A 270,972-nucleotide genomic window follows, 5' to 3' on the forward strand; every position below is an offset into this window, starting at 1 on the left:
AGCTGACTCTGACTAAGGCTGGGTTCACACTTGAGCGTTTTACAGCGCGTTCAAACGCGCTGTAAAACGCTCAACACATGAAAACCAATGCTTCCCTATGGCCCTGGTTCTCACTTGAGCGTTTTACAGCGCGTTTGAACGCGCTGAAAAACGCCCTACGCTCAAACAAGTTCTTGAGCTTCTTTGGGGCGTTTTGACGCGCGTTTGTGGCCATAGGACACTGCCTTTAAATCACACAAACGCGCGTCAAACCCCCAGTGAGCCGCAGTCGGGTACAGGGAGATGAGCGCTTCCATTGCGCTCATCTCCACAGTAATCTGCCTGTGCTGCGGCGGTGCAGGGGAGGGAGAGGCGTGTCCCTTCCCCTTCCTCTGATAGGCTGCAGGCACTAGGCCGGCAGCCTATCAGAGGCCGGCGCGGGACACAGGCCGGAAGAAGCCTGCATCGCATCGCTGACATGGAGGTAAGTATAAGTGTTTTTTTTTTTACAATATTTTTACAGGCACAATAAGGGGGGCTCTTGTTACTGGCACATTGGGGGGCTTATTACTGGCACATTGGGGGGGCTTATTACTGGCACATTGGGGGGGCTTATTACTGGCACATTGGGGGGGCTTATTACTGGCACATTGGGGGGGCTTATTACTGGCACATTGGGGGGGGCTTATTACTGGCACATTGGGGGGCTTATTACTGGCACATTGGGGGGGGGCTTATTACTGGCACATTGGGGGGGCTTATTACTGGCACATTGGGGGGGCTTATTACTGGCACATTGGGGGGGCTTATTACTGGCACATTGGGGGGCTTATTACTGGCACATTGGGGGGGCTTATTACTGGCACATTGGGGGGGCTTATTACTGGCACATTGGGGGGGCTTATTACTGGCACATGATGGGGGGCTTATTACAATACTGGCACATGATGGGGGGCTCTTATTACTGGCACGTGATGGGGGCACTTATTACTGGCACGTTATTGTTTGTTTTAAAATTATTTTTATTGTTTTTACAACAATTAAAGTGTACATTCTTTGTAAGCCCTGCAAGGGCATCAATAAAAGAATATTTCTGATACAGTACAATCAAAAGAGAGCAAAGAATTCACAGAATAACAAACAAATTTTTGTTACGCAAAAATAATGCAATAATGCATTAATGCAATAATACTTTTTGATATTTACTAGTCGTATTGTTATGTAATCAGTTTGAGAAACCTCTAAAATTTTTCCAAGGCATCCAAATTGACTCAAATCTATGAGGTGTTCGGGCATCCCAGTGAGCTATCTGTTCAAGGCGGTACAATTGATCGCATCTACTAATCCACTGTTTTATTGGGGGTATTTCAGTCTTTTTCCAGTAAACTGCTATGAGTATTCTGGCAGCTGCCAGTAGAATCTGAATCAGCCTTATCGAGTCTCTAGGGCACCTGAGACTCCCGAACACCCCAAAGAGACACATTTTCGGAGAGGCTGGAAACGGTATCTTACAGATCTCAGACAAGATCCTACATATCACACGCCATTACTGGCACGTTATTGAGGGCACTTATTACTGGCACGTTATTGGTGGGCACTATAGGGGCATCTACTGAGGCCACAAAGAAGGGGTATTTTATATGGGGGGCTCTGTACAGTAGCATTTTATACTGGGACACATGGTGGGTACTATGGGGAAGGGGGAGAGGAGTACTATGGAGTCATCTACGGGGGGCACTAAGAAGGGGTATTTTATACTTGCAAATTATGGGGGACACTGAGGGCATCTACTGGGGCACGATATATGGGGCATTTTATACTGGTACATTATGGGGGGCACTAGGAGGAAGGGGGGAGAGGAGCACTAAGGGGGCATTTAATGGGGGCACTATATAGGGGTATTTTATACTGGCACATTATGGGGGCACTATGGGGACATTAGCTCAACTGGGGGCATTACAAGGGGGCATTTTTTGCATTGTCACATTATAAGGAGAATTATTTCTACTGGGGGGGGCATTATGTGGGCTTTATTACTCCCCATGGTATGACCCCCTAGTAGCAGCACCAGCCTCTCCCTGCTCTGCTATCCCTCTGCCCCTTCTCCAAATCCTTATTATGAAATATTTCTCATTAGGATAAAGCACAACATCAGCTCCGCAGAGCCCCCGGCCAAAGTGTTAAAGTGGTGTCCGAGATCCCCAAGGGCCAAGCCAAGTAATTGTAAGTTTTTATGTGAAATATGTTTGTTATACACATATAGCATACTACACTGTGCTCCACAATATACAGTATACCGCTACACTGTGCCACACAATATACAGTATACCTCTACACTGTGCTCCACAATATACAGTATACCGCTACACTGTGCCTCACAATATACAGTATACCACTACACTGTGCTCCACAATATACAGTATACCTCTACACTGTGCCACACAATGTACAGTATACCTCTACACTGTGCCGCACAATGTACAGTATACCTCTACACTGTGCCACACAATGTACAGTATACCGCTACACTGTGCCACACAATGTACAGTATACCACTACACTGTGCCACACAATGTACAGTATACCTCTACACTGTGCCACACAATGTACAGTATACCACTACACTGTGCCACACAATGTACAGTATACCTCTACACTGTGCCACACAATGTACAGTATACCTCTACACTGTGCCACACAATGTACAGTATACCTCTACACTGTGCCACACAATGTACAGTATACCACTACACTGTGCCACACAATGTACAGTATACCTCTACACTGTGCCACACAATGTACAGTATACCACTACACTGTGCCACACAATGTACAGTATACCTCTACACTGTGTAGTCTGTTCTATAAGCACCCTTGTTCTGTGGCGGCGGACAGAAAATAATCTGGAAGTGCCCCTCCCGAGACCAGGCTCTGGATCCGCCACAGTTTAGAAATGTCAAATGTACACACCTGTGAGAGGCGGGGAGGGAGATCTGTGGATGACACTGTTATGGAGGGGGAAATGGGGATGACACTGTCATGGGGTGGATCTGTGGATGACACAAATAGCATAAGATAATATATACGGTATGTGGCATCCACAGATCCCCTCAATAGCAGTGTCATCCACAGATCCCCCTCCTTATAAAAGTGTCATCCACAGGCAGCTAGGACATGTTGAAATCTGAGTGATTTTTTATTTATTTTTAAACCACAGACAGCAGGACTTTTCTTCCCTGTTGCGGTTTTAGGTATTGGGTAAAGTATCGCAGCATTTCTAAGCATACTTGTGTAAATGTATCGTTGTTATAGCTGCCCCCCCCCTACTTTTGTCCTGGCCCCCAGTGTGCTCCCCCAAAATTTGAAAGCTAGAGACGCCACTGCTAACGATCATTGGGCAATCCATTTCTTTCAGCATGCTAAAAGATCAGGATTTGCCGGTGGCTGATCGTGGTGTCTAATTACGATCTGCGGCCGACAAACCACTATACAGCATGGGGATGAGCGATGACATAACGATCGCTTCTCTCCATGCTGCAGAGGAGACGTCTGCATGTAATAGCAGTGGTCTCCTCAGCACGGTCTCATCTGTATGTCCATCCCGCAAATTATAGGATGTGGGGCAGCCGCAGCGGATCGCGGACCCATTCACTTTAATGGGTCCACGATCCGGCCGTTCCACAAAAAGATACATGTTCTATCTTTTTGCGGAACAGAAGTACGGGACAAAACCCCACGGAAGTACTCCGTAGTGCTCCCGTAGGGTTCCGTTCTTCCGTCCCGCTTCTCCGGACTTTTGGACCCATTCAAGTGAATGGGTCCGCATCCGTGATTCGGAATGCCCACGGAACGGCACCCGTGTATTGCGGATCTGCAAATGCGGTCCGCAATACGGCAACGGGAAGCACACGTTCGTGTGCAGGGGGCCTAAAGCCTCATGCAGACGTCAGTGTTTCACTGACGTGTGCTGTACGTGTTCTCCACGGACAGCACACGTCCCTATTCATTTTAATGTGTGTATTCAGACATGAGTGTTTTAGCACGGTCCGTGGGTCCGTTTTTTTACCAGGGATGCATGCTCTATTTTGTCCATTTTCACGGATCCATCACGCCCATTATAGTCTATGGGTACGTAAAAACCACGGATGCCATCCGTGTTTCACGGATCATTAACAAGAGATTCTTTGAAAACTATTTTTCAGCTGTTGAGTGTAAGGCCTCATGCACACGACCGTTGTTGTGTTCCGTTCCGCAAAATGGGGTTCCGTTATTCCGTGATCCGTTTTTGTTTCCGTGTGTCTTCCTTTATTTTTAGAGGATCACCAGACATGAAGGAAAGTAAAAAAAAGTCTAAGTCAAGTTTGCCATGCAAATGATAGGAAAAAAAACGGACGCGGACGCGCGGATGACAATCTTGTGTGCCTCCGCATTTTTTCACGGTCCCATTGACTTGAATGGGTCCGCGAACCGTTTTCCGTGAAAAAAATAGGACAGGTTATATTTTTTTGACGGACTGGAACCAAGGATCACGGACGCGGATGACAAACGGTGCATTAGCCGAGTTTTCAACGGACCCATTGAAAGTTAATGGGTCCGCAGAAAATCACGAAAAACGGAACAACGGACATGGAACACAACAACGGTCGTGTGAATGAGGCCTTAGTGAAACACGGATGCAACACGGACAGCAAAAAACTGACCCACGGACCCAACACGGATCTGTCACGGGAGAAAACACGGATTGAACACGGTCCGTGTTACCACTGATCCAAAACTGACACGGACGTCTGCATGAGGCGTAATGCGGAGTGCACACGGAAGGCGTCCTAACAGGGGATGTCTTCATGGACAGTGGACACCTAGCGGGTTCCCTGCTGACAACTACTGATCATGGGACTCCAGCAGTGGAAAATTCTGGATGATAAAGTCAAGAAGACAATTAGTGACAACCCCTCATGACCTAGTGCCTGGTGTCATGTAGGGGCCCGTCCGGGACTTGGGTCACGTGACACAGCATGCCTATGGTTTCCTGAGCACACAGCCATAGCTGCACATATTCAGTATCTGGGTATACATGGCATGAGCTGCCCGTGCCCAGCCCTGTGCCCTCACACGGACTGACTACAGCCTGCCCCCGGGCTGCTCTGCTCTCAGGTACGGGCGGCGCGGTGCACGCTGGGATCGCTTCTCCAGCCAATATGGCGTCTCCGTGACAGCTGTGCTGCCGCTGCTGCTGCGCTGCCGGTGTGTGGAGTATGGGGGCATAACCCGGGCACTGTCCTCACAGGCGCCCGCTGGAGGTCTCTATTTAACCCTTGCCTAGTACGGGTGGGCCGGGAAGCGGTGGCTGCCCCACCCTGTGCTGTGTGTGATGCTGCGGGTCACCGGGTGTCAGTGACAAACGGGGAATGAGGGAGCGGCCCGCAGGCTGACGACCAGAAGACATGGGCTCGGCGGCGGCCGGGGACTCGGCTCAGTGGCTCTCCGTGAAGGAGGAGACCATCTTTTTACATGACGGGCTCATTCGGGTCACTGATTTGGCCGAACTCCCCAGCGAGATTGGGGTGACGGAGGCCGGGGACACTGACCTGGAGGTAAGTCACCCGCTCTGTGAGCTCCATAGGCTTCAATAGGCCATGTGTATTATGTCATACGTCATGTATAGGTTTGTATTTATCACAATAGACGTGGCTATAGATAAGATCGTTTTATAGATGCACAGAGCAGGCTGCCCAAGTGTCTGGAGCCTGGCCCTATGGGGCCCATGAGATCCATCACTGATCTGTACCTCATTTCCAGTCCATCCTCCTGATGGAGGCCACTCAAGTCATGGGCACAGAGGTGACGCAGGGCCTGTCATGGGGGTGACGCAGGGCCTGTCATGGGGGTGACGCAGGGCCTGTCATGGGGGCGACGCAGGGCCTGTCATGGGCACAGAGGTGACGCAGGGCCTGTCATGGGGGCGACGCAGGGCCTGTCATGGGGGTGACGCAGGGCCTGTCATGGGGGCGACGCAGGGCCTGTCATGGGCACAGAGGTGACGCAGGGCCTGTCATGGGGGCGACGCAGGGCCTGTCATGGGCACAGAGGTGACGCAGGGCCTGTCATGGGGGTGACGCAGGGCCTGTCATGGGGGTGACGCAGGGCCTGTCATGGGGGTGACGCAGGGCCTGTCATGGGGGTGACGCAGGGCCTGTCATGGGGGTGACGCAGGGCCTGTCATGGGGGTGACGCAGGGCCTGTCATGGGGGTGACGCAGGGCCAGTCATGGGCACAGAGGTGACGCAGGGCCTGTCATGGGCACAGAGGTGACGCAGGGCCTGTCATGGGGGCGACGCAGGGCCTGTCATGGGGGCGACGCAGGGCCAGTCACGGGGGGTTTGGCGTTCTATGGTTCATTGTATGCCGATAGCTGACTAGCTTCCCTAAGGTGATGCTGTGTGGTACTGATGTGATCACCCGCATATTGGCTTCCACGCCCTGCCCCAGTTCACACTGAGCTGTAGGTCAGAGATGCTTCCCGAGGAGCCTTTGTCCGTGGATGGCTGCACATGGATTTTCCCAGCGGTCGGGCCCTTTGTACTTGCGCTCTCTGGGAGAGCAGGTGCTGTTCTCTTTCTGCTTCCTAATGATGAGGCATCTGTTCTGGTTGTCAGGCTGTGTCTCCCTGTCAGGATGAGCTCATTTGGATTTCAGCTCTAGGATATAACGCTTCTGCCTGGGGGGGAAGAAATGACACCCGTGACATCCCAGAGCGTTGGGAAATCCACGCGTCACAGATTAGGCGCTGGTGCCCATGTGCGTATGAGAACAGCTTTAAAAGGACCACCGTTAGTTGGTAAAAAGGCGCCTAGAGGCGTCATTATAGCCGCACAAAAGGAAGATTGGCACGCAGATTTTTCTAAATTTGGCGCAGAGGGCTGTGGAAGTTTACACGGATGAATATCATCATCTGTATTGATTTACCCAAAGTGATATCTAGTCGAGAACAAATCCGCTGTCGGCTCCATCTTCTGCAGGTTCATTGTTTGTAAAAGGATTGGAAGAGAATGGGTAATGTTCCAAAATGTCTCAGCACGGGGAGGTTTTTAGACAGCGACGTAAAACTAATGGGGTGAATTCACACCCAGCAGATCCATACACGTCAGCGGGGCGGTCTCAACCGCACTCGGTGGATTTCTACAAGCTCTGTTCATAGGAACTGGACAGTAGCAGAAATCTGCCATGTGTCAATTCACCCTTGGGCCTCATGCACACGACCGTATGTATTTTGCAGTCCGCAAAAAATACGGATGACGTCAGTGTGCATTCCGTGTTTTGTGGAACGGAACAGCCGGCCCCTAATAGAACAGTCCTATCCATGTCCGTAATGCGGACATGTTCTATTTTTTTGCGGCACAGAAATACGGAAACGGAATGCACACAGACCTTCTGTTTATTTTGAGGACCCTTTGAAATGACTGGTTCCACATACGGTCCTCAAAAAAATGGAACGGACACAGAAAGAAAATACGTTCGTGTGCATGAGCACCCGCTGCAGTGAAACTACAATTCCGCGGAGGGTCAGCCTCGGAGATCCACTGTGGATCCTGTACTGAATACATGGCAGTTTTTCCCAATTTGTATTTATACTGAATTGCATGTCGCGGTCGCGGCAAACGTGTGAATCATCTGCAGCAGTCCTGCGACACTTCCACACTTTGGTGAGAGTCACGTCCAAAAATCACCGGGTACTATCTATCTATCTATCTATCACCACTGCTACACACACAAATTTGGAATGGTGTCTTTTTTTTTTTTTCTTCCTATATCTTTAACATTATTTATTTTTCAGGCATTTTTTGCCTGTACAGGAGAGTATAGAAAAACAACGGGAAAAAATGCTATTGCTACAAAATGCTGCACTAAAAAACAAAAACAAAAAAAAAAACGCCACGGACATAAGAAATGCAGAAAAATATGGCACTATAAAAGAGAACATGACTAATGCGTTTCAGAATTCCCTTCGACTTTCAGATAACAAAAACACCATAAGGCGACTTTCACACTGGCGTTTTGGCTCAGTTTGTGAGAGCCCTGACCGGATCACAGGGTCAGTTTTGCCCTAATGCATTCTGAATAGAAAAGGATCCTCTCAGAATGTATCAGTTTGCCTCCGATCAGTCTCCATTCCGCTTTGGAGGCTGCTTGCAGCATTTTGGTGTCCGTCTGATGAAACTGAGCCAATCGGATCCGTCCTGACACACAATGTAAGTCAATGGGGACGGATCAGTTTTCACTGACACAATCTGGCACAGTAGAAAACGGATCCGTCCTCCATTGACTTTCAATGGTGTTGTTTAAGACGGATCCGTCTTGGCTATGTTACAGATAATACAAACAGATCCCTTCTGAACGGATGCATGCGGTTGTATTATCTGAACGGATCCGCCTGTGCAGATCCATGACGGATCCGAACCAAATGCGAGTGTGAAAGTAGTGTAAACTGTGTGTGAACCCAGCCTTAAAGGCAGGGATGGCCAACCTGAGGCTCTCCAGATGTTGCAAAACTACAACTCCCAGTATTCCCAGACCGCCTACAGCTATCAGCCTACAGCAGGGCATGATGGGAATTGTAGTTTTACAACAGCTGGAGAGCCACAGGTTGGCCAGCCCTGCTTAAAGGGGTTGTAAAAAGCCGAGCTGGGAATAACCACAGTAAGTGCTGGCCGGGGAGGCGGAGTTACGGAGGAAGGCCAAGCGGTCTGCACGCTGCTTGTTCCGTAACTTCTATCGTAGTGAATGTGAGTTCCGGAAACGTTTTGTATTACTGAAGCGCTCTATCCATACCATAGGGAATACGTGCTCAATCTAAACTGAATATTGTAACATAAAGTAGTCTAAACTCTTCACAGAAGTGTATTCACTACCATTTGTCCTAACGTAAGGCCTCATGTACACGACCGTACGGCTTTTGTGGTCTGCTGAACTTGGATACTGCCAGTGTGCAGATTTTCCCTTCAATAGAAAGTCTTTTCCACAAGACGGACAAGATTCGGACAAGATTAGGACACGTTCTATCTTTTTTTTTTTTTTTTTTTTTTTTTTTTTTTCGGGACTACGGCACAGACATACGGAATCAGACAGCAAACCACTTGCTGTCCGCATTTTTATGGCCCTATTGAAATAAATGGGTCTGCATCCGATCCACAGAAAATGCAGATCTGATGCAGACCAGAAATCCGGTCTTGTACATGAGGCCTTACCGTAAACAGGGTTTGAATAGTTAAATCCGGAGGGATGGTCTCCTGGAGTTGTACAATGAGAGTGCGTCCTTACACCACGTCCCGTTCATTGTTACTGCGCGGTCAGATTGCAGTTTATTGCTGTGGTTATCACAATTTCTCAGAAAAAAAAGTAGCATTTTGTGATTTCCTGGTAAACAGCAATTTAACCCCTCTGTGCGATTAAAGGGGTTATTCAGGATAGGTCATCATCATTATCACATCAGCGGGGGTCCAATGTTTCAGCCCTTTCCCGCCGATCAGGGAGCTACCGCACTCGCCTGGGTTCTGGTGAGTGCAGCTTTCCAAGGACAGCGCCGTACATTGTGTAGTGGCAGAACTTGGTACTGCAGCTCAGCTCCATTGACTTGAATGGGGCTGAGCTGTAACTAGACCACGTGCCCGATGTCCGTTATGTCACTGGCCTAGGAAAAGGCCTCTTCTAACAGCCAGGACCCCTGCCGATCTGATATTGACCTATCCAGTGAATAGGTTGTCATTATAAATTCCTGGATGACCCCTTTAGGCCTTACACACACACACACACACACACACACACAGCCGCTCCCCTGCATTGGCGGCTGTGCCACTGCTGTAGCGGGTAGAGACAACCTAGTGTGTTTGTGTAAACAATGAAGGTGACATGGCACTTATCGGAACGCCACAGCCTCTAAGTCCTCGTTCACCTTCCCATTTTTCATTGACATGTGCTGTCCACATTTTCTGCGGACAGCACACGTACCCATTGACTTTAATGTGGTTTGTTCACACCTCAGAATTTTTTTTACTGGCTGTGAAAAAATCTGAGACTTGCAGTAGCTGGTCCGTGACGCAGACCAAACATGCCCGTTGAAATCTATGGGTCCGTGAAAATCATGGATGGCATCTGTGTTGGGTCCGTTTTTCACTGACCACTGATGGGAGATTCTTTGGAAATTACCTTTCAGCTGAGCAGTATCCGTGGAATATGGATGACACACGGAGGGAAAAAAACGGACACCCAGACCAAACCTGGATCCTTCCCAGACATCTACATGGACAGATTTTTTTTAAACTGATGTCTAATGGACACGGAAATGGGAATGAGGCCTTATGCTAATAAGTTAATAAGTATTTATTGCACACTCCTCAATCGCTGGTGGGTCACCTCTGCGACCGAGGATTGGCATGATGGACGCCATGTCGGGATCTATACTGGTTTATGAAAAGAAGATTGATAAGCAGGCACACTCTGATTTGGGTCAAATTATAAATTTATTTGTATATATGGTAAATGTGGAGTGTATAATATATTTAAAATAATGTTACAATAAAATGTAAATTGTATTCTGCTAAATGTCCTTTTAATAGATAATGGTAATAAAATGTAAGTTGGTGAATGGTTACCAGCTGGTAGTTGAAAAGATTGTAATTAAAAATAAAAATAGATACAATATAGATGATGCGCTAATAAAAAAGTAAAAAATGATGCGCTAGTAAAAATGAAGAAAGTGAAAAATAGAGGATAATTGTCCTTATTTATATAGTTTTATATATAGAGCAGTCTTTTCATAAAATGGTAGCCTCAAGTGGAGGCTAAATGGAGGATAAAATAGTGCGTCTTTCTCCTTATCTCCCCATATATAGGATAGTCTTTTTTTTTATATATAAAGGGGTAATATCCTCTAGATAGGAGATAAATAGGTAAAGAATGCGCCTTATGACTCCTTTTATATATTCACCGCTATGGAATGGAAGATAGATGATGCGCCGTGTTGCTATATATAAATGTCAGTTAGTTTTCAAAAAGCCGCAAGCAGGTACATTTGTGGTTTATATGTAGCAATATATTGTTGTTGTACTTTTTATGCTGGGCTGTGGGAAGAAGGGATGCTCTGTGCCCGCACTGTCTCTGTCACTTACCCTTCACCCGGCGCTGCTGTCTTCGGTCCTCTGGCGGTGATCAGCTGGGCGGCTATCTTGAATCCAGTTCAGGAGTCAGCGGCGTGTCTCGTGTTGGCAAGGACGCCGGGGGGCATGGTTCGCGCATCTGGATGGTGACGTAAGCTGTCACGGGATCGCGATTTTCTCCCGGCTTGTTCTAAATTGTCCCGGCCTATTCTGAGTGATCCTCTTGCTCTGTTTCGAATAATGGGTATTCTGACAATCCTCTGCTCCTTAAACGCGTTTCGGGAGTCTCTCCCTTCATCAGTAAGTCACTTACTGATGAAGGGAGAGACTCCCGAAACGCGTTTAAGGAGCAGAGGATTGTCAGAATACCCAATACTCCACTTGAGGCTACCATTTTATGAAAAGACTGCTCTATAGATAAAACTATATAAATAAGGACAATTATCCTCTATTTTTCACTTTCTTCATTTTTACTAGCGCATCATTTTTTACTTTTTTTATTAGCGCATCATCTATATTGTATCTATTTTTAATTACAATCTTTTCAACTACCAGCTGGTAACCATTCACCAACTTACATTTTATTACCATTATCTATTAAAAGGACATTTAGCAGAATACAATTCTTAATTTTATTGTAACATTATTTTAAATATATTATACACTCCACATTTACCATATATACAAATAAATTAATAGTTTGACCCAAATCAGAGTGTGCCTGCTTATCAATCTTCTTTTCATTATTCCACTCCTGACTGGGTGAGTCGGTTCTAGCAGCTCCGCACCTCGATCATCTGCTTGAGTGGTAGAGCCGTCTATTCCATTTGTTTCTTCCTATACTGGTTTATGCAGCCTTTTTAATGATTTTTCAATTAAGGATTCATAACTTATCAAATAGTTTTGCCATATCTAATCCGTCTTTGCCTTTAGACTGTTTCTTTTTTTTATCTTTGTCTTCACCCATCTCCAACCCCGCAGCGTTTGTAGGGCGCAGACAGGGATCGGTTTCAGTTCTGTGCTGGTTTCCCCTCGCTGGGTGCCTCACATAGATTGGGTTCTATCCTACCTGTACACCTACGTTTGATTGACTTACCCCATGTGTCATGGTGGTTGACATTTTGCAGTACTGCCTTTTTTTCGGACAAATTGGAGAACCATAATGAATGATAAATAATCCATGTCTATAACTCAATGTCCTGATCAGAACTCATCACCAGGATTTACTGTGAGCTGTTAAATGATGATAATTACCGCCACAATAATCTAGTCAAGTACCACCGGCTTAAAAAAATAAATAAAAATCACGGATATATATATAAAAAAAAAAAAAAAAAAAAGTTGCCTATTCATACGAACTGTCCAGAAATGTCTGGACGTTTACCCTGGTGGCAGTGGTTGACCGCATCACACTGTGCAGCCGCTGATGAGAACATGGCAAGCGCCTTTCTGTGCACACATCATGTTTTCTGATAGGAACTGATACTAAGCTGCGCTACTTGGTACTGAAAAATGGGTAATGCTGGTATGGAACTGAACGGGTATCAAACTATCAAGACTTCCATACCCAGTGCAACCCTACATCTGTGATGCTGTGGGTTCAGGTCAGATGAGCTGCGGTTGGTCTGGGACCGCATTTCATGGACCGCACATGAAGCGGCCTAAGGCCTCATGTACACGACCGTTGTTCGGGTCCGCATCCGAGCCGCAGTTATTGTGGCTCGGATGCGGACCCATTCACTTCAATGGGGCCGCAAAAGATGCGGACAGCACTCCGTGTGCTGTCCGTTTTGCGGACAAGAATAGACATTCCCACAATGGGCCGCCCGTTCCGTTCCGCAAATTGCGGAAGGCACACGGGCAGCTTCCGTTTTTTGCGGATCCGCAGTTTGCGGACTGCAAAAAATGGAACGGTCGTGTGCATGAGGCCTAATGCTGCCATTTCATTGCAGTCACCCAGCATCTGTTACCTCTGAAAATGCTGAGCGGAATAGAGGACAGCAATGCTTTTTCTGTTTTCCCATGAATAGCAACAATTATTTTTTGTATTTGATTTTGATGCCGTTTGTGCACGGAGAAACAATCCGCTTCTTACCTGCATTGTTGTCTCCCATAGTTTCGAGGTGCTAATTGCTTGCTTTTTAATTCTGACTCCCACTGTCTGTTTTTCTGAGCAAATGACACGAGCTAGGAGCAGCTCCTGAACACATCAGGAACAATGACTATTATATATTTTTTTTAAGTAATAAAGGTTTTACAGAACTACCGCAATTTCTATACACAGTTGGGTGGGTGGTTTTGTGTGTGTTTAACAATCCAAGTACAAAATGCTTGTTTAGGCACATTCACCGCTCCTCTAAAGGTAATCCAGTAGTCCCGCAGGGGGCACCAGTGGATCCCCACTGACTATATTGGGATCCGGCTTAAGGCCGGACAAATAACACTGCTGCAGCGGTATTTATCCAGCCAAAAGCTGCTGGATCCATTTATAGAACCAATTTTTGCCCCAACTGCATAAATCTATGTTCATTAACTAGTTACTATCATAGGTAGGACTACACACATAAGCCTATGGTATAACTAATAAATAAATACCTATAAATTACTACCAGGCCACTTATAAATCAATATCAATTTATTGCATGATTGCAAAAACATACATAATTAAAAAGGGGTATGAGTGCAGGGAACAGGCGACATCATCTGGAGGAAGGACACAGCGGATAGAGATCATATTTATGTCCATATACACAAATACATAAATTCACAAAAAGTGCAATTATATCACATAACAATCAAATGGACAAAGAACAATTACCCATGCTGTGCTCCTTCCAGGATGGCGCCAGCACCGATGCATGGGTAATTGTTCTCTGTCCATTTGATTGTTATGTGATATAATTGCACTTTTTGTGAATTTATGTATTTGTGTATATGGACATGTACAAACCACTTGAAAAATGGCAAAAAAATCATATTTTACATTGTTGGATCTTAACAAGGTTCCAAGTAGAGCTTCAACATGCAACAAGAAGAAATGAGAGTGAGACAAAACATTTTTTGAGCATTCAATTAATTGAAAACAACGAATAAACTGAAACAGGCTGTTTTTCAGCTGATCCAAAGTTTAGGACCACATGCCTTTAAAAGGCCAAATCTGTGCAAAGATGTGGATTCATTGTCATTTTCTGTCAGGTAGTCACATGTTGTGATGGCAAAGGCAAAAAACCCCTCCCTTTTTGAACGTGGTCGGGTTGTTGAACTGCATAAGCAGGGTCTCTCACAGCGCGCCATCGCTGCTGAGGTGGGACGCAGTAAGACAGTCATTTGGAATTTCTTAAATGATCCTGAGGGTTATGGAACAAAAAAGTCAAGTGGAAGACCCAAAAAAATTTCATCAGCACTGAGCCGGAGGATCCAATTGGCTGTCTCCGTCAAGACACTGGACGATCCTGGACCCAAATTAGGGCCCTAAGGCTCCATTCACACGTCCGTGGTGTGTTGCGGACCCGCAAATTGCAGATCCGTAACACACCCGCCCAGCACCCCTATAGAAATGCCTATTCTTGTCCGCAAGCTGCGGACAAGAATAGGACATGTTCTATCTTTTGCGGAGCTGCGGACCTGAAGATCGGGGCCGCGCTCCGCAAACGCGGATGCTGACAGGCAGCACACTGTGTGCTGTCCGCATCTATTCCATCCCCATAGAAAATGAATGGGTCCGCACCCGTTCCGCAAAATTGCAGAACGGATGCGGTCCCATTTGCGGACGTGTGAATGGAGCCTTACTGGTGCTGACTGCAGCCCCATAACCATCAGACGGCATCTGAGACTGAATGGCTTCAAAAACAAAAAACGTCTTCAAAAACCTCGTCTCCTTGAACGCAACAGAACTGCTCGTTTGGACTTTGAAAGAGAGCACCAAACATGGGACATTCAAAGGTGGAAGAAAGTTTTATTCTCTGATGAGAAAAAATGTAACCTTGATGGTTTCCAACGTTACTGGCATGACAAGCAGATCCCACCTGAGATGTTTTCTACGTGCCACAGTGGAGGGGGCGCCATAATGGTCTGGGGTGCTTTTTCCTTCAGTGGAACAATGGAGCTTCAGGAAGTGCAGGGGCGTCAAACGGCCGCTGGCTATGTCCAGATGTAGCAGAGAGCATTCCTCATGACTGAGGGCCCTCGTCTGTGTGGTAACGACTGGGTTTTTCAACAGGACAACGCTACAGTACACAATGCCCGCAGGACAAGGGACTTCTTCCAGGAGAATAACATCACTCTTTTGGCCCATCCTGCGTGTTCCCCTGATCTAAATCCAATTGAGAACCTATCGCATACATTAGTCCCGGGTACCTGCTGTTTAAAACAGCAGGTACCTCCACTCATGAGCGGGCGCCATTTTAAAATGCTAGACCGCCAATGTAAATTTATGTTGGGCGGTCAGGAAAGGGTTGACCAGTGGGTCAAAGCTGAGTTTTCAGCTTGAGGTTTTTGTAGCAGATCTGTGCCAAAAAACGCACTGAAAATGCTTGGACTTAGTACATGGAGCTGTTTTTTTCTGCTTCAGTGGGAAATTCAGCGCTGATTCTGCCTCAAGATAGGACATGCTGCTTCTTTAGTAAGTGCTTCTTCCCATTGAAATGAATGGGAGGCTGTTTTGAGGCAGAAACACTCCAAAATCAGGGCCAAAAACTCTGCGTAAACTGGCCCTAAGGCTATTTGTTCATGGTTGCGGGTTTACAAACAGGATCTCCCCACGGATTTTCACGTGAACTTGTCTGCGATTTTCGCACCAACTCTGCATGTGTTACTCGCAGCTTTTTATTCAGGTTTTGCTCTGATCTCACACTTAGGATTGCAAAGGATGAAATCTGCACAAAAAACCCACAAAAACAATTGAAACGCTGCATATTTCAAAATCCACATGGCAGGTCAGTTTTGGCACAAAAATTCCACACGGAAAAAAAAACTCAATGGGGGGAATTTATCATTAGGAGAATATTTGAAGTCCTTTTCGCTTCAGTCTGTGTTGGAGCACTTTGTGCCACATGTTGTTTGATACATTTGGCTTGTCCTTAAACCTAACACTTCTGTCTAGAGAAGCTGCTCCAGTTTTCCTACTCCACCCTGCTCCTGGAGTGAGACCGCGACTTTAAAATCAGCAGGGTGGAGTAGGGAAACTGGAGCAGCTTTTCCAGACAGAAGTGTTAGGTTTAAGGACAAGCCAAATTTATCAAACAACATGTGGCACAAAGTGCTCCAAAACAGACTGAAGCGAAAAGGACTTCAGTACTACCCTCATGATAAATTCCCCCCAATGTGTGCATTTATCCTAGAAGTAGATACACAAGACAGGGTACTTCATGTGGATTTTCACGCTGGTCTCGCCCGATTTGCACACCAAAATCTGCTGATTTTGATGCGGATTTGCCCCAAATCTTTGCATTGTAAAGGGTGAAACCTGCACTGAAGATCCACACAAGCATTTGACCTGCTGTGGATTTCAAAATCTGCATCACAGGTCAATTTCCGCAGTGAAAATTTGGGCATTGTGTACCTGAAATCTGAAAAATCTCAACTGCTGTATAACGCTGCAGATTTTCCATACAGGAATCCAAGTGCACCATGTGCATGCTGTCTGACGTAGGAACAGCGAGCGTGCTGTGCCCTTTTCCATATCTCACAAGTTATGAAACCAGAGAAGTTTGCTGTGCTGCGCCATTTCCATATCTCCTATTCACTTATATAGGAGCTACGGAAACGGGCCTAACAGCCATTTAACTGTTTCTGCAAACCGGCCATCTCTCTCAACCTGGATGCAGCATCCAACGCTGTGAGTTTGGGGACCCACATTCTAGATATGGGTGCAGGTTTCAGAGGTGGCACCCACGTCTGTCAGACATTCTGCCTCTTCTCGGGGTGGGTACCTTTCTTCAGAATGGTAGTACAGACAAGTGGTGATTTGAAGACATCATTGCACCGCTTGCTTGCGCTGTAAGTGTTTTGTGGTCTGCAAATCGCGGAACCTCAAAACACAGATCCCGGCTGTGAGCATGCTCTTCCCCTCAACCCCACGTGTAGAGAAAAGTACAAAATGGACAATGAATAGGAAGTGTTTTTTTTTTTTTTTTTTTTTTGCGGGCCATGGAATGGACTTAGGATAGGGCTACATGACGACATGTGTCGTGTTACTTCTTGTCACAGAAAAGTTTGTGCAACATTTCTTAGAATGATAATCAATGGTGTCGCACCGCAACTGTGACCCTACAGTCACAAAAAAATCTATCTAAGTGTCCATTCAGACGTACGTAGTTCACGGTCCGCGATTTTGCGGGAAGGGTGTGGACCAGTTCAATTCAATGGGGCTGCAAAAGATGAGGACAGCACACCGTGTGCTGTCCGCATCTGTAGTTCCGTTCCGTGCCCCTGCAAAAAAGATACAGCATGTCCTATTCTGAGACCTCTATCACAAGGCCGAACATGTGCGGTACGCAAAATGCGAAACGCACACGGCCGGTATCCGTGTTTTGCGGATCTGCAATTCGCGGACCGAAAAACACTTTCGGACGTCTGAATGGTCGTGTAACACATGTCGCAGTGTAGTTGTTCCCTTTTTTGTCACGCAACTCTTTGTCATGCGCCGTGTAGCTCTCGCCTTGCAGATGCGGACAGCATCTGATCCGCAAATCTGAGGCGGACCGAAACGACGGCCGTGTGCAATGAGGCCTTGTGAAATATTTTCATTAGCGGCATTGGCGCTAGCTCAGCTGAACAGCTCCAGTGTTGCTGGGCATGCCCTGGTGGTGTACTACTGAAACGCTGGAGTGAGGCAGGCGGGATGGGGGAAGGGTTAGCGGCGCTGCGAGATGCGGTCACTGCTGCTAGATTGCGTCGGTGGGTGTATTCCCTGACAATGAGCACTGCATAGGGAGGCACAGAGGAGCCACAAAATGAATGTATTTGGTAAGTGCCTTCAGTTGCATTGGACTACAGTATGGGACCACATAAGTGAGGTGAAAATACCCCTTTAAGGGCTCCTGCACACAAATGTATTTTCTTTCCGTGTCCGCTCGGACCGTATGCGGAGCCATTCATTTCAAAGGGTACACAAAAAAAAAAAGGAAGTACTCTGTGTGCATTCTGTTTCCGTATGTCCGTTGAGCAAAAAAAAGAACATGTCCTATTATTGTCCACATTACGAACAAGGATAGGACTGTTCTATTAGGGGCCAGCTGTTCCGTTCCGCAAAATGCACACGACCGTATGTATGAGCCCTAATGCTAAAACTAGAGAACCCCCAAGTTAGATAAGACTGCAGAGCCCCATCCATAACCGTACATGAATGTTTCATCCCTTACTGAAGTCAACATTTTTGTCTTCCCCGTAAAGCACAAGGTAAGCGGAAGCGACATTTTACAGCTGTTTTTCCTCCTATGTATCTGGAGCCAGATCAATGAATATTGATGAAACGGATGGTCTGCTGTGCAGTTCGATGCTTCCCTACATTCCCGCTCATAAACATGTTTACTTTGCAGGTAGTGCGCCATGGAAGATCTGGTTATTGGCTTTTTTTGCCTTTTGTGGGGAGGTGGCGTTTTTCTTTCAGAATAACACATCAGCAGTAGTGTGCACAGGCTAGATAGCAGCGTGCACGCCTCTCCTTCTGGGCGCACAACCCACCCACCAGCTAAGGCGAGTCTTCTTCCAGTAATGGGTGCTAGCTTGTTTGTAGAGACTAAACTTTTTATTGTGGAATGCCATCGCTCCATGAAATTAGAACGATGATCGTACTACTGTGATCACATTAGATTGCGGCACAATATTACGTGCAGTGGGTTTTTATGTGATAATGGAAAAAGGCAGGTGTACACCCCATGGGATACTACTGAAATATCACCCTTATATAAAGATAGCACAAACAGTTTTTTTTTTTTTTTGGTGTTTATAACTATATATAGTTTTCACCCCCTAATCCTCATAGAATTTTATCAGAATTAGGCCTCATTGCACACGACTGTTGTTTTGATCCGCATCCGAGCCGCAGCTTGGATGCGGACCCATTCACATCAATAGGGCCGCAAAAGATGCGGACAGCCCTCTGTGTGCTGGTTACGAATAGTCTGGCGGCACTGCGTGTAGGTATGGGTGCGCGGTTAGCGGACGTCACTCCGGATGCTTAAATGAAGGAAGAGACCAACACTCCTTGGTACTGCAATTATATCGGGTTTATTCGCCACTCATAGAAGAGGTGACGCGCGTTTCGACACATGCAAGTGCCTTTATCAAAGCAATGTGAGCAGCACATCAATGGAACTGATTTTCAGTCACAGAAATTTCTGCGATAAGTCTCCTGTGTGTCATCCACCCCAGATGCATTCAGTTTGTGTGAGACTCTGCACACATTAAAGGCGTTGTCTGGGTTCAGAGCTGACCCCGGACATACCCCCATTTTCACCCAGGCAGCCCCCCTGACTTAAGCATTGGAGCAGTTCATGCTCCGATGCTCTCCATTGCCCTGCTCAAAATCGTGCAGGGCAAAGGCATTTTCCCGAGTTCTGGTGACGTATCAGGGTCTCCATGGGGCTGCCAGGAAGCCCGGTGACATCACCGGCACTGATGGGCGTGCTTTAGCGCTGCCCTAGCCTGTAAAACGGCTAGGGCAGCGCTAAAGTCCGCCCATCAGAGGCGCTGACATCACCAAACACACACTGCCGGGCGGTAGCCTCTGCTTGGCAGTGTGTTGTTGTAAATAAAAGAACCCGTGCCCATGTCAAGAACTTCTGCATGCTTTGTTTTTTTTGGGGGGGGGGTGGGAGAAATGCCAGAGACAAAAAGCCCCACCAATTAGAAAAAATGGCAGTAGTTTGCTTTTCATATTTCCCATAATCTTTCAGCTAAAATCTGCAACGTTTGTACATAAAGACCTGCACCAAAAACGTAAAATGACATTAAAACAGCAGAACTGCAGAAAAACACCACCGAATACTTCGGTATGTTTTCAGCTGTAAATCTCATGGATGAGGTGAAGCGACTGAACTAGTGGCGATAAAACACTTATTGATCATGTGAATAAGGTTTCACGCACACGACTGGTCTTTGGGTCCAAATGCGGCTCGGATGCGGACTCATTCACTTGAATGGGGCCGCAAAACATCCGTTGCTCCGGTCCGTGGCCCCGCAATGAAAATTGATCATGTCCTATTTTTGTCCATTTTGTAGACAAGAATATGCATTTCTATTATGGGCCGCCTGTTCCGTTCTGCAAATGAATTTATATATTTACGGTATATATCTTTGAAACATCTCTTTGTTCATTTAACTTGTATGTTATATCCCTTGTTTATAGGGTTTTTAACAGGGATGCTCTAGGATTAGGCACGGGGACAGGGAACCTCCACCATCAGGGGGTGACCCTGGGCTGAGGACAGACTAGGGTATTACAGGGATAGCATCCCCTGATCATCCTCCTTTTCCTTCTTTCTTTGATTATTTCCTTTTTTCCCCCGCTGCTTTATCATATATCTTAGGGGATTACGTCACGTATCGTTAATTGATAGGTACTGTTTGTACTAATACCCATTATTTTGATATTAAAGGTATATTTTAAGTCACGTTCTTTTCTTGTGCTAAACCTTTCCCCAGACACAGCAGCACATTCACCTCAGCGCTGTATCTGGGCGCTCAGCTTTATTCTCTTAATTTACATTAGGAAAGCGCTTTAAATCCTCTTCGCTGCTGGAGATAACCCCAAAACCTCATTTTGAGTAGCCATTATTATTTCCTGTAAATGTGTGCGCTTCTCCTGCAGTTGGGTTACTGATAAGGAGACTGGACATTGCTGAAGAATGCCTTTGTGAATAAGGTGTATTGTATCATGTAATATACAGCTTAGGGATGATTTTCTCTTTGAGATTTTTTTTGGAAAGGGTTTTTTTTTTTTTTTTTTTTTTTTAACTTTACCATATTGTATATCAATGCCCAATAATATACTTCCATTAACACTGAATTACAAGTTTTCAGCAGATAATCCTGCGGAGCAATACTGCTGCTGATTGCCTGATGAACAAGCAAACGCTTCATTATTGGGCAGTCCAAATCTTTTCACTTGTTAATAAATTATCGTTTTTCAGGCGGCAGATCGTGGTGTCTAATAACCAGTATACAGCATGGGGACGAGCAATGGAATAGCGATCGCTCCTCCTCATGCTGCGGAGGAGATCTCTGCATGTAATAGCAGCGGTCTCCTCTGCTAGTGAGCAGGCGATTGCTGGGAGGAAATGCTTCCCTTCTGTCATCTGCCACATCAGGCTGTATAATACTGCCTTTAAAGGGATTCTGTCGCCTCTTTTTACCCTATAGAGATGCGGACATGCACGGCTAGATCGCCGCTAGCATGTCCGCAATATACCTGTCCCATATCTCTGAGTGGTTTTATTGAGTGTAAAAAAATGATTTTATATAAATGTAAATCAGCCTGGTAAGGAGCCCAAGGGGCTGTACTAACCGTTCTGGAGCCCAGCCACGCCCCCTGTGAAGGAGCCCAGGAGGTGGTTCTTACTAACCCTTTAACACCACTTGCCTGTGAGGAACGTAAGTAACAGGCTCACAAGCTGAGCACGATCCATGCCACTACCGTAATACAGCTGACACTCAGCCTCAATGACTGTGGATGGAGAAATCTGATCCTTGTCATTTACACTTTCAGATGACGCAGTCAGTAATGACTGCAGCATGTGAGAGGTTAGACAGAAGGAGGGGGCGCCTCTGTCCTTTGATCATACCCCCAGTGGTGAAATCACACACTTTACGATCACTTGCTGTAACCTCCTGGGGCCTTAGGCTCCCAGGCTTGCCATAGCAAACTGCCTGCAAAAGGGCTACATCAGTAGTATACCATGGTATAAGAGATCAAAGATTTGCACCTTCAGGTCTCCTAAGAGGACTAAAAATGAAAGTGTAAAACATTTTTTTTAAATAAAAAAAATATAAAAATTTTTAATCACCCCCTTTCCCAATTGTACATATAAAAATTAGTAAACAATAAACAAGATCTACATTATTTGTATTGTTAAGTCCAAAAAAGAAGTGATCAAAAAGTCTTGGGTACCCCATATTGGTATCAATAAAAACTACAGCTAGCCCCACAAAAAAAAAAAGAAACGCGCTCTCACACAGCTCTGTAGGAAACATTAAAAAAAAGTATGAATTTCAGAATATGGCAATGAAAGAAAAACATTTTAAATGGTTTGCCTGCGTAAATAGTGACCTCTTAACGTCGCCCATGTATTATTCATCTGAATTACTGTAAGGGGCGTACTTCTGTACTGTAACCTTTTGAGGAGCTCCCATTGTGTCAAGTGGCAGCACGGACACGTAAAACCCAGGCCACTCCCAACCCCCAATCTCGGTGGGATTCCTGCAGGATTGATTTTCCCAACATAAGTTCATGACTGCTCTGCTACCACCACAAGATGTTATTCAACTTGATTGTGCCCAGCCATTGTGCATATTTAAAAGTTCTCCAAAAATGTGGCCGGCCCCCATCTTATCAGCTTCTATGAATGGGTGCTAAGCTTTTTTAATGCCATTTCTAATGCCTATAAGATGCCAACCACTACATTGGTATTTATCTATAGGTGCATTGAGTCCTGTCATTACCAGCTTCTTCATGTCCCTTTCAGAGCTTGGTCTGGTGACCACCATGAAGTTGCTCAGTTTTTTTTTTTTTTTTTGCTGGTGGAAGTATCCTTGTCTGAGTCTCTGGTGGTTGGGCTTCTGCTTTTACGGGTCACTATGGGAGCTTGACCAGATGCAGAAGACTCCATGATGGTTCTCCTTTTTTGTCTTCAGGTGGTGAATTCTGGGCATTAAAGGTGTTGTCTGGCCTGACGTCATCCGATACGGTCGTGTGAATGCTGTCACACTGTCTTCTTTTCAGATGGATTATCTGGAGGGCAGTACAATCGGAGATATCGTCTCTGCTCAGAAGGTCAAAGACTGAGCCTGATTTCTAATTGATTTACAAAGCCTCACATAACAGTTTCACTTCAGTTGATTATACTACATTTATGAAAACCATAGACTACCTCCGTTTTTTACTTTATTTCACCTGGGTTTTGGTACTCCAGTTATAAGGTAGAAAATAGACCTTCAAATGAATTTTGTTTTCTTGCTTGTACTACAACCCCTATGTACAAGGCATGACTCTTTCAGGGTTGAAGCATGTTCTACACTGGGATGTCTCCTTGACGGCCTCTGACTGACTACTTATCATCCATATCCAAATTTCATTCCATGGCAAGTGGCTAAAAACAAAAACTGCCCATAGCCTGCACAGGAGGGTACTCTTAGGGTCCCAGCTCTGAGAGCCCCCTAATCTCTATAACAAGGAGTCTGAAGCGCTCAGCCAAGTGCTACTTCTCCTCCCTGGTGAGCGCAGTACTGAAGACGGATAGAAAGTGTATGGGACCGTCTTCAGTACCGTGCTCTGCAGTCAGGGAAAGCAGCTGAGGCTTCAGACTCCTTGTTATAGAGTTCAGCAGGGGAGTGGTTACTTTGTAATGTTAGACAGGGGGGCCTGCCTGTAGTTTCTCAGCCCCTGTGTGGTTGTGGGGGGGTGCATGCTGTGTTTTTTTTTTTTTTTCTGTCTAAGGCCTCATGCACAGGGCTGTATACAGGATTCTGTGGGATTTCTAGTTGAATGAGTCTGAATCCGTCTGCGGAATACGCACGAAAGTTGCCCATGCTTTAGGGACCCCAAATTGGCACACAATGTACGGAACGGCCGTGTGCACGAGGCCTAAATCGTACAGAATCCAAAAGAAGAAATCCCTGCACATATGCAGACAGCAGAGCACCAAAAAAATTTATATATATATATATATATATTATATTATATTATATTATATTATATTATATTATATTATTACCTCTCCATGCAACCGCTGGGTTGTACAGAGTGGAATTAGGGCACCTACAGACTTCTAATAAGGCCTGCCTGCAGTAAATGCACAGCAGGTTATTATAGCGAAGTGATAAAGTCCAGTCCAATACAGTGGATCTTCCCTGTACTTTATCACTTGGATATGATAACCTGCTGTGCATTCACTCCAGATCCCCCAGGGGCTTTATTAACCCTATCCTGGAAGGAGGGGAGCAATGTTATTCACATGGGACCGTATGTTGGAGAAGGTGACTGGAGGACACGTTCACACCGCCGCTATTTATTTTTATTATTCTGCTCTGTTAGATGGACAGAACACCGAAAATAACGGAAGTGCTTGATCGGGCACGTAACTGACAGGAACAGAGCTGACCAGACCCCACTGACTATAATGAAGTCTGTTCAGTTTCTGTTTATCAAAGTCCTACATACGAGTTCCCGAACGGAGCGTCCAACGCAGAACAAGTGTAGGCCTACGTATTTCAATTACTGCAAATTTCGTACTCCTTCGCAGCTCAAAATACCCCTCAAAAATGGTATAGGAGTATTTTTATACTTTCTGGATAAAATGTATTGCGCCCTCTGATCAGGAACCTTGATTTTCCCCACGCAGACAATGTGATTGCACAGCGCTGGGTACCTAAGTCACATGCACTTACAATAACAATGTTCCACCAATTGTATGTGTTAAGCTTTTTGCCTGCGTGCTTTTTCTAGGAGGGTTCTCATTTGTAAATCTCCAGTATTATTATGGCTGACACCAGCTAGAATTCAGAAATCCTTTCTTTTTCCCGTACACAGAATTCACACAATATCCTGCTGCAGTAATTGCGAGCTATGGCAGTGCCTGTTCTGCTCGAGTAACCTGTGTTTTCTAGATTCACCTGTACTTGGTTAAATTTGCTTGTGCTTAGGTTAATATCCAGTAAACTTGACCACTAAACATACATAACTTCGGCAGCTCCACCACCAGGTATCGGGGTTATTAAGACTGAAAGACCGGTCTTAATAAATTACTCCCTAACTCTTCTCTGCATGCAGAGGGATGCTGTGTTAAGGGTACTTTCACACTTGCGGCAGGACGGATCCGACATGCTGTTCACCATGTCGGATCCGTCTTGCGGCTATTTCGCCGTGCCCCCGGGCCGCCGCTCCGTCCCCATTGACTATAATGGAGACGGGGGCGGAGCTCCGGCGCAGCACGGCGGTGCACGGCTTAAGGCCGCCGGACTAAAATTACTGCATGTCAGGTTTTTTAGTCCGGCGGCTTTCTCCGTGCACCGCCGTGCTGTGCCGGAGCTCCGCCCCCATCCCCATTATAGTCAATGGGGACAGAGCGGCGGCCCGGGGCGAAATAGCCGCTGGACGGATCCGACATGGTGAACAGCATGTCGGATCAGTCCTGCCGCAAGTGTGAAACTAGCCTAACTCATGTCATGTTATCCTTTCTTCCTCCAGACAAAATAAATAAATAAAAAAAATTAATAAAATAAATACAAATAACAGAAAAAGAAAAAAATAATACTATATATATATATATATATATATATATATATATATATATATATATATATATATATATATACACACACACACATACAATTGCAAGAAAAAGTATGTGAACCCTTTTGGAATGATATGGATTTCTTCACAACTTGTTCATAAAATGTGATCTGATCTTCATCTAAGTCACAACAATAGACAATCACAGTCTGATTAAACTAATAGCACACAAAGAATTAAATGTTACCATGTTTTTATTGAACACACCATGTAAACATTCACAGTGCAGGTGGAAAAAGTATGTGAACCCCTAGACTAATGACCTCTCCAAGAGCTAATTGGAGTGAGGTGTCAGCCAACTGGAGTCTAATCAATGAGATGAGATTGGAGGTGTTGGGTACAGCTGCTTTGCCCTATAAAAAAAAAAAACACCAGTTCTGGGTTTGCTTTTCACAAGATGCATTGCCTGACGTGAATGATGCCTCAAACAAAAGAGCTCTTAGAAGACCTACGATTTAGAATTATTGACTTGCATAAAGCTGGAAAAGGTTATAAAAGAATCTCCAAAAGCCTTGCTGTTCATCAGTCCACGGTAAGACAAATTGTCTATAAATGGAGAAAGTTCAGCACTGCTGCTACTCTCCCTAGGAGAGGCCGTCCTGTAAAGATGACTGCAAGAGCACAGGACAGACTGCTCAATGAGGTGAAGAAGAATCCTAGAGTGTCAGCTAAAGACTTACAAAAGTCTCTGGCATATGCTAACATCCCTGTTAGCGAATCTACGATACGTAAAACACTAAACAAGAATGGATTTCATGGGATGATACCACAGAGGAAGCCACTGCTGTCCAACAAAAACATTGCTGCACGTTTACAGTTTACACAAGAGCACCTGGATGTTCCACAGCAGTACTGGCAACATATTCTGTGGACAGATGAAACTAAAGTTGAGTTGTTTGGAAGAAACACACAACACTGTGTGGAGAAAAAAAGGCACAGCACACCAACATCAAAACCTCATCCCATTGCCCGAATTATTTGCCATACCAGGACTTAGGAACTGGGAAACTTATGGAGTGACGAGAATTGGCCAATTAATTAAGGACAAGATATGTAAGTCATTTCAAAACCTGCAGCAGGAATTTAATGTTCCAAGGGAGTGGTTCTATAAATATCTTCAAATAAGGCATGCCCTTGAGGTCACACTGCGGAAACGATGTGTGATAGCTCAAATGGAGGTGGTTCATAAGCTTGTTCTCCCGACAGGTGGGGGAAAAAGAGGGTTGATATCACAGGTGTACGCTCTTTTACTGGAAAAATTCTTAGAGGGGTTTCCGCTTTCAAGAATGAAAAAATGGGAGGATGACGTGGGGGATATGTCTAAAGATAAGTGGGAAGATATATTGGAAGGGGTCCCCAAGGTGTCCCTGAGCGAACAGGGCAAATTGTCCCAATTATTTATTATACATAGAGTGTACAAAACACTGGTGTTCCTAAAAAAGATTGGAGTGAGAAGTGATGACAAGTGTCCAAAGTGTATGGAAGATGGTGCGGACTTGTTACATATGCTGTGGTCTTGTCCAGTAGTTGGTAATTATTGGGAGGATGTTAGAAATATGATTAATAGCAAAATGACATTGAAAATTCAAAAAGACCCTAAGGTGTGTATTTTGGGGTATGTGTCTGAGATTGGAGGGACTGAATCGGTCAAGGTAGCTGTGGGGAGGTTGCTGTATGTGGCCAGGAAACTGATTGCTATGAGGTGGATCCAGGGAAGTCCGCCTACACTGAGTGAGTTTGAACGGAAGGTGCATGACATGCTGATACTTGAAAAAGGGGTGTACAGTATGTGAAGAGAGGGTGTCCTCAGAAGTTTGATAAAATGTGGAATGGATGGTTATCTCATACTCATGTGGTTATATAGGCTCGTGATGGTCAAGACCAGTTGTCAGGGAGGGGGGGGGGGGGGGGGGGGGGGGGGGGGGGGGGGGGGGGGGGATGTTGGGGAGGTTAAGATATTGGTAATTCTCTGTCTCAAGTATTTGTTTTAGCATATGTACACGCAATGTATAGATACTTGATAAAACTGTGTGTTGGTACTTCTATGATTACTGTTGTACACTGATTCCACACGGTGGATAAAGCAAAGAAAAAATACAACGTATTGTTTTATGTTATATTCTGTATTTATTGGTTCAATAAAAACGATTTGATTTAAAAAAAAAAAAACCTCATCCCAACTGTAGAGTATGGTGGAGGGGGCATCATGGTTTGGGGCTGCTTTGCTGCGTTAGGGCCTGGACGGATTGCTTTTATCGAAGGAAAAATGAATTCCCAAGTTTATCAAGACATTTTGCAGGAGAACTTAAGGCCATCTGTCCACCAGCTGAAGCTCAACAGAAGATGGGTGTTGCAACAGGACAACGACCCAAAGCATAGAAGTAAATCAACAACAGAATGACTTAAAGAGGACCTTTCATTACAATAAAAAATCTAAACTAAGCATACAGACATGGAGAGCGGCGCCCAGGGATCTCCCTGCACTTATATTATCCCTGGGCGCCGCTCTGGTATCTTCAGACTTTTGGCTCAACTGGGAGGAGCCTGCCGGCGTCTCCATCTCCCAGGCTGGAGTGCTGGCCAATCGCAGCGCTCAGCTCATAGCCTGAGAGAAAAATAAAAACCTCTCAGGCTATGAGCTGAGCGCTGCGATTGGCCAGCACTCCAGCCTGGGAGATGGAGACGCCGGCAGGCTCCTCCCAGTTGAGCTGAAAATCTGAAGATACCGGAGCCTATACCGGGAGAACGGAGTGGCGCCCAGGGATAATAGGAAGTGCAGGGAGATCCCTGGGCGCCGCTCTCCATGTCTGTATGATTAGTTTCGATTTTTTTATTGTAGTGAAAAGTCCTCTTTAAACAGAAGAAAATACGCCTTCTGGAGTGGCCCAGTCAGAGTCCTGACCTCAACCCGATTGAGATGCTGTGGCATGACCTCAAGAAAGCGATTCACACCAGACATCCCAAGAATATTGCTGAACTGAAACAGTTCTGTAAAGAGGAATGGTCAAGAATTACTCCTGACCGTTGTGCACGTCTGATCTGCAACTACAGGAAACGTTTGGTTGAAGTTATTGCTGCCAAAGGAGGTTCAACCAGTTATTAAATCCAAGGGTTCACATACTTTTTCCACCTGCACTGTGAATGTTTACATGGTGTGTTCAATAAAAACATAGTGACATTTAATTCTTTGTGTGCTATTAGTTTAAGCAGACTGTGATTGTCTATTGTTGTGACTTAGATGATCAGATCACAATTTATGACCAATTTGTGCAGAAATCCCTATCATTCCAAAGGGTTCACATATTTTTTATTGCAACTGTGTGTGTATATATAATATATAATATATATATATTCCTGTTAAATAAAATAAATTCTAACTCCCCCTTCCTCAACCACTTGCACCTTTTAGAGACCATTTTCCGTGTCATGGACACACGTGTATATATCCCAGAACATATTTTAAATCCACACAAATGATTCCCTGTTACTGGTTTTCATCTCTCTAGCGTTGCCATTATTAGCTGCTATGCATACAAACATTACAGATCCTTCATCCCACTGAAAGGGATATGCAAATTAATCTGAGATGAGTCCTGTCCCTGAGATGAGTCCTGTAGGTGAGATGAGTCAGGGACAGGACTCATCTCAGGTTAATTTGCAGATGTATCAATTCGTTTTTTTGTACACAATAAAAGCACACAGAGCTATGGGGACTGGGTATTGCGGATGTGCTAGCGGCCATCTAGCAACCCATGTCCTCAGCTCTATACCCAAAATCCAGGTGACAGGTTCGCTTTAAAGGCAGGAAGCACACTAGAAAAAATGGAGACTTTTGTTCTACATTAAAGGGGTTATGTGACAATTTGATATTGATGACCTATCTTCAGGACAGATCATCATAAGTTTGGCGGGAGTCTGACTCCCTAGACCCCCACCAATCAATTATTGGAAGAGGCCTCTGATCTCCGTAAGTGCTTAGGTCTCTTCCTAGGCCAGTGATGTCACCATACATCAGTCACGTGGCCTAGGCTCAGCTGAGTTCCATTCAGGTGAATGGATCTGAGCTGCAGTACCAAGCACGGCCTCTATACAGTGTACGGCGCTGTGCTTTGTAAGCAGCACTGTCAGGAGCTCAGGTGAGCGCACCATTCTCTTCAAATTCCCAGTACCCCTGCCGATATTGATGACCTATCCTAAAGATAGGCAATTGGTATCAGATTCCTGAATAACCCTTTTAATGCTAACATGTAGTTGGGACAACGATCATATATTTGCTATCATTATATCTGGGGATTATTTTGCAATATAGATCTCGCTGGTTAAAATGATTATGTGTTAAATTAATGTCTGAAAAATAAAATTACGGTATGTGCAATTTTTCCCCTGTTAAAAATAGAAACCTAAACCAATTGTATAATAAAGAAAAAGCGTATAAGAAAGAATAAAACCTTCAGGCATTGGAAGCCTTTGTATTGAAAGGGTTAAGCAGCAGTCTAGTGTCATTGTCATCTTATCCACCCCATAGCAGATTTCCCATCTAGTGGAGCGATTGACATAAACCCTCACATCAATCTTCCAGGCATTGATCATTACTGTGCTAGCTTCACGGTCATTCGGTGGAACGATCTCTCATCATTCAGTGCATTTGTACTTCTTGTAAGGTAAAAAGGTTCAATTCTCTTGTTTTGTAGATTTTAACATTTGAGACCAAGAACCCAACTGAACTAGCGGAACGCTTGAGAGCCGTGTGCGGGAACCAGAGCAATGCCTATGCACGATTACTTGAGTATCGCCTAAATGCTTTGCGTGGTTTATGGAACGCACAACGCCAGCTGGCTCTGGAAGAGCAACATGAACGAGACGGCTCCGATGAGGAAACCCTTGCATTGCTCAAGCGGCAAGGCTTGTTACAGCAGCCCGAACAGGCGCCATTCACTTCGCGGATGGGACTCTTGTTGGTTTTTCCTCTTATTCAGTCTCAGAGTAAAACAGACCCCTCTCTTTGTAACATAACCGCTGAGGTGCTATTGAATTGCCTTCGGGACTGTCAGCCATTGAGTTTGACTAAAGAGCCAGCAGACTGCTTGAATGGAATCGAGTCGTTGCTTTGCTCCTGGTTGGAGGACACCTCTGCTTCGGACCAACAAGTCTCTTACAAGCAGAAGGAGAACTCTGCTGCTGCTCTGGTTGCGTTGGCATGTGCTAGGTAAGTGTGCATACCATAGCTGTCATGCTGTATGTATTGTATTGCACGTGTTTGAATTTCTTTCTTTTAAAGGAACGCTAAACATAGTAAATGCAAAAAAAAAAAAAAGAAACTATCCTGTCATCTACTCCGTTCCTTTGGTCCTGTTTTTATCTCAACTGAGAAATACATAAAGAAATCTTCTCTCGGTGTCCCAGGAGCTATTGTTTAAATCACATTTTTATCTTTAACATATTTTTAAAGGGAGTCTGTCACCTAATCTGAGCGTTTTTAGACCGCTCAGATCAGGTTATAGACTGTTTGGCCCCCATTACAATGGTACCTCTCTTGTCTGTGTCCTTCGTCGAGAAAAATACACTTTATAAACTTATGCAAATTAGCTTCCGCAAGTGCCCAGGGACAGCGTTACTGCCGCAAGTGCCCAGGCCCATCGGCAATGTGCCCAGAAAACCACACCTCTTTCAGCCCTCTGGCTTACCCTTCTTTCCTACGATTATCTCCTCCTCTATCTCCCAGATCTCGCGCATGCGCCGCTTCACAGTTGGCCCGCACATGCGCACTGCTCTGCCCATTATGGGCAGATAAACCACTAGTAATATTGTGCATGCCAAGACATGTCATAGTTTTGTTCCAGTGCCTATCTGCATGTTTGCCGTGCTTCCACTGGACCTCCGGCCCTCCCCCATTATAGTGAATGGGGCCGGAGCGGACCTCCGGCGGCACGTGTGCACTAGCGGCAGCACGGATCCGACAGGCTGTTCACCCGCCGGAGAAGGCTGCTGCTAATGTGAAAGTAGCCTTAACCGTACCTGTTCATTATAAATGAGGCTTCCATCAATGAGTAACATACATGTTAGGCACTCCGAAGTGAATAAGAGGTCAAAGTTTTGCAAAAGGAAAAAACAACAGCTGTCAGTTTGTAAAGTGATGGCAGGAGGCATGGAGCAGGCTAGGCAATCCTATCATACCGAAAGCCAGTGGTGCAAAGCTGCTCTACAGAAGGGGCCTCCGGCAACCCGAGTGCATGTTTTCCCAGCTGCATCTCCCATCACTTTTAAACTTACGGTGGGAGGCCACAAGTATAAAAATTATACACGAAAAACAACCAAAGAATGCTTCTCAGCTAAGAATTGTGCGAAGCAAATCCTAAAGCAAGATTCCAAAGACTGTTAGCTGCCTGCAGAGAGAGAGTGTTGGTTCCCAATTATGGCCAATTTTTTTTTAACATGCATGGCCACCTGTTCGTTCTCTGTCTGGATGCAATGGCCAGTGACTACTTCACCAGGCACTTCTGTTCTGGAGATAAACCCATACCTGCCAGATATTTGTGGCATATCCTGTGGATAGGCTATAAGTGTCTATAATGAGAATAACCCTTTAATAAGTGGTGCCTAACTTTAGCATGGGACTCGGGGCAGACATACACAGTCTAGGCACATTTATTATGACCACCAGCTAATATCCAGAGTGACCGCAGTGTACAGAACTGAGGGGCTTGGAGTGACTCAATAAGGTCCTGGTAGGTTGTCTCGGGTATCTGGAGCCACGCTGACTGCAGTGTATCCCACAGCTGCTGGAGGGTGCGTGCGGGAGGATCCATAGAGCGAACACGATGATTGAGCTGGTCCCTCAGATGCTCAATTGGCTTCAAGTCTGGGGAATTAGGGGGCCAGGGTAGTACTTGGAAGTCTCAATCATGCTCTTCCAACCAATGTTGGACATTTCTAGCTGTGTGACACTTCCCATTGCCATGCTGGAAGATCCCTCCGCCTCAGGGGAGACAGTCAGGATGTATGGATGTGTGTGATCTGCAAGGATGGATTCATACTTAAATTGATTGAGAATGTCTTCCACATGGACGAGTGGGTCCAGAGAATGCCACGAAAATGTTCCTCAGACCAGCAGTTCTTCCAGCAATTGTTGCAGGGTGTTTGTTCTCTGATGTTTCTCATCTGATATCCATCCGTTCGATGATGCAGAAAACGTGACTCATCGGAGAAGGCCTCACATTGCCTATCAGTGGAGGTCCCATTCCAATACTGCTGTGAAAATGGAAGCCTTGTCTGCTGATGCTACTTTGTTGGTAGAGGTGTAGTGACCATCTGCTTCAGAGCCCCATAATCGATAGGGTTCGCTGAACTATTGTTTTAGACACATGGTAGCCCCCTGGTTCATTTTGGCTATGAGCTGCTGCACTGTAGCGTGTCGCTTCCCCTTCGGGCACCTTCCTAGCCAACGTTCACCACATCACATCAATGGCACGTGGTGCTCCACAGTTTCCACGTCGCTCATTCGCAGTGGTGCCATTTGTCCACCCACCATACAGCCTAAAGGGACCTAAACCTTTGCTGAAACCGTGAAGGTGCTGCAGCGCTACTCGGAGTTCTCTGCACCTTCAGGTATTATCGGCTCTGCTTGGTTTTTACAGCATGCAGAGTGTGATCCCTAATATACTTTCTGTGGGTCCGTACTCCGCATCCTGGCAAAGCTGTGCAGAGCTGGTGAAATGTGAAGGTGCGGAGAGATCTTAGAAGCACCGTTGGGCTTTCATGGTTTCAGAAAAGGTTTAGCCCTCTTTAAGTAAACCTTTATTTATAAAAAGCGATCAAAATCACCAACTTTAAGGCTCATAAGAATACCCTACAATACAGTTGCAAGAAAAAGTATGTGAACCCTTTGAAATAATATGGATTTCTGCACAAATTGGTCATAAGATCTGATCTTCATCTACGGCCTCATGCACACGACCGTATTTTTTTGCGGTCCGCAAAACGGGGTTCCGTTTTTCCGTGATCCGTGACCGTTTTTTCGTCCGTGGGTCTTCCTTGATTTTTGGAGGATCCACGGACATGAAAAAAAAGTCGTTTTGGTGTCCGCTTGGCCGTGCGGAGCCAAACGGATCCGTCCTGAATTACAATGCAAGTCAATGGGGACGGATCCGTTTGACGTTGACACAATATGGTGCAATTTCAAACGGATCCGTCCCCCATTGACTTTCAATGTAAAGTCAGGAGTTAATATACCATCGGATCGGAGTTTTCTCCAATCCGATGGTATATTTTAACTTGAAGCGTCCCCATCACCATGGGAACGCCTCTATGTTAGAATATACCGTCGGATTTGAGTTACATCGTGAAACTCAAATCCGACAGTATATTCTAACACAGAGGCGTTCCCATGGTGATGGGGACACTTCAGGTTAGAATATACTAAAAGAACTGTGTACATGACTGCCCCCTGCTGCCTGGCAGGTGCTGCCAGGCAGCAGGGGACAGCCCCCCCCCCCCTGTAGTTAACTCATTGGTGGCCAGTGCGGCCGCCCCCCCCCTCCCCTGTAGTTAACTCATTGGTGGCCAGTGGGCCCCCCCCCCCTCCCTCCCCTGTAGTTAACTCGGTGGCCAGTGGGCCCCCCCTCCCTCCCCTGTAGTTAACTCGTTGGTGGCCAGTGGGCCTTCTCCCCTCCCTCCCCCTCCTAATTAAAATCTCCCCCCTATCATTGGTGGCAGCGGAGTGTACCGATCGGAGTCCCAGTTTAATCGCTGGGGCTCCGATCGGTAACCATGGCAACCAGGACGCTACTGCAGTCCCGGTTGCCATGGTTACTTAGCAATTTGTAGAACCATTATACTTACCTGCGAGCTGCGATGTCTGCGTCCGGTCGGGAGCTCCTCCTACTGGTAAGTGACAGGTCCGGCCGGGAGCTCCTCCTACTGGTAAGTGACATGACCTGCTCAGACATCTCCACTGCGCCTGTTCCTCGGAGCACTATGACGTCATCACGCAGGCGCAGTGGAGATGTCTGAGCAGGGAAGCGGTCAGACATTCACTGCGCATGCGCTGAATACAGGCGCTCACAGGGAGGATCGCATTCAGGAGGAGATGGGCGAGCTGGAGGGACGCGCTGGGCGGCGGCAGTTTGTGAAGGTAGACGGAGCCTCTAGGTGCTAATGACGCCCACATAGCACCTAGAGGCTCATTAGCATATTAATAAAAGTTCTTTTTTTAGCAAAACGGCTGCCCCAAAAGCAGTTATATTAGGATGGTTTGGCAGAGCAGACACTAGCGGATCGCTAGTGTCTGACAGCTAAATATGTAAAACGAAGTGATAGAAACCCTTTAATCGTAGGTCTTCTGAGAGCTCTTTTGTGCGAGGCATCATTCACATTTGGCAATGCTTCTTGTGAAAAGCAAACCCAGAACTAGTGTGTGCTTTTTATAGGGCAGGGCAGCTGTAACCAACACCTCCAATCTCCTCTCATTGATTGGACTCCAGTTGGCTGACACCTCACTCCAATTAGCTCTTGGAGATGTCATTAGTCTAGGGGTTCACATACTTTTTCTACCTGCACTGTGCATGTTCACACGGTGTGTCCAATAAAACATGGTAACATTTAATTCTTTGTGTGTTATTAGTTTAAGCAGACTGTGATTGTCTATTGTTGTGACTTAGATGAAGATCAGATCACATTTTATGACCAATTTGTGCAGAAATCCATATCATTCCAAAGGGTTTACATACTTTTTCTTGCAACTGTATGCATGTCACATTTGCCCTGATTTAGTTTGTGTGTCAATCTAAATATAGCATTTGTAATGTTACATGACTTGGGTTTTGTGACTATTTTGCAACAAAAACTCATATCAACCCTTTCTTGCTTATTGCTGTACATGTGCATTAGAAATGGGAAGAAATTCTCTGTTTTTGATGTACATGTACGTTAATGGCGCAGTGGTGAGCCCACGTGGGAGTGATACATGGGGGACATGTCTCCGCTGTGGCCAGTCATTGACCGCAGTGACCACTGTCAAACTGCATGTTGACAGTCTAAAACCGTAGCATGGCAGCGGCGGCTAGGGACCAAAGGGGATTAGGTAAGTAAGCATGTGTGGTATACTTCTGTACTATAACCATGGGAATAAAACATGAGTGTATTGGATTCACCTTAGATGCTCTATGGCTGTTGAAAATGATGCCTGATGGAACATATCTAATAAAAAAGTAAGTGATCTATATACTGTATGTTACCGTGCTATGATTGAGGCTGATCATTCATGGTATTCTGTAGGGGTTTAATCAATGTAAAATGCAATGGCTGCAGTTTTCTTTCTTTAAAGGGGTTGTTAGAAAAACATTGCTGCTTTGTTCTAGAAACAGTGCCACATCTGTCCCCAGGTTGTGTGTGGTATTGCAGCTGAACAGTTCAGTGGAGCTGTGCTTCAATGCCGGACAGCAGCCATGTTTTTCTAATCCTGGACTTCCCTTGAATACATGGTTAATGTGTATTGTATTCTTCACAGTTTTGATTATTTGTGTTGTATTTTAGAGGATCGTTGAAGACCTTCATTCACACTGTACACTTGCTACAGAAGCAGACTGATCTAGGATCCCTGCCAGTGGCAGATGTATTGTATAGGTGAGTACAACCTTTCTATTTTGTTAAAGACTCCATGTCTATAGGATACCAGTTCAGAAAGGTTCGGAAAACAGTGCATCAGTGAAGGCGTATCTGTCATTGACTTGCTTTCTTATGTGCCGTTCTTTAATGGACATATCGGCCATTGTCAGTCTTTCATGATTCTTTTTTAGATTTCTACTTTCCACAGATGTCGGCCTTGTGAACGTTCATATGATCATGTTACCAATCTACCCTGATTTATTTTCTGGTCTCAAGGAATTCTCCTCTCGGGGTACAAGGACCACTAAAATATTCCATAATATTTTATAAATCAGCAGTCAGTATTATTCCGGGTTTTAGATTGTTTAGCTTATTATTATTTTTTACTCAGGATCTCTGATTGCACTAAAAGTGGATTTACACGGCCCAAATATCGGCAACAAGCGTTCCTGCAAACTCTCGTTCCGAGCAGTCTGCCGGTGTACTGCCAATCACCCGATGAGCGAGCGTCCTGTCATGTTTGTCCACTGCTCTATTCACTTCTATGGGACTTATGGACTGCTGTCTACGTCAATCCTATAGTGAATGGAGCACTGGACTGGCATGCACACTGCCGCTCTTTACAGACAGGGGACTCAGAAACCCCTGATCACTGGATCACCCTTGTCGGACATCAATCCAACATTTATAATTATCCTATGGACAGGTGATAAATGCAGTTTGTGAGATGATCCCTTTAGGCCATAGGTAGCATTCAACTAATAACCATCTTCCCCAGCCAACCTCCCCGTAAACATGCACACTCAGCTTGGCCAAGCATGCCTGCATGTTTATTACAATGAAGAGAGGGAAATAAGGGTACTTTCACACTAGCGTTTTTCTTTTCCGTCACTGTGTTCCGTCCGGAAAAGAACTGATCAGTTTTATCCCCATGCATTCTGAATGGAGAGAAATCCGTTCAGGATGCATCAGGATTTCTTCAGTTCAGTCTTTTTGACTTTTCAGGACGGAGATAATACCGCAGCATGCTACAGTTTTATCTCCGGCCAAAAAAACTGAACATTTGCCTGAATGCCAGATCCGGCATTTTTTTTCCATAGGATCCGTCCTTCCTGCGCAGACCTTTTAAAAATGTGTAAAAAATAAATGTCGGATCCGTTTTGCCGGATGACACCGTAAAAACGGATCTGGTATTGCAATGCATTTTTCTATCTGATCAGGCATTTTTCAGACTGATCAGGATCCTGATCAGTCAAACAACGGAATCAAACAACGCAAGTGTGAAAGTACCCTAAGCTGCAGCAGCACACCTCTGGAGGTTGATTTTTCTCTTTGCAGAACAATCAGGACTGGTCCGCATTACCCCCCAACATTTGGAGTCAAGATGCCCCCATACACATTAGCTTCTTGGCGGATAATAATAATCTTTATTTATATAACACCAATATATGAATATTTGACAATGTGCAGGTTCAGAATGATGAGGAATGAAGAACATGTGTAATGTCTATGAGCAGCTCAGAAGTTGTGTGAAAGTAGCACAAGCCTCTAAATGTGAACCAGCCTGTTTAACTCACTGACAGCTAGCAAAGATCTTAAATATAGTGAATAACTAAAAAGCAAAGAATGAAAGAGGTTGTCCAAACCCCACAAAAAATAGTTACTGACACATGACAGTCTGTGTGAAAAAAATAAAAATAAACGTACTCCGAAAAGCAACTTCAGCTCCGAGAATCCCGTGTCACTGGACAAAACGTCACCACTGAGGCCAGTGAATGGCTGCAGTGGTCCATTTCACCAGGAACGACCTAATCACTTCTAGTCTGCCTGGAACCCTGGGCACTGGAAAGGGGCAGCTTTCAGAGGGTACAGGTGTACCCACAGGTAACTCCTTGTAATGCCCATCACTGGGTCTTTGAATCCAGACTTACTATTTGATGCATTTTACACATTGCCCAGTAAAAGTCTTACAACCACGTAGAAGGCCGTCCACAACCAGTCCCCTCCTTACATCTCTGACCTGCTTTCCTGATACATCCTCACACATAATCTCCGATCCTCACAAGACCTCCTCTGTTCTCCTCTCATCTGTTCTTCACACAATCACTACCCCAACACATCAGACTGTCCCCCCAACATCCAAACCGTCAAAAGTAACCTGAAAACCCAGCTCTTCAGGAAAGCCTACCACCTGCAATAAGCATGCCGCCACCACACAACCACATGAGCAGCCTATACCCTCACCTACTGTGTTCTTCCCCCTTCCCTTGTAGATTGTAAGCTCTTGCTGGCAGGGTCCTCTCCCCCTCTGTACCAGTCTGGTAATGGTTTCTTGTTTATTGTATTTTATATTATGTATGTGCACCCCCTCTTGATGTACAGCGCCATGGAATTAATGGCGCTTTCAAATAAAAGTATTGTTTCTTTTAAAGGGGTTGTCAATCTTGCCATCACTAAGATGAGATGTAGTCCCGACTACCACGTGCTGTTTCAGTATCTGCTATTGCAGTGCATAAGAAGGGTAGCACAGTAAGCTATGTTGATTCTCTAACTCGGAAATAACATAGCTTGAGCTACTGAAACTGTGAGCACCAGCGCAGTCCGCTTTTCTCGCCCAGTTTCCTTGGGGGACACAGAAGACCTTGGGTATAGCTCATCTCCCTAGGAGGCGTGACACTAAGTGAAGACTGTTAAGCCCCTCCTCCACAGCTATACCCTCAGCCTGGAGAGAGAGACTGCCAGTTTTTGCTTAGTGTCCAAGGAGGCAAGACACTCCCTGCTCTGCAGGGCTGCTTTCTCCTTGTTTCAATTTTAGTTTTTTACTTTTTTATTTTATTTTTGTTCCAGATCATCAGGGATAACAGAGACGCACTAGACCTCTCTGTTCTCCCGGGGTTGAGCTGCGCCAGTGCCGGTCACCCGCACTGCTGCCTCCCCCACAGAAGGCAAGGTGGATCAGGGCAGCCTCGCTCCCCTACATCCCGCCAGCGCAAGGGTCGCCCGCACGCCAAGTCCCTCTCCCAGCGTCCTGCCACTACAGTGCCAGTAGCTGAAGGGGCGACCCTGCTGGAACGGACCGAGGGTGAAGACGACTATGGTGAGAGAGAGGCTTCTCCAGCCCTACGTCCCCCGTCCCCCCCCGGTCTCCTGCGTGCCTGACCCTATACTGGGCCTATGGACCCTTCTGCCCATGCTAGACCTAGGCTGGCTCCTGGGCTGTCGCAGGGCGACATTCTGCTCCCTCTCTCCTGGCCTCCAGGACATTGGCACCCTTCTCCCTACAAGAAGAATGCCTAGGGAGCTGCGGAGGTCCGCAACTAGCTGCCCCTGATGGAGGGGTTATGCAGGCGTCCACCCTCACAGACCCGGTCTCAGGGTCCCCCTCCCTCTTACCGGCCACTACTTCAGGGCCAGAGGGCCCGCGCCTTGCTGCCACTGACCCTCCCTACTCTCACGGACACCGTTCCAGGGGAAAGGAGGTTGTAGCTGCCGGCCATATGGAGCGCTGTTCTAGGCAGGTGCCCGCTCCAGGGGTGAAATGGCTGCCGGGTGCAGGGTCCTCACTTCCGGACAGCTGGGTGGGCACCGTGGCCTGCAAAATGAGCGCTTCAACAGCCCCGGCCGACCGTCGGAACAAAAATTGTGTTCCACTTCAAGGCCGCGATCCCGCTCTATCCGGGTCCCCGGCTCGCGGGGTGGGCACCCGCGGCCGGTATGTGCCGCTCCGTAGGCCCGGCTGGTACTTTAAGTACTGTGCGGCCCCGGTCATCCGGGCGCCGCTAAAAATTTAGGCCCCGGCTCTTACGGCCCGCGGGGTGGGCACCCGCGGCCGGTATGTGCCGCTCCGTAGGCCGGCCGGTACTTTAAATACTGTGCGGCCCCGGTCAGCCGGGCGCCGCTAAAAATTTAGGCCCCAGCTTCACGCTACTAGGCCGCAAATTCAGGCCTCTGTTGGAGGGGGCTGGAACTTCTCCAGGCGCGAATTCTTCCCGCCTGGAGGTTCCCCCGCCCCCAGAGGATCGCAGTGCCGCCCCCCAGGCCGGATCCCTGTTAACCCTTTGGGTACAGGCCGGCTTCCGATGAGCCTGTATGGGTGGATCTGTGCCCTGTAGGTGGCCCCCCCTTTTATTTTATTTTTTTCTGCCTCAGTGAGGCTGTGTGTTAAAAAAAAAAAAAAAAAAAAAAAAAAAAGAAAGTTTTTATTATATATATGACTTGTGGGCTGCGCAGGACGCTGCAGCCTCATCTCAGAGTGCTGCCTGTATACATGCCCCCCTTCCATAGGCGGCATGGTGTCGCGCTCCCCGGCTGCGGCGCTGCCAGGGTCTTTTTTCCCCTTCTAGGTGGTTTTCTTGCCCTTTCCGCGCTACGGCGCTGGTCAAGTGCATGCCTTTTCTGTAGGCAACATTCGTCACCCTCTCCAGTTATGGTGCCTGCCATGTGCAGGACCCCCCTCCTGGGCGGGATACTGCACTCTCCCTAACTGCGGGTTGGCCTTGTGCATGATCCCCCTTTCATTGGCGGCCTACTGCAGTTTCTCCGGATACAATGCTGGCCATGTGCACGACCCCCTTCCATAGGTGGAACACGGCACTCTCACTGGGTTCGCTGCTGGCCATGTGCGTGCCCCCCTTCCATAGGTGGAACACGGCACTCTCACTGGATTCGCTGCCTGCCATAGGCATGACTCCCTTCTGTGGACGGCATTCGGCACTCTCACTGGATTCACTGTCAGCCATGTGCATGACCACCTTACATAGGCGGTATGATGTACTCTCATTGGATTCACTGCCGGCCTTGGGTATGCCTCCTTCCCGGGTGGCGGCATACATACACTCCCTCGGTCGGTGGTTGTTCTCTCGCCGGTACATTGTTGGCCATGTGCATGACCCCTATACATAGCGGGGTGCTTGCACTCTCTCTGGATCCGCGGCCGGCCATATGCATGACCCCTCTTCTGTGGGCGGTGTACGCACTCTCACTGGATTCGCTGCCGGCCATGGGCATGCCTCCTTCGGTGGCATACACACTTTCTCACCGACTGCTCGCATTCTCCCTGGATGCGATGCTGGACATGTGCATGACCCCCCCCCCCCCTTCCTTTTCTGGGCGGCATACTACACTCTCACCAGATACGTTGCTGGCCTTGAGCATGGCCTCTAACATGGGTGGAACGCTTGCGCTTCCATTGGATACGGTGCTGGCCTTGTGCGTGACCACCCCTCATTCCATGGGTGGAATTTTGCACGCTCACAAGATTCAAGGCTGTCCTTGTATGTGCTGTACTGGACTTGCACATGTTCCCCTTCATTGGCGGAGTAGTTACACTCTCACGAAATTTCGGGTTGGGTGAATTGTTGCACACTCACTTAATGCTAAGATAGCCCTGTGCATGCCCCCCTTTTTCACTAGGTGGACCTCCTGCGTTCCTGCTGGATACTGTGTGGCCATGTGCATGGCGCCTTTCTGGGCGAAGTATGGTATGCCCTACTTCTCTGACGTAGGTACGGCCTTGGGCATCACCCCCTTTTTGGGGCAGGCCTTTGCATTCTTGCCCACTGCAGTTTGCCAGGTACATTTCCCCCCTTTTTCGGGGCGGTCAGTTTGCGTTCCATCGCATACCATACTAGTCTTGTGCATAACTCCTTTCAGTTTGCACTCCCGTAGATACTGTGGCACTCTGTGGCTGGCCCTCTTCGCTGAGTGATATATTTTTGCAGTGAGCGGACGTTCTTGTGCGTTGTTTCCTTCTCGTCCCGTAGGTGGGTTGGCCTTCTCACTGCTTACGGGGCTACTCGTACGTATGCCTCCTTTCCTCCTGCGACATACTTTTTCTCTTGGGATACGATGATTGCCGCAAGCCTTGCACTATTCTCTAAGGAGATCATTCTGTCCATCTGTGTAAGCCTAAGGTGTTGTCCTATAAACAACAAATGAATACCTTATATTTAAGTAGACGGGCTCTACTGTTCGCTACTGCACAGAGCTGGGTGGTACTCATTCATTTCGTTGGCCCATTTGTCCTTCCGCGGCATTGTTTCCCTGTGCTAGTGGTCACATGGTCGAGAGCGCTGTCTGCAGCGCCCTTCGCATTTTATGTTGGCTCTGGCGGGACTACGGTCCCCTCGCCTAATACCATTTCCTCCTCTTCGGGTGCAGTGTGGTATGATTCTTTCCGGATTGGCGCCCTCGGTGCTTCAGTCTGATCTGCTACCAGGTTCGGGCCGCTATTCTTGGGAAGGTCACCCAACTTCTCTTGGGTGCTCGCTTATACAGGTCTGGGGGACCTCCACCTTGGGTTCTTCAGGGTATTCGCCTTCTGCGAGGCGGTGAACCGGGCGTCTCTGTGTAGCGGTGTTCTGCTTTTGAGCTGTCCTATGGCCTCTCTGTTGCCCACTCCCCCTTTCGGTTGGAGGGTGTTATACCGGCCTCTGTCTCGCCTGCCTTTTCTCGCCGGCTCTGTTTGGCTCCCACTCGGTACAGATCATTCCGATGTGGCGTCTGTTCCGGCCACGCTTCAGAGGCTGTTCCTTCACTGCCCTTCCCTCTGGGGAAAGCATGGTTGTTCATGTGGATGGTTCTGGTGTTCCTTTTGAGTCTCCCTTGTCCACACTGGCTGTACTAGCTGTGTGCCTAGTTACCGGGTCTACCGTTTTCTGTCCTCCCGCTGGGTGCAGATTGCGTTTTTTCCATTTTAGGCAATGTTTCTGCTTTGGATTCACCTTCTCGGTAACTTGGGAGGACTACCATTTGGTCAGGATTGTCTTTTAAATCTCCCACACCGGAACTGTAGTCCGTCTTCCTGTGGTGGCTACATTGGCTTCGGCTTTAGCCTGTCTTGTCCTGGCGGTTGCTGGGCGGACCCTTCGGTTCCTGTCCGTTTGTCCTTCTGCTTCCCCACTCTGGGGGGATACGGGACAACCTTGCTCGGGGGCCGACGGGACCAGTTCTACCGACTGTTCTACCCGTGTTACGGGTCTGCGCCTGATCATTGGGTTTTCACCCGCTTGCCCAGGCAACTCTAGTGGGCTCGCTAGTGTTCGCTTCTAGCCGAGTTTTTCGTCCAGGATCTGTGGTAGGACTTAGGGTTTTACCTGGGGTTCTGTGGGAAGCTGGGCGTTCCCCCACTCTGCCTTTCTCCATGGTTCTGTCTTTCTCCAGTCCGGCCTGGACCTGGGGCTGGGACTCTGTTGCTTGAAGTATCAAGTGTCATTCCTGTCCTTCCTCTTTCAGCGTTCCCAGGCCCTCTGGGCCTGTCAGGAACTTCTTCCATGGAGCGGCTCTTGGGTTCCTTTGTACTGTCCTCCGGTACCGTCCTGGGAACTACATACTAGGCTCTTGGCGCTCCAATTTTTCCTTGGAGCCGTTACAGAAGTTCCCTCTACTAACAGTTGGGTTTCTGTAGCCATCGTGTCTCTGATGGGTGCCTGAGTGGCGGCCCTTCTTGTTCCGAGCCTTCTGTCTTCCCCCAGGACAGGGCTGTTCTCCATTCCGTCTCTTCCTTCCTTCTGAAGATGGTGTTTGTCTTTCATTTCATTGAGGCAGTCGTCCTCCCCTTCCCACCCCAGGGAACGTTGGAGATCTCCGACTCTTGTCGACATTCGGTCTCTTGTGTTTCCAGGAGGTCCGTGCAAAGGGTTGACGGCCTCCAGGGTGGCTTTCCTCCGCTTTCTCAGAGTGGCTCTTGTTGTGGTTGCCGCACCAAGGGCAGGGTTCTGCTTTTGGTGTCACCATTCATTTGGCCAGAGTTGTCGGTTTTTTCCTGGGCCGGAGGCATTAGGCTTCGGCCATGCATTTGCAAGGCGGTCACTGGTCTTCCTTGCACACCTTACCGAGTTCTACAGGGTGCATACTCGGGCTTCGGCGTATGCTGTTTCGGGCCGCCTGGTCTGCAGGCGGCGGGTTTTTTGATGCCTTCGGGTGCTTCGCCTTGGTGCTGTGGTCCCTCCCCCTTTGGACTGCTTTTGAACGTCCCAAGGTCTTCTGTGTCCCCCAAGGAAACTGGGCGAGAAAACGAGATTTTTGTATAACTTACCAGTAAAATCTCTTTCTCGCTCTTTCCTTGGGGGACACAGCACCCACCCATTCTTTGTTCTTCTCTGACTGTTTCCGAGTTTGTTTACCCTTTGGGTAGTTGGCTTGTTGGTTCCAATTTTTGGACTTTGCCTTTTCTCACTACTTGGACACGCAACTGGCAGTCTCTCTCTCCAGGCTGAGGGTATAGCTGTGGAGGAGGGGCTTAACAGTCTTCACTTAGTGTCACGCCTCCTAGGGAGATGAGCTATACCCAAGGTCTTCTGTGTCCCCCAAGGAAAGAGCGAGAAAGAGATTTTACTGGTAAGTTATACAAAAATCTCGTTTTTCTTGGTCTCATCTTGCCTTAGTAACTACAAGATAAGAGAACTCCTTTACTGTTGAGGCAGCATCTTAATACACTTGGGCATTAAAATCATTATTATGAAGTACATGCCTAGCCCGGCCATAGCACAGCATGTGTTCTGCTTCTATGAATTATGAATGTGTGTTTATCTCGTACAGCTCACCTTCTCTTTTTAGTGTTTCTCTTTGTGCTTCTTGATTTATTCGTTTTCAACTTCCGCATGTACAGCAGAGGGATAGTCCTAGTAACTTGTTACGCATCTCATTTTCCTTAGGCTGCTGCTTCTGGAAGGAGGACCAGGATCTCCCTCTTGTTTACTGGGAAGCAAGCACATTGTTTCCTGGGGTTTTGAGGATATGCTTCCAGCTCCTGATGGGACCAGTGGCTCCAACAATGAAAACAAAGGTCACTTTATTTCCCACCGTTTTGCTGAGGTTTAGAATAAGATGAATCACTTTGACAGTATTTTTTTTATTACCTGGGAGCTCTGCAGCTGCTATGGTAATGCTCGGTTCACATTGCGGTTTTCCTTTACGGTCAGAAATATCTTGAATTATGCACTGGTGTACTCCTACAGTGGCATTCATTGTCCATAGGCCCCAGGAAATGGTAAGGCCTCATGCACACAACCGTTTTTGTGGTCCGCATCCGAGCCGCATTTTTTGCGGCTCTGGTGCGGACCCATTCACTTCATTGGGGCCGCAAAAGATGCGGACAGCACACGGAGTTGCACGGTTCCGTGGCCCCGCAAAAAAAATATAGCATGTCCTATTCTTGTCCGTTTTGCGGACAAGAATAGGCATTTCTACAATGGGCCTTCCGTTTCCCAAATTGCGCAAGGCACGCGGGTGGCTTCCGTTTTCTGCGGATCCGCGGTTTGCGAACCGCAAAAAACGGCACGGTCGTGTGCATGAGGCCTAAAGGAAAGCACAGTAGACTATGCTTTTGGTCTGCTTTGATGAATTGGGCATATGGTTACTTTTGATGCCGGGAATGAAGAGAAATTCAGTATGAACAGGGCTGAAATCCTTTAACTTCGGCCTCCTGCACGCGACCGTAGGTGTCCCGTTGCTGTATTGCGGACCGCATTTGCGGATCTGCAATACACGGGCACCGTTCCGTGTGCATTCCGCATCACGGATGCGGACCCATTCACTTCACTGATGCGGCAGGGAACGGAACCCTACGGAAGTGCTTCAATGGGCTTTGTCCCATACTTCCCTTACGCAAAAAGATAGAACAAGTCCTATCTTTTTGCGGAACGGCCGGATCGCGGACCCATTAAAGTGAATGGGTCCGCGATCCGCTGCGGCTGCCCCACGGACAGTGTTCGTCCATTGCGGCCCACATTTTGCGGGCTGCAGCACGGCCACAGGGCGCACATGTTCGTGTGCAGGAGGCCTTCACCAGTTATTGTGCTAGCATGCGCTAGTTCTCCTGTCTGTCCCCAATGTATCCTAATGGACGGAACTGATTATATGACCCTCCTTCAACGGCCATTGGAGAGCACAGTACTGCCAAGCGGGGGAGAGGACCGGCTAAAAACCAGAAATTAGGCATCTTAAACCATCTGACATGGGCGACAATGGTGTAATAACGCCTCTCACTAGCTGCATTTATGTGGTGCTCCCAGTACATGTGCAGCTTTTTATATATAGTGGCCAACCCTTTGATTAGAGGTGAGTTGCGTTAGAAGCCATGGGTAGATGTGGCACGGTTTAAGGAAGAAAGCAGCCATGCTTTCTTTTCCTAATATCCCTCTGCTACATAGCCTTTCATTTCCTAGCGATACTTAAAATTACCGTAATTGCTTATGTGCTAATGCACGGCAAAAACATTTGGCTGGGCGGCAGCTGAAACCTGATTTGCTGTTTGTTAATGGCCGCACAGTTTTACCATTTACACTGCTGTTTACCTCCACACGATTTGCAGTAACACCACGGGTCAGTACAGTTTCAGCCACAGCATGGCTGCACCCTATGGACCTGGCTGATCTGCTAGGACTGCTGTAGACTTTGATGAATAGGCAAACTGGTATAAACGGTTAGGAAATGCATCTGATCAGTTCCTGTGTATCTCCATCCCTCTTGTCTCTCTGGGGTCTCTTCCCTTTTTTTATTTAAAAGTACAAAGTTGAAACTCGTTGCACAACCCCTCTTTCCTTCTAACTCCTTCTTGTCTTACAGATGCAGACTTGGGTCGCTGCCTGGCATCTGATGGACTATACCTATATACAACTAACTCAGTGGGGAGAGGCTTGAGTAAACTTGGCTCTGGACTTCATGGCACTTTACGGTAAGTGCATTTACAGTGTTTAATTCTAAGCAGACCGTACATTAAATTCAAACAATGACACCAATTTCTGGCTTGATCGGTGGCCTGGTCTGGTGATGGGAAGCAAAGTGGTCATTCAGAATGAACAAATGTTCAGCAGATCAGTTTTTTGACAGAGATCTGCCATCATCTGCCACAAAAAGGTAGCATTTGTCAGCAGAAAATGGCCTTATTAGACTTTTCAGCTGTTCAAAATCTCTAGCATATGGCTAGTGTACCACAGTGTTTTTCACTCTCTGTAAACTTGCGTCTGCGACAATGGAAATCATTCCAGCAGGGTCCGAATTATCACAGTATGTTCACACTGTGCATTTCTGCCATGGATTTCTAGGCGTACATGCCACGGATCCCATTCAGCTTGGCTGATCCGTTTGTTACCACCTGCTGCTGAAAGCGCAGCAAGAATTGACTTCTTTCCACTTTACTAATGGGATTATGAATTACAAACCATTGCCTTAGTTCACTAGTACCTGTGATCTGCAAATGGGAAAGTACAAAGAGCACGTGTTCTCTTCTATGTCCAGTATCGGTAAAAGTAAATGGCTAAAAATTAAAACAAAATAAAAAAAACACTGTAAAAAAGATAAAGTATAAAAAATGTAAGTTCACTGATATTGTAATAAGTGAACCCTTGCTTCCAGTATTTGTCTTGTTTTGCTTGTTCATTGGATGTGTATACTACCACTAGCAAAGTGCTATTAACAAACTAACAATTTTGCTGGAGCTCTATTTGAACTTTAAGAAAAGCACTTAAAGGGAACCTGTCACATTGAACATGGTGTCTGAGCTTTTGTGGGAAAAGATTCAGTAAAACTTGTAATTTACACTTTTAAATTCCTGCTCGTTCTGGCCTTTGAAGTCAAGGAGGCTATCTGTGTAAGCAGAGTAAAAAAGGGCAGGTTGTCAATCACTGATAGGACCGCCTACTTGACTTCAAGCCCAGAATGTGCAGAAATTTAAATGAATGAAATACAGGTTTACTGAATCTTTTCCAAAAGCTATATATCAATCTGCTCAGCTCCTCCTGCTCTATAACAAGCTGCCTGCAGATTACACTGCATTTTCATGGAGACAGGTTCCCTTTACCCTTTCAGCCCCAGCAGATGAGAGGGGGAGGGCAGCTTTAGTTGCTCAAGTCTCTGGATTGGTAGCAGCTAGAAATATGGGTATGGGATATGGACATTCTAAGCATTCAGACAATACCACTAATCCAATAATAACAGCATTATCTCTGCAATATCAGGATATATAGCTGTTAGAAATAAACTCGGGAACAAAAGAGGTGAAACCTGCTTTTATTTTCACTTTCAGCTACATTCACTGCCATCCCAATTTCTAACAGCGATATCTTCTAATGTATAAAATGCTGTGATTCTGGTACTCTTCGAAAGCTTGGAATGCCAGCTTACAAACAAGACCAGGCCCATATCTCTACCTATCCAGAGATATGAGCAGCTAAACAGCCCCCCCTTTCAGTCTGGAGGAGAGGGAGGCAGTTGGGGAGCTGACAGGCTACAGGAGGAATGAAAAAATATATACAAATATGGCATTATTAAGTGTTCTTGCATGGGAAGACCACTTACTGTTATCTCACACACATATATATATATATATATATATATATATATATATATATATATATATATATATTCTTATTATAGCCAAATTTACCACCCTAACTCCTCCCACAGTTTTTACACTACATAGACCAGGCATCCTCAAACTGCAGCCCTCCAGCTGTTGCAAAACTACAACTCCCAGCATGCTCGAAGGCTTACAGGTATCAACCTACAGCAGGGCATTGTGGGAGTTGTAGTTTTACAACAGCTGGAGGGCCGCAGTTTGAGGAAGCCTGACATAGACAGTAATATACCGAAACGTGCGGATTGTTCCTGATTGGTGTGCTATTATTTCGTGGAACATTTTGCCGAATGGTTCACGAAATATCGTGAATTTGTTGCGAAATTGGTCCCATAGGAATGAATGGCGGAATGTTCAAAACTAGAGTGGGAGCTGAAAAATCAGGACATGATTTCTAAACTGCCACCACTCCCTCATTTTCAAGCCCACCTACACAAATCTTATATCAAAACGTTCAGCTATCCCTGCTGCCACTAAAAGCAGGGATAAGCCATAGTCCTTATAGTTTTCACAATATGACCATTTGTTTGCAACTCACACCGCCCATTGACATTCATTGAAACTCCACTCTAGCCACCTCAAATTTTAAGGGCAATTTCTAAACTGCGACTGTGCCTTAATTTTTTATATTTCAGAGACATACTATGTATCAAAATGTAGGTCTGGGTCTTGTGACTCTTCGCTGTAAATTTTTTAAATTTTTAAACTACAACCGTTTGAAGATGGCAACAGCCAGTGAAATGAGCAAGTTGGAGCAGTTTGTTTTTAACCGCTCTTCTCTGCCCTTGCTGTAGAGTGAGTTGCCATAGGAACCCAGGTGTGTGAGCAGCCAGCAGAGTGACAAAAGCTAGAGTGTGAGCTGAAGAATCAGGACATGATTTCTAAACTGCCACCACTCCCTCATTTTTAAGCCCACCTACACAAATCGGCTGCTGATGTTTTTATAAATGTATGTTTTAATGTAACTGTGAAGCACTTTGGGCAACAACATTGCAATTAAATGTGCTATATAAATAAATAAGCTTGCCATGTGCACTTTTTAAATTTGATCAATCAATTGGTTAGTGTAATGTTTACTATCTTTACTTACTCCAAACACTCCATAAAGTTACTCTGCCCAGTCCAACCTTTCCACAGTTACTCCAGCCGCTCCACCCAGTTACTCCGCCAACTCCAGTTGTAGACTACTGGTGGAGGCAAGAACACTTCACACAATTTCCCCAGAAATTTTAGCTTTTCTAGTTCTATTTGCACTGACCCACAGAATAAAGTTACCATGTTATTTATATCACACAGTAACGCAGTAAATAAATTCTACAAAATAATGTTAAAATTGCTGTTTTTTTATATTTCCCCCTATAAATAAAATAATAAGTTATTTAATACAGTATATATACCTCAAAATGGTTCCTAAAAAACCTACAACTAATCCAGCAAAAAAAAAAAAAAAAGTAAAATTTATGACTGCTGGAACACAGCAGGGGAAAATGCTACTGGTTCGTAAGGAGAAAACTAGTTATGGCGCTAAGGGGTTAAAAACACAATAGTGTCCATAAAGTTGTGCACCAACAATATTAATTATTAAGAAATCTGCAATGAAAAATTGACATTTTCAGGAGGTTTTTGAATTTCAATATTGACTGCTAAGAGGTTAAGGTGTCTAGTCTAAGATGGTTTGTGGCCGCTTTTGTGAAGCCCCAGTCACTAATGCTGTTAAATTCATTTTCAGGGGGTTTGTCTACTGTCGAAATGAGGAGCTGGAAGCTGGCTGGGTTGCTTATGGAAGTGGAAAGCTTTTTCATCGCCCAGCATCTTTTGACAACAAGCCTCACTTTATTTTCCAAATAATTGATCAGTACACACTACAGGTAACTGTGACTTGAGGGAATTGTGCTTTCTGGACTTCAGTTTTAAAGGGGTCTTCTGGGATTTTAATACTGATGACCTATTCTTAGAATAGGTTGTCAATATCAGATCGGCAGGGGTCTGACACCCGTCGCTAGGGATCTACCGATATTGATTTTTCAGGCCCGATACCGATAATCTGTGAACTTTCAGGCCGATAGCCGATAATTTATACCGATTATATTATGTCTCATAATATATATTATATATTTATAAAAGGTCTGATCTGAGGTCTGATGGGGGTTAATAAAGTCAATGAGGAGGGGGGGGGGGTGGTGTGGAAATTTTCATTTGGCACTAGTATATTATAAATGTAAATTTTAAATTAATAAAGCCCTTAGTTGGTAGTCAATTTATAATTTACATTTATAATATACTAGTGCCAAATGCCAATTTCCACACCATCCCCCCCTCCTCACTGACTTTATTAACCCCTATCAGACCTCAGATCAGACCTTTTATAAACCCCTATCCGACGTCAGATGAATAAAATAAAAACTCCTCACCTCTCCTGCGCTTCGGCTTCTCTTCATCTCTGGGTCCAGTGTCTCGCTCCCCTGTGTTCTCCGGCCCACGCTGTACTGTCACCTGACAGCGTGCAGCGTCAGGTCATAGTGCGCGCATCCAAGAAGACCAGGGAGGATGAGTATTGGAAGCGCTTGCTGCCCTTCTTCCCCGCTCCTGGCACCCGATGCATACTAGTGCGCGCTTCCATATTGGAAGCGCTCACTAGTATTCGCTTTATACGCATTAACGGTATATCGGCAAGGTTAGATACCGATAATGTACAAAATCCTGAATATCGGCCGATAATATCGATACATCCGATTATCGGTCGATCCCTACCTGTCACCCCCACTCATCAGCTGGTTGAAGAGAAGGCAGTGCTCAATGCGAGCGTAGCCTCCCCTTCATTGTTTACCTGCTCAAGCTTATCGGCGGAGGTGCTGGGTGTCGGACACCCGCCGATCTGATATTGATGTCCTATCCTAAGGATGGGTCATCAATAATAAACTCCAAAAAAAAACCTTATAAGGAAATAAGATATATGTAAAGGTCATTTAGAGATTTAGATTCTTGGAGGCCTATTAGGCCAGAGGGTCCAGTAGTGAAATCCTATAAAGTTTCACTTGTTTAGTCTGGTACAAAGATGGGCCTGGATAAAGTCAGCTCAGCTTCTAGACTGAAAACAGAGTGGTGCCCTTTTGTGGTCATTTGAATTCATTATGGCTGCTCTGCCATCAGATTTTATGACAGTCTATGCCTAAATCCCATTTAGGATGGGTACCCATATAAGTGGCCACGCAATGTAGATTTCATCTGGCATGATACAGAAACAGATACTAGAACACACGTGGTTTTCTGTGCTATGATTTCTGCCATCAGGCTTATCAGTTTTAATGCCGGATAGGAAAATGTAGCACTTGTCGTTTTTCTCTGATGCTTTCAGGCGGTGGATGCCCGCTAGTTGCTGAAGTGCTCAATGAAGGGCTTTCGGAGGAGAGCTAAAGGGGCACAGCGCTTTTTTCAGTTAGGCTGAGTTCACACTTCAGTTATTGGATCAGTTATTTCCATCAGTTATTGTGAACCAAATGCAGGTACAGGTCAAAAACACAGAACAGGAGCAGATCTTTCCATTATACCTGATCTCTGAGTAGGCTTCAGGTTTTGGCTCCCAATATTGGCGAGGTGTCAGCAGAACTGCTGACCTGTCAGTATAACGTTAGGCGTTTTCAGACCGCTCCTCTTTCAGCGGTTTCTGGTTTTGATGACCCTGGTCCCTGGACCTAAATCCACTTACTTCTGTGTTTTTTATATTTGTATTCTGCCCACTAGCAGAAAAAACTCTTTGGGAATTTATACTTATAGGGGGAGTTCATGTGTGGCGAATTCACATATACACACGTCACATTTTTGCCGATCCACCTACATTTTGCAGTGGATTTCTCCCTTTGAATTGCAGACATATTGTCAGATTTGAAAACCCCATTTACATTTGTTACACTGTACTTTGTGGCAAATATTCAGGTCAAAATCTGCAACAAATCCACCATGTCTGAACATGGTCACTCAGTCTACTAGCAGCTCTCGGAGAGGTACACTATGCAAAAAACTATTTTTCCCTCTTCCATACATTAACTCTCTCCTTTCTCAGACATCCTGAGATGTGCTATGATTGCTATTCCGACAGAAGTCCTCTTCTGAGCCCGGTAAAATCTGCATTGCGCTATGCCTTTAAGCCCAAAAGTGCTGAGTCTTGTGTTGGTTCAGCAGTGCAAAATTGAAATAACTTTTTGCTGAACCATGAAGCAATTTGATATGCCAGCTAAAGAGCTACCCGGGTAGTGACATAAGAAAGCACAGTATAATAATAGCCACCCTGACAAAGGCAAGTTACAATGCACTATTGTACGTCTCCGCATACTGTAGTAGACCCTTCTTAAAGGAGAATGCTGACACGGCGCTGCTGTATTGGGGGTTTTACTAGTGTTCAGGGATCTCACAAGCGGTCCAAAACGGATCAGTTTTGCCCTAATGCATTCTGAATGGATAAGGATAAGTTTGCTTCCGTTCCGCCTCCATTCCGCTCTGGAGGCGGACACCAAAACACTGCCTGCAGCGTTTTGGTGTCCGCCTGACGATGCGGAGGCAAACTGTTCTGTCCTGACACACAATGTAAGTCAATAGGGACGGATCCGTTTTCACTGACACAATATGGCACAATAGAAAACTGATCCATCCCCCATTGACTTTCAATGGTGTTCAAGACGGATCCGTTTTGGCTATGTTAAAGATAATACAAACTGATCCGTTCTGAACGGATACATGCAGTTGTATTATCGGTGCAGATCCATTACGGATCCGCACCAAACACTAGTGTGAAAGTAGCCTAATATATTTTCCAGCCGGTATTGACTTACACATTATTGATCGGTGGCCTAGTAACAAATTTCTTCTTCTTCTTCTTTCCTTTAGATCTCTCAGATAATCACAATGCCAGCCAATCATTTTCCTGTTGGGAGTAACATGACGACTGTACACCTATGTTCTGATGGCTCTTACTTTTACTGGATTTGGTCTCCGGCGAGTCTAAACGAAAAGACCCCAAAGGGCCACTCCGTGTTCATGGACATCTTTGAACTAAATGTGAGATGCTTGATGACGTTTAGCACGTTTTGTGTGCTCAGTGTGTGCTAGATATGACCGTGTCACCAGTATGTGTCCTTATTGTCTTGCTGCTGATGAAATGTATATTTGTCCCGCCATTTAATATTAGCATTTTAGCTCTTAAATTTAATATTTTTCTTTTTCCTTTTAAAATCGGTTAAAGGGGTTGTCCCACATAACACATTTATCACCCATCGACAGTATTGCTTGCAGAGGCCTGACGTGGTCCCCACCAATGCCACCCCGCACGATCACTAGTCCCCCATTCTTTTCACTGCACCATTGGGGTGAAGGTTGAGCATGCACCTCGCTGCTTCATTCAGTGTTTGTTGGGCTGGCTTAAACAGGCGCAGGACCCCTTTCTGGTGACTTGGGAAGGGGGGGGGGGTTAATGAATGTTAATTGGGGATAGACCTACAGATGTTGCCAGCGTTGGTCACTTTAGCACAATTTCTTGTATTACTGTAAAGTGCTTTTGTTGCATTAATGGGTTAAGCCAGTCAAAATAACGGTGGCTACATCTGTATTTAAAGAGGGCCTGTCACCTCTCCTGACATGTCTGGTTTAGGAACTACTTCTGTTCCCCATGTAATAACAATTCTGTAACATCTTTTCGTATAACTCCATGTTGTGTCATTCCTCTTTTATTACTACTAGACAATGAATTGCCAGCAGTCTGTAATAAAGGTCCAACTGGATATTACCAGTGGGGTGGTGTCCCTGCACAGTTTTCCCCTGTCCAATCAGTGCAGCCGGTGTCAGGCTACAGGTTGTAACATCCAGTTGGATCTTAATGGCAGACTGCTGGCAATTCATTTGTATACTTCTAACAGGAGTAATAGAGGAATGGCACAGCCTAGAGTCATACAAAAAGATGCTTTCAAATTGTTATTTCATAGGGAATGCAAATAGTTAGTAAAACAGACATGTCAGGAGTGATGACCGCTCCCCTTTAACGCCATTGCTACGCAAGGGTTTTAGAGCTCTGTATCTAATTGAGCTGTAATCATTGTAAGACATATTAAGAAAGTTAATCATCCTAGTATTTTGGACCTATTCAGAAAAAAAGCAAAACTGCTCAGTGGTGAACTGTCACTTGAACAGCTATGGACAGCCCTGCTGTGGTACCCGAATGCTTAAATGGGTTGTCCAAACCATGGTGAAAGGCAGAGATGTTTTTAAAATGACAAGAGATTTTATACTTCAAACCCCTCTACTCCAGCGCTGCCGTTCTGATGTTCGCCACCAATGCAGCTATAATGTCCTCTTCTTGGCTGCAGTGATGATATGCTTGTAAACCATGACCGCTGCAGCCCAACGTTGGCCTCCGTAAAATGCGGCATGAGTCTGCTGATGTTGGTGATTGGCTGCAGTGGCCACATGTCATGAATCTCACCTCTGCAGCCATGTAAACGTGATCCTTCCGGAAAACTGGAGCAGGGATTTGTGCCAGGGAGTATAACCTTCCCTGCCTTTCACCAGTTTTTACTAACCCCTTTAATTCAGGCGCTACATTTCCGTGTATATCATTATTGTCTGATAGATCCGCGACCTCCTCAGCACTTCATAGGATATATTATGCGACTTCTTGCATATCCTTTATTGTAAGGTGATCTAAATGAAATCACTCAAGAAGTGTATAAAGCACAAATGTTATTATGTATAATATAGTTTGGACTATGTTATTTGTCCGTGCTCAAAGCATCTATATTCTCCTTAGGTTGAAAATGGTGTGTACACAGCAAGGCCCCTTCATGAGCGCATCATACTAATGAGAAAAGAGGGGGAGTCTGCAAAAAGTATCAACGAAATGCTGCTCAGTAGATTGTCCAGGTATAGGGCTTCTCCTTCAGCAACCCTGGCTGCCCTTACCGGCTCGACAATCTCAAACACACTAAAAGAGGACCAGACTGGTGAGTCTCTCCTGGATGTCCTGCAGTGGCATGTGAATATAATGTCCGTCTGTTATTGCTTATTTTACCTCCCATTATGTGAACACATACGCTGAACATCGTCGTAGGCCCCCATTCACTTGAAGGGATGGCAAAAGAATGTTCTTTTGGCCTTCTGGGTAATATATAGAACATATTTACACACGCTTTGCTATGCAGAGGCATCCTAGAAATTAAATTATACTGCGCATTTTACTTCACTACATGCACTGGTATTCGTCAAAGTTGTACACTCATTGATCAAAAAAATACCGCTCCAAGAAGGAGCTGTAGGAAGCAAAAGAAACTTTCTATGTGTGAATGTAATGATGATATATGTAAGTGACTACAATATTAGTGCGGGAGGAAACGTTTATTGGGGAATGGAGGCCCTTGTACGATGTTAGGCCTCCTCTAGCCTGGATACAAGATGAGATACAGTTGGCCATGGAGGCATACAGGTTCTTTACAGTATCCTGCTGCACATTTTTCCACAGATGTTACAGCGGACCTGTAGACCCTGCTCACTCGTAGGTTGCCGAAGCTGGCGTCTCTGCTGGTGCCATAAATGCTCGACTGGTGATAAATTTGGTGACCAGCCAGGCCAAGAAATTGTTGTAATCTGACGGAGAAATTCCTGGGAAACCCTTGCTGTGTGTGGCGAGCATTATCCTACTGAAAAATGTCAGTTGGAAACCCTGCCATGAGAGTCAACGCATGTGGCCGTAGGATGTCCTGCACATATCGCAGTGCTGTTAGTGTCCCATACATCACTACTAGGGCTGACCGAGTGTCAAGTGATGGCTCCCCTGATCATCACACCAGTAGTTTGGACAGTGTGTCACTCCAAAGCAAAGGCAGGGTGGAAGTGCTCATCACAAGGCCTCGATAGTTGAACCTGACCTTTGTCATATCCCAACTGAGCCTGGATTCGTCGCTAAATACGGTTCCAGGTGTGTGCGTGCCCTCACTTAGGCTACTTTCACACTTGTGGTAGAGGATTCCAGCAGGCAGTTCCGTCGCCGGAACTGCCTGCCGGATCCGGCAATACGGAGGCAAACGGATGCACTTATGAGACAGATCCGGATGCGGATCCGTCTGACAAATGCATTGCAATTCCGGATCCGTCTTTTCGGTTGTCATCCGGAAAAACGGATCCGGTATTTATTTTTTCAAATTTTTAAAGATCTGCGCATGCGGGCATCGGAAGAAAGGATCCGTCAATGCGGCAATTTTAATGCCGAATCCGGCACTAATACATTTCAATGGAAATTAATGCCGTATCCGGAATCCCGGCAAGTGTTCAGGATTTTTGCCGGAGAAAAAAAAAAAACTGCAGCACGCTGCGGTATTTTCTCCGGCCAAAAAACATAAGAGGGACTGAACTGATGCATCCTGATGGATACTGAACGGATTACTCTCCATTCAGAATGCATTATGATAAAACTGATAGTTTTTTTCCGGTATTGAGCCCCTAGGACGGAACTCAATACCGGAAAATAAAAACGCTAGTGTGAAAGTACCCTTAACTGCTGCTCCCAGCACCTCCTAACAGCTAGGTCAGAACGCCCTAAATGGTGGGAAATTCGTCAAAACAATCATCTTGCTTCCCTCAGTCCAATGATGCGCCCTTTCTCAAAATCTGTCAACTGGGCAGAATGTCTTCAGAGTGTGTCGTAGCGGCATGTCTAGCAGTCAATGATCTCTCATCAATAGGTACACTACCCCAAAGTAGCTTCTGAGAGCCTTTTATATACATCAGCATGGGAAGCAGTTTTACACCCTCTTGTGGTAAGACCCAATGTTTAATCAGACCACTTCTGTAATCATTTACAAATCTGCCTGATACATGTCAAGTTTTGCTGCAATTCAGCATTTCTATCTGGGTGCATTATTATTATTATTTTTTTCATCAATGATTGTGTGTCGGGAAATCCTAATGTATACCTTTGACAGAAGGTTTAATCTTAATCTGAACAGAGCCTTAGTGCAATCAACCATTGTGGGAAACTACTTGTGTTCTTTCCTAGACTGTCATAGTGACGTTTACAGTACTCCTCCCTGATGTCTGAGGAGTGATATGATGGCAATGTACGTGAGACCCTCACAAATGCTTTTTCAGACCATAGTTTAAGAAATTGTTCCAAAGAGATGTATACAAATTTTTACTAACAATTTCCCTGAAAACCAGACGGTAAGGCAGGCCTGAGCCCTTGTCCTTGCATACTGACATGGTGGAGGAGTGGCTGCAGGATTCTCCTCGATCCCTCTTCTTAGGCTACTTTCACACGGTCAGTATTCGGTCAGTATTTTCCATCAGTATTTGTAAGCCAAAACCAGGAGTGCGTCCAAAACGCATTTTTTTCAGTTTCAGTTCAACTTCTGGCTTTGGCTTACAGATACTGCTGAAAACTACTGACCAAATACTGACTGTGTGAAAGTGGCCTTAGGCCTCATGCACACGACTGCGCCATGTTTTGCCGTCCGCAAAACACGGTTGCTGGCCGCATGCATTCCGCAATTTGTAGAATGCAACGGGACGTCCATAATAGAAATGCCTATTCTTGTTCGAAAATAAAGGTAACTCATAATTTCAAGAATTGTTTCACAGATAGATGATCTGAGAAATTATGAGTTGCCTTTAGTTTCACCTTTTCGCTGAGACAATTTGATTTACGTGTGCACTGTATCCATTCAGTACTTAAATAGGGTTGCAGAACCCTTTCTAGTTGCACGGCACTACTTTATGATGCGCTTTTCCAGTACATTTCCATTACTGGTTCAATCATTATCAGACTGAGCTGTGAATATCCAGATTTGACATTATGGAAATATCTACAATTCTCTGAACGGTGATGCTTTGTAGTGAAATAATTGCAGCCACTCATCAAATCCTTGACTTTACAGGTTATGCTCTGTTCACATTTATGTTGATGCTTCCATTGCAAATTCTGTCCGAAATGATGGATATTATGACAGATAATGGGACCCCGGCGGAGTAATTTGGGTCAGTCAGGTTCTGTTGGTATTGGTTGTTTAATGTATTCATCAGAGTGATTTGTGGTATAAACAGAAGCCCTGAGGCAGATGTGACCAAGGCCTTATAGGAAGACATCCCGTTGGTTACTGTTACCCTACTAGTGATAAGCTTCTCCTGTTAATGAAACTGTAAATCTGTCTTGTAGCTGCAAATACGAGTTGTGGCCTTCCTCTGAAAATGCTAAGAAAGACTCCAATGTATACATGTGGAACATACCTGGTACTTATTGTACCACCTCCTGGAGGCTCAGGAAGCTCAGCAACAAGGTCTCTGTTTGGTGGAGCCAGTGGCTTGTCATCCCTAAAAAGTAGGTGATCAGTTTACTCCTGGTTTTCTCCTTGCTGCGCTCCTTCATTTTTCTTTGTATGGTGATACTATGCAATGCTCCATTTTATGTAACTGTGCAGCTATCACAGTTAGATTTGTCATATTGCAAAACATTGGTAATAAGGTTCCACAATCTGCACATGTTACAGATGATGCATCAGTATATGATCAGTAGTACTGATGGGCTGTCTTCTAGGCAGTGAACTGAACTACATGAGACAGTTACTTATGAAAACAGATACAATATAGATGAAATACAGATTAGGCTAGTTTCACACTTGCGGCAGGACGGATCCGACATGCTGTTCACCATGTCGGATCCGTCCTGCGGCTATTTCGCCGTGCCCCCGGGCCGCTGCTCCGTCCCCATTGACTATAATGGGGACGGGGGCGGAGCTCCGGCGCAGCACGGCGGTGCACAGCGAAAGCCGCCGGACTAAAAAACCTGACATGCAGTAATTTTTCTCCGGCGGCCTTTCGCCGAGCTCCACCCCCGTCCCCATTATAGTCAATGGGGACGGAGCGGCGGCACGGCGAAATAGCCGCAGGACGGATCCGACATGGTGAACAGCATGTCGGATCCGTCCTGCCGCAAGTGTGAAAGTACCCTAACACACTGGTGCATCCGTATTCGATTTACTCTCCATAGACTTTAAAGGGAATCTGTCACCAGGAAATTCATTGTTAAACCAGTCTTAATGCTAGGGCCAGCTTAGCTGAATGTAAGGATACTTTTCATTTAACAATTGTTTGCTTCATACTGGGGAAAACACACTTTTAATCCATATGCAAATGAGCAGTGAAATGCGCTGAGGGCGGGTCAAAGTCACGCTGTGCTCCCTCGCTCCTCCTGCCTCCTCTGCCAGTCCCTCCCTCTCCATCTAAGGGCTCTTTCACACTTGCATTGTCCGGATCCGGCGTGTACTCCACTTGCCGGAATTACACTCCGGATCCGGAAAAACGCAAGTGTACTGAAAGCATTTGAAGACGGAACCGTCTTCAAAATGCTTTCAGTGTTACTATGGCAGCCAGGACGCTATTAAAGTCCTGGTTGCCATAGTAGGAGCGGGGGAGCGGTATACTTACAGTCCGTGCGGCTCCCGGGGCGCTCCAGAATGACGTCAGAGCGCCCCATGCGCATGGATGACGTGTCCAATGCGATCACGTGATCCATGCGCTTGGGGCGCCCTGACGTCACTCTGGAGCGCCCCGGGAGCCGCACGGACGGTAAGTATGCTGCTCCCCCGCTCCCCGCTACACTTTACCATGGCTGCCAGGACTTTAGCGTCCCGGCAGCCATGGTAACCATTCAGAAAAAGCTAAATGTCGGCTCCGGCAATGCGCCGAAACGACGTTTAGCTTAAGGCCGGATCCGGATCAATGCCTTTCAATGGGCATTAATTCCGGATCCGGCCTTGCGGCAAGTCTTCAGGATTTTTGGCCGGAGCAAAAAGCGCAGCATGCTGCAGTATTTTCTCCGGCCAAAAAACGTTCCGTTCCGGAACTGAAGACATCCTGATGCATCCTGAACGGATTTCACTCCATTCAGAATGCATGGGGATAATCCTGATCAGGATTCTTTCGGCATAGAGCCCCGACGACGGAACTCTATGCCGGAAGAAAAGAACGCAGGTGTGAAAGAGCCCTTAATTGACCAGACCAGGTTCCTGCATAGTCATCAAACTTGGTCCTGTCTAGTGTTGAGCGAAGCACGCATCGGATCCAAGATCCGAAGTCGCTTAGTTCAAAACGCCACTTGTATGCTGTATGGACTGGTAAGTCAGTACCGAAGCCGACTTCAGATTGGTGTTTTAAAAAGGTTTTAAAGTTGTACAATCGAAGGCCAAAGTCTCGTGGGACGAATTTCACCTCGGCGAAGCCCAGACATTTGAATGCTGTTTGGAGACGGGTCTCCATACAGCATTCAGATAAAGTTTTGAACCAAGTGAATTTGGATCTTGGATCCGAAGCTCACTTCGCTCAACACTAGTCCTGTCAATTAAGAAGTAGTTAAAGGAGCAAGGGTGCACAGAGTACTTTTTCTCCAGAATTAAGCAACAGATCACTAAGTGAAAGGTATCATTACATTCAGCTGAGCTAGCCCTACAAGGCATTGTGTCTGGTTTAATATTGAGTTTCCTGATGACAGATTGTCTTTAGTAGACAGATATAAAAGCAGCCTTAAGTTTGTATTACACCAGGCAATTGTCAGACAGATCATCGCTGACAAGCGTTCGTAGGAATGCTGGTTACCGATGATCTGCCTGTGTAATACTGCTGCCGATTATCAGAACGAGCAAAATCATCACTTGCTGGCAGCAGATTGTGCCGTCTAATCACGATCTGGTGCCGGCAAACAATGTTTCAATATGGGGACAAGCGATGGCATTAGCGATTGCTCCTCCTCATACTGTGGAGGAGATCGCTGCATGTAATAGCAGCAGTCTCCTACACTAACGAGCAGGCGATTGCCGGGAAAGAACACTTCCTTCTTGACAATCACCTGCAAAATCTGCAGGTCTAATACAGCTTTTAGAAGGAGGTCTCATCATATATTCCCCAACAGGGCAGCGCAGATCATTGACAATAAATGACAAAATGAACTGTAAAATGTTTCCTAGCTGACATTATTACTGTATAATATCCTGTCATAAACCTTCTTTACAGCTTTCTGTCCACAAATGGTTTCTTTCTTCAGGGATGAATACCTTGTAAAAATCCAATGAATATTGCAGGGCAGGGTAGAACATTGTTAGCATGATGGCGGTGCTGACAGTGGAGAAATGAAAATTAGTTTTAATAAAATTTCTATTAAAGCATTTACTTTTGTGTATACAGTCTGATTACCGTGGTTATCATGCAGATTCATTAAGACCCTGATTTTTTTATTTCAGTCCTGGCTTCCAGTCTGGTGTTTAACATTTCTGATGGGCAATTCACCAACCGGGCTGATCTCATTGACGCTGCAGGCAGCTCCCTGGGCCGCGGGGCTCTGGTGACCGGACTTGGTAAGAATTAAAACACACACTGTCGTTGTTGGTGATTTCAAGCAAAGCATACTTGGAAATGTGGTGCACATTACAAACAATGAATTACAGCGTAAATGTAGGGCTGGCTTCTGTTTCCTCTCCCTGTCTAGTGGGGGAAATGTAAACTTATGGTCTGCTACTTTTGTGTTTTTGTAGGTGCTTGTTATGATACCATGAATAATATGATCTGGACTTGCTCCAATGATTACTTTGACCAGTGGTGTAATCCAGGAAACCAGGCTTTCCATGTGGTGTGTCAGAGACTTGGAGTTACCCACATCATTGCTGATCCCAAAGGTAAATTAGTATTTTTCTGATGAGGTGTGAAATGTCATAACACACGTGACTAAGTAACATAAATTATCTGTCCAGAATATTTTGTGGTGGGATAATGTACTTATTGTTACAAAGCCTATTTTTCTGAAGCTTTCCCACCAAGCTTTCCTCCACTCCTGCACCAGTGCCACCATGGCGTGTGTTGGTCACTGCATTGCAGCAGCAGTGACGTACAGGACTTGCACGTGACAGATGCAGCCAGTCACTGTCCGCAGTAGTTCTATGCTGTACGTAGACATCACTGTGAACAGAGACCGGCAGGGACCACAGGAGTATCGGTGCAGGACCATGATGTAGCAGTGTAAATACCAGTATTTTTCCTAACATTCGATTCTGGCGCAGTTTGGTGTTCTCTACTTGCTTCCCTGGATGTAAATGATCAGATTTTCCCTGGACAAGCATCATAGCACATCCAAGTGACATTCCCTCTTGGGGGAGGTTTGTGAAAATTCTTTGTTTAAAAGCTGTTTCTTAGCAGACAGTCTAATCTTCCTTTATCATACATGAATGGAGCATTTCCTTGCTCCGATGCTCCCCATTGCCTTGCTCTTCATCGTACAGCACAAGGTCTGTTTGTTGACTGCCAGTGACATACCGGGCTTCACATCACTATGTTAAGCCGGGACTTCCACCTAGCATTGAGCCTGGGGACATGACTGGCACAAACGGGTGGTCTATAGTGCTGCCCTAGGCTGTTTTGGAGGCAGGTACTGCCTCCAAAACGGCCTAGACCACCCGTTTGTGGCGGTGATGTCATCGGGCTTCTACTTAGCATAGTGATGTGAAGCCCGGTACGTCACCAGCAGTCAACAAACAAACCTTGCGATGCAAGGCAAGGCAAGAGGGGGGATCGGAGCAAGGAAATGCTCTGATGCTCCACTCATATATGATAAAGGAATAATGAAGAGCTTATATCCGGGTTCAGCCCTGAACCTGGAGAGCCCGCTTAAGCCATCAGCAATATTACTGTATTTATTGTCCTTTATTTGCATCCACCATTTTAATGCTATATGATATTTTCTGCAGGAGAGGCCGTAACCACAAATGAGGTTATAAACCAATTACTTCATCATGTGGGGGCCATGTGCATTCATCAGCTCAACCTCTTGGCCAACAGCAACAGTTTACCAATCACAACCTTCCTAGGAAAACAGCATCCAATCGAATCACATCATCTGAGCAGTATATGTGATATCATGGAGAAAGCTATGGTTAATGGAGATAAATGTACCATCCGCTGCATCCTTGTGGTCTTTCAGGTACTTTGTTTTTTCTCTTCGTGTTTTAGAATGAAGTTTGCAAATAGAGCCATACTGAAAAATAATAATAACCTAATAAAAGATAATTGGCAATACACATATCGGCATATGTGCAATCTATGTAAATTGGTTTAGAAAGCATCTGTCAGCATGATCAACCCTATTAAACCAGACTCACTGCATGGTAGGGTTTATTATGCTGATTAAAATGATATCTTGTTTATGTCTGTATATTGCTCTGTTTCATTAATTAGCTATTTAGAGCACTGAGGGGCCAGCCAGAGCCCTTTGAGCACTAGTTTGTCATTCCTCTGCAGCCTTCCTCCTTCTCCCTTTCCCTGAGATATCCAGCCCAGCTAAGGCTGCAGGGGTGTTGTGAAACTGGTGCTCAAAGGGCTCTGGCCGGCCCTTCAGTGAACCAACTACCTAATTGGCATGTTAATATAAATGCATTTTTCTCTGGAACACTGCAATATACAGACATAAGCATGATCAACCCTACCATGCGATGTGTCTGTTTTAATAGGGTTGATCATGCTTAAAGACGCTCTTTAATGGGGTTGTCTGAATTATTTTAACGTTTACTCCAATACTCACCTGTTTGTCCCCTGCTGTATTCAGCTCCACAGCTCCAGTCCTCCTCCCGGTATTTGTATACAGTGCTGCAGCAGTGATATAGAGTTATATGGCATGTGACTGCTGAAGCCACTCACAGGCCTCAGCAGTCTAGTGCCAAACAGGACAATTTCAGTAATACAGTAAACACACACAGTGAGAAGAGAGACGTAGCTGCAGCCTATTGACCTCCACCTTTGGGAGAACAGATAGGGTAAATGGTCAGACTACACAGTACATATCCTCATATCCACTCCCAAAAGAGCATGCTCACTTCAAATTGCTGATAACCTGAATACTTACTATGGTGCCTGTGTATTAAAATAGTACAATGTTGTGCTTGCAGGTAGTGTTAAAATTTTTCCTTAACCCTCAAACTGAGAGGAACAGAGATACTATCCGAAGGGCTGGCTTGTTGTTGTGGCAGCTGCTTATGGCACCAAAGGACCAAATCTGCCCTGCAATCCAGAAGGAGGTCTGCCTGGCTATTAGGTAGGTCACCCGGGCTTGATTTACCTGTGCTCCTCTATATACCACCACCTTGTGATTTCCAGTTCTTCTTCCTGGCTACTTCAGTTCAATTCTGTATCCATTTTCCTTGTGTCTCATGTTTTGGCCTTTGCCCCCAAATGACAGTATTTATATAAAATAGAAATGTTATTTGGGGCAAAATGTTCCAGTCATTTGGTTACATTGTACCTAAAACAAAAATATCAAAGTAGCAGACAGTACACATTTCTCCTGTCGTAGGCGCAACCCTACAAACCCTACATGGCCCTTCTTATGAAATCTAAACAAAAAGTCCATCCAGTTTCCAATCTTGCGCCCTAATAGTCTTTTGAAGGTGCAGTCATGTTTTTTTTAATGAAAATTGCAGCTGGAAAAGCAACTAAATGGCAGAAAAAGCTAATGTGACTACACCCTTACAACTCCCATGCAAAGCACTAACTAATAATGAGCCAGAGATGTTCCAAGTTGTTTTTTCATATTTTTTTTTTGGGCATAAAACCACCAGTACATTAAAGGGGAAAACAAAACGGTGACAATCAACGGGATCTGAGCTGTAGTACGACAGCATAGCCACTACACAGTGGATGCAGCCTTCTGCTTCTGGCTCTGTCCACTCTCTTCTTTCCGGCTCAGCCAGCCGAGAACAGCTGATCGATGGGAGTGCCAGATGTCAAACCCCCACCAATCTGATACTGATGTCCCATCTGGAGCCATAAGTCATCAATATTTAATGAGTGGAAAACTCCTTTAACATACTTTGGAGTGATGTACCTTGTCAGATTGTACTTTGGATACGTCTGTAATATAACATACCATAGGCACTCTCCAACATCGTACTCATGTGGAAAGGGTCCCTAGCAGACATACTTCCAGTGGAAGGAGCTCCTGGGTCTACATGACAGGACTGTTTACTGACACATTAGCAGTCAGAGCCCGCTGACGTCCATGGGAGCCTACCAACTCTCCCATGATGGCAGATGCTGGGGGCAAGACCTTTTAAAGTGGGGCTTATTCCCTTCACCCTTTTGGGGACACGTGCTGATAAGCCGTGGTCCGACTGAACAAGCATTCGGCTGACAGCTTTCTAAGGTATATGGCCAGCTTTACTTTTTATTTCCAGTAATGAAGTGGAATTTAGTACTGTATCTGTTCAAATCAGAATCCTCCATGATGTCGTAACACAAATATCATATTGATGCCTGACATGACCGAGAATGGCCACCTTTTGAAGGCTGGTAGTGTTCTCTCCGGACAGCGTTGCCTTATTCCTGGCCAGTTGATAATCCGACCGTTTAGAGGGCAAGGACCCTGCATGTCTGAGCATCAGGAACATTCCTCACCACATAGAGGAGAACATTGTAGGTCTCTGAGCAATGTAAACAGTCCTTTTATTATCTGCTGAGCCTGTTTAACCTTCACAAGCTGCATATTCTTCTACAGCATTAACCATGAATAATGACAGCTTTACTGCTCTCATTTTTGCCTATGCTGTACATGGAGATGTGCAGCATCTGTTGTGGTAAATCTATACGACTGCAGTGTATCTCTCAATTAATGGATGTCCTTTGATGTTATTTCATCTTGACCTTGATAGATATATATATATAATTTTTATTTTTTTATTTTTTTAAAACTGCAGCTTTGGCTTAAACATTTTAAACCCAGGAGAGATGGAAATCAATAACTTACTCAAGCTGATTTTAACAGAAGGTACGAATGCTTTTAAATAGCACAATCAATCTCACGGCATTTATCTAGATTGTAATATTTTAACTGCTTTCTCTTGCCAGACGTGGGATCTTCTGCTATTGCCTGCCTCGTATATACTGTGGCTAAATTGTTGTTGTTTTTTGTTTTATAACTTGATGCTTCTATGTAAGAGATTTTTCACTTCTGAATTTACTAAATCTCTACCACCAGTTTTAGTTTCTGAGACTGAGGACCCATCAATTTAGCAAAATCAAATGGGCCCAGGGTCACTCTATCAAGCTCCCTGCACGAGTTTTCGCAGTATATTAACCACCTCCGGACCGCCTAACGCAGGATCGCGTTCCGGAGGTGGCAGCGCTGCGCACAGTCACGCATATATGCGTCATCTCGCGATGGCCGAGATTTCCTGTGAACGCGCGCACACAGGCGCGCGCGCTCACAGGAACGGAAGGTAAGAGAGTTGATCTCCAGCCTGCCAGCGGCGATCGTTCGCTGGCAGGCTGGAGATGTGTTTTTTTTAACCCCTAACAGGTATATTAGACGCTGTTTTGATAACAGCGTCTAATATACCTGCTACCTGGTCCTCTGGTGGTCCCCTTAGTTTGGATCGACCACCAGAGGACACAGGTAGCTCAGTAAAGTAGCACCAAGCACCACTACACTACACTACACCCCCCCCCCCCCCGTCACTTATTAACCCCTTATTAGCCCCTGATCACCCCATATAGACTCCCTGATCACCCCCCTGTCATTGATTACCCCCCTGTCATTGATCAACCCCCTGTAAAGCTCCATTCAGACGTCCGCATGATTTTTACGGATCCACTGATAGATGGATCGGATCCGCAAAACGCATCCGGACGTCTGAATGAAGCCTTACAGGGGCATGATCAATGACTGTGGTGATCACCCCATATAGACTCCCTGATCACCCCCCTGTCATTGATTACCCCCCTGTAAAGCTCCATTCAGATGTCCGCATGATTTTTACGGATGCACTGATAGATGGATCGGATCCGCAAAACGCATCCGGACTTCTGAATGAAGCCTTACAGGGGCATGATCAATGACTGTGGTGATCACCCCATATAGACTCCCTGATCACCCCCCTTGTAAAGCTCCATTCAGATGTCCGCATGATTTTTACGGATGCACTGATAGATGGATCCGATCCACAAAACGCATCCGGACGTCTGAATGAAGCCTTACAGGGGCATGATCAATGACTGTGGTGATCACCCCCCTGTCATTGATTACCCCCCTGTAAAGCTCCATTCAGATGTCCGCATGATTTTTACGGATGCACTGATAGATGGATCGGATCCGCAAAACGCATCCGGACGTCTGAATGAAGCCTTACAGGGGCATGATCAATGACTGTGGTGATCACCCCATATAGACTCCCTGATCACCCCCCTGTAAAGCTCCATTCAGATGTCCGCATGATTTTTACGGATGCACTGATAGATGGATCCGATCCGCAAAACGCATCCGGACGTCTGAATGAAGCCTTACAGGGGCATGATCAATGACTGTGGTGATCACCCCATATAGACTCCCTGATCACCCCCCTGTAAAGCTCCATTCAGATGTCCGCATGATTTTTACGGATGCACTGATAGATGGATCCGATCCGCAAAACGCATCCGGACGTCTGAATGAAGCCTTACAGGGGCATGATCAATGACTGTGGTGATCACCCCATATAGACTCCCTGATCACCCCCCTGTCATTGATTACACCCCTGTCATTGATCAACCCCCTGTAAAGCTCCATTCAGATGTCCGCATGATTTTTACGGATGCACTGATAGATGGATCCGATCCGCAAAACGCATCCGGACGTCTGAATGAAGCCTTACAGGGGCGTGATCAATGACTGTGGTGATCACCCCATATAGACTCCCTGATCACCCCCCTGTAAAGCTCCATTCAGATGTCCGCATGATTTTTACGGATGCACTGATAGATGGATCCGATCCGCAAAACGCATCCGGACGTCTGAATGAAGCCTTACAGGGGCGTGATCAATGACTGTGGTTATCACCCCATATAGACTCCCTGATCACCCCCCTGTCATTGATCACCCCCCCTGTCATTGATCAACCCCCTGTAAAGCTCCATTCAGATGTCCGCATGATTTTTACGGATGCACTGATAGATGGATCCGATCCGCAAAACGCATCCGGACGTCTGAATGAAGCCTTACAGGGGCATGATCAATGACTGTGGTGATCACCCCATATAGACTCCCTGATCACCACCCCTGTCATTGATCACCACCCCTGTCATTGATCACCACCCCTGTCATTGATCACCCCCCCCTGTCATTGATCACCCCCCTGTCATTGATCACCCCTCTGTAAGGCTCCATTCAGACATTTTTTTGGCCCAAGTTAGCGGAATTTTCATTTTTTTTTCTTACAAAGTCTCATATTCCACTAACTTGTGTCAAAAAATAAAATCTCACATGAACTCACCATACCCCTCACGGAAACCAAATGCGTAAAATTTTTTAGACATTTAGATTCCAGACTTCTTCTCACGCTTTAGGGCCCCTAGAATGCCAGGGCAGTATAAATACCCCACATGTGACCCCATTTCGGAAAGAAGACACCCCCAGGTATTCCGTGAGGGCCATATTGAGTCCATGAAAGATTTAAATTTTTGTCCCAAGTTAGCGGAACGGGAGACTTTGTGAGAAAAAAATTTAAAAATATCAATTTCCGCTAACTTGTGCCAAAAAAAAAAAATTTCTATGAACTCGCCATGCCCCTCATTGAATACCTTGGGGTGTCTTCTTTCCAAAATGGGGTCACATGTGGGGTATTTATACTGCCCTGGCATTCTAGGGGCCCCAAAGCGTGAGAAGAAGTCTGGTATCCAAATGTCTATAAATGCCCTCCTAAAAGGAATTTGGTCACCTTTGCGCATCTAGGCTGCAAAAAAGTGTCACACATCTGGTATCGCCGTACTCAGGAGAAGTTGGGGAATGTGTTTTGGGGTGTCATTTTACATATACCCATGCTGGGTGAGAGAAATATCTTGGTCAAATGCCAACTTTGTATAAAAAAAATGGGAAAAGTTGTCTTTTGCCAAGATATTTCTCTCACCCAGCAAGGGTATATGTAAAATGACACCCCAAAACACATTCCCCAACTTCTCCTGAATACGGCGATACCACATGTGTGACACTTTTTTGCAGCCTAGGTGGGCAAAGGGGCCCATATTCCAAAGAGCACCTTTAGGATTTCACAGGTCATTTACCTACTTACCACACATTAGGGCCCCTGGAAAATGCCAGGGCAGTATAACTACCCCACAAGTGACCCCATTTTGGAAAGAAGACACCCCAAGGTTTTCCGTGAGGGGCATGGCGAGTTCCTAGAATTTTTTACTTTTTGTCACAAGTTAGTGGAAAATGATGATTTTTTTTTTTTTTTCATACAAAGTCTCATATTCCACTAACTTGTGACAAAAAATAAAAACTTCCATGAACTCACTATGCCCATCAGCGAATACCTTGGGGTCTCTTCTTTCCAAAATGGGGTCACTTGTGGGGTAGTTATACTGCCCTGGCATTCTAGGGGCCCAAATGTGTGGTAAGGAGTTTGAAATCAAATTCTGTAAAAAATGACCTGTGAAATCCGAAAGGTGCTCTTTGGAATATGGGCCCCTTTGCCCACCTAGGCTGCAAAAAAGTGTCACACATCTGGTATCTCCGTACTCAGGAGAAGGTGGGGAATGTGTTTTGGGGTGTCATTTTACATATACCCATGCTGGGTGAGAGAAATATCTTGGCAAAAGACAACTTTTCCCATTTTTTTTTATACAAAGTTCGCATTTGACCAAGATATTTATCTCACCCAGCATGGGTATATGTAAAAAGACACCCCAAAACACATTCCCCACCTTCTCCTGAGTACGGAGATACCAGATGTGTGACACTTTTTTGCAGCCTAGGTGGGCAAAGGGGCCCATATTCCAAAGAGCACCTTTCGGATTTCACAGGTCATTTTTTACAGAATTTGATTTCAAACTCCTTACCACACATTTGGGCCCCTAGAATGCCAGGGCAGTATAACTACCCCACAAGTGACCCCATTTTGGAAAGAAGAGACCCCAAGGTATTTCGTGATGGGCATAGTGAGTTCATAGAAGTTTTTATTTTTTGTCACAAGTTAGTGGAATATGAGACTTTGTAAGAAAAAAATAAAAAATCATCATTTTCCGCTAACTTGTGACAAAAAATAAAAAGTTCTATGAACTCACTATGCCCATCAGCGAATACCTTAGGGTGTGTACTTTCCGAAATGGGGTCATTTGTGGGGTGTTTGTACTGTCTGGCCATTGTAGAACCTCAGGAAACATGACAGGTGCTCAGAAAGTCAGAGCTGCTTCAAAAAGCGGAAATTCACATTTTTGTACCATAGTTTGTAAACGCTATAACTTTTACCCAAACCATTTTTTTTTTTACCCAAACATTTTTTTTTTTATCAAAGACATGTAGAACTATAAATTTAGAGCAAAATTTCTATATGGATCTCGTTTTTTTTTGCAAAATTTTACAACTGAAAGTGAAAAATGTCATTTTTTTTGCAAAATAAATCGTTAAATTTCGATTAATAACAAAAAAAGTAAAAATGTCAGCAGCAATGAAATACCACCAAATGAAAGCTCTATTAGTGAGAAGAAAAGGAGGTAAAATTCATTTGGGTGGTAAGTTGCATGACCGAGCAATAAACGGTGAAAGTAGTGTAGGTCAGAAGTGTAAAAAGTGGCCTGGTCTTTCAGGGTGTTTAAGCACTGGGGGCTGAAGTGGTTAAAGGGGTTGTCTCACTTCAGTAATTGGCATTTATCATATAGAGGAAGTTAATACAAGCCACTTACTAATATATTGTGATTGTCCATATTGCTTCCTTTGCTGGCTGGATTCATTTTTCTATCACGTTATAGACCGCTCGTTTCCATGGTTACAGACCACCTTGCAATCCATCAGCGGTGGTCGTGCTTGCAAAATATAGGAAAAAGCACTGGCCTATGTGCGCTCCCATGGTCCCGGCCACCAGAGAGGCTGATGCTTCTTTCTATAGTGTGCAAGTATGACCACCACTGATGGATTGCAGGGTGGTTGTAACCATGGAAACGAGCAGTGTATAATGTAATGGAAAAATGAATCCAGCCAGCAAAGGAAGCAATATGGACAATCACAATATATTAGTAAGTGGCTTGTATTAACTTCCTCTACATGATAAATGCCAATTACTGAAGTGAGACAACCCCTTTCAGTTATAACATGTGACTAGGATGTGCCTTAACTTAATCATTGTTGTGGGCCATAAAGCGGTCCTATGGAGATTTTTTATTTTTTTTCTGGAGACTGTCACTCTTAACTATGTGCACGTACTTCACCTCAGCCACATTAACCTGAATGGGCCTGTTGCTTTTATTTGCACAATATCTGGTTAGGAGAAATAGAGATAAAATGCTGTACTAGTGAACCGTAATGGTCTCAGCTGCCAAACCCCACCACTAAGTAATTTATCCAAAGCATATACCATTAAAGGGAACCTGTTGCCTCAAAAACGCATATCAAACCGCCAGCTATACCTCATAGTAGCCCCCAGTCTGTTAATAATCATATGTTTGATCCGGTAGTCTGATGCTCCATAGATTAAAAAAACTATGTTTTAAGCACTATCAGCGGTATCTTGCCAGTCAGTTTGAAGTCACGGGGGCAGCGGCTTCCTTGCTTCAAGTCAAGGTAAGCATGCCCCCTAACCATCCTCTCTTTTGTTAGATTGACAGCCTGCAGTGCGGCCGGGATCGCATAAGTCTCGCGCATGCGCGGTGCGCTCTTTGGTAAGGCGCGATCCTGTCTCCGGCTGCCGCTGTTAGCCGGGTTTCAGCGGCGTACTGCTCATGCGCAAGACTTAAGCGATCCCGGCCACACTGCAGGCTGTCATCTAACAAAAGAGAGGATGGTTAGGGGGCATGCTTACCTTGACTTGAAGCAAGGAAGCCGCTGCCCCCTTGACTTCAAGCTGACTGGCAAGATAGCGCTGATGGCGCTTAAAACATTGTTTTTTTTTAATCTATGGCGCATCAGACTACCGGATCAAACATATGATTACTAACAGACTGGGGGCTACTATGAGGTATTTCTTGTGGTTTTATATGCGTTTTTGAGGTCACAGGTTCCCTTTAATTTATACACCCTGTAAAGTAAACTGGCACTGGTATTTCAACAACTGTTGCATAAATAAATACTACACGCAAAGATAAGAAACTTTGTAATATATTTTATTAGAGAAAAATGCCTTTTGCTCCACATATGAGCACTTCTTCTACATCGGCTCCTGGAGTAATCATTCTCAGCTCAGTAAGGTATCAGTTTGCAACCTCTGCCCATAGAAGTACTGTAATTGGAGCTGCTTGGGAGAGACAGAGGCACATACACACTCATTCTGACTCTATTATCTTTTCTGTCTCACCCCAGTGCTGGATTCACTGGTATTCTGCTCAGCACTGCAGTATAATGTCTTCCATACTGCTACTTTTAAAGGTGTGTAACAGAGTGGTAGGGGAGAAGGATCTCCTTTTCTCTGTATGATCCCTACAAGGGAGACATTGTAGCAGCTAGTCTCCACCAAATAACTTATAGAAAACTGACAAAATGGAGCCTGCACAGAGGAAAAGAATAAAATTCATATAATGGCCAGATATAGTGTTATTTCTCATATATTCTGAAAAGTCACCTGAAAGGACACTTACACCTTAAGAAAATATCGGTTGTTAACTGTTCCATTTTTATTTTATTTTTTTCCCAGAAAAAGCCCAATAGATCTAAATAGCAAAAATGTGTTAAGTAATAAAAAGTAAATTCCAGACATAAAAAATATTATAATATATGGGAAAATGGCACCACTTAATATCACTTGATTTTTACAGGTGATCGGAATTGTGGGCTTTCCCAACTCCGAGATGTAATTTTGACAAATCTGACTGAACAGCTGCAGAATAACAGGTTTGGGTGTGAAGAAGATGAACATTACAGGTATGTTTTGTAGCTATTACCATTATTCAGTTACATTTCCAATTAAAATGACTAGCGAGATTTCTCCGCACACAATGGAGATTTAAAATGTTATCTCTAAATCAGTTTTTGTTATGAATTAGAAGGGAATTAGAACTTTAGAAGGGCTAAAATGCAAATGTTAAAGGGAGTCTGTCACCTACATAACATGTTTTAAACTGATTATATAGCTCTGTGGGAGGCAGATCCAGAACACTGATGGTACCGGGGTTTAGTTTTTCAGAGCCTCCAAAGTTCCAAAAACAATGTTTTAAAGATATGCAAATTACCTTTCGCAAGTGCCCAGGGCGGAGCGTGTGCTGCTAGTGCCCAGTGCTCCCCGCCTTACTTGCGCCTGACTCCTCCCCTCTGTATCGTCCAGCCAGCCCTCTATCCTTGCGGCGTCATTCTCGTCTCCATTCATAATCCAGTGCCTGTGCGCTTCAACGCCGGGCCCGTTACTTAACCGGCGCATGCACACTGCATATCGGTATGCCTCTGCCCACAGTGGGCAATGTACTGTGCGTGCCCGGACCCAGCGGTGAAGCACACAGGCGCTGGACTATGAATAGAGACGAGAATAACGCCGCAAGGATAAAGGGCTGGCCAGACGATACAGAGGCAAGGAGTCAGGCGCAAGTAAGGCGGGTAGCGCTGGGCACTTGCAGGACACTCTCCGCCCTGGGCACTAGGTAATTTGCATATCTTTAAAAGTGTTTTTGGCACTTTGGAGTCTCTGAAAAACTAAACCCAGGTACCATCAGTGTTATGGATCTGCCTCCCACAGAGCTATATAATCAGTTTAAAACATGTTATGTAGGTGACAGACTCCCTACTAAAGGGGTATTATGGTTGCTTCGAGTTACTGCCTTTCCACAGGTTAGGGGATAACTATTAGATTGGTGGGGTTCCTACCCCTGGGACCCCCACTGATAACTGGAACAGGGGCCCCAAACTCCCCTTGAAATGAACGGAGCAATTGATTGCACATGCGTGCGGCCGCTCTATTAATTCTTATAGGAATTGCGGAGATAGTTGAGTACAGTGCTCCGCTATCTTTGCAATACCTATGGAAATAAATGGAGTGGTCGCATGCATATGCCACTTGCCCCTCCGTTGATTTCAAGGGGGGGTACAGGGTCCATGTTCTCGTGATCAGTGGGACCCCCACTGATCTAACAGGTCCCAACGACAGTCTACTGTTTGGTTTTTGCAGCTGCAGTTTGGGTTTTGCAGACAACAAACAAAGTGTAGGTTGGTCGTTATTCCCCTTCTTTTGTCTAACCTACCATTTGCATGTTAGCACAGAGAAGAGGACAAATGACAGCATAAGGGCTCTTTCACACGAGAGGATGCCGTGCGTGGAATCCGCTGCGTGAAAGAGAGCCAAGCCTGTCCGGAGCGGGGCTTGGCTCTCTTTCACACAGCGGATTCCACGCACTGCTTCCTCTCGTGTGAAAGAGCCCTAAGGCTAGGTCTACACGACGACATTTTGTCGCACCAATGTCGCGTGATAATTTTTATAATGATAGTTTATGGTGTTGCAATGCAACATACTGCGATGCGACAGTTGCAAAAAATCCATTTGAAATATATTTTACTGCGACTGTCGCAGCGCGACTCCATAGACTATCATAAAAATTGTCACGCGACAAATGTTGCAGTGTAGTTGTGCCCATGTGTCACGTGACACATGTCGTCGCGTAGACCTAGCCTAAGACTACAAGACGTTTGCACAGTTGCTTCATTTCTCATTGTAGATTTAAGACCACAAAAAAACTAGATGTAAAGGAGGGCTTTGCCGTTAATAATTTAAAGGCAACCTGTCACCTCAAAATTGCATATAAAACAGCCAGCATTACCTTATAGTAGCCCCCAGTCTGTTATTAGTGATGTGTTTGATCCAGTAATCTGATGCTCCATACATGACAAAAAAGATGTTTTAATCGCCATCAGCGCTATCTCGCCGGTCAGTCTGAAGTCAAGAGGACATCGGCCTCCTTGCTTCAAGTCAAGATATGCACGCCCCCTAACCGTCCCCTCTTCTGTGTGATTGACATCCTGCAGTGCGGCCTGGGATCGCGTTAGTCTCGCGCATGCGCGGTGTGCTGATGAAACCCGGCTAACTGCGGGAGCCTGGATCGCGCAGTAACAAGTAGCGCACTGCGCATGCGTGAGACTAACGCAATCCCAGGCTGCACTGCAGGATGTCTATCACACAGAAGAGGGGATGGTTAGGGGGCGTGCTTATCTTGACTTGCTGCCCCCAGACTGACCGGTGAGATAGCGCTGATGGCGATTAAAACATCATTTTTGTCATGTATGGAGCATCAGATTACCGGATCAAACACATCACTAATAACAGACTGGGGGCTACTATAAGGTAATGCTGGTGGTTTTTTATGCGTTTTTGAGGTGACAGGTTCCCTTTAAGTACTAATATATAGCTGCAACATTGCTGCATAAAGTTCTTCTGGTTTCTTTTAGGCTAAATGATGAACTATTGCACTATATTTTGAAGATTGTTGTCCGTGAATCTTGTGTTCTGATCACCAAGTGCCAAACTGTGTCTAAAGAAGAATTCCAAAGACTCTTATCAACTGTGCCTGTAAGACCAGTGCCCACTACATAACGTCTTCATACTCTTCCTTGTGTTAATTTTTCCTTTTTTTCTCTGCTGCTTCTCATCATCTAGCCCCTTTCTTAGGCTGTCCATACATGCTGAAAACTCCTTCGCCTGACCGCTGTTCCTTCGGTGCTTCCTTTCCCAAAAATACACATTCTTACTCTGCTCAAAAGTGCATTTGTTATCAATAGTGAGAAGGGAGTAGGTTGCTGCCAGACGGCTCTGGCCGTTGCTTATCTCCCACAATAGAATAGGGAATTCGGAAATCCAAAACCCTTCTTGACCCTTCTTTTCACCAACATTAGAGAGTTGGCCATTGCCACAGAAGCCTGTGGATTTTTGCTGGCATTCATCTTATAAATGTGTATGACCACCTTAAAAGGTATATCTGTAAAGAATAAATCAAGGCAACTGGACTTACTGTAGATTTCTTGAAAACATTTCACTCGTTCTTCCAACGAGCTTTCTCAATTCTGAGTGACTGTACAAGAATTCTCTGGGAATAAATATGTAACTGAATCAATATCTGGTAATTATACCCAGCATGGGGTCAGAGGTCATTATACTATAGTATAATTACCAGATGTTGATTCAGTCACATATTTATTCCCAGAGAATTCTTGTACAGTCACTCAGAATTGAGAAAGCTTGTTGGAAGAACGAGTGAAACGTTTTCAAGAAATCTACAGTAAGTCCAGTTGCCTTGATTTATTCTTTACAGATATACCATGACCTGGATAAATGAGAACCTTCACAGACTCCTTAAAAGGGTTAACCAGCCGTTTATTTTTTTTGAAAACCACTGATCATACTTTAGAGTTCACATATTTAAAATGTTTTTGTGTGTTTTAAGGTTGCCTCACCATGTCTGCGCTATCTGATGGCTGTACAAAATCACCTACTTAGTAATACTGTCTTAATCAAACCTGATGAGAGTGATGACAGTGACAGCTCCCTGCAAGGGGAGACATTGAAGGTACAGGTAAACACCATATTTTATTCTAATAATGTTCTTTTTCTGTGTGTCCATGTCCCTTGTAGAACACTCCATTAACACCCACCCAGATGTGCTGTATGCTATCACAATGTGAAGTGGTGCACACTACAGGGTGGAAAGGTTCCACGGTGATATCAGATTTCTTTTGTGTTCATGGTTATGTGCCAGGTCATGCTGGAGCATCCACTGACAACTTCTTAGAATAAGGAACACATAAAGTCATAGGGGGAGATTTATCAAGACCGGCGCAGAAAACTCCGGTCTTGATAAATCTCCTGCCCTGCTAGGTGATGCTACCTCGTCATTAAATTTGCTGCATCTTCCTGCAGTCCGTGCGCCTAAACAGAAATCTGCTACAACTTAGAGATGCCATAGATTCCTCGCTTCATTTACTCCAGAAAACTAGCGTATATGAAGATACATTTGTTGGGGTAGCTGGGCAAGCCCCCATCCCGTCCTTGATATGCCCCCTTTATGGAAAGTGGCAAGGTGGGGGCAAAATGTAGGAGATGCAACAATTTTTTAAAAGTTGCAAACACATAGAATGCAACTTTTTAACACCACTTTTCAGGCGCAAGGGAGATGATAAATCTTTCCTGTAGCGTAGTTCTGTAGACAACTTATTGGAATGTGTATTCATTTAGTGATAGAGATTGCTAAGAAACAACTAGAATCTATAGGGTCCTTTGGGAGATTCTAGAGAATTTTCTTTCAGGACCACCCAAAAGTAGAATATTTCAAGCGGTTCTGAAAGAGCTGCCTACTATAGTTATTTTGTTTTTATTCCTGCGGACAGGCCCCTTCCAGAGACTTGAGGGTTCATTAACACTGAAGATTTCCCTGGGAAATTCCGTTCTTTAGTATTTATGGCATATCTGCAAGTATTCCATAAATTGTTGTCTTTTCACTGACCATAGTCTTGTCTCTGCTGACCACTGTTATCCCCTTGGCGACATCTGTACATATACAGTGGAAGTCAGGGTTTTAAATATGAGAGGGTGGGAGCCATAGCCAGCCGTTGACTGCAATATTACACAGCAGACTCCTGCCCACAGTGTCTGTGATTGGAGTTAACTGTAATCACAGACATTTAACCTCTAAAATGGCGTGGGCACTTGCGACTACAGCATCTCGGTGGTCATTTGCAAGGCCTGGACTGACCAAAAGGGGATGACCAAACATGCCCCGGGGGTTGGGGTGGGGGAGTTGAACATGCCCTTTAATAACAAAGAAATTTTACCATTGCAGTCTTTAACCTAAGCAATCTAATGATTGCATGTTCAGGTCGCCTGGGGGAAATAAAACTATATATAAAAAAAAACCGTAGGGGCTCATTTATGAAACAGATGTACGCCTATATTATGCATATTTGTTGCGCAGATTGCAGCACAATGGTCCTTTGTGCTGCAATCTGCAACTTTTACCTGTAGGGGCGGCTATTCTGTTTGCAGGTAGGGCGGCAGTGATAGGGACATTATTAGGTATACTGCCCCACACCCTATACTAATGCTTTGTCTACACAAAGGTAAAAAGTTCCATAGGCTGCGCTCACCTGATCAGTCTTGCGATAGAAGCACGGACTGTGCTTGGAAAAGGCACCAGTTAGGACTATGTAAAAATAAGACGGGATGTCCAGCTTCCAAAAAAGACGTAGTTCTTTATTACAATATCACACAGAATAAAAAATCCAACACGGCAAGCAAGTGTACATGTTTCGGATGCTCTAATACTGATCCTTATTGCATAATTAGAAGAGCTTTTTTATTTTTTTTATAAGACTTTGGTATAAATAACTTTGGTATTGTCATAATTCTAACATCCCCCAGAAAATTGTTATTTTATTATTTATACCGCAGGATTAGTGCCGTAAAAAAGTGCCAGGATTACTCTGATTTTTCAACTCATTCCCCTCAAAAAATGGTTCTCCAAAAGTGGTGCCATTTAAAACTACAAACCATCCTGCCAAGCCAAGCATTCATATGATTATATTAACAGATAAATAAAACATGGCTTTTGAAATGCAGAGGTGAAAAAAATGAAAAAGGTCGCTATCATTAAGTGCAAACTAGGCTACATACCTAAGGGAATAAAGCTTAGGGCTCATTCACGCGGTCCGTGCGTCAGCCAAATCTCCTCGGCCGACCGCAGCTCCTGTGACCTAAACTGTATCATACCGATTTATGATACAGTTAGTTTGTATGAGATTGCGGGGCTTGCAATCACCAAGAGTAGCACAATGTCACAGTAGTGAGTAGCACAATTTCACACATTGTTTGGTAGCTGAAACAGTTTTTTCCACCCTATTCGTTATAAAGGAAAAAGATTGTTTCTGTTTGCAATAACTCTACCGCATATTTAACCCCTTAAGGACCATCGCTGTACATGTACGGTGCAGATGTCCGTGACTTAAGGACCAGCGCTGTACATGTACGGCGCTGTGATTGGGTGGGTGCAGGAGATGTGCCCGCCGGATGCGCGGCAGGGGTCCGGCAGTCACTGATAACCGGACTCCTGCTGCATGCCCCGGCATCGGTGATGTGCCGCGGTCAGCGCTGACCGCGGCACGTGCGATATGTGGAGGGAGGGAGAGAGCAGCCATCGGGTACCCTCGCTGCTGTGACGGGGACCCGATGGCAGGGAAGGCACCCTGATGCCTTCCTTAGGCATCGTGGCTGCCTTCCATGATAGCCTGTGAGATCCAGCCCCCTGGATCTCACAGGCAGGAAGACTGTAAGTGTATTAGAGTGTGTAATACACTTACAGCCAATGCATCACAATACAGAAGTATTGTGATGCATTGTAAAGGGGATCAGACCCCCAAAAGTTGAAGTCCCAGAGAGGGACAAAAAAGAAAGTGTAAAAAAAATTTGAAAAAAGTTTTACAAAAAAATGAAGATTCAAGTAAAAAAAAGAAAAATGCATCCTTTTCCCAAAATAAAGTAAAACAATTTGTGAAAAATAGACATTAGGTTTCGCCGTGTCCGTATTGACCGGCTCTATAAAAATATCACATGACCTACCCCCTCAAATGAACACCGTCAAAAAAAAAAAAAAAAAGTGCTAAAAAGTAGTTTTTTTTCACCTTACATCACTAAAAATGCAACACCAAGCAATCAAAAGGGCATATGCCCCCCAAAATAGTACCAATCTAGCCGTCACCTCATCCAGCAAAAAATGAGCCCCTAACCTAAGACAGTCGCCTAAAAAATAAATATGGAGACACTAAAACATAATTTTTTTGGGTTTCAAAACTGCTGTTATTGTATAAAACTTAATTAAAAAAAAAAGTATACATAATGGGTATCGCCGCGTCCGTAAGAACCTGCTGTATAAAAATATCACATAACCTAACCCATCAGGTGAACACCGTAAAAATAAAATAGTGTGTCAAAAAAGCCATTTTTTGTCACCTTACATCACAAAAAGTGTAATAGCAAGCGATAAAAAGTCAAATGCACCCCAAAATAGTGCCAATCAAACCGTCATCTCATCCTGCAAAAATGATACCTTACCTAAGACAATCGCCCCAAAAATGACACTAAAATGATTGTTTTTTTTGTTTAAAAAATATCTTTGTGTAAACTTAAATAAATAAAAACAATAGACATATTAGGGATCGCCGCATCCGTAAGAACCTGCTGTATAAAAATATCACATTACCTAACCTCCCAGGTGAACACTGTAAAAAGAAATAAGATAAAAAAATGTGTCAAAAAAGCTATTTTTTGTCACCTTATATCACAAAAAGTGTAATACCAAGCGATCAAAAAGTCATACGCACCCCACAATAGTACCAATCAAACCGTCATCTCATACCGAAAAAAATTAGCCCCTACATAAGACAGTTGCCCAAAAAAAAAAAAAAAAACTACGGCTTTCAGAATGTGGAGACACTAATAAATAATTTTTTTTCAAATTTGGTATTGTCGCGTCCGTAACAACCTGCTCTATAAAAATATCACATGATCTAACCTGTCAGATGAATGTTGTAAATAACAAAAAAAAAAATTGTGCCAACAGCTATTTTTTGTTACCTTGCCTCACAAAAAGTGTAATATAGAGCAACCAAAAATCATATGTACACTAAAATAGTACCACATATGGGGTGTTTCTGAAAACTACAGAATCAGGGCAATAAATATTGAGTTTTGTATGGCTGTTAACCCTTGCTTTGTTACTGGAAAAAATTATTAAAATGGAAAATCTGCCCAAAAAGTGAAATTCAGAAATTTCATCTCCATTTTCCATTAATTCTTGTGGAACACCTAAAGGGTTAACACAGTTTGTAAAATCAGTTTTAAATACCCTGAGGGGTGTAGTTTCTAAAATGTGGTAATTTTTGGGTGGTTTCTATTATGTAAGCCTCACAAAGTGACTTCAGACCTGAATTGGTCCTTTTAAAAAGTAGGTTTTGGAAATTTTCAGAAAAATTTCAAGATTTGCTTCTAAACTTCTAAGCCTTCTAACGTCCCAAAAAAATAAAAATAAAATGGCATTCACAAAATGATCCAAACATGAAGTAGACATATGGGGAATGTAAAGCAATAACTATTTTTGGAGGTATTGCTATCTATTATAAAAGTAGAGAAATTGAAATTTGGAAATTTGCAAACTTTTCATAAATAAAAATTACATTTTTTGACTCAATTTTACCACTGTCATGAAGTTTAATATGTGACGAGAAAACAATCTCAGAATGGCCTGGATAAGTAAAGGCGTTATCACCACATAAAGTGACACGTCAGCTTTGCAAAAAATGGCCTGGTCCTTAAGGTGAAATATGGCAGGGTTCTTAAGGGGTTACAGTAATTGTGCCACTAACAATGGCCCCAAAGGTGTATGAACGGGTTTGTATTCAAGGTCCGTTTTGCCATCCCGTCAATTTCCACTTTTCCATGGACCGACCCTGTTTTCTGGATTTAGGCGGCTTTCACACAGTCAGTGATTTCCATCCATGATTGGAGGCTTCATTTCTGGTTTTGGCTCACAAAGAGATCAGGTATAATGGACAGGTTTGCACATGTTCTGTGTTTTGTACCTGCACGTTGTTTTGGCTCTCAATCACTGATGAAAATCACTGATCAAATACTGACTGTGTGAAAGCAGCTTTAGAGGTACATGTAGGTTTTTATAATCCAAATATGATGGCATGATCATGGCAGTATTCTTCCTTAGAAGCAATGCTTTTAGAGGGAGATGACAGCACACTTCCAGTTTCCCCCATGTACTCAGAATTTCCATGTGGACGAGACCCCCCCCCCCCCCCCCCTTCATATGTATTTCAGATGTATAATAACTAATGTGGGATTTGTTTGGTTTTTGTTTTATTCTCCATCCCCCTCCTTTTTATTTAGGAACTTCAGACTAGCATTTTGGGCTTAGCAACGCAGATATTAACAGGATGTGATGAAGTCCTCGAAATGCTCCAGCGTGTCACAACTGCTCTAATCAACAGTGATATGTCAGACCGGGATGTTAGGTTTGTGAAAATCTTACATTGTTACCAACACGCCCTTTACTGTAAACTTTCATTATTATAAGCTCCAGATTTTATAGATGCTGAATGCTTTCTTTTTAAATTAGTGTGGCTTTCATTTGCTGTCTTATAAAATCTATATCTTTTTGAGTTTTTTTTTTAGTTTGCACAATTCCAGCGTATTCATGAGTTGCCCAGCTGACCAACCCTCCTATTGTTCCCTTTGGCTAGCTTTAGAAAGATGTGAATCGGGAAATCCCGTTCCTCTGCCCATGCATCCAAGAACCAAATGATCCCTTCCTGATAAGCAGTATATATGTTTTGTATATCTATAATTAACATGATCTAACTACATTTTGTTTCAGATTAAAGGGTTTAGAGCAGATTACAAAATCCACCATGCTTGGCCATCTCCTTCCTGTTCTTCTAACATCTCTCATGCACCCGAATCTACAGACTTTAATAATGGCAGATGCTCTAATGCCCCAGCTTGTCCAGCTTGTCCTATATACCAGCCAGGTAAGGAATGGAAGTTTGTCTTATGTCTTTATCGTCTTTATCATGTCATACAGTGGAAATCACGTAGATGGATATTAAAATGATATGTCTCATCATTTGCAAAATAATATTTTAGGGCTAGTTTCACGCTAGTGCTAAATTGTTCTGGCAGGCATTAAAGAGCCATCAAATTTATCAACAAACGTGTGGCATTTGATAAAATCAGGCAAATGACACCAACACAAACAAGAAAAACGAACTTCAGGATTCCCCTTGCGATCAATCTCTCCCTCTGTGTTTTCTTAGTTTTCAATAAATACTTATATTTCTGTTTTTCTTGTTTCCCTGGTGTGTCGTCAGACTGCTTTACTTCTTAAAACCCAGTGCACGGCTCTGGCAGATATTGGGAACTCTCTAAGTGGAATTTCAGAACAGAAGAGCAAATTATTACCAGACAATAGGTAATTTTTATTCTATTGATTATTGACTGCTGATAATTTAGTTTGAAATAATCATTTTCGGATCTCTTTTTTTGAGACACATGTCCCAATTCTAGCCAAAGGTTGGACATACGCAGGTTTTCTGTCATATGAAGTACAGTTTGTAGCACTCCTCCTCATAGATGCTCTGAAGACCTTAAGACCTGTATTACACTGGCTGATATTTCGCCCTATAATCGCTAACGAGGATTCACATGAACACTCATTAGCAATCATCTTGCAGGGTAATACTGCCGCTCGTTCATCGGCCAATTCAGAATTTTAAGCATGCTCAAAAATCAGTGCTTGCTGGCGGCAGGTTGTGCTGTCTAATAGCGATCTGCCACCAGCAAACCACTAGACAGTATGGGGACAAGCGATAGCTCCTCCCCAAGCTGTGGAGAAAATTGCTGCCTGTAATAGCAGCGGTCTCCTCTACTAGCGAGCAGGCGATTGCCGGGAAGGAACACTTCCCTCCCAACAATTAGTTGCTGATCTGTCTGTCTAATACAGGCTTTGGTCTCGCTGACACCATGAGACCTCTGCCTGTTTAGGCTCCAATAAAGGTTCCTTAAAATCTCATCCACATGCATAGATGATCTGACAGATTATCAGGAATGAAGCAGACACTCCCGATATCTGTCAGATCATCAGTGGAGATGAGGGCTGCAGTTCCATGCAGCAATCACCTCCTCTGTACGGAGACAAGAGATTGATATAGCGATCGCTAGTCCCCATAGAAAAAAATTATCCCTACGCATCAGATCGTTGTTTTGACAGAACAATCTGCTGAACAGGAACAATGATTTTCAGTGCCTGGAAAGACACGATCACCGGGTGAACAAGCATTTACCTATTCAACGGATGATTGCCAACACCTTCCGTGATCGGGAACGAGCGTTTATACAATTTGCCTAATAATTGGCCTGTGTAAAAGGAGCTTAAGAATATGTTCACAAGACATCTTTTTTATCTATCTATCTATCTATCTATCTATCTATCTATCTATCTATCTATCTATCATCCATCCATCCATATATACACTGCTCAAAAAAATAAAGGGAACACAAAAATAACACATCCTAGATCTGAATTAATTAAATATTCTTCTGAAATACTTTGTTCTTTACATAGTTGAATGTGCTGACAACAAAATCACACAAAAATTTAAAAATGAAAATCTAATTTTTCAACCCATGGAGGTCTGGAATTGGAGTCACACTCAAAATTAAAGTGGAAAAACACACTACAGGCTGATCCAACTTTGATGTAATGACCTTAAAACAAGTCAAAATGAGGCTCAGTAGTGTGTGTGGCCTCCACGTGCCTGTATAACCTCCCTACAACGCCTGTGCATGCTCCTGATGAGGTGGCGGACAGTCTCCTGAGGGATCGCCTCCCAGACCTGGACTAAAGCATCTGCCAACTCCTGGACAGTCTGTGGTGCAACGTGACGTTGGTGGATAGAGCGAGACATGATGTCCCAGATGTGCTCAATTGGATTCAGTTCTGGGGAACGGGCGGGCCAGTCCATAGCATCACAGCCTTCGTCTTGCAGGAACTGCTGACACACTCCAGCCACATGAGGTCTAGCATTGTCTTTCATTAGGAGGAACCCAGGGCCAACCGCACCAGCATATGGTCTCACAAGTGGTCTGAGGATCTCATCTCGGTACCTAATGGCAGTCAGGCTACCTCTGGCGAGCACATGGAGGGCTGTGCGGCCCTCCAAAGAAATGCCACCCCACACCATTACTGACCCAATGCCAAACCGGTCATGCTGGAGGATGTTGCAGGCAGCAGAACGTTCTCCACGGCGTCTCAAGACTCTGTCACGTCTGTCACATGTGCTCAGTGTGAACCTGCTTTCATCTGTGAAGAGCACAGGGAGCCAGTGGCGAATTTGCCAATCTTGGTGTTTTCTGGCAAATGCCAAACGTCCTGCACGGTGTTGGGCTGTAAGCACAACCCCCACCTGTGGATGTCGGGCCCTCATATCACCCTCATGGAGTCTGTTTCTGACCGTTTGAGCAGACACATGCACATTTGTGGCCTGCTGGAGGTCATTTGGCAGGGCTCTGGCAGTGCTCCTCCTGTTCCTCCTTGCACAAAGGCGGAGGTAGCGGTCCTGCTGCTGGGTTGTTGCCCTCCTACGGCCTCCTCCACGTCTCCTGATGTACTGGCCTGTCTCCTGGTAGCGCCTCCATGCTCTGGACACTACGCTGACAGACACAGCAAACCTTCTTGCCACAGCTCGCATTGATGTGCCATCCTGGATAAGCTGCACTACCTGAGCCACTTGTGTGGGTTGTAGACTCCGTCTCATGCTACCACTAGAGTGAAAGCACCGCCAGCATTCAAAAGTGACCAAAACATCAGCCAGGAAGCATAGGAACTGAGAAGGGATCTGTGGTCACCACCTGCAGAACCACTCCTTTATTGGGGGTGTCTTGCTAATTGCCTATAATTTCCACCTGTTGTCTATCCCATTTGCACAACAGCATGTGAAATTGATTGTCACTCAGTGTTGCTTCCTAAGTGGACAGTTTGATTTCACAGAAGTGTGATTGACTTGGAGTTACATTGTGTTGTTTAAGTGTTCCCTTTATTTTTTTGAGCAGTGTATATATATATATATATATATATATATATATATAGCACAGTATCCATATATATTCCTATATACATCTCTCTTTTTCATCAGAGCCACAAGGTCTTACAATAACTGTCGAGATCCCATAGTTTTCCACTTTACACTGCTGAGTTTTACAGGAAGTTCGGCGGGCATATTGGGAGCAGCTTTAGAGGAGGTTCAGCACTAACTCCTGAAGAGATTTTTTGGGATTTGCATAATGTGTACAGAAGCTGTATAAGGACTTTTTTTTTTTGTATGTAGATTTTTGTATTGTGAAGGCTAACAAAAAAACATTGATACCCCCATGATGTGGCATCTTATCAATTTCTTATCTACCTAACATACCTTTTGGGTTTCTGTAGGATGTTGGAAGAGAAGGAGGAGCCAGGCTTCCTGACGGGACTGAAGATTCCTGCACCGTGGGCTGCTGGAAAGACCGTAGAAACAGCGCACCCTGTTAGAGACAACTACAAGTTTAAGGAGAGTGTTCATATACCAGGTGCTCGATGTCTGTATCTCCGCTTTGACAGCAGATGTTCCTCACAATACGATTATGATAAGGTTAGTGAAAAGTTTTTGCACTGTTGTACACGCCTGTTCAGATGTTTTTTCAGATTTAATGCATCGTATACTAATTTTGTTAGCATTATGGTTCACCCTGTGCCTCTTGGATGCTTAGGAATAAGTAGTGTTTTGTGCAATTTTAATAAATACTGACGAAATGCTCACAGTGTAATTTTTTTATATGGATCAATAAATGTTATATTTTAATCTTTTTTTATTTTTTTTGTTTATCTGGGGCAAGCTTGGTGCCCAGCCCAGGGTGGAATCTTTTGTTTGTGATACTTATGCAATTTTAAATTTTATTTTACTTCTTTATAATTCTGAATAGCTGGTGATCTATGCTGGTCCCAATACTAACAGTCGGAAAGTTGCAGAGTATGGTGGAAATACTCTAGGATATGGAAGTAGAAGTGTCCTGGGAACTGGCTGGCCTAAAGATTTGGTGAAGGTAAGCTTGTAATATCTGTTATTTGTGTTACTAATTATTTCATGCTGCCCTATCCGAGAGAAGGATATGATGGATGGAGAGAAGCAGATCTATGTCATGTATAATACTTCTAGGAGATTATTCTTTTCATCTGCATAATTGATGTTTGTTATGTGTTGTCAGGTAGAGGGCGACACTGTTACCTTCTCTTTTGAGATGAGAAGCGGCCGTGAACACAATACCCCTGATAAAGCAATGTGGGGGTTCTCCTGCACTGTCAGAGCTCAGGTGAGTTTATTAGGATAATGGTAAGATCAGGCGTAAAGAAAATGTACATAAGGCCGAAAAAAGACCTTTGTCCATCCAGTTTGGCCTGTCATCCTGCAAGTTGATCCAGAGGAAGGCAAAAAAAAAAAAACTGAGGTAGAAGCCAATTTTCCCCACTTTAGGGGAATAAAAAATTCCTTCCCGACTCCAATCAGAATAACTCCCTGGATCAACGACCCCTCTCTAGTAGCTATAGCCTGTAATATTATTACGCTACAGAAATTCACCCAGGCCCCTCTTGAATTCCTTTATTGTACTCCCCATCACCACATCCTCAGGCAGAGAGTTCCATAGTCTCACTGCTCTTACCGTAAAGAATCCTCTTCTATGTTTGTGTACAAACCTTCTTTCCTCCAGACGCAGAGGATGTCCCCTCGTCACAGTCACAGTCCTGGGGATAAATAGAGGATGGGAAAGATCTCTGTACTGACCACTGATATATTTATAGATAGTAATTAGATCTCCCCTCAGTCGTCTTTTTTTCTAAAGTGAATAACCCTAATATTGATAATCTTTCAGGGTACTGTAGTTGCCCCATTCCAGTTATTACTTTAGTTGCCCTCCTCTGGACCCTCTCCAGCTCTGCTATGTCTGCCTTGTTCACAGGAGCCCAGAACTGTACACAGTATTCCATGTGTGGTCTGACTAATGATTTGTAAAGTGGTAGGACTATGTTCTCATCACGGGCATCTATGCCCCTTTTGATGCAACCCATTATCTTATTGGCCTTGGCAGCAGCTGCCTGACACTGGTTTTTGCAGCTTAGTTTGCGGTTTATTAAAATTCCTAGATCTTTTTCCATGTCAGTGTTACCGAGTGTTTTACCATTTAGTATGTATGGGTGACTTGCATTATTCCTTCCCATGTGCATAACTTTACATTTGTCAGTGTTAAACCTCATCTGCCGCTTATCTGCCCAAGCCTCCAATCTATCCAGATCCCTCTGTAGTAGTATACTGTCCTCTTCAGTGTTAATTACTTTACACTGTTTAGTGTCATCTGCAAATTTTTTTATTTTACTGTGCAAGCCTTCTACAAGATCATTAATAAATATATTGAAGAGAATAGGGCCCAATACTGACCCCTGAGGTACTCCGCTAGTGACAGTGACCCAATCTGAGTGTGTACCATTAATAACCACCCTCTGTTTTCTATCATTGAGCCAGTTACTTACCCACTTACAGACGTTTTCTCCCAGTCCAAGCATTCTCATTTTATATACTAACCTTTTATATGGTACAGTGTCAAATGCTTTGGAGAAGTCCAGATATACGACATCCATTGATTCGCCGCTGTCAAGTCTAGAATTCAACTTACCTCCTCATAGAAACTGATTAAATTAGTTTAGCATGACCTTTTTTTTTTTTTTTTACTGTGATCTGAAGTAACTTGTGTCACTTACTTATGGTGTATTGCTTGAAGTGTTCAAACAATAAAGGATACCAGTGGGTCTTAAAGGGAATTGTCTAACCAGCAAATAGCATTTATCATGTATACAAAGTTAAAACAAGGCACTTACTAATGTATTGTTATTGTCCATATTGCTTTCCTTGCTCGCTTCATTCATTTTTCCACTGCATTATACACTGGGTGTTTCCACCAACCTGCAGTGGTCCTGCTTGCACATTGTAAGAAAAGTATGAGAAATTCCATTTGCTGAAGTGAGACAACCCTTTTAAACGGAACCTGGCACCAGCGACCTCGCTATCTGTTTGCATGGACACATAGCTGTGGTTTACCTGATAAAAACACAGTTTTTCTTTTGTTGATTTGAGGCTCCTTTCTCGAGTTATAATAATTTTTCTTAATATGTAAATTTGTTCTTTGGTGCAATGAGGGCATCATTATTGCTCCACTCTATTTTGTGACCAGACCCTCACTGGCTGCTTTGATTGATAGGGCCAGGCAGTGGGGCTGACCACAGAAATGATTGGATCTTGGGTGCAAGATCCAATCATTTCTTATTGCACCCTAGATCCAATCATTTCTTGTTGCACCCTAGATCCAATCATTTCTGCGGTCAGCCCCATTGCCTGGCCCTATCAATCAAAGCAGCCAGGGAGGGGCTGGCCACAGAAAAGAGTGGAGCAATGATGACTCCCTCATTACACCAAAGGCCTAATTTGCATATAAAAAAAAAGGATCATAGCTCGGGAATGGAGCCTCAGATCAACAAAAGAATCAGGTGAACCCCAGTTATGTGTCTATGCAAACAGGTGGATGGGCAGGTCACCGGTGACAGATTGGCTTTAACCCCTTAACGCCCAGCGCCGTACATAACTTAACGCCCAAACATGTACGGCACGCTGATCGAGTGGGTGCAGGAGCTGCGCCCGCCCGATCAGCGGCGGGTCCGGCAGTCATTGATAGCCGGACCCCTGCTGTATGGATCGGTGAAAAGACTGATGCCGGCACATTAGCCCTTGATGTGCCGCAGTCAGCGCTGACCACAGCACGTGCGATTTCCTTGCGGGGATCGGAGCAGCCATTGGGTCCCCGCGCTGCTGTGACGGGGATGCGATGGCAGGGAAGGCACCCTTCATTTTTGAAGTGATAAACAATAACGGCGGAGCTACTCATTACTGAGTTCATGTTTGGAAGTTGGATTTCTGTTTGGGGGGGGGGGGGGGGTTTAGTTTTTTTTTTTGGAGGTGTGGTCCTAAACTTTTGATCAGCTGAAAAACAGCCTGTTTCAGTTTATTCGTTTTTTTCATTAAATTGAATGCTCAAAAAATGTTTTGTCTCACTCCCATTTCTTCTTGTTGCATGTTGAAGCTCTATTTGGAACCTTGTTAAGATCCAGCCACGCTAAATATGATTTTTTGCAATTTTCCCAGTGGTCTTAAACTTTTGATCCAGGACTGTATTTCTTTCATAATATAGTATGTATAACTCACCTTCAATTTTAGTGGGAACAGTGTTGTTGGTCTCCCTTTTTTGCTAAGGCATCAAAGTCTGGAATTAGCGTTATTGTTGCAATTCGCAGAATAGATACTGTGCCAGTATATAGGACCCCCATAGTGCCCCCCATAATGTGCCAGTATATAGGGCCCCCATAATGCTTCCCCTCTTTTCCATAGTGCCCCCCATATTGTGCCAGTATATAGGGCCCCCATAGTGCTTCCCCTCTTCTCTATAGTGCCCCCCATATTTTGGCAGTATATATGGCCCCCATAGTGCTTTCCCTCTTCTCCATAGTACCAATCCATATTGTGCCAGTATATAGGGCCCCACCCCTCTTCTTGCCACAGTATACTATGAATAATAAACACATCTACTTACCTTATGCTGCTGCCAGTGATGCGATGCAGGCCTCTTCCGGCCTGTGTCCCACTCTGTACGGCTCAGGCGGCATGGTGACGTCATCACGCCCCCTGCACCGGCCTCTGATAGGCTACAGGCACTAGGCCTGTAGCCTATCAATCAGAGGAGCGGGCAAGGGAGACTCCTCTCCTCTGCACCATTCATCTGTATCGCTGTCCGAGGATGGCGATACAGATGAATATGGAGATGAGCGCTTCCACAATGGAAGTGCCCATGTCCACTTCTGCTGCCTCCAGACAGCTCTGCGGGCCGTATAAAAATATCCTCCGGGCCTTAGTTTGCCCATCACTGATCTATAATAAAAAGTGCCAAAACAGCAATTTTTTGTTACCTTGCCTCACATAAAGTGTAATATAAAGCAACAAAAAATTATATGTACCCTAAAATAGTACCAACAAAACTGCCATCTATCTCGTAGTTTCCAAAATGGGGTCACTTTTTTGGAGTTTCTTCTCTAGGGGTGCATCAGGGGGTCTTCAAATGTGACATGGCAGCTTAAAATTATCCCAGTGAAATCTGCCTTCCAAAAACCATATGGCGTTCCTTTCTTTCTGTGCCCTGCTGCGTGCCCGTACAGCGGTTTACGACCACATATGGGGTGTTTCTGTAAACTACCGAATCAGGGCAATAAATATAGAGTTTTGTTTGGCTGTTAACCCTTGCTTTGTCAGCAGAAAAAAATAGATTAAAATGGAAAATCTGCCAAAAAAAGTGAAATTCGGAAATTTCATCTCCATTTTCCATTAATTCTTGTGGAAAACCTAAAGGGTTAACAAAGTTTGTAAAATCTGTTTTGATTACCTTGAGGGGTGTAGTTTCAAAAATGGGGTCATTTTTGGGTGGTTTCTATTATGTAAGCCTCACAAAGTGACTTCAGACCTGAACTGGTCCTTAAAAAGTGGGTTTTGGAAATTTTATGAAAAATTTCAAGATTTGCTTCTAAACTTCTAAGCCTTCTAACTTTCCCAAAAAATAAAATGTCATTCACAAAATGATCCAAACATGAAGTAGACATATGGGGAATGTAAAGTAATAGCTATTTTTTGTGTTATTACTATTATAAAAGTAGAGAAATTGACATTTGGAAATTTTGCACATTTTTACAAAATTTTGGTAAATTAGGTATTTTTTTTATAAATAAAAAAAATTACATTTTTTGACTCAATTTTACCACTGGCTTCACATAATTAAGAACATTTAAAATCTCATGGGCTTCAGGTGTATGGTAACATTAATTAATCTATATAAAGTGCAAGTGCAAAGATATGTCCATGGGGTAGTATAGACAGTGCATATATATGGTGTTATTACTGACCACAGTATAGAAATATCAGAGTATCAATATTGCTGCTACTAATGTTATGCAACAATTAATCCTACACAGTCAGAACATTATACCATGCTATACCAAAATACCATATAAAGTTAGCATAATGACCCAAATGTAAACCACACCACCGCCAGACCGTACCCCGACGCGCGTTTCGCCAACAGAAATACATTTTAGTCGCCAGTGATGTTTAAACAAGATTTTTGGATATCCTGAAAATGTAATTGGTGTTGCTGAATTGATTAGTTTTGAAGCAGGCAGTGATTTTAGTAAGGAACAAGGAGAGAACTTCTATCAGGATAACAAGATACTGGAGGAAAGGTACGACGGCAGACGACGCCGACACATCATGCCAGACTACTACTTGAGCCTCCAACCTGATTGTCCTGACGTTAGAGGAAATTGTACAAACAGATTTTTTTTCATTAATTGTGATTATCTGAATTGGCTTAATTGGTTACTCTGTTATTGTACTGAATACAATTGGATATTTCATGTGTTCTCTTTTGTATTATGTGAGGCATTTTCCATGTGATTTGTGAGTATGCTACACATGACCAATGCATTTATTTTGCATTTTTTTGTTTTTAATAGGGCTTCCATTATCTTAAAACTTTGAGCTAACTTAGCAATAAAATGCATTATGTGGAATGAGCATGACATGGTTACAATAAAAATTGTATTGATTAGTTCTGTTTTGGGTCTACCGTCTTAGATTTTGGAACCTTTCAATGCACTTTTTCATTTAAAGGCAGTGCTCCTAAGGCTAGCTTCACATGACTTGTGTTCTGTCTGTGTCTGTAATTTTACCAGAAACAAATAGCACAGTATGCTGCCTTTTTCGGTAAAATTTTGACAGAAACTGCAATGAAGGCGCTTAACAGGACCTCCAATGTGAGCCTAGCCTAAGCTGTAAATGGAGTGTCTCTAAACAAATTATTATCTCGTATATTTTCTAAACCAATTCTGTCCTTCCCATTATGTATGTAGCAAGGGAAATCTTCCATGGCGTTAGAATCTAATAATTTGCTTGGAGATCCCATTGAAGTCAGAGAAATGTACTTAAATGGCATTTGTTCATTAACAATCATTACTGATAACTGGCACTGGTAAGAGACTGTGTGTGAAGCCTTATGTCTGTATGAATACATTATAGCTGAGGCCACATGGTCTATTTCAGCATTTTAACAAATTCCTGGGCCGTACTTTTAAAGGGGTTTTTCCATGTCTTCTATATTGATGACCTATCCTCAGGATAGGTCATCAATATCTGATTAGTCAGGGTCTGGCGGCTGGCACCCCCTGCCGATCAGCTGTTTGAAGAGGCCACGGTGCTCCATTGAGCACCATTGGATAGCAGCTGTGAAACGGAAGCTCAGGCCCATTCACTTGAATGGGACTGGACTGCAACCAAGCCATGTGACCAATGAACATGACATCAATTGTCTAGGAAACTGATTAGCTACTTATTCCAGTCCCAGGAAACTTTTGAATATCGAATTGTATAACTTGAGTATCTAAAAGGGATGATCGGATAATTGCTGCAGGGCTTTCAGGCAAGTATATAAAAAGGGCTAAATAGCAGTAAAAACATAATTTATTGAGTGGTATGCAGAATTATAATAAAGAACCTTACCAACTTGTCAGAGAATACAGTAAAAATCCAATGGCAGGTTGTACTGCGCAGTGTGCAGGAGACGTGGAGGAACGCTGCCTGTGCAGTACAATCTCATTGGGGTACGCTGCCTGTGCAGTACAACCTTATTGGGGAACGCTGCCTGTGCAGTGCAACCTTATTGGGGAACGCTGCCTGTGCAGTGCAACCTTATTGGGGAACGCTGCCTGTGCAGTGCAACCTTATTGGGGAACGCTGCCTGTGCAGTACAACCTCATTGGGGAACACTGGCTGTGTGGTACAACCTCATTAGGGAACGCTACCTGTGCGTTACAACCTCATTAGGGAACGCTACCTGTGCGGTACAGCCTCATTAGGGAACGCTACCTGTGCGGTACAACCTCCATTGGGAAACGCTGCCTGTGCGGTACAACCTTATTGGGGAACGCTGGCTGTGCGGTACAACCTCATTGGGGAACGCTGGCTGTGCAGTACAACTTCATTAGGGAACGCTGCCTGTGCGGTACAACCTCATTGGGGAACGCTGCCTGTGCGGTACGACCTCATTGGGAAACGCTGCCTTTGCGGTACAACCTCATTGGGGAATGCTGCCTGTGCGATACAACCTCATTGGGGAACGCTGCCTTTGCGGTAAAACCTCATTGGAGAATGCTGCCTGTGCGGTACAACTTCATTGACGTGGCACTTCAGACAACACGGGAACTATCTACAGGTACAGAATACGAGTTGCCACTCCACTGTACTAACGCAGGCTTTTAAAGTGCGCACACTCTCTTCTCTTGCCAGCTGTGCTCATAGGATGGGACACTGGTGGCAGAGAATTTTCTAATGCGCAGATGCCAAATGTTTGTTGTGGAGTCTGCGCAGTAGAAGACAATACGGGAATGTGCAATACCGCCTGGATGTGGGAGGCAATGCAGCCATGTTCAGTGTTGTCATATATGTAGGGGCACTGTTTATTTGAGCAGCAGCTAGAACCAAAAGAGCAGAAGAAACAGAATATAGATAGAGGTTAATGAGCAAAATAGGAGCGGTGATCATAATATATAGTGAGTAACAAAAACATTGCAGTGGCCATCCCCTTTAATGAAGGGCCACGTCTGACTTCTGGAATTGAGTTCCTCATGATGTCAGAGTTGCTGCCGCCATTTATATAATTTAAATAGTTATTTTTATAACTTTATATAACTACACATCGTACTTCCACACTGTCGCTCATCTTGTCCAGTTACGTGCCTCTGGCCTATCTTTCACCTCCTTGTTCCTACCTCATAGATTGTAAGTTCATGTGAACAGGGCCATCCTCTCGTGCATCTTGTGATCTCAGTGCTTCCAATATACCATCGGTTACACAATCCACCTTCCCTTATTTCATCACCTTCTAATTGCAGGAGTCTTCAGAAGACGTTTCAGGAGGACTACCATTTTTAGTTGACCTTGCGTTAGGATTGTCTGTTCTGGCTTGTTCCATGCTCCGAATATTATACAGTGGCCCAGAGATCACAAAAGAAGAACTGACTTGCCATGATCTATTAAGATCAAAGCTTTTACAGAGGCAAGTATCTTCCCTCCAATGCACTCATTTTATTTTGCTCTTGATACCCAGTTGTTATGCTGACCAAAACTCCCAGCCTACTGCTAAACTTTTGCAAGACTTGAGCCTCATGTATACAACCGTTGTCTCACGTCCAGTCTGCATTTTTTGTGAATGTCACACGGGCTTGTCCATTTCTATGGGTCCTTAAAAAAGATTTTAGACAGCCATGGATGTCATATGTGTACTGTTTGCGTCTGTTCCTTAATTTATGGAACATGTCCTATTCTTATCCGTTTGGTGGATAAGAACAGGCAGTTCTATTAGAAAAATGTGGCATGCGTGCAGCCAATATTTGTGGATACGCGATTTGTGTACCACAAAATACATATGGTTGTGAGCCTCATAAAACAAATTTACATCCGCTGTGTATATTTTACCATAATCTTGTACTCCATGTTATATAGTGTTTGTGGGTATGCTGTTTTCTTTTTTTCCTGTCTGTGGTTTTTTTTCCCGTCTGTGTTTTTTTTTCCCGTCTGTGGTTTTTTTTCCCGTCTGTGGTTTTTTTCCCGTCTGTGGTTTTTTTCCGATCCCTCCTTTTTTTTTTTTGTTTTTTTTTGTTTTTTGGTGGTGTAGAGCCCACTATAATGTATTTTTGAACTAAGAAACCTCAACAACAGTTAACTAGCGTCTTCAAGCATTCTCCTTTCACTTGTCAGGCTGTGATACTATTGCAGGTCATGTCATTGACTGAATTTATCATTAGGGTAATATTTGAAGTTTTTCTTGGCGTACTTGTGCTCCAAATCTATCATGTTGCACATTTAAACCTAAAAATGTGTCTGAAATTAGCATTCCAAATTTTCTAAGCCAGGGGTGCCCAACCTGCAGCTCTCCAGCTGTTGCAAAACTACAACTCCCAGTATGTCTGGACAGCCTACAGCTATTAGGGCATGCTGGAGGTTCTAGTTTTGCAACTGGGGGCCACAGGTTAAGCATCCCTGTTCTAAGCCATCACCTGCTGGATTGAGTTTGTGAAAAACAAAAGTCTTTATGATAAATGTGATGTGAAACAAATTACCATAACTAACCACACCCACTTTTCAAAGAGTGGTTCAAAAATGTGCACATTTTTGTCCAAAAAAGCCCAATATAGGCAGCCCATTGTCAGTGTGCTTTTCGTCAGTTAGTTTTACAGTGTGATATCTACCTACTCTTTGTCTTTGTCTATTATTAAATTAAAACCATGTAAATTCAAATCTGTTATCTACTCATTAGTCGTGACTGTATGATTTTATATGTTGATTATGTCTTATATGGTTTAACATCTGGGCTTCTCTTTTAAGGTGTCAATGGCAAGTGGAAGCAAATGGGGCATTATCCCCGGCACTTACTCCAAGTCCGTCTCCTCTGCCCCTTACCATAGAAGAAGATCGAGAGTTTACTTATCCCTCTGACATTCTGTTGCCACCATCAGGAAATTACTTTGAGCTGCCTAGAATCAGACTTCCTCCTGGAATAATGATCAAATTGCGGGAAATAGCTGGTCGTGCTCGGCCTCAGTTTAGACCAAGTATAAAGTAAGATGTGGGGATTTGACAGCATTTTTTTCACTATTTCTATAGTATGGTTGTGGTAATACAAAGGGTTATATGTATTTTTAGCAATGTTTGAAAGGGTTTCCATGAGACGTTAACATTGTTAGCTCCTCAGGGTAGGCCCACAGAACCCCTTTAGGCTCCTTCACACACAAATTTGCTTTGGCATTTATTATTGCAAAAAACAAACAAAAAAAAAAACTGGATACAGCATGCGTTTTTCTTTTTACTATATTCATTTGGATCAGTTTATTGTTCATTGAGGAGGAGACAGACTTACTGCCAGATCTCACGTTGCAGATTAGGAATGTGTGTCTTCCAGTAGAGTTCTGCAGGGATGGGAGAGCTTAGTATTTTGGCCTGGATCAGGTTAGTATATATGAAAGAAATGAGACCTATAGGACTATTAATGGATAATTAGAGATACACTTCCTAGACTAAAGCAATTCACAGGAGCATGCCTCCGCTGCAAAAAATAAGTCTTGTAGGGTGTTGTAATCCTCTTGTAGTTGGGTAAAGTATTTGAAGGGGGTGTTATCTATAAAAGGTCTCCTTATCGAGTAATACTATGTGCCGAAAGATCCATAAGGGAATGTAGAGAAGTAATCTTTCAAAAGTTGTGATGGATTTAGCGGCCCTCCAAATCTTTAGAGCTTGTTTATGAATAGGCAGGACGTCTGGGGGGCATTCAATTGAGCTTCCAACAAAAACCACGGGGGAGTACTCTTTTAAGGGTGCTTTCACACAGGTAAACTGTATGCAAACGCTTGTCATTCTTTCTGACTGATCAGGCTTTTTTCAGACTTATCAGGATCCTGATCAGTCTGAAAAGTGCCTGATCAGTCAGAAAAATGCATTGCAATACCAGATCCGTATTTCTGGTGTCATCCGGCAAAACGGATCCGGTATTTTTCCCCCCCACATTTTTAAAGGTCTGCGCATGCGCAGACCGGAATACCGGATCCGTCAATGCAGCAATTTGAATGCCGGATCCAGCACTAATACATTCCTATGGGAAAAAAATGACAGATCCGGCATTCAGGCAAGTGTTCAGTTTTTTTAGCCAGAGATAAAACGCAGCATGCTGCGTTATTATCTCTGTCCTGAAAAGTCAAAAAGACTGAACTGAAGACATCCTGATGCATCCTGAACGGATTGCTCTCTATTCAGAATGCATTAGGATAAAACTGATCAGTTCTTTTCCGGCATAGAGCCCTTAGGACGGAACTCAATGCCGGAAAAGAAAACCGCTAGTGTGAAAGTAGCCTAAGGCTACTTTCACACTTGCGGCAGTGTGATCCGGCGGGCAGTTCCGTCGTCGGAACTATCCGCCGCTGACTGAAAGCATTTGTGAGACGGATCCGGGTGCGGATCCGTCTCTCCGCTTGTCATGCGGACCGACGGATCCGTCTTGTACATTTTTTCACATTTTTACCGATCTGCACATGCGCATGCCGGAACGACGGATCCGGCATTCTGGTATTCTGAATGCCAGATCCGGCGCTAATTCATTCCTATGGGAAAAAATGCCGGATCCGGCGTTCAGGCAAGTCTTCAGTTTTTTTTGCCGGAGAGAAAACTGTAGCATGCTGCGGTTTTCTCTTTTGCCTGATCAGTCAAAACGACTGAACTGAAGACATCCTGATGCAAACTGAACGGATTAACTCTCCATTCAGAATGCATGGGGATAAAACTGATAAGTTCTTTTCCGGTATAGAGCCCCTGTGACGGAACTCTATGCCGGAAAAGAAAAATGCAAGTGTGAAAGTAGCCTAAGGGCTCTTTCACACCTGCGTTCTTTTCTTCCGGCATAGAGTTCCGTCGTCGGGGCTCTATGCCGGAAGAATCCTGATCAGTTTTATCCTAATGCATTCTGAATGGAGAGAAATCCGTTCAGGATGTCTTCAGTTCCGGAACGGAACGTTTTTTGGCCGGAGAAAATACTGCAGCATGCTGCGCTTTTTGCTCCGGCCAAAAATCCTGAAGACTTGCCGCAAGGCTGGATCCAGAATTAATGCCCATTGAAAGGCATTGATCCGGATCCGGCCTTAAGCTAAACGTCGTTTCGGCGCATTGCCGGACCCGACATACAGCTTTTTCAGAGTGGTTACCATGGCTGCCGGGGCGCTAAAGTCCTGGCAGCCATGGTAAAGTGTGGCGGGGAGCAGTATACTTACCGTCCGTGCGGCTCCCCGGGCGCTCCAGAGTGACGTCAGGGCGACCCAAGCGCATGGATCACGTGATCACATGGATCACGTCATCCATGCGCATGGGGCGCTCTGACGTCATTCTGGAGCGCCCCGGGAGCCGCACGGACTGTAAGTATACCGCTCCCCCGCTCCCCGCTCCTACTATGGCAACCAGGACTTTAATAGCGTCCTGGGTGCCATAGTAACACTGAAAGCATTTTGAAGACGGCTCCGTCTTCAAATGCTTTCAGTACACTTGCGTTTTTCCGGATCCGGTGGGCACCTCCGGCAACGGAAGTGCACGCCGGATCCCAACAACGCAAGTGTGAAAGAGGCCTTAGGCTGGTTTCACACTTGCGTTGTCCGGATCCGTCGTGTACTCCATTTGCCGGAATTACACGCCGTATCCGGAAAAACGCAAGTGAACTGAAAGCATTTGAAGACGGATCCGTCTTCAAAATGCGTTCAGTGTTACTATGGCACCCAGGACGCTATTAAAGTCCTGGCTGCCATAGTAGTTGTGGGGAGCGGGGGAGCAGTATACTTACAGTCCGTGCGGCTCCCGGGGCGCTCCAGAATGACTTCAGAGCGGCCCATGCGCATGGATGACGTGATCCATGCGACACGTCATCCATGAGCGTGGAGCGCCCTGACGTCACTCTGGAGCGCCCGGGGAGCTGCACGGACGGTAAGTATACTGCTCCCAGCTCCCCACTACACTTTACCATGGCTGCCAGGACTTTAGCGTCTTGGCAGCCATGGTAACCATTCAGAAAATGCTAAACGTCGGATCCGGCAATGCGCCGAAACGACGTTTAGCTTAGGACCGGATCAGGATTAATGCCTTTCAATGGGCATTAATTCCGGATCCGGCCTTGCGGCAAGTGTTCAGGATTTTTGGCCGGAGCAAAAAGCGCAGCATACTGCGTTATTTTCTCCGGCCAAAAAACGTTCCGTTCCGGAACTGAAGACCTCCTGATGCATCCTGAACGGATTACTCTCCATTCAGAATGCATTAGGATAAAACTGATCAGGATTCTTCCGGCATAGAGCCCTGACGACGGAACTCTATGCCGGAAGAAAAGAACGCAAATGTGAAAGAGCCCTAAGTAATAACTTTCTAAAGCTTTTACCTAAAGTCACAAGTTGCCTCTTGGACTGTATGCTAGGCCAAACAGCCAGTTTACAGATCAGCAGGGAAACCGACTGCAATGTTGTGGTTTCACTAGAGCACCTTCACTGGTTTCCCTGCACAGTCACAGCCACCTGGCAGTACAGAAAACTGCACTCGGCCCTTTTACTTTAACGAAGCTATGTGGCAAGTCACCTGCACAACAGGTTATCAGGTGCCATAAAGGGGCCACATCACTGAATCAGTGCTGCCGACCCTTTTTTTCTCAGAATTAGAGGGGTCAGACTTTCTCCAATCAAAAGTGATGGCTTATAACTTTATACAGTAGGAAATACCCCTATAAGACTTTTCTTGTATTCCCCTTTTACTCGCATCTTTTTATTCTAACATTTAATGGATTATAAATTGTTTTCCTCATCTAAACATATAAAGCTATTATACACTTCTTCCCATTCAGGGAGATAATCCAGCCAGATGTAATGGAAGAAATGGTAGTCTCCTGTGTCATTAAGCACTTAAATTTGGTTGATGCCCTTCAATCCTTGATAAACTATCAGTATCGAGAGGAGCACCTCGAGGAGTATGACTTGCTGTGTAAAATAATGGGAGAAACGTTCAAGAAACTGAATGCAATGGAAAGACAATTGCAGGTAACTCCAGTTGTATTGTGAAAGTTAATTTAAGAAAGAACCTATTACAAGTGATTTAGGTGGATAGTAGTACGATTGGCATGTAAAGGTCTGGTTGGATGGTGTACAAAGCATAACGAGAAAAGCCTCGTCAGTGGAGTTGTCAGGCAGCACGTACATCTCAGTTGCCTCATATTAGAGATATACACTGCTCAAAAAAATAAAGGGAACACAAAAATAACACATCCTAGATCTGAATTAATCAAATATTCTTCTGAAATACTTTGTTCTTTACATAGTTGAATGTGCTGACAACAAAATCGCACAAAAATAAAAAAATCGAAATCTAATTTTTCAACCCATGGAGGTCTGGATTTGGAGTCACACTCAAAATTAAAGTGGAAAAACACACTACAGGCTGATCCAACTTTGATGTAATGTCCTTAAAACAAGTCAAAATAAGGCTCAGTAGTGTGTGTGGCCTCCACGTGCTTGTATGACCTCCCTGCAATGCCTGTGCATGCTCCTGATGAGGTGGCGGACGGTCTCCTGAGGGATCTCCTCCCAGACCTGGACTAAAGCATCTGCCAACTCCTGGACAGTCTGTGGTGCAACGTGACGTTGGTGGATAGAGCGAGACATGATGTCCCAGATGTGCTCAATTGGATTCAGGTCTGGGGAACGGGCGGGCCAGTCCATAGCATCAATGCCTTCGTCTTGCAGGAACTGCTGACACACTCCAGCCATATGAGGTCTAGCATTGTCTTTCATTAGGAGGAACCCAGGGCCAACCGCACCAGCATATGGTCTCACAAGGGGTCTGAGGATCTCATCTCGGTACCTAATGGCAGTCAGGCTACCTCTGGCGAGCACATGGAGGGCTGTGCGGCCCTCCAAAGAAATGCCACCCCACACCATTACTGACCCAATGCCAAACCGGTCATGCTGGAGGATGTTGCAGGCAGCAGAACGTTCTCCACGGCGTCTCAAGACTCTGTCACGTCTGTCACATGTGCTCAGTGTGAACCTGCTTTCATCTGTGAAGAGCACAGGGCGCCAGTGGCGAATTTGCCAATCTTGGTGTTCTCTGGCAAATGCCAAACGTCCTGCACGGTGTTGGGCTGTAAGCACAACCCCCACCTGTGGACGTCGGGCCCTCATATCACCCTCATGTAGTCTGTTTCTGACTGTTTGAGCAGACACATGCACATCTGTGGCCTGCTGGAGGTCATTTTGCAGGGCTCTGGCAGTGCTCCTTCTGTTCCTCCTTGCACAAAGGCGGAGGTAGCGGTCCTGCTGCTGGGTTGTTGCCCTCCTACGGCCTCCTCCACGTCTCCTGATGTACTGGCCTGTCTCCTGGTAGCGCCTCCATGCTCTGGACAGTACGCTGACAGACACAGCAAACCTCCTTGCCACAGCTCGCATTGATGTGCCATCCTGGATAAGCTGCACTACCTGAGCCACTTGTGTGGGTTGTAGACTCCGTCTCATGCTACCACTAGAGTGAAAGCACCGCCAGCATTCAAAAGTGACCAAAACATCAGCCAGGAAGCATAGGAACTGAGAAGTGGTCTGTGGTCACCAACTGAAGAACCACTCCTTTATTGGGGGTGTCTTGCGAATTGCCTATAATTTCCACCTGTTGTCTATCCCATTTGCACAACAGCATGTGAAATTGATTGTCACTCAGTGTTGCTTCCTAAGTGGACAGTTTGATTTCACAGAAGTGTGATTGACTTGGAGTTACATTGTGTTGTTTAAGTGTTCCCTTTATTTTTTTGAGCAGTGTATGTATGTATATAGAGAGAGAGAGATTGTCACTGAACTGAAGGCACAGAAGAGGCAAGAATGCTTTGCCTTTTTGTGTCCCTTATGGAATGACTTACGGTACATTTTATAGGTTTCATTGGAGTTCTTTTCTTTTAGCAGCATGGACATGGATTTCTGGACGTTTTCGCACTTTACTATTTTAGTTTTTTCCCATTACACTCTGTTTGCAGTGGGGGCTCTTCAAGTTTATTCTATTTTGACAGATATGTATACTTTATGTACCTAACACCAATTTAACCAAATTCAGTACAAAATAAGATCACTGCAAAGTGAAAATGAGTATTTTGGCATGCACTTGTGAAGCATGCCATAGGTATGTGCAGTGATATACTGTACTACAATACTGTGCAGAAGTTTTAACCGGTGTGGAAAAAATGCTGTAAGAAAGCTTTTAATAGTTTCATAGCAAAATGCAAATTGAATAAACAAAAGAGAAATCTAAATCAAATCAGTATTTGGTGTGGCCAGCCTCTGCCTTCAAAACCGCATCAGTTCTTGGTACGCTTGCACACAGTTTTTGAAGAAACTCGGCAGGGATGTTGTTCCAAACATCTTGAAGAACTATCCACAGATCCGTTGTGGATGTAGGATTGCTCAAATCCTTCTGTCTCTTAATGTAATCCCAGACAGACTTAGTGTTAAAGGAAACCTGTCACCTGGATTTTGGGTAAAGAGCTGAGGACATGGGCTGCTAGATGGCCACTAGCACATCCGCAATATCCAGTCCCCATAGCTCTCTGTGCTTTAATTGTGTCAAAAAAAGATTTTATATGTATGTAAATGAACCTTAGATAAGTCCTGTCTCCATGCTTCAGAGAGACCAGCCATGCCCACTGTGAAGGAGCCCCGCATCCTCCGAATCACCTCCTTGCTCCCCGACGTCACAAAGCTAGAGCGCCGTAATCTCGCGATGCACGAGCTAGCGCATGCGCAGTTTGTACCCTGAGGCTGATGCCAGCACAGGGAAGGAACACTATGCCGACACTGCGCATGCGCTAGCTCGCTCATCGTGAGATTACGGCGCTCTAGCTTTGTGACATCGGGGAGCAAGGAGGAGATTCAGAGGATGCGTGGCTGTGCTGGGCTCCTTCACAGTGGGCGTGGCTGGGCTCCGGAAACATTAGTAACAGCTCCTTGAGCTTCTTACTTGCCTCATATATATATATATATATATATATATATATATATATATATATATATAATGTAGCAAAAGAAGGCAGCACTCCAGTTTGCAGTAAAAAAGTGGACGGTTTATTCACTCATCAGCAACGTTTCAGCTCTCACATTGGAGCCTTTTTCCAGCTGAGTAACATGTGCAAAATTACATACATATATAGTGCAAGTAATTACCAAAATACAAATTAACCCATCATATAATAAAGTGCAAATGCATAAACATAATCATCACATTACAAATATAATCAGTGTATTGTCATAATTTGATATAGCAGCAATACAGACATAACCGTAAGAAAATTCATAATATAGTGGATGTGATATAAAATCACCAAACTGTCATAATGACCAATCAAATGTGAAGGTGAACAGGTGTGTTTAAACATGATATAACAATCAAAAAAGATTAAAAACCTTTGAATGAGTCACTTGCGGCTGACAGGGCATGGTAGGAACTGTTGGCGTCCGGAAAGGAGCATGGCGCATGCGCCGCTCCAACCACTATCGCGAGATTCACTGAGGTAATGTGTGGTAAAACAACCACATCAAAGATGGCCACTTTGGAACAATGTTTAAGGGCGCATGCGCGTACCAATGCTACCGCCCATACGAGTTTGACAGACACAGATACAGTGTCCGAGCGCCGCAGTGTACAGCAGAAACAGCTGATCTATTCATCGGGGGCCGACGGGTCAACGTGGGTCACCAGTGAGATATCTGTACATGTGGGATGATGCGGTTGTCACACCGTTAGCATCCCACTGTCCAGACTGCCAGCATATCCGCTCTATGTCCCTTATAGCCATACAGTAGACGATGTCCACTTGAAATCGGCCTGAAGGACACAGATAGAACTGCATCGGGGCTCATAGTATATATAAATGTATATAGAATAGGTCAACTGTACCCGTCTGTATAGGTGTCACCCCAGTCCCAAAGGGGGCTTGAGTCACACCATGGCACAGACCGGTACTGACCATAAATATTAATAGAACTTATTACAAGATTATGAAAAAAGGGGATCGCCAACATGTTCCTCCAGGCTTCGCCATACGTGAACATTCGAACTTTTATGCTTCAGAATAATTTCCTATAAAAAAAGAAAAAATATTTAATGTATAGCACATGTTGTTTTCCATATGAGTCATCAAATTGGGAGAGAACACACATAAATTCAATGACTAGACAACCCTAAACTCCACATTTAAACCTTGTGGCCTCAAAGTGCCAAGTGTGTAGATCCAATAAAGTTCACGCTTTTTCAATAACTTTATCCGATCCCCACCTCGCCTTGACAGAGATATTTGCTCCAAAATTCTAAACCGTAGGTCATCTTGTGTATGTTTAGCTTCAGTGAAGTGTTTGGACACTGGGAGATCCATTTTTTGTTTTCTAATTGAATACCTGTGTTGGTTGAGACGGGTTTTGACGTCCCAAGTGGTCTCACCAATATAAAGCAGACCACACGGGCACACCAACAAATAGATGACATAAGACGAATCACATGTTAAATATTGTTTGATCTTAACCCTGTGGCCCAGGGTAGGGTGCAAAAAAGAATCCCCTCTCAACATTAGTTTACAATTGATGCAGTTATAACAAGGATAACAGCCTTTGCGTGTGGAGCCAAAGTAGCTCTCACATGTCTCCCTTGTGGATCCAATATCTGACTTCACCAGTTTATCACCTAAATTAGGGCTACGTCGGTATGAGCATAGAGGTGGCGATTTGAACTCCTGTACTTTCTCAAAATTGCTATTGAGAATTCGCCAGTGTTTTTTAATTATGGCAGCAATCTTACCACTATTGGTACTGAATTCTGATACAAAAGGGATTCTTGCCTGTGTGGACCTGTGCTCACCTAAACCTTCTCTGATGGTTTCTCTAGTAAGTGAATTGATTCTATTCAGTTGTTCTCGAATCAATTTTTTGGGATACCCACGTGTTTGAAATTTGGACCCCATTTCTTGTAATCTATTCTCCGCTGTTTCTGGATCTTGAACAATTTTTTTGACCCTGAGAAGCTGACTGAAAGGGAGAGACCTAATCATAGGTTTGGGATGATGGCTCTCATAACGTAACAGGGTGTTTTTATCTGTGGGTTTCACATATATATCCGTCACTAACCTGTCATTTTGTATGCCAACTTGTGTGTCCAAAAATTGCAAAGATGTCTCTGAATGGGTCAATGTAAACTTTACACTGGGATCAATGGTGTTTAAAAAGCCATGGAAAGCGATGAGGTCCTCCGTGGCGCCGACCCAAATCAGGAAAATGTCATCAATGTAACGCCACCACCCCAGCACATGGCTGAAGTGGTGGCTCACATAGACGACAGACTCCTCAAGATGTGACATGTAAAGATTTGCATAGGTCGGCGCCACGTTAGACCCCATCGCGGTCCCCCGTAACTGTAAAAAGAAGTCATCCTGAAACAGGAAATAATTTCTGGTTAGGATGAACCTCAACAAAGTGCTCAAAAATCGTTGACAGTCCTGACTATAGTTTGTTTTCTGTAAAACATGTTCAATAGCTTGTATGCCCAATTCGTGTTCAATCGAAGTATAGAGGCTTACTACATCGAAAGAGGCCACTAGTGCCCCCTTGGGGATGGAGAGACCACCGATCTTGGTCAAGAAGTCACTAGTGTCTCTGATGTATGATCTTGAGGATAGAGCAAACGGACGCAAAATTTTATCAAGAAAAATCGCTGCTTTACAGAACAGTGAGTCCATCCCCGAGACAATAGGACGTCCCGGGGGTGAAGTCAAAGACTTGTGTATCTTAGGCAAAGTGTATAGGATTGGCGTGGCAGGCTTATCACTATATAAAAAAGCAAAGATTTTTTCATCAATTATATCTTTCTCTTTAGCTGCAATTAATATCTCCTTGAGCTCCCTCAATAGCACAAATTTAGGATCATTATAGATTCTTTCATATACATCAGTATCTGCGAGTTGTTGTCTGATTTCGGCTACATAGGATCTGGTGTCCATGACCACAACCCCACCACCTTTGTCAGCAGACTTGATGGTGAGGTTGCGGTCCGAAGCCAGATCACTAAGTGCCTTTATCTCTGTTTTTGTCATATTAGCAAATTTAAGTGATTGTTGAGAGGTTTCTTGTTTGAGACTTTCAATATCGCGTTTGACCGCCAAACCAAAAGCCTCAATAGCAGGATGATCAATGGCTGGAGAAAAATCACTTTTAACATATAAATCCAAACTTTTCAAAGACAGCTCACTAACACTTGTATTTTCAGATGTAGGTCTGTCATGTTGTTCAGCAAACCATACTTTCAGTTTAATGTTACGCAGAAATCTCTGCAGATCAATTTCTAGGTCAAACCATTTGGTTGCATTTACAGGACAATATGACAGACCCTTATTCAGTACAGATAGTTGTGCAGTGCTCAAAGGTGTTGAAGAGATATTTACCACTATATCTTGCGTCTTAAAGTCCTGCCCTGTTGGGGCTGCACATTTTTCCCTTTTCCTTTGTTTGTGTTGTCTCCTACCCCCTCGGCGAGTTCTGCCGTTCCGGGGGTCCCCCCTAAAAAAGGTGTAGATGACGAAGCAGAATTAATGTCCAACTGTGACACTGTAACATTTTCCCGGGTGTTATGTCCCTGCGATTTCCTGGTGGTAGAAGGGGACCTGGATCCAAACTTCTCCCCTGGCATCCTCCGATTCCTCCTTTGATCTCCTTGCCAATTATACACAAAACCCGTGGCATAATCGTCCACGTCACGTGTCCATTTGCGACGTTTTTTGCTCTGTAGTTCTCCCCGAAATTTATCAAGATGTAACACGCTGTTGGACATATACGCATCAAAATCATCTGTGGATAACACAGTTTTCAGTTTGTCTGTCAATTCAGATAATGTCCCTTGTACTATTGCTTTTTCTTTCTGTAGAAATTCTACATTTAGCAGAATAATGTCGAATGCATATTTATTTGAGATTTGAACAAATCTGGCACAAAAATCGGCGTTGTTGATAAAGAGGTCGGGTCTCAAATGAGAGCGCATCCCTCTGGGGATCCTATGTGCAATGTGATATTCACTTAAGGTGACAAGGTGTAGTTCCAGACTAATTAAACGTTTACTTTCATTTTCTAGTTTCCTTTTGATGTCAGTAGCAGAGATTGTGGATAAAAAGGTAACGTCTCTCACCGAATCATGTAATATTCTGTCTTCATCTTCAGGCGTATAGGAAAACACATCCGAGTTTGTACATCCAATAGTATGATCCATGTTGTAGGTGCTTGGCTTCCTAGGGTCCAGATATATAAAAGAAAAAGAAAGAAAGCAGCACACAAAAAATGAACGGGTGCAAAAAAATCCTCCCAGGAGACCTGCGACCAAGATCCCAAATGTAGATAATGTAGCAAAAGAAGGCAGCACTCCAGTTTGCAGTAAAAAAGTGGACGGTTTATTCACTCATCAGCAACGTTTCAGCTCTCACATTGGAGCCTTTTTCCAGCTGAGTAACATGTGCAAAATTACATACATATATAGTGCAAGTAATTACCAAAATACAAATTAACCCATCATATAATAAAGTGCAAATGCATAAACATAATCATCACATTACAAATATAATCAGTGTATTGTCATAATTTGATATAGCAGCAATACAGACATAACCGTAAGAAAATTCATAATATAGTGGATGTGATATAAAATCACCAAACTGTCATAATGACCAATCAAATGTGAAGGTGAACAGGTGTGTTTAAACATGATATAACAATCAAAAAAGATTAAAAACCTTTGAATGAGTCACTTGCGGCTGACAGGGCATGGTAGGAACTGTTCCAAAGTGGCCATCTTTGATGTGGTTGTTTTACCACACATTACCTCAGTGAATCTCGCGATAGTGGTTGGAGCGGCGCATGCGCCATGCTCCTTTCCGGACGCCAACAGTTCCTACCATGCCCTGTCAGCCGCAAGTGACTCATTCAAAGGTTTTTAATCTTTTTTGATTGTTATATCATGTTTAAACACACCTGTTCACCTTCACATTTGATTGGTCATTATGACAGTTTGGTGATTTTATATCACATCCACTATATTATGAATTTTCTTACGGTTATGTCTGTATTGCTGCTATATCAAATTATGACAATACACTGATTATATTTGTAATGTGATGATTATGTTTATGCATTTGCACTTTATTATATGATGGGTTAATTTGTATTTTGGTAATTACTTGCACTATATATGTATGTAATTTTGCACATGTTACTCAGCTGGAAAAAGGCTCCAATGTGAGAGCTGAAACGTTGCTGATGAGTGAATAAACCGTCCACTTTTTTACTGCAAACTGGAGTGCTGCCTTCTTTTGCTACATTATCTACATTTGGGATCTTGGTCGCAGGTCTCCTGGGAGGATTTTTTTGCACCCGTTCATTTTTTGTGTGCTGCTTTCTTTCTTTTTCTTTTATATATCTGGACCCTAGGAAGCCAAGCACCTACAACATGGATCATACTATTGGATGTACAAACTCGGATGTGTTTTCCTATACGCCTGAAGATGAAGACAGAATATTACATGATTCGGTGAGAGACGTTACCTTTTTATCCACAATCTCTGCTACTGACATCAAAAGGAAACTAGAAAATGAAAGTAAACGTTTAATTAGTCTGGAACTACACCTTGTCACCTTAAGTGAATATCACATTGCACATAGGATCCCCAGAGGGATGCGCTCTCATTTGAGACCCGACCTCTTTATCAACAACGCCGATTTTTGTGCCAGATTTGTTCAAATCTCAAATAAATATGCATTCGACATTATTCTGCTAAATGTAGAATTTCTACAGAAAGAAAAAGCAATAGTACAAGGGACATTATCTGAATTGACAGACAAACTGAAAACTGTGTTATCCACAGATGATTTTGATGCGTATATGTCCAACAGCGTGTTACATCTTGATAAATTTCGGGGAGAACTACAGAGCAAAAAACGTCGCAAATGGACACGTGACGTGGACGATTATGCCACGGGTTTTGTGTATAATTGGCAAGGAGATCAAAGGAGGAATCGGAGGATGCCAGGGGAGAAGTTTGGATCCAGGTCCCCTTCTACCACCAGGAAATCGCAGGGACATAACACCCGGGAAAATGTTACAGTGTCACAGTTGGACATTAATTCTGCTTCGTCATCTACACCTTTTTTAGGGGGGACCCCCGGAACGGCAGAACTCGCCGAGGGGGTAGGAGACAACACAAACAAAGGAAAAGGGAAAAATGTGCAGCCCCAACAGGGCAGGACTTTAAGACGCAAGATATAGTGGTAAATATCTCTTCAACACCTTTGAGCACTGCACAACTATCTGTACTGAATAAGGGTCTGTCATATTGTCCTGTAAATGCAACCAAATGGTTTGACCTAGAAATTGATCTGCAGAGATTTCTGCGTAACATTAAACTGAAAGTATGGTTTGCTGAACAACATGACAGACCTACATCTGAAAATACAAGTGTTAGTGAGCTGTCTTTGAAAAGTTTGGATTTATATGTTAAAAGTGATTTTTCTCCAGCCATTGATCATCCTGCTATTGAGGCTTTTGGTTTGGCGGTCAAACGCGATATTGAAAGTCTCAAACAAGAAACCTCTCAACAATCACTTAAATTTGCTAATATGACAAAAACAGAGATAAAGGCACTTAGTGATCTGGCTTCGGACCGCAACCTCACCATCAAGTCTGCTGACAAAGGTGGTGGGGTTGTGGTCATGGACACCAGATCCTATGTAGCCGAAATCAGACAACAACTCGCAGATACTGATGTATATGAAAGAATCTATAATGATCCTAAATTTGTGCTATTGAGGGAGCTCAAGGAGATATTAATTGCAGCTAAAGAGAAAGATATAATTGATGAAAAAATCTTTGCTTTTTTATATAGTGATAAGCCTGCCACGCCAATCCTATACACTTTGCCTAAGATACACAAGTCTTTGACTTCACCCCCGGGACGTCCTATTGTCTCGGGGATGGACTCACTGTTCTGTAAAGCAGCGATTTTTCTTGATAAAATTTTGCGTCCGTTTGCTCTATCCTCAAGATCATACATCAGAGACACTAGTGACTTCTTGACCAAGATCGGTGGTCTCTCCATCCCCAAGGGGGCACTAGTGGCCTCTTTCGATGTAGTAAGCCTCTATACTTCGATTGAACACGAATTGGGCATACAAGCTATTGAACATGTTTTACAGAAAACAAACTATAGTCAGGACTGTCAACGATTTTTGAGCACTTTGTTGAGGTTCATCCTAACCAGAAATTATTTCCTGTTTCAGGATGACTTCTTTTTACAGTTACGGGGGACCGCGATGGGGTCTAACGTGGCGCCGACCTATGCAAATCTTTACATGTCACATCTTGAGGAGTCTGTCGTCTATGTGAGCCACCACTTCAGCCATGTGCTGGGGTGGTGGCGTTACATTGATGACATTTTCCTGATTTGGGTCGGCGCCACGGAGGACCTCATCGCTTTCCATGGCTTTTTAAACACCATTGATCCCAGTGTAAAGTTTACATTGACCCATTCAGAGACATCTTTGCAATTTTTGGACACACAAGTTGGCATACAAAATGACAGGTTAGTGACGGATATATATGTGAAACCCACAGATAAAAACACCCTGTTACGTTATGAGAGCCATCATCCCAAACCTATGATTAGGTCTCTCCCTTTCAGTCAGCTTCTCAGGGTCAAAAAAATTGTTCAAGATCCAGAAACAGCGGAGAATAGATTACAAGAAATGGGGTCCAAATTTCAAACACGTGGGTATCCCAAAAAATTGATTCGAGAACAACTGAATAGAATCAATTCACTTACTAGAGAAACCATCAGAGAAGGTTTAGGTGAGCACAGGTCCACACAGGCAAGAATCCCTTTTGTATCAGAATTCAGTACCAATAGTGGTAAGATTGCTGCCATAATTAAAAAACACTGGCGAATTCTCAATAGCAATTTTGAGAAAGTACAGGAGTTCAAATCGCCACCTCTATGCTCATACCGACGTAGCCCTAATTTAGGTGATAAACTGGTGAAGTCAGATATTGGATCCACAAGGGAGACATGTGAGAGCTACTTTGGCTCCACACGCAAAGGCTGTTATCCTTGTTATAACTGCATCAATTGTAAACTAATGTTGAGAGGGGATTCTTTTTTGCACCCTACCCTGGGCCACAGGGTTAAGATCAAACAATATTTAACATGTGATTCGTCTTATGTCATCTATTTGTTGGTGTGCCCGTGTGGTCTGCTTTATATTGGTGAGACCACTTGGGACGTCAAAACCCGTCTCAACCAACACAGGTATTCAATTAGAAAACAAAAAATGGATCTCCCAGTGTCCAAACACTTCACTGAAGCTAAACATACACAAGATGACCTACGGTTTAGAATTTTGGAGCAAATATCTCTGTCAAGGCGAGGTGGGGATCGGATAAAGTTATTGAAAAAGCGTGAACTTTATTGGATCTACACACTTGGCACTTTGAGGCCACAAGGTTTAAATGTGGAGTTTAGGGTTGTCTAGTCATTGAATTTATGTGTGTTCTCTCCCAATTTGATGACTCATATGGAAAACAACATGTGCTATACATTAAATATTTTTTCTTTTTTTATAGGAAATTATTCTGAAGCATAAAAGTTCGAATGTTCACGTATGGCGAAGCCTGGAGGAACATGTTGGCGATCCCCTTTTTTCATAATCTTGTAATAAGTTCTATTAATATTTATGGTCAGTACCGGTCTGTGCCATGGTGTGACTCAAGCCCCCTTTGGGACTGGGGTGACACCTATACAGACGGGTACAGTTGACCTATTCTATATACATTTATATATACTATGAGCCCCGATGCAGTTCTATCTGTGTCCTTCAGGCCGATTTCAAGTGGACATCGTCTACTGTATGGCTATAAGGGACATAGAGCGGATATGCTGGCAGTCTGGACAGTGGGATGCTAACGGTGTGACAACCGCATCATCCCACATGTACAGATATCTCACTGGTGACCCACGTTGACCCGTCGGCCCCCGATGAATAGATCAGCTGTTTCTGCTGTACACTGCGGCGCTCGGACACTGTATCTGTGTCTGTCAAACTCGTATGGGCGGTAGCATTGGTACGCGCATGCGCCCTTAAACATTGTTCCAAAGTGGCCATCTTTGATGTGGTTGTTTTACCACACATTACCTCAGTGAATCTCGCGATAGTGGTTGGAGCGGCGCATGCGCCATGCTCCTTTCCGGACGCCAACAGTTCCTACCATGCCCTGTCAGCCGCAAGTGACTCATTCAAAGGTTTTTAATTTTTTTTGATTGTTATATCATGTTTAAACACACCTGTTCACCTTCACATTTGATTGGTCATTATGACAGTTTGGTGATTTTATATCACATCCACTATATTATGAATTTTCTTACGGTTATGTCTGTATTGCTGCTATATCAAATTATGACAATACACTGATTATATTTGTAATGTGATGATTATGTTTATGCATTTGCACTTTATTATATGATGGGTTAATTTGTATTTTGGTAATTACTTGCACTATATATGTATGTAATTTTGCACATGTTACTCAGCTGGAAAAAGGCTCCAATGTGAGAGCTGAAACGTTGCTGATGAGTGAATAAACCGTCCACTTTTTTACTGCAAACTGGAGTGCTGCCTTCTTTTGCTACATTATCTACATTTGGGATCTTGGTCGCAGGTCTCCTGGGAGGATTTTTTTGCACCCGTTCATTTTTTGTGTGCTGCTTTCTTTCTTTTTCTTTTATATATATATATATATATATTTATATAATTTTATTTTTTCACACAGAGCTATGGGGAATGTATATTGCGGACGTGCTAGCGGCGATCTAGCAGCCCATGTCCTCAGCTCTATTCCCAAAATCCAGGTGACAGGTTCCCTTTAAGTTCAGGGCTCTGTGGGAACCATATCATCACCTCCCGGACGCCTTGTTCTTCCTTAGGCCTCATGCACACGGCCGTTGTTTGGGTCCGCATCCGAGCCGCCGTTTTGGCGGCTCGTATGCGGACCCATTCACTTCAATGGGGCCGCAAAAGATGCGAACAGCACTCGGTGTGCTGTCCGCATCTGTTGCTCCGTTCCGCAGCCCCGCTAAAAAAATATAACATGTCCTATTCTTGTCCGCGCTTCTGTTTTTTGCGGATCCGTGGTTTGTGGACCGCAAAAAAACGGAACGGTCGTGTGCATGAGGCCTTACACTGAAAATTGTTCTTATTGACATTGGCTCTATGTTTGGGGTTGTTGTCCTGCTGCAGAATACATTTGGAGCTAATCAGACTCCTCTCTGATGGTACTGCATGATGGATAAGTATCTCTCACACCATTAGTCCTGAAACAATGTAATTAAGAACTGTGACTTAGATAAGAATCAGATAGTAGCATAACAGGTATAAGAAGTTGGTCAGTGCTCATTTTGCTTTAATTTTCACAGATCTTTTAGAGGGGGTAGTGAACAGATGATGGTTATTACGATTGTTCATTTTAAACCCCTTCTTTCATGGAGTACATTATTTGTTGGCAGCATATCCCCTGTTAACACTAGGCATGTGCTGCTGACAAACGATTGATTTTATGCACACAGAAACAAGAAGCGAGCATTTGCCCTTTTTGTTAGTTGATTGCTGGGCTTGTCCACACAGGGCAATGATTGGAAACGAACATTTGTGCAAGCGTTTGTTTGCCCAATCAGCCTGTATTAAAGGGCCTTATTAGTATTTGCTTATCATTGCTGTCTTTTTTTTTTTTTAAACATGTTTTATTGTTTTCAATAAAGAAATAGAGTATTACATGCAGAAAAATACATTGTAGGGGTATCTTGCTTTCAAACATTAATGTAACCGCGTGGACCTTGTATTCCCTTAACATAGGGATACAGGGCAACAGAAAATAGTAACATTACAATTTAGTAGTATCAAGGAAAAGAAAGGGGGAATTTTAAATAAAAGAAGATAAAACGGTAAATAAAAGGGGAGAGTGACAAGGATTGGTAAGGTCTTCTTTCCATCATACATTAATTGAGACTCTGTTAAATCGTGAATAAAGCTAGTAATGCCACATAGCTCTAAATTTGGCTAGTTTGTTGGAAATTGAAGCGTTAATCATTTCGTAAAAAGTTATTGTTAACAGCGTTGACTATTTCCATTAATGGGGGAGGGTTTGGGTTTTTCCAGTATTGAGCAATTTTCATTCTGGTTGCTATAATCATATGAATTATAACTGTTCGAAAGGGTATGGGGAAGGAATCTAAATTAATAGAGAATAGACTTTGAGCCATTGACAGTGATGTTGGGGTTTTGCATATCTGTGTTAAGATCATGTTAATTGAGTTCCAGACGGGTCTAATTTCCCTACATTCCCACCATATGTGCTTCATATCAGCTTCTGCCAATGAACATCTCCAGCAGACCTGGGTAGATGAGGGGTACATTTTAGATAATCTATGAGGGGTATAATACCATCTGTAGAGAATTTTCCTGGAATTTTCCAAATGGTTGACACATTTAGAGGATGCACACATGATAGAGAATGCAGATTCCCATTGTTCTAAGGAGATATCCATGTTTAATGCTGATTTCCATTTACTTAGCAATGGGGTTAATGGTGATTCCGATCCCTCCGTCATTAAGTTATAGCTGAGAGATAGGCCTTTGAGATTAGTCAATGGGTTTCGTAACAATCTCGTCAGTTGTGGGGTGCTAGTAGACGTAGGTAAACTTATCCTGGATAAAATATGTCTAATTTGTAAGTATTTAAAGAAATCTCTGTGAGGAACTTTAAATTTCAGGGTTAATTCCGTCAATGAAATTAGGGTATCATTGGTGAAAAGGTCTGCCAATTTTTCAATTCCCAAATCGACCCAATTATGGATATTTAGATCTGAGATGCATTTCCCCATTACCTCCAGAGGGATTTCAGAAGGGGAGATATTTAATTTGGTCGTCAACAGATTCCGGAGTTCAAGTGCGGCTTGTATTGTAGGTGGGGTTTTTGGTATGGGAATATTTTTCTGTAGAGAACTAGAGTAGAAAAGCACCTTAGGGTCCTTTACCTCCATTATATAGTTCTCAATTGCGATCCAATGTTTGTTCGATTGGTTTAACCATAAAAATCTCAGTTGTTCAAAAATGCAAGCCCTATAATATTTAATAACTGATGGACACCCTAACCCCCCTTTTGGAATAGGTAAATAAAGTATATCTGCTTGGACTCTCGGTTTTTTATCCTGCCATATGTATTTAAGTAGTATTCTTTGGATTTCTTTCAAGTGTTTTATGGGTATAGAAATTGGAAGATTACAAAATAAGTAGAGGATTTGTGGAATGATGAACATTTTTATGGCTGATATCCTTCCCATCCATGAAATTTCGTGATTTTTCATTTTGTATATATCAATTTTAATTTTCTCTTTTAGATTTTTTTAGGCTTTACTGGTAGGGGGTCGGTAGATAATGTAGTTAATTTAATTCTTAAGTATGTGATATAATCAGAGTTCCATTTAAAGGGGAAGTTAGCTTTAATTAAATTAAGCTCTGAGTCTTTCAGGCCAAGGTTAAGGACCTGGCATTTGGCTACATTCAAGCTGTAGTAGGAAACGGAGCTAAAATATTTTATTATTTGCATAACAATAGGCAGGGATGTTGTTGGGTTGGTTAAAGCTAAAATAATATCGTCTGTAAATATTGTCCAATTTTGTGGTTTGTTTCTCCTATTTTTATACCTGTAATCTGTGGTTGGGCTCTTATATATTCCGCTAGGGGTTCTATTATCAATGCAAAGATAATGGGTGAAAGGGGGCACCCCTGTCTTGTTCCATTATTAATTTGGAATTGGTTGGATAACATTCCGTTTATAAGGACTTTCGCTGAAGGCTTAGAGTAAAGTGCACCTATAGCCCTAGCGAATTGTCCCTGTATTCCAAATTTAGACACAACTGCCTCCAAGTATCCCCAATGCACTCGATAGAATGCCTTCTCCGCATCCAGAGATAGGAGCAGAGAGGGCATTCGTCTCGTTTCTGCTAGGTAAATAAGGTCGATCACGCGTCTGGTGCCATCTAATGTTTGTCTCGATTTGACAAACCCTACCTGGTCATGGTGAACAAGGTTTGGAATAAAGGGTGATAATCTGTTGGCTACTAATTTAGAGTCAATTTTTTGGTCCGAGTTCAAGAGGGAAATTGGTCGAAAATTTTTGGGATATTCAGAAGATTTACCTGGTTTAGGAAGAGCTACTATAGTGGCCTGCAACATTTCAGGTGGTATGTTTCCTGTGGCCATTATGTGGGGGAATGTAGATGAGAGGTAGGAAGATAAAGTATTTCCAAAGGTTTTATAGTATTCATTGGTTAGTCCATCCGGGCCTGGGGATTTGTTATTTTTTGTTGATTTAATAATGTGCAGTATTTCTGAGGGTTCGATTGGTTTATTAATTTGCATAAGTTGTTCTGGGGACATCTTAGGCATGGCGATATTAGATAGGAATTTGTTAATTAGGTCTGGAGTCGGTTGAGGTACCTGGATGTTGTCTTTGAGATTATATAAGTTGAAGTAATAATTAGCAAATGTATTAGAAATTTCTTGAGGGTTAAATATTTTTTGTTTATGGGCATTATAAATATATGGTAGTTTTTTCTTGTTTTGTGTAGTTTTGATTTTATTGGACAATATCGCACTTGCACTGTTTCCTTGTCAGTAAAATTGGGCTTTTGTTTTCCTCAAATTGTGTTCGAAATTATTTTGATAAAGTTGATATAGTTCATAACGCAGGTCTTTAAGTTGGTCTTTAATGGATTGGGAGGGGTTAATCTTTGGCTTCTAAACATGTAATTGATGTACATAATTTTGTTCTGTACGTATGCGTTTTTGTTTTTTTAGGAAGGATGATATACGGATGAGGTGGCCTCTAATATAAGTTTTGTGTGCACACCAAGTTGTAGTGGGTTGTACATCTGGGGTGCAGTTGTACTTGAAGTATTCCTTAAAGGGAACCTGTCACCAGTTTTATGGTGTCCTAACTAAGGGCAACATAAATAAGTGACTGATTCGCTTAGCAAAATCCTGGGTCACTTTCTTTAATTGACCCAGTCAATCTGCCAACATCTTGTATTGAAAAGCTCCAGCTGATAATGATGAGTCATGAATATTCATGAGCTCCTGACTCTCCCCACCCCCCTGCTGCTGAATGACAGTTTGTTTCCATATGAACCAGCAGCAGGTGGGCAGGGGAGTGGCTATAGCTCTGAATTAAATATACGCTGGACTCAATGACATCACGCTGGACTCAAATCAGCTCATTAGCATGCAGCATGTGGCATCTGTGTGTATATTATGAGGTAACCATCTGTCACACCAGTAAGTGAATACATCTAAGGCACTTTTTAGTAGTTAATGATTGTATATAATTAGTTAGATTATAATCAAATATCCACATGACAGGTTCCCTTTAAGTGTTTCATTGATTTGGGATTGTTTGGAAGGCAACGATAAGTGGGAATTGTTGGTCCTCCAGGGGGTGTTTGAGGGTTGGTTGAATCGCTCTGAGATTTGACATGAAATTGGAGCATGATCACACCATGTAATGGATCCAATGTTGGAGGATGAGATATTTTGTAAGGTCCATTTGTCAACAATTATCAGGTCGATTCTAGAGTACTGTTTGTGGGGGAGTGAATAGAAGTTCTGATGCATGTAATACTCTCCAGGTGTCATACAAATCTTCTGATAATAAATATTGTGCAAAGTGTAGGGAGGGTTGAGACTTCGTATGGTTAGATTTGTCAATAGAAGGCGATGGGGGTAAGTTAAAGTCTCCACATATAACTAAAGAGCCTTGTTTGATGGATTGGGCGATGGATATTACTTCTTTAATGAATGCGAGCTGGTTTGTGTTTGGTGCATACAGAGAGACTAAGGTGAATAGTGTGTTGTTAATGTTACATACCAATATGACATATCTTCCAGCGTCATCAGTCTTGCTTTGAATTAATTGGAAAGACAGGGAATCTTTAACAGCAATAATTACTCCTCTTTTCTTATTCACTGCAGGTGATGCAAACAAATTGGTAAATCTTTTGTTCTTAAGTCTGTGAATGTCGGACTCGTTCAAGTGGGTTTCCTGAACGCAAATCACGTCGCTCTTAAGAAAGTTAACTTCTTTCCAAAGTAGCGATCTTTTAAACGGGCTATTTAGTCCATTTGCATTAATTGAGGAAATTTTTATAACCATCACTGGCAGTGAAAATAGTGCAAATTTGTTATTACAGTGTATATATATACAGTATGTTACAGAGCAAGTGCGGCACCGCCGCTGGAGGTGAAGCAGTCGCTCTGCAACCGTAAATATTAAGTTCACTTGTCACTTAGGAGTTATTGGGTAATATTAAGAGGGAAACAGGGGAAGAAAAAGGTTAAATAGAACAATACAACTTAACCGCCTCACGTCCGCCCATAGGATATAAACGTCCTATGGGTGGACGTCTATTTCTGACAGCACGTTTTAAAACGTCCTGTCAGAAATAGCAGCTGCACGCTAATCGTGCAGCTGCTGATCGGGTTGCCCGCTGTCAGTGACAGCAGGGCAACCCTAAGACAAGGCAGGGACAGTGCCCAGGTGTCCCTGCCTTCACGATCGCTGCAGACACAGCGCTCACCGAGCGCTGTGTCTGCAGAGCAGGAAGCGCTGTGCGCTTCCTGTTCCGGCCCGGCAGTCATGTGACCGCCGTGACCGGAGAGTGCAGGGGCTGTGTGAGGTCTCTCAGAGACCTCGATCAGCCCGGCTGTGAGGCTGTACAGCGCTGGATTGCTGCTGTACAGCCTCTATAGGGGTGCATTTGTCCTGTAACTGGGGCTACTATGTCAGCCCCAGTTACAGGAGAAATCAACTGTGAAAAAAAAAAGAAAAAGTGAAGCAAATGTCCCCCAGAGGTCTTGTATGACCTTATGGGGGACGAAAACTGTAAAAAAAAATAAAGGGTTGAAAAAATAAAATAAAATAAAGTTTCACATGTAAAAAAAAAAAAAGTTCCCAAGTTAGGAATAAAAAAAAAAATTTAAAATAGAAAAAATAAAAGACATATTTAGTATTGCCGTGTCTGTAAAAACCAGCTCTATAAAAATATCACATGACCTAACCCCTCGGATGAACACCGTAAAAAATAAATAAAAAAAACTGTGTCAAAACAAGCAATTTTTGTCACCTTGCATCACAAAAGGTGCAACACCAAGTGATCAAAAACGCGTATGTCCCACAAAATGGTACCAATAAAACCGTCACCTCATCCCGCAAAAAATGAGCCCCTACATAAGAAAATCTCTCAAAAAATAAAAAAACTATAGCTCTTAGAACATGGACACATTAAAACATAATTTTTGGGTTTCAAAAATGCTATTATTGTGTAAAACTTTAATAAATGAGAAAAAGTATACATATTAGGTATCGCCACGTCCGTAACAATCTGCTCTATAAAAATGTCACTTGACTGAACCCCTAAGGTGAACGCTGTAAAAATAAATAAATAGAAACTGTGCTAAAACAACCAATTTTTTGGTCACCTTGCCCCATAAAGTGTTATAATGAATGATCAAAAAATCATATGTACCCAAAAATAGTACTAATAAAACTGGCACCTTATCCCCTAGTTTGCAAAATGGGGTCACTTCTTGGGAGTTTCTACTGTAAGGGTGCATCAGGGGGCTTCAAATGGGACATGGCATCTAAAAACCATGTGGAGTTCCTTTCCTTCTGCGCCCTGCCGTGTGCCCATACAGCAGTTTACGACCACATGTGGGGTGTTTCTGTAAACCGCAGAATCTGGGTAATAAATATTGAGTTTTGTTTGGCTGTTAACCATCGATGTGTTAGAGAAAAAAATTGATTAAAATGGAAAATCTGCCAAAAAAGTGAAATTTAAAAATTTGATCTCCATTTTCCTTTAATTCTTGTGGAACGCCTAAAGGGTTAACAAAGTTTGTAAAATCGGTTTTGAATACCTTGAGGGGTGTAGTTTCTACAATGGGGTCATTTATGGGGGTATCCACTATGTAGGCCCCACAAAGTGACTTCAGACCTGAACTGGTCCTTATAAAGTGGGTTTTGGCAATTTTCTTAAAAATTTGAAGAATTGCTTCTAAACTTCTAAGCCTTCTAACGTCCTAAAAAAATAAAATGACATTTCCAAAATGATGCCAACATAAAGTAGACATATGGGGAATGTTAAATAATAAATATTTTATGAGGTATCACTTTCTGTTTTAAAAGCAGAGAAATTGAAATTTAGAAAATTGCGAATTTTTCAAATTTTTGGGTAAATTTGGGATTTTTTCATAAATAAAGGTGAAATATTTTGACTCAAATTTATGACTATCATGAAGTACAATGTGTCACGAGAAAACAATCTCTGAATGACTTGGATAAATAAAGGCGTTCCAAAGTTATTACCACATAAAGTGAGATGTCAGTTTTGCAAAATTTGGCCTGGTCAGGAAGGGGGCAAAGGGCCCAGATGGGAAGTGGTTAACCTAAACAGGTGTATAACTTAGAGTCCGGTTCTAAGAGAACCACCTGGATACCAAATTTATCCAGATAACAGTGGAGGTGGTATTCAGAAAAACAGGTGCAGTATCTCTAAGGAGACTTGCAGTAAAGAGTGTAGACAAATAATTCAGTCTAGTGACCCTTCTGTAACTTAAAGGATATGTCTTTTAAGGAAGATAGTAGTTTCCTTTTTCATCCGATATGGCTTCAGGTCCACTCTCTAGCCAGGGTAGGAGGCTTTTTCTTCAAGGGTGAGGTCCTGTCTTTATCCACAGTAGCCAGGGACCATTTCTGGAGCAGCTTCATGGTGTCACTTGGAGAAGAGATTGCATGGGTTATTCCATTTTTGAAGATCAGGAGTTTCACCAGATATCCCCATTTATAAGGGATGTTGTGATCCCTGAGGATTTTTGTGGCAACAGAGAATTCTCTGCGTCTGTTCAGCGTAGCTGCAGAGAGGTCGGAGAATATTATTATATTTTTAAATCTTTCGGGTATGTCTTGTGCGGAATTTGCTGCCTTGAGGAGTAATTCTTTGAAGTGGTAAAAGTGCAGCCTGGCAATAACATCTCTGGGAGCGCTTTTGGGTTTAGGAATTCTGTGCGCTCTATCAATTAATAGGTCTCTTTGTTCTGCCTTTGGGACCAGTGCGACAAAATAATCTGTGAGGAAGTCCTTAATAGCGTCAGTTTCGACTGTTTCTGGAATTCCTCTAAATCTTAGGTTGTTGCGCCTAGAGCGATCCTCCAGGTCTGCTAGTCTGAGTTTTAAGGCCGATATTTCGACCTCAGCATCATTATGTGCGTCCACTAACTGGTTGTGGGAGTTGGTGATCTCTTCCATTTTGTCCTCAATATGAGACGTTCTCTCTCTGCAGAGAACGCAGTGGATATATCTTTTTGAATAGAATGCCTCAGGTCATATAACAGGGACCTCAGAGTGTCTTCAGTGACTGGTTCAGATTGACCATTAACAATAGGAGGTGGGGGAGAGTGATTTTCAGGAATGTCTCTCTTGGAGCAAGCTTCCCTCATTACAGGAGACTGCAGCTTCTTGCATCAGATACTTATTGATGGTTAAATCTTGCTGCCTTTTAGAGGGGGAGGGATATGCTGGAGAGGGAGAGGCAGATATGTGCACTGGACTCTTTCCTCCTGCGCTTATGTGCCACGCTGGAGGGATCTCCCCTTCATGCAGTACCTAAGGTGTCGCATGGTGCGGAGAGCGGGCGCCGTCTTGGATTTCTCCAGAGGCTCTGAACGCCGCAATTCTGCTCGGCGGGCCCTCCTTTCTTCTCACGCGGCCCATTCATAGAAACATAGAATGTGTCGGCAGATCAGAACCATTTGGCCCATCTAGTCTTCCCAATACACTGAATACTATGAATAGCCCCTGGCCCTATCTTATATGAAGGATGGCCTTATGCCTATCCCATGCATGCTTAAACTCCTTCACTGTATTTGCAGCTACCACTTCTGCAGGAAGGCTATTCCATGCATCCACTACTCTCTCAGTAAAGTAATACTTCCTGATATTACTTTTAAACCTTTGCCCCTCTAATTTAAAACGATGTCCTCTTGTAGCAGTTTTTCTTCTTTTAAATATTCTCTCCTCTTTTACCTTGTTGATTCCCTTTATATATTTAAAAGTTTCTATCATATCCCCTCTGTCTCGTCTTTCTTCCAAGCTATACATGTTAAGGTCCTTTAATCTTTCCTGGTAAGTTTTATCCTGCAATCCATGTACCAGTTTAGTAGCTCTTCTCTGAACTCTCTCCAAAGTATCAATATCCTTCTGGAGATATGGTCTCCAGTACTGAGCACAATACTCCAAATGAGGTCTCACTCGTGCTCTGTAGAGCGGCATGAGCGCCTCCCTCTTTCTACTGGTAATGCCTCTCCCTATACACCCAAGCATTCTGCTAGCATTTCCTGCTGCTCTATGACATTGTCTGCCTGCCTTTAAGTCTTCTGAAATAATGACCCCTAAATCCCTTTCCTCAGATACTGAGGTTCCTCATTCCTGACAATAGTAGGTGGGTAGGTGGATGCCCGCGCTCTATTTCCTGCTGGATTCGGGTCACTTTACCCTGCTGTGAGCCGCTTACTTTACCGCAAGCTCCGGAGCTAGCACGGCTTGCGACCGCTCAGCTCCACATCCGGCCACGCCCCCTCGCTTATCATTGTTGTCATAGTTATCTTTTGTAATTATTTGATTTATTATCCATGTATTATTGTATTGCTCTTTCATTATATATAACTTTATTACAGCGAGAACAATGCTTCCCTCTACATTGTTGTACTGTTTAAAGAGGACCTGTCACCACAAAATGCAGTGTAACCTGCAGGAGAAGCTAAGCAGGTTGATATATAGGGGCACAGTTATTGAGACCATCTTTTTAGACACTGGCCTTAATAAAGCCCCTGCGCTAGCAGTGGATCCACCGAAGCTATGAAGAGGTGTCGGCCTGTCCATAAATAACTTCGGCACATCCAGCGTCGGTTCTAAATGTAAGACAGCTTCCGAGCTGTCTTGCATGAAGACCATTTTCTATGCCTAAAACAGGAGTAGAAAATTATAAATGAGACGGGCCTGTCAGCCTGCCCACGCCACGCCCACAAGCTTAGACCTGGCGTATTTCAGATTAGTAAATGACCCCCATAGTTTTGTGGGAAAAGATTCAGGAAAACTTGTAATTTATACATTTATGTAGCAATGTGAACAGAAAACAATAAAAATGATGTCTCTTGGAAGGCAGGGAAGGAAAAGTGAAAGAGAAAAACTAAAATTAGGCCGTGTCTCGAAAGGGAAATAAATCTTTGACCATTGGAAATATACATTTTTTGACAGAGTGTTGCCGAACTGGAGCAGAAATGGCACAGTGAAGTGGAGGATGCATCCAAGGGAAAACTAGAGAACAATGCTCCGTTCTTTTATGACTACCATTTTAATGAGGTAAGCAAACCCTTATAACCCCTCCTGTATACTGAGCCTAATTTCATGTGGATTTCTCTGACATCAGAACGATCACTTCTTAATTCCGGTTTTATGCTATGTCCTTAGAGCAAAGTAAAAGAATTAGAGCTGTTGTGTTCGATGAAAGAAATTCTTTTTGATGGAAGTGATCCTGAGAATATGGTTTTATCTCTCAGGTAGGTAGATGAAGCCAGGAACCACAGCGGCAGTTCATCATGTGTTACATTTTTCTTTAAATAATCCCCTTAATGATCCATATTGACTGTTCTCTTACTTATGTATGGGTGATCTACACAGGGGTGTTGTGTGCACATGAGTTGTGTCAGTGTTGTCCCATCCATGTCATGTAAATGACTTAGAGCAGGGGCATACACAGATCTCATAAGGCCCCATAGCAAAACTTTGCATGGCCCCCCGCCCCACCCAGTTTCCTAAGTAGGAATGCGACAATCACTCCCAGGCAATGCAACGCTTCAGGTTCCTGACATATATATGGTTTGTTAAGCAGAGTAAATTTTAATTTAAAGAAAATTGTAGTTAAAAAAATAAATTAAAAATCGATCATCCTCCTCAACTTCTATGTCAGAAAAGGTGGAATAGGAGCTTCCTAAATATGGCACACCTTCTTAACATATTTCTTAATGTATTTACACCAGACAACTGACATAAATACATTGATAAATCTCCTGCTGCCTATCTATTACAAAGCTGTCTGCCTGCAGGCACCACTAGGGGGAGCTCAGTGCATAGAATGTATACAGTTACTATTTACTGGAATGGAAGCGGAAATGATGCCTTTGCATTCAGCTCCCCCTAGCGGTGGCTGCATGAAAATGCAGTGTTTACTTTTGGAAAGAGGAGTTCAGCGCCGACCCCCGTAGCAGGTAGAAAGTACACCACTGACCTAGTAGATCATTACTTGGAGTAATAGGCTGTATCTGCACGGTTCTGGTCTGTTATAAGTATACATTTTGAAAACCATGCAACTTATATATCCAATATAATATTTTTTTTTTCGCCAGAGAGAGATTTTTCCAAGAGGTGAATTCTAGCACTCACAAATCCTCACATGCTATGGCAAAAACTAAAATTTTGGTGAGGAGTTTGATGAATCGAGCAGAGTTACTGCTTCATGTTACCATAGCCGCACAATCTGGCATCACTAGAAGTATATCTGGCACACCTACCGAGCCTCCAGGTATGTAAAAAAAAAAAAAATATATATATATATATATGTGTATGGAATTTGTTGTACCATTTCTTTGTAATTGTATGCTGTTGGCATATTTCAGCCTGCAAATCTGTATCTGAGGCCAAGGCGATAGCCCATGCAATGTGCCAGCCAGTTTTCCTGCGAAGCATGTCTGCACCCTCTGATCTGGAAATGATCGGCAGTAGTGACCTGGAGTTTACTAGATCAAATTCAAGGTAGGCATCATATGGAACATGGGTTTCTCTTTATGATAGCCTAACATCATGGTTTTTACAGCTAGCCACACATAGTGTACTATTTCAGTCAACATATGTTAAAGGGGTTGTGCAGTGGAATCAAACTGATGACCTATCCTCAGGATAGCGGGAGTCCGACTCCCAGCGCCGATCAGCTATTTGAAGGTGTTGTGGCGCTCATGTGAACGTTGGTTTGTCCTAAGTTTACCTGCGTGCAGTCTTTTTTGCAGCGGCAGTGCAGTGTACAGATGCAGCAGAACTAAAAGGAACTCTTAACAAGTTGAGTAAACAATAGCAAAAAAATAATAATAATAAAAAAAAAAAATATATATATATATATATATATATATATATATCTCTCTTCAAGGCTTTCAATGGCTTTTGTCAGGAAATACCATTGTGACATGTGTTATCACTATTCCTTTCAGTTCTTCTACATCCGCTATTACAATTGCTCGTCCCCTTAACTTGAATGAGATATGGCAGTTGTAATTAACCTGCGCCACTGTTACAAAGGAGATGACATGCAGGTAAACTTTGAAGAGGAAGCAGCACGCGCACAAGTGCCACACCCATTCAAACAACTTATAAGTGGGGGTACCAGGAGTCAAACTCCCTCTGATCTCATATGACCTGAGGATAGGTCATCAGTATTACACCACTACACAGCCACTTTAAATATTGGTGACCTATTCTCAGGATAGTCAATCATTATCGGATGGATGGGGATCTGACTTTCCACACCCCTGCCGATCAGCTGTCTGAAGGTTAAAGCGAGCACTGGAACCTCTTCATACTATACCCAGAACATTGTTGTATGTTGTATAGTGACTGTGCTCAATCCAGTTCATTTGAATGGAACGGAACTGCACAAAGGCCATATGACTAATGGATGTGGCTTTACAGACCTAAAAAGCCCCAGTGGTCAGCCAGTCCTGAACCCTCTACAACTGATGAGTAGATTCTTTTGTGACCCCCCCACAGATCAGATATTAAGGACCTATGCTGAAGATTATTTCAACCCTGGAAACCCCGTTTAGAAAAGAATTAAAGTAAAATGAGTGGTTGACGGATAAGGTTTTTTCCTGATTTCTGGTCCTTTAATGAACATTTACAGCTTTCCAATGTGTTGCTGTTTTTCAGGAGAAGGAATGCAGCGAGTCACAGAAGCAGCTCTTTTACACTTCTGCAGTCTCTGGCTATTGAAGATAACAGAGATAAGCCCACCTACAGTGTCTTGTTAGGTCAACTCTTTGCATTTATTGGGACTAATCCCGATCAAGCTGTAAGTCATATTGTAGACCTACTTATATTTTGTAGTGCATGATACGTGATCAATATTGTTTACTTTTTACATTTAGTCTTAGACTACTAATTGCCTCATCTTGACATGTGTTTTTATACTTTTTTGCTAAAACTTAACTTTTATTATCCTTTTGTTTCCTTATTCTTATCTAACCTACTTAATTTAAAACTATCATCAGGTCTTCCCTTAGTGTTATGCTATTTTATTTTCATAGGTCACTATTCTGGTAGCTGCGCGCTCGCTCCAGTTATTATTTAGTATTCTTTTGTGCCTCCTTTTGTTGCACTTATTAAGGTCTCCTGATGCTTAAAATCTTATGCACTGGGGGGCAGTGCATAAGATTTTAAGCATCAGGAGACCTTAAGAAGTGCAACAAAAGGAGGCACAAAAGAATACTAAATAATAACTGGAGCGAGCGCGCAGCTACCAGAATAGTGACCTATGAAAATAAAATAGCATAACACTAAGGGAAGACCTGATGATAGTTTTAAATTAAGTAGGTTAGATAAGAATAAGGAAACAAAAGGATAATAAAAGTTAAGTTTTAGCAAAAAAGTATAAAAACACATGTCAAGATGAGGCAATTAGTAGTCTAAGGCTAAATGTAAAAAGTATGTTTAGCCTCTACATGTGTAGGGTATATATGTAAAGTGAAGCAATATTGTGTTTAGTCGCGTGGAAATTTGAAACCTCTAATGATTGTATGAATTCTTTGCATTCCCACATATTAAGGTATCCAGCAGTAGCTTTTTACTTGCTGCTCAGACAAGATGGCGCCGTGGGAATACACGTAAACAAGCCCTAGTGCACATGAGAGAGTTGCTAACAGCTGCGGTTCGTGTCGGAGGAGTAACGCATCTGGTTGGACCCGTTACAATGGTGTTGCAAGGAGGACCAAGGCAAGACTATTTTTCTGCTTTATTATACTTGAATTATACTTGGTATGGGCAGTTAGTAAATGCATTTCTGCAGTAGTGCAAGATAATGCACCTGGGGCGTAAAAACCCAAGAGCAGAATATAAAATCAGTGATACAGTCCTAACCTCAGTAGAGAAAAGGGATTTAGGGGTCATTATTTCAGAAGACTTAAAGGTAGGCAGACAATGTCATAGAGCAGCAGGAAATGCTAGCAGAATGCTTGGGTGTATAGGGAGAGGCATTACTAGTAGAAAGAGGGATGCGCTCATGCCGCTCTACAGAGCACGAGTGAGACCTCATTTGGAGTATTGTGCGCAGTACTGGAGACCATATCTCCAGAAGGGTATTGATACTTTGGAGAGAGTTCAGAGAAGAGCTACTAAACTGGTACATGGATTGCAGGATAAAACTTACCAGGAAAGATTAAAGGACCTTAACATGTATAGCTTGAAAGAAAGACGAGACAGAGGGGATATGATAGAAACTTTTAAATACATAAAGGGAATCAACAAGGTAAAAGAGGAGAGAATATTTAAAAGAAGAAAAACTGCTACAAGAGGATATAGTTTTAAATTAGAGGGGCAAAGGTTTAAAAGTAATATCAGGAAGTATTACTTTACTGAGAGAGTAGTAGATGCATGGAATAGCCTTCCTGCAGAAGTGGTAGCTGCAAATACAGTGAAGGAGTTTAAGCATGCATGGGATAGGCATAAGGCCATCCTTCATATAAGATAGGGCCAGGGGCTATTCATAGTATTCAGTATATTGGGCAGACTAGATGGGCCAAATGGTTCTTATCTGCCGACACATTCTATGTTTCTATGTTAAGTAGTTGAGTTTCACAATTGTTCAAAGGGGCATTTATGGCATATCTGCAGTAGATGGAGCCCCATTCTGAAAATGTCCTTTGAATATGCCATAAATGTCAGACGAAAATTTCCCTTTAAAATAGACTCTTAAAGGAGTGTCTTCTTTACACAATTTTTCCATATGCTCTAGTGAATATTAAAGGGATATTCCCAAGTGAGACAATGGGGGCATATCGTTAGGATATGCTCCTATTGTCTGATAGGTGCGGGTCCCACTTCAGGGACCTGCACCTACAAGGAACGGATCGGTCAAGGTGGTGGCCGGAGATCCCCGGGTTTCCCCGAGTCCAGCCACAACCAAACACTCTCCCCATAGTTGTGAATGCGAGTGCGCCGCTCTTGCACAGTCACCACTCCCATTCATCTCAATGGGACCGAAGGAAATAGCCGAGCCAGCTCAGCTATTTTTGGCGGCCCCATAGAATTGAATAGAGGGCGGCTGCGCATGCGTAGTGTATCCTTCACAACTTTCGGGGCTCCGTTCTCGGTGTAGGTGCCGGTCCCAGAGAGATATGCCCCCACTGTCTGAGATGGGAAACCCCCTTTAGGCCGAATGCACGCGGCCGAGAGCGGTGCGTGGTATGCCGGGCTGGATTCCTGTTCAGAGCAGGAGCGCACGGTGTCATTGGTTGCTATGACGCCGTGCGCTTCATGCCGCCGCAGCTGTACAGTAATACACTCGTATAGATCATACCAGTGTATTACTGTAGTGCAGCGGCGGCATGAAGCGCACGGCGTCATAGCAACCAATGACACCGTGCGCTCCTGCTCTGAACAGGAATCCAGCCCGGCATACCACGGACCGCTCTCGGCCGCGGAACACGGCCGTGTGCATTTGGCCTTAATGAAATAAGGAACATCTGGGTGGAGAGTAGTTCAGAAGAGCACCTTTTCTTCTGTAGAACTTTTGTTTTTTATTTTTCTTGCTGTAGGGTGGTCCTTGATTCTCTCTAGAAATGGCATTTGAACAGTGAATAAGTGGGATAGTCTAAATAGTGGTTCCAAGAAACAGAGCCACCATGCCCACTATTAATACTTAGTTTTGCTCTCAATATTTGTTAACTTGTAGCTGTTTTGTAATGGTTGTTTTCTTCACAGAATTGAAGAGCTTACATGTGGTGGAATGGTGGAACAAGTTCAAGAAGCCTTTGGGGAGACCATGACTTCAGTGGTTTCACTGTGTGCCCGTTATCCTATTGCCTGTGCAAACAGCATAGGTCTGTTGTGCACCATACCTTACACACGGTAAGCTTGTACACAGACGTGTGCAGAGTAAAAGGTTAAGCAGATAAACCAACTGTGTGAAATAGCCCTTGCTTTTATAAATATCACATATTCTACATTGTACATTTATAGAGGCACATAACAGAGACTGTGCTTGAGGCAGAGAGGGCGGCATAAAAGTTATGAATGATTCCCTTTAAAATTTAAAAATGTTGAATAACTTTATAACTACATTTACTTTATTTTTGTTCTACTAATTCTAAATCAGAGACTATGGGGCACATCTATTAAGACCGGCGTTTTATTAGCCATTGCGCCGCAATCTGCGCCTGAAATATGCCTAATATATACAATTTGAATGCTAAAATCATATAAAAACATTTAACTGTATTTGAGTTAAGGGGTTGTCCTAGCTACAGATATTTTTGACCTATCCACGGGACCGGTGATTAATATCACTTCGGCATGGGTCAGGCTTGCAGCACCCCTGCAGATCGTCTGTTTGGAGGGGCTGTGAAGCCCACAGTGGAGGGTAATTACTGCTCTTCGCTTGAATGTGACTAACAGCTGTAATTACCATGCAACCATGACCTTTTATAAGGAATGATAGAAATGTAGCAAAGCTTGAGTTTGGAAGTTTATCCTGATAATGTACAATCAGTGGTTTTTATATAGACTCAGAGGTATAGCTATGTATAGAAGGTGAAGGGTACCACACATAATTGGGATAAATATACACCCCTTTAAAACTATTGTGTTGTGATGTTTCCACCATGTCCTGATTCATTTTTGGCCTTTTAAGTCCAAATTCTCACAGACACTCTCCACAAGCCTTCCCACGCCACCTCTACAATGTAGACAGTGTACAGGTAAACGCTGAAGACGATCGAGTCCTTGCATAATCACCGCGACCCCTTCACACAACTGCTCATTGGGGATGCAGTGAGCCTGACCCATGCCAGTCTGATATTGATCACCCGTCCTGTGGATAGGTCCTCGAATACCTGTAGCTAGGACAACCCCTTTAAGGGTTTTTATTTGTTAGTCATTTTTTATGTATTTTTAGTAGAATATATATTTTTATTTCCATGTTCTAGTTTACCACCAGTTTAGGAACGAGTTTTGTTTGGATGGATTGATAGCACTTGTATTCAGCGCTAACTAGAAATACTTGCATCTGATAAAAATGACAGCTCTGTGTTCTTAGAAAACTAAATTGTCTTTTGTGGATTCGTCATGAAGGAGTGAAGAAAAGTGCTTGGTACGCAGTGGATTGGTGCAGCTCATGGACAGATTATGCAGTTTAAGCAACCAAACTGAGTCAAGCTCCAGTGAAAAACAGACCAAGAAGCAGAAAGTGGCAACCATGGCATGGGCAGCCTTCCAGGTTCTAGCCAACAGATGTGTAGAGTGGGAGAAGGAAGAAGGTTAGCCCTGTTTTCCCGCTATTACATGTATAGATGTGTGTGTATGTACAGAAGTTGCAGCTGTCCTAGTCCTGTTTGTGTTGTACTATATGCTCTTGCTTGTCTACTGTAGCTTGCTCCTTGGATTTGCTTGTGCTTATTTGATTGAAGATGAAAACACATTAACATCAGGGACGTTTGCATGATGGATTTTACAGTGGAATTTTGGTGCTGACAGAAAAGAGCTGCATGGGAGGCAGAAAGGACACAGTCCTTGGTGGGTTTTCAGTGGGGCCGTGTCCTTTCTGCCTCCCATGCATCTCAAAAGGGGACTGACAATCGCGGAGTGGTGGCTTGTAGTGACATGTCCCTACTCGGTGCAACAGTGTCCTTAAGGGCTCATTCACACCACCGTATGAATGGGTCCGTATTCTGTTCCGCAGTTTTGCGGAACGAGTTCAGACCCATTCATTTTAATGGGGCCGCAAAAGATGCGGACATCACACCGCGTAGAATAGGCATTTCTATAATAGGCTGTCTGTTCTGCAAATTGCGAACGCACACAGGCGTTACAGAATTTGTGGATCTTAAAAAACGTCACGGTCGTCTGAATGAGCCCTAAGCCACAGGAACACGTTCCTCAGCTCTGCCTTCCATTGAAATGAGTGGGAAAGGAGGTAACCACCAGCGCGTTATGGTCGAAATTTTGGCGTGACAAATTCTTCTGTAAAATCTGTGAAAGTGAACTTCCCCCAGTGTGTTCTTGTATATATGTATATAACATACTTGTCTGATTATATATTATTTATATGATTTACATTTCATTCTTAATAACGTGGATGTTATTCACCTTTTTTAATCTTTGTTGCTGGGACCATTTCAAGGAGGATCTACAGAGGCTGTACATTCGGGTTTAGCTCGACAGGTGTCCACTCTCCTCACCAACCATTTGGCACGAGCCACTGAATGCTGTGGTAACCAGGCTGCTGGGAATGATGCACTTCAGGATGTTCTCAGCCTTCTTAATGATCTGTCTAGGTAATCGATAGGAACCTCTAAAGATTGATCTTCATATTGACATTACATTTAAAGCCTCTAAGTGTTGAGGAAGTGTCAGTTTGCCATCAACTCAGCCCTTCCCAAAGTGAGCAAAATTGTGAACCAAGGTAGTAGGCATCATACTGTGGCATGCATATCCATACAGAAAACCAGTGATTGTATACATTCAACTCTGTGTACACAAGGCATCCATGGAATTGCTGAGTGGAAGAGGATTATAGCACGTCTCAATGTTGACGTGACATACAAGTGAAGCATTGAAAGTAAATTGATCTATAGACACACATGATGGTGCTTTTAATTACATACAATAGAAACTGGATTAGTAAATATGAGGACAGAAGACTGCAGTCTTAAAGAGGTTCAGTCCGCACCCTCTGGTTTAGTAAACTATTGTATTCTTCAAAATATAATCACTTTGGATCATCTTTACTTAGAGCTCTGCATTGTGCCGTTCCTCTATTATTCCTTCTAGAAATGTATAAATAAATGGTTAGCTCGGTGTGACCGTGCCCTCTCTGACACTATCCGGTCAGTGCAGACAGTGGCAGAATGTGTAGGGACATGCTCCTTTGCCAAAGGGAATGTTAACGCCCAGTTCTCAGTTTATTTTATACATTTCTAGGAGGATTAAGACATGAGCGGTAACCGGTTCCTAAATTTTTTTACTTATGGGAATTACAATTATTTACTAAAACAGACTTGTCAAGAGATCTGCCGGGTCCTCTTTGAGGTACAGACACTTATGTCAAGTTTATTCTGCTGGTCCCCAAATCACCAGATCAGGACTTGTGAAAATAATATAAACTGTAAGCAGGTTACATACAGGCGACTTGATGTTATGATTGTCGCTTTATCTAGTAATGTTAGATACCATTTGCATACGTGCTCATGCTTCTCTGATTAAAAGCCCATCAAGATGAAGTCCGTTGAATTGAGAGACTAAGTGAAACAGCAGGATGTGTGTTTGCTCCTTTGATTCCATGCACTAATTGTAACTACTTAATTACACAGGAGTCAAATAGGAAAAGCAATATTGAGCCAGCCCGCTTGTGTCTCCAAGCTTCTCTCTCTGCTGCTGGATCAGCGCCCATCTCCAAAACTTGTCCTTATAATACTCCAGCTATGCCGCGCAGCTCTGCCCCTCATGAGCGTGGAAGATTGTGGCAATGTGGAGCTTCCACCGTGGAGCTACTCTGTACCATCTCTTAACAGCGAGCAGGAAGATCCAAGTGACCCAGCTTCAAAGATTGCATCACTGTTATTGGCAAAACTGGCTGATTATGTGGTACCAGGTACATTCCGAACATATGCAGCGAGTGAAGTCCTGGGGATTATGTGTTAAAACAAAGGAGGAGCCCATGATAACCAAATTCACCGACTGTACAAAATGATTGCAGCAGAGATCAGTATAAATGCTTTACTTAAAGGGTTATCCGTTAATTAATATTGATAACGTATCCTCAGGATAGGTCATCAATATCAGATCGACAGGGGTCCGACACCCGGTACCCAAGAGTTCGGCGCTCCGTGAACGCCACAGCCTCTTCCTAGACCATGTGACATCACCGTACATTGGTCACATGGCCTTGCAGCTTCACCCCATTGAAGTGAACTGGGCTGAGCTGCAGTACCAAGGCACAGACGTTGTACTGTGTACAGCCTGCCAAGAGCCATCTGCGCTCCCCAGAGCTATGGGGAGTATGGTGGCTCCTTGAAACAGCCGATCCATTCCTGGATAACCCTTTAATGGTGAGCTGTTATTACTACCACTTCTGACATCCTCCTCTCTTGCAGGTTGTCAGACGGTTCTCTCCCCGACTGCCTCTGAACCAGACAGCAGTCTATCTAAAAGCAGCCCTAAAGGCTCTCAGAAGGGCGATAAAGATACTGGGGAGGAGAGTGAAGCTGTGGACGGCAAACTATCAATTTTTATTCACAAACGAGAAGATCAGTCTTCCCATGAAGTCCTGCAACCTTTGCTAAGGTAATAAGCAGAGTGCAAAGAAGAAAATACTTTTCAGTTATATTTCTTTCCTTCCAGTATAGCTGTGGTGTAAGAGCGGATAATGACTACTTTTGTAATAGCTGAAAGATGCTAGCTTTTTTGCAATGAATTGTGCTCCAGTGTGTTAGGAAAAAGGAGGTGGTGAGGGTAACCAAACATGTACTTCTCTAGAGCATCATGGACGTTCAGAAGCCATATCTTATGCAGTATTCTGGTTCAGTACAGTACACTATTTATTTTCTGTGATGTCTTAAAACTGTTGCCCTGTTTGCTCTCTATTTATCACTTCATACATCTACCCCATTTCTATGATTTGTATCCTAAATATGACCTTAAAGAAGCACTCCCATGAAAAGTTTTATTCTCTGACCTGAAAAGTACCTGATGTAAACTGTAGTGAAGGCGTTATAACCTCCTTTCTGATTTTCAGCTGTGTCCTGTGATCAGCACTGACTTTTTCCAAATAACACAGCATCTTATGTGTGGGTAGGAAGCCAGTTTCTCTGTTTATTCCTAAGGAAGCCTCACCCTAAGTTCACACTTGCGCGTTTTACAGCGCGTTCCTACGCGCTGTAAAACGCTCAACAAGGAGAAACCAATGCTTCCCTATGGGAATGGTTCTCACCTGGGCGTTTTACAGCGCGTACGATCGCGCTGTAAAACGCCCGACGCTCAAAAAAGTTCTTGAGCTTCTTTGGGGCGTTTTGTCGTCCGTTCCCGTACATAGACTTTCGGGAACGCGTGACAATGGGCGTTCGCTTGTCTCTGTATGCGCGATTGTAAACGCCGGTACAAACGCGCATACAGAGCGCTCCATCGCGAACGCTCAGGTCTGAACCCAGGGTCAATGTCATTCTCATAGGAATGAATAGAGAAGTAACTTCCTGTCCAGTGTCAGTTGGAGAATAGTGTTGGTCACATGACACGGCTGAGGATCAGAAGGGAGGTTATAACTCACAAATACAGTCACTGGTAAGAATATTACCTTTACTACAGTTTACATCATGGGTGTCAAACATGCGGGCCGCATGCGGCCCGCAATGAATATCTTTGCGGCCCGGCAGTCTAGTATCTCTGAACATGAGCGCTGCTATCGGCGCGCTCATGTTCTCTCAGCAGCACGGGGAGAAGGAAGCTGTCCTCCCTCCCCCCTGTGCTGCTGCCGCTGCCACCAATGAGAAGAGAGGGGGGGAGGAGGGGCGGGCGCACTGCGCCACCAATGAGGAGAGAGGGGCGGGCGCACTGAGCCACCAATGATAGGACTATTCCCATTTCCCACACAGAGCGGCGCCCAGCGATGTCTCAGCACTCACCATTAGTCCTGGGCGCCGCTCCGTTCGCCCGCAGTGCTCCATTACTGTCTCCTCTCCTGCTCCACATGCTGATTACTATCGGAGGGATGGGGAGGAGACATCAGCTTCACTAGTGGGCGTTCCTTCTTCCTGCGCTGTGATTGGACAGCGCTACAGCCAGGAAGAAGGAACGCCCACTAGTGAAGCTGATGTCTCCTCCCATCGCTCCGATAGTAATCAGCAGCATGTGGAGCAGGAGAGGAGACAGTAATGGAGCACTGCGGGCGAACGGAGCAGCGCCCAGGACTAATGGTGAGTGCTGAGACATCGCTGGGCGCCGCTCTGTGTGGCCTGATAGTAAGAGTCAGTCTTTAACACAATACAGGAGGCGGGTGCCGGCAGCAGAATCGCATTGCCGGCACCCTGCCGCTGACAGAGAGCTGCGATCAGAGGCAGTTAACCCCTTAGGTGCCGCACCTGAGGGGTTAACTGCTGATCTGCCAGTACCAGCCTCCTGTATAAAGGGGAAATTTATCATTGGTGGTGCAGTGTGCCCCCCTCAACCCCCCATCCCATTAAAATCATTAGTGGCACAGTGCGCCAGCCCCTCTCAACCCCCCCAGTATTAAAATCATTGGTGCCAGCTGTGTAAGCCTGGGGCTCCGATCAGTTACCATGGCAGCCAGGACGCTACAGAAGCCCTGGTTGCCATGGTAACATCCCTGATGCTGTGTGCACAAGGCACAGAGCAGCAGGGACAGTGTGAAGTCCTATTCACCCTAATAGAGCTGAATAGGACAAGGGATGAAAGATCCCAGGTTCTCGCCCCTAAGGCTACTTTCACACTTGCGTTCAGAGCGGATCCGTCTGAGACTGATCCGCTCATATAATGCAGACGGTGGATCCGTTCAGAACGGATCCGTCTGCATTATATTGTAAAAAAAATTTTTTTTTTTTGATGCGGCCCACATAAACTTAAATTTTTTTTTTTTTGGCCCATGTTAGCCTTTGAGTTTGACATGCTTGGTTTACATCATGGACCAGAAAATAAATATTTTTGTGGGAGTGCTTCTTTAAAGGCAATCTGTCACCAGTTTGATGCTGCTAACTGCCCCATTGCATGCCAAAAAGTCTTGATATTCATGAGCTCCCACCTCTCCCTGCCCCCCTGCAGCTGATTGACTTTTGACTCAAATCAGCAGCATTTGGGTGGGCATAAATATCCGGACACTTCGGCATGCACTGGACCTGTACAGTAGCAAAACAGCCCGACAATTAAAGAAAGTGACCCATTGTTTTGCTTAGGGTGGTCTGTCACTAGTTTACGCTGCCCTTAGGACACCATAAAACTGACGACCGATTTCCTTTAAGAATACGGCCACATAGGGTGGATTTTCTAAATGGAATTGCAATTTTGCAGCATAATTTTTGCTGAAAGTTTACAATGGATTTCACCCTATGCATCTGCGTTACAGGTAGATTTCCACTGCAACATCATGTGGGTGGGATTAGTTTGAATCTTGCTCCATGTGTGACTGTACTCCATATCCTCCAATTTCTTATTGGCTTTTTGCATAAAACTGTATTCCAATGGCAGCTCAATGGAGGCTTTTACAAAATGCTTCTATGTAGGAAACGGAATACACATTGAAAAAATTAAAATAAACCTACAAAGTACTTGGCCCTATAATGTTCAGATCTAAACTTTTCCTAAGGCTCCATGAACATGCCAACCTTGATGGTTTTTAAGAGGTTGTGTTAATCATTCTTTGAAACCTTCTGTCTTTTTACTAGGCCTCATGCACACGACCGTTGTGTGTTTCTCGCCCATATTCATTGGGGGGGGACAGGAACCGTGGGTATAGCTATGTCCTCTAGGAGGCGTTAACACTAGTAAAAGCTGTTAGCTCCTCCCCCTCCAGCCTGGAGAGAGAGCTTCAGTTTTTTCTAGTGTCAATAGGAGGCAAGACCTCCCTGCTCAGGGAATCTCCTGAAGATTTTTTATTTAATTTTATTTTTTCCTTCTTTTTCAGATGGGACAACAGTGGACGCCTCGCCTCCCTGTTCTCCCTGTGTCGGGTTGCGCCAGTGCCGGTCACCCGCACTGCTGCCTCCCCCACAGAAGACTAGGTGGACCAGGGCTGCCTCGCTCCCCTGCATCCCGCCAGCCAAGGGGTCACCCATCCAAGTCCCCCTTTTCCAGCGTCCTGCCACTACGGTGCCAGTAGCTGAAGGGGTGACCCTGCTGGACCAGAGGAGGGGTGAAGATGGCGGCAAGTCAGAAGATGAGGTGAGTACACGGGACTAGGTAAGTATGTCCATTCTGACATGCGTTAACTCTCCTGGGTCGTCTGGTCTTCTCCCTCCCTCTTAGTGGCAATAGATTCTACAGGCACAGGGTTTTTAGCAAGTCCAGCACCTCACTCCCCCTCTGGTTCTAACCCCTGGCACAGGTGCTCATTGTTGTCCTCCAGGCGGGACAACTGCACATAAGGGGTCAATACGGGCATCGCGATTCGGCTCTCAAAATTGCAGGAACATGCTGAGAAGGGAGCTGAGAAGCCTCCCGATCTCTTCTTGGGGCTGTCATCTTCCGCCATTATGCACCCCTTTCGGAGCGGACGCCGGGCGCACCGCTCTGGAGGGGGTTAACCGCCATGCGATTCGGCCGGCACCGCATCGGTGCCGGCCACGATGTTATTTGCCCGCCCGCGCTGTGTCTGCCTGCCCACGGGATGGAGACGCCGCTTCCACCTCCACAGGAATCTTCCTGAGCGGCACCTAGCACATTGCCACCCCTTTCGGGAGCGGATGCCGGGCGCGCCGCTCCGGAGGGAGTTAACTGCCATGCGTTCGGTGTTCCGGCCACGATGTTGTTTGTGCAGCCCGCACTGGTGTCCGCCCGGCCCGCGGGTGCAGTCCCCGTCAGTTTTTCGTGCTGCTCTGGTCTCTGTGGCCGGCCGATGCAGGGGCTAGCAATGCCCTAATCGGCTGTGCGCAGGGGCTTCCCACCCTGCTCCCCCTCCCCCAGAAGCATGCTGAGCCCGCCCCGGTCCTAAAAATGGCCTTAACCCTTTCATGCACAGCCACCTCTTTAGGCCGGCATATCTGGGGATCCACCCCTGTGCACGCTGGTAATGCAGAGGATTTTAACCCTTTCTTGCCTCTTGTGCATTTGAGGCCGGCATCGTATTTAAAAAATAAATAAATAAATGTGCACCATACGGGTCCCCCTCCTCAGCCCTCACTACCGCGGGACCAACCTGTCTGTGTGGTACCACACTGGGCCATGTCCTATCTCGGATAGGGAGGACCTCACATATTCCCAATCTGCCCTCCAGGGCCGTATGGTTGATAATTCTCCACCTTCGGAAATCCCGTGGAGGACAGTTGAAGTATTCCCAATCCATCCTCCAGGTCGTTTGGTTGATATTTCTCCACCTGCGCAATCCAGTGAAGGACCACTGCAGGATCCCAATTCGTTCTCCGTGGCCGTTTGGTTGATGATTCTCTGCAGGATCCCAATCCGTCCGCCGGGCCGTTTTGGTTAATTATTCTCCACCTGCGCAATCCAGTGAAGGACCACTGCAGGATCCCAATCCGCCCTCCGGGGCCGTTTGGTTGATGATTCTCCACCTGCGCAATCCAGTGACGGACCACTGCAGGATCCCAATCCGTCCTCCGGGGCCGTTTGGTTGATAATTCTCTGCAGGATCTCAATCCGTCCTCCGGGCCGTTTTGGTTGATGATTCTCCACCTGCGCAATCCAGTGACGGACCACTGCAGGATCCTAATCCGTCCTCCGGGCCGTTTTGGTTGATAATTCTCCACCTGCTCAATATAGCGGAGAACCTCTGGAATTCTCCACTTTCGTACATCACGTGGAGGACAGCTGAAGCATTTCAAACCCACCTTCCGGGTCGTTTGGTTGCTAATTCTCCACCTGCGAAATTCAGCGTAGGATCTCTTCAGGATTCCCAATCCACCCTCATCGGTTGTTTGGTTGATGATTCCCCACCTGCGCAATTCCAGTGGGAGGCAACTGGAACTTCCCAATCCACCCTCTGGGGTCGTTTGGTTCATAATTCTCTGCCGGCGCAATTTTATACAGGACCCCTGTTCCCAATCCGCCCTCCCGGGTAGTTTGGTTGATGATTCTCAACCGGCGCAATTTTATACAGGACCTCTGTTCCCATGCCACCCCCTGGGTGGTTTGGTTGCTAAGCCCCCTCCTGCGCAGTCCGCATCTGCCAGGGGCGAGATTCTGAGGGGCAGACCTGCGCGCTAGCGGACCACAGCAGGTCATGTTCTCCTCGAACATCTCCGCGCCCCCTACCTTCCTCCCCGGGTCACGCTCGGGTGCACCCTCTCTCACAGGAGCGGGTCCGTCTGAGGGGGGATGGGGGGGGATGGGGGGGGGGGGGAGTAGAATCACTGAATTAGACCCTGACATGAATCTGAAGCAATCTCCTAAGATTGCGTCTACGGTGGCCAGCAGCACTTGTCGTAGGCATTACCCTCTTCCTTAGGCTTAGTAATTGCACTACTTTGGGATACAGTACTGACCTTATACATTGTCCCCTGTCATAGGTGGACTAAGTACAATAACACTTGTTCGGTGCCGGACGTATACATTCCCCCTTCTGTAGGTGGTGGAATTGCATCTCCACTGGGTTCAGTACCTGCCGTATTCAATAGCTCCTTCCACAGGTGGCAGGATGACATTATCACTGGTTACAAGGTGTGCTGTATGCATTACCCCCTTACTTAGGTGCTAATTGCACTCCCACAGGGTACAGGACATTAACCCTCTTTTATAGGTGGGATATTTTCCCTACCACTGCCTTAAGTACTCCGTACGCATTCCACCTTCCATAGGTAGGGTAATTGCACCACCTTTGGATACGGTCCGACTGTCTTGCTATCCTCCCATAGCTGGAGTATTACACATCACTGTGCTTCCTGCCTGCCTTGCTCCCTTTCGCAAGTGATCCACTAGCGGGGGAATAACTGAATATCTTCAGATACGGCAATTCAACAGTCGGCACTCAGTGGTGCCCGGTACTCTTACTCTAGTGCTATATGAGTGCCGCCAGTGGATACGGTGGCTATGCTCATTGTGTTCTTTTTGGTATTGGTTTTGGCCATGATTATAACTCCTCTGTCTTCTCAGGGGGGTTTACTAGCATCACTTGTGTCCTAGAGACTCCCATCTCCATGGGTCTTCATTGTTCCAGTCGGTCATGATATTGTCCGCATCAGTGGTAGTGCGTACACCATTGCACATATATGGTGAGTACGTTCCAACGAGTCGAGTGCTTCACTGACCGTATTCTCTATCCACCACTCCTCCTTCTCTGGGAAAGTGGTTATGCTAGCGCTCTGGTAGCAGCTACAGCGTGTTTTCCTCCACAGGTGCAGCCTTTCGCTAATGCTTGAGTTCGTGGTTGCTGCAGTGGGACATCCCCTCAGGTAGGGGCCCTACCCTGGCGCCAGCTTGGCAGTTGCTCCCGTTCAACGCCTTTCCAGGTAGAGTTCTTAAGGTTGCTCTACTTAAACTGGGCAGTATGGTACGTGGCTTCTACGGATAGTCTCAGGCCTCCCTCTCAGTTTTTTGCGCTGACGGGGCGAGCACTGGCTATTACTGTGGGAGCGGTATTGCATACCACTGCATACTTGGGGTCTGTTTGTTTAGTTTTTTCATCAGGTCATGGACTCTTCTACAACTGAATTCCTTGGCTACTTCTGTATAGCGCCAGTCTCTACGGGAAATGGGCTTGGACCTAGCCTATTCTTCCCCTGTCCCTTGCCTCCTCTGGATCATGATTCATAGACACCCCGCATGCCTTGGTAGTTCCTATGTTACTACCTTCCCTCATCTGCATCTGCACAGGGTATTCTTTTAGTGGCCTTCCATTCCAGGCACGCTCCGGTCCCAACTGGTGGGCTGTGGCGCCCCCTACACCTCCCTCCTTCTATAGGGACTCCTTCCATTGGTCTGGGTGTGCTAACTGTATACTACACGAAAGCTTCCCACCTTCTCTCCCGAGCAGGAGTTCCGGAAACATACGACATGGATGCCCTGGCATCTCCTTGGCGGGAGTTTCTCCCTCCTTACGTGTTTCTTCTCTCCTACCCAGGGTTCTACGGAGGATCAGATGGAGGGCATTCCGACAAATCCTAGTCGCTCTGGATTGGCCCCGTCGCGCGTGGTACGCCGATCTCGTTCTCCTTCTAGGAGATGTCTCTTGTCACTGCCACTCAGAGACTACCTTCCTTTAGGGTCCGGTCTTACATCGGCATTTTGGGTCTTGGTTGACGGCGTGGCCTCCTCTGGTGCACATGGAAACCTTCTTTCAGGGAGTGGCACATACGGTTCCTCCGTACCGTCCTTTACCGCCTTGGGATCTTAATATAGTTCTCTCAGAGTTCCAGTCTTATCCCTTTGAGCCCTTGGGGAGACATCTCTCTCCAGCTCCTGTCCTAGAAGGTAGTTTTTTTCTTGTGGCTCTCATCCATCAGACGGGTGTTTCGAGTTGGGGGTGCTCCCTTGCAGAGAACCCTTCCTGGGTCTTCACAAGGATAAGGCGGTTCTCTTGGCCATTCCTTTTTTCTCCATAAGGTGGTCTCTGTCTTCCACTTCAATGTAGGAATTGTCCTTCCTTCAGTGTTCCTCTCCTTCACGCCCTAAGGCAGGGAGCTACGTCATTATTGGCAGCCTCCAGTCCCTTCCGGCGTACGGAACTCCCTTTTTTGTCATCCGGAGGTTCTTGCAGGCGGCATTTTCTTAGCTACCAGCAGGGACTCTTGCTTCCATGGGTCTGTGGTTTTTCCCTCCCCGTGGACTGCTCTTGTACGTCCCACGGTTCCTGTGCCCCCCAATGAATATGGGCGAGAAAAGGCGATTTTTGTATAACTTACCAGTAAAATCTCTTTCTCGCTCTTCATTGGGGGACACAGCACCCACCCAGTATTGTTGTTCGTCCACAGTTGTGGCTGTTGCTGGTTAGAACCTAGTTAGGTTCTTGGCATTGATGCTGTTCCACATTTTTTTGTGGGTTTACTTGCTTCTCCTACTGCTTCTCACAAACTGAAGCTCTCTCTCCAGGCTGGAGGGGGTATAGCTGCCAGGGGAGGAGCTAACAGCTTTTACTAGTGTCAACGCCTCCTAGAGGACATGGCTATACCCACGGTTCCTGTGTTCCTCAATGAATATGGGCGAGAAAGAGATTTTACTGGTAAGTTATACAAAAATCTCCTTTTTGCGGTCCACAATACACGGATGGCGTCCGTGTGCATTCGGCAATTTGGGGAACGGCACGAACAGCCTTTAATATAACTGCCTATTGTCCGCAAAGCGCGGACAAGAATAGGACATGTTATATATTTTTTTGCGGACCACGGAATGGAGCAACGGATGCGGACAGCACAAGGAGTGCTGTCCACATCTTTTGCGGCCCTATTGAAGTGAATGGGTCCGCATCTGAGCCGCCAAAACTGCGGCTCGGATGCGGACCAAAACAACGGCCGTGTACATGAGGCCTTACTATTACACAAGTTGTCAGTGTAAACTACCATAAATAGCCCATTAGTTGTATATGGGTGTAGCATCTAGCCGCAATTTATTTGAACTAAATTATTTCAGGTGTTGCACTAGTCTCTGAATCACATTCCACATATGATGGGAGCAGTACCATATGCATATAGGTGGAGCCCCAGATATCAGGGGACCTCTTGCTGGGACAAAACATCCAGTACCCCTAATCATGTGCTGCAGTCAACTGAATAGGCATCTTCAGGGCATCGATACAATTAAATACTGTGGCAGGGTGTAAGATCTGATCATTCTCATAGGCCACTAGGCCTGAAGTCTATGAGCGGACATGTAAATGGTGCAGGTGGCGCAATGACCTCATAGCGTCTATCTGTACTTGAACACAGGCACCTCAGGCTGCAGCTCAGAGGCCCCTAGCACATTGTAGGTGGCAGCATGGAAAGTTCAGGAATTATTATTATTATTTTTTCTCCCTTTGCTGTTTAGGGGGAGCGTACTATAGGGGAGGCCTTATTACTACTGGAGGCACTGTAAGCTGCATTATTATTACTACTGGGCCACTATAGAGGGCCTTATTTCTACTGACAGTATTATAGAGACGTATTACCAACGGGGGCACTATACGGGGGACCTTATTACTACTGGGTGCACTATAGGGTGCCTTATTACTACTGGGCGCACCATAAGGGCATCAATATTATTGTGGGAGATATAGAGGGCTTTATTACTACGGAGGCAATATAGGAGCCATTATTACTACTGGAACAATATAGAGAGGCTATATTATTACTGGGATTATATAGAGAGCCAGTTCGCAGTGTTCGCCAGCGAACACATGCGGGCTGCCATCTTTAGTAAGGTTAGACTCACCCGTCCGGCGATGCACAGGTAAGCCCTTACCTGTGCCTGTGCCACAAGACTGTCTTAAATCAAATGCGGTCACTGGGAGCAGGCAGTTCCGAGAACAGTCGCCGGGGGCCTTTATCGGGCTGTTCTCAGAACTGCCTGCTCCCGGTGACCACATTTGATTTAAGACAGTCTCGTGGCACAGGCACAGGTAAGGGCTTACCTGTGCATCGCTGGACTGGTGAGTCTAACCTTACTAAAGATGGCAGCCCGCATGTGTTCGCTGGCCATCACTGCATATCGCTACTTGGGCATTATAGAGTTAGGGCTTAGCGATGTGACACAAGCCATAGACATAACTTTGGAGCGCAAAAAATACAAATCAACCTCTAAATTGGAGTGTCCAATAATTTTTCGCTTGTAAGCGATATGGTATAGAGAATAATGACTGTTAATCTTTTTCCACATATCCGATGTAGGCAATCCCTTAATCCTTTAGATACTGCAAATATATGCATTCATTCTTGAACAAATGATAAACATATTAGATATATCAATGAAAACAGCAAAACATACCTTATTGAACTGCATAATTCATGAGCCTACACTTATTTATCTCCAGGGATATAGTTTAAAGGGGTTTTCCAAGAGGTAGAAAAATGTAGCCAAAAGCAGGGAATGGGATGAAATAAATGGGGGGAAAAAAAAACTTATACTCACCTCTACAATCCCCTGCTGCTCTGGGGCCACCCCACCGTCAGTCTTGCTTACGGTAATTCCTGCAACATTCACGTCCCTGACATAATTTACTTGACTACGGCAGCTAATCACTGGACTCGGCAGCCATGGGCCATACTTGCCAGTATCACTGGATGCAGCTGTCACGTGAATGATATGTGGCACATGGTTGTAAGCGTTTTGCATCCCTTTCCCTTGCTGCTAAGAGCCCGCCCTCAGCTGTACATACTGTCTGTAGTACGTCCTGCTCTTACATGATAAGGAGGAGTCATTGGACCATAAAGGACCCCTGAACCCAATGCAGTGGCAATCTCCGTTCCTCTGTAGTTATCCTTCTGATTATCACTTTTTCTTCCGTTTTATAGTAGCTCAGAGGGCCGTCCATTTCGACTTGGCACTGGTGCAAACATGGAAAAAGTGGTGAAAATGGATCGTGATATGACAAAGGTTAGTATTTTTTTTATTCAGTTTGTACATTTCAAATTCTTATATTTCTGTTACAAGTACAAGTAAAAAATTCTTTGTTTGGATGGGATGAGTCATGTGTCCAAGTGAATATCATAAGACCTCAAGAATTTATGTATATTTTCTTATTTGCAGTATCTAGGATGGTAATGATAAAGGGGGGCATATGATGAAACACCGGCTAAATGTGTCAGACTTCCAATAATAGGTTTATTACATATATTTAAAATATTTTTGTGCCATATATATTACCATGGATTCTGTTTTGTGATTTCACTCTGCAGAGTGGCTGCTGTGAAGTGATCACTGAAGAATCAGCTGCTGCGCTGCGCAAAGCAACTAAATGGGCCCAGTCTGGTTTAATAGTGAGCATCGGGCCACCAGTGGAAACTGTTAGTCCAGAAACTGCAAGCAGCCTTTCTACTGGAGACAAGAAGAAAACTGCCCAGACATCTGTCTGTAGAGAGAGAAATTCTGATCTTGCCAGGTATATAAACTTCAAATTGATATTGAATGATAGCATGACATCACGATAACTGCCAGTCAGCAGAAAATGGTCTAAATTGGACTTTTCTAACATCAATTATTTCTACTATATTGAGAATTTTAGATACTATCTGTTCCTACCCTACAGCACAACACATTTTTTTTTAGTTTTCTAACTTTATTAATTTGCAATCTTACTGTTACTTTATTTTTGCTCTTAGAACTGATCCTGTGCGCCCTTTCATCAGTGGACATGTAGCCAACAGCATGGCTGCTGAGGTCATTGCCTTACTTCATAGTTTGCTCATGGCCCCAGAGTCTAATGCAGCTCAGATATGGACCACAACAGCAGAAAAGGTGAAGTCTTCTGTATTATGTGTTGTCTTTCTATTATCTCACTGTTGTGTGGGTTTCCAGAGAATTTATGGCATTTTCTTGACTTGTTGACCATTGACAATTTTATATTTTGCAATTACCCATTAAAGGGGATATCCCATTATTAATGTAAAAAAATAAATAAAAAAAATCCAATATCATATAGCACAAACGTACATGTCTACTAACAAACGTAGAACCAGCCCAGTACTTCCCAGGAATCCAGAGATCTCCCAATTCATTGCTGTGCTAGATTTAGTCCAAACTTTCAGCTCAGGGGACATGTCCTTTCTACTGCATCTGGTGGCAGTTGAAGGATGGAACTGAGCATGTGCTTCTGTCTCGGTGAGCAAGACATTAGAAAAAGAGAGAAACAGCAGGTGACGCTACAGATTTCAATGAATAACTCGCAATTTACAAAATTATTCAGACCCAGGTTCTGGTTTGAAAAATGCTGAATATTTTTCATGGGACAACCCCTTTAAGCTTTATGAGTACACTTTGTTTTATTTGAAAACATGGACTGATCTTTTTTTGCCCTTTGTCTTATGTAGGTTTTATCCCGTGCTCTTATGCATATTCCACAGCTGGGAAAATATGCTGAAAGCATATTGGAGAATGGGAGTGGTAGTGGCAGGAAACTGGCCAAACTGCAAAGCATAGCAAGACAAGCTGTTGCTGCACTCTGTGCCCTAGGAGGGTTTAAGGAGACTATTAAAATAGGTTCTGAGGTCCAGGTAATGCGATGTTATACATAATCTATTCAAAAATATATTTCATACATTATAAATGCCATGTACAAAAAGAGGAAATGTATTGATTGGAACAGCTCCTTGTTAAAGGGGTTTTCCGGCTTAGGAGCAGACAACCCCAAAGGTTGTATCCTGTTACTGCTTTAAAAAAAACCTCGCCTGTCTGTGGTCCCACCGTTCTGTACCGCTGCCCAAAGTGGCTTGGTCCCGTGACTTGTGGCCAATTACTAGCTTTAGCGGTCATGTGCTTCTAGGCCATACTGCCCCATATTTTTTAGGCTAAGACAATTTATTTTATTTATTTTTTTATTAAATAATAAATATCAGTGTAAGGGTACTTGCTTCATTCATCCATAGATCCAGCTGGAGCCTAGAAATATTGCAAAGTCTATTTCAGCAGGACAGGCCAACCATCTAGTGTTCATGGGGGCCTTCAGATTCTCCCTTTACAGCAGATTTTTGGGAAAAGAAGTGTCAGACATGTCAGATTTCATCATGCCCGTTTCTTTTAATAGACATAAGTGGCCGCTAGATGTGTCTGGCAGGAACGTATTCCCCTGTCTGTGTTGAGATCACATGCATGCGCAAAAGAAATAGCTGTCGGCTATATCTAATATCTAATGTGTTTGACCACTCTTAGACAACCGTTTGTGGCCAGTGGTGGCAACCAAATTTATCTTTCATCTCTTTAAATACCTGTATAATTTCTCAGGTACTAGGTTCAGAAAATTTTAAATGGGAATTCAACCTCAGGGATGCTCAACCTGCAGCCCTCCAGCGGTTGCAAAACTACAACTCCCAGCATGCCCCACTAGCTGTAGGCTGTCCAAGCATGCTGGGAGTTGTAGTTTTGCAACAGCAGGAGGGCTGCAGGTTGGGCATCCCTGGCTTAGAGAATGTGTTCAAGCAATAGATCATAAAAGGTTAAAAAGAAAAGCCCTTTAAAAGCAACTAGTCATTATCAGGTCCTCAATTAAATTAACTTGAATCTATTTCCTGAATCAATGAATTTGATGCATGACATGTGTGAGATAATATATATATATATATATATAATGTGATATTGCAGCAATACACCTACATTTAGGGTTAATGGTGTGAAGTGATTCAGAGTTTTATCATCTCTTTGCTCCAACAGGTACTTGGTAATGGTATATCTGGGAGTGTTGGAGTGGTTGTATCTATAAATGAACAAGAAGGTATAGCTACTGTGAAATTTCCACCCCTAGACTTTAGAAAATCTTCCAAAGCCTCTGATACCCTGACTATCCCGTTGTTTAGACTCTTTGTCCCGCGCTCAGAGGTAAGAATTTCTGTTAATTGAATGCAGTATAAAGCTAATGTCTACATTTGTAAAAGTCTGTAGTGTATTGTCCACATCTTTACTTTAGCTTCTTGTAGGCTGGGGCTACATGGCGATTCCTGCTGGAGTCTCAGTCACATCAAACTTGAGTGGCTCCATTCATTTCTCTGGATGCACTGCTACACTGTGACACTTGCAAAGATTGCCGTGTTGCCCCAGCCTTTAACTCATATTCAGAAGTCTTTCAGATTGTGTTAACAGCCAGCTCACATGACATGTCTAGGAAGTTATCTGACCCACGTTGCATTTTATAATATTTTTGTGACTGTTATTTTGTATCATGATATATTTATTAATTGTTAGTATAATGTAGTAAATCATAATCTGCATGGATTGGTGTACAACCTCAGTAAACTCTAAAACCCTAACCCTATAACAGTGGCACAAACTGTATTTAAGATCTTGTATCTAACATTATATAGGTTGAGGGAGATGGCCAAGTTAAATAAAAACCCCTCATCAGTGGTAAATGTGATAAAATGACAAAAGAAGTCATGCCTACCCCTCTTTTACCCTGCCGCTTCCAGCATTGTTCTCCAGCATCTGCGGTGCTGATGTCATTTTCCCAGCTGCAGCGGCGATATCTTGTACACACCACATCACAATGCAGCTAATAACTGGCCTCAGTAGTATACTAGTGTGACTGCTGAACCAGTTGATGCGTGGGTCATGGGGTGATTGGCTGCAGGGGTGTGTGACGTCACTGCTGCAGCCAGGAAAACGAGCACTGTCGGAGAGGACTAGAACGCGATGCTGGAAGTGACTCGTCAGTATAACTTACCACGTTTACGGCTGCTGACTGGATTTTTCTTTAGCTCGGACAACCCTTTTAATCACTTTGTCTCTTAGAAGCCACATGCAGCTTTTTGGACACACATTTGTGGCTCCTGTCTCCCCACCCCTCCCCCAAGATAAAAGTTTCCAGGATTCATGTATACACTTCTGAAATGCCACACATCTGCTATGATAGTAGAGGTCAAGTGGACACACATGCTCATTCTTGCTTCTCCCCCTGTTCCTTCTGAAGCTACAATGTCTTCTCTACTTCTTGATGCTGAGCAAATGTAATTACAGTAAATACTGTCTATCTTCTCACTTGCTTAGCATCTCCTCTGGGAAGCACCTGGCTCACATAAGGAATCCCTTACACAGCTGAAGGAACAGATACCTAAGACTGTTCATGTGTGTCCAACCCCGAACATTTAGGGCAACTTCACACGAGCGTATTCAGTCTGTGACAAAAGTATTTCCCGGACTGAACGCTGGTCCTGTGACGCAAACTCACAGCATTATAATTATTTGTGATCCTGACCAACCTCGGCTGTACTGACTTGTACTCACATAGTGCTGTCAGTACAATTCATTACGTCCGAGGTCAAGCAGGAACACACAGCATTATAAATCATTATAATGCTGTGAGTTTGTGTCACGGGACCAGCGTTCAGTCCGGGAAATACTTTTGTCACACGGAGCATATTCCACAGACTGATACGCTCGTGTGGAATTGCCCTTACGGAGGTGGACACAAAAAGGCTATTCAATAGGAACAGTGGGTGGCGCTGTACTAACATTATTCCTGGAATATTTGGGAATATAAGCCTTTTTTTTTTAGAATAATAGGCTGGAATTATTAATAGACAGTTTTCTTTATGGAACAACCCCTTTAGAGCCAAGATGTATTACATACCGTATGTTAAGGCAGTTAGCTGGCCACCGCCAGACCATAGTGTACCGCTATATACTGTAAATGTTCACCTGCTTCTTTACACCTTTCTACAGTAATGTATTTTGTTGTTGTACCAAACAGTTTATAAGTTGAGTGGGTTTCTTAATATTGTAAAGAATCTATGACTTTAGCAAAAATAAGATGTGTCTCAAGTTTGCCTGAATAAACCAAATATATGTAGAGTGTCTGCTTCTCTGTACGGCGGTAAGGGCCACAAGATCCCAGAGTAATCGGAGGATAGGCAGAGCACAGCCACAGTTTATTCAGGCAAGAGCGATACAACTCATTTTTCCATAAAATGGTGATGAACTATCATGTCTGCTTTCTCTGCATGTTCGTGGATGCGTCTTCCAGCCCAGCACATGACAGTCCACCCTTTTATTGATCTCTTCTTGTAAGATTCCTATATTTATAGTGAAGATTAAACAGAAATGAAAACTCCATTTAATGACGTCCCTCATTTCTTAGAAACTAACTGCTTGAATTTAACTTTTTACCGCACCAATATCCACCCCCATCAGGCATTGCCTCTTCATAAACTGTCCATTACTGAGAAGGTAGTGCAGGCAGTCCAGTCCATGTTACTCCCCCAGGAAGGATGCCTGTCTATTCACACCTCACTTCCTGCAACAGGAGATGCCTCAACTCCCGTTATGGCAGTGGTTCGGCTTCTTGCAGAGATTAGGACAAGGTAAGAAGCTGCATTTATGCTAAGCAGTCATACAGTATTAGTATTCTATGTACTGTTTAGCTAAACTGATGTCCTTAACCCCTTCAGGACCCTGCCATTTTTCACCTTATGGACCAGGTCATTTTTTGCAAATCTGACATGTGTTACTTTGTGGTGATAACTTTAAAACGCTTTTACTTATCCAAGCCATTCTGAGATTGTTTTCTCGTCACATATTGTACTACAGTGGTAAATTTCTCTGCTTTTAAAACAAATAGTAATATCTCCAAAAATAGTTGTTACTTTACATTCCCCATATGTCTACTTCATGTTTGGATCATTTTGTAAATGACATTTTCTTCTTTTGGGACGTTAGAAGGCTTAGAAGTTTAGAACCAATTTTTAAGGACCAGTTCAGGTCTGAAGTCACTTTGTGAGGCTTACATAATAGAAACCACCCATAAATGGGCCCCATTTTAGAAACTACACCCCTCAAGGTATTCAAAACTGATTTTACAAACTTTGTTAACCCTTTAGGTGTTCCACAAAAATTAAAGGAAAATGGAGATTACATTTCCGAATTTCACTTTTTTGGCAGATTTTCCATTTTAATCAATTTTTCCAGTAACAAAGCAAGGGTTAACAGCCAAGCAAAACTCAATATTAATTGCCCTGATTCTGTAGTTTACAGAAACACCCCATATGTGGTCGTCAACTGCTGTACGGGCACACGGTAGGGTGCCGAAGGAAAGGAATGCCATATGGTTTTTGGAAGGCAGATTTCACTGGGATAATTTTAAGTTGCCATGTACATTTGAATGTGTTCACCTGAGGGGTTAGATCATGTGATATTTTAATATACCTGGTTGTTACAGACACGGCGATACCTAATATGTCTACTTTTTTCTTTTTTTTCACTTTTTACACAATAAAAGCATTTTTGAAACAAAAAAATCATGTTTTAGTATCTCCATATTTTGAGAGCCATAGTTTTTTTTTTTGCCCGATTGTTTTATGTAGTGGCTCATTTTTTGCGGGATGAGGTGACTGTTCGATTGGTACTATTTTTTTGGGGGGGGGGGGGGGACAGGGGGACAGACATGCACCTTTTTGATCGCTTTGTTAAGGTGACAAAAAATGAATGTTTAAGTACAGTTATTATTTTTTTTTTTTTTAAATCTACGGCGTTCAGGTGAGGGGGTGGATCATGTGATATTTTTTATAGAGCCGGACATTACGGACGCGGCAATATCCAATATGTCTGTTTTTCTTACAAGTTTTATTTTGGGAAATTTTCATATTTTTTTTTTACTTGAAACTTTTTTTTATTTTTTATTATGAAAAACACTTTTTTTTTTACTGTTTTTTTTTCCCCACTCTGGGACTTCAACTTCTGGGGTCTGATCCCCTCTGCAATGCATTACAATACATCTTGTATTGTAATACATTGCATGTCAGCTTGTATGCTGACAGCCTGCCTGTGAGACCCAGCCTAAGGGGCTGGATCTCACAGGCATCCGCAGGAGGCAAGCCCCGATGCCAACGGAAGGCATCGGGCTGCCTTCTCTGCCATCGGGTCCCCGCCACTGCAGCGCGGGGACCCAATGGTGATGCGGGGGGCACGCAAACCCTCTGCATGCCGCAGTCAGCTTTGACCATGGCATACAAGGGGTTAATACGCCAGCATCGATGTTTTCACCGATGTCGGCGTATGCAGCAGGGGCCCGGGTGCACCCGCACGAAGAGCCCGTTGTACATGTACGGCGCTGGTCCTTACGTCACGTCCACCAGTACTGTACATGTACGGCGGAGTTCCTTCGGTTAAAGGGGTTACACCCACTTGGCCAGACCTATAAAGGGAAGCTAACTTACTTGCTTCATGGCATTGGCTTTCTGTTCCTTCTCCCCCCGGCCTGCATGCTCCTCTGCGCTCCCTCTCTGAAAACATCCAGATTGATGTCACCTGCAGCCTATCACTGGCTGCAGCGGTAACCAGCTCCCTTTACATCATGACAAATGGTCACGTGACACAAGGGGATCTGGTCACTACCATAGCCAGTGATTGTCTGCAGGCGATGTCAAATGGATCATCCCCTCCCATTTCTTTAACAACTCCTGTAAGTATGTTTTATTAGATTTTTTTTTTCTTTTCTTGTATTATGTATTGCTCTTTTACTTGATGAAAATTTTTTACACAGTTAGAAGATCTGTCATCTCTCCAGACATATCTGTTTTAGATCATTCTTTATAAGATAACAATTCTGGAGCATCTTGTTTTAGATCTCTGTGTTGTGTGGTTCCTCATTTATTCCTTGTAGAATTATCATGAATATATTGATAACTGGGTGTTACTAGTTGGGGGTCACACCTCTTTGACAAGAGGCATAACAACACCCAGTTATCAGTTAATTCATAAGTATTCAGGAGGAATAGTAGAGGTACAGCACAATACAGAGCTTTAAGGCCTCATGCACACGGCCGTTGTTTTGGTCCGCATCCGAGCTGCAGTTTTGGCGGCTCGGGTGCGGACCCATTCACTTCAATGGGGCTGCAAAAGATGCGGACAGCACTCCGTGTGCTGTCCGCATCCGTTGCTCCGTTCCATGGCCCCGCTAAAAAAAATATAACCTGTCCTATTCTTGTCCGCACTTTGCGGACAAGAATAGGCATTTATATTGAAGGCTGTCCATGCGGAACGCGCACGGACGCTATCCGTGTTTTGCGGATCCGCGGTTTGTGGACTGCAAAACACACCATGGTCGTGTGCATGAGGCCCACGACCGAGGCTGCAGAATTGTTCTTTCATACAGGTATACAAGTGTTTACTAAGACAGACATGTCAGGAGAGGTAAGTTCTAATTGTGATGTGCGGTGTGGTGGTGTCATTCTGTTATATTTTTAGTAGTGTTGCAGCTTTTATGTGATCATTGTTTCTTCTGTTCCCTTAGAGCTTGTCTGGTCATGGCTCAGCTGTTAGAGGACAGTTCATTTTGTGAAGAGTTCATACAGCAGTGCCCTGCCGCTGTGGAAGTACTTAATTTAGTAGCCCAGGAATGTAGTCCCAGTAAGTTTGCAGCCTTGAGTAAGCTAACATTCTGAGATTAGAATATTTTTATTGGCTGTTTAGTCTTAGACATGATGTATTGTCCTATTTTGACATCCTGCTCTGACAGGTATCATGTCAGACCGCTATCTCCCACTTGTTTTGGCAGAGCATGTATGTGTTCTGGAAAACTGCTAGACTTCCATCTCCTAAACAAAGGGAATGGGCATGTTTAAACCTGACATGCCTGACCCTCCTTTCCCATGACATCTGCCATTGGGGGAGAGTGGTGTGACATACACAGATGGTTTGCAGGTCCTGCCTAAATCTGTTAATGTAGTACAGCCCTATCCAAATGAATGGGGCCAGGTGCGGCTGCTTGTCTGTGCAGGGGAAAAAACTGTAAAGGTGCCACAGTGCTTCCGCCGCTTCATTCTCAGGATGGGTGGTGATACCAGAGTTCTGGCGACCACTGATCATAAAATGATTGCATATCCTAGTGATAGTACATCACTTTATGAGATGAGATAACCGCAAAGTGGTCGGAACTGATGCTCAATAAAGATTTAAAAAAAACACCTGTCTGCAGCTGTTTCACACCTCTGCACTGTTCCTGGTTGCTTTTGGTCCCCACTGTACTATCGTATGACTTCTGTGGCAATCACGGGGCTCAGCAGTCACATGTGCTAGATGGCAAGTCACTGCTAGTGGCATTTCGTTCTTGTATATGTGACTGCTAAGGTCAGTGGCTGCTGCGGCATAGAAATGGTGAAGGCCACCAGTTGCCACCATTGAGGTTGTGAGCTCCTAGGCTGGACAGTCCTATGTTCCGCAAACATAGCGACTTGTACAATAAAGTTAATGTATTATTTAAACCGCTCTGTGCAAGCCTTAAAAACATACTATGGTGAATTAGCTTTTTTCCCTATTCCCCTCAAGCAAATTTATGAAATGATATACAATAAATTGTATGCACCCCAAGATGGTACTTATGAAAATGACAATGCATCCTGAAAAACAAGCGCCCAGTCAGTCCCGAAAAAGTCAATGCAAACATTAAAAGATGTTTTACTGTACAGAAGAACTAACACTTAAAAACTATACATGTTTGGTATCGCCACTTTTTTACCAAACCATAGAATAAATTGAATTGTTTTTGGGTTTTTTTTACTGAAAAGGTATACAAAAGCATTAACGGAATTGGTAATTTTATGTTGGACCTTCTTCCTCCCCCAAAAACAATAAATCTAATCAATCTATTATATGCATCCCAAAATGATTGCTTTGGAAAATATAAGACATCTGTCAAAAAAACAAGCCCTCATGCAGCTATATGGTCTTAAAATAAAAAGATGTGGCTCTTGGCATCAGTAAAGGAAATAAATAATAAAGCTGTTTTGTACACGGTCAGGTGAACGTTTATCTGTGGTGGAAGTACAGTGTGAAAGACTGAGGATGTTGTATCGGGATTGTGCTCGACCACCCCCACCACCTCTTCAGACGGAGCGTAGACTGGTAAGGATTTCACATTGTGGTTTTTTAGTGCTTATGTAAAGTACATACTTCTTGGTAATGCCATGTTTTCTGTAACAGCCTAAAGAGATCACATGGTGCCCATCCCGTGTGTTCCCACCAGTGCGGGCCTGCATGTTTTCGTCACATCTGACAGCTGTGACTTTTCTGGCTGACCCGAGTGCAGGAGGAGGTTTACCTCGAGGTACCTTCATCTATGCAACTTCACCTGTACCAATACAAGTAAGGATTTTGGAATATGTTTTTTTATGGTCATCCAATTGTAATTTCAACCGAACTTCCAGTTATAATCAGTTTGAGCTAATTGATTGTTGCCATCGAAACCATAGTAATGGTTGGTTTATAATTTTCATTTTCATTTTTTATTGTTTCAAGTCTTAATTTTAAAAGAAACGAAATGCTATTAACACAAGCACTGCATATACATGATAACACCCAGAAACCTGTGTTAAGCATCATTGTTACATTTGAAAGTTGCATACATTTGTTTTACCAGGCTCCATCTTTTTATTGGGAGATTGAAATTGTATCTTATGGAGACATAGATGATGACACTGGTCCGATTGTCTCATTTGGATTTGCAACAGAAGCAGAAAAGCGGGATGGGGCATGGACTAACCCTGTGGGTACATGTCTATTTCACAAGTAAGTGTTTTATAAAAACATGCCTGGTACTGTTCCTTAGTTTGTATTCTGCATAGTTGTTCAAGGGCTTTTGAAAAAAAATGTTATACTGATTGGTGGGGGTCCAACACTTGGGACCCCCACGATCAGCTGTTTAAGGGGACTTTCACATGACCGTATATATATGGATCCGCATCCGTTCTGCAAATTTGCAGAACGGGTGCGGACCCATTCATTTCAATGGGGCCGCAAAAGATGCGGACAGCACACCGTGTGCTGTCCGCATCCGTTGTTCCGTTCCGTGGCCTCTCAAAAAAGCTAGAGCATGTCCTATTTTTGTCCGCAACGGCGGACAAGCTTAGGCATTCTCTATATAGCGCTGGCCATGTGCGGTCCGCAAATTGTGGACCGCAAAACATTTACTGTCGTGTGAATGCACCCTAAGAAGGCGGTTTTCCTGTGAGCGCTACTGCCTTCTCGCAGCTTAAGGCCTCCTGCACACGACTGTATGGCTATTTCAGTGTTTTTGCGGTCCGTTTTTCACGGATCCGTTGTTCCGTTTTTTGTTTCCGTTGTGTTTCCGTTTCTGTTCCGTTTTTCCATATGGCATATACAGTATACAGTAATTACATAGATAAAATTGGGCTGGGCATAACATTTTCAATAGATGGTTCCGCAAAAAACGGAACAGAAACGGAAGACATACGGATGCATTTCCATATGTGTTCCGTTTTTTTGCGGACCCATTGACTTGAATGGGGCCACGGAACGTGATTTACGGGCAATAATAGGACATGTTCTATCTTAATACGGAAACGGAATGCATACGGAGTACATTCCGTTTTTTTTGCAGAACCATTGTAATGAATGGTTCCGTATACGGAACGCAAAAAACGGTCAGTAAACGGGGGAAAAAAACCGGTCGTGTGCAGGAGGCCTAACAGTGATGTTATGTTCATTGGCCACATGGCCTAAGCTCCTTCAGTCCCGTTCAAGTGAATGGGGCTGAGCTGCGATGCCAAGCACAGCCGCTGTACAATATACATTGCTGTGCTTGGTAAGCTGCGAGAAAGCAGGACACTCAGCAGAGCACTGTGGTCTTCTCATAAAGCTGATCAGCGGGGGTCACCGGTGTTAGACCCCTGCCAATCAGATACTGTTGACCTATCCTGAGGACAGATCATCAGTATAAAAAAGTTGGAAAGCCCCTTCAACTTTAAGATTACACAAGTATGATAATAGTGCGCTAGCGTTTGTATAATTGTAGTTTTAAAAAATATGACCTTACCAGTTTTCCATCCATTTTTATAGCAATGGGCGAGCTGTACACTACAATGGTTCGAGTCTTTTGCAGTGGAAGAGCGTGCGGTTAGATGTAGCTCTGTCCCCTGGTATGGATTTTAATTGATACCTAGTTGTTATATCTGTTCATGCTTATTCTGTCCTAAGCTCCTTGTTTGTTGTCATCTCATACTAAGGAAAAGATGCGTCAGTTTGTAATTGTGCTCCTTTAATTGCTGGAGAATCACCAATATGATAATGAACGTGCTTAGATTATATGTATAAAGTTGTTGTCTTTTTTTGTGTTTTTAGGGGACGTTGCTGGCATTGGTTGGGAGAGAACAGAAGGCACACCACCACCCCCAGGACAGCCTGCAAAGGGCAGAGTTTATTTTACCTACTGTGGCCAAAGGCTCGGACCCTATTTGGAGGATGTTTCTGGAGGAATGTGGCCAGTTGTACACATTCAGAAAAAGGTAAATCATTTTGTCTAGAATTCTGGAAGGAGAGAATTAGTAGATCTTATGTTGCTGGTTGGACACAAATAATGAATTCTTAAAATGAAAGTTTATTTGTGTGGGAACACAATAAAGGTCTGTTTAAAGGGACACTATCATCTTTTTTTAAATTCCATATTAGCAGCCTATATGTGAAAATTCAGTTGTTGTTTTTGTTTTGTTTTGTTTTTTGTTTGTTTTTTTCTTTAACTTTCTCATTTGCTTGGCATTTTACCACAGCAAACGGCCTCTCTTGACTTTCTTAGTCAGACCTTTCACTGCAGCCGGAGAGGAGGTGCACGAGAGACTCAATTAAGGCATCACACATTACACTGTTAAGTGCATTGCTTTTCTGTAGGCTTCTTTATATAGGCATATCAAGAGAACAGTAGAGCATACTGTCATTCCAGTTCCACTGATTTACTATTTTACTAGCAGATAACATCTTTCCCCTTACAACAACAGCAGTAAACTAAACAATGGATTACCTATCTATATAGGAGTTTTATCTCTCTGTGCTTCTAAGGACAAAATCTAGTGTTTAAAAATAGTTTTTTATGGGGAAAAAAACATCCACACCCCTATCCCAATCCCCCCTCGTCCTCTCCAAGCTCCTGTCTTCTCACCTCCTGCACTTTGCACTTTTGCTGTGTCACTACTGTCCCCAGCAAGTCCGTTCCCTCTTGCAGCTGTGTTGCGGCACCACTGGCCCCAGCAAGCCCGAGATCTCCAGTTCCCCCATTCTGCGCCGGTTGCTGGCCACATTTTCCGTCGCAGCAAACCTCACTTCCAGTCGGCTGGTGGCATCTACCTTAGGCCCCAGCTTCCTTCACTGCTAGGCCGCGGTGGTCCCTGTGGCGTTTTCGTGCTTTCTAGGCCCCTCCCAGCTGGGGGAGGGCCTTCCACAGCTCCCAACCATCAGCCAGCGCGCCAAGACCTCCCTCCTGGATTGGTTTTAGCCTTGTTTTTTTCCCCTCCACCTCCATTTTGGCTCCTCTCCCTTTTCACAGCTCTTTTTAAAAAAATATCAAAAATCATTTTTATAGATTTAAAATAAAACTATCAATAAAATTTGTACACAATGATCAAGATCCTGTCAGTCATTTACATGGACAGAAACCCGATGCAATGACATTACAGGGTAATAGAGATTTTGGATGTCATATCCACATAAGATAACAATAAGTTGAGCACTAGATCCTCATTAAAATGTAGCTTAAACTAAGATAAACGTCCCATTAAGGACAGTTGTCCTCTCAGACAATCCCTAGTCAGTGCCAGCGAAGCTAAGCTTCCAGATTCAATCCAGCCCTGCCATATTGACCAGAATTTGTTTGGCCATTTTCTCTTGACATATACCCCTCTTTCAAGACGTAGAATCATATTCATCCTATTTATCTATTCCTGCTTGCTAGGAGGCCTATTTCTTATCCAATGCTTAGTGATCAACTTTTCCCAGCTCTTGGATGAAGACACGTGTTCTGGCCTGCTCCTGGGACTCTCTGCTCTACAAACGGGTAGGCTCTGCCCTGGGTGGTACCCCTCCCCTCCTATGTCCCTCCTGCAGGCTATTAGCTAATTTTGTTAGGTGATGTCCAGTTCACTCATCTTCCAGGGGCTCTTTCTTCCTGCTAGGTGAGTTGACACCCTGCACATCCAGGTTTAGGAATCCTTCAGTACTCAAGGAGGCTTTTCCTATAGCTGCCCCAAAAGGGAGCATAAGTTTTTCTCCTCTAATCAAGACTTTGAGTCCACTATCGAAAAGGAGTAGGCGGTTCCGGATAAGCGTTACCCTAAACATGTCTGGATCTCATGTACCCCTTCCCAGCAGAGGTCATAAAAACTTGGTCGTTGGACCAAAGCATCTTGGACGCCACAAGGGGGAATAGCACCTTGCTTCCCCAGAGTAAGCCTTAACAGTCCAGATCTTACTGAGGACCTAGATCGCGCTTTCGCTTCTTTCGCCGCAGTTCCAGCCTAGGCTTTTCCTCTAGAAAACAAGCCCAGGAAACCAAGAAGAGGCCGTCATTTTAAACCGCGACCGGCTTGGCGCCCAAGAGCCCAGACTGCCAAGACCGGTTCCATTAAGCACACTTTAGCATGATGTGCCACACCCCCCTGACCTCCTTCGGGGAGGGGCGGTGGTCTACAGTCCTTAAAGGATGCTTGGTTTGCTCACGTTTCTAACTCATGGGTCCACAAAGTAATCAAATTTGGTTACAAGATAGAGGTCGGGTCCACTCCCCCCAATCGATTCTTCAGGTCGGTTCCTCCAAACAACCCATCTCAAGCTTCCAAACTTTTGTCCACAATCTGGGACCACCTGGCTTAGGGAGTAATCGTCCCAGTTCCACCAGAGGAATGTAATCGGGGTTTTTATTTAAATCTTTTTGCTGTTCCAAAGAAGGATGGTTCCACAAGGCCGATACTAGATTTCGAGCCTCAATCAGTTTGTCAAAGCTCGCCGCTTCAGTAGACATCAAAGATGCTTATCTACACGTGCCCATCGTGGTCACTCACCAGAGATTTCTGCGCTTCCACATACTGGAGGATCACTACAAGTTTGTGGCCCTGCCCCTCGGCCTGGTGACAGCTTCCAGGGTCTTCACAAAGATTCTGGCACCAGTCCGGGCCATTCTTCATGCCAGGGAGATAAAAGTTTTCCTTTACCCGGACGATATCTTAATCAAGGCACCCACCTTGGTCCGCTTCGGTTGGATTAACCACAAGAAATCATCTTTCCATCCATCCACATCCATCACCTTCCTGGGGATGACTTTGGACATACAGACAGCAAAGATCCCTCTTCCCCTGGAGAAACAGCTATGTCTCAGGAAAGCGGTTAAGACACTTCTGCCACATCACCCAATCCATATTCGCAAGTATGAACTCTCATAGTGATGTCAATGGAAGCTGTGCTTTTCGAACAGTTCCACACTCGTCCTCTACAGAGGGGGATCCTCCATTCTTGGGACAAAACCGTTACCTACCTTCTCTCAGCGACAGCTCACCACTCACTCCATTGGTGGCTCCATCCCCCAGCCTATCCAAGGGCAGGTCCTTCCTTCCTCTCAATTGGTTGGCCCTAACTACTCTTCCTTGACCACATAGTCCAGGGCCAATGGCCTTACCTAGAGGCGAGACTGCCAATCAACATCTTTGAGCTCCACGCAATTTTTCTAGCTCTCATAGACACTGGACTCAGCCGTTGATAGGCCTCCCAGTCAGGATTCAATCCAAAAATTAAGCCGTGGTGGCCTACCTGAATCACCGAGGAGAAACTCGCAGCCAAGCCACTATGGCAGAGTCAGCAAAGATCTTCAAGTGGGCAGAGAAGACGGTTCCAGCTCTGTCAGCAGTCCACATTCTGGGAGTGGACAACTGGATACCAGACTTCCTAAACAGGGAACGCATAGCATAGACCCTGGAGAATGGTCCCTCCGTAAGGACGTCTTCGATGAACTCTGCACCAGATGGGGGAGACTGGATGTTGACCTTATAGCCTCCAGGCTAAACAACACTTTGTGGCCTGATCCCAGGACACGCAAGCGGTAGTGATGGACGCCCTGGTGATTCCCTGGTACCGGTTCAACCGCAATGCGCCCCCCTTCCCCACAGGGTCCTCAAGAAACTCAAAGCAGAAGGACTCCCGGTAATCATCATCGCTCCGGATTTGTCTACGCTAATCTGGTAGCTCTGCTAGCGGACGCCCCATGGTCAATATTTCCCAGAGGGGATCTTCTCTCACAAGGTCCGATCTTCCAGCTGCATTCTGACACACTTCATTTGACGGCGTGGTGACCAACTTAAGGGATCGTGGGCTTTGAGATCCGGTGATCTGAACCATAATAAGAGCTAGGAAGCCAACCTCCTCCAAGATATACTGTTGCACTTGGAGGTCTTTCTTTCTCTGGTGTCAGGGCCACCACTTTCATCCTCTTCGTTTTTTCCATTCCTCACATTCTCTCCTTTCTCCTGGAACGCCTCGATTTGGGGTTGGCCCTAAGCTCACTCAAAGGCCAGCTGTCGGTCCTTTCCATCTTGTTTCCTTGGCTCCTATCTAAGTAGTCCTTACCTTTTGTCCAGGGAATTATGCGACTGGTACCGTCAGCCTACCCCTCCATGGGACCTCAATTTTAGTTCTGGATGCTATGCAGCTGTCCCCCTTTAAACCCCTACAAGAGATCACTCTCCACCTTCTCTTTTGGGAAGTCGCTTTTCTTGTAGCCATCACGTCGATATGGTGAGTGTATGAGCTCACTGCGCTCTCTGCTAAGCCCCCATTTTTGCTTCTGCATCAGGACAAAGCCCTCCTGAGACCAGTTCTGCAGAAGTTGGTCTCCTCGTTCAGATGAATATAGTCCTCCCATCCTTCTGTCTAACTCCGGCCCATCCCAAGGAGAAAGAAATTCACACCTTGGACATGGTCCGGCACTCCAAGTATATCTCGACAGAGCTTGGCGGCTGCCAAGTCCACTATCAGCCGCTGGATCAGGTGTCTGTCGGTGAGGCTTATTGTTCCAAAGGCAGAGCGCCGCCTCTTTGGGTGATGGCCAATTCCACCTAAGCAGTTTACTAATGTTTTTTTCTCCTACTGCTTCCATACAAACTGATTAGCTCAGTGTCTGCAGGAGGGGTATAGCTGGTGGGAGAAGTTAACATTTTTTCTTAGTGTCTCCTAGTGGCAGCAGCTACACCCAAGGTCTTTGCTGTCCCCCCAATGAATGCAATTAGAAAGGGTTTTTACGGTGAGTAACAAAAAATCCAATCTTCTATTTTTTCACAGAATACAAAGATTCGGGCAAATTTTGGATCACAGCAGTTTGCTTTTGCTGAGGGGCAGGCTCATCGCAATGCTGCTGATTTATGCATTGACTTGGCTGAAGAAATCAGTGCAAATTTTGAAGCATTACCATTTGCTATGGCATCTGACAGTGACAATGATGCGGGAACCAGCATAGCATCTGACCCAGGAAATCATGGCCCACCTTGCCACATTGCTGCAGTAGCTACTATTTTGCAACGTAAGTACTATTTCTGTTCTCTAGAGGATCCACTCTTATCCTATGTTAATCTGTTCTCTGTATATCCATCTCTCTCTTCTTTCAGAGTATGACAGCGATGCTTCCTGCAGATATAAGGTGGAATTGAGCTATGAAAACTTAATTACATCTGGTCCTGATCCACATCCTCCTCCTATTGCAGATGATGAAAGTGATGACGACGATGATGATGACATACCACGGGTCAGATATTTTAAAAATAATTTGAATAATAAAAATTACATTAACAGGAACCTACTTTCCTGGAGGTAGTTGGTCATGGCAGTTTCACACGCTGTCACTATGGATTACAAGTCATCACAAAGCTTTATCAATGAGTGTTATTTCTATTTTAAACATTTATGGTATGTCAACACAAGCAAGAATGGGTAGCGTAACCCCTGTCCACTAATTCACAGTGGCAGCTCTCCCTTATAATTCACTGGAGAGGTGGCGGCATGCTGGTTCTTTGTGTAAATCCTAAAATAAAGGATCTTGTAGTCTGCACTTAAAATGGAGCAGAATGGTGACACAAAAGGAAATAAAATTCTAGTTGGAAAAGATATTCAATAAGTATGGAATTGTAGCCCAGTGTCATCGCAATTATGAATAGTTTTATATCCCCCCCCCCCAACTCATTGTGATTCTTCTCTGTATTGTAAAGGAGGATCACTATGCCTTACTGGTGAAAGCTTGGGAGACCAAGGTATTTCCAACCATTCGTAGACGTTTTCGTAATGAGGCTGAGAGAAAATCGGGCCTGGACCAGATTAAGGGAGCTTTGCAGCTTGGTATGAAATTTGATATTTGGCTTTTTTTTTTTCTTTTTTTTTGCATACTATATTTGTGGTGAAATTTATTTGTGCAAAAACAGTTCCCTATGTTTGCTAATTGTGTATATTACTGGTGTCAAACAAACTTGATATTGTATGTTACGTATCACAACAAAAGGCCATACTGATACAGTGACAAGTAAAGATACCAGTTCCAAGCACACTACAGACACACAGTGCGATGACATTCATGAATAGAACCACTGTTTCCTTTAATATAGTGATCTTTTTATTTTCTCCTCTCCCAGCGCCCCCGCCATCCCCTCCCAACACCACCACCAATGCAGTCCCGAAAGTGTGACATATTTTATTGCTTGTTTTTTTTCAGAAGTATCATGTCATTTTTATTTTTTATTTAAGGAATGGTGGATATAGCAAGGCAAACAGTGGAGTTTTTGTATGAGGAGAATGGTGGAATCCCTAGAGATTTATATCTTCCAACCATTGAAGACATCAAGGATGAAGCAAACAAATTCACTATTGACAAAGTTCGTAAAGGTATAAATCAAAGAATGTAAAATAAATCAAATAAAATGACGAAAATGTCACATGCATCATTTTAGCTGTACATTTTCCAATTACCTTTCTAACCCTCCTCCATCAATGTACAGATTGAAGTGCTAGGTAAGTATGCAGTTGCAATATGGATATTCTTTAAAGGGGTAGTGCCGTCTCACAAAGTGATTTTTCTAGGCTGTCAATCAATTGATGATCTTTGAGGTCTGACCACTCAGATTTCCACTGATCTTGTGAATGAAGAGGCTGCAGCATTACAGTCTCTTCACTGTTTTTGCTTGCAAAGCTGCTTTTCCAGCCAGCCATCTGTTCGGCCCCCTTCACCTGAACATTGTGAGGGGGAATCGGCGCTGGGACCTTTCATTCTCAGGATCATAGGGGTCATAAAAGTGATGACATATTATAATGATGTGCCATCTTTTTCTGAGAGGGAATTATGCGTTTAAGAAGCTGGATGTGAGGTGGATAATGACAGAGTGAGAAGCTGTGTTCTGGAGCTCCTGCACTACCCAGATTATTATAGTTAATTAAGGCAACCCATATTCCGTGAATCAGGGCGATGGTTTGCAAGAGGAAGACTACTACCCCTGGAGCAGACTTTCACAGAGGGCTCGCAACATTTCCCAGCCTCTCCGGTGGTGAGTGTGCACTTTTCTCCTGAATGGCCCTTAGCTCAACACAGTGCGGCCCAGTCACCATATTGGGCCTCCTCCTCACATGGCTCTTTGCCTGCTCACCCACCCTTGAAGGAGAAGGGTCAGGACAGGAGTGAGGAAGATTGTGACTGGAAAGCTCATATGAGAGCCACCCCTACCAGATTAGGAATGGATGCTCTGTTCCAGCATTTAGAGCCCTCACAAAAAAGGATATCAAGGCCTTACAAAAGGATATTCACCATTTTGGGGGCAGAGTTTCTGAATTAGAGGACACCCAAGAGAAGCTGCATGATTCTCTAAGGCACACTCCTAAATAATACAGGCTCATTTGTCTCAAATATCCAGAACCACCTGGATGATATAGAAAATAGAAACAGGAGAAAAAAATCATCGTATTAGATGCCTCTGAGGAAGTTGAGGCATCTCATTTGGAAACTTGGGCTCAAACTTTCTTTGGTACTTTACTTCAATACCTTCCTGATAAAAAGATTGAGATTGATCGAATACGTCGTGCTCTGGGCCCAAAACCATCTCACCCAGCATGCCCCAGAGATGTAATCTGTAGGATCCATTTTTTCAAAGAGAAGGACGCTATCCTGACTAAATTAGGATGGTCTGATGCTTTAACATGCCAAGGAGGTCCTCTACTAATTCTCCGAGATCTGGCTAGATGGACTATTCTTCTCTGGGAATCTCTAAAACCGCTCCTGACTGTCCTCCAGGATAAAAACACGATGGCATGTAAGGATGGATGGAAAATCAGCGGTTTTCAAATCTCTGGGAGACTTGTCTAAATTTCTAGGAATTCCTTTGAGCTTCCACCAGTGAGTCTGCCGGATTCGCCCATTATCTATCCACCTATATCTACACCTACAGTGGCAGAAGGTGGGACCCAAGCTTCAGCGGACCTCCAGGAAGAAGAGACCTTCTGCTTCTTGATCCCTGTTAGGTCGGCTAGAAGACATTTCTGCTTTTCTAGTTTACTATTAAATTACAGTACCTTACTCAGTATACGTAATGTTTTATAGTATGCCTTTAGTTAACTTTCTTTTCTTTCTTTTTTTTTTGTCTTTTTTTTTTTCTTAGTTTGACAGTTGCCTAGTATATTACTATTGGACCTCTTCAGGTCTTTCGATTTATGGGGAGTGGCAGGTATCTACCTTTGCCATTGGTCTCCTCTTTTCCTCTATAGGGATGTTGGCACTTGTTGATGTCGTTAGTCACTTACTAGTACTAGCTTGTATAATGTCGATGTGTGTTCAGTATGCTTTGTCTTGTCTCTCATGCCCCCTTCCTCCTTTCCTTTTATTAATTTAATGTCAGGGGTCTGAATAAGGCTACATGCACACGAACATTGTTGGTTTCCGTGTTTTTTCCTTTTTTTTTGCGGATAGCATGCGGACCAATTAATTTCAATTGATCCGCAAGAAATGCAGACAGCACACTGTGTGCTGTCCGCATCAGTATGTCCGCTCCATAGCCCCGCAAAAAAAAAAATAGAACATGTCCTATTCTTCTCCGTTTTAGGCATTGTTACAATGGATCCGCAAAGAAAAACGAATGGCATGCGGATGTCATCCTTTTTTTTTTCTTTTTGCGGATCTGCAATTTGTGGACCGCAAAACACATACGGTCAACTGCATGTAGCCTACTAAACCTGAAAAGCGGAGTCAGATTTATTATCATCTTCACAAACAGAGTGTTGTTGGCCATGTTATAGGAGACTCATTTCAGGGTCTCCTCAATGCCCAACTGTTGCTCCTCATATTTCCCCAGTTGGTACCACTGTCAACATCCTGACCGTAAGAGATTGGACTGGGTTGAGGCTCTCAATCAGATCATGTGGGTGGAGGAACTTAGAGCAGAAGATGCACAATCCCAAAGCGTGTTTCTCAAACAATGGTCTCCATGGTCTGACTTCAGATCCTCCCCTGAGTATACTCTGTGAGTGGAAAAGGGTTCACTTTCGAGAAACTAATAGGCTGCAGACCTTTGACTTATCCTTGATAGTTTGACAGTGTGGAACTTACGCTTGAGTTTTCTTTCTAAGAGGCTAATGGGATTTGTTGTCTTTCTCGCCCAGTTTCCTTGGGGGACACAGAAGACCTTGGGTATAGCTCATCTCCATAGGAGGCGTGACACTAAGTGAAGACTGTTAAGCCCCTCCTCCACAGCTATACCCTCAGCCTGGAGAGAGAGACTGCCAGTTTTTTGCTTAGTGTCCAAAGAGGCAAGACACTCCCTGCTCTGCAGGGCTGTTTTCTCCTTGTTTAAATTTTAGATTTTTACTTTTTTAATTCTTTTTGTTCCAGATCATCAGGGATAACAGAGACGCACTAGACCTCTCTGTTCTCCCGGGGTTGAACTGCGCCAGTGCCGGTCACCCGCACTGCTGCCTCCCCCACAGAAGTCAAGGTGGATCAGGGCAGCCTCGCTCCCCTACATCCCGCCAGCGCAAGGGTCGCACGCACGCCAAGTCCCTCTTCCAGCGTCCTGCCACTGCGGTGCCAGTAGCTGAAGGGGCGACCCTGCTGGAATGGACCGAGGGTGAAGACGGCTGTGGTAAGAGAGTGGCTTCTCCAGCCCTACGTCCCCCACCCCCCACCCAATGGTCTCCTGCGTGCCTGACCCCCCATACTGGGCCTCTGGACCCTTCCCCTGCTGGACCTAGGCTGGCTCCTGGGGTGCCCTTTTTTTCCTGGCCCTCATAGTACATGCAGCTAGTGGCTGTCAGCCGTCGCCTGCCTTCTCCTCACGGGCACCCCGTCTCTGGGTCCCCACCCCCCATCTCGCCTGATCACATTGGGCCTTACCGGAGTCGCCTCCGGCCAGCACTAATATTCCGGTGCGGCCGGGCGCCGCAAAAATTTTAGGCTCCGCGGCTTGGGGTGGGCTCGAGGTGGGCTCCCGCGGCAAGCCGCCATTCCGGGCCCCTTACTCTTCCGGCCGGCGAGGTGGGCTCCCGCGGCCGGCAAACCGCCATTCCGGGTCCCTGTCTCTTCCGGCCGGCGGGGTGGGCTCCCGCGGCCGGCAAACCGCCATTTCGGGTCCCTGTCTCTTCCGGCCGGCGGGGTGGGCTCCCGCGGCCGGCAAACCGCCATTTCGGGTCCCTGTCTCTTCCGGCCGGCGGGGTGGGCTCCCGCGGCCGGCAAACCGCCATTTCGGTCCCTGTCTCTTCCGGCCGGCGGGGTGGGCTCCCGCGGCCAGCAAGCTGCCATTCCGGCCCCTGTCTCTTCCGGCCGGCGGGGTGGGCTCCCGCGGCCGGCATTGGGCTTGACTATGCCCCAGCAGGCCCCGTCCGACCGTCGGTGCCGGTCGGCGGGGCTCCGCAAATTTGGTCCTAGGCTTCGCGGCCTGCTGGGCCGCAATTCCGACCGGCCCGCGGGGTGGGCTCCCGCGGCCGGTTTAAAGCGCCATTCCGCCTCAGGTCCCGGCGGTATAAACGGGCCGGGCGCCGCAAATTTAGCCCCCGGCTTCGCGGCCTACTAGGCCGCAATATTCCGGTCTCTGGTGGAGGGGGCGGGAACCTTCCAGGCGCAAATTCTTCCCGCCTGGAGGTTCCTCCGCCCCCAGGGGATCGCACGCCGCCCTCCAGGCCGGATCCCTGTTAACCCTTTGGGTACAGGCCGGCTCCCAAATGAGTCTGTATAGTTGGCCCCCCCTTTTTTTCTCAGGTGCCCATATATGGTGGCTCCCCTTTAGCCTCAGTGAGGCTGTGTTTAAATATAAAAAAAATAAAAAAATTATAATAATAAAATAAATAATAGATCACTGATTTCTATTGGACTGCGCAGGACGCTGCAGCCTCATCAGTAGTGCTGCATGTCTGCATGACCTCTTTCCACAGGCGGCATGGTGGTGCGCTCCCAGCCTGCGTCGCTGCTAGGGCATTTTCCCTTTTAGGCAGTTTTCTTGCCTCTTCCAGGATACGGCGCTGGCCAAGTGCATGCGGCCCTTCCGTAGGCAGCATTCATCTTCTCTCCAGTTATGGTGCCTGCCATGTGCATCCCCCCCCCTCCTAGGCGGGATACTGCACTCTCCCTGGCTGCCGGCTGGCCATGTGCATGACCCCCTTCTTAGGCGGAATACTGCACCTTCACCGGATACGGTGCTGGCCATGTGCACGACTCCCTTCCATAATCGGAACGCTGCACTCTCTCTGGATTTGCTGCCGGCCATGTGCGTGACCCCCTTCCATGGGCGGAACGCAGCACTCACTGGATTCGCTGCCGGCCATGTGCGTGAGCCAGCCATGTGTGTGACCCCCTTCCTGGGCGGAACGCAGCACTCTCACTGGATCTGTTGCCGATCATGTGCATGACCCCCTTTTTAGGCGGAATACTGCACTCTCACCGGATACGGTACTGGCTATGTGCACGACCCCCTTCCATAGGCGGAATGCTGCACTCTCACTGATGTGCTATGATGTACTTATGTACTATGTTACTATGCTGCACTCTCACTGGTTTCGCTGCCGGCCATTTCATAGGTGGTATGCTGCACTCTCATTGGATTCCCTGCCGGCCTTGGGTATGCCTCCTTCCCTCAGGCAGCATACATCCATCCCTCTGTCTGTGGTTGTTTCCTCGCAGGTACGTTGCTGGCCATGTGCATGTACCCCATACATGGCAGGGTGCTTGTACTCTCGCTGGATCCGCTGTTGGCCATATGCATGACCCCTCTTCCGTGGGCGGTGTACGCACTCTTGCTGGATTCGCTGCCAGCCATGGGCATGCCTTCCTTCCTCAGGCGACTTACACACATTCTTACTGACTGTGTTTGTCTCTCGCCAGTACGTTGCTGGCCATGTGTATGACTCCCATGCATGGCGGTGTGCTCGCACTCTCCCTGGATGAGATGCTGGCCATGTGCTTTACCCCCCTTTTTTTCTGGGTGGCATGCTACACTCTCGCCGGATACATTGCTGGCCATGAGAATGGCCCTCTAACATGGGTGGAATGCTTGCGCTTCCATTGGATACGGTGCTGGCCTTGTGCGTGACCACCCCTCATTCCATGGGCAGAATTTGGCACGCTCATGAGATTCACGGCTGTCCTTGTATGTCTGTGCTGGACTTGTACATGTCCCCCTTCATTGGCAGAGTAGTTGCACTCTTGCTAAGTTCAGTGTTGGTGTATTATTGCACATTCACTTAATGCTAGGATACCCCTGTGCATGTTCCCCTTTCACTAGGTGGACCTCCTGCGTTCCTGCTGGATTATAGGGTATGTCCTGCTTCTCTGAAGTAGGTACGGCCCTAGGCATCACTCCCTTTTGGGACGGGCCTTTGCACTCTTGCCGCTGCAGTTGGCCAGGTACAATTTCCCCCCTTTCGGGGCGGACTGATTGCGTTCCATCGCATGCTATACTAGGTTTGTGCATAACTCCCTTTCAGGTTGCACTTTGCAATTCCATACATGCTGTGGCACTCTGGGGCGAGCCCCCCTTTTTCTAGGTGGGTTGGCCTTCTCGCTGCTTACGGGGCTGCTCGTACGTATGCCTCACCTGCTTCCTGCGGCATACTTTTGTTTTCTTGGGATACGATGCTTGCCGCAAGCCTTGCACTCGTCTGTAAGGAGTTCATTCTGTCCACCTGACCGGTCAGGCTCTATTGCTCTCTGCTGCACCGAGCTGGGTGGTACTCATTCATTTAGTTGGCCTTTCATTCCAGGGAGTGTTCGTGGGTCCTAGATGCATGCCCATTCGTCCTTCCGCGGCATTGCTTCCCTGCGCTAGTGGTCACATGGTCGAGAGTGCTGTTGTCTGCAGCGCCTCTCGAATTCTTCGTTGGCTCCGGCAGGACTGCGGTTCCCTTGCCTGCTGCAATTTCCTCCTCTTTGGATGCAGTGTGGTATGAGTCCTGCCTCTTGGCGCCTCTACGCTTCTGTCTGATCTGCTACCAGGTTCGGGCCGCTCTTCTCGGGAAGGTCACCCAACTTCTCTTGGGTGCTCGATTACCCAGGTCCGGAGGACCTCCGCCTTGGGTTCTTCAGGGTATTCGCCTTCTGCGAGGCAGTGAACCGGGCATCTCACAGTGTAGCGGGTTCTGCTTTTGAGCTGTCCTATGGCTTCCCTGTTGCCCACTCCTCCTCCTTTCGGTTGGAGGGTGTTATGCCGGCCTCTGTCTCGACTACCTTATCTCGCCGGCTTTGTTTGGCTCCCGCTCGGTACAGATCACTCCGATGTGGCTTCCGCCAGACTTCAGAGGCTGTTCTTTCACTGTCCTCCCCTCTGGGGAGAGCATGGTTGTTCATGTGGATGGTTCCGGTGTTCCTTTTGGCCTCGTACTGTCTCCCTTGTTCACACTGGCTGTATTAGCTGTGTGCCTATTACCGAGTCTACCGCGTTCTGTCCTCCCGCTGAGTGCAGATTGCGTGGTCCATTCTAAGACAATGGTCCTGCTGTAGACTTACCTTCTCGGTAACTTGGGGGGACTACCTTTCGGTCCAGATTGTCCTTTGATCTCCCACTCCGGGACTGTACAACGTGGTTACATCAGCATGGACTTTAGCCTGTCTTGTCCTGGCATCTGGCGGATCCTTTGGTTTCTTTCCGTCTGTCCTTCTGCTCCCCCACTCGGGTGGATACGGGACAACGTTGTTCGAGGGCCGACGGGACTAGTTTTGTCGACCCTTCTGCCCGTGTTACTGGTCTGCGCCTGATCACATTGGGTTTTCGCCCGCTTGCCAGGCGACTCCAGCGGGTTCGCTACTGTCCGCTCCTGGCTGTGTTTCGTCCAGGATCTGTCATAAGACTTAGGGTTTTTTTGTCTGGGGTTCTGTGGGAAGCTGTGCATTCCCCACTCTGAATTTCTCTCCCCATGGTTCTGTCTTTTTTCCAGTCCGGCCTGGACCTGGGACTCCTTTTACTTGAGGTGTCAAATGTCGGCGCTGTTCTTCCTCTTTCAGCGTTCCCCGGCCCTCTGGGCCTGTGAAGACTTTCTTCCTCGGAGTGGCTCTTTGGTTCCTCTGTACTGTCCTTCTGTACCGCCCTGGGGACTATATACTGAGCTCTCGGCGCTCCAATCTTGTCCTTGGAGCCGTTACAGAAGTTCTCTCTACCCCTTCTGTCCTGTACGGTTGTATTCCGTATCAGTCGTGTCTCTGACGGGAGCCTGAATGGCCCCTTTTTTTGTTACGAGCCTTCTGTCTTTTCCAGCACAGGGCTGTTCTACATCCCGTTTCTTCCTTCTGAATGGGTGTTTGCCTTTCGCTTCAACACTTCACCTATTTGGACGTTGTTTGGGCCTTGCCGTTTTTTACTTGGAGATCTCCGACTCTTGACGACGTTCGGCCTCTTGGGCTTCCAGGAGGTCTGTGCATAGGGTTGACGGACTCCAGGGTGTTTTTCCTCCGCTTGTTCAGATTGGCTATTGCTGAGGTTACCGCACCAAGGGCAGGATTCTGTCTTTGGTGTCACCGTTCATTTCACCAGAGCGGTCGGTGCCTCCTGGGCCGGAGGCATTGGGCTTCGGCCATGCATTTGGGCAAGGCGGCCACAGGTCTTCCTTGCACTCCTTACAGAGTTCTACAGGGTGCATACTCTGACTTTGGCAGATGCTGCCTTGGCCCGCCTGGGTTTGCAGGCAGCGGTTCATTGATGCCTTTCGGGTGCTTCACCTTGGTGCTGTGGTCCCTCCCCCTTTTGGACTGCTTTTGAACGTCCCAAGGTCTTCTGTGTCCCCCAAGGAAACTGGGCGAGAAAACGAGATTTTTGTATAACTTACCAGTAAAATCTCTTTCTCGCTCTTTCCTTGGGGGACACAGCACCCACCCATTCATTGTTTTTTTCTCTGTACGGTTTCCGAGTTTTTTGTTACCCGTTGGGTAGTTGGCTTGTTGGTTCCTTGTTGGACTTTGCCTTTTCTCACTGCTTGGACACGCAACTGGCAGTCTCTCTCTCCAGGCTGAGGGTATCGCTGTGGAGGAGGGGCTTAACAGTCTTCACTTAGTGTCACGCCTCCTATGGAGATGAGCTATACCCAAGGTCTTCTGTGTCCCCCAAGGAAAGAGCGAGAAAGAGATTTTACTGGTAAGTTATACAAAAATCTCGTTTTTTCAATCCCTTCCCCGTCAATCCTTCTCGTTTCTTTACCTCGTTGTTTCGTCTTACCCTTAATAAAATTTCTGCATCAGTCTTAGATTATTAATCTCTGGCTTTTGTGATTGCTGGATTTTGTATACTTGACATATTTTTAATATTGTATGTGCAGATTGTTATAATCAAAACCTTTTGACCTAAAAAGCTGGATATAGAGGTTACCTAATAAATTTTGGAAAAAAAGTATATGTTGTCTTTCCTGGTTCTGTAGCACTAGGAAGAATTGTTTAAGCTAGTAATCAATGGTATTCATCTGATCTTTGGCCAGTATATAGTACGTGATATGCAGTACTTTAATCCAATAATGCTAGGTCTACATGGCGACATGTGTTGCAGAAAAGTCGGGCAACTTTTTTTATAATGCTAGTCAATGGTGTCGTGCTGCAACTGTTACTCGACAGTCACAAAAAAATCCATCAAAGTTGGATTTATGTGCGACTGTCGCGTTGCTGTGCTACACCATTGATTATCATTACAAAAAAAATGTTGCGCGACACATATCGCAGTGTAGTTGTACCCTTTTTGTCGCACGACACGTGTAGCCCTAGCCTAAAGCTACTTATCAATAAATCTATGCAGGCCACCCTGAAGGTCTAAACTTTCTTATTCTTGATATTTACTATTAAAGTGCCATTCTTTCCAGGCACTGTACATATGATAAGGAGTGTACATACATAATAAGAAAGAAAGTACAATAAGCTTTAGCAAGACAAGTTACAAATTGGTACAGAAGGAGATCCTTGTGTCTCAAGTATGCTTTTTATCTGTATATTGTTCCATTATCACTGAATGGTCATTGTGCCTTTAGGGCTTACCGTGGTCATCAGATCACCTGACAGCAACAACGTTGCTGGCACCGCTGTGGGAACTGCGCTACCAAAATTTGCCATCAGGGGTATGCTGAAGACCTTCTCCCTGCATGGAGTGGTTCTGGATGTGGATTCGGTGAGGAAATGTTGTTTTGTATTAATATTATTAATATGTTTGAGCTTGAAGTGGGCAGTGTTTTTTTTTTTTTTTTTTTTTTTTTTTTGTCATTTTTTTTATTGTAACAGAGGAAAATTAATCCATCATGAGTCAAGCCACTTGATATTTTACAGGAACACTTATGTCATCAAGACTAGTAATATTGACTATCATGGGGATAGCTCATCCGTATTAGATCATGGCTTGCCTGCCGGAAACTGCTGTTTGAAGGTGGCAGGTGACAATGTGATACTGAGGACCTATCCTGAGTATAGGTCATCAGTATTTGCAGCTTGGAAAATCCCTTTAATGCAGTATTCGTATGTATTAAAGACAGTTATTTAAGAGTGATAGATATATTTTGAACTCTGATCCTTTTTGATTATGTTAGCAGCTGCTTCCCCATGCTGAAAACCCATTGGCATGTCATATATCCTCCTTCATGCTTCTGAGAACCAATTAGGCCAAGTTCACACTTCAGTTAATTTGGTCATTTATTTCTGTCAGTTATTGTGAGCCAAAACCAGGTGTGGGTCAAAAACACAGAACAGGAGCAGATCTTTCCATTATACCTCATCTCTGTGTAGGCTTCACTACTGGTTTTAGCTCACATTCACTGATGGAAATAACTGACCAAATAACTGAAGTGTGAACTAAGCCTCCAAAGTCAAGACGCTCTGAGACTCATTGCACATGAAGATTTTCTGATGGTTTGCACAATGGGACACTTTAAATTTAAGAGACATTATTTACTCTGTACTATTCCTAAAAGTACTATAGTGTTACCTAAAACCATGCCAGATGCTCATTAATATGTTAAAATATATATATATATATATATATATATATATATATATATATATATTTATATATATATATATATATATATAATTTATTTTTATTTTTTTATTTGATGTATATTATCTTACTCCTAGTAGCTAGGGTTTGCACTTTGTGTTCTAGCAGGATTTTATGTTTGTATGCCTTTATAGGTAAATGAATTGGTGCAAGTAGAGACATATCTCCGGAGTGAAGGGGTCTTAGTCAGATACTGGTATCCTATAGACATGCTGGAGCGTCCACCTGTGGGATACAGAAGAATGGCCACCAATGGTTTAGTGACTTTAGATAGCACAAACATCCAAATTCACAGGTAAGGAGTCCATTTATCACAAACATAAAGGCTTAATTGAGTGACTGATGGGAGTATGATTGTTACAGAGGATGACTTCTTTGAAGAAAAAACATTTGCATATAGAGTAAGTTCAAAGACAACTCAACAGTGACGATTTACATTACCATAAAATAAAAATGTTCTTTCTTGACCAGGGAGTTGCTAAGATGTGAATCTGCACTTGCCAGACTTTACTGCCGCATTGCGTTACTCAATATTTTTGCACCAAAGTCTCCACACACCTTTACACGCTTGTTCCATATTCCTGCTATTCGGGACATCACACTGGAGCATCTGCAGCTGCTATCAAATCAACTTCTAACTCCTCCTCTTCCTGGTAAACATGTACCTTTATTTGTTTAATTCAGTAATTGAGTTTTTTTTTAGGTCATCACATTACTTTTGTATACATTTAAAATGTGTTTACTGTTCATTTGACAGATGGCACCATTAGCTCCTGCTCTATCCTAATAGCACAGTCCTTGCAACATTGCATCCATTCTCAGAATTGCACAACCACAGACCTCTTCTACCAGGGAAATGCTCAAGCAATTAGAGAATGGCTTGGGGTGGCCATCACTAGAGCTCTACATCAAGGCGAAGAAAGTCTTCTGGACCTTACCAAGCAGATATGCTCATTCCTGCAGGTTGGTGCGCCCGTGATCCCTGTCCTTTTAAGACCTTGTAATATAATTATAACCTTTTACAATATTTCTCATATGTATTTGTTTTTTCAGATAATACCCTCTTTAGTGTGCTAACGTTTGCTATTGCAGCACTTTAGAAGTGCGAGCTGTGTTTTTTTAGCTTTATTATTGGGTTTTTCTTTTTAGAATGCTCCAGAGCAGTTTCCATCAGAAGAATTCACAGTCACGGAATCCAAAGTCAGTATGGATGTTAATTTTCCCGGAGCAGCATTTGTTGTGGTATCTTGTACGGAAAGCCAGTCTGGCTTCCGTAAAGAGTAAGTGATCCAAGCAACCAGTGTCCATCCTAAAGAAAATAACATTTTTATTTTTAACATTTTGAAAGAATTTTTGATGATCTTTTTAATTTTCCATGTTAATATCTATATTTAAGCAAAACCCATAAAATCCTGCAAAGGAAAGGAGGAGGCGTCCGAACGGGTTCCTGGCCAAGGTGGCAAAACTTACGAGCCAGACGAGGAACAGTGTCCTGTTCTAGTTTGTTTGAGTGCCTGCCCCTGGGTTTGTCACCTGACGATGGGGTTAGTTGCGCGGGTGGTGTTTGATCAACCAGCTGACCTATTAGGATGAGGGTGGACTGAGAGACCTTAGATAGGTTAGCCTCGCCTTTTGCTGTGGCTAACCTGGTTCCATTCTGTCAGGGTAGTGGGGCAAATGCTCAGGTGTTGGAGGAGCTGCGGACGGTCTCTGCACACAGAGCACAGGGGGTCCGGTTGACCGCAGGAGAACTTGAGATCACACTTGGTATAGGCGTAATGAGTGGGGGCAGATGCCGTAAGTGGGCCACTTGAAGCTTCAGACATGGTTGAGTAGTGACAGAGCCTACTAGCTAGCCTTAGGACCAGAGGAGACAGTAGAAAGAAAAAGTAAAGACACTGTCCTACCAGGGAGGAGACTGGAGAAGGCAGGCCGTATCCAGGTCCTGATATCCCCTAAGAAGATGGAGAGGCCTCATGCTGTGGATGAAGTGAGAGGAGGAGAAAAGAAACACCCCCTCACTGAAGCCCAGGAAAAAACTGAAGCTCCTCCCATCGGGGGGGAACGCATCCTGGCTGAAAAAGTGACCGTACCTAGAAATGAGAAAAGTAAAGTAACAAACTAAAATAAAAAATGGCACAACAATACTCTGCTTCCAATGACACTAAGCTAAAAACTGGTTAGCTCTCCCCAGACTGGAAGGGGTATAGCTGGTAGGAGGAGCTAACACTTTTCTAGCTTAGTATCGCCTCCTAGTGGCAGCAGCTATACCCAAGGTTCTTAGTCCCCCAATGATACGAGCGAGAAAAAAGGATATGTGTTTATATTTGGTTTAAACTGCCAGAAAAATTTTTGGTGACACATTTTCTTTTAAGGCAAAAGCTTCTTGCTTAAATGTCAAGGGGGGTCGGTCAGGGGTCAGTTAGAGTGATAAGGCTGTTAAACCTGTATTACACAGGCTGATCGCTAACGAGCGTTTCATATGAAAAATCGGCTGGTGTAATATAGCCTTTAGATGTACACGTTCCTAACCCTTTTGTTCTCAAGAAAGATACTCCCCTCTCCCCATTCAGAACACAGACATCCTCAGCCAAATGTGCATATGGATGGGGCGGGGGGATCCAGAGAAATAGCTTGCTCATCTGATATCTATCTTAAATCTACAGTCAGCTTTAGTGTCTTGTTGACATATTCTTGATGTTAGTGGGGAGCATGTGTTGAGATAAATTACTAGAATTCTGTTGACATTGGGTTGATGTGACTGCACTATTATTGCCTAAATGTATCTTCTCATTTGGTTCTAGCTCTTCTTTGTATAAAGCTCCATGGGCTCGCATTCTGCTCTATGGCCTTGGTCATAAAGTGAAGAGAAATGGACAACTGAATTTAATTGAATCCGTGTGTTACCCACGAGATGCCTCTCCCAGCAATACAGGCCTCACACCACCGCCAACCACTAACCAATACCCAACGGCAATCATACCTACTGACAAGGTCCACGTCAAGCTAGGTATATTGTACCTCTTAAATATTTCTTATGTTCGCCTCAGATTAGTTTTTTTATTCAAACCTGTTAAATCCCAAACCATATTTCTGTTATATATTTACTTACAGTATCTTACTGAAGTTTTCTCGTTAATGTCATTGGGGGGACACAGCACCATGGGTATATGCCCAGCTACCACTAGGAGGCGACACTAGATATGAAAAAGGTTGGCTCCGCCCAGGTGGGCTATACCCTCTTCACAGCCACTAGGCTAATCAGTTTACTCTAGTGTCTGTAGGAGGCAGACATGACCTGCTCTGTTTTTTGCAGGTCTTGCTGCTTTTCATTTTTATTTTTTCCTCTCTTCTGCAGATCTCGGCCTGCGGCAGGATTGGGCTCCATCGTGGATTACCACTTTAGTTGCACCCCCTGCGGGCGTGTACTTGAAGTACCTACGCCGGTCACCCAGTCCCCCATTACTGCATCCGCAGTGGCATGCTGGCAATCCCACGTAAGTGTTGGGTTTGCTGAAGGGGTGACCCTGCGGCGCCTAAAGACGCCGGACGATAAGTATTACCCCCTGCGTCTCTGCCCCAGGGGGTCCCCCCGGCCCCTCCCCCCTCGTTTCTCTGCCTTTTTCTTGGCCCCTCCCTGCTCCTCTCAGCTTATGGGAGGGGTTCTCTTCCCCTCCTATCCCAGCCAAGCGCGGGCTTTACTCTGTGGGGGGAGGTTCACTTAACCTCTTTTTCAAGAAGAAAGAGCCTCCATTTTGGTAGCAACTGCTGCAGCACCTCTTCTGGAACACTGCACCTGGGGTCTGGTAGGACAGCCTTTGGCTGGCTGTTTTTCTTTTTTCAGGCTCCAATCAGCCCCCATGTCGTCTTCCAGAGAGGACTCTCATTCCCAGCCCCCGCTCCTTGTCGCCATGTTATATACGTGCTCCCGTTGTGATAAAAAGTTGCCATGCGGTCAGCCTTCCCTGTTTCTGCGCAGTACCTTGCTCCCAGGCCCTTCATGTCTCCCTGACCACCCCTTCTGTGTCGGTCCCTGCTGAATGGGCCTCTTCCCTGTCCCAAGCCATAGGGAACCTTGTCAGACTCTCCCAATCCATGGTGGAGTCGCTGGACCACTTGCCTGCCCAAATTGCAGCCGCCTCTGCCCCTCCCAGAGACCCCTCCGCGGACGGGGCACATTCACATTCAGACACCAGGTCCCGCAAGCGACCTCGGGTTGTCACAACTATGTCCCGCTCCTCGGCATCCTCGGGTCACCCCCAGGACAGGTCTGAGGCTGGTGACGTATTCTCCCCTGCTGCATCTTCCGCCGCCTCGGGGGACACCTCTGCACCGATTCTGACTCGGAACAGAGTATCAGGCGGTCTTCCATCATACAGAATCTCTCTGGGTGGTCAAAAACAAATGTCCACTGAGCACAGTGAGCTCCAGGGTTGGTATCCCCTTTAATTGATTTTCAGATGGCACTCCACAGGGTGCACAGGATATTATCCACACAGGTAAGTCAGTTTGGCGCCTCTCCAGTACGTGGTGTTTTACCCGTCTCCGTGTTTAGCACGCCAGCACACCTATATGGTGTCCCAGGTACGTACGCCTTCACAGTGGGGTACTCGTACCACTGCCAAATGATGTATCTGGCAGACTTTCCTTGTTCCAAGGTATCTCCTTTTCAGCTGGAGTAATTTCTCTATTCCAGGGGCTATATTCAACACTCTCCTAGTTGGAGAGTGTTCCAGGCCACCGTTTTACTTCTCCAGACGCTGTAGCCAATACACCATCCTGGGGCTAGCGTGCACCACGCAACATATTACAGGGGGAGCCCTGGTTCACCATATTACTCCTTAATAACGTACGGTACCTGTATCCTCTCCAGAGGCTGTAGCCATTACACCTGTTTGGTCCTAGTGTGCACCACAGGCGAAGTATACATGCTATGTTCAGTCGCTGTAGCCATGGAGTTAAAATAGTGGGACCTCGCTGCTCCTTATTCACACACAAAGCGTTATTCCAGGAATGCAGGTAATCACTTTCTCTGGCTCAAGACAGACACCCTTCAGTTTGATAGCAGTGTGCTTCAACACAGATTGAAACTCAGCAAATCTATGCTGGATCGTTGAAGGTTCTTCTGCAAGATGTCATAAATCACACAATAGTGAGAGTACCTCCGACACAGTTAAAACTTTCTGTTTTATTATACTCACAGAAGTAAAATGGTTATTCAGCATATCAATATAGTAATATTCTTTCCGCACAGCCCGATCCGGGTTTCACATAAAGCTTTGTCAGGGGCGAGATTCTCTGTGTTGAAGCACACTGCTATCCAACTGAAGGGTGTCTGTCCTTAGCCAGAGAAAGTGATTACCTGCATTCCTGGAAAAACGCTTTGTGTGTGAATAAGGAGCAGCGCGGTCCCACTATATTAACACTTTGTATTTGTGAAGAACCCACTTCATTTCGGGAGACCAGCAGCGCAAGTACCGTTGAAACCTAGTGACTCATTTTATTTCATTTTTATTGCTGTAGTCATGGCACCTGTCTGGCTCTAGTGTGCACCATGCAACCACCTTGCTTCCTTTTTAAGTGGAGCACCTGCTGTACCATCTCCAGATGCTGTAGCCATCAAATCTGTCTGTTTTTTAGTCTGCACTACACAACGTATTACTCCCTTATTGGGTAGAGTACCTGTACCATCTCCAGATGCTGTAGCCTTTACATCTGTCTGGTTTTTAGTCTGCATTACATAGCCGTTTTACTCGCCATTACACATGTCTGGTTCTAGTATGCAGTCATTCTACTCCTTTATCAGGCGCAGTACCTATGCTATTTCCAGATGCTGTAGCTACAGTATGTCTCCACTCATTATCGTGTGCACCTTGCAATCACATTACTCCCATTCAGGCGGAGTATTTATAGTATCTCTAAGTGCTGTGCTCTATTGGTACAATCTGTGGCCCATACGGCTCCTGCATTACTGGGTGTATTTTCCTGGCTCTAATGTGTGCTAGGCAATCATGGGGCCCCTCTTCATGCTGTGTGATGGTACCATCCCCAGACTCTTTATTTATCACCCTTTTCTGGTTCTAGTATGCATCTGGCACCTCATTACCGTCGTGCTCGGCAGTGTACTTGTACTATCTCAAGGCGCTGTATCCGACAGGCCATCGTGGTTAGAGTATGTACCTGGCAACCATATGTTCTTCCCCCCTCCCCCCCCCCCCCCCCCCCCCCCCCCACAATTCTTAGATCCAGTATATGGCTGGCCTCTTCAGATCTGACACCCGATGCAGTACCTCTAAGTCTTCTCATTACCCCTGTACTAGGCATGATTTTTTACTTTATTGCTTGTCGCGCACCAGACAACCACACTCCCCTTGCGTGGGCAGGTTGTTGTCTGTCATGCTAGGTTTGTCTTTTGTCAACCCTATAAAGTACTACTGTATTCCGCACAGTCGCGTTACCCCATTTCATGATGGAGTACTCGAGTTGTTTTTTACAGCATTTTTGCTTTGTTTTCAGAGAGTTACATGGTCCAGTCCTGACAGAGTTCCTGGATCTCCACTGAATGCTCATATCCTGCAGGGATATGCAGCATTGTGAGCACCAGCTGCTACTGCAGTTTTCGGGTCATCGATGGATCTCCTCGCTGATATGGCTGTGACAGGACTAGTGAGCGCCACACACCTACTTGGTGGGTGGGATTTTCCGCTGCTCGCCCTGGTATCGGATATGGTCCCGTAGTTCTTCCATGGTCCAGGCGTTCTTTGTACACCCTTAGATTCGCGGATTAGTGGTGCTACGTGACAGAAGTGCCGTCCCCTTGGGCATTGCCGTTTTCTGCACCTGTCAGTTTCTTCACCCTTCCTCGGGGGTTTTATTGTGCTCTGCTGGTAGCTGGTTTCTACATGTCAGTGTAGTCTCTCCCGGCTTTCCCTGGCGAATTCTGCATCCTCTTCTGACATGAATGTCTGGCCTTTCTTTTACAAAATCCAGGCTGCTGTACTTTCCCATTCCATGTGCACTGTTATACAGTTTTCTAGCCACTACACTTGGGATGGTTGGTTAACCATGGGTGATGTTTTTTTTCCCTATGGTGGATACATTTCATTTTTCCCCTTGATAATCTGGCTATTATTGTCCTCATGTGGTCCAGTTCTGTTGTCCCTACTTGAGCCTCTGTCTGGGTAATCTTGCTTGGAGTCCCTGCCTGCCCCAATGATCCTTTGACCATCTAGCTGGCCTGTTCCCTCTGGGGAATCTACTCGTGGCATCTCTGACAGCACATGCCGAAATAGATACCGTAACCATCAATTAAATACACATTAAAGTGCTAACCTAGCCTATGGCAACAAATATAATAAACCACCTACATAGAAAATGCCAGACCGCTGGTACTGAATTAAATCCTTTATTGTAAATCACATTATACGACAAACATGGTTAAAAAGAAACAGTGCAGGAGATAAAAGCAAACATCACTGGAGGAGACATGCATGAACGGAGTCCCTATCATGAAAATATGTACAAAGGACATAGTCATGCATATAGAGAATCAGACATGATAAGAAAAGGGACATTTACCCGTGCAAAGAGTCTCCTCCAGGATGGCGCCAACCCCAACGCGCGTTTCGGCGTACCTTCGTCTGGGGGTAGCGTCATCACTGGAGGACATGGTTTAAATATAAGCATCAGCCAATCCACATACCGGTAGTCATTATTCCTACGTCACCGGACTGCACCGGATTTACTCAACTGAACTTCCTGGATGCCGGCATCTAGGGGACCACGTGACCAGCCGGAAACATATGATCCGCTTGTGATCACGTGATCCGAATGACGTCACTTGAGCGCGCACATACTAGGCGCAGCTCAGTAGCGTCATCCCAACTTTCCTATATGATTCGGATCCATCATACAGAAATGTCCACATGTTTAGCAGGCCGAAAGAACATACATATGCAGTCAAATTTGTACTGGAAAGACATATACATCAATTATTTAATATGGACATACATAGATGAAAATCTAATTCATGTAAATATAAGAATTAATATGCAGGATTATTCACTACATACATGCATCATATAACAGCTTACTCCACAGACATACCATTTGACCAATGATTCAGACATCCTCTCTCTCATAATTCAGGTGACAGATGTACATCAATCCTATAGGTTGGTACCTAACCTTTACATCTATAGGTCACCAATATTAACAGTGATACCAATAAAGTGCAAAGTGCATAAATGGGAAAATATATCCCAGTATATAACAAAAGTGTGCATGTTTATTATATGCGTGACCCCTGGTATGGTAATACCTCTGGTAATTCATATATCAGGTGAAAAAATATATTTATTATAAATAGGTGTAAATAAAAATATGAAAGATCCATATTGTATAGAGAACAAAACACCTCATGTGTTGTTTGTTGTGTACCTTCACTGTATGAACCAGTGACTTATAAAAAGTGCAAAGTGCATATAATTATGTATAAACTTAAATATATTATGTTAATGTGTAAAAAGAACCCACTGGTGCTGTGACGGAACAACAAAAGAGAAGAAAAGAGAAAGAAGGGAAAAAGAAAAAAGAAAGAAGAAAAAAAGAGGGGGGGAGAGGGGAGAAAGAGGGAAAGAGGGAAGAGGGGGAAGGGGAGGGAAGGGGAAAGAAGGAAAAGGGCTAAAAACAAAAAGAGCACATGCTCTGTATGACAGCTGCTTCTTTGGGCCCGGTTTGGTTCTTTTCCCTATGGGGTCTCCATAGGCTCTTCCCATCTCACCAGGTCAAGTACCTGGTATCTCGGAGTTGAATGTTACGGTTTGCAATTTGGATCGTATTGGTCACTTTTGGGCTGGAGCTTTCCCTCATTTTGAGAACTGTTCCTCCTTAGGCTGTTTGGAGTCCTTTCCCTTCTACTCCAATATCTCTCAGACGTGTATCTCCGCTTGTATTACCAGGGCCTGTTACTGTTTTCCTTTTTCCTTGTTTCCCTGAGACTTCATGTGGCCAGGGATATCTCTGGTCTTACATTTCACAGCGATGTATTGTTCGTTTGTCGGAGGCTCGATCCTAGAGGTTTGCTCTCTTCCCATGGTTTCCTCTCTACCCTGGCCTTTACAGGAGGTTGGACACAGACAGGCCATGTTTTTGGTCTGAGACAAGTTAGAGTTTTTTCCTTGCTGGGTCCTCTTTCTGGTCGGGTTCCTTTGCTTCCAGGCCTTATAGAAGCGCTTTCCTTTTGCTGAGGGGCTGTCCACAGTGTCTTTTTTTAGCTTGTTTCCAGGAAGTTTTCTCCTTGGTTAAGGACTGCTCCGTCCTTTTTCCAGGCATTTTCTCTCCTGCCAGGTACCCTCATAGTCTAATTTTCTTGTTGGGTCTATCCTCTTATGGATTCTCCTCCTGGAGCATTCTTCCATATGCAGAGCACTAGGTAGTTACCAACAGACGTTGCTGTGCTACTCGAGCTCTGGTTCTTCCAGATCCTTCCTCAGGCTCTTTAGTGCGCACTTGTTCAACTCTTGGTTCTTGCGCAGGACATCTGCCTTACTCCCTATCCCACCTCGGGAGGAGCCGGTTCTTTCCCCTTGTTCCTTCTTGGGTTCTTTTCCCAGGCACTTGTCCTTGGGATCCTGACAGTCTCCTATATTTTTTCCTTTGAAACCATTTCATGCTATGGCCTCTCCTGCTCCGTTTGTGTCACCGGGTTCTCCAGCACCTGTGCATCCAACTTTTTGCATGAGATTTCCTTCCCACCCTCGGGGACTGCTTTGGGACGTCCCATGGTGCTGTGTCCCCCAATGACATTAACGAGAAAATTGGATTTTTGTACTTGCTGTAAAATCCCTTTTTTGTTCAATTCATTGGGGGACACAGATCCCACCCTTTTGTTTTCACTTCTTTTCCTGTCACCGGACTGCTGTTCTCGTTTCCTTCCCCGGTCCAGGACATGTTGGTTCTTCGCTTTTGTTTCTCTCTCCTACCGGTATTGGCACAAACTGATTAGACTAGTGGCTGTGGAGAGGGTATAGCCCACCTGGGCGGAGCCAGCCTTTTTGATATGTAGTGTCACCTCCTAGTGGTAGCTGGGCAAATACCCATGGTGCTGTTCCCCAATGTATTGAACGAGAAAAGGATTTTACGGTAAGTACAAAAATCCAATTTTCTCTCAGTGCAGAACTGATGAGGTTTATGTGTATAAGTTAACAAAATGTTTTCATTGAATCTTTTATTGTAAAGTGTTTTTGGAATTCCTTATATAGGTGTATCTCCAGCGCCAGGAGCCGTGGTGTTAATTCATTCCCTTCCCCTGGAATTTCCACTTGCCATGGCTTTTACTGAGCAGCTCTTATCATGGAAGCTTGAAGATGTGGATGAGAAATCAGAAGATGAACTTGATACTATCCCATCGTCTGTCCTCCTGCAAGTAGTGGAATTTTTATGTAAGGAGAACGCTCCATGATGGTTCCATTAGTTTTGTTCCTTTGTGTAATTAGAACTGTGATTACTGCAACACTAGACTTCATAAGCTTTGTGAGCATAGCTTAAAGGAACACTTCCTTCCTTCATAAAGTTTTTTTTTTTTTTACAGAATACTCATAGATTTTTGACAGAATTTTTGCCTGTTTTTCTTTTTCATTTCAGCAGCACTGTAGCATTGACATTTCAATACAAAGTTTTGTCCTTCTGTGCCACTCAACATGATAAATGATAAAACTCCCTATAGATAGGGATCCCAAAGATGTCACAAAAGGGCACTGCTCTTATCAGTGTAATGTGTGATGTCAAATTAAGTCACTCATCTCCTTTCCCTCTAAAGTCACAGTGAATGGTCTGACTGAGAAAATCAAGTGAGACTGTTTGCTGTGCTAAATGTCGAAACAAAGGAGGAAGTTAGAGCCAAGACAGGAAGGAGAATATGTGGAGTGACTTCAAAAAATGATTTCCAGGAAACCATCCACCATTTTTTGTAAAAATAAATAAATTCATTTAATATTCACATATACAGTTGCAAGAAAAAGTATGTGAACCCTTTGGAATGATATGGATTTCTGCACAAATTGGTCATAAAATGTGATCTGATCTTCATCTAAGTCACAACAATAGACAATCACACTCTGCTTAAACTAATAACACACAAATTATTAAATGTTACCATGTTTTTATTGAACACACAATGTAAACATTCACAGTGCAGGTGGAAAAAGTATGTGAACCCCTAGACTAATGACATCTCCAAGAGCTAATTGGAGTGAGGTGTCAGCCAACTGGAGTCCAATCAATGAGATGAGATTAGAGGTGTTGGTTACAGCTGCCCTGCCCTATAAAAAACACACACCAGTTCTGGGTTTGCTTTTCACAAGAAGCATTGCCTGATGTGAATGATGCCCCGCACAAAAGAGCTCTCAGAAGACCTACGATTAAGAATTGTTGACTTGCATAAAGCTGGAAAGGGTTATAAAAGTATCTCCAAAAGCCTTGCTGTTCATCAGTCCACGGTAAGACAAATTGTCTATAAATGGAGAAAGTTCAGCACTGCTGCTACTCTCCCTAGGAGTCGCCATTCTGTAAAGATGACTGCAAGAGCACAGTGCAGACTGCTCAATGAGGTGAAGAATAATCCTAGAGCGTCAGCTAAAGACTTACAAAAGTCTCTGGCATATGCTAACATCCCTGTTAGAGAATCTACGATACGTAAAACACTAAACAAGAATGGATTTCATGGGAGGATACCACAGAGGAAGCCACTGCTGTCCAAAAGAACCATTGCTGCACGTTTACAGTTTGCACAAGAGTACCTGGATGTTCCACAGCAGTAATGGCAAAATATTCTGTGGACAGATGAAAACAAAGTTGAGTTGTTTGGAAGAAACACACAAAACTGTGTGTGGAGAAAAAGAGGCACAGCACACCAACATCAAAACCTCATCCCAACTGTGAAGTATGGTGGTGGGTGCATCATGGTTTGGGGCTGCTTTGCTGCGTCAGGGCCTGGACAGATTGCTATCATCGAAGGAAAAATGAATTCCCAAGTTTATCAAGACATTTTGCAGGAGAACTTAAGGCCATCTGTCCACCAGCTGAAGCTCAACAGAAGATGAGTGTTGCAACAGGACAATGACCCAAAGCATAGAAGTAAATCAACAACAGAATGGCTTAAACAGAAGAAAATACGCATTCTGGAGTGGCCCAGTCAGAGTCCTGACCTCAACCCGATTTGAGATGCTGTGGCATGACCTCAAGAAAGCGATTCATACCAGACATCCCAAGAATATTGCTGAACTGAAACAGTTCTGTAAAGAGGAATATTCAAGAATTACTCCTGACCGTTGTGCACGTTTGATCTGCAACTACAGCAAACGTTTGGTTGAAGTTATTGCTGCCAAAGGAGGTTCAACCAGTTATTAAATCCAAGGGTTCACATACTTTTGCCACCTGCACTGTGAATGTTTACATGGTGTGTTCAATAAAAACATGGTAACATTTAATTCTTTGTGTGTTAGGCCTCTTTCACACAGGCGTCATGTTTTTTGCCCGGATAAGATGTGGGTGCGTTGCAGGAAAATGCATGATTTTTCCGCGCAAGTGCCAAACATTATAATGCGTTTTGCGCGCACATGAGAAAAATCGGCATGTTTGGTACCCGAACCCGGACTTCTTCACAGAAGTTCGGGTTTGGGTTCGGTGTTGTGTAGACTGTATTATTTTCCCTTATAACATGGTTATAAGGGAAAATAATGGCATTCTTAATACAGAATGCTAAGTAAATTAGGGATGGAGGGGTTAAAAAAATATAAAAAATAATTTAACTCACCTTAATCCACTTGGTCGCGCAGCCCGTCTCTCTTCTGTCTTCTTCTTTGAGAAATAGGACCTTTGATGATGTCACTGCGCTCATCACATGGTCCATTACATGATCCATCACCATGATGATGGATTATGTGATGAGTGCAGTGACGTCATCAAAGGTCCTTTTCCTGTGCACAGCAAAGATGAAGACAGAAGAGAAGCCGGGCTGCGCGAACAAGTGGATTAAGGTGAGTTAAATTATTATTATTTTTTGAACCCCTCCAGCCCTATTGTACTATGCATTCTGTATTAAGAATGCTATTATTTTCCCTTATAACCATGTTATAAGGGAAAATAATAATGATCGGGTCTCCATCCCGATCGTCTCCTAGCAACCGTGCGTGAAAATCGCACCGCTTCCGCACTTGCTTGCGGATGCTTGCGATTTTCACGCAGCCCCATTCACTTCTATGGGGCCTGCGTTGTGTGAAAAACGCAGAATATAGAACATGCTGCGATTTTAATGCAACGCACAAGTGATGCGTGAAAACCAACATTCATGTGCACAGCCCTTTAGAATTGAATGGGTCCGGATTCAGTGTAGGTGCAATACGTCTGATCTGTAGACAGCTCTCCATAATGCAGCAGGAAATTACCTTTTTGAGATTTGTGAATTAACCATTAAACAAACTCAGGCTGAGAACATTGCAATGCCACTGCCACAGAGGCCCCCTAGAAATGGAGGATGGATTACTGTAGGTTCTGGTAGACTGAGAGTTGTGGATAGAAGACATGTCCCACAGTCTGTGGCTCTACATAATTCATTTGCAGCACTTTCCGAATGCAAGAGCAACATGGAGGATGGCTCAAGCACAGTGGGTGAAAAACAATCATCTCCCATGCCTAAAGTATGTAAGACTGCAGCCAAAGACAAAAAGGAGAAGGTGAGGATTGATAGTAAGCAGCTGTTGGTGGGCGATTCCATCATAAGAGGTGTGACGTTTGAGGAGAATGGTGTTGTGAGATGTCTCCCTGGTGCTACCGCTAGCAGGGATAGACGACGGATCCTTAATATTGTTAGGCAAGCAAAGCAGGTAAGGGAAGTGGATGTTATTGTACATCTTGGGACAGACGATCTGGCTTGCAATGAGGTTTCAAAGGTGAAAGAAGCTTTTCACACACTTGGAAAGGATATATGGGAGGTTGCATCAACTGTTTCATTCTCTGCAGTTTCGCCTGTGCATAACCTTCAGCATGACAGGAAGATGCGCATTAAGGAATTCTATGTATGGCTTGTTGAATGGTGTCTGAACCAAGGGTTTGGCTTTGTGTCTCATGTTAGCTCTTGTTGGAATTGAAAAGAACTGTACAAGAAAGATGGTTTGCATCTTTCTCTCAAGGGAACGAATGTCCTCGGTGAACAGTTCCAAGTATTTGCTAAGGAGCATTTAAACTAGGAAAGGGGGGCGAAATAGTGATAATCCAGCAGTCCAACTGCCCCCCGGAACAATGCCAGAAGATGCCAGTAGCACAAAGGTTAAGAAATGACCAGCTCAGATTCTTGTCTACAAATGCTTGCAGTTTAGGGAATACGATCAATGAACTTGAGGCTATAATGGCATCTGAGAATATAGATGTAGTGGCTGTTACTGAGACGTGGTTCAAGGGGAGTAATGACTGGGATATATCAATACCTGGGTTCTCTCTATACAGGAAAGACAGGGAAGGCAAGAAGGGGGAGGGGTGGCCCTGTATGTGAAAGATAGCATAAAATCTAATTTGATACAAGTTAGCAAGAACAATTTAGAGTCAGTTTGGGTTACCTTGCAGCTTGATAATCATAAGGTAACTCGTGTAGGTGTGATATATAGACCACCGAGCCAAATCAAAGAATTAGATGATCTACTAGTTGAGGAAATAGCTAAAATGACATTGAAGGGGGAAGTTATCATTATGGGAGACTTCAATCTTCCAGATGTAAACTGGAAAACCAAAATAGCTAGTTCTGCCAGGAGTACAGATATTCTAAATTCCCTATTGGGATTATCTCTACAGGAAGTAGTTGAGGAGCCAACCCGGAAGGAGGCCATTTTAGATTTAGTATTTACAAATGGAAATTTGGTATATGATATTACTGTAGGGGAAAGCTTGGGATCTAGTGATCACCAGTCAGTGTGGTTTACTATAAGTACAGTGACTGAGTCACACCACACAAAAACAAAAGTTCTAGATTTTAGAAAAACTGACTTTTCTAAAATTAGATTAGTGGTATACGAGTCCTTATCAGATTGGAACAGTTTTATTGGAGTCCAAGAGAAATGGAACTACTTAAAAGTGGCACTATTGAAGGCAACAGAAAATTGCATTAGGCTTGTCAGTAAAAGCAAAAAAAGGAAGAGACTACTGTGGTACTCAGCAGAAGTGGCCAAAATCATTAAAAACCAAAAGATAGCATTTAGGAATTATAAAACAAAACAAAACGAGGATGACAGGCAAATTTATAAGATTAGGCAGAGAGAGGCCAAACAAGTTATAAGAGCTTCTAAAGCACAGGCAGAAGAGAAATTAGCTCAGTCAGGGAAAAAAGGCGATAAGGCATTCTTCAGATACATAAATGAAAAAAGGAAACTAAAACAAGGAATTACCAAATTAAAAACAAAAGAAGGAAGGTATATGGAAGAAGATAAAGAACTAGCTGACTGCCTTAATGAATACTTCTGTTCAGTTTTTACAAAGGAAAATGAAGGAAAAGGACCTCAGTTAGGAAAGAAGACTAATGAATCTTTTGATGCATGTGTCTTTACAGAGGAAGAGGTTCTAAGTCGGCTGTCTAAAATTAATACAAATAAGTTACAGGGGCCTGATGGGATACACCCAAAGCTATTAAAAGAGCTCAGCGGTGAACTAGCAAAACCATTAACAGATTTATTTAACCAATCACTGGCAACAGGAGTCGTCCCAGAAGATTGGAAATGAGCAAATGTTGTGCCCATTCACAAGAAAGGTAGTAGGGAGGAATCGGGCAACTATAGGCCAGTAAGCCTGACATCAATAGTGGGGAAATTAATGGAAACCATACTTAAGGAGAGGATTGTGGAACATCTAAAATCCCATGGATTGAAAGATGTAAAACAGCATGGGTTTACTTCAGGGAGATCATGTCAGACTAATCTTATTGATTTTTTTTGATTGGGTGACTAAAATAATAGATGGAGGAGGTGCAGTAGACATCGCTTATCTAGACTTTAGTAAGGCTTTTTATACTGTCCCACATAGAAGGCTTATCAATAAATTGCAGTCTTTGGGCTTGGACTCCCATATTGTTGAATGGATTAGGCAGTGGCTGAGGGACAGGCAACAGAGGGTTGTAGTCAATGAAGTATATTCAGACCAAGGTCTTGTTACCAGTGGGGTACCTCAGGGATCTGTTCTGGGACCCATATTGTTTAATATCTTTATCAGCGAAATTGCAGAAGGCCTCGATGGTAAGGTGTGTCTTTTTGCTGATGACACAAAGATTTGTAACAGGGTTGACGTTCCTGGAGGGATACACCAAATGGAAAAGGATTTAGGAAAACTAGAGGAATGGTCAAAAATCTGGCAACTAAAATTTAATGTTGATAAGTGCAAGATAATGCACCTGGGGCGTAAAAACCCAAAAGCAGAATATAAAATCAGTGATACAGTCCTAACCTCAGTATCTGAGTAAAGGGATTTAGGGATTATTATTTCAGAAGACTTAAAGGTAGGCAGACAATGTCATAGAGCAGCAGGAAATGCTAGCAGAATGCTTGGGTGTATAGGGAGAGGAATTACCAGTAGAAAGAGGGAGGTGCTCATGCCGCTCTACAGAGCACTAGTGAGACCTCATTTGGAGTATTGTGCTTAGTACTGGAGACCATATCTCCAGAAGGATATTGATACTTTGGAGAGAGTTCAGAGAAGAGCTACTAAACTGGTACATGTATTGCAGGATGAAACTTACCAGAAAAGATTAAAGGACCTTAACATGTATAGCTTGGAAGAAAGACGAGACAGAGGGGATATGATAGAAACTTTTAAATACATAAAGGGAATCAACAAGGTAAAAGAGGAGAGAATATTTAAAAGAATAAAAACTGCTACAAGAGGACATAGTTTTAAATTAGAGGGGCAAAGGTTTAAAAGTAATATCAGGAAGTATTACTTTACTGAGAGAGTAGTGGATGCATGGAATAGCCTTCCTGCAGAAGTGGTAGCTGCAAATACAGTGAAGGAGTTTAAGCATGCATGGGATAGGCATAAGGCCATCCTTCATATAAGATAGGGCCAGGGGCTATCCATAGTATTCAGTATATTGGGCAGACTAGATGGGCCAAATGGTTCTTATCTGCCGACACATTCTATGTTTACCTCACGCATTGCACCCGCGCGGAAATCTCGCCCGTGTGAAAGGGGCTTTATTAGTTTAAGCAGACTGTGATTGTCTGTTGTGACTTTTATACTTTTATAACCCTTTGTCTTACCGTGGACTGATGAACAGCAAGGCTTTTGGAGATACTTTTATAACCCTTTCCAGCTTTATGCAAGTCAACAATTCTTAATAGTAGGTCTTCTGAGAGCTCTTTTGTGCGAGGCATCATTCACATCAGGCAATGCTTCTTGTGAAAAGCAAACCCAGAACTGGTGTGTGTTTTTTATAGGGCAGGGCAGCTGTAACCAACACCTCTAATCTCATCTCATTGATTGGACTCCAGTTGGCTGACACCTCACTCCAATTAGCTCTTGGAGATGTCATTAGTCTAGGGGTTCACATACTTTTTCCACCTGCACTGTGAATGTTTACATGGTTCGTTCAATAAAAACATGGTAAAATTTAATTTTTTTAAGATCACATTTTATGACCATTTTGTGCAGAAATCCATATCATTCCAAAGGGTTCACATACTTTTTCTTGCAACTGTAGGTTGTTAAAGGATTTTCTCCATCTGGGACATTGATGGCATATCGCTATTTTCAGAAGTCCCATAGCTGTGAATGGAGAGTGCACGACGCAAGCACAGCCACCTCTCCATTTACCGCTGTATGACTGCCAGAAATAGCTGAGCCAGAGCTCGGATGTTTTTAGAACTAACATAGCGATGAACGGAAGGTGGCTGCTCACTGCTCAATTCAAGCATCTTTTTCTGGATATTGGTGCGGGTCCCACGTTTAGCATCTGCACCTGTCTGACATTAATGGTATATCCTAACAATATGCCATCAATGTCCTAGATGGGAAAACCCCTTTAATATGTGATTTAAAAAATAATAATAATATGGGAAATTTAGGAAAATGAGACTTAAAAACATTTTGAGTCTTGGAACTATATTCTTTAAGATGATATATGTCATATAACATTACTCATGCTGTATATTTTGCAATTAAACTTGTGCTATGGTTAATATTCTGTATGACTATATATTTAGGAAATTTGAGGAGGTCTGTAAAATGAGTTTAATAACTAGGCATGGTAACCTTACTTTTGGCAATATTTAGGTACATATTCCACATGGTAACAGTAGAGATGTTTTAATTTTTTTTATTTATTTAGGTAATTTGATGTGGACAACAGACTTGGCTCCGATTGTAAAGGAGTTACTGTTCCACTTGCTGGCTGAACTGCTTCGTAAAATTCACCACCTAGAGCAAAAGAAGAATCCTGCAGGCTTGTCATCCTCAATTGCTCTTCAGCTGAATCCATGTCTAGCAATGCTTATGGCTCTGCAAACAGAGTTACGTAAGTTGTATGATGATGAGACCCAAAACTGGACTTCCGGAAATGCATGTGGAGGCTCGGTGCCTGGGATTACTGAGCATGGACGTTTCTCCACCTATTTTCATGCTTTAATGGAGGCTTGCCTGGCTGTGGCTGAAGTTACTCTTCCTATTAATATGAGTGCTGCAGTAAGTGTGATGACCACAACAACTGCAACAAACCTTAGTGACTCGTCTTCATCATCATCATCTTCTCCTGGGCAAACTCCGCAAAGTCCAAGCCTGCTTTCAAAGCGGAAGAAAGTTAAGATCAAACGTGAAAAAACTGCATCTGCAAAGCACACATCTTCACGAGGTGCTGAGAATGACCCTGCTTTGCTTAGTATGGGTGGAGGTAAGCCAGAAGATATGTTGTGGTTTCACAGGGCTCTAACTCTGCTAATGATTCTCAGACACCTAACTAATAAAGATCCACAAGGCTTGGGTGTTACAAACGATGCCATAGCAGATGCCAGCCAGGCACTTGTTGGACCCACAGCACATAGCCGCTTGCTTGTAATTTCTGGAATTCCAACTCACCTCGAAGAATCTGTTGTCAGAGGTGCCATTCGAAAAGCATGCAATGCCCATGGTGGGGTTTTTAAAGATGAGATCTATATCCCCCTTCAAGATGCAGAAACAACAAAAACCAAAGAGGGAACTGAAGGAGCTGAATGCAAAACTGAGGCCGATAAAACTCCTGGAGTTCCAGTAAAGGACAACATGGATATTAGTAGTTCCAGCAGTGTGACACCTGCGGTTAGTGTCAGCGCTTCTGCTTCCACAAGTCAGGCTTCCTTGTGTAGCTCTCAGGGAGTTTCACAAGCTACCAGTGAAGCGTCCATGGAGCAGTTTGTGCCAGAGATTGCCGTACCTCAAGGTCTTTTGGAGCCAAGTGTTGTGTCCAGCCAGGAGAGTCTGGACCTATCCATCTGCAGCACAGGAAGTATGGGCAGCTTGGGAAGTCTAATCGAACAACTTGATAATGTAGAAACCACCTCTTTACCGGATGTTACAGGTTTACTGGACAACCAGCCTCCAGTGTCCAAGCCCATCAAAGGTTTTGCAGTTGTGGAGGTAATTTTCTGTCTGTGACATATCCTTTGTATCCAGTGTTTTATATAGAGAATTACTTTTCATTGTTTTAAATATTATCTAGTGTTACCTATTACACCTGTTTCAGGCCTACACCTATTTCATCCACTCTACACACTACTGCCCCCTGCTTTTCCAGAATTCTTAAAACATGATGAAAAGGTGGGGTAGTTCTTAAAACATACAGTTGCAGACACAATTGTATATGATGCTTTTTTCTAAACCCTATTTTACATGGTTTATATTTTAATGAACAGTACAGATGTGCCTGCAGAATTTTCTTCAGATTTTTTATTTTAATTTTTTAATTCTCTTTAACAGGTGCGCTCTCGGGCGAAAATTGAAAAAATTAGAGCTAGTTTGTTTAACAGCAGTGATCTTATTGGTTTATCCAGCCTGGATGGTGAAGATGAGCTCATGGAGATGTCAACTGAAGAAATCCTTACAGTCTCTACTGTAAACCAGAGTTTATTTGATACACAAGGAATTCCAGGTTTAGGAGATTATTTCACTGATAAGTCCTTGAAAGGTGAGCTGAACTCTATCAGTGAACCAGTTCTCTTCTGTTGTGTTTTACTACTTTATCTTATAAATACTATGGTAATATTTTTTTTTAAAGAGGAACAGAATGGGTTAAGAATAAAAATTTTGCATTACTTACCTCTCGGGTCTCTTGCTGCTACAGTGCAGATACTGCTCCAGTCTCCACTTTTCTATACTTCTTGGCTTTACACACAGGAAATGTCTGGAAATGACTGCTCAGCCATTCAACGGCAGTGGTAAGCCACCTCAACCAGTGGTTTACTGACCGGGCATTTCGAGCCATTTCCGGTGTCTCAAATCAGAACCGTGAAGTAAAGAGCAGGGACGACCGGAACGGCATCAAAATTGCAGGGGGGGGTAACTCGGGGTCATCATTTTAGGGTGTTCTCAATCTTTCAGCGACAACTAGAATTATCGCATAGTAAATTTTAGTATTATCGCATAGAATTATCGTATAGTAGCATACCACGAGGTAACCAGAGCGATAATTTTGCATTTTATAAGTACCTTTTAGAGGAATTTCTTTAAAACATTTTCTCTCTCAAATGCCTCATGCACATGGAATACAGTGAATCAGGCGCGGACCCATTTGTTTCTTTAGGGCTGCAAAAAAATGCTGACTGCCGTGAAGCCAAGTGAAAAGGCTGGTCAGGAAAGTGCGGGACGCACACAGCCACCGTTTGTGTTGTGGACTGCAAAACAGATCTGGCCGTGTGCATGAGGCCAAAGAGAGATGGAAAAAGGATCTCTGACCAATAGAGGCGGATAAATGGCAGGAAATACTATAATCAATACAGAAGGTATCTTTTGAGTTTATGGCACTAAGTGTCCCCTCCATTTTAGCAGAGTTTACTTCTAAAGTTAATCTGGTTATAAGACTAGGTAAATATGTTTCTCGCTCATATCATTGGGGGACACAGGACCGTGGGTATAGCTTGCTGCTGCCACTAGGAGGCGACACTAGGTTGAAAACTGTTAGCTCCTCCCCTGCAGGCTATACCCCCTCCAGTCTGGAGAGAGCATATCAGTTTTTAGCTTAGTGTCGTAGGAGGCAGACCTCCCTGCTTAGCAGGGTGGCTCTTTTTGATTAATTTTTTCTATATTTTTATAGGTTTCCTGTATGGGGCACAGATTCACATGGCGTTTCTGTCTCCCTGGGAGGCTGGCCGGTGTCACTTGTTCCACAGCCCTGCCTCCCCCAAGAAGACAAAGCGGACTAGGGCAGCCTCGCTCCCCTGCTTCCCGCCAGCAAGAGGGCCACCTACTCTCCAGCCCTTCTCTGCCCAGACCCCTGCTGCCTTGTGCCAGCGGTCGTGGTGGTGGCCCTGCTGGTACATGATTAAAGGGCGAAGACCACAGATGAAGACAGGTGAGTATAAACCCTGTCTCCCATCCCTGCTTGTCGGGGTTAGCGAGGTATCCCACCCACCTGTCTCCCATCTTGGCTCCCCACATTCGGTACAGCAAGGGTTAATCCAGCCGCCGGCATCTCATGTTACAGCCTTGGGAGGTGTCTCCCTCCTTCATCCCCTCCGGTTCTAGAGGCTGCGGCTCATATCGCCGCATGCGGCGCTCTTCCAGTGCGGGCGCATATCGCCGCATGAGGCGCTCTTCCAGTGCGGGCGCATATAGCCGCAGCGGCCACTTCCCACATTCGGCTGTCATTCATTTACATACATCCCCCGCTAACGGCGGCTCCACGCACCGCACGGTGAGAGCATCGGGTCCTTCTCAGAGTTGGAGGGGGCGGAGCTTATTCTCCCGCTGCGGCAATGCTTCCTCGTCCTGTCGAGCTGCAGGGTGAGACACAGCCCCTCAAGCATGGAGACCTGTGCCACAATGTCTGATATGGCCAATACTCCCCCTCAGGCACCCTGCAGGACCACCTACTATGCCCGCACTTCATGCTCAGTGAAGTTCCCTCGTGGCCAGTCACTACCACTATGCTCTGCATGTCATGCGCCTGCACAGAGCCATCCCCCTATTCTACAGCAGCCCACAGAAGTGCAGGACCATCCTGGCTATGGGGAACCCGACTGGGCAAGGTCCCTGTCCCGGGGAGTGGACGACCTCTCTAAAATCTCCCATTCCGCCCTTTCTTTGCTGGGTCGTTTGGTTGAGAAATCGCCACCGGTGCAATCCACACCGTCGCAAGGCGTACAAACCAGAAGCAGACTTCCTAGTAAGCGTCCTAGAGCAGGCCACCGTTCCTCCTCTGACGCCTCAACATCTCCTCCGGCTTCCGATCACAGGCGTCCTCCCTCTTAGGTGACGCAATGTCGGAGGGTGAGATTGGGGATTCAGATACGGAAATGGACCTGGAGCACTCTTCTTAGATTGCATCCATGGTGGATAGCCTGACATCCGCTATACGTGACACCTTCCAGGTTCAGGAGGAACTCCCAGCCACCAGGGGGTGTCATTTCTGCGTTCAAGGCAGACACCTAAGTCTCTTTCCCATTACACGATTACTTTTCTGTAGTTGTCGCAAAAGCTTGGGACCAGCCAGGTCTACGCTTTATTGTTCCTAAGCGATTGGACCTACTCTATCCTTTTCCAGGCGATTACGTGGAAAAATGGGCTTCTCCTCTGAGGGTGGACCCACCGGTCGCTCACCTGGCTAAGAACACGGCTATCCCAGTGGCGGATGGCTCATCTCTCCATGACCCAGTAGACCGTCGCATAGAATCGCTCTCCAAGTCTATCTTTGCGGCTAGTGGTTCGGCCTTACGACCAATTTTTGCCTCTGCATGGGTAGCCAAGGTGGTCTCGGAGTGTGCCCTCCGTTTGAACTAAGACTTAGCGTCCGACCTTCCCCCTGCTGAGCTCCAGTCCTTAGCACTCCAAATTTCTCAGGCAGGGAAGTATCTCTGCGAAGCGGCTCTGGACGCTGGGACGATGGTCGTCCGTTCCTCAGCTCTCGCAATATCTATCCACCGAGCGTTATGGCTCAAGGTTTGGGCGGCAGATTCATCCTCTAAACGCTCGCTTTTGAGACTCCCCTTTGCTGGGTCTCGACTCTTTGGTGTCCGGCTGGACGAGATTATTTTGGAAGCAACGGGTGAGAAAAGCACCCATCTGCCCCAACCCAAGATGAAGCGTTTCTTTCGTCCTAGAGTTTCCTCCTCCCGTTACCAGTCCTTTCGCCGGTTCTCGGGCACTCGTCCAGCACCCACCTCAACGGCGGGACAGTCCACTCAGGACCGACGAAAGGGCCCGTCCTTTAAGCCCCAGCAGCCCTGGCGTCCGCGGGCTCAGTAACCTCGTTCCGCTCCCGGAAAACAGCATTCAGCATGAAGGTGTGTCCCCGCCCTCACGGGTGGGGGGGGGCAACTCCTCCTTTTTCAGGAGATTTGGCGGACCCATATTTCGGAAGCATGGGCACTTGAGGTCGTCACCTTGGGTTACAAGATAAAGTTCAAGTCTATCCCGCCTAACCGTTTTTTCCTCTCTCAGCCTCCCAGGGATCCAGTTCGAGCTGCGGCATTCTTTCACGCAGTTCAATCCCTTCTCTCACGGGGGGTGATAACGCCGGTGCCATTAGAGGAAAGGTTTATGGGTTTTTATTCCAACCTGTTCGTGGTCCCCAAAAAAGAGGGCAATGTTTGCCCAGTGCTGGACCTCAAGATAGTGAACCGCTTCCTTCGTATTCAGCGATTCAGGATGGAGTCCCTTCGTTCCGTGGTTGCTTCATTGGTACAAGGGGAATTTATGGCGTCCATAGACATCCAGGATGCCTACCTACACGTTCCCATCGCAACCGTTCACCAACGTTTTCTTCAGTTTGCCATACATTCATCCCATTAACAATTTGTCGCCCTACCATTCTGCCTGGCGACAGCTCCGCGAGTATTCACAAAGGTACTCTCTCCCCTTCTGGGCCTTTTGCGATCCAGGGGCATCTTGATCAAGGCTCCTACGGCGTTTCAATGCGAGGAAAGTCTTCAGATCACTGTGAGCACTCTATCCCGCTTCGGGTGGATAGTCAATCTGCGGAAGTCCTTCCTGTCTCCCGCCACTCGGGTCAGGTTCCTGGGCATGACGTTAGATTCAGGTGCAGCCATGGTATGCAAGACACTGGACATTCAGAGGTGGGTGCGTCTGCTACTCCAGCGCAGCAGTACATCTATCCGTAATTGTATGCAGGGGCTGGGCCTGATGGTAGCCTCTTTCGAGGCAATCCCTTTCGCCCAATTCCACACCAGGTACTTTCAGTGGGCCATTTTGTCATCCTGGGACAAATCCCTGGACTCTCTGGATCTCAGGATTCGTCTATCTCGGTAAGTGCTCTCGGCACTCAGTTGGTGGATCGTGACTGCACACCTGTCTTCGACGAAATCCTTTCTCCCAGTTACGTGGACTGTCATCCCAACCGACGCCAGCCTATCAACATAATTGGAACTCCGGGCCATCTACCTCTCCCTTCGCCATTGGACTCCCCTCTTTCAGGGTCGTCTGGTCAGAGTACAGTCGCACAATGCCACGGCGGTGGCCTATATCAACCACCAAGGAGGGACTCGCAGCTGTGCGGTGATGCAGGAGGCTGCGAAGATTCTACAGTGGGCGGAAGAACATGTTTCGGTGATTTCGGCAGTCTACATTCCGGGAGTGGACAATTGGACGGCAGACTTTCTCAGCCGGACGACGGTGGACCCAGGGGAGTGGTCTCTCCATCAGGAGGTGTTCGAGGCTCTCTGTTTCCAGTGGGGATGTCCGGAAGTGGAATTGATGGCGTCCAGGCTCATTCACAAGCTCCCGTGCTTCTTGTCTTGCGCAAGAGAACCGGTGGCGTACAACGTGGACGCTCTCGTGGCACGATGGGACAGCTTCTCGTTCCTTCACATGTTCCCATCCTTACCACTCCTGCCTCGGATCCTGTGCAGAATCAGGATGGAGGGCATCCAGGCAATCCTGATCGCCCCAGACTGGCCTCGACGGAGCTCATTCTCCTTCTGGGGGATGCACCATGGCCCCTTCCACTCAGGGGCGACCTACTCTCCCAGGGCCCAGTCTTCCATCCGAATTTAGATACGCTATGTTTAACGGCGTGGCTGTTGAAACCTTCTTGTTGAAACAGAGGGGTTTTTCTGATGCGGTCATTCAGACTATGATTAGGACTAGGAAGCCCTCCTTCTTCCTACGCTTCTGTGAGGAACGCGGTCTTCCTCCCAGGAGGTTTTCCCTTCCTACGGTGCTGGCGTTTCTTCAGTACGGACTAGAACTGGGTCTGGCTCTTAGTTCTCTAAAGGGGCAGGTCTCAGCCCTATCCATTTTTTTCCAGCATACACTGGCCGTCTTAGGTCCGATCAAAACCTTCATACAACGGGTGGCTCACACCGTGCCTCCTTATCGGCCGCCGTTGCACTCTTGGGACCTGAACCTAGTTCTGGTTTCGCTCCATGCCGCTCCATTCGAACCTCTGAGAGAGGTCTCCCTTCGTTTGCTTTCCTGGAAAGTGACGTTTTTGGTGGCTATTACATCTATTTGAAGTGTTTCAGAACTAGCGGCTCTTTCCTGCAGGGAGCCCTTCTTGGTGTTCCATCGAGATAAGGTGGTGCTCCGCCCAGTGTCATCTTTTCTATCAAAGGTAGTATCCGCATTTCACGTTAACGAGGACATTGTTCTGCCCTCGTTTTGCCCTAGACCTTCTCATTCACAGGAGGTTTCTCTCCATCCTCTGGACGTGGTGCAGGCCTTGAAGATCTACCTGTCCGTTGTGGCCCCCTTTAGGTGCACGGACGCTCTGTTCGTAATCTCGGAAGGTCCTCGTAGAGGTTTGGCGGCTTCCATTTTTTTTTTCCCGCCCTGGGGACTGCTTTAGGACGTCCCACGGTCGTGTCCCCCCAATGATATGAGTGAGAACTCGCCTGTAAAATCAGTTTCTCGCTTTATTCATTGGGGGACACAGCACCCACCCAATGTTCTTTATACGGCAAGTGGGGTCCAGGTTTTGCCAGTTGGGACCTTGTTTGGTTCGGTCTTAACGCAGTGTGCAGTTTTTGTTGGTTTTCAGTTTAATTCTGCTTCTCCTACTGCTGGAGCACAAACTGATATGCTCTCTCCAGGCTGGAGGGGGTATAGCCTGCAGGGGAGGAGCTAACCGCTTTCAGCCTAGTGTCCCACGGCTATACCCACGGTCCTGTGTCCCCCCCAATGAATAAAGCGAGAAAGAGATTTTACAGGTGAGTTCACAAAAATCTTGTTTTATCAGTAGTGAAGGAGCCTTACCAAAATTTGAGTAGCTGTGGTCTCCATGGTGTGATACCTCTGGCCTTGACCTACGCACGCCTCTTATAGGCCACATACTGTGAGCACGTATTCTGGTCATTTGAGGCTTGGAATATGCGTAGTTGGTGGTTCTCCCTTTCTACAGTCCAGTGCTATGTCTGTGTACTGTCATTTAGTGATGTTTGTATGATGTGTAATTAAAAAAAAAAAAGAATGGCAAGGGCATTGGTGAGGTAAGTAATGATTTTATTTTAATTTTTTAACTATTTTGCCACTTAAAAGGGGCTGTCTCACCTCCTATTGCTAGGATACCCCCAGTGTCAGATAGGTGTGGGTCTCACCTCAGAAGACCCACACCTGTCTCTAGAACGGAGCCACCAAAGTGAACAAGAGTGCACCTTGTGTGCGCAGCAGGCCTCCATTCTGACATTGGTGGCATATCTTAGCCATATGCTACCAATGTATGAGGTGAAACAATCCATTTAAGGGAAATTTATCCTGCTGGAACACGCCATCTTGTCTTCATAATTACAGCACCATAAATTTAACAACAGTAAAAAGCAACTTAAAAGTTTGTCGCATTTAACATGTTTTTTTTCTTTGGAATTCAAAAACTCTGATTTTAGAAAGAGAAGTTGTATAATGGCTTGTCTTTTATGTGTGTATTGCATTTACAGTGCCATGTTAATTTTCTTTTTTCTTTTCTTTTTTCTTTAATATTTATTTAAGGGGATAAGCTAGTCCCAGACGCCAGAGATGTTCTCACAGAGATATTCAAGAGCTGCATTCATGCTGAGCAGATGTTAAGCCTAACTCCTACTAAGTATATCAAAGTGTCAGATATTTTCCTCAGCAAGGAGCAAATCAACTCACAGACTCCAGGAAATCTGCTCCATACCTTCTTCACAAATGTTCGCCCCCCTAAGAAAGTTTTGGAAGATCAGCTGACACAGGTAATCTTTCCTAAAAATGACACCATAGACCAGTACAGTAGTGCCCACTGTCTATTTTAGGCTACTTTCACACTAGCGTTCGGGGTTCCGCTTGTGAGTTCCGTTTGAAGGCTCTCACAAGTGGCCCCGAACGGATCCGTACGGCCCCAATGCATTCTGATTGGATGCGGATCCGCTCAGAATGCCTCAGTCTGGCACCGTTTGACCTCCGTTCCGCTCAGCAGGCGGACACCCGAACGCAGCTTGCAGCGTTCGGGTGTCCGCCTGGCCATGCGGAGCCAAACGGATCCGTCCAGACTTACAATGTAAGTCAATGGGGACGGATCCGTTTGAAGTTGACACAATATGGTGCAATTTCAAACTGATCCGTCCCCCATTGACTTTCAATGCAAAGTCTGGACGGATCCGTCTGACTAACTTTCAGACTTAGAATTTTTTCTGAAAGATAATGCAGACGGGTCCGTTCTGAATGGATCCCATCGTTTGCATTATAGGAGCGGATCCGTCTGTGCAGACACCAGACGGATCCGCTCCGAACGCAAGTGTGAAAGTAGCCTTACTATATGAGTGCTGGAGTATATTATCAAAAATGCAAATGCTGTAAATTATCATATTTTTTGGACTAGAAGAGGTTGTGATTAAAAAGGAAATGGCCCACTGTTTGCCTTGCATCTTACTGAATCCACAGTTTTTCTTAGTGATAAAATGAAATTTTAAAATGAAAGTTCTAAAAATTCTTTCTATGATGCCATGGGATCCAGTCAAACAAATTATTTTGATAGTAAAATGCCCAAAAAATGTATTTTGCTTAGCAGATGTTTTATACTTCTTAATTGCTTTCCATGTTTTGTTAAAGATTCTACGTAAATATGGCGTTTCAAAACCAAAGTTTGACAAAAACAAATATAGTAAAACTGGAAAGGAGCAGCATCTGGTAAAAGTTGTGAGCACAAAGAGGCCAGTGGGAAAGCCTTCTACTAAAGACAAAGCTGTCCTAAATAGTGTTCGGTGAGTATTCTCTAATGGTTCCATCCTGACCAGAGACTTGGGCGTGCATTACCAAGAAAAATATATAGCGTTCACTATGCACTAAAAATGACCTGACATTCTTATTCTGCGGCTCAATACGAATGCGGCGATACCAAACTTGAACAGTTTTTTTGTTTTTGTTTTTACTACTTTAACCACTTGCCGCAACTGTAACGCCGAAAGGCGTCATCGCGGCGGCTCCCCCAGGCTACGCTAACGCCGATTGGCGTCATCTCGCGTGAGCCGAGATTTCCTGTGAACGCGCGCACACAGGCGCGCGCGCTCACAGGAACGGAAGGTAAGAGAGTGGATCTCCAGCCTGCCAGCGGCGATCGTTCGCTGGCAGGCTGGAGATGTGTTTTTTTTAACCCCTGAAAGGTATATCAGACACTGTTTTGATAACAGCGTCTAATATACCTGCTACCTGGTCCTCTGGTGGTCCCCTTTGTTTGGATCGACCACCAGAGGACACAGGTAGCTCAGTAATATGTTGCACCAAGCACCACTACACTACACCCCCCCCCCCCCCCCTTGTCACTTATTAACCCATTATTCACCCTTGATCACCCCTGATCACCCCATATAGACTCCCTGATCACCCCCCTGTCATTGATTACCCCCCTGTCATTGATTACCCCCCTGTAAAGCTCTATTCAGACGTCCGCATGATTTTTACGGATCCACTGAAAGATGGATCGGATCCGCAAAACGCATACGGACGTCTGAATGGAGCCTTACAGGGGCGTGATCAATGACAGGGGGGTGATCACCCCATATAGACTCCCTGATCACCCCCCTGTCATTGATTACCCCCCTGTAAAGCTCCATTCAGACGTCCGCATGATTTTTACGGATCCACTGATAGATGGATCGGATCCGCAAAACGCATACGGATGTCTGAATGGAGCCTTACAGGGGCGTGATCAATGACTGTGGTGATCACCCCATATAGACTCCCTGATCACCCCCCTGTCATTGATTACCCCCCTGTCATTGATTACCCCCCTGTCATTGATCACCCCCCTGTAAAGCTCCATTCAGACGTCCGCATGATTTTTACGGATCCACTGATAGATGGATCGGATCCGCAAAACGCATATGGACGTCTGAATGGAGCCTTACAGGGGCGTGATCAATGACTGTGGTGATCACCCCATATAGACTCCCTGATCACCCCCCTGTCATTGATTACCCCCCTGTCATTGATCACCCCCCTGTAAAGCTCCATTCAGATGTCCGCATGATTTTTACGGATCTACTGATAGATGGATCGGATCTGCAAAACGCATACGGACGTCTGAATGGAGCCTTACAGGGGCGTGATCAATGACTGTGGTGATCACCCCATATAGACTCCCTGATCACCCCCCCTGTCATTGATCACCCCCCTGTCATTGATCACCCCCCCCCTGTCAGGCTGCATTCAGATGTCCGTATGATTTTTACGGATCCACGGATACATGGATCGGATCCGCAAAACACATACGGACATCTGAATGGAGCCTTATAGGGGGGTGATCAATGGCAGGGGGGTGATCACCCCATATAGACTCCCTGATCACCCCCCTGTCATTGATCACCCCCCTGTCATTGATCACCCCCCTGTAAGGCTCCATTCAGACATTTTTTTGGCCCAAGTTAGCGGAAATTATATTTTTTTCTTACAAAGTCTCATATTCCACTAACTTGTGTCAAAAAATAAAATCTCACATGAACTCACCATACCCCTCACGGAATCCAAATGCGTAAAATTTTTTAGAGATTTATATTCCAGACTTCTTCTCACGCTTTAGGGCCCCTAGAATGCCAGGGCAGTATAAATACCCCACATGTGACCCCATTTCGGAAAGAAGACACCCCAAGGTATTCCGTGAGGGGCATATTGAGTCCATGAACGATTGAAATTTTTGTCCCAAGTTAGCGGAAAGGGAGACTTTGTGAGAAAAAAATAAATAAAATCAATTTCCGCTAACTTGTGCCCAAAAAAAAAAAATTCTATGAACTCGCAATGCCCCTTATTGAATACCTTGGGGTGTCTTCTTTCCAAAATGGGGTCACATGTGGGGTATTTATACTGCCCTGGCATTCTAGGGGCCCTAAAGCGTGAGAAGAAGTCTGGGATCCAAATGTCTAAAAATGCCCTCATAAAAGGAATGTGGGCCCCTTTGCGCATCTAGGCTGCAAAAAAGTGTCACACATCTGGTATCGCCCTACTCAGGAGAGGTTTGGCAATGTGTTTTGGGGTGTCATTTTACATATACCCATGCTGGGTGAGATAAATATCTTGGTCAAATGCCAACTTTGTATAAAAAAATGGGAAAAGTTGTCTTTTGCTGAGATATTTCTCTCACCCAGCATGAGTATATGTAAAAAGACACCCCAAAACACATTGCCCAACTTCTCCTGAATACGGCGATACCACATGTGACACTTTTTTGCAGCCTAGGTGGGAAAAGGGGCCCACATTCCAAAGAGCACCTTTAGGATTTCACAGGTCATTTACCTACTTACCACACATTAGGGCCCCTGGAAAATGCCAGGGCAGTATAACTACCCCACAAGTGACCCCATTTTGGAAAGAAGACACCCCAAGGTATTCCGTGAGGGGCATGGCGAGTTCCTAGAATTTTATATTTTTTGTCACAAGTTAGCGGAAAATGATGATTTTTTTTTTTCTTTGCCCTTACAAAGTCTCATATTCCACTAACTTGTGACAAAAAATAAAAACTTCCATGAACTCACTATGCCCATCACGAAATACCTGGGGGTGTCTTCTTTCCAAAATGGGGTCACTTGTGGGGTAGTTATAGTGCCCTGGCATTCTAGGGGCCCAAATGTGTGGTAAGAAGTTTGAAATCAAAATGTGTAAAAAATGACCAGTGAAATCCGAAAGGTGCTCTTTGGAATATGGGCCCCTTTGCCCACCTAGGCTGCAAAAAAGTGTCACACATCTGGTATCTCCGTACTCAGGAGAAGTTGGGGAGTGTGTTTTGGGGTGTCATTTTACATATACCCATGCTGGGTGAGAGAAATATCTTGGCAAAAGACAACTTTTCCCATTTTTTTATACAAAGTTGGCATTTGACCAAGATATTTATCTCACCCAGCATGGGTATATGTAAAATGACACCCAAAAACACATTCCCCAACTTCTCCTGAGTACAGCGATACCACATGTGTGGCACTTTTTTGCAGCCTAGGTGGGCAAAGGGGCCCATATTCCAAAGAGCACCTTTCGGATTTCACTGGTCATTTTTTACAGAATTTGATTTCAAACTCCTTACCACACATTAGGGTCCCTAGAATGCCAGGACAGTATAACTACCCCACAAGTGACCCCATTTTGGAAAGAAGACACCCCAAGGTATTCGCTGATGGGCATAGTGAGTTCATGGAAGTTTTTATTTTTTGTCACAAGTTAGTGGAATATGAGACTTTGTAAGAAAAAAATAAAAAATAAAAAATCATCATTTTCCACTAACTTGTGACAAAAAATAAAAAATTCTAGGAATTCGCCATGCCCCTCACGGAATACCTTGGGGTGTCTTCTTTCCAAAATGGGGTCACTTGTGGGGTAGTTATACTGCCCTGGCATTCTAGGGGCCCAAATGTGTGGTAAGGAGTTTGAAATCAAATTCTGTAAAAAATGACCAGTGAAATCCGAAAGGTGCTCTTTGGAATATGGGCCCCTTTGCCCACCTAGGCTGCAAAAAAGTGTCACACATCTGGTATCTCCGTATTCAGGAGAAGTTGGGGAATGTGTTTTGGGGTGTCATTTTACATATACCCATGCTGGGTGAGAGAAATATCTTGGCAAAAGACAACTTTTCCCATTTTTTTATACAAAGTTGGCATTTGACCAGGATATTTATCTCACCCAGCATGGGTATATGTAAAATGACACCCCAAAACACATTCCCCAACTTCTCCTGAATACGGAGATACCAGATGTGTGACACTTTTTTGCAGCCTAGGTGGGCAAAGGGGCCCATATTCCAAAGAGCACCTTTCGGATTTCACTGGTCATTTTTTACAGAATTTGATTTCAACTTCCTTACCACACATTTGGGCCCCTAGAATGCCAGGGCAGTATAACTACCCCACAAGTGACCCCATTTTGGAAAGAAGACACCCCAAGGTATTCACTGATGGGCATAGTGAGTTCATGGAAGTTTTTATTTTTTGTCACAAGTTAGTGGAATATGAGACTTTGTAAGAAAAAAAAAAATCATCATTTTCCGCTAACTTGTGACAAAAAATAAAAAGTTCTATGAACTCACTATGCCTATCAGCGAATACCTTAGGGTGTCTACTTTCCGAAATGGGGTCATTTGTGGGGTGCTTGTACTGTCTGGCCATTGTAGAACCTCAGGAAACATGACAGGTGCTCAGAAAGTCAGAGCTGCTTCAAAAAGCGGAAATTCACATTTTTGTACCATAGTTTTTAAACGCTATAACTTTTACCCAAACCATTTTTTTTTTTACCCAAACATTTTTTTTTTTACCCAAACACATGTAGAACAATAAATTTAGAGAAAAATTTGTATATGGATGTCGTTTTTTTTGCAAAATTTTGCAACTGAAAGTGAAAAATGTCATTTTTTTGCAAAAAAATCGTTAAATTTCGATTAATAACAAAAAAAGTAAAAATGTCAGCAGCAATGAAATACCACCAAATGAAAGCTCTATTAGTGAGAAGAAAAGGAGGTAAAATTCATTTGGGTGGTAAGTTGCATGACCGAGCAATAAACCGCTAAAGTTGTGGAGTGCCGATTTGTAAAAAAGGGCCTGGTCTTTAGGGGGGTATAAACCTGTGGTCCTTAAGTGGTTAAAAAAAAATGAAAACCTTTAGAAAAATCGAAATTTTCTTTGCATTGCTATATTCTGACAGACAGAACTTTTTTATATTGCTGTCTACAGAGCTTTATAAGGGCTTGTTTTTTGCGTAACGAACTGTAGTTTTCATTGATGCCATTTTTGTAGTATATACAACGTTTTGATCACCTTTATTCAATTTTTGGGGGGACAAAATGACAAAAATAATGGTAAATCGCGTGTTTTTCAATTTTTTTCTGTTACTGCGTTCACCGCACAAGAATTTAAAAAAAATATTTTAATAGTTCAGACATTTTTGGACGCGGCGATACCCAATATGTTAATTTTTTTATTGTTTATGTATTTTTAGATGTAAAATTGGAAAAGAGGGGTGATTCAAACTTTTAATATATTGGTGTTTTTTAACTTTTTTTTTTTTTTTTTTTATTATCCCCCATAGGGGCCTTGTACATGGGATCTTTTGATCCCCTCTCCTATTCACCATATTAGAGATCTATTACGGTGAATAGGATTTTTTCACTCTCCATTCAGCGCTATGCCTCGTGCATAGCTCAGTATGGAGAAAGCCATGGCAGGCCTGGATCGCTTCAGCAGCGATTTCACTGCGGGGGCTCCGATCGGAAGGAAAATGGAGCCGCATCACTTCACAGGTGCTGCAATCAGCCTTGATCGTTGCACCTGAGGGGGTTAAATGGTAGGGGCGGCGCGATTGCCGCTTCCTGTCAGTGCGGCCGGATGCCGGCTGTATCATACAGCCGTCAAATCGCGTGCATGGAGCGGGCTCACTGCAGAGGCCTGCTCCATAAATCCCCTGTCAAGCAATGACATACCTGTACATCATAATGCATGAAGGGGTTAAAAGGAAACTACCAGAAGTTAATATAATAGCCCTTTAATGTGGATATGGAGCTGCGCCCCATCCTGGCTGTTAAATCTTAAAAATAGTCAAAAATATTTATGATGTCACTTGTGTTCTTGAAGGGCATCGCTACAGTACCTCTGCTATCTCGATTTAGGCAATGCAGGCTGCTGTAAAATGTTACCTGTACTTTGCTGAAGGAGAGTCCTATACAAATTTGAAGGGGGAAATTTATGTATTAATTATATATTAGCAAATTATTGCAGTTTTCTAATAAGTCACTTAAAGTGACCTTATGCTAGAGCTTCATATTTTGTTATTGATGCTGAAATACATATATATATATATATATATATATATATATATATATATATATTCCTTTACAGAACTGCCCTAAGTGAAAAGAAACCAACTGTGAAACCCAGATCTCCTGAGAAGAGTCGGCCCGATGAAAAGGACCCTGATAAATCTCCAATTAAGAAACAAGAAAGTATGTTGATTTTTTATGGCTGTGTCTGTGTATATTCTGCATGGTGTTAGTCATAGAATCCATGTGTATTTGTGCTGCTCAGTTGCAGAGGAGAAATTTTTAACACTAGATGGATTTCAGAAGTTTGTGGTTGACAAAGCAAAGCAAGACATTAGAAGCATCTGGAGAGCCATTTTGTCCTGTGGCTATGACCTTCACTATGAAAGGTATTATTCACCATTAACCTTATTTCTGAAAACATTTGAAATACCTTTTTTGTATGAGGATCTCACTAGATTTAGCTGGTTAAGCAGATTCGTCATCTCTGTTGAGAGTAATTTGTCTTTTTATTTAGGTGTGCTTGCATCGATACACGACATGCTCAGAAATCCAGTAGGAAATGGACCCTGGAAATGGATGTGGCTGTGGTTCAGTATATCAACCGGCTTTGCCGTCACCTTGCAATAACACCAGCTCGGCTACACCCACATGAGGTCTATTTGGATATGTCTGATACAGCTGACCCCAGAGTGTCTTGTCTGCTGAGTAGGTGGCTTATCTAATATATAAAGCTGAGTGTATGTGTGTGTATGTGTGTGTATGTCCGCTAAAGGAATCCACACCATCGCATTTACAATCACGAAATTTGGCACACAGGTACATCAGGTGTCTGGGAAGTTCCTGAGAGATTCCCAAAAAATGCATTAGCCAATAAAAGCTTGGTCACATGACCCTTATCAGCCAATAGAAGCATGCAGGTCCTTCAGCCTCCACATACAGTTTTACTTCAGGTTTCCATAACAACCCAGCCATTTTTCTTCACTGCTGTAGGTGAGCTTTAAAGGAAATCTGGCACCAGGATAATTGCTATTGAAGTAAAGCCATGGCCTAATAGCACTTAGTACCTTATTTCCAGATGTACCTTTGTTCCAGCAATAGATGTTTTTATTCTCTGAAAATCAGTTTTTTTGATATACAAATAGCCAGTAAGGTGCCCAGAGGGGCGTCACTCTTGTAGGAAGGAGACCAGACATGCCCCCTACCACAATGTGTCCACCCTCAAGACTTAAAACCCTGCCCACAGCTACTGCTAAGCCACACCCCTGATCCGGTTAGGCCACACCCACTCCTGAGCCGAAGGGGATTGAAAAAATGAAGGTAAAAATCAACTTCTGTCAGCTGCAGGGGTGGGAGGGAAGGCGACTTTGTCCCTGCAGCTTACACTCACTTAGGCTCCACTACACTTAGGCTCCATTCAGACATCCGTAGTGCATTGCAGATCCGCAATTACACCCGGCCGGCACCCCCATAGAAATTCCTATTCTTGTCCGCAATTGCGAACAAGAATAGGACATGCTCTATTTTTTTCCGGAGCTGCAGACCGGAAGATCGGGTCCGCACTCCGGAAATGCGGATGCGGACAGCACATTGTGTGCTGTCCGCATCTCATCCGGCCCCATAGAAAATGAATGGGTCCACACTTGCGGAATGGATGCAGACCCATTCTACGGACGTGTGAATGGACCCTTGAAGTGAGCTGTCCAAAAGGACATGCCACTGATCCGGTTAGGCCACACCCCCTCCCACTCCTCAGCCGACTGAGATAGAAAAAATGAAGTTAGAAATCAACTTCTAGGTCCCACTGTCAAGGGGGTGGTATGCTGTGAAAGTCACTGTTAAAAGGGAAGGCTGCTGTAAAGGTCAAAGTTAAGGGGGTAGGCTGCTGTGGAGGTACAATTTTAAGGGACTGGGCACTGTGGGGGGGTCAGTATTAAGGGGTGGGGGGCTGTGGAGGTCACTGTTTTGGGGGCGGGGTGTTGTAGATGTCACTGTTATAGTGGATAGTGTTGATATCTTTTAACGACACATCCAAACATTAAATGAAATAGATTAAATATACCCGAGCGGGTCCTTCAGCTAGTTCATATATATATTAAATTATGAAGGATGCTTCCCGATCATGTAAGGGCTCCTTGCATATGTATAGAGAGATGTCCTGTTTCAGGGGTATTCTCATTTTAAACATGGCATATCCACAGTCTCTGTTGAATTTAACACTGACATTTTTTTCTGTAGTCTTCAGTGGAGTTGACTATGCAGCCACCTCTCCGTTAAACTTTATGGATTCCCCCATTCTACCAATAGATGAAGGTTCCCAGAGGTGTACATTTTTTGCATATTCTGTATTAATGTTTTAAATGAGAAAACCCATTTAACAGTACAAAGTTTAATAGATACAAACCCAATACGTTTTATGGGAAATGCATGTAATCTAAATTTGTTTGCAAATTTCTTGTACTGCTCAGATGTCCCCATTGAGAGTCTACGGCTTCGGTTTGCTCTTCTTCAGTCACTGAACACCACTTTAGAAACCTTCTTCCTGCCTCTTGTGGAGTTACGGCAGACAGACATGTACATGCACAGTATTGCTGCTTTACTGCAACAAGCAAAAGGTGAGAAAATGTTTAAAGTGAACTATAATTTAAAGTATTTGTCTTCCTTTTTATGGGGGACATTGTTCTAGGGTCTGTGCCTCTAAAGGCTCCACATGTGTAGGTTGTTTTTATGAAGGCAGGCTGCCTCTTAGTTTTTGGCACCTGAAGTTAAAGGTATCTGATATATTTTGCTTAAGTGACTATTTTATGGTTATTTTCTATAATAAAATAAAATAATAGATGCATAGGTATTTCCCATTGCTGTTGACACTCTTTGGGTTTTTTAACCCCTTAGGGACACATGACGTACCGGTACGGCATGTTTCCCGAATCCTTAAGGTGATCGGAACAAGGTGCCTGCTCAAATCATTGAGCAGGCACCTCGGCTAAATGCGCGGGGGGGGTGACCCCAACCCCCCCCCCCCCCCCCCCCCCTGTTGGCGATTGCCGCAAATCGCAGGTCAATTCAGACCTGCGGTTTGTGGCTTTTACCTAGTGCGGCGGTGGTGCCATTGGGTCCCCATGGGGCTGTGGGGGGGACCCGATGGCATGGAAGGCAGCGCGATGCCTTCCTGAGGCATCTGCGCTGACTTCCGGTGAAGAGCCTGTGAGATCCAGCCCCCTGGATCTCACTGGCCCCGGAAGCTGTATGAGTAATACACACAGTATTACTCATACAGCCAATGCATTCCAATACAGAAATTAGACAAGGATACTTTCCAAGAAATGACAAAAAAAACGTTTTTTTTTATTTTTTAACAAAAGTTTGAATAACTACTGGGTGGGAAATTCCCCGTGCCGCTGTGGGGCGTAGAGGAAAAACCAATTACCGGTAAGTAATTGAAATCTTTCCAAACGCCCCCCCAGCGACACGACAGGAGGAATAACAGAGGAATCCTATACCGCTGATTCAGCCCAAGAGGCTGCTACAGATCGGGTTGAGTGGGCCTTCAGGGGAACCTCCTTTTAAGTCATAACAAGTCAAAATTGCAGATCTGATCCATCGACTAACCGATGTTTTGCTTGCCGCGTTCCCCTTATTTGGACCTGCAAATTGAATAAACAGTCTGTCCGTTTTCCTGAGATCTTCCGTAGCCTTTAGGCAGGCAAGTACTGTTCTTCTTACGTCCAGGTTATGGAACCATCTTTGCTCCTGACTGCCTGATGGGGATCCAAAGGAAGGGAGGGGCACTTCCTGTAGACAGTGGAACTTAGAGACCACCTTAGGCAAAAAAGATGGAGAATGTCTCAGTACTATCCTATCATCCTTGATGGATAGGTAGGGGGGTCTGCATGAGAAGGCCTGGATTTCCCCCACCCTTCTAGCCGTGGTGATAGCTACTAAGAAAACCGTTTTAAAGGTAAGTAACTTTAGTGATATTTCAGATAAGGGTTCAAAAGGACTGTCCGATAAGGCAGCCAACACTAAATTAAAGTCCCAAGGGGGGACAGTGGACCTCACTATTGGTTGTTTTCTTCGAGCCCCTCTCACAAATCTCTTAACCAGGTCTACCTCTGCTAATTTTATATCAAGTAAGGCACTCAAAGCCGATATGTGGACTTTTATAGTGCTGACTCTTAGCCCCTTCTGTAGTCCTGACTGGAGAAACTCTAGGACCTTAGTGATTACAAGGGGACCTTTGGTATCACCACCTGTAAATTTTCTGAAAGACTGCCAGATTCTGTCATAAATCTTCTATGTCACCTTTTTGCGGCTATAAAGAATTGTGGAAATTACCGCGTCCGTTTGACCCAGACCACCATGACAAATTCTTTCAACCGCATCTCGTCTCTACAGAGTTTGTTACACAGACATGTTAGAGTTCTCATAATTGGGGTCATTTATCAAACTGGTGTAAAGTACAACTGGCTTAGGTGCCCATAGCAATCAATCAGATTCCACCTTTCATTTTTCAAAGGAGCTGTCAAAAATGAAAGGTGGAATCTGTTGCAATGGGTAACTAACCCAGTTCTACTTTACAACAGTTTAATAAATTAACCCAAAGGCCCCTATAGTATTTACAGCAATTATAATGTCCCCTAGAGTGCCCCCAGTAATAATAACACCCTATATTGTGCTCCAGGTAATAATGCCTGTATAGTGTCCCCCAAAATAATGTCCCCTAATAGAAACACCCCCACACTGCCCCATATAGTAATTTCCCCCACACAGTAATTTCCCCCACACAGTAATTTCCCCCACACTGCTCCTATATAGTAATTTCCCCCACACTGCTGCCATATAGTAATAATTTCCCCACACTACCCCCATATAGTCATTTCCCCCACACGGCCCCATATACTAATTTCCCCTACACTGCTCCATATAGTAATTTCCCCCACACTGCTCCATACAGTAATTTCCCCTACACTGCTCCATATAGTAATTTCCCCCACACTGCTCCATACAGTAATTTCTTCCACACTGCCTCCCATGTAGTAATTCCCCCCGGGCACAGGCACGGCGCGATGACGTAATCACGCCCGCCTACGCCAGGATTTTACTACCGCATAGGCTGATCGGCGGACGGCGGTGGGGCAGGGAACTATGCGCTCCCGTGCCCCGCAGTAGTTTGTGGGCATTTGGGTCGGCGTTGGGCCCCCCAGCGATGCCGGGCCCGGGGCTACCAACCCAAACGCCCCAATTATAATCCGCCACTGTTGAGGACATCAGACCCAAGATCTTCATTATTGACCTGATTGACACTCTCGATCTGCTGCGGAATAGAGTAAATTCCTGTTTGATAGTTTGAATTTTTTCTTGTGGGAGGAAGGTCCTCATGATATCTGAGTCCAGCAGCATTCCCAAAAAGATCTTTCTTTTTACGGGCCGGAGGTCTGACTTTTCCATATTTATTAGCCATCCCAGATCCGTTAGGCTGTGTTTCACTAACTCTATGTGTTCTAACAGAAGACTCTCTGATCCTGCTGCTATTAGGAAGTCGTCTAAGTAAGGCACAACTAATATGCCTTTTAGATGAAGGTCTGCTATCACCTCTGCCATCACTTTGGAGAAGACTCTTGGTGCTGACGTAATGCCGAAAGGAAGGACTTGGAATTGATAATGGTGTACCACCGAGTTTTGTTGTACTGCAAATCTGAGGAATTTCTGATGTTCTCTGCAGATTGGAATATGGTAGTACGCGTCGGTGAGATCTAGGGTTGCCATAAAGGTGTTCTTTTGTAATAGACTTATCGTGGATTTTATGCTCTCCATCTTGAATCGTTTGTAAAGTAGATGTTGGTTCAGTCCTTTTAAGTTTATAAGGGCTCTGTATAAGCCGTTTGGTTTTCTGACTAGAAATATAGGAGAATAATAACCTGTTCCCTGCTCTTCTGGGGGAACTAACACTATAGCTTCCTTTTGTAAAAGGATCTTTATCTAGAATTAACGCTTGAACTGGATTGTTTTTTTTGGTGATGTGGAACACCTCCTGGTGAGGAGAGGAGAATTCCAGTTTTAGGCCTGATGAGATTACGTCCAACACCCAAGGGGAGTTGGAAATATTCTCCCAGGCTGGGAGGAAATATTTTAGCCTTCCTCCTACCTTGCTTATGGCGTCATTGTTTTGATAACTTTTGGGAGGAGTCTGAGGGGTTGAACAAAAAACCTTGCCCTCTTCCTCTTCCCGAACGCCACCGGGAAGAAAAATCTTTTCTTTTCTGGTCATGTCTGCCCCTAGATGTAGGAAAAAATCGTCTTTGACGAAAATTCCCTTGTTCAGAGGGAAATCCCTTCTTTTTGTCTGGCCTTTTTTAGGATATCATCCAGGACTGACCCGAACACCCTATCACCTTCGCAGGAGATGCCGCAAAGCTTGTTTTTAGATGCCGCATCACCTGACCAGGACCTAAGCCACACCGCCCTTCTGGTGGAATTTGAGAGGGCCGCTGATCTGGCTGCTAGTTTTATAGAGTCGACCGAAGCATCCGCCAAAAAATTTGCCTCCCAGCTTAAGAACCGGCAGAGATGCTAAAATATCCTCTCTAGGGGTTCCTGTTACTAGGTGTTCTTCTAACTGATTTAACCAGATGGACATGGACCTGGCTGTATAGGTTGAGGCTACGCTAGGTCTAAGGATGGACATGGAAGCCTCCCAGGACTTTTTCAGTAGAGCCTCGCTTCTCTTATCCATCGGGTCCTTTAGGGGACCCAAATCCTCAAATTTCTTTGTAATCTTTGCTACCGGGGCATCCACTCTAGGACATTTGTCCCAAAAAGACGTATCTTCCTCTGAAAAGGGATATTTCCTTTTCAGAACCCTAGAGACGCTCGGTCTTTTTTCCAGATCGGTCCATTCCTTACTAATTAATTTTGTAATATTAGAGTGGAGGGGAAACACTCTTTTCCTCTTTTCTCCTAAGCCTTTAAACATCAAATCCTGTATAGTTTTGGATTGTTTAGACTCCTCTAAGTTTAGGGTTGCTCTAATGGTTTTCAATAATGCTTCGGTGTCCTCTATGGAGCAGCGTGGCTTCCCAGATTCGTCCTCAGAGGAAAGCGGCTCAGGCTTCGAGAGGAGCTCCCCATCATCTAAGTCCTCTTCCTGATATTCCGACTCTAAAGTAACGGACATCTCGGTCCTGGAAGTAGAAGGTTTCTGGGACGTAGTGGCTAGTTTTTGATCCACAGCGCTGCTTACTTCCTCCTTAATTATAGTTCTAATGTTGTCCAATAAGGAAGGGGACTCTTCTGAAACAATTTTCTCCAAACATTTTGAACACAGGGGTTTCTTATAACCTGATGGTAAGGCTTTTTTACAAATGGAGCATTTTTTGACTCGCTGACATTCGTCAGAAAGCTTGTTTAATAAAGGGGGCTGTCTAAATTATTAACAAGGGAGAGGTACAGTCCCTTATCCAGTGCAGTTAAAAAAGGTAAGACTCTAACCCCTCGGTGACACAGGCTACCCCAGGCATTTTTCATTTCCCCCCAGAGGAGAGTAGCTTACCGGGCTGCTGGTCTTGGATGGATCCGTGGGTCTGCGCATTGCGTCCTCTCCTGATGCAGACATGTTGCAGGCTGAATCTCAGGACGCCGCCGATTCCCGCAACTTTTTAAATGCTCATTGCCTAGGGGAACGACGTCACTCTTCTGCGCCTGTGAGCTTGCGCTCACGTGACCCGCGCCTTCTTCTCGCGAGAATTGTATCCAGGAAGCGCTGCCTGGGGCTGCCTCCACCGGAGAACTTGCGCCTGAGAGACAGGGAGGGCCGCACCGCAACCCCGCGATCCTGCTCCCCCAATATAATCCTAATTGCCGGTGGTCTTTAGTAGGGAAAAATAACTCCCACAGGTGGATCTCCACGCTAGTCCCAGAGGGACAGGAAACAACTGGAGCAGGGGAGGGGAGTATTTAAAGATCTCCACGTTGTTTCCTGTCCCTGGGGAGGCGGGGTATCCTCCTGTCGTGCCGCTTGGGGGGGGGGGGGGCGTTTGGAAAAGTTCAAGAAAAAATTAAGTGAAAAAAAAAGTTGAAAAAAATTAAAGTTTTCCCCAAATAAAGTAAAAAAAAAATTGGTAAAAAATAGGGGAAGTATACATATTAGGTATCGCCGCGTCCGTATCGACCGGCTCTATAAACATATCACATGACCTAACCCCTCAGATGAACACCGTAAAAAATAAAAACTGTGCTAAATAAACCATTTTTTTGTCACCTTACATCACAAAAAGTACAAGCGATCAAAAAGGCGTTTGCCCACCAAAATAGTACCAATCTAACAGTCATCTCATCCCGCAAAAAATGAGACCCTACCTAATGGCCCAAAAACTGAAAAAACTATGGCTCTCAGAATAGGTTTTACACAAAATTATATTATTGTGTAAAACTTACATAAATAAAAAAAAAAGTATACATCCGTATCGACCGGCTCTATAAAAATATCACATGACCTAACCCCTCAGATGAACACTGTAAAAAATGTAAATTAAAAACTAAATAAACCATTTTTTGTCACCTTACATCACAAAAAGTGTAATAGCAAGCGATCAAAAAGTCACACGCACCCCAAAATAGTGCCAATAAAACAGTCATCTCATCCCGCAAAAATCATACCCTACCCAAGGTAATCGCCCAAAAACTGAAAAAGTTATGGCTCTCAAACTATGGAAACACTAAAACATGATTTTTTTTTGCTTCAAAAAAGAGATCATTGTGTAAAACTTTCATAAATAAAAAATAGTATACATGTTAAGTATCGCCGCATCCGTGACAACCTGGTCTATAAAGATATCACATGATCTAACCTGTCAGATGAATGTTGTAAATGACAAATAATAAAAACAGTGCCAAAACAGCTATTTCTTGTTATCTTGCCTCACAAAAAGTGTAATATAGAGCAACCAAAAATCATATGTACCCTAAACTAGTACGAACAATACTGCCACCCTATCCCGTAGTTTCTAAAATGGGGCCACTTTTTTGGAGTTTCTATTTTAGGGGTGCATCATGGGGGCTTCAAATGGGACATGGTGTCAAAAAAACCAGTCCAGCAAAATCTGCCTTCCAAAAACCGTATGGAATTCCTTTCCTTCTGCGCCCTGCCGTGTGCCCGTACAGCTGTTTACGACCACATATGGGGTGCTTCTGTAAACTACAGAATCAGGGCCATAAATATTGTTTGGTTTGGCTGTTAACCCTTGCTTTGTTACTGGGAAAAATGGATTAAAATGGAAAAGTTGCCAAAAAATGTAAATTCTGAAATTTAATCTCCATTTGCCAATAACTCTTGTGGAACACCTAAAGGGTTAATGACGTTTGTAAAATCTGTTTTGAATACCTTGAGGGGTGTAGTTTCTTAGATGGGGTCACTTTTATGCAGTTTCTACTCTAGGGGTGCATCAGGAGGCTTCAAATGGGACATGGTGTCAAAAAAAACAGTCCAGCAAAACCTGCCTTCCAAAAACCGTATGGCATTCCTTTCCTTCTGCGCCCTGCCGTGTGCCCGTACAGCGGTTTATGACCACATATGGGGTGTTTCTGTAAACTACAGAATCAGGGCCATAAATATTGCGTTTGGTTTGGCTGTTAACCCTTGCTTTGTAACTGGAAAAAAATTATTAAAATGGAAAATCTGCCAAAAAAGTGAAATTTTGAAATTGTATCTCTATTTTCCATTAATTCTTGTGGAACACCTAAAGGGTTAACAAAGTTTGTAAAATCAGTTTTGAATACCTTGAGGGGTGTAGTTTATAGAATAGCGTAATTTTTGGGTGGTTTCTATTATGTAAGCCTCGCAAAGTGACTTCAGACCTGAACTGGTCCCTAAAAATTGGGTTTTTGAAAATTTCTGAAAAATTTCAAGATTTGCTTTTAAACTTCTAAGCCTTGTAACATCCCCAAAAAATAAAATATCATTCCCAAAATGATTCAAACATGAAGTAGACATATGGGGAATGTAAAGTAATAACTATTTTTGGAGGTATTACTATGTATTCTAGAAGTAGAGAAATTGAAACTTGGAAATTTGCAATTTTTTACTAATTTTTGGTAAATTTGGTATTTTTTTATAAATAAAAATGATATTTTTTTTTTACTTCATTTTACCAGTGTCATAAAGTACAATATGTGACGAAAAAACAATCTCAGAATGGCCTGGATAAGTCAAAGCGTTTTAAAGTTATCAGCACCTAAAGTGACACTGGTCAGATTTGCAAAAAATGGCCAAGTACTTAAGGTGAAATAGGGCTTAGTCCTTAAGGGGTTAATAAGACTGTTCACTAACTAGATTAAAAGAAATTTAAGTAGGATTATGTAGGACAACTCTTGTCATTGTAATCCCTCTACACTACTTTGATTACTGTGCAAGCAATGAAGTTCTTTATCTGTAAAGAATAAATCAAGGCAACTGGACTTACTGTAGATTTCTTGAAAACGTTTCACTCGTTCTTCCGAGTGAAACTTTTTCAAGAAATCTACAGTAAGTCCAGTTGCCTTGATTTATTCTTTACAGATATACCATGACCTGACCTGGATAAATGAGAACCTTCACAGACAATGAAGTTCATTGTGTGTGTCTGCCAGGGATAGTGTGTGCTAATGACTTTGTATACTTTGTCTGTAGGACTGATCTTCTATGATACAAAAGTAACTGTGATGAATCGGGTGCTAAATGCAACTGTGCAGAGAACCGCTGACCATGCAGCACCTGAGATCAGCCTTGATCCCCTGGAAATTGTAGGAGGTAAAGAATTATCCCGTTAAGCTTTGTTGTGTTGTATACCGACAACCTTCTAGTCCCAAAGAAAATAAAATTTTGATGTATAAAGCGTTCTATAACTTATACATTTTCTATACTTTATTTTTATTTTTATATATTTGCAAAAAGGGTTTGGTAATATTAGTCCCAGTGCATTTTGGTGTAATTCATAAGCTTCTGTTTGAGTAATTTACGTTAAATGTAACATGTAATAAGTAATGGGCTACTAATTAAATAATCACACACCTCCCATTATTTCAGAAGACAAAACTAAAACACCCAGAAAATGTATACCTATAAGGTTGTCCTACACCCCTCAATTATAACATTGTCTTGGGATCCAAAAATTGGACTGTTCCACTAAATGCTGAACATTGGGGATATACGTAATATGAATGCATTGTTGTAGCAATTGAATAAAGTGTTGCTTATGTTCTTTTGCCACAGCCTCAAAAACATAATTGCTTCTCTTGTGTAGGTGAAATTCGGGGCTCCGAGAACTCTTATTTCTGTCAAGCAGCTCGACAGTTGGCATGTATACCTTCCTCCCAGCTCTGTGTCAAACTAGCTAGCGGAGGTGATCCAACCTATGCCTTCAATATTCGCTTCACTGGGGAAGAGGTGCATGGAACAAGTGAGTGACAGAGAGGGGCCTTTATGGTTTTCACAAGGAGAGAAATGTCCAGCCAGAGTTCTTGATAAAAATACGTAGAAATTTACTTAAATCTTCATAAAATCCGTAATACACAAACCAGAAGCCCACAGTCTGGTCTATGCATTTCAGATTCTGAATAGTGTTGAGCGAACTTGTGTTTTAAGTTCGGCGTCTAAAGTTCGGGTTATCGAAGAATCGCGTTATGGATTCCGGTACCACGGACCATAACGGAATTTAGAATCCATAAGGCGATTCTTCGATAACCCGAACTTTAGATGCCAAACTGAAAACACAAGTTCGCTCAACACTAATTCTGAATCCTTATTCATGACTTAGAGGTTATATATATATATATATATATATATATATATATATAATGAATCCTCTAGGTCATGAATAAGGATTCAGAATCTGAAACGCGTAGACCTGACTCTGGGGTTGGATTGTTTTCCCAAGAGTCCGAGCAGTTTGGAGACAGGCGGTGAGCTGATCAAAATAGTCGTTACTGACAAGTACACTGGCCACCGTTTGGTTCTCCTTCTATGTTTTTTCTAGAACTTTTGTTGAGTATTTTCATATAAATGTGCAAATGAAATAACCCAAGTAACAATTACCTCATACAAATTGTTTTTCAGTCCAAAAAAATTCACTGGACCCTCAAATACACATTCAGATATTTTTTTTTAAATCTGTATTTCGCATAATAAGGGTACTTTCACACTAGCAGCAGGACGGATCTGACAGGCTGTTCACCCTGTCGGATCCGTCCTGCCGCTATTTCGCCGTGCCGTCGGACTGCCGCTCTGTCCCCATTGACTATAATGGTGATGGGGCGGAGCTGCGGCACAGTACGGCGAGAGGCCGCCGGACTAAAAAGTCGGACATGCAGTAATTTTAGTCCGTCCGCCCCCGTCTTCATTATAGTCAATGGGGACGAAGCGGCAGTCCGGCGGCACGGCGAAATAGCGGCAGGACGGATCCGACAGGGTGATCAGCCTGTCGGATCCGTCCTGCCGCTAGTGTGAAAGTAACCTTAGGCATACAATAAACCAGATAAAATGTTTTGTGTAATGTGGGACTTTGTTTATTAGGTGGATCCTTCCGGCATTTCCTCTGGCAAGTGTGTAAAGAACTGCAGAGCTCCTCCTTGTCCCTTCTGCTGCTGTGTCCTAGCTCTGCTGTTAATAAGAATAAGGTAAGACCTCAGTGAGATGGCTTTGTGACTATTACCACCAGTAGTTAGATGGAAACAGTATATTAGGTTAGAACACCCAATCTGACTGCTTTCTGCTGGTACTGGGAACTATTGTTAGTTTACTAAGACCTGTGTTTTCTAATGTAGGAACCAGGTAAGTGCATCAACCATTAGCATCATATAATGCTGCTCCGGCTAGTGCCACGCAAGACTTAAGATAAAACTGAAATTATGCATTTATAAGGGAGGTGAGAGCAAGCCTGCACACCCAAGCTAAAGTTAATAAAAGAGTTGCACAGGCTATGCCAGGCAGAGAATCCATTACACAGCAATCATGTCTGAGTCTTTGATTCGTAGGCTGGCCAACTTCCCTTGACACAGGGGAAATCCATTAACTAATTTGAATCTCAGAAAGCAAGGTGTAGTCCCCTAGTTTGGGACTTGTCCTAAATTGCAGCGACATCAGAGAGTCCTACCTACAAGAAAAAAGGTACACATACTGGGGAAGATTTACTAATCAAAATGGCCGTATTTTGTGCAAAAATAATAGGTGTACATGCTTAGCACCCCTTTTATTAAGTGTTTCATGCACTTTTTTCAACTCGTTCAACAAGATATGTGGCTTAACCACCTCCGGACCGCCTAACGCAGGATCGCGTTCCGGAGGTGGCAGCCCTGCGCACAGTCACGCATATATGCGTCATCTCGCGATGGCCGAGATTTCCTGTGAACGCGCGCACACAGGCGCGCGCGCTCACAGGAACGGAAGGTAAGAGAGTTGATCTCCAGCCTGCCAGCGGCGATCGTTCGCTGGCAGGCTGGAGATGTGTTTTTTTAACCCCTAACAGGTATATTAGACGCTGTTTTGATAACAGCGTCTAATATACCTGCTACCTGGTCCTCTGGTGGTCCCATTTGTTTGGATCGACCACCAGAGGACACAGGTAGCTCAGTAAAGTCCCACCAAGCACCACTACACTACACTACACCCCCCCCCCCGTCACTTATTAACCCCTTATTAGCCCCTGATCACCCCTGATCACCCCATATAGACTCCCTGATCACCCCCTTGTCATTGATCACCCCCCTGTCATTGATTACCCCCCTGTAAAGCTCCATTCAGATGTCCGCATGATTTTTACGGATCCACTGATAGATGGATCGGATCCGCAAAACGCATCCGGACGTCTGAATGAAGCCTTACAGGGGCGTGATCAATGACTGTGGTTATCACCCCATATAGACTCCCTGATCACCCCCCCTGTCATTGATTACACCCCTGTCATTGATCAACCCCCTGTAAAGCTCCATTCAGACGTCCGCATGATTTTTACGGATCCACTGATAGATGGATCGGATCCGCAAAACGCATCCGGACGTCTGAATGAAGCCTTACAGGGGCGTGATCAATGACTGTGGTGATCACCCCATATAGACTCCCTGATCACCCCCCTGTAAAGCTCCATTCAGATGTCCGCATGATTTTTACGGATGCACTGATAGATGGATCCGATCCGCAAAACGCATCCGGACGTCTGAATGAAGCCTTACAGGGGCATGATCAATGACTGTGGTGATCACCCCATATAGACTCCCTGATCACCCCCCTGTAAAGCTCCATTCAGATGTCCGCATGATTTTTACGGATGCACTGATAGATGGATCCGATCCGCAAAACGCATCCGGACGTCTGAATGAAGCCTTACAGGGGCATGATCAATGACTGTGGTGATCACCCCATATAGACTCCCTGATCACCCCCCTGTAAAGCTCCATTCAGATGTCCGCATGATTTTTACGGATGCACTGATAGATGGATCCGATCCGCAAAACGCATCCGGACGTCTGAATGAAGCCTTACAGGGGCATGATCAATGACTGTGGTGATCACCCCATATAGACTCCCTGATCACCCCCCTGTAAAGCTCCATTCAGATGTCCGCATGATTTTTACGGATGCACTGATAGATGGATCCGATCCGCAAAACGCATCCGGACGTCTGAATGAAGCCTTACAGGGGCATGATCAATGACTGTGGTGATCACCCCATATAGACTCCCTGATCACCCCCCTGTAAAGCTCCATTCAGATGTCCGCATGATTTTTACGGATGCACTGATAGATGGATCCGATCCGCAAAACGCATCCGGACGTCTGAATGAAGCCTTACAGGGGCATGATCAATGACTGTGGTGATCACCCCATATAGACTCCCTGATCACCCCCCTGTCATTGATTACCCCCCTGTAAAGCTCCATTCAGATGTCCGCATGATTTTTACGGATGCACTGATAGATGGATCGGATCCGCAAAACGCATCCGGACGTCTAAATGAAGCCTTACAGGGGCGTGATCAATGACTGTGGTGATCACCCCATATAGACTCCCTGATCACCCCCCTGTCATTGATTACCCCCCTGTCATTGATTACCCCCCTGTAAAGCTCCATTCAGACATCCGCATGATTTTTACGGATCCACTGATAGATGGATCGGATCCGCAAAACGCATCCGGACGTCTGAATGAAGCCTTACAGGGGCATGATCAATGACTGTGGTGATCACCCCATATAGACTCCCTGATCACCCCCCTGTCATTGATCAACCCCCCTGTCATTGATCAACCCCCCTGTCATTGATCAACCCCCCTGTCATTGATCACCCCTCTGTAAGGCTCCATTCAGATATTTTTTTGGCCCAAGTTAGCGGAATTTATTTTTTTTTTTCTTACAAAGTCTCATATTCCACTAACTTGTGTCAAAAAATAAAATCTCACATGAACTCACCATACCCCTCACGGAATCCAAATGCGTAAAAATTTTTAGACATTTATATTCCAGACTTCTTCTCACGCTTTAGGGCCCCTAGAATGCCAGGGCAGTATAAATACCCCACATGTGACCCCATTTCGGAAAGAAGACACCCCCAGGTATTCCGTGAGGGGCATATTGAGTCCATGAAAGATTGAAATTTTTGTCCCAAGTTAGCGGAACGGGAGACTTTGTGAGAAAAAAATTAAAAATATCAATTTCCGCTAACTTGTGCCAAAAAAAAAAAATTTCTATGAACTCGCCATGCCCCTCATTGAATACCTTGGGGTGTCTTCTTTCCAAAATGGGGTCACATGTGGGGTATTTATACTGCCCTGGCATTCTAGGGGCCCCAAAGCGTGAGAAGAAGTCTGGTATCCAAATGTCTAAAAATGCCCTCCTAAAAGGAATTTGGGCACCTTTGCGCATCTAGGCTGCAAAAAAGTGTCACACATCTGGTATCGCCGTACTCAGGAGAAGTTGGGGAATGTGTTTTGGGGTGTCATTTTACATATACCCATGCTGGGTGAGAGAAATATCTTGGTCAAATGCCAACTTTGTATAAAAAAATGGGAAAAGTTGTCTTTTGCCAAGATATTTCTCTCACCCAGCATGGGTATATGTAAAATGACACCCCAAAACACATTCCCCAACTTCTCCTGAATACGGCGATACCACATGTGTGACACTTTTTTGCAGCCTAGGTGGGCAAAGGGGCCCATATTCCAAATAGCACCTTTAGGATTTCACAGGTCATTTACCTACTTACCACACATTAGGGCCCCTGGAAAATGCCAGGGCAGTATAACTACCCCACAAGTGACCCCATTTTGGAAAGAAGACACCCCAAGGTATTCCGTGAGGGGCATGGCGAGTTCCTAGAATTTTTTATTTTTTGTCACAAGTTAGTGGAAAATGTTTATTTTTTTTTTATTTTTTTTTTCATACAAAGTCTCATATTCCACTAACTTGTGACAAAAAATAAAAAGTTCCATGAACTCACTATGCCCATCAGCGAATACCTTGGGGTCTCTTCTTTCCAAAATGGGGTCACTTGTGGGGTAGTTATACTGCCCTGGCATTCTAGGGGCCCAAATGTGTGGTAAGGAGTTTGAAATCAAATTCTGTAAAAAATTACCTGTGAAATCCGAAAGGTGCTCTTTTGAATATGGGCCCCTTTGCCCACCTAGGCTGCAAAAAAGTGTCACACATCTGGTATCTCCGTAATCGGGAGAAGTTGGGGAATGTGTTTTGGGGTGTCATTTTACATATACCCATGCTGGGTGAGAGAAATATCTTGGCAAAAGACAACTTTTCCCATTTTTTTATACAAAGTTGGCATTTGACCAAGATATTTATCTCACCCAGCATGGGTATATGTAAAAAGACACCCCAAAACACATTCCTCAACTTCTCCTGAATACAGAGATACCAGATGTGTGACACTTTTTTGCAGCCTAGGTGGGCAAAGGGGCCCACATTCCAAAGAGCACCTTTCGGATTTCACAGGTCATTTACCTACTTACCACACATTTGGGCCCCTAGAATGCCAGGGCAGTATAACTACCCCACAAGTGACCCCATTTTGGAAAGAAGAGACCCCAAGGTATTCGCTGATGGGCATAGTGAGTTCATGGAAGTTTTTATTTTTTGTCACAAGTTTGTGGAATATGAGACTTTGTATGAAAAAAAAAAAAAAAAAAAAAATCATCATTTTCCACTAACTTGTGACAAAAAATAAAAAATTCTAGGAACTCGCCATGCCCCTCACGGAATACCTTGGGGTGTCTTCTTTCCAAAATGGGGTCACTTGTGGGGTAGTTATACTGCCCTGGTATTCTAGGGGCCCAAATGTGTGGTAAGGAGTTTGAAATCAAATTCAGGAAAAAATGAGGAGTGAAATCCGAAAGGTGCTCTTTGGAATATGGGCCCCTTTGCCCACCTAGGCTGCAAAAAAGTGTCACACATCTGGTATCCCCGTACTCAGGAGAAGTTGAGGAATGTGTTTTGGGGTGTCTTTTTACATATACCCATGCTGGGTGAGATAAATATCTTGGTCAAATGACAACTTTGTATAAAAAAATGGGAAAAGTTGTCTTTTGCCAAGATATTTCTCTCACCCAGCATGGGTATATATAAAATGACACCCCAAAACACATTCCCCACCTTCTCCTGAGTACGGAGATACCAGATGTGTGACACTTTTTTGCAGCCTAGGTGGGCAAAGGGGCCCATATTCCAAAGAGCACCTTTCGGATTTCACAGGTAATTTTTTACAGAATTTGATTTCAAACTCCTTACCACACATTTGGGCCCCTAGAATGCCAGGGCAGTATAACTACCCCACAAGTGACCCCATTTTGGAAAGAAGAGACCCCAAGGTATTCGCTGATGGGCATAGTGAGTTCATAGAACTTTTTATTTTTTGTCACAAGTTAGTGGAATATGAGACTTTGTAAGAAAAAAAAATAAAAAAAAATAAATCATAATTTTCCGCTAACTTGTGACAAAAAATAAAAAGTTCTATGAACTCACTATGCCCATCAGCGAATACCTTAGGGTGTGTACTTTCAGAAATGGGGTCATTTGTGGGGTGTTTGTACTGTCTGGGCATTGTAGAACCTCAGGAAACATGACAGGTGCTCAGAAAGTCAGAGCTGCTTCAAAAAGCGGAAATTCACATTTTTGTACCATAGTTTGTAAACGCTATAACTTTTACCCAAACCATTTTTTTTTTTACCCAAACCATTTTTTTTTATCAAAGACATGTAGAACTATAAATTTAGAGCAAAATTTCTATATGGATGTCGTTTTTTTTTGCAAAATTTTACAACTGAAAGTGAAAAATGTCATTTTTTTGCAAAAAAAAATCGTTAAATTTCGATTAATAACAAAAAAAGTAAAAATGTCAGCAGCAATGAAATACCACCAAATGAAAGCTCTATTAGTGAGAAGAAAAGGAGGTAAAATTCATTTGGGTGGTAAGTTGCATGACCGAGCAATAAACGGTGAAAGTAGTGTAGGTCAGAAGTGTAAAAAGTGGCCTGGTCTTTCAGGGTGTTTAAGCACTGGGGGCTGAGGTGGTTAAGATACACCAATAATGTGCCAAAATTTTAGGTTTCAAGTAAGCCAACTTAATAGGTAGTGTAAACGTAGATTAGACATTCAAAATTTGCACCAGATTTATCATTCAGCATCACCAAATTTGATGAATCTTGCTCATGTTTATACTGGCTAGTCTAATTTTACACTGTCTAGAATGTAGACAGTATTAGTAGTATTATCTGCCCCACTATTAGGCCTCTTACACACGACCGTATGCCCTCCGAGACATACGGTCCGTGAGCAGGACATATGTCCCAGGGCAGCATTGATCGTACGCACAGGAGTACACAGCATCATGGATTACAGTGATGCTGTGCGCGTTGGGCCACCCGCAGGGCTATTGCCCCGCACTCATTAGATCATATGAGTGCGGGACAGTAGCCCCGTGGGCGGCTCAAAGTGCACAGCAGCATTGTAATCTATGATGCTGTGTGCTCCCGTGCGCATGAAAAATGCTGCTACGGGACATGTATGTCTCGGAGGGCATGCGGTCGTGTGCAAGATGCCTTAGTATTATCTACTCCACTGTTCTCAATGGCATAATGATCTCTGTAATATATATTTTTTTTCTGTCCATTACCTTTACTGTTTTGTAATGTTTGTGTTTTACAGGGGAAATACCTTCTTACTCTCAGCCCTATAACCTATGCAGAGGAGCAGTTGCTTCATTTCTTTGGTCAGCTCCTGGGTATCGCTATTCGAGCAGACGTGCCCCTTCCTCTTGATCTCTTGCCTTGCTTTTGGAAAATGCTCGTAGGAGAACCACTGGATCCTGAAACTGATCTTTATGAAGCAGATATTCTAACCCACAACTACATCAAAAAGTTTGAAAATGTAAATGTTCCACATGTTCCTTTTAGGATTGCCTGTTTTTTTTGTACCATGTTCATTTTTGCCTTGTCCTTGTATACGGTATATATATCTTACACACACACACACACACACACACACACACACACACACACACTGCAAAATATATACATGCCGTGAGAGTTGTGACTCATCCACAAGTAATTTACTCTACAGCAAACACATTATCTGTATTGGTCAATCACACCTCACTGGGTTGGGCACATAGTAACATAGTACAAAAGGCCGAAAAAAGACATTTGTCCATCCAGTCCGGCCTGTTAACCTGCAAGTTGAGGATGGAGAAACTCCCTGTCTGAAGGTACAGATTGTTTCCTATGCTGCAAGTTGGAACCATAAGTTGTAGGCAAGCAATTACATTTAATGCTGCAGAATACCATGATGTTCTGAAGTATTGTGTGCTTCCAGCTTTGGAGCAATACTTTGGTTTCACTTCTGTATGAGTCATGCAAATAACTGGCATGCTGTGACGTAAGGTGTATTGAACACTGCTGGGATTAACTAGAATGTATCTGCACAACAGGCCATCACGTAATAGCAGTGCATTTGTGGCCAGCTGGATGCCAGTATCACACATCATGTTGTATGTTTGGATATGGTCATTTACTCATACCTTTTTTTTTTGCACCCTTAGAAATTGATACTTCTGTAATTGTGCTTGTAATCTGTAGAGTGACTTTTTTCCCCAATATCTTTCACTTGTCTGTTTTCATAGGTAAATGATGAGGCTGAACTGGAATCTCTCTGTGCTGAAATAGCGTCACAGCATCTTCCTACCGATAGTCCAGACTCCCCCAACAAACCAAGCTGCAAATTTACCTATCCAACAATGACAGGGGAGGAGGTGGAACTGTGCACAAATGGAAGACACATTCCTGTTATGTGAGTGCCTGAGGAAAGATCACTAAATCCAAATCATTCATATAATATACCCAATGATTTGACTAGAAGTTTCTGATCATAGGAATATCTGTTTTCCACATGAGAAGTTACGTACAATTGATTGTACGGGAGGGTGCAGAGAATTGATTACCTGTTGGGGACACATGACGTACCAGTACGTCATGATGTCCTGGTACTTACAGAACCTGTGGTTTGCAGCGTTTACAGGTGGATGCGGCGGTGATCTGAGGTGCCATCAGGTCCCCGTGCGGCTGTAATGGGGACCCGATGGCATGGAATGCAGCGCGATGCCTTCCTTAGGCATTGGCGCTGCCTTCCGGTGAAGAGCCTGTGAGATCCAGCCCCCTGTATCTCACAGGCAGGAAGCTGTATGAGTAATACACCCTGTATTACTCATACAGCCAATGCATTCCAATACAGAAGTATTGGAATGCATTGTAAAGGATTAGACCCCCAAAGTGGGACAAAAAATAAAGTGAAAAAAAGGGGAAAGAAATAAAGTTTTCCCCCCAAAGAATTTAGTTTCAAGTAAAAATAAACAAAATCGTCATTTTCCCCAAATAAAGTTAAAAAAAAAAAAATAGGTAAAAAATAGGGGGGGGGGGAAGGCTCTATAAACATATCACATGACCAAACCCCTCAAATGAACACCGTAAAAAATAAAAAACCGTGCTAAATAAACCATTTTTTGTCACCTTACATCACAAAAAGTGTAATAGCAAGCGATCAAAAAGTCATATGCATCCCAAATCAGTGCCAATCAAACAGTCATCTCATCCCGCAAAAAATGAGACCCTACCTAACATAATCGCCCAAAAACTGAAAAAACTATAGCTCTCAGACTATGGAAACACTAAAACATGATTATTTTTTTTTGTTTCAAAAATGAAATCATTGTGTAAAACTTACATAAATAAAAAAATGTATACATATTGGGTATCGCCGCATCCGTGACAACCTGCTCTATAAAAATACCACATGATCTAACCTGTCAGATGAATGTTGTAAATAACAAAAAATAAAAACGGTGCCAAAACAGCTATTTTTTGTTACCTTGCCTTACAAAACGTGTAATATAGAGTACCCTAAAATAGTACCAACAAAACTACAACCCTATCCCGTAGTTTCTAAAATGGGGTCACTTTTTTGGAGTTTCTACTCTAGGGGTGCATCAGGGGGGCTTCAAATGGGACATGGTGTCAAACAACCAGTCAAGCAAAATCTGCCTTCCAAAAACCGTATGGCATTCCTTTCCTTCTGCGCCCTGCCGTGTGCCCGTACAGCGGTTTACGACCACATATGGGGTGTTTCTGTAAACTACAGAATCAGAGCCATAAATATTGAGTTTTGTTTGGCTGTTAACCCTTGCTTTGTTACTGGGAAAAAATTATTAAAATTGAAAATCTGCCAAAAAAGTGAAATTTTGAAATTGTATCTCTATTTTCCATAAATTCTTGTGGAACACCTAAAGGGTTAACAAAGTTTGTAAAATCAGTTTTGAATACCTTGAGGGGTGTAGTTTCTAGAATGGTGTCATTTTTGGGTGGTTTCTATTATGTAAGCCTCACAAAGTGACTTCAGACCTGAACTGGTCCTTGATAAATGGGTTTTTGAAAATGTCTGAAAAATTTAAAGATTTGCTTCTAAACTTCTAAGCCTTGTAGCATCCCCAAAAATAAAATGTCATTCCCAAAATGATCCAAACATGAAGTAGACATATGGGGAATGTAAAGTAATAACTATTTTTGTATTACTATGTATTATAGAAGTAGAGAAATTGAAACTTGGAAATTTGAAAAATTTTCCAAATTTCTGGCAAATTTGGTATTGTTTTATAAATAAAAATGATTTTTTTACTCCATTTTACCAGTGTCATGAAGTACAATATGTGACGAAAAAACTATCTCAGAATGGCCTGGATAAGTCAAAGCGTTTTAAAGTTAACACCACATAAAGTGACACTGGTTAGATTTGCAAAAAATGGCCTGGTCCTTAAGGTGAAAATGAGCCTGCTCCTTAAGGAGTTAAGTACATGTATGGGGAAACTTTATTTCTGGTTTCCTGCTACATGTAAGGAACACCATTGACAGTATTCATACTGTATTAATAATCCTGCCACTGAGTGTCCATTTTTTCTGGGTAGATAAATAGAGTTTTCTGGCCAGATTTGGTATCATTTGCAGAGCCAGAGTCCCTGGCTATAAATCAGCCTTCTTACGTAGTTGGTGCATTTTGGTAAGTCTACTTTCACACTCGCGTTTTGGCTTTCTGTTTGTGACATCCGTTCAGGGCTCTCACAAGCGGTCCAAAACGGATCAGTTTGCATTCTAATGCATTCTGAATCAAAAACGATCTGCTCAGAATGTATCAGTTCAGTCTCTATTCCGCTGCTTGCTCTGTGAACTCTTCCTAAATATTGCAGCAGCTTATAACAAGCGCTTATACCAAATTGTGATCATCTTGCAAGAAGAGTCCAAGGCACTGGCCAAATGAAGTATAGGATGATTTATTTAGAGCACATACAGCTTGAAAGGTGTTGAAATGTTGCTGCTTTTGGCTGGATTGGCTGCTGTCTCTGCATCAAGGTGAAACACTTTGCAAAAGCAAAATGGTATGACATTTTTAATAAAGACTGTAACAATGAAATTAAATCAGTGCAAAGGTATCAATATCCTTCAAGTATCCATCCACCATAATATTTATGACATGAATTTTTAAATGTTTAGGGCGGAAAAACAAATTTTAGGGGACATTTGGAAAATACCTGGCTACTAAAACCATTTATTGCCAGAGCATCGGAAAATTAAACCTGCTAACAGAAAATATGTATATGTGTACCTCTCTTAATAATTGCCTATGACTTTGTCTTACAGCTGGGAGAACAAGGATATATACGCATCAGGAATCCGAAGCCTCCGCATGCGTGAGCTAAAGAACCCAGACTGTATGAACGCTGTACGTGCTGGGCTGGGCTCAATCATTCCCCTACAGCTTCTAACCAGCCTGACAGCCCTGGAGATGGAGCTTAGAACATGTGGACTACCATTTATCAATTTGGAGTTTTTAAAGGTACAGGTCTTACAAACTTAGCGGCAAGCTTAGAGCACACATTTATTTTATGGTATCCCTCAATGCGCCATTCCTTTATCCTGTTCTAGGCTCACACCATGTATCAAGTGGGTCTTATGGAGACTGACCAGCACATAGAGTTTTTCTGGTGTGCATTGGAGATGTTTACTCAGGAAGAACTTTGTAAGTTCATTAAATTTGCCTGCAATCAGGAGCGCATTCCCTTCACATGTCCTTGTAAAGATGGAGGGCCTGATACTGCACATGTTCCACCTTACCCCATGAAGATTGCACCACCTGATGGAGCTACAGGTAAAAACAGACAAGTGACTGTGCCTGAAAATTCTTCTACTGTTTGAGTATACCATTTGTGTAGTGTTGTGGAGTATGTAAAATATAATCTTTAAAGGGATTATCCAGCTTTTCTAATATGGATCCTATAATCAGCGACTGTTCTAAGTATTGCAGCCTTGTTCCATTCACTTGATTGGGACAATGCTGTGATACTCAGAACACATACATGAGCGACAAGACCTATTTAAACAGCTGATTGCAGGGGAGCCAAGGGTTAAGCTACACACAATGGTAAAAAAAAAACTGACACACTGTCAGATTTTCATCGTACTTTTTCAACCCTTTGTGCATCCATATTCTGGCTGGCTATTTTTAACAGCCGTTTTGCATCCATTCATTCTAAACGGCTGTGAAAAACAACCATTAAGGCTTCATGCACACGAACGTATTTTGTTCCGTGTCTGTTCCGTTTTTTTGCAGATAGGATGCGGACCCAGTATGTCCGTTCCGTAGCCCCACAAAAAAAATAGAACATGTCCTATACTTGTCCGATTTAGGCATTATTACATTAGATCCGCAAAAAAAATTAAAAAAAAACAGAGGTCATCCATTTTTTGGGGCGGACCGCAAAACACGGCCGTGTGCATGTAGCCTAAAACAGATGATTTTCACTGGGTTTTTTAAGTTAAAACCCCAAATCCCGGCAGTTTCCTGATTATATATACACAATGCCTTGAAAAAAGTATTCATACCCCTTGAACTTTTCCACATTTTTTCCTGTTATACCCACAAACGTAAATGGATTTTATGTGGTAGACCAACACAAAGTAATAATGTGTGAAGTGCTAAAAATTGATAAATGGATATAAAAAAAAAAAATCTTAAAAATCTAGAAAGTATGGCATACATTTGTATTCAGCCCCCTTGAGTCAATACTTTGTAGGACCACCTTTCTCTGCAATAACAGCTGCAAGTCTTTTGGGGTATGTCTCTACCAGCTTTGCACATCTAAAGGCTAAAATTTTGGCCCATTCTTTGCAATATAACTCAAGCTCAGTCAGATTGGATGGAGAGCGTCTGTGAACTGTAATTTTCAAGTCTTGTCACAGATTCTCAATGGGATTTAGGTCTGGATTTGGGGCCAATCTAACACATGAATATGGTTTGATCTAAACTATTCCACTATAGCTCTGGTTGTATGTTTAGGGTCATTGTCCTGCTGGACGGTGAACCTCTGCCCCAGTCTCAAGTCTTTTGCAGCCTGTACCAGGTTTTCCTCCAGGATTGCCCTGTATTTAGCTCCATCCATCTTCCTACCAACTATAGTTCCCTGTCCATGTTTCACAGTGGGGTTTTTGTGTTCAGGGTGAGGTGCAGTGTTCGTTTCTCGCTCGTATCATTGGTGGACACAGAAGACCATGGGGTATAGCTGCTGCCACTAGGAGGCAACACTAAGCAAAAAAGTGTGAGCTCCTCCTCTCAGCTATCCCCCTCTTGCAGATACTGAGCTAATCAGTTTTAGCTGAGTGTCCATAGGAGGCAGACCTTTTTTTCTGCAGGTCTGCCAAAGATTTATTTTATTTTTTATTATTATTTTTTTATTTTTTTCAGTTTCGGGCTACAGGCAGGCTCTAACCACCTGTTTGTTTCCCCACATTTGAGGGGAGAGTCCAGTGGGTCCTCAAGCCCGCTGCTCGTTCCCCACCACTGGAAGACGAGGGGGAACAGTGGATCTTAAATCCACTTTTACCCGCCAGCTACAGTGTCACCTTATCTGCTACTTCTGGAAGTCCCCCCTGTTACCGATGTAGCCGCCCTCCCCAAGGGTCAGCACACTGACAACGGTGACACTGCTGGAATCAGGGTGGGCAGAAACCGTTTGGGTAAGTATATTACCTACCTCCCCCTGCTGGCTCCCCTGTGCCTGAGCCCCCCCTTCTCCTGTGTTCTCTAACTAAATATAGGAATATAAGTTTTTCTTAAAACCTTGGCCCTTTCCCAGTAATTAGTGACTCACCAACCCTCAGTCCCACCTCCAGTCCCTAGCCCCACTCACTTTCCTCCAGGCCCAGCAGTGCATTCCCGGCGGTCAATTGTCTCCCTTGGCGGCCACTGCTTTTCTCCTCTGGGCATCGCTACGCCTGTTTCCGGCCTCCTTTGTTTCCCATTGGCACTCCCGCTCCATCCCTGCATTGCCGTCCCAACCGGAAGTTCGTCTGGTCGGCCCCGCCCGTACATGAGGCCCCTGCTCTGCGGCTGTATCTTCCAGAGTTTTCTGGGGGGCAGGAACTGTATTTTCAGAGTGCGAAACTTTTACGCCCATGTCTTCGCCACACCAGCTGCCCTATGAGCTCCGGCCCCTACCTACTACTTAACCCCTTCCTTGCCTCAGAACTTTGTGGCTGGGGGGAAATAAGTACTGGGCTCTATGCTGAGTGGTTACTGTACTGGTCATTAGTGCAGAAGGCCATGGGTTCACATCCCCTAGTTCTGTTTTGATTAGGGCTGTATGGCGGGGTAATTTCACTTCCACTGGATACTATACATCCTGTAGCATTACCCTCCTTCCATAGGCAGAGTAGTTGCACTACCACTGGATCCTGTACTTCCGTAGTAGGAGTATTTGCACTTACACTGGGTACTGTACATTCTGTAGCATTAGTACAGACTATCGCATTACCCTCCTTCCTATTCAGAGTAATTGCATTTCCACCGGATACCATATGTCTTGCCGCATTACCCCCTCCGCAGGCAGAGTAATTGCACTAATACTGGATATCATCCGTCCTGTCGGATTTCCCCCTTCTTTAGGTGGATTAGTTGTACCACAATTGCATACTGTAGATCCTGTAGCCTTACCCTCCTTCCATTGGCGGAGTAGTTGCAAAACCAGTAGTACACTAATTACACTACCACTGGAAACACTCCATCCTATTGCATTATCCGTCTTTCCTAGGTGGAGTAATGGCTTGAACATTGACTACCGCGAATACTCTCAATTCTTCCTTGTCACATTGCATCCCGTTCCATGGGTGGCCTATTTGCTAGACCCGGTACCTACAAACGCCTTCTCCCCCGTCATAGGTGGTCTTTTGGCACTACTTCTGGATACTGTGACTACTTTATACTATCCCCTTCCCTAGGTAGTCATTGTATGGATCCCTGTCGGGCGCCTACGTGGCAGCCTCTGTCTTCCAGGTAGGCCTGTGGTTCACTGATGGGGTGTCTGGCTCTCATGCAGTATCCTAGGGTTCGAAACCTACTAATGGACAATATATAAGTCCTTGGAATTTTTTAACAGGGTGTATGCACACCACATACCTTTCCTTGTTCCTTGAGTCCATGTGAGGAGCATTCTAATTTTGTTGACTACTGTTTGACCTCATTTTCAGTTGGGGTCTCTCTTCTGGCCCTAGAGGCCATAGTTGCTGGTATGGCCTCCCCCCTATGAGGCAGTCTATGCGTTGGCCATAGATATTATGGCTACTCCTGTTCTGTGGCTACTACTGTGTGACCCCCTTCCCAGGGGAAGTATTTGCGTTCATCCTTCAATTGGCGGGGGGCACTGCATCTATGGTTTTTACCTCATGCCCTTCCTCCATGTGGAGGTTTCGGCCCTGGCATTTCATTCGGTATCTACACAGCATTCCTCCTTCTAGGGGTGCAACCTTCTTGCTAGTTGTAGTTGTGATTGTGCCTACATTTCCTTCTCCCACACGTGGAACTGGGCTCATGTTCTGCCATCACTGGGTGCGATAGATCCAGCAGGCATTGTATGTATGGTGTACCTGATGCACTCGCTGACAGGTACTTTTATTCCTTATGGCGCTGTCAAATGCCCATACCAAGCCATGCTACTGGTGATGGGTTTGCTCACTTCTGGTGGGCATTAGTACGGTTTTCTGTAACTGGTATAACCTACCGATTTCTATAGCGCTGGCTTAGCACCTTGTTCCCTTCACATGTAGTGCATCTACATGCACTGCTTCGGTGACAACATCAGCATTACCTCCTTGTGGAGTTTGGGTATGCACTTATTCAGCATATGTGAGTTGTCTGCATTGCTCCCCTCCCTGGGTCCTGCAGTCATACTGTCCTTGTTGCTGTCCTAAGTGCTGGTTCTCTACTGAGCCGCACCAGCCTCTTCTACTTCTCCCCTTCCGCAGGGCGAGTAATTGCACTTTCTCCAGATATGGTTTCTGCCTGCTCGGCCAGTTTCCATAGCCATTGGGTAGGTCTCGAGGGGACGTTTTTGATCCCGGAGGACTCTCTTTTCCTACCAGGTTACTCAAATTTTTTTTGTGGGTTTTGGGTCTGTTCCACTGCCTTGTTCCCATTGGGTTTTTTTCACTCCCTCAAGAATTTTGTCTTGTGGGCCATTTTCATGCCTGACATCCAGGTTCTCTAGCCTTAACTTGTTCGGCATGGTTCCGCTGGAGTGTTCTTCTCTTCTGCAGCCTGGTATGGAGTTGGGATTTTTGCCTTCTGGCACCCCTACGTCTTCCCCGATGGGGGGCAAGTTTGTCACATCTGTAGTTCTCTGGCCCTTTATATCCAGACGCCATTTTCAGTTTGTCTTCTTCCAATCAGTATTTCACTAAGTGGTTTCTTTTTGCACTGCTCCTTCGCACGCTGCCTATTACCAGCTTTTATAGAATTCCCCTCTTTTTTTCTTCTCAGGCCATGTTGTGACTGTTGACTGTTGTGACTGTTTGTTTTTTTCCTGGGGTTCTGATCCTTGGGTTTCACTTCCTTAGAAGTCTTCTGGATCCAGGCTATGTTTCTCTCTCCTGTATCTTCCGCAGTCGCTCTGTTTGTTCTGGTGACTGACTTGCCTTCATTCTTGTCCATCTTGTGGATATTCTGTGTGCTTATTCTGTGTGCTCTCCACTTCTTCTGAAGTCTCCTAAGCCGTGACTTATATTCCCTGGGCTGTTCTTTCTTCTGCCCAGCCAGAGACTCTGCGTATTCAGCCTCTCTCTGGCTGGCCTTCCTGGGAATGGTTCTTCCTGTCCCTTTTCAGGGTTGTTTGGGTGTCCTTATGACCGGCCTTGGATTCGTTCTGTTTTTGTTCCCTCCCCATGGTATTGCTCTTGAACATCCCATGTTCTTCTGTGTCCCCCAATGATACAAGCGAGAAAATAGGATTTTTTCGCCACACACAGCGTTTTGCATTTTGGCTAACAAGTTCAACTTTGGTCTCATCTGACCAGAGCACCACCTTCCTCATGTTTGGTGTGTCACCTACATGGCTTGTGGCAAACTGCAAACGGGACTTCTTATAGATTGCTTTCAAAACTAGCTTTGCTCTTGCCACTCTTACATAAAGGCCAGATTTGTAGAGTACACCCACTAGTGTTGAGCGAAGCGAGCTTCGGATGCTTCATCTGAAGTCGCTTCATTCAAAACTTAGGAATAATCCTGTAAGGAGATCCGTCTCCGTACATTATTAGAATGTATGGGCTCCGATGAGCCGAAGTAAGTTATTCGCAAAGTCGCGTGTGACTTCGTTGAATAACTTCGGTAGTTAATTTTTAAAGCGGAAAACCACTTTAAAACTTGAAACCAAACTCTGCTTCAGTTCTGATATTAGAAAGCTGGATAACTACTTAACTATCAGCACACAGCACAGACCATCACATACTTCCACTACTGTTGGCTAACCTTGAAAAATGCATTTTGCAGGTTCACCAGACTCCAGGTACATCCGTGTGGAGACCTGCATGTTCATGATAAAGCTCCCACAGTACTCTTCCCTTGAGATCATGCAGGAGAAACTGCGGCATGCCATTCATTATCGAGAAGACCCACTCAGTGGTTGAACCTGGAAGAAGAGACCAGACTGTTTGTTTATATGGGAGCTCTTACAGCTCAAAAGCTTGCCCCATGGACAGAACACTAAGGAAACAAGATAGCTAAACTTTTTGTTTTGTTCTGCCCAAACCTGCACACTTACCTTTGTATTTGTGAAGTCTCTGGTGGGGTTTTGCCTTGTTTGTGAATTGTTTGTAGAATAATTTTAGTACCGATGATGTGAGCAGACAACTTGATTTACACCTCAAATACAGAAGAGTCTCAGAGCTCTGGATGTTTGGGACATTAATTTAAAAAAAATGGCTATTTTATACATTGACTGGAGGAAGATGAACAAAGGTTATCTGTAAATAAGAATACATAAGGTAATATAATTTAATGATAAATTATTTCCAGGGTACAGGAATGTAACACACTGGATATAGAGCTGTGAAAAAAAAAATATTTTTTTTAATTTTGTTATTTTGCAAAATGATATTTAAGTTCTAATAGGCACTGGATACTGCTGGCTGTGAACAGCCCCATGCTAAGGTGAATTTACCATTTTAATATGCTCAGTATATAGGGGCTCGTGCTGCACAGGAATTTTCTTTCATTGAAAAGTTGTTGCTGTTTTTTTATTTTAAACTATTGGTTTTATTTGAAGTTTGCTAGTTCATTTTTAGACTGTTGTGGGTCCAGCTGATGGTGAACACTGGAGAACTTGAATCTGTGGCCTTATGCTGGTGAGAATTGGAAGGTGATGGAGCACATGCAGAGATATACACAATGCAATGTATTTAATAAGGGCTTGGACCATATGCAGCACAGAGAAAAGGTAGATGACTATATTGTGTGGGTGGTTTTTGCAGTTAGTTTTGCCCATCCAGCTTTGTGATTATGGTATAAGCACAGGACTTTCTAATTGTCAATGGAAATGTGCTACTTTTCTGACGGGCTTCCCCCTACACCCGTAGGTTGACAGTTAGTGTTTATATAGTACAGAACATGAGAGCCAGGGTTGTCAGAAAGAATTATGGTATTGTCAACTGGAAACTGTCACTCCTCTTATGACTTACAATTTCTGACTTGTTTCCAGTAAATGAGTAAAACATATAGTAACACTACTAGACTGAATGCAGCTTTATAGCGCTAACCCTTATGTCAGGAGTGACTACCTTATTTTCAGGTATATGTATTCTGTGAGAATGCACCAAGAAGATGTATTATTGGGTAGATGCAGACTACCTAGTTTGATGATCCATGTCCAACCTATGTTCACTGAATATTGGTTCATACAATCCCTTGCTACCTTAAGATAATATTGACTAACAATGAAAGGTGATGGCACAGATTTAGGCAGTCAGTGCCTTATTGCACCTCAAGCTTTGGACTAGAAAAGGTGAATTCTTTCTCAATGACAGCCCCCTCATACTAACTCCGAACGTGTTTCTCTATGCAGGGATCCTTTATCTATGCAGAGACACCAAGCAGAAAACACAGTGCAGGACTGATCAGTGCATTCTCTGCTGTAACATTATACTTGTCCTGGTATGATGCTGCCATTATTCAACTTACAAGGCATCCATAGAAGCAGTCTTGTTTAGAAATGGCCCATATAATCACTAGGGCTGCCACTGCCTCATGAGATGTACTTGTTACATGGTCACATAATTGTTAGTGTAGGGAAAGAACATGGCCATTCTAGAGCCATCATCTAAGACAGACGGTAGAGCTTCCTTATTTGATATATGGGGGCACAATCTGATGACACCATAGACAGACCTTTATTTTAGATGTTTACTGGAAGTCCTGTCCAGTTTCCACATCAGTAAAAATTACTCAAATGACTATAGTATTGTGTCTTACAAGCTGGAAGAACAATATAGAGATACGCATTTTTGTTGGCAATTCCTAATTGAGAAAGGTAAATGTGAAAGCTTTATTCTAGAAATTAGATGGGGGTAGCAGCCAGAACTGCTGCTTTTCTCCAGCATTTAAGCCCCCAATGAACCCCACCAGTCTTGCCAGTTAGATGGCCTTATTATGTTGGCACCGTGGGTGGGGAGTGTCCCACCTGACATCGAAACACTTTAGCAGTGGGTTTAAGTGAACCATATGTACCTTTTGAGCCCTAAAAGTGTGCTGTACAGTTGATGTATATTTATTATTGCAGTTATCTATGGTTGCATTTAACAAATCTTTTAACTCATTGCCATTCCCCTTGTCTGTACCGTTATTTAAAACACTGCTGTGTAAACGAAGCATACTAAGCAAGAAAAGTGTCATGAGAATAAAAAACAAAACAAAACTGAGTTTGAATGTCCTCCTGCTAGACTTGTTTCTTATTCCATACACTACATGCTAGAGATTAGGAAAAAGATATATGGGTGACATGCAAAAACTTGCACGTTGACATGTATGAAAAAAATATGTACAAACTTTATTGACCTGTATTAATCCACGGAATCTCTTTGGCTATCAAATAAAATAAAGTGAGTGAGGATTACACAGAGCCACCATCACCAAACTAGGTTGTTAGTAGGAAACTGAAGATGGTAAACTGGTGACTCTCAAGAGGGTGCATGGAACACTGGTACTAGCTAATGCCTAATCCCAGGCCATGTACATGTGGCCAGCAGCCTTAAATACAAGGGGGGTCATTTATCAAACTGGTGTAAAGTAGAACTGGCTTAATTGCCCATAGCAACCAATCAGACTCCTTTCATTTTCCAAAGGAGCTGTTCAAAATGAAAGGTGGAATCTGATTGGTTGCTATGGGCAACTAAGCCAGTTCTACTTTACACCAGTTTGATAAATGACAATAGTCTACCTGAACATTGTCTACCTGAATGTGATATGTGCATTCCCTTATGACCTACCAGCAGCACAGATGGAGTTAACCACCCCCATGGACTGGTAGGACTGGCGGAATTATTAATGAGCCCAAGTAAATAATTCAATTAAATACCCCCTATAAAGCATGGCTAGCCGGACATGTGAACAGACACGCATCTGCTGAGCTCCTGCACACCCTCGGCAATTTATCCGGCATAATACACTGTTTGCCCCGGAAACTGCCTTCCCGAAACATCCAGGACCCCTCTGGTAGCTGGTAGAATCCACACACAGCGGCCATGACAAAAGGAAAGGAGGTGAGGGGAGTGGATAAAGATAGTTGGGTAAATATGCCCGTTCAGCGACAGCTTCTACCATAAAGGGGAGCCGTGAAAAACGTGTACATCCGCAAGATGAGAACGGCCCTGAATTGGAGGAGGAAGGAGCAGGGACTGAATTTAAAAATGTGTATAGCCCTAACAGATATGCACCGTCTCAAAGACGTTATGAGAGCCATTGCTAAATGTGGTAAATCGCTAAACGCTTTAAGTGTACAAGTGGGAGCTATAAAGGAGGACTTCATGTTCTGTCCCCACATGAAGGCGAATGAAGGTGTAACTGATAATGACTTTGTGACTGTCCTACCTTCGTATCCAAGCAGTGGAGCAGACCGGACCGGCAGATGCTCAGGTTAGATGGATCCAGACGTAGACATGAGGATGCAATCAAACGTGGGTTTATTTGATCCAGAGCAGTGACATACGGTGATTGAATACAGGAATACAGTAGATGCTGTGATGTGGATGTCTTTTCTGAGGCTAACTGCTGAGGCTACTGCTGGTCAAAAACTGATGCCTTCACAAGCCGAGGTGTGTGTCTCCAGTCACAAAGGAATGCAGCACTGAAAAAGGCTACAGGAAGTGACCAGGCCCAAGGCTGCTAAAACCATGCCCAGAGATAAAACTTTATAGACAACGAACGAGGCGTGCAGCATACAAATTCCGGCCAGCAGATGGCAGCAGAGAACAATAGACTTAAACAACATAGGTAAAACAAGAAATAATACAGTGCAGAAATTCAATATGAAAGGAACAGCACACTTCACAATAGTCAGGCATGACTTAAGAAAACTGTCTGACCGTACAACTGATTTGGAAAACCGCATGGGGGATGTGGAAGATGTCATACACCCTCTTAAAAGAGATGTTTCAGATCATGCTAGAAGAATTGATTTACTAGCAGCCAAGCAAGATGACCTGGAAAATCGGTCACGCCGAAATAATGTGCGACTGGTAGGAGCACCGGAAAAAGTAGAGGGTGCGAATCCTACAGAGTTCTTTGAGTCGTGGTTGAAAGAACTGTTTGGTGCAGATTTCCTAACCCCTTTATTTGCGGTTGAAAGTGCACACAGAGTTCCTACTCGCCCATTACCTCCGGGCGCACCACCAAGACCTGTGCTCATGAAAATACTCCATTACAGAGACCGGAATATTATCCTTAGGAAAGCCAGAGAGATGCCAGAACTTTCCATCAATGGACACAAGGTGTCACCTTTTCCTGAGTATTCCTTAGAGGTGCAGAAAAGAAGAGCCAGATTTCTTGATGTGAAGAGAAAGCTGAAAGCTCTCAATGTCACCTATTCTATGATATTTCCAGCAAAACTAAGAGTGGCTGCGCTGGGTACCACAGGTTTTTTTGAAGACTCAAAAGAAGCGATGAAATGGCTGGACAGACATGAAAGACAACTAAGGGAAGAAAGGTGACAAGACAATTAATAGCTGGTCTGCATGGTCAAGTGCAAGTATTCTAATTGCATACAAGACAGGAGGATGCGTGTGAGCGTGCCTGTGCCTTATTAGAAAATGCTTAGGATATATGTTATGATAAGCTATATACATTAAGGATGTACCCATGATATTCAGATGTGAGGGGAGCAGTGTGTGTAATAGATTGGCTTTGCCACCAACTCAGAGCCGAGGTTGTGTGGGGGAGACAAGGCACGATCTAGTAGTCTATCAGAGAGTATATATTTGCCGTCTGGTGTTATCACTCTTTTGTTACTCTATGTTCTATATACGCTACCTATTCTTTTTAGGTGGATTAACTCACCAGGTTTTACTGACTCCGCCGTCAGGTGCTCTTTGCTCCCGCAGACCTAGGATTAGGTGAACTGGCGGGAACCTGTCGGGGCAGTCAGTGTTCAACTTCGGTTCCTGATTGCCGTGGAAGAGGCTTTTGTTTTGTTTGGGGAGGGAAAGTTTGGGGCTATAGTCATAAGACTGTAAGAATGCTAACCAAGGGATTATGCAATCCAACTAGGGCCCACAATTTAATCAACACGCATATTTTAAAGGTGTCCTTGTATGGGAGGAGAAAATTGATTGCATACACTATATCCCAGGATAGATATGGCTAATTTAGTTCGGTTTTTGAGCTGGAATGTTAGAGGTATTAAAGAAGCTAATAAGAGAAGGGCCATCATGGATTGCATTAAGGCCTATCAGCCCTTGGTATTCTGCCTACAGGAAACGCATCTATTAGCAGAGCAGGTTCATTTACTTACTCCCTAATGGGCGGGACAGTGCTTTCATGCCACTTATTCCACATCTGCAAGGGGAGTGAGCATCCTTATCCATAGGAGTGTAGTATTTGAATGTATAACACAACGGTTGGATGAGGAGAGGCGCTACATCTGTCTGTATGGAAATCTGTACACAATTCCATGTGTTATAATTGGGATCTATATTCCTCCACCATACTCGCCACTAATAGTTAGGAAAGTGATCTCCTTTCTGGCTGGACTGCCGGATATACCTGCGATACTGTTGGGGGATTTCAACAATGTAATATCTCCAGCGTTAGAATGAACAGATCTGGACATCCGTTAGAGAGGGAAAGCACCCTGTTTGGGCGGATTCTATGTGAAGCCTCCTTGATAGATCTCTGGAGAGTGAGAAACCCACAGGGAAAACAATATTCTTGCCACTCCACTACATATGGAACATTGTCTAGAATAGATTTAATATTGGGTAATGCTATTTTGAGCCACCTCATTCGGGAGATCACATATCTTCCGCGACAGATATCTGATCACTCCCCTGTGCTTGCTGCTGCTGATTTCTAGCCTGAGAGGGGACAAAATATGGAAGTTCAATCCATTCTTGTTACATGTGCTTGCAGATGTGACTGGCATTGGTGAACAATTAAAGGAGTTCTTTACGTATAATTTGCCGACAGATAGACTAGTGGTGTGGGACACGATGAAAGCTTTTCTTAGAGGGGTGTTAATAGCGGAGGTGAATAAAAAAAAGAATGAAACCAGGGCCACAGTTCGTAAAAACTGCTAATGGAAGTAGAGATGGCAGAAGCTAGGTATGTAGAACACTCCACAGTTGAGTCTGAAAGGCAATGGTCAGAAGCACAGCACAGATTGAATGAGCGTTTACTACTAAATGCAAAAAATAAATGCTTTTTTCAGAAACAATCGTATTATGAAGAGGGGGAAAAGGTGGGTAGAGTATTGGCACTGGTGGCTAGAGCTCAACAGCAACCAACCTATGTAGCTTCCCTACGCAATGTCAGAGGAGAGTTATGTAATACACCAGAACAGATACTAGAAATTATGCATTTATTTTACTCCTTTCTGTTTGGTTCCAAAATCTGTGCTTCAGAAGCAGAGATTAATGACTTTCTTGATCCGTTAAAACTACCAACTCTAACTGTAGAACAGAGGTCTATGATGGACGCTCCTATCACTATAAAAGAAATGGAAGTAGCAGTGGGGGATATGACCAATAATAAGGCCCCTGGAGGAGATGGACTGCCTGTAGAAATGTATAAAACTTTTTCTTCCATACTTTTGCCACAATTATTAGAAGTGTATAAGGAGGCTCATAAGTTGGGCAGATTGCCCACTTCCATGAATGAAGCGATCATAGTGGTGATTCCAAAGCCGGGTGGAGATTTCCTACAGGCCCATCTCTTTGCTGCAAGTGGATGTAAAGATACTGGTGAAAGTACTAGCGAACCGCTTAAATTCAGTGATAGCATCTCTTATACATACTGACCAAGCAGGGTTCATGCCCAACATGTCAACGGCAGTGAACATTAGGAGATTGTACTTGAACATTCAGGTGGGTCAAGTTCACACCTTGAATGCAGCGGTCATGTCTCTTGATGCAGCCAAAGCATTCGACATTGTGGAATCGTGATATTTATGGAAAGTTCTTAAAGTATAGGGGTTTGGGCACTATAGTGTATTACTGTAGTGCAGCGGCGGCATGAAGCGCACGGCGTCATAGCAACCAATGACGCCGTGCGCTCCGGCTCTGAACAGGAATCCAGCCCGGCATACCACGGACCACTCTCAGCCGCGGAACACGGCCGTGTGCATTCGGCCTAAGGCTGACATTTGCCTTTAAGGAGATGTCTCACAATTCTCCCAGCTCGATTAATCCTATTCTCGTCTCCCCATCTTTGAATATGCTGCAGTTGTGCCGCCAAATAGTAGATCCATGGATCTAAAATATGAGGTATTTACCAATTGTTACGCACAATCCATGAGGTGTGGTGGAAATCCAGGAAGGTGGCGGATGTTCATGGGTTTACTAGATTTACACCGATTTGGCTCAACCACATATATGGGGAACTAAATAAAGTAGCTAATGCACAAGTGTGGGAAAAATACGGTCTTAATCGTATTCACCAATTGCTTGATAATAGGGTACTTAAAGAATTTGGTCATTTGCAACAGGGATTTTAATTACCTAGAACCCTCTTTTACGTCTACTTGCAGACAAGACATGCCATTAGTTCCCGGAGCAACACGGTAAAATAATACCTGTCGCGAAACATCCTATTATAGATCTTACTGCTTCACATGGAGCCACTGGTGGAGTAATTTCACTTCACTACTGGAATCTTATGGAGGCAAAATGGAAGATATGTCCATTGGCTCTATACGACAAATGGCGGCAAGATATCACAGAACTGACAGAGGAACAATGGAAGACGGTCTTAGAAAAATTTCCTGGAAACAGCAGTAAGTGAGGCCCATAGAGTATCTCAGCTGTACTTTCTCCATATAGTGTACATGACCCCTAAAGTGTTGGGAAAAAAATGAGGTATGTCCAAGATGTGGGATGCCTAACGCAGATCTAATCTATCTCATGTGGAATTGTCCACTATTAAGACGGTACTGGTTGGATGTTGTTGAGATCATAAATAAGGTATTCTGTGTTAAGCTAGGTATGACAGCATTAATATGCATATTAGAATATGTTAAAGCATTTCCTATACTGGCAGAGAAAAAGGTAGCCATTAGGCCTCATGCACACGACCGTTTTTTTTTGCGGTCTGCAAAAACGAGTTCCGTGATCTGTGTCCGTTTTTTCTTCCGTGGGTCTTCCTTGATTTTTGGAGGATCCACGGACATAAAAAGTGAAAAAAAATTCTAAGTCAAGTTTGCCTTTAAAATGATTGAAAAAAAACGGACACGGATCATGGACGCGGATGACAATCTTGTGTGCATCCATGGTTTTTCACGGACCCATTGACTTGAATGGGTCCGCGAACCGTTGTCCGTGGAAAAAATAGGACCAGTCATATTTTTTTCACGGACAGGAAACACGGATCACGGACACGGATGAAAAACGGTGCATTTTCAGATTTTTCCACGGACCCATTGAAAGTCAATCGGTCCGCAGAAAAACACGGAAAACGGAACAACGGCCGCGGATGCACACAACGGTCTTGTGCATGAGGCCTTATGCGTATACTATACAATACTAGAAAGCTAATTGCATATTATTGGATTGCCCCCAGTCCTCCTAAAGTAACAGAACTAATAGAAAAAGTTCATACTTTGGTGAGATTGGAAGGATTTGTGTATCAGAAAAGAGGCAATACTAAAAAGTTTGATAAAATATGGAATGCATGGATACAACACTATAATGTTACATTATAATTAGAGTTGAGCGAACACCTGGATGTTCGGGTTCGAGAAGTTCAGCCGAACTTCCCGGAAATGTTCGGGTTCGGGATCCGAACCCGATCCGAACTTCGTCCCGAACCCGAACCCCATTGAAGTCAATGGGGACCCGAACTTTTGGGCACTAAAAAGGCTGTAAAACAGCCCAGGAAAGAGCTAGAGGGCTGCAAAAGGCAGCAACATGTAGGTAAATCCCCTGCAAACAAATGTGGATAGGGAAATTAATTAAAATTAAAAAAAATAAAAATGAACCAATATCAATTGGACAGAGGTCCCATAGCAGAGAATCTGGCTTCAAGTGAGCAGAGAATCAGTCTCTTCATGCCATAGCAAAGAATCTGGCTTCATGTCAGCAGAGAATCAGTCTCTTCATGTCATAGCAGAGAATCAGGCTTCACGTCACCCACCACTGGAACAGGCCACTGTCACACATTTAGGCCCCGGCACCCAGACAGAGGAGAGCGGTCCCGTAACAGAGAATCTGGCCTTATGTCAGCGCAGAATCTGTATTCATGTCATAGCAGAGAATCAGGCTTCACGTCACCCACCACTGGAACAGGCCACTGTCACACATTTAGGCCCCGGCACCCAGACAGAGGAGAGGTTCATTCAACTTTGGGTTGCCCCGCAATATAATGGTAAAATGAAATTAAAAATAGTATTGAATGAGGAAGTGCCCTGGAGTAGAATAATATATTGTTAAGGGGAGGTAGTTAATATCTAATCTGCACAAGAGATGGACAGGTCCTGTGGGATCCATGCCTGGTTCATTTTTATGAACGTCAGCTTGTCCACATTGGCTGTAGACAGACGGCTGCGTTTGTCTGTAATGACGCCCCCTGCCGTGCTGAATACACGTTCAGACAAAACGCTGGCCGCCGGGCAGGCTAGCACCTCCAAGGCATAAAAGGCTAGCTCTGGCCACGTGGACAATTTGGAGACCCAGAAGTTGAATGGGGCCGAACCATCAGTCAGTACGTGGAGGGGTGTGCACAGGTACTATTCCACCATGTTAGTGAAATGTTGCCTCCTGCTAACACGTTCCGTATCAGGTGGTGGTGCACTTAGCTGTGGCGTGTTGACAAAACTTTTCCACATCTCTGCCATGCTAACCCTGCCCTCAGAGGAGCTGGGCGTGACACAGCTGCGTTGGCGACCTCTTGCTCCTCCTCTGCCTTCGCCTTGGGCTTCCACTGGTTCCCCTGTGACATTTGGGAATGCTCTCAGTAGCGCATCTACCAACGTGCGCTTGTACTCGCGCATCTTCCAATTACGCTCCAGTGTAGGAAGTAAGGTGGGCACATTGTCTTTGTACCGGGGATCCAGCAGGGTGGCAACCCAGTAGTCCGCACACGTTAAAATGTGGGCAACTCTGCTGTCGTTGCGCAGGCACTGCAGCATGTAGTCGCTCTTGTGTGCCAGGCTGCCCAGAGGTAAGGACAAGCTGTCCTCTGTGGGAGGCGTATCGTCATCGTCCTGTGTTTCCCCCCAGCCACGCACCAGTGATGGGCCCGAGCTGCTTTGGGTGCCACCCCGCTGTGAACATGCTTCATCCTCATCCTCCTCCACCTCATCCTCCAGTAGTGGGCCCTGTCTGGCCACATTTGTACCTGGCCTCTGGTGTTGCAAAAAACCTCCCTCTGAGTCACTTCGAAGAGACTGGCCTGAAAGTGCTAAAAATGACCCCTCTTCCTCCTGGGCCACCTCCTCTTCCATCATCGCCCTAAGTGTTTTCTCAAGGAGACATAGAAGTGGTATTGTAACGCTGATAACGGCGTCATCGCCACTGGCCATGTTGGTGGAGTACTCACAACAGCGCAACAGGGCACACAGGTCTCGCATGGAGGCCCAGTCATTGGTGGTGAAGTGGGTCTGATCCACAGTGCGACTGACCCGTGCGTGCTGCAGCTGAAACTCCACTATGGCCTGCTGCTGCTCGCACAGTCTGTCCAGCATATGCAAGGTGGAGTTCCACCTGGTGGGCATGTCGCATATGAGGCGGTGAGCGGGAAGGCCGAAGTTACGCTGTAGCGCAGACAGGTGAGCAGCGGCAGGGTGTGAACGCCGGAAGCGCGAACAGACGGCCCGCACTTTATGCAGCAGCTCTGACATGTCGGGGTAGTTGCGAATGAACTTCTGCACCACCAAATTCAGCACATGCGCCAGGCAAGGGATGTGTGTCAAACCGGCTAGTCCCAGAGCTGCAACGAGATTTCGCCCATTATCGCACACCACCAGGCCGGGCTTGAGGCTCACCGGCAGCAACCACTCGTCGGTCTGTTGTTCTATACCCCGCCACAACTCCTGTGCGGTGTGGGGCCTGTCCCCCAAACATATGAGTTTCAGAATGGCCTGCTGACGTTTACCCCGTGCTGTGCTGAAGTTGGTGGTGAAGGTGTGTGGCTGACTGGATGAGCAGGTGGAAGAAGAGGAGGAGGAAGCTGAGTAGGAGGAGGAGGAGACAGGAGGCAAAGAATGTTGCCCTGCGATCCTTGGCGGCGGAAGGACGTGCGCCAAACAGCTCTCCGCCTGGGGCCCAGCCGCCACTACATTTACCCAGTGTGCAGTTAGGGAGATATAGCGTCCCTGGCCGTGCTTACTGGTCCACGTATCTGTGGTTAGGTGGACCTTGCCACAGATGGCGTAGCGCAGTGCACACTTGATTTTATCGGACACTTGTTTGTGCAGGGAAGGCACGGCTCTCTTGGAGAAGTAGTGGCGGCTGGGAACAACATACTGTGGGACAGCAAGTGACATGAGCTGTTTGAAGCTGTGTGTGTCCACCATCCTAAATGACAGCATTTCATAGGCCAGTAGTTTAGAAATGTTGGCATTCAGGGCCAGGGATCGAGGGTGGCTAGGTGGGAATTTACGCTTTCTCTCAAATGTTTGTGAGATGGAGAGCTGAACGCTGCCGTGTGACATGGTTGAGATGCTTGGTGACGCAGGTGGTGGTGTTGGTGGTACATCCCATGTTTGCTGGGCGGCAGGTGCCAACGTTCCTCCAGAGGCGGAGGAAGAGGCCGAGACGGCGGCAGCAGCAGCAGCAGAAGAGGCCGAGGTGGCGGCAGCAGCAGAAGAGGCCGAGGCGGCAGCAGCAGAAGAGGTAGCAGGGGGAGCCTGAGTCACTTCCTTGTTTTTAAGGTGTTTACTCCACTGCAGTTCATGCTTTGCATGCAGGTGCCTGGTCATGCAGGTTGTGCTAAGGTTCAGAACGTTAATGCCTCGCTTCAGGCTCTGATGGCACAGCGTGCAAACCACTCGGGTCTTGTCGTCAGCACATTGTTTGAAGAAGTGCCATGCCAGGGAACTCCTTGAAGCTGCCTTTGGGGTGCTCGGTCCCAGATGGCGGCGGTCAGTAGCAGGCGGAGTCTCTTGGCGGCGGGTGTTCTGATTTTGCCCACTGCTCCCTCTTTTGCTACGCTGTTGGCTCGGTCTCACCACTGCCTCTTCCTCCGAACTGTGAAAGTCAGTGGCACGACCTTCATTCCATGTGGGGTCTAGGACCTCATCGTCCCCTGCATAGTCTTCCACCCAGTCTTGATCCCTGACCTCCTGTTCAGTCTGCACACTGCAGAAAGACGCAGCAGTTGGCACCTGTGTTTCGTCATCATCAGAGACGTGCTGAGGTGGTATTCCCATGTCCTCATCATCAGGAAAAATAAGTGGTTGTGCGTTAGTGCATTCTATCTCTTCCACCCCTGGGGAAGGGCTAGGTGGATGCCCTTGGTAAACCCTGGCAGCAGAGTCTTCAAACAGCATAAGAGACTGCTGCATAACTTGAGGCTTAGACAGTTTCCCTGATATGCATGGGGGTGATGTGACAGACCGATGGGCTTGGTTTTCATGCGCCATCTGTGCACTTTCTGCAGAAGACTGGGTGGGAGATAATGTGAACGTGCTGGATCCACTGTCGGCCACCCAATTGACTAATGCCTGTACCTGCTCAGGCCTTACCATCCTTAGAACGGCATTGGGCCCCACCAAATATCGCTGTAAATTCTGCTGGCTACTGGGACCTGAGGTACTGTAGTTGGTTCACTAGGACGTGTGGCTGTGGCAGAACGGCCACGTCCTCTCCCAGCACCAGAGGGTCCACTAACACCACCACGACCATGTCCGCGTCCCTTATTAGATGTTTTCCTCATTGTTCCCGTTCACCACAATTTTGAGAATGGCAAATTTGGGAATGCTTTTTCAACCCAGAAAAAAAAGTGTGCTTTTACGGTCACTACAAATAACTTGACCAGCTAAAACAGTGCAGATTTGGTTGAATAGAGATGTGAGACCTGTTTTTTTTTGCGCTGTGTGACAGGTATAGGTTTAATCACAGAATCACACTTCTATCAGCACGCTAGTGTGTGTCTTAGGTTTTTCTGAATGACACTATCAATACCTTCAATGTAAGATTTTCTTTTTGGGATAGATTTCAAGTAGGCCTCAAATACCAGAAACTAGTTATTTTGAGAATGGCAAATTTGGGAATGCTTTTTCAACCCAGAACAAAAAGTGTGCTTTTACGATCAATACAAATAACTTGACCAGCTAAAACAGTACAGATTTGGTTGAATAGAAATGTCAGGTCTATTTTTTAGGCGCTGGGTGACAGGCTCAACTTGCCCCTGATGTAATATATGGCCAAAAAATAACCACACTGTTGATGGTTAAATGCACTTGGGTGACACAGGCTCAGCCTGCACCAGATGTAGTATATGGCCAAAAAATAATCAGACTGTTGATGGTTAAATGCACTTGGGTGACACAGGCTCAGCCTGCAGCTGATGTAGTATATGGCCAAAAAATAACCAGACTGTTGATGGTTAAATGCACTTCGGTGACACAGGCTCAGCCTGCAGCTGATGTAGGATATAGCACAAAATAACCACACTATCGATGGTTAAATACACTTGGCGATAGCTCGTGCTGGCGCACCACAAGTCACAAAATGGCCGCCGATCACCCCAGAAAAAAAGTGATCTAAAAACGCTCTGGGCAGCCTCAAAAAAGTGAGCAAGTCAATAATAGCACTTCAATGATCCACAGCTGCAGATCGATCACAGAATGAAGTCTTTTGGAGAAGTTAATCTGCCTAATCTCGCCCTAACGTCGCAGCTGCAACCTCTCCCTATACTGATCATAGCAGAGTGACGTGCGGCGCTACGTGACTCCAGCTTAAATAGAGGCTGGGTCACATGGTGCACTGGCCAATCACAGCCATGCCAATAGTAGGCATGGCTGTGATGGCCTCTTGGGCCAAGTAGTATGACGCTTGTTGATTGGCTGCTTTGCAGCCTTTCAAAAAGCGTAAAGAAAGCACCGAACCCGAACCCAGACTTTTACGAAAATGTTCGGGTCCGTGTCACGGACACCCCAAAATTCGGTACGAACCCGAACTATACAGTTCGGGTTCGCTCATCCCTAATTAAGAATCAACATGAAGTTTTGACTCTAGGTTTAAATTTTGTTCCATCTACTGACGATATGATCATTGATATCAACAAATATGTCAGAAATTTAACAGTAAAAAAAACATTTTTCGGAGGTGGAGAACAATTTGTGTTAGAAAGCAATTGCAATAATATGTATTCAGGTTTATCGTTCAGAGAACAAATATCTCTTATGACCTTAAATGAGCTACAGTCAGTCCCTGATAATGGAACTCTGGATTGTGTACCACAAAAATTTTGTGTCACCAATTCACAGTTCTATCCCAAACAATCACTTACTGTGGGTATGGATATCTTTCAAAAGGTGATGGAGAAGGAATTGTCCTTCATTAATAAACACAAGGACAGTAAATATAAGTATAGTAATCTAACTAAACAACATAGAATAGCTCTCCAAGAATTGAAAGAAACCTACAGTATCGTGATTAAAATGGCTGATAAAAAGGCGGAGCGGTAGTGGTTCTTGATAGAAATGTATATGAAAGCCAAATGATGGATATCTTTATGGATTCCTCCACATACAAAAAGTTAAAATCGAATCCCATTGAATTATATATAAAAGAATATTCGGATATTATACACTGCTCAAAAAAATAAAGGGAACACTTAAACAACACAATGTAACTCCAGGTCAATCACACTTCTGTGAAATCAAACTGTCCACTTAGGAAGCAACACTGAGTGACAATCAATTTCACATGCTGTTGTGCAAATGGGATAGACAACAGGTGGAAATTATAGGCAATTAGCAAGACACCCCCAATAAAGGAGTGGTTCTGCAGGTGGTGACCACAGACCACTTCTCAGTTCCTATGCTTCCTGGCTGTTTTGGTCACTTTTGAATGCTGGCGGTGCTTTTACTCTAGTGGTAGCATGGGACGGAGTCTACAACCCACACAAGTGCCTCAAGTAGTGCAGCTTATCCAGGATGGCACATCAATGCGAGCTGTGGCAAGAAGGTTTGCTGTGTCTGTCAGCGTAGTGTCCAGAGCATAAAGGCGCTACCAGGAGACAGGCCAGTACATCAGGAGACGTGGAGGAGGCCGTAGGAGGGCAACAACCCAGCAGCAGGACCGCTACCTCCGCCTTTGTGCAAGGAGGAACAGGAGGAGCACTGCCAGAGCCCTGCAAAATGACCTCCAGCAGGCCACAAATGTGAATGTGTCTGCTCAAACGGTCAGAAACAGACTCCATGAGGGTGATATGAGGGCCACGTTGTCCACAGGTGGGGGTTGTGCTTACAGCCCAACACCGTGCAGGACGTTTGGCATTTGCCAGAGAACACCAAGATTGGCAAATTCGCCACTGGCGCCCTGTGCTCTTCACAGATGAAAGCAGGTTCACACTGAGCACATGTGACAGATGTGACATAGTCTGGAGACGCCGTGGAGAACGTTCTGCTGCCTGCAACATCCTCCAGCATGACCGGTTTGGCATTGGGTCAGTAATGGTGTGGGGTGGCATTTCATTGGAGGGCCGCACAGCCCTCCATGTGCTCGCCAGAGGTAGCCTGACTGCCATTAGGTTCCGAGATGAGATCCTCAGACCCCTTTGTGAGACTATATGCTGGTGCGGTTGGCCCTGGGTTCCTCCTAATGCAAGACAATGCTAGACCTCATGTGGCTGGAGTGTGTCAGCAGTTCCTGCAAGACGAAGGCATTGATGCTATGGACTGGCCCGCCCGTTCCCCAGACCTGAATCCAATTGAGCACATCTGGGACATCATGTCTCGCTGTATCCACCAACGTCACGTTGCACCACCGACTGTCCAGGAGTTGGCAGATGCTTTAGTCCAGGTCTGGTTGGAGATCCCTCAGGAGACCGTCTGCCACCTCATCAGGAGCATGCACAGGCGTTGTAGGGAGGTCATACAGGCACATGGAGGCCACACACACTACTGAGCCTCATTTTGATTTGTTTTAAAGAGGACCTTTCACCAGAGGAAAGCCTCTAAACTAACTATACAGAAGTGTAGAGCGGCGCCCAAGGATCCCGCTGCACTTACTGTTATCCCCGGGAGCCGCTCCATTCGCCCGGTATAGCCTCCGGTATGTAAGTAGTTAGGCTCCACCCACTTGATCCTGCCGGCGTCTTCTTCTCCTATGCTGTAGCGCTGGCCAATGGCAGCGCTCAGCTCATAGTCAGGCTATGAGCTGAGCGCTGCGATTGGCCAGCGCTACAGCATAGGAGAAGGAGACCGCGGCAGGCTCAACTGGGTGGAGCCTATCTACTTACATACCGGAGGCTATACCGGGCGAACGGAGCGGCGCCCGGGGATAACAGTAAGTGCAGCGGGATCCCTGGGCGCCGCTCTACACTTCTGTATAGTTAGTTTAGAGGCTTTCCTCTGGTGAAAGGTCCTCTTTAAGGACATTACATCAAAGTTGTATCAGCCTGTAGTGTGTTTTTCCACTTTAATTTTGAGTGTGACTCCAAATCCAGACCTCCATGGGTTAAAAAATTTGATTTCCATTTTTTTATTTTTGTGTGATTTACATTCAACTATGTAAAGAACAAAGTATTTCAGAAGAATATTAAATTAATTCCGATCTAGGATGTGTTATTTTTGTGTTCCCTTTATTTTTTTGAGCAGTGTATGTAGATTCAGGGTATTTTTCATATAAGGAATACTCCTACTTGGATGTGGAGGCTCCCATTACACCCATTATCCATGCCTTACCAAAGATCCATAAAGGAATGAACCCACCTCCACTCCGCCCAATTGTCTTAGGAATCGGCTCACTGACCGAAAGATTGGGCCTGTGGTTAGATTCTATTCTACAACCTCTAGCAAAACGAACTCCGGGGTACATCAAGGACACTAGTGATGTTTTAATTTTTTTTTTTTTTTACCAAAAATGGTGCCTCAACTACAATTGGCTCACTGCCGATGTAGTGAGCTTGTACCCTTCAATTCCACATCACATTGCACTCCTGGCATTCATTTACACAAAATATAGCCATCATGCTATATATACACTCACCTAAAGAATTATTAGGAACACCATACTAATACGGTGTTGGAACCCCTTTTGCCTTCAGAACTGCCTTAATTCTACCTGGCATTGATTCAACAAGGTGCTGATAGCATTCTTTAGAAATGTTGGCCCATATTGATAGGATAGCATCTTGCAGTTGATGGAGATTTGAGGGATGCACATCCAGGGCACAAAGCTCCCGTTCCACCACATCCCAAAGATGCTCTATTGGGTTTAGATCTGGTGACTGTGGGGGCCATTTTAGTACAGTGAACTCATTGTCATGTTCAAGAAACCAATTTGAAATGATTCGAGCTTTGTGACATGTTGCATTATCCTGCTGGAAGTAGCCATCAGAGGATGGATACATGTTCTCATTCTGTTTACACCAAATTCGGACTCTACCATTTGAATGTCTCAACAGAAATCAAGACTCATCAGACCAGGCAACATTTTTCCAGTCTTCAACAGTCCAATTTTGGTGAGCTCGTGCAAATTGTAGCCTCTTTTTCCTATTTGTAGTGGAGATGAGTGGTACCCGGTGGGGTCTTCTGCTGTTGTAGCCCATCCGCCTCAAGGTTGTGCGTGTTGTGGCTTCACAAATGCTTTGCTGCATACCTCGGTTGTACCGAGTGGTTATTTCAGTCAACGTTGTTCTTCTATCAGCTTGAATCAGTCGGCCCATTCTCCTCTGACCTCTAGCATCCACAAGGCATTTTTGCCCACAGGACTGACGCATACTGGATGTTTTTCCCTTTTCACACCATTCTTTGTAAACCCTAGAAATGGTTGTGCGTGAAAATCCCAGTAACTGAGCAGATTGTGAAATACTCAGACCGGCCCGTCTGGCACCAACAACCATGCCACGCTCAAAATTGCTTAAATCGCCTTTCTTTCCCATTCTGACATTCAGTTTGGAGTTCAGGAGATTGTCTTGACCAGGACCACACCCCTAAATGCATTGAAGCAACTGCCATGTGATTGGTTGACCAAATAATTGCATTAATGAGAAATAGAACAGGTGTTCCTAATAATTCTTTAGGTGAGTGTATATTGGAAGTCACACAATTTTTGTTGGTGCACAATTATTTTTGCTTCAATGATTTGTATTATTTACAAATACGAGGAGTTTCTAGGGGGGCAAAATTTTCCCCTTCCCTGGCTAACATTACAATGTCATATTGGGAGGAACATTTATATATTCAGTACAGATAATCCTTATCTAGAGGACATTCAGGTGGTATGGCAGATACACCGATGACCTTCTCATGGTCTGGGCTGGCGATGTATCTGCCATACCCTGATTTGAAGCCTAACTTAACAACACAATGCGGTTTCGATTGAACCCTGACCGGTATTAAAGGGGAGGTGGTCCAAAACATACCGTAAACCAACAACGGCAACACTATTCTCAGGGCGGATAGCCACCATCCCATACATACAATCAAGTCCATTCCTGTTGGCGAATTTATTCGCGCAAGACGTAATTGCAGCGATGATATATTCTTCCATTATGAGAGCAAAATCATCGCTGCACGCCTGACATCCAGGGGTTATCCTATGTGGATGATACAACGGGCACAGGGAATAGCACAGAGAAAGAAACGTGGAGATTTGTTGTTTGGAAATATTTAATCCAACAACAGATTCAAAACTACAATTGCCAACCTTGGAACTTACATATAGCAACCAGTTTCGTCAAATCCGAGAATCCATTTCAAAGTGCATCTCTTTGTTGTTTGAAGATCAAGCATTATATCAATTGTTGAGAGATGGACACAGGGTGGTCTCAAGACGACATCCGTCTCTTGCGGCCTCACTGTCTCCCTCTCTTTTCACTTCCCTATCTAAATCAAAATGTAAACAGACCTGGTTGAAATACATTGGATTCACACGATGTGGTAGTCACCCTTGCAGAGCCTGCGGTCATGTCCTCCCCTCGGATAACAACAGTTTTCCTATCAAATCGTACATTCATTGTAATTCCACCGGAGTGGTTTATGTGATCTAGTGTGTGGAATGCAGACTTCTGTATGTGGGTTGCACAACTTGGAAATTTACAAACGGAAAATACAAATGTGATAGCACTCTATATCCAGCATTCTGCCCTGCCTCCATGCTGGATGAGGCATTGGTGTACATTTTGGCCAAAGCGTAATAAGCCACTCACCACGTCAAGGTCGCCTCTAATGAGTGGTCCCTAACACTAGTTCCTACCTGTTCATGGGCCATGACAGCCACACAAAATCCAGGGAATGCAGGTCAGCGTATACACGCTAAGCACACTCTGCTTTTAACCCCGTCCGGTGCCATTACAGCTTTCATCGGATCTAGGGATGCAAGTACCAACATGCATGCTGAGCCCACCATATACTTCTCCTGGAGCCAAATGGCTACTGGTAGGTTCTATATAAGCAGACTCAGTTTTATACTGACTTTAAAACCAGCCTCCAGGACAGATTGACTGGTCAGGTGTGCATGACTCCAAGGAGATCGCCACGCCTCCAAAATATACTACAAAGAAAAAATGTGGGGGATTGAGTCAGCACAACCTGTATGTAGGTGCACATCACGATGGCGAAATACATATACAAACGGAAAATACAAATGTGATAGCACTCTATATCCAGCATTCTGCCCTGCCTCCATGCTGGATGAGGCATTGGTGTACATTTTGGCCAAAGCGTAATAAGCCACTCACCACGTCAAGGTTGCCTCTAATGAGTGGTCCCTAACACTAGTTCCTACCTGTTCATGGGCCATGACAGCCACACAAAATCCAGGGAACTTGGAAATTTAAAATCGAGATTATTGGAACATTTAAATTATATTACAATAAATACGTGAATATTTTGAATGCTGGGAAACATTTTATCACTTCCCACAACAGAAGCCTGCATACCTTTTCTGCATATGCAATAGAACGTATCTTTCTCCCACAAAGGGGAGGAGATCTGAAAAAATTAACCCTTCAAAGAGAAGCTTTCTGGATTTTGAAATTAAACACAAGATATCCCACCGGACTAAATCTAAGGAAAGACTTAATGTATATTTACTGAGAAGGAAGCACCCCTTTAACCTAAGCTTTAGCCATGCACCTATATGTTTGTTTTTATTTGTATTATACATGAGGTTGATTTGCTATAGATGAGAGTTCAGACACTGCGGTTTTTTGTTGAACATAGAAAAGCAATATTTGTTGATACAGTGTCGGTTAAAATATTTACTCAATCTAGGCAAAACCACATTGTATGTTTTTTAACATGTATTATACATTTTTTCTGTATTAGAAGTGAAAACAGACGGCTATCCTACCTGCAATTACCCACTCCGTTGTCTACACCTGAACTTGACCAACCACCCAGTAAATAGGGGATGGTGAATCACAAAGTTCATAAGGAAGTGGAACATTGCAGATAGCTGTCACGGCTGAGGATGGGGGAAACCCTCAGCCGTGCGGTATCAAAGATAAGGGTAGCTGCTAGGCCAGGACGACAGGATCAGGTCACCTCCTAACGCGTCCCTAATTCTGACCCTGACTCCTAACTGTATGAGCCGACCCTGATGGTAGGAGGGCTCATACTCTGGAACCTAGGGTCCCTACTAGCCCTCAGGATCGCCCTGTGCTAGGAGCAGGGTAAGACGACCTGTTCCTCCTAAGCACGGACGAACAGGAGTCTCACTGGCCAAGCTGCACAAGAAAGGGGAAACATAAACAGCATATGGCAATGGCATGTAGTCAAACTAGTACCACAGCTACCTGCCACAGACACACAGCCTGGAACCCATGCATAAGTGCTGCAGTCCACAACAACATAAACGGGCACAGCACACACCACACATCACACAGGAAGCCAGGACCATAAGCTGCAATAAACATAAAGACACCACAAGACATAGCATAACATCAGAACATCTATGCCAAGACATACTCATGACCACAAGGGTGGCCCTCACTGGACAGGTGGAAAAATACCAGGAGGAGGACTCCAGCAAACAGCATGGCTGGAGTACCCCTCAGCTACTGGCATCCAGCAGGAGCTAAATTATATTATAATTATTCGACAAGACATTATATGATTTATGATCAGAAATGGTTTAATTACAGACGTTACTAGTCTGTGCACTGATAGGATTGCGCTGGTTTCAGACACCAGTATACCTCCCAACCGTCCTGAATCCGACATTCACGGATTTCAGTAGCTGTCCCACGGTCCCGGTATGGGGGAGGTATGTCCCACTTTCTGGCAGCTGTCTCTACTTCCATAGGAAGCAGAGACAGCTGCATATAATGATAAAGCAAGAGCCGTCTGTCAGCTCTCTGCTCCATCATTCCTCCCTAGTCTGCGCTCCACACTGCAGGTGTGAACAGGGGGCGGGGCTGGCGGAAAGCTCTGCATGTCCTGCTGTTGGTGTTGCTGGGGAACAAGGCGAGTATGTGGAGGGTTTTTTTGTTTTGTCTTTTTACTGCCTGTGAAAGGGGACACTTTACTGGGCATATTACTGTCAGGGGACACACATCTGGGCATAACTACTGTGAAGGAGGCACAATGCTGGCATATCTACTGTGTGGTGGCATAAAGGGGCCATTACAATGTGGGGCCATTTAGGTGTTTACTTATGTTTTGGACAGAGTTAGAGGTGTGGCTTAGTATAATCATTTTTTTTTTTTTTTTTTTGCAGAGGCAGGCTTCTGATATTGTCCCTCTTTCTCAACTAATACAGTTAGGTGGTAAGTGTGGGGGGCACCATACTGAATCATTGTCCCGGGTGCAGGAAAGCCTAGCTACACCTCTGCTTAAATGTCCCCCTAAATGTTTTTTTTTTTTAATCAGATAATTTTTATTGATTAAAAGATTATTTTTATAAAACCTGTACAAAACAAGTGCACTTCAGATCACAAGATACAAGTTATTTGGATTCAAAAAGACATCGTGTGGACAATTCAATCATAATTAGTCAAAGAATAAACCATGAGTGCAATCCCACAACAACGATAAATCCCTTGTAAATATTTATGTTTAAAGGGGTTGTCTGGGATTTAAATACTTATTACCTATCCTCCGCATGTGTCATCAATATCTGACTGGTGTCCCCGCCAATAAGTTGTTGGAAAGGGTGCTTCGCAGAAGGGTACTGCAGCCTCTTCGTCATCACAAGGCCTTTTGTTCTGTTCAGTTCTATTCAAATGAGCTTGATTGAGCTTCTATACAATGTTTGGCGCTGGGCTTGGTATACTATGAGGAAGCTGCTGTGCAGCCCCTTCAAACAGCTGATTGATTGGTGGGGCTCCAACTCACAGCAACTCCTCCAGAGAGTGATGACCTATCCTGAGGATAGATCTATATCTAATTCCTGGAAAAACTCTAAGGACAACTATAGACATTAGATGCCTGGCAGTGGATATTTTTAAATGTTCATGTGGGTAACGGAATACTGGATTAAGATTTAGAGCAAATCAACTGGCACTTTGATTTTCTTGGCCTATGTTATGTTACTTTATTGCAATAAAGAAAAGGATGGAAGCTGCCCCCTACATTTGATGCAATGTTCCAGTCATGTGATAAAATCCTCTTGAGAAGATATGAACAGTGGTCCCAGAAGATGCTGTAGAAGTAGGTTAATGGCTGAACAACCATTGAATGAATGATCGTTCTACTGACAGAAGTATTTTAGTCCTTTTTGGATATAACATGCGTTCAGACTAACCATATACAGTAAAAAAACAAAAAACACATTCATGGATTAGTGTCTGTAGCCTTTCATTGGTTGGTTAAAATGATCGTCCATTAATACATTTTACCCAGTGAACAATTGTTTTGGCTGCAACCATCCATTTTCATCAACTTTAGGCTAGTTTCACATTTACAGCAGGAGTTCCAGCAGAGAACAGCCTGCAGGAGCTCTCTGGTTCCCGCATTGCTGGATGGTACCAGAATGCCCGCCGCCCCTTTGACTATAATGGGGTGCGGCAGAGATCCTTCCTGTCACGGTCTCTTCTGTGACAGGGGTCAGAAGATCTAGGAGACTAGCTGCACGTGATGTGATCTGACAGCCTCTCTGGTTTCAATCTTCTGTGTTGTTGCTGGGTTTGACCACACCTCTAGTCTCAGGTGCTCTTAAGTGGTAATGCCTATTACTCTATTTTTTTTTTTTTTCAATCAAATCGTTTTTATTATTCAAATAAAATTGGCATATTACAAGACAGTTTGCGTCTACAATTTTTCTGTTATTTTCCCCCCTCCACGTCTCATATACACAGAATTGTATAAAACATTATCACATATCCAGATATTTGATACATCTCCCACAGTATTGTACATAATGTACATACCAATAAAAAGAAAAAACAGTTACAAGATTATTTGACTGTTAAAACCCAACAATCCCCTCCCCCCCTCCCCCAACTACCAACCCCCCCCCCCAGATCAGAGCATGAATTTTCAAGACCTTTTTATATTACGACATGAGTGTGAGACAACCATTCATTCCACAACTTTTCAAACTTCTGAGGACATCCTCTCCTAACAAACACTCCCCTCTCTAAAGTCAACATATCATGCACCTTTCTCACAAATTCCTCCACTGTTGGCGGACTCCCCTGGATCCACCTAAAAGCAATCAACTTCCTGGCCACATACAATAGTCTCCCAACTGCCACCTTGACCGCCTCTCCCCCACCAATCTCCTTCACATATCCCAGCACACAGATCTTTGGGTCCTTCTGCACCCTCAACTCCAGGTTACGATTAATCAAAGTCAACACCTCATCCCAAAAACTACTTAGCACTGGACAAGACCAAAGCATATGAAACAGATCTGCACCTTCCACCATACATTTTGGACAATTGTCATCAGTTCTAACCCCAATTTTCCGTAAAAACACTGGAGTTTTGTAGACTCTGTGGATGATAAACAGTTGTGACAACTTGCCCTGTTCACTTACAGACACTCTCGGGACTGCCTCCAATATATCTTCCCACTGTTCCTTAGGGATGTCCCCCAGATCCTTTTCCCATTTCCTCATCCTTGTAAGAGGGAATCCTATCAAAAATTTGTCTAAAAGCAGAGTATACACCTGTGATATCAGACCTCTCTTTCCTCCAGCTGGAAGAACCAGTTTATGGACCACATCCATTTTTGCAATAATGCAACCCTTCCTCATCGTGACATCATAGGCGTGTCTCAGTTGCAAGTATTGATAGAACCACACTTTAGGAATGTTGAATTCCTGCTGTAGGCCTTGAAATGATTTAAATACATTAGTCTCGATCAATTGACCTATCCTCATTACTCCATGGGATTCCCAATTTCGGACTCCTGGTAGAGAAATGAACTCTGGCATCAAGTTATTGTTCCATATTGGGGAAAGCTCACCTACCCCACCAACACCCCTGATCAATTTCACCTTTGTCCACACTTTTTTCATAAGCTCTATGCATCCCTGCACCCTCCAGAATACCCATAAGGTCCCTACTACCCAACCAGTGTTGCAGTATCTTCCCCGTCACATCTGGTAGCTGAAATTCCATCCAACCCTTAAAATGTTGACACTGAGAGGCTAAGAAATAAATCCAGGCGTTAGGGACAGCCAAGCCACCTTCAGACTTGGGATATTGCAGCGTCTCCAGCTTAATCCTAGCTTGACCATATTTCCAGATAAGATCTCTGAATATCGAATGTATTTTCCTAAATCTCTCAACTGGGATCCATACAGGGGCATTATTCAATATGTATAGTAACTGAGGCATCATTACCATTTTTAAGAGATTCACTCTGCCCACCACCGACAAAAAGAGTCTACCCCATGTCCTTGCCTTCAGCCTAAAAGTATTTAGCAAAGGAGTTAAATTAAGTTCTTCAAAATCCAGCAGTCTAGGTGTTATATATAGCCCCAAATATTTAAACTTGCCCACCCAGGGTATCAAACTATCTGCCTGCACACCAGATAGTGCCTGTCCGTCTACCGGCATCAAGGCAGACTTCTGCCAATTTATCCGAAGCCCAGAGAAGCCACCAAATCTATCTATTAAAGCCATGGCCACATCCAAAGAGCCCCCAGTGTCACCCAAAAATAACATAGTGTCATCAGCATACATTGCCACTTTATTTTGCGTCTCACCATATCTAAACCCCACAATATGAGGTGACAGGCGGATAAGGGCTGCAAGTGGTTCAATTGCTAAAGCAAACAACAAGGGTGACAATGGGCACCCCTGTCTGGTGCCTCTGGTCAAAGAAAAGCTATCTGACAGCCCCCCATTAGCTCTGATCCGTGCCTTTGGACTTGAATACAACACTTTCACCCACTGAATAAATCGAGCACCAAAGCCCATGACTCTCAAGGTTTCCCATAGGTAGTTCCATTCAACACTGTCGAACGCCTTGGCGGCGTCTAACACAAGTAAGGCCCTATCTCCTCCATTATCAGCTGGAATATTCAGACTAGCATATACTCTACGGATATTTATAGCAGTCGATTTCCCAGGCATAAAGCCGTTTGATCCGGGTGCACTATAGTTAGTATTACCCTGGACATCCTGTTCGCCAACACCTTCGCCAGGAGCTTCACATCTGCTGTTAATAGCGAAATTGGTCTATAGGAATCAGGAACTTTGGGATCTTTCCCAGGCTTAGGAATAACTACTATGATAGCCTCCTGCATAGAATGTGGTAGCGAACCCGTCTCCAGAGAATGTTCAAGAACCTTAAGTAATTCAGGAAGAAGTACCCCCTGCAACTTTTTATACACCTCCACTGGTATGCCGTCTGCCCCCGGCGCCTTACCGTTCGCCATCCCCCCAAGAGCAACCTCTAACTCCTCCAGCGTGATCGGCTCTTCCAGTCTCTCTCTATCCTCCTCTGATAACACTGAAAGCGGAGCCTCAGCCAGAAAGGCGGACAAGGCCTCCTCAGAGCTAGACGCCTTGGAAGCATAGAGAGAGACATAAAAACCTTTTAGAATATCTAATATCCCTTTTGTATCCTGGTTACTATTCCCATTTCCATCCATTAGCTCTTGTATACAAGAAGAACCCCTCTGTGCCTGAGAAACCACTGAGAGCAGATGCCCAACTTTCTCTCCCTCCTCAAAAGATCTTTGGCGGTAAAAACTACGTTTCCTCTCTGCAGCCTGTAGTAGATGACACCTCAGTTGTTCCTGAGCTACCTCCAGCGCCTCACTATTAGCCATGGTGGGGATTCTACCAAACTCCCTTTCAGCCTCTGTTACTTGTACATGAGCTTTAACATCTGCCTCTCTGGATTTAGATTTATGCTTACTAATTTCTTTGATCAGTAACCCTCTCAAAAACGCTTTCATGGCATCCCAGACTCCGTGTATTGAAGCCGTCCCTCCATTAATAGAAAAGTACTCCCTGACCTCCAGAGTAATCTCAGACAAATCACCAAGTACATTCAACCAATGCGGGTTACATTTCCACAACCTCGGTCCCTGCCTAAGCACGCCCAGGCACAAATCGATCTGCACCAAGGAATGGTCAGACAACGACCGAGGGTGATAAATAACATCTCTTATCAGTGGTAGCATAACATCATTAACCAAAGCCAGATCTATGCGTGATAATGAATGATGCGTAGCAGATCTACATGAAAACACCCGCTTATCTGGGTTGCGCAGCCTCCAAGCATCAAGTAAACCAGTTTCCCCTCATAATATTCTTAAGAGCCACACTCCCCGGTGATCCACTGGCACCTTCTACCCGACATCTATCTATGGAGTCATTCAATGTACAATTGAAGTCCCCCACTAGCAGCCACGGCAGTCCAGGGAAGTCCGCCACAAAGGTCATAATATCCCGTATTAAAGGGGAAGCAAACGGTGGAGGCACATACACTGACACCAACACCACCTGGATCCCATCAATCTTGCACACAACACATACATACCTGCCCTCAGCATCCACACATTGCTTCAGATGTTCATACCTTATACTTTTATGCACAATCACACTTACGCCCCTGGAGTGAGAGGAATGGATTGCATGTACCACATGACCTACCCAATTTTTGTTCAGCCACTGCACATTATCATTGGACAAATGCGTTTCCTGCAGGCAGCAGATAGCTGGCTGAAACCGACCCAAATATTGAAATATACATTGTCGTTTTCGTGCATCAGCCATTCCCCTCACATTCCAGCTCAACACTTTAATCACCTGTGTCATGATGAAAGATTACGGCATGTTTGAATCTCACACCCCATACTAATGTCACTCTCTCATAATTCACGCCCCTCACCCATCTCTGACCCGTCACCCTCCCCCCCCCATCCCTCCCCCTCCCCAGTGATCAGGCTACTTTGAACAGTAACCCCAACCCCCCACTCCCAAACATCCAACTCTAACTCAGGGCAATCTGTAAGCACCATGCCCAATGCTGAACAAAAATCATTTCTGATTCCAACACTCTCCCTCAGGTAGAGAATCCTCTCCACAACTGGGAAATACATTTCTTATCCCAACTTCCTACTCCTGCATCAGGATCTACCATGTGGTAGCAACACTCAATACACTTTATAACTGGTATAACATTAAAGTGACATTAGGGTGCACTCCTATGCATATACACTGCGTGCAGAATTATTAGGCAAATGAGTATTTTGACCACATCATCCTCTTTATGCATGTTGTCTTACTCCAAGCTGTATAGGCTCGAAAGCCTACTACCAATTAAGCATATTAGGTGATGTGCATCTCTGTAATGAGAAGGGGTGTGGTCTAATGACATCAACACCCTATATTAGGTGTGCATAATTATTAGGCAACTTCCTTTCCTTTGGCAAAATGGGTCAAAAGAAGGACTTGACAGGCTCAGAAAAGTCAAAAATAGTGAGATATCTTGCAGAGGGATGCAGCACTCTTAAAATTGCAAAGCTTCTGAAGCGTGATCATCGAACAATCAAGCGTTTCATTCAAAATAGTCAACATGGTCGCACGAAGCGTGTGGAAAAACCAAGGCGCAAAATAACTGCCCATGAACTGAGAAAAGTCAAGCGTGCAGCTGCCAAGATGCCACTTGCCACCAGTTTGGCCATATTTCAGAGCTGCAACATCACTGGAGTGCCCAAAAGCACAAGGTGTGCAATACTCAGAGACATGGCCAAGGTAAGAAAGGCTGAAAGACGACCACCACTGAACAAGACACACAAGCTGAATGAAATGTCAAGACTGGGGCAAGAAATATCTCAAGACTGATTTTTCTAAGGTTTTATGGACTGATGAAATGAGAGTGAGTCTTGATGGGCCAGATGGATGGGCCCGTGGCTGGATTGGTAAAGGGCAGAGAGCTCCAGTCCGACTCAGACGCCAGCAAAGTGGAGGTGGAGTACTGGTTTGGGCTGGTATCATCAAAGATGAGCTTGTGGGGCCTTTTCGGGTTGAGGATGGAGTCAAGCTCAACTCCCAGTCCTACTGCCAGTTTCTGGAAGACACCTTCTTCAAGCAGTGGTACAGGAAGAAGTCTGCATCCTTCAAAAAAAACATGATTTTCATGCAGGACAATGCTCCATCACACGCGTCCAAGTACTCCACAGCGTGGCTGGCAAGAAAGGGTATAAAAGAAGAAAATCTAATGACATGGCCTCCTTGTTCACCTGATCTGAACCCCATTGAGAACCTGTGGTGCATCATCAAATGTGAGATTTACAAGGAGGGAAAACAGTACACCTCTCTGAACAGTGTCTGGGAGGCTGTGGTTGCTGCTGCACGCAATGTTGATGGTGAACAGATCAAAACACTGACAGAATCCATGGATGGCAGGCTTTTGAGTCTCCTTGCAAAGAAAGGTGGCTATATTGGTCACCGATTTGTTTTTGTTTTGTTTTTGAATGTCAGAAATGTAAATTTGTGAATGTTGAGATGTTATATTGGTTTCACTGGTAAAAATAAATAATTGAAATGGGTATATATTTGTTTTTTGTTAAGTTGCCTAATAATTATGCACAGTAATAGTCACCTGCACACACAGATATCCCCCTAAAATAGCTAAAACTAAAAACAAACTAAAAACTACTTCCAAAAATATTCAGCTTTGATATTAATGAGTTTTTTGGGTTCATTGAGAACATGGTTGTTGTTCAATAATAAAATTAATCCTCAAAAATACAACTTGCCTAATAATTCTGCACTCCCTGTAAAGTGAACACAAACTGCAAACTATTTCCTTCAAGTGTCCAGGGCTCCACTTCTCAGTTGCCGCTCATGGATGTCCAGCCACTGTGTTGCTTCTTCAGGGTCCTCAAAAAATCTGGTGGATCCCAATGCCACCACTCGCAATCTAGCCGGGAACAACATGGCGTACGGAACTTGTAGCACTCTGAGCCTTTTCTTTATATCTATAAATCTGCTCCTCCTCCGCTGGACCTCATTGGAATAATCCAGAAAAATGGACACTCTGACCCCATTCAGGACCATCTCATCATTGTCCCTTGACTGGCGTAGGATAGTGTCCAGATCTTTAAAGTGTAGAATCTTTGCCAGTATGGGGCGAGGAGGCCTGCCTGGCGGGAGCGGCCGCGAAGGGACTCTGTGCGCCCGCTCAACCGCGTACAGGGAAGATAGGCCCTTCTCATGGAATAACTGGTGCAACCATTTCTCCACAAACTCTGTAGCATTGGCCCCTTCTGTTTTTTCTGGCATTCCAACAATTCGCAGATTATTTCTCCGCGATCTGTTTTCTAAATCATCCGCTTTGGCGTATAAGGCAGCTATATCTTTCCCATTCATTTTTGACGCCATTTGCAGAGGTTGAATAACGTCTTCCAGTGAGGACACTCTCTTTTCCAAGTCAGAAGTGCGCTCAGAAATCTTGTGCAGGTCGTGCCTGATTATGGACACATCTGATCGCAGGCTGCCAACTTGTACTGTGAGCACTTTAAGGGTACTGTTGCAGCTTGCCACAGCCACCATTATATCTTTCAATGTGGGCTCCCTTGTAGAATCAACCCGCAGGTCTACTGGAACTATTGCAGGGGCTGCAGATTTGAGTACCGGCTGACCGGCAAAAACCGGGTCATCACCGTCCATGGATCCGTCCTCCTGATCAGAGGAGGTAGGTATATCAGTCCCTTTATCGCTAGCCGAATCGCCCACTCCGCCGTCCAGTCTGGCATATTTGCTGAGTTTAGCAGCCGCGCTCTGGCTCACCGTCTCCTGCAGCGCCGACACCTCTCCACTTCCGGCGCCATCTTGGCCCTTCTCCAGGCGGTCTTGTTTCGCCAGTTTGGACGATTTCCTCAGCATTTTCAGGCTCCCGATTTTGTCACCACAATCACCGGACACCTTCCTCTCCCCAGGTAAAGTATTTTCAGGCAGTTCGAGTGCGCTTCCAGTGTAAATGAGCAGGATTCTAGCAGGAGCAGTGAACAGTGCGTCTTACTCCATGCACTCACAAGCCACGCCCCCCCGCCTATTCCTCTATTTAGTCTGGCCTCACCCATCAGGCTATGCGGTTTATAGATCTTTTTGGTTGTGAAGAGCTGGTGTTTGGTTCTCCTCTGAGTTCCTGCTCGTCTGCATATTTTGGAGTTAAGTGTCTTCTCCCTATTTCTTGTTTGTGGTTTTCCCCTACCTTTTGGTATTAGGCCTGATGAGTCTCCTGTTCCTTCAGCTGGAAAGGAACAGGTCATCTCGTGTCCTGACACCATTTCCAGGGCCCTAGGTTCCAGCGTGTGAACATTCCTACCATCAAGGTCTGTTCATACTTATAGTAGTCAGGGCTCAGGTTAGGGATTCACTAGGTGGTGACCTTTTCCCATATCCAAGCCTAGTACCTTTTCCCTTCCCTCTTGTGATCGGTGTGGAGTTATCCTCCCACACCGTGCCGTGACACTGCCACTACACGGCAAATATGCTGAGATTTGGCCGGACGCAGCACGCATCGGTATTTATCCAACCAAACCCCAACATATTTGCCGGGTAGCTGTCGGATCTCCCCACCAGAACCTATTATAGGCAATGAGGTGTGCGGGTAATGCCAGAACATCAGCCACAAATGTGAAACTGGACTTAGTTTTATTATAAAGGCTGTGATAAAGATCTAACTGGTAGAAGCAAGATTAAAAATCAGTGATGCACATTTTATATTTTATTTATTGATGTATAAAATACATTTAAAATTAGCAACCCCAAAAAGCAACATAGAAATATCTGTTTTAAAGTGTCAAATAGTAAAGAATGAGCCATACGAGCTTCTATAAAATACACCCAATACGAAAAGATTAGATAATCAGGCACTTTGCGGTACTACAGATTCCCATCATTTGGCAAAATGGTTTCTTTTACAAACTGGCTACTTCCACTGCATGAACCTGATTGGTCCGCTTTAAGACATTTCTCAGAAATAGTTTATCTGCATATAATTTATCAGTTCTTGTTAAAAGTCTACCATTATGTTCACTTCTGCATTGAAGGAAGGCTCATTGAAATCCAATGCTGCGAATTCTATTGTTTTAGTCTGGAAAGATAGCATCAGCCACCTATTTTTAATCAATGGGATTTATTGGTTGCCGCCGATGTCAGTCATCTGACACCGTTTCAGTTTGTTTATAATAGTAGCCAAGGTGCAGATGTGAACAGAGTCCAAAATAAATCTAAATCGATAAAAGAAAAGCCAACCTGATGAAAACGCTGTACCGTAAGTGAGTTTTTGGCAGTCAGAAGAAGCACAGACTGAAGGATTAGCTAATGGAAGCTATAGTGAGAAAACAGTCATACGTGTACTTAGTGGTAGAACAACATGTAAACATATTCATACACATGGGGGTAATTTATCATGAGGGCAAATTTAGACATCAGTTTTGCTTGTGTCTGTGTTGGAGTACTTTAAAGGGTTTCTACCACCAGAAATACTGTT

General features: G+C 44.5%; 1 protein-coding gene across 3 annotated transcripts; it reads left to right on the forward strand.

Moving 5' to 3' along the window:
* Nucleotides 1-5,137: 5,137 nt before the first annotated feature.
* Nucleotides 5,138-239,153, forward strand: HECTD4 (HECT domain E3 ubiquitin protein ligase 4). Of its 3 annotated transcripts, none has more exons than XM_040416050.1 (76): nt 5,138-5,573; nt 30,333-30,847; nt 36,172-36,261; nt 44,898-45,028; nt 46,810-46,918; nt 50,328-50,466; nt 53,480-53,650; nt 55,392-55,584; nt 58,788-58,949; nt 61,864-61,977; nt 62,155-62,295; nt 63,361-63,593; nt 64,555-64,700; nt 66,358-66,428; nt 73,379-73,484; nt 75,990-76,110; nt 76,982-77,104; nt 82,480-82,604; nt 82,967-83,120; nt 83,460-83,560; nt 86,576-86,774; nt 87,106-87,225; nt 87,388-87,492; nt 95,213-95,376; nt 96,705-96,938; nt 100,735-100,927; nt 124,359-124,463; nt 124,572-124,660; nt 125,507-125,682; nt 125,777-125,912; nt 127,077-127,218; nt 127,972-128,138; nt 130,125-130,271; nt 131,493-131,677; nt 132,541-132,694; nt 133,730-134,010; nt 134,513-134,702; nt 145,520-145,601; nt 145,904-146,106; nt 146,327-146,462; nt 147,035-147,217; nt 148,371-148,535; nt 150,843-151,012; nt 153,940-154,055; nt 155,446-155,549; nt 155,628-155,789; nt 156,064-156,212; nt 157,503-157,582; nt 157,785-157,948; nt 162,756-162,993; nt 163,079-163,215; nt 163,676-163,802; nt 164,205-164,342; nt 173,925-174,061; nt 175,075-175,235; nt 175,412-175,593; nt 175,698-175,903; nt 176,090-176,220; nt 177,745-177,950; nt 185,203-185,382; nt 193,302-194,581; nt 194,921-195,128; nt 202,100-202,323; nt 203,180-203,331; nt 209,434-209,537; nt 209,620-209,743; nt 209,872-210,062; nt 211,823-211,969; nt 220,018-220,137; nt 220,631-220,786; nt 221,899-222,002; nt 228,530-228,751; nt 229,503-229,669; nt 232,564-232,759; nt 232,849-233,071; nt 238,739-238,875. In XM_040416050.1, the coding sequence occupies exons 1-76, from the start codon at nt 5,424-5,426 to the stop codon at nt 238,873-238,875; spliced, it is 13,194 nt and encodes a 4,397-aa protein (XP_040271984.1). In that variant the 5' UTR covers nt 5,138-5,423. The 3 variants fall into 3 exon arrangements, 2 of the variants coding, with proteins under 2 accessions (XP_040271984.1, XP_040271983.1); XM_040416049.1 differs by having other exon boundaries at nt 5,424-5,573; nt 76,982-77,110; nt 238,739-239,153; XR_005776144.1 differs by lacking the exons at nt 211,823-211,969; nt 220,018-220,137; nt 220,631-220,786; ... (4 more) ...; nt 232,849-233,071; nt 238,739-238,875 and having other exon boundaries at nt 5,424-5,573; nt 76,982-77,110; nt 209,658-209,743; nt 209,872-210,011.
* Nucleotides 239,154-270,972: the final 31,819 nt, after the last annotated feature.

The sequence above is a fragment of the Bufo bufo genome, chromosome 2 (assembly GCF_905171765.1).
Source record: "Bufo bufo chromosome 2, aBufBuf1.1, whole genome shotgun sequence".
NCBI classification, from domain to species: domain Eukaryota; kingdom Metazoa; phylum Chordata; class Amphibia; order Anura; family Bufonidae; genus Bufo; species Bufo bufo.

Bases quoted from the DNA above. Each gene is read 5' to 3' on its own strand.
- HECTD4 (XM_040416049.1), top strand. From the start codon at position 5,424: ATGGGCTCGGCGGCGGCCGGGGACTCGGCTCAGTGGCTCTCCGTGAAG. The intron at 124,661-125,506 runs GTAGGTAGATGA...TTTTTTCGCCAG, and splicing joins AATATGGTTTTATCTCTCAG to AGAGAGATTTTTCCAAGAGG. The intron at 175,236-175,411 runs GTAAGGAGTCCA...TTTCTTGACCAG, and splicing joins ACAAACATCCAAATTCACAG to GGAGTTGCTAAGATGTGAAT.